The sequence below is a fragment of the Hemiscyllium ocellatum genome, chromosome 23 (assembly GCF_020745735.1).
Source record: "Hemiscyllium ocellatum isolate sHemOce1 chromosome 23, sHemOce1.pat.X.cur, whole genome shotgun sequence".
Lineage (NCBI taxonomy): Eukaryota > Metazoa > Chordata > Chondrichthyes > Orectolobiformes > Hemiscylliidae > Hemiscyllium > Hemiscyllium ocellatum.
In genome coordinates this window covers 55,080,375-55,368,732 of record NC_083423.1, presented here as the reverse complement: position 1 = coordinate 55,368,732, position 288,358 = coordinate 55,080,375, and the positions used below count along the sequence as shown (strand labels likewise).

At 43.4% G+C, this 288,358-nt stretch overlaps 4 protein-coding genes across 4 annotated transcripts; 2 read left to right on the top strand and 2 right to left on the bottom strand.

The window, feature by feature from the left end:
* Positions 1-11,713: 11,713 nt before the first annotated feature.
* Positions 11,714-29,599, bottom strand: socs2 (suppressor of cytokine signaling 2). The gene is made up of 2 exons (XM_060843273.1): positions 29,475-29,599; positions 11,714-12,540 (listed from the first exon to the last, which is right to left on the bottom strand). Exons 1-2 carry the CDS (start codon positions 29,557-29,559, stop codon positions 12,080-12,082), a joined length of 546 nt encoding a protein of 181 aa, XP_060699256.1. The 5' UTR covers positions 29,560-29,599; the 3' UTR covers positions 11,714-12,079.
* A 24,126-nt stretch (positions 29,600-53,725) lies between these two features.
* mrpl42 (mitochondrial ribosomal protein L42) lies at positions 53,726-67,262 on the top strand. The gene is made up of 5 exons (XM_060843027.1): positions 53,726-53,841; positions 57,866-57,929; positions 58,013-58,097; positions 61,459-61,622; positions 66,985-67,262. Exons 1-5 carry the CDS (start codon positions 53,760-53,762, stop codon positions 67,028-67,030), a joined length of 441 nt encoding a protein of 146 aa, XP_060699010.1. The 5' UTR covers positions 53,726-53,759; the 3' UTR covers positions 67,031-67,262.
* A 19,596-nt stretch (positions 67,263-86,858) lies between these two features.
* On the top strand, positions 86,859-123,686 carry ube2na (ubiquitin-conjugating enzyme E2Na). The gene is made up of 4 exons (XM_060843026.1): positions 86,859-87,026; positions 121,905-122,151; positions 122,252-122,392; positions 122,918-123,686. The coding sequence occupies exons 1-4, from the start codon at positions 86,994-86,996 to the stop codon at positions 122,965-122,967; spliced, it is 471 nt and encodes a 156-aa protein (XP_060699009.1). The 5' UTR covers positions 86,859-86,993; the 3' UTR covers positions 122,968-123,686.
* A 3,281-nt stretch (positions 123,687-126,967) lies between these two features.
* Positions 126,968-198,925, bottom strand: LOC132826950 (diphosphoinositol polyphosphate phosphohydrolase 3-beta-like). Its single transcript, XM_060843271.1, has 5 exons — positions 198,512-198,925; positions 149,702-149,812; positions 142,011-142,055; positions 139,801-139,885; positions 126,968-129,029 (listed from the first exon to the last, which is right to left on the bottom strand). The coding sequence occupies exons 1-5, from the start codon at positions 198,608-198,610 to the stop codon at positions 128,824-128,826; spliced, it is 546 nt and encodes a 181-aa protein (XP_060699254.1). The 5' UTR covers positions 198,611-198,925; the 3' UTR covers positions 126,968-128,823.
* Between the last annotated feature and the right edge of the window lie 89,433 nt (positions 198,926-288,358).

The following is a 288,358-nucleotide window of genomic DNA, read 5'->3' as shown; positions in this document are numbered from 1 at the left end:
GAGGATTGGGAGAGTTTGTCACAGTAGGGGATTGGGGGTGTTTGGCACAGTAGAGCATTGGGAGAGTTTGTCACAGTAGAGGATTGGGGGAGTTTGTCACAGTAGGGGATTGGGGGAGTTTGTCACAGTAGAGGATTGGGGGAGTTTGTCACACTACGGAATTGGGGGAGTTTGTCAAAGTTGAGGATTGGGGGAGTTTGTCACAGTAGAGGATTGGGGGAGTTTGTCACAGTAGGGGATTGGGGGAGTTTGACACAGTAGAGCATTGGGAGAGTTTGTCACAGTAGGGGATTGGGGGAGTCTGTCACATCGGGGATTGGGGTGTTTGTCACAGTAGGGGTTTGGGGGAGTTTGTCACGATAGAGGATTGGGGGAGTTTGTCACAGTCGAGGATTGGGGGAGTTTGTCAGAGTCGGGGATTGGGGGAGTTTGTCACAGTAGAGGATTGGAGGAGTTTGTCACGGTAGGGGATTGGGGGAGTTTGTCACGGTAGGGGATTGGGGGAGTTTGTCACGGTAGGGGATTGGGGGAGTTTGTCACAGTAGAGGATTGGGGGAGTTTGTCACTATAGAGGATTGGGGGAGTTTGTCACAGTCGGGGATTGGGGGAGTTTGTCACGGTCGGGGATTGGGAGAGTTTGTCACAGTAGGGGATTGGGGGAGTTTATCACAGTAGAGGATTGGGGGAGTTTGTCACAGTAGAGGATTGGGGGAGTTTGTCACGGTCGGGGATTGGGAGAGTTTGTCACAGTAGAGGATTGGGGGAGTTTGTCACGGTAGGGGATGGGGGGAGTTTGTCACAGTAGGGGATTGGGAGAGTTTGTCACAGTAGGGGATTGGGGGAGTTTGTCACAGTCGGGGATTGGAGAGTTTGGCACAGTAGGGGATTGGGGGAGTTTGTCATTGTAGGCGATTGGGAGAGTTTGTCACAGTAGGGGATTGGGGGGGTTTGTCATAGTCGGGGATTGGGGGAGTTTGTCACAGTAGGGGATTGGGGGAGTTTGTCACAGGAGAGGATTGGGGGAGTCTGTCACATAAGTTTTTTTTTGGCAGCAGAGAGCGGCGGAAGCTGGGCAGAAGTTCAGGCAGAGCGCAAAGCCGGTCGGGAAGGTAAGTGATTGCTATTAGAGTGAGTGTGTTCTAAACGCCAGGTCCTAAAAAAGTAGGGTCTCCCTCCCTCCCTCCTCCTCTCACCTAAATTAAGAGTCCACAGACTTGCTACAAAAAGAGCTTCTAAGGAAGATTTTAATAAAAGAGTGAGGCTTTAGCTCAGAAGTCTTTGACAAAGGAGGTTGACTGAAGTGATTACACCACAGTTGTAGAGGGTGACGACATGACTGCCAAGCTGGTTCAGTGTGCTATGTGCTTGACGTGGGAGGTCAACGACTCTGGTGTGTCTGGCTCGTATAAGTGTGGAAAGTGTGCGCATGTTCAGCTACTGACAGATCATATTGCAGCGCTGATGAAAGAACTCTACCTTAGGCTCATCCGAGAGAATGAGATCTTTCTGGACACGACCTTCCGTGAGGTTATTACACCGACCAATACTAGAAGAGAGCAGACGATGAGGAAGGCAGAGAGGAGACAGGTGCAAGAGACCCTGGGGGAGGTACCTGTCAGGAACAAGTTGAATCTTTTGGAAACAGTAGAGACTGATGACACTGCCAGTCCGTGAGGCGGCCAGGTCTGTCAATCAAAGTTGGCGCAGAGGCAGAGCGGAATAGTCGGACATCGCACAGAGCCGTGGTAATAGGGGACTCCATCGTGAGAGGAACTGACCGGGGTTTTTGTGGCAGCAGACGGAATTTAAGGATGGTATGTTGCCTTCCTGGTGCCAGGGTGAAAGACATCGCGGACAGAGTGCAGGAAATCCTCAAGGACGAGGGTGAAGAGCCAGAGGTGGTGGTATATGTCGGGAAGAAGAGGAGGAACATACTATAGCGGGACTTCGGAGAACTATGAAGAAGGCTGAAAAGCAGGATGTCCAAGGTGGTTATCTCCGGTTTGCTTCCAGTTCCTCGGGCTGGTGAGGCCAGAAACAGGGAGATAATGAACTTGAACGGGTGCTTGGCGAACTAGTGCAGGAAGCAAGGATTTAAATTCTTGGATCACTGGGGTATGTTTTGTGGTCAGCATAAATTATACAAGAGAGACGGTTTGCACCTTAATAGGTTGGGGACCAGCATTCTGGCAGGCAGGTTTGCTACTGCAACACAGCTACATTTAAACTAAGTAGCGGGGGGGAGGGGACAAACTGGATGTTTAAAAAGGAAATTGAAAGGAAAGTTAGAACAAGAGAGGTCAAGAAAGACAACTGTATCAATGAGGCAGAAAACTCAAAAAGGGCTCATGCTGTAAGGTTGAGTGAAAAAGGGGTTGATGGGAAGGGTGAGGGCAGGAACAAATTAAAAATACTGTATATGAACGCACAAAGCATTAGAAATAAGATGGATGAGCTTGAGGCTCTTTTGGAAATTGGCAGATACGATATTGTGGGGATAACTGAGACGTGGCTTCAAGTGGACAGGGCCTGGGAAATGAATATTCAAGGCTACCCGTGCTATTGTAAGGACAGACTGATGGGCAGAGGGGGTGGGGTGGCCTTGTTGGTAAGGGAGGATATTCAGACCCTTGCGTGGGGGGACCTAGAGTCAGGCGATGTAGAGTCAGTGTGGATAGAGCTGCAAAATACTAAGGGTAAAAAGACCCTCTTGGGAGTCATCTACAGGCCCCCAAACAGTAGTCTGGATGTCGGATGTAAGTTAAATCAGGAGCTGAAATTGGCCTGTGGTAAAGATGTTACTACAGTTGTTATGGGGGAGGATTTCAACATGCAGGTAGACTGGGAGAATCAGGATGGTATTGGACCTCAAGAAAGAGACTTTGTGGAGTGCCTCAGAGATGGATTCTTAGAGCAGCTGGTGCTGGAGCCGACCAGGGAGAAGGCAATTCTGGATCTTATCTCTCCATGCTTCCAGCTCACTGCCTTTATTCCTGATGAAGGGCTTTTGCCCGAAACGTCGATTTTGCTGCTCGTTGGATGCTGCCTGAACTGCTGTGCTCTTCCAGCACCACTGATCCAGAATCTGGTTTCCAGCATCTGCAGTCATTGTTTTTACCTAATTCTGGATCTAGTATTGTATAATGAATCAGAATTGGTCAGAGACCTCAAAGTGAAGGAGCCATTGGGAAGTAGTGACCATAATGCATTAAGTTTCAATCTGCAATTTGAGAGGGAGAGGGTACTGTCGGAAGTGACAGTACTTCTGTTAAATAAAGGGAACTATGGAGCTATGAGGAGGAGCTGGCCAAAGTTCAATGGTGCAATACTTTAGCAGGGATGACCGTGGTGGAACAATGGCGGATATTTCTATGTATAATGCAGAAGTTGCAGGATCAGTTCATTACTAAAAGGAAGAAAGATCCCAGGAGGAGGCATGGGCGGCCGTGGCTGACGAGGGAAGTTAAAAAACATATAAAGTTAAAAGAGAAAAAGTATAACATAGCAAAGATAAGTGGGAAAACAAAGAACTGGGAAGCTTTTAAAGAACAACAGAGGATTACTAAGAAGGAAATATGCAGAGGAAAAATGAGGTACGATGGTAAACTGGCCAAAAATATAAAGGAGGATGGTAAAAGCTTTTTCAAGTATGTGCAAGGCAAAAAAATGGTTAGGACTAAAATTGGGCTCTTGAAGACAGAAACAGGGGAATATATTACAGGGAACAAAGAAATGGCTGAAGAATTAAATGGGTACTTCAGATCTGTGTTCACTGGGGAAGATACAAGCAATCTCCCTGAGGTAACAGTGACTGAAGAACCTGAACTTAAGGGAATCTATATTTGCCAGGATTTGGTGTTGGAGAGACTGTTAGGTCTGAAAGTTGATAAGTCCCCGGGGCCTGATGGTCTACATCCCAGGGTACTGAAGGAGGTGGCTCAGGAAATTGTGGATGCGTTGGTAATTATTTTCCAGAATTCGATAGATTCGGGATTGGTTCCTGAGGATTGGAGGATGGCTAATGTTATACCACTTTTTAAAAAAGGTGGGAGAGAGAAAGCAGGAAATTATAGACCAGTTAGTCTGACCTCAGTGGTGGGAAAGATGCTGGAGTCTATTATAAAGGATGAGATTACGTCACATCTGGATAGTAGTAACAGGATAGGTCAGAGTCAGCATGGATTTATGAAGGGGAAATCATGCTCGACTAATCTTCTTGAATTTTTTGAGGGTGTAACTCTGAAGATGGATGAGGGAGATCCAGTAGATGTAGTGTACCTGGACTTTCAGAAAGATTTTGATAAAGTCCCACATAGGAGGTTAGTGAGTAAACTTAGGGCGCATGGTATTGGGGGCAAAATACTAGATTGGATTGAAAATTGGTTGGCTGATAGGAAACAAAGTGTAGCGATAAACAGCTCCATTTCGGAATGGCAGGCAGTGACCAGTGGGGTACAGCAGGGATCAGTGCTGGGACCGCAGCTTTTTACAATATATGTTAATGATATAGAAAATGGTATCAACAATAACATTAGCACATTTGCTGGGTGGCAGGGTGAAATGTGATGAGGATGTTAGGAGATTACAGGGTGACCTGGACAAGTTAGGTGAGTGGGCAGATGCATGGCAGATGCAGGTTAATGTGGATAAATGTATGGTTATCCACTTTGGTGGCAAGAACAGGAAGGCAGATTACTACCTCAATGGAATCAATTTAGGTAAACGGACAGTACAGAGAGATCTGGGTGTTCTTGTACACCAGTCAATGAAGGCAAGCATGCAGGTACAGCACGTAGTGAAGAAGGCTAATAGCATGCTGGCCTTCATAACAAGAGGGATTGAGTATAGAAGCAAAGAGGTGCTTCTGCAGCTGTACAGGGCCCTGGTGAGACCACACCTGGAGTACTGTGTGCAGTTCTGGTCTCCAAATTTGAGGAAAGACATTCTGGCTATTGAGGGAGTGCAGTGTAGGTTCACGAGGTCAATTCCTGGAATGGAGGGATTACCTTACACTGAAAGACTGAAGCGACTGGGCTTGTATACCCTTGAGTTTAGAAGACTGAGAGGGGATCTGATTGAGACATATAAGATTATGAAAGGATTGGACACTCTGGCAGCAGGAAACATGTTTCTGCTGATGGGTGAGTGCCGAACCAGAGGACACAGCTTAAAAATACAGGGTAGACCATTGAGGACAGAGATGAGGAGAAACTTCTTCACCCAGAGAGTGGTGGCTGTGTGGAATTCTCTGCCCCAGAGGGCAGTGGAGGCCCAGTCTCTGGATTCATTTAAGAAAGAGTTGGATAGAGCTCTCAAAGATAGTGGAATCAAGGGTTATGGAGATAAGGCAGGAAGCAGACACTGATTAGGAATGATCAGTCTGATCATATTGAATGGCGGTGCAGGCTCGAAGGGCAGAATGGCCTACTCCTGCACCTATTTCAATTGTCTATTGGGGGAATTTGTCACAGTAGAGGATTGGGGGAGTTTGGCACAGTAGGGGATTGGGGGAGTTCATCACAGGAGGGGATGGGGGGGCTTGTCACATTAGAAGATTGGGGGAGTTTGTCACAGTAGAGGATTGGGGGAGTTTGTCACAGTAGAGGGTTGGTTGACGCAATTCTCGTCTTTCCTAAATCATAAGTAATCTGAGGGAGAGAGCTAGAGACAGCAAATGTTCAGAGTTGTAGCCCAGGTGTGTTATCTAGAGGCAGGATACATAATTGGTTCATGAGTTTTATGGTTATTTCCCTTTCTGTAAACTGGGCTGACATTTAATTCAGTACTCGAGAAGTTTAAGTATTGCATTAAATTTATAGTTTAGCCAGATTACGTATTTCATATAACTACAAATAAGTATAGATTGTGTGACCAAACTACGGCTCTAAGACGTGTTGTTTTGTTCTGTTTTTCTTTATGCAGGGTGGTTAGTAGCATGGTGGCTCAGTGGTTGGCACTGCTGCCTCACCACGCTAGGGATCCGGGTTTGATTCACACCTCGGTCTGTGTGAAGTTTGTACATTCTCCCCATGTCTGCATGGGTTTCCTCCTACAACCCAAAGATGTGCAGGTTAGGTGAACTGGCCATCTAGATTGCCAATAGCGTTAGGTGCATTAGTCAGAGAGAAATGGGTCTTGGTGGGCTATTCTTCGGAGGGGTGGTGTGCACTTGTTAGGCCAAATGGCCTGTTTCTACACTGTATGTGATCTAGTTAACAGGTTGAGACAGAGGTGATGAATGGTCTATTCCAAACCAATAAAATAAACAGCTTGTGAGGCCTTGAGGTTTTTTTAAAGTTGTAACAATAGAAGTAGCCTGAATGGGTGATGTCAGGCTCCCAAAGAACCAGGGTTTTAGTTTAGCTTTCAGCAGTTGTTAGGTTTGGAAGTTGGCTGTGGAAGCTATCTTTCTCTGTCTACCAGAATTTTCTCTCTATTACAACTAAAAGTTTCGGTTCTCTCTCTTTCTGCCAGAATTTCATGTGGGACAATCTATTATACTAACTTTGCCTTTGCCATGAGTGTGGTCATTGGATGTTACTATATTGAACAGTTGCTATTCCGCAGTTAAATAATCTATCATTCTGTTAAGTTTTCCAGGAGAGCTAAAATTATACCAATCCTTCTTTTGTTTGTATTTTAATTATAGAGTAAAAATAAAGTGTGTTTCGCTTAAAGCTGAGTACTGTAACCAATCAAATTACACTTGGACCATAGCATCTTACACATCCCTTTAAATAAGATTATAAGTTAGCATCTAGGCCATTTCCTTGATACATCTGAGGTCTGGTCCATAACAAGTGATATTTCTAAATTTTAAACCAAATTCCAACAAAATGACAGAGCAGATAATGCATTGCAGCGCAACGGCTCAGTGGTTAGCACTGCTGCCTCACAGCTCCAGAGACCCAGGTTCAATTCCAGCCTCAGGTGACTGTCTGTGTGGAGTTTGCACATTCTCCCCGTGTCTGCGTGGGTTTCCTCTGGGTGCCCCAGTTTCCTCACACAGTCTAAAAATGTGCAGGTTAGGTCAATTGGCCATGTTAAATTGACCATAATGTGCAGGTTAGGTAGATTAGCCATGTGGAATACAAGGTTACAGGGGTACTCTTCAGAGAGTAGGTGTGGACTTGATGGGCCAAACACTGTAGGGATTTTATGAAATTGCAGTTGTAGCATGTGGGGTTGGAGGACAACAGACTGATGCACAATAACTACATCCACAATAAATGTTTGCAGCACAAAGACCTTTGACTCAGAGCTCAGCCTGAGCCCAAACATCAGACACTGCAATGCATTAAGGGAAAGTTACCCCATTTGTCACTTTGTCTCAGGACGCAGTCTCACCCCTTGGGATAGGTATCTCAGATTTGGCCATTGTCAGGTTCAGAAAGACGTGAACCAGACAAGGAATGGGGTTTCAGAGGGTATCATTAGCAGAACATGATTCCAATTGTGCTGAGCCTTTCCAATTCTTGCAGCTTTCGTGGACAAGAGCAGGAAGAAGGAATGAACTGACCGTGTCACTAGTGCCACAGTGCAGATGATCAGTCAGGTTGGGGAGTAACAAGGAATGCAGTGGTGGAAGGGCATAGTGTAGTCGGGGAATAGATTGCCATCTACAGCCCAAGAGTGAGAGTCTTGAAGGCAGTCTTGCATGTTCAGTGCTAGATTTAAGGACATCTCCTCATGCCTGGAGACAAACCTGTTATGGGAAGGGTGTGATCCAGTTGTCTGGGTTGATACTGGTACCAATGGCATCAGTCAGGCTAAGAGGTTCTTCTGAGAGTCTATGAGGGTCTGGTGGCTAAAAGGTAATCATCTCTGGATTACTACTTAATCAATGGACAAATTTGTGCAGGATAAACAAAATCAGAGTGTTGAATGCATGACTGAAAGACTAGTGTGGGAGAAATGGGTTTTGATTTATGAGGCACTGGCAGTGGTACTGGGGAACCAGGGAGGTATCTAGGGCAGCACAGTGATTAGTACTGCTGCCTTACAGTGCAAGAGAGGGAGGTTCAATTCTAGCCTCGGGCAACTCTCTGTGTGGAGTTTGCACATTCTGCCCGTATTTGCGTGGGTATCCTCTGGATGCTCCAGTTTCCTCCCACAGTCCCAAGATGTGCAGATCATCTGGATTGTCCATGCAACATTATCCAAAGTGTTCAGGGGTGTTTAGGTTAGGTGTGTTAGTCATGGGAAATGCATAGTTTTAGGTTAAAGGGATGGATTGGGGTGGGATGCACTTTGAGGGTTGGTGTGCATTTGTTGGGCTGAATGGTCTCTTTCCACACTGTGGGAATTCTGTGAATGAATTCTATAAATAAATTGGCCATATGGTCCAGGAATGTGCAGGCTAGGTGGACCAGCCATGGGAAATGCAGGGACTGTCCCACTGAAATGGATCATTCTGTTAGTAGGGTGCATCTGAGTGGGATGCTGTTTGGAGGGTTGTTGCAGACTCAATGGGCTGAATGGCCTGCTTTCACACTCTAGGAATTCTATATTTTCTAGCCTTTACTTAAACCATGCTGGGACCAATGTACTGGTGACTCATATAATTATGTCGAGAGATCCGGGAGCTTAATAATCAGCTGGATCACCTGAGGGGAGGCTTAAAGCTGGCATTGGACACTAGTCTCAGCAATTGGACAAGTTGGGCCGAATGTCCCCCTTCTGTGCTGTACCATTTCTATTGTTCGATACTTACCACAGAAACTGTCCGTCTCATTTATTAGTGCATTTTGGGAAGGAAATCCTTCTGGTCTGGCCGGATGTGACTCCAAGCCTCCAGCAATGTGGTTGAGTCTTACCTGCCAAGCAAGCCAGGACTTGTTCAAGGGCAATCATGGACAGGCATCAGGGCTGCACAATTATGACTGTATCCCATTTAAAAAAAAACTTGAAAACTTTTGGGATGAGATATTAAATCAAGGACCTGATTACTTTCTAGAGTGGATTTTTTAAAAATCCCACAGCATTATTTGGAAGAAAAGTAGGGAAATTTTCCCTCACGTTCAAGCCAGTATACATTCCACAACCACGGAGCACCAGAAAAAGAGGTGGTCTGGCCACTTAGCTCATAATTGCTGGGTTCTAATTAGTTATCCCAGTGACTACATGACCTTGGTGACTACTATTTCAACACACATCACTTAAATAAAATGCTTTGAGATGACACAGCTTGAGTTTGTGAATGGTGCTGTATAAATGCATCTATGTCAGTCTTTTCATCTTTACCCTATCGCTCTGAAATGGATTGTGGTGAAAGTGCAGGGGAGTTACAAATTGGGAGCAGTGTGGGGTTTACAAATATGGGGCAGTCTGAGGGGATTTACAAATGGGGCAGTGTGGGGTTTACAAAAGGGGTTAGTCTGTGGGATTTACAAATAGGGGGTGATGTGGGGGGGTTACAACTAGGGACAGTATGGGGGTTACCCACTGAGTTAATCAGGAAATGATCAATGATAGTGATACACTGACAACTTCGTTGAAAGAATATTTAGGCTTCACCCCTAAACAAAGTTCAGATTAGAAAGTTAGATCTCATGAGCTGGGGACCAGGTGGTCATTCCTATCATCCTTTCCTTTAGGGACACGGTTAGCCCTTCCACAGGTGCCTAGGCTATGAGGAGGAAAATGTTGGACACACATAGACATTCAGACAGCGTATGAAAATGGTGGGATGTCTTCAGCAAGTACAATTCAAGAGTGTGATTCCTCCTAATCTGCAGAATTGTCTGCTAGTAACATTTCACTCCCTGATTTCTTGCCACAACTGCAGCTGCACAACTGTTAGACAAAGAGAAAATGGCTCCTGGGGTGGATGTGCATGACAAAGACACGCTAGAGAGAAAAGTGGGCATTGGAAATGAGGCAGAAGATTGCAAGGGCCGATAGATGGAGAGGAGCTCTTTTGAGGAAGCTGACAAATTTGCAAAGGATGGAGTTCAGATTCTGAGGGAGGCTGAAAGACAAGAGTATAAGGATGAACAGGGTAGAGAGAGTGAAATTTTAATACAAAGGAGAAGGCCAAGATGATGGAACGACCTGGATAGATGGAGGGAAAGTCTGTGAGAGAAGAGTAATGCAGGAGGTTGGAAATTGTAAGTAGATTTCAGGGTCAAGCAGGTTGAAAATTTCCCTCAAGAATAATTGCATTAGTGTACATCTAGAAGAAAATTTTTTTCTACAGGAGTCTCTGTGTGTAGATATTTTCTAAACAACTTGTTCAGAGATGTTATTACACAACTCTGGAGCAGGGGGATCTGAACCCACGCCTCCTGGCTCCTCAGTGGTAGGAAACACAGAAACCCCTCCAAATATCAGTCTAGGATTCTGGATTACAAATCCAGTGACTTTACCACTACACCACACTTGTTCAGCCTCTATATTATGCTAACATTTCTAATGTGTACAAACATCTTTACATAAACTTTTTATGCTCCTTAGATACACATGTGTGCAAATATTAAAGTGGCAGGGAAAGCATTTGCAACTTGCTCAATTCCAGCTCACAGCCGAAATTGACAAAGGCACCAATATCAGCAAATTAAAAACAAGGGTTAACACATGGATTCAATACATCTTACATTGAAAGTCTCTTCCAAATGATTTGGAGGTGCCGGTTTTGGACTGGGGTGTACAAAGTTAAAATCACACAACATCAGGTTATAATCCAACAGGTTTATTTCGAAGCACTAGCTTTCGGAGCTCCTGATGAAGGAGCAGTGCTCAGAAAGCTAGTGCTTCCAAATAAACCTGTTGGACTATAACCTGGTGTTGTGCAATTTTTAACTTCTTCCAAAAGACAGCACCTTTGACAGGTTATTTGCTCTTCCTCACATTGCTGTTAGTGAGCAGCTGTATTTGTACGGGGTGGGGTTGTTGCAAAGTGCAAATTGCTTGCTGTGTTTCCCACACTAAAACAGTGACAAACTTAGCAAGTATAATGGTTGTGAAAAGCGCTGTAGGAGGTGTGTGATCTGTAGGTTATACAAAAATTAGCAGTCATGATTTGGAGATGCCAGTGCTGAACTGGCGTGTACAAAATTAAAAATCACACAACATCAGGTTACAGTCCAACAGGTTTAATTGGAAGCACTAGCGTTCGGAGCGTTGCTGAACCACCTGATGAAGGAGCAGCGCTCCGAAATCTAGTGCTTCCAAATAAACCTGTTGGACTATAACCTAGTGTTGTGTGATTGTTAACAAAAATTGGTGATGTGGTAAACAGCAAGGAGGAAAGCCTTAGGCTACAGGACAATACAGACTGGCTGGTCAGGTAGGCAGTACAATGGCAATTGGAATTTAATACTGAAAAGTAATGCATTTTGGAAGGACAAACAAGGCGAGGGTTACCAATTGAATGGCGGGACCCAAGACCTTGGCGTGCTTGTCCATAGATCCTTTAAAGCAGCAGAGCAGGTGGATAAGGTGGTTAGGAAGGCATATGGGATACTTGCCTTTATTTGTCAAGCCATTGATTACAAAAGCGAGGAGGTTATGACAGAGCTGTTCATGAGGTCAGTTAGGTTTCAGCGAGAGTACTGCGTGCAGTTTTGGTCACTTAGATACTCAGTTACAATCAAGGTTAAAAAAAATGTAATAGTGAGGTTATTTAATTATTTCATACAATCAAAATATTTTTAAACCATCAGAACAGACGGGGAAGACAATTCCCAGGGGAGTTGCTGCAGACTACTCCATTGCTCCAGACCTTTCTGTTCAGGTTGACTGTAAACTGGTTCAACTAATATACTTAATAATTAATTAAGCTTCAGTGCTGCAAGGCAATCACAAACTTCACCCAAATCGGCAGCAAAGACCGAGTACAGAGTGTCAGAGGTGGAAACATTGGACAATATTATACAAGAAAAACAAGCAAAAACAAAGCAGTTCTGAAGAAGGGTGACTGGATCCGCAACGTTATCTCTGATACCTCTCCACAAATGCTGTGTTTTTCCAGCAATTTCTGGTTTCGTTTTTGTTTCAAAGTTGGGACAGCTTTCCTGGCTGCGGGAGATGCTTTGAACAAAGGCTCTCCCTCAGGCTTCCTTCCCCCTTTAAGAGCGTTTTAAACCTGATACCTATATTCTGACAAGTATTCCTTCAGTTTAGTCGGCAAAGGCAGTTCATCAATCTCTCGGGTCGCTTTATGGATGGCGATGCGGCAGAAATGTTGCAGCGAAGGGGTCTCCGTGTAGAAAGGTTTGGTTAACCAGAGTTGGATGCCTCTGCTTTGAAGAGCCAGACAGCGGCTGTTCTGTAGTGTCCGACATAAACCCACATAGTATTCCACCAGGTGTACCACACTGTCAAACTGCTGAAGCTTAGATCTCATGAGAATCACCGAGTCGAGCCTGAACTTGCCATCTTGATATTCAATTCGCAGGTTGGTTGGCCCCAGGACAGTTTTCACAGAAATGGTGAGAAAATAGTCCTGGTGGGAACTGTCTCGCACCAGGAAAGTACCTTCAGAAGCTTCCTTTAACTTCTCGTTGGCTTCGTTTGCTTGGAGAGCTCCCCAGTACCATCCTGCGACAAACAAGGGACAAGTTATAACGTGGCATGCTGTAACACCGGGATTGTGTTAGCAATAGCTCAGTTGGCAAGATGCTGAGCTGGATATAGTTGTTGGTTCAAATTCCCACATATGACCATGGTTTGTAAGTCATATGCTTTAATACATGGGTTTGGTTTTGTGCTGTCTGGGAGGCAATGGCGTAGTGGCATTATCACAAGAGTATTAATCCAGAAACTCAGCTAATATTCCAGAGACCCATGTTCAAACCCTGCCACAGCAGATGGTGAAATTTGAATTCAATAACAAGTAAGGGTCTAATAGAGTCATAGAGCTGTACAGCATGGAAACAGACTCTTGTCCAGGCCAGCCAGATACTCCAAATTAATCTACTCCCATTTGCAAGCACTTGGCCCATATCCCTCTAAACCCTTCCCAGTCATATATCCATCCAGATGCCTTTTAAATGTTGTAATTGTACCAGCCTCCACCACTTCCTCCGGCAGCTCATTCCATACACATACCACCCTCTGACTGAAAAAGTTGCCCCTTAAGTTCCTTCTAAATCTTTCCCCCCTCACCCTAAACCTATGCCTTTAAGTTCTGGACTCAACCCCTGGAAAAGACTTTGTCTATTTAACTATCCATCCCCCTCATGATTTTATAAACCTCTATAAGGTCACCCTTCAGACTCTGATGCTCCAGGGAAAACAGCCCTGGCCTGTTCAGCCTCTCTGTATAGCTCAAACCCTCCAACCCTGGCAACATCCTTGTAACTCTTTTCTGTTTCAAGTTTCAAAACGTCCTTCCTATAGGAGGGAGAACAGAATTGCACACAGTGATAACATTATTGATTGTCAGGGGGGAAAACAACATCTGGTTCACTAATACCTGTTAAGGAGGGAAGTATGTCATCCTTACCCAGTCTGACCTACATGTGACTCCAGACCCACAGCAATGTGATTGACTCTTAACTGTCCTCTGGACAATCAGTGATAGGCAATACATGCTGGCCTAGCCAGGGATGCCCAAATCCCATCGTACACTAAACAACTAGCGTGCTCGGCCTGATACTCTGGGTTAAGGTCCTGCTTCAGATTTTGATGGTCAGGCAAGGTGCCTTGATAATGCAGATTGAGAATCAACTTTAAAATCCTTCCAACATTTGTCAATGGCAAGCAGGAAAAGCAAGAGAGATTCATGATCCACAGCCCCAGGCTTCAACATGCTTGTAGAGGTGTTTGTTACTGCAGCAACCGGAACTGCTTGGAGGACGTGTTGGCTGGATGACCACTGCCAGAGTGACAGGCTGCAGTGGGGTCTGGACCTCGCTTTACCCACGGTGGAGGTCACACCACTCACTGTAGGTCATAGCTACTTTTGGGCAGAGGGCTCAAGAAGAGAGATCTTAGAGGTAACATCCAGAGTAGGTGCAAACAGAAAACTGATGCTTGTGATGTGGATCCCATTACACACACCATCCAAATTTCCTTCTCACTGACTGAGTGACATTGACTCATACTATCCATCACCCTGGAGTTTTGTTTTCTGGCCCTGGTGTGGGACTTGAATCCAGAATTTAGTGATTTAAAAACACGAAAGCTACCCACTGACTTCTGGCTGAATGTTACGCTGCTGGGTATAAGCTTGCTTGCAGGATAGTCTCAAAGTTTGAATCACACTTCCACTAGTTTTTGAAAAAAGGGACAACGTTCAATTTTTAACCCAACATACTTGGTAACATTCAAATCAGAATTTGATTATTAAGATGGGCGGCAGGGTGGCCCAGTGGATGGTACTGCTGCCTCACAGTGACAGGGACCCAGGTTCAAATCCTACCCCCACCCCCCCCGACCGACTGTCTGTGTGGAGTTTGCACATTCTCCCTGTGTCTGTGTGGGTTTCCTCTGGATACACCGGTTTCCTCCCACAGTCCAAAAATGTGCAGGTTAGGTGAATTGGCCATGCTAAATCACCCATAGTGTTAGATTTGGAGGGTTTGAGCTATACAGAGAGGTGAACAGGCCAGGGCTGTTTTCCCTGGAGCATCAGAGGCTGAGGGATGACCTTACAGAGGTTTATAAAATCATGAGGGGGATGGATAGTTAAACAGGCAAAGTCTTTTCCAGTGGTTGAGTCCAGAACTTAAAGGGCATAGGTTTAGAGTGAGAGGGAAAAGATTTAGAAGGAACTTAAGGGGCAACTTTTTCACTCAGAGGGTGGTACGTGTATGGAATGAGCTGCCAGAGGAAGTGGTGGAGGCTGGTACAATTGCAACATTTAATTGCAGTAGATAGTCAGGGCTATGTATGAGTAAAGGAATGGGTATGGGTGGGTTACTCTTCGGAGGATTGGTGTGGACTGGTTGGGCTGAGGGTTTCCATACTGTAGGGAACTTAATCGAATCTAAAGTGGATAGCCATTCATGTATAAAGACATTGAAATTAACTTCCTTTTTTTAGCTTACGGACAGGTATAGCTCAATATTTTACAATTACCATTGTTTGCAGACTGGCAAAAGACTGGCTACAATGCTAAATTGCTTAGCAACCATATAATCAACTGTCTGGGTTGTGTTTTAGATCCAGAAGATTGATCGTGTTGTTCGCAGAGCTTTTATATCTCGCTACTACTGGACTCCATTTTGGACACCGTTAACACAGGCAATGGGAATGAGATCCCATTATAATGCAGAGTCGCTCGATGATAATGTCTGATTTGAGGAGATCACAGTCATTTTCAACCTTAACTTTCTTGCTGACACCCTCACACACAGCTCAACATACATCCCTACAACACTGCTCTTTAAAGAAACCATCAACTATTTTAGCATTAGCTGCCATTTGGTATTTATGGGCATTTGCTGTGTAAGTTTTGTTGATCGATGCTGTTATTTAAAATGACTAAAGTCTCAGTTGCAGGATGGTGTCATTACCTTCCCCCATGGTCCACAGCATGAGAGAGAGAGAGAGAGAGACTGAGCAGAGATGATGCAGAGGAGGACATACTGTTCAAAGAGGGAGAAGGAGCAGACAGATTCTCAGCAGGCAACTAGCCGGAGTGCTTAAAGAGCAATTCTCCTGGATCATTCTCAGCAACGAAGAGCATATTCGATATTTTCCAGGTGTGCACAGAATCTGCCACCTGCTGTAAGCAGATTTGAGACTATCTGTGACTATAAAGGTACCTGTGGACTTGAACATGTTCCAATGGGCCAGTATTAGGGAGATCACTGATGCATTATACACAAAGATGTGGGATTATGTTACCTTCTGTCTTCTGCAGAGACAAACAAACAGAGACAGCTGACAGGCAGAGAGAAGTAGGCACAAAGAAGAGACGGAGAGACACAAACAGAGAAAAAAAGAGTCAGAGAAAAGCAGGCGAGAAAAGGAGGCAGAAATAGACAGAGAGAGGCAGACAGAAGGAAGCAGGCACAAAGAAAGAGGCAGAGAGAGAAAAAATAACAGATAGAAACAAGCAGAAACAGACAGAGTGAGTGCACAGCCTCTCCAGGACAGTGCATTTCCCTGATACAGAATGTCACTAATGATGTACTTGTTGCTTTGAGACACTACATCCCAGTTTATCACAACCACAACAGGTCACTTCCCTCAATGTCCAACTGGTGTGTGACCATATGCAGCACATAGAGCAGGCCAGTAACTGGCTCCTGAAGGCTGTCGTGGTGCCTTTATTCCATGCTGGTCCACTTGACCACCAGGGCAAACCAAAAGCTACTGGATAACGAGAATGACCCGCTGATCATTTGATGGTGTGTCCAGTGCACAAGATCTACACACATCGGCAAGTGGTTTTTAGAGAAAGCCATGCCTCTCCATGTAATGTTGTCAAGCAGACTATTGGGATCTTTAACCATCTTTAACCCAACACAAAACTAACATTACAGCCCAGCTTCATGAATTAAACCATGCAGGATTCCATGTAAAGGTTAGCCAGTCATCCTAGTACATTCTGCCTTCTGGGTGCCTTTCACTGTCCACAATGTGACCCCAGTGGATTAACTAGGGGAGATTGTATCATGCGTTCACACAGCTCCGACCCTGAAAGACTGCTTCTGACTGCTCCAACTGCATAGTCGGCAGCAGCCCAGCCTGGCCAGCTGGTGAGGGGACAGGCAGAGTGGCAGCAATGGGAGACTGCATGCTGTCCTCCAGAGAGAGAGAGGAGGGTGGATGTTTAGACTCCAGCAGGGCAGTACCTCAACAGTGCAAGACATGTGTTTCTGTGACACGTTACCAAGTGCCACCTGCCTGCAGTGAGTCAACTTCAAACATTGTAGGGATCATTGTAGAGTACAACTGGGAATGGGTGCCCGGACTGCCAACTGAAAGGTCAGAGGGGGAGAGTCCACCCCTGCCACCACTGGAGGGTCAGAGGGAGAGTCCACCCCTGCCACCCCTGGAATGTCAGAGGGAGAATCCATCCCTGCCATCACTGGAGGGTCAGAGGGAGAGTCCACCCCTGGAAGGTCAGGGGGAGAGTCCACCCCTGCCACCCCTAGAATGTCGGCGGGGGGGGGGGGGGGGGAGTCCACCCCTGCCATGCCTGGAATTTCAGAGGGAGAGTCCACCCGTGCCACCCCTAGAAGGTCATGGGGAGAGTCCACCTCTGCCACCATTGGAATGTCAGAGGGAGAGTCCACCCCTGGAGTGTCAGGGGGAGAGTCCACCCCTGGAAGGTCAGGGGGAGAGTCCACCCCTGCCACCCCTGGAGTGTCAGGGGGGGAGTCCACCCCTGCCACCCCTGGAAGGTCAGGGGGAGAGTCCACCCCGCCACTCCTGGAAGGTCAGGGGGAGAGTCCACCCCTGCCACTCATAGAAGGTCGGGGGGAGAGTCCACCTCTGCCACCCCTGGAAGGTCCTGGGGAGAGTCCATCCCTGCCACCATTAGAATGTCGGGGGGGGAGTCCACCCCTGTCGCCATTGGATGTCGGGGGGGCGGGGAGAGAGTCCCCCCCGCCACCCCTGGAAGGTCATGGGGAGAGTCCACCCCCACCACCATTGGAAGGACAGGGGGAGAGTCCACTCCTGCCACCCATAGAAGGTCAGGGGGAGAGTTCACCCCTGTCACCCATAGAAGGTTAGGGGGAGAGTCTACCTCTGCCACCCCGGAAGGTCAGGGGGAAAGTCCACCTCTGCCACCCCTGGAAGGTCAGGAGGAGAGTCCACCCCTGCCACCCATAGAAGGTCAGGGGGAAAGTCCACTTCTGCCACGCTGGGAAGGTCAGGGGAAGAGTCCACACCTGCCACCCCAGAATGTCAGAGCGAGAGTCCATCCCTGTCACCCCTGGAATGTCAGGGGGAGAGTCCACCCCTGCCACCCATAGAAGGTCAGGGGGAAAGTCCACCTCTGCCACGCTGGGAAGGTCAGGGGGAGAGTCCACACCTGCCACCCCAGAATGTCAGAGCGAGAGTCCATCTCTGTCACCCCTAGAATGTCAGGGGGAGAGTCCACCCCTGCACGTCGGAGGAGACTCCACCCCTGCCACACCTGGAAGGTCAGGGGGAGAGTCCACCCCTGCCATCCCTGGAATGTCAGGGGGAGAGTCCACCCCTGCCACCACTGAAAGGTTGGGGGAGAGTCCATACTTGGAAGGCCAGGGGGAGAGTCCACCCCTGCCACCAGTAGAAGGTCAGGGGAAGAGTCCACTCCTGCCACCAGTAGAAGGTCAGGGGGAGAGTCCACTCTTGCCACCACTGTGAGGTCAGGGGGAGAGTCCACCACCCCGTGCCACCCCTGGAAGGTCATGGGGAGAGTCCACCTCTGCCACCCTTGGAATGTCAGAGGGAGAGTCCACTCCTGCCACCACTCGAAGGTCAGGGGGTAGAGTACACCCCTGCCACCCCTGAAAAGTCATGGGGAGAGTCCACCCCTGCCAGGTGGAAGGTCAGAAGGACAGTCTACCCCTGCCAGTCGGAAGCCACCAGGGGATGTCAGGCTATTAGTTGTCTAAGGTTGTGGTTTCCTTCTCTTTGCTACAGGATGCTCTGCCTCCAAGAGCTGTCAGCCAGTCAATGGGATAGCAGTTCCTCTGTCCCACAGCACCACCGAGAGTGGTGGCCACAGCTGGGACTGCACCAGGCTCTAGATTTGAAATGGGGTCTGATTGTAAAACTTTTTCAAAGAGTCAGCACAGGCAGAATGGGCCAAACAGCTTTTTCTGGGCTCTAAGAGATTATTGAGGAGAAAGTGAGGACTGCAGATGCTGGAGATCAGAGCTGAAAATGTGTTGCTGGAAAAGCGCAGAAGGGTTCATGCCCAAAACGTCGATTCACCTGCTCCTTGGATGCTGCCTGACCTGCTGCGCTTTTCAGCAACACATTTTCAGCTCTAAGAGATTATTCTCCATTCTTCAATGTGATTTGATTCAACGTGCATGCGTAGTGGTGTATGCGTAGGAGTGAAATGTAAAAGTGCAGAGCTTAATCGGTTATGACCTGAAAATAATCCATTATCTTTAAAGGCTGATCCTCATATCTGCCACCATCCCCAGGCTTTAATGTGGAGACATTGTTCAGAAAACATTTCAATGACTCTATTGTACACAGCTCTCGGGTATAGAACAGAAACATTATTCACATCCATCGTGACCTGTGACCAATAAGAAGATGTAGGCAGGAACTCAGACAGAGAGCATGTAAATAAAGCAGGCCAATGAATAGAAGTCTGAACATTGGCTACACATAACCTTTGCCAAAATATTTCTGGCTGTTTCAAAATCCCTGAGGAGGAAACAAAAATGTATAGGCATTTTCAGGCGTTAAAGTTCACAAATATTTTATTTTTTGTCAAGAAAGAAAAGGGAAGGAAGCCACAACCTTAGACAACTAATTGCGTGTGTTTGCCAAACTGTTGTTTCTGTCAGCTTTTAACTCTCAACTTTTTTGCCTCTTAAGTCCAAGAATAAAATGAAAACCCTTTTCTCTTCGGTATCCTTACTGCTGCACTTTTGTAAAAATGCCTACCCCAGAACACAACAACAGGGCAGCATGGTGGGTCAGTGGTTAGCACTGCTGCCTCCCAGCACCAGGAACCCAGGTTCAATTCCAGCCTTGGGTAAATGTCTGTGTGGAGTTTGTATGTTCTCCCTGTGACTACATAGGTCCCCCCTGGTTGCTCTGGTTTCCTCCTGCAGTATAAAGATGTGAAAGTTAGTTGAGTGACCATGCTAAACTGCCCATAGTGTCCAGGGTTGTGTAGGTTAGGTGGATTAACCATGGGAAATACAGACTAGAGGGATGAGTCTGGGTGGGATGCTACCCAGAGGTTTGGTGCGGACTCGATGGGCCAAATGGCCTGCTTCCACGCTGTAGGGATTCTATGAACCCTATCATGAGAACTGACAAATCCCTCTTGGCTCTAGACCCAAACCCTACCCTTCCCCCAATCTAGACCCAATGTCCCCTTCCTCTGGTGTGCACCTGACCTCCTTTCCCTTGCTGGGCCAACTCTCTCCCGTTATGATCCTAACCCCGATGCACCAAACCCCTGCCCTGGACATGGTGCCACACCCCCACTCCCTACTCCGTTTAGGTGTGATGGCAGAGTGGAGCAGGGTGTGACAGAGGGGACGGACTGATGTTGCTAAATGCTGAAAGGGGAGGGCAAGATGTGTTTGGTGGTGGCCTTCAAACATGGCGGAGGATCCCAGACTAATCTACCTATCGCATTCCCATCTACCTTTCCCCCAGCCCCACCCCCCTCCCATTTATTTCTCAGCTCCCTCAGGCCTTCCCCACATTCCTGATGAAGAGCTTATGCTCGAAAAGTCGACTCTCCTGCTCCTCAGATGCTGCCTGACCGGCTGTGCTTTTCCAGCACCACAATCTTCAACTCTGATCTCCAGCATTTGCAGTCCTCACTTTCTCCCAGATTAATGTGTTGGAAAGTAAGGCCTCCAGTTGTTTTAAGGAAAGAGATGAAGTGGTGATGGCAGATGTGCAGGTGATGGGGCAGATACAGCTGAAGGCTCTGTCTACCACAATGTGGGGTAAAGTTGGGACCCCTGTGGGTATCCATGGCTACATATTTGACTTGGAGAAAATGAGACAAGTTAAAGAAGAGATTGTTCAAAGTGACAACAAACTCAACCTGGTGAAGGAGGGTGGTGGTGAATGGAGACTAGGCAGGTCCATTCAAAGAGACAAGTAGGGAATGGATGTGTAAAGGGAATGCACGTCCATGGTGAAGAGCAGCTGGCTAGGACCAGAAAACTAGATTTTGTAGAACTGATGTAAAGCACTAGAGCAATCACCAATGCTAAGTGGAAGAGGCTGAACAATGGGGGAGAAATAGATTCAAGATAGGGAGAAACCAGTGTGGCAAGAACAGGCTGAAATGATGGGTCTACCAGGGCAGCCGCTTTATGGGTTTTGGGAAGGGGGAAGAAAGTAGAAGCAGGGGATGGGGTCTGTGAGGGTGGGTTAGAAATCTCCCAGGAGATGAGGTCCATGACAGTTCAAGAAACTACAGCTTGAAGTTCAAGTGTGGTTGTGACCAAGAGGGAATTAGGAGAAAGTGTCTGAGAGTTGAGGCTCATGTCTGCCACCTAGAGGTCAGCATGCTAGACAACAACTGCACCACATGTTATGGCAAGTTGGATAACAAGGTCAGGGGAGGACTTGAGGAACAGAATGCAGCAAGTTTAGGAATAGAAAAGGTTTAGAGAGATATGAGCCAAACACTCCAAATGGGACTAGATTAGTTTGGGAAACTTAAGCAACATTGACGATTTGGACCAAAGGCTCTGTTTCATGCTGTGGGACCCTGTGACTCTATATTGGTATTCCTCTTGTGCAGATGGATTTGTTAACCTCCGCTCCTTACAAACTATTTGTAAATATTTCAGATGTTGCTGTAGCTGATTATCTGCGTGTCAATTAGTATTGCAAATGATTACCTTCTTTAGAATGAGGGCAGTGCTGATAAAATAATCAGACAGCTGGTGGCTTCATGCGGGTGCTCGGAGACTTTTAAGGATAAGACGGCATGTCATATGAATGCTGACCACCAGAGATCCGGGTGTCTTAGTGTGTGAAGTTAGTATGAAGGTACAGCAAGTAATCAGGAAAACTAATAGAATGTAATGTTTATTGTGAAAGGAATTGAATGCAAGAGTGGTGAAGTTATGCTTCAGTTAAACAGAGGCATTGGTGAGACCACATCTGGACTGCTGTGTGTAGCCATGAGAAAATGCAGGGTTATAGGGATAGGATAGGGTGTCAGGTCTGGATAGGATGCTCTTCAGAAGGTTGGTGTGGTTGGTTGGGCCAAATGGCCTGTTTCCACACTTAGGGATTCTCTAAAACACTGGTCACAGTACTTAAGGAAGATTGTTAATGCGCTGAAAACAGTTCAGATAAGGTTTGCCAGACTAATAGCTGGAATGAATGGATTGCCTTCTAGGGAAAGGCCAGTCAGGCTAGGCCTGCATCTATTGGAGTTTAGAAATTTCAGAGGTGAATTTATCATTAAGATTCTAAGCTGCAGGTGGAAGGGTGGAATTTCACCAGGCGGATGTTTGGCGGATGTTTCCTCTTGTTGCCGAATCTAGAACTAAGGATCAAAGTTTCAAAATAAAGGGGTGACCACTTAAAACAGAGAGGAGGAAACATTGTTTCTGGCAGAAGACTGTGAGTCTTTAGAATTCCTTTCCTCAAAAACCCCGAATGTTCATAAATATTTAGAAGGCAGAGTTAGATTCTTGATTGCCAAGGGGATGAAAAATGATCAGGGATGAGCAGGAATGTAGAGTTGAAGCAAGAATCTGATCAGCCATGACCTTACTATGTTGTACAGCAGGCTCAAAGAGGTCCACTCTTGGTCCTTGCTCGTATGTGTGTGTGACCAACATAGAGTCGTACAGCACAGAAAAGGACTCTTCAGTCTAACCAGTCCATGATGACTGTAATCCCAAACTAAACTTGTGCCTGTGCTTGGCCCATCTCCCTCCAAATATTTCTACTTATCGTAAAGTCTTTTAAATTTTGTAACTGTACCTGCATCCATCACTTCCTCAGGAAGTACATTCCACACACTCTCTGTGAAAAAACAAATTACCCCTTGTGTCTTCTTTAAATCTTTCTCCTTTCACCTTAAAAATATGCCCCCCTGTCATGAAATCCACTATCACAGGGAAAGGACACATGGCATTTACCTTATCTATGCTCCTCATTATTTTATAAACCTCTATAAAGTCACCCCTTAATCTCATCAGTGCATCCCAGCAATATATCATGGGAATCTAGACAATCCTCCATTGACTGAATTCATGCTTATTAAACTTATAAGAATAACAACTCATGCGGTTGAGTACAGTTTCAGCTGCATCATTTATGCTCAAATAGATAGTGTTGCCATGGGATCTCCCATAGGCCCAGCATTCACTAACATCATTATTGGGTTCCATGAGAAATGGGTCTTCAATGGAATGACCTCTAATCTACCCCTTGCACAGATACATAGTTGATACATTTGCTTTGTTTGAATCTGCTATTGCATGTAAGGTTTTCCTTACACATTTCAGAGGGTTCTGTTCTGAGTTCAAGCTTACTTTTGAAACAGACCTCCTGTTCCTCAACATACAAGTTGTCAAATCAATGTGTTCTCTATTGCAAGCCCACCTTTACGGGCCAGTCCATGTGCTGGGATTCCTGTAGTTCCATATATTGCAGAGAGAAAGGTTGGTGGTTATGTTTGACCAGTTCAGTTTCTTATCAAAACATTAGAAAATCCAGGAGGACTCAAATTCCAGAGTCATATTTCACCCAGAGGAGGGCTGGCAGTGTGGAACTACTGGTCACCTACATCTATAGATACCCCCACCTTCACAACGCTCAGGGCAATGCAGGGCCATACAAACAACACTCGACCAATCCCCTGACGGAAGCTGCCCTGCCATAAATATGTGTGACTATGTCTAAACAGGGCCTTCAAAATGACAAGATACGAGCAACAGTTAGAAAAAGGCTGTCAGGTAAATAAAACAGGCTGTTTAAAAACAAAATCACAGAGCTTTATTAATCAAGGAGTAGAGTACAACAGCATGGAATCACTCTCTTAAAGGATGATGGAAATAGATTCAATAATAACATTAAAACCAGAATTTGGTAGCTATCTGAAGGCAAATAAAACTGCAGAGGGATGGGATAGAATGGGGAAATGGGATGAATTACCAAAGAGCCAGCACAGGCATAATAGGTTGAATGGCCATTTGCATTGTATTATTCCATTATTCCACATTCAGCACAAGGCATCCATTTGTGAATAGAGGTAGACAATTAAATAACTCACTGGAGGGGGGAGGCTCCACAAATATCCCCATCCTCAATGTTGGAAAAGCCCAGCACATCAATGCCAAAGATAAGGCTGAATGTTTTGCTCCAGTTTATTTTGACCTTCTCCAGTGGTCCATAACATCACAGCTCCTGGTTTTCAGCCAATCCGATTCACTCCACGTGATATCATGAAACGGTTGGATACTCCGGATACTACATACTACATGAACAGCATTTATTGCTTGTTCTAGTTTCCCTTGAGAAGGTGGTGTTGAGCTGCCTTCTTGAACCGCTGCAGTCCACCTACTATGGGCAATGAATGCACTTATTCATTACTCCTCAAATACTAAAGCAGTCCATGTTCAAATGCAACAAGATCCAGGCTTGGGCTGACAAGTGGCAAGTAACATTCAGGCCACACAAATACCAAGCTGTGGCCATCACCAATAAGAGATAATCTAACTATCGCCCCTTGACATTCAACAGTGTTACCATCACTGAAGTCCCCCATTATCAACATCCTGGAGGCTATCATTGAACAGAAGCTCAACTGAACTCACCACATAAACATAGTGATTACAAGAGCAGGTCAAAGGCTAAGAATACTGTGGAGAGTACCATACCTCCTGGCTCCCCAAAGCCTGTCCAACAACTACAAGGCACAAGTCAAGAGTATGATGGAATACCTCCCACTTGCCTGGATGGGTGCAGTTCCAACAACACTCTCAGCTTGACACAATCTAGGGCAAAGCAGCTCAACTGATTGGCACCACATCCACAAACATCCACGCTCTACACCATTGACTATCAGTAACAGCAGTGTGTACTATCTACAGGATGTACTGCAGAAATTCACCAAAGATCCTCAGACCACACCTTCTAAACCCACGACCACTTCTATCTAGAAGGACAAGGGCAGCAGATGTATGGGAACACCACCCCCTTCAAGTTTCCCTCCAAGCCACTCACCAACCTGACTTGGAAATATATCACCATTCCTTCACTGTCACTGGGTCAAAATCCTGGAATTCCCTCCCTAATGGCATTGTGGGTCAACACATAGCAGGTGGACCGCAGCGGTTCAAGAAGTCAGCTCACCATCACCTTCTCAGGACAACTAAGACAGGCTATAAATGCTGGTCAGCCAATGACACCTACATCCCACAAATGAATGAAAAAAGTGGAAATATTCTAATTCCCTACATCACTGAGTGAGTGACAGAAAGGTTGGATGAATGAGCCTGGATGTTTTGATCATGCGTCAGTCAGGGAAGAGGTCAGTGATACACTCAGGCACGTAGCCAGGATAGACGTAGCCTGGTTGTCAGAGCAACCTTTTGCTGCACCATGGGAGGCCGGTCTAGCAAAGGTTGTGACCCCCTAATGATCTCTGTTGCTCCTTCCTTTATGATAGATCCCAGGCTATGCTATGCAATGTATGTTTTGCTCTATACTGCTCATAAAGCAGTAGACACTGCTGAGCGTACACGTGTGATATGTTGTAAGTGGAGACATTGCTGAGAATTTCAATTATCTGTCCACAGACCTCAATAAATGACAGTAAGTGATTGTGGAACAAGCACCAACTTCAATAATGAAATGTGGCCTGTACTCATTTCAGACCTGGACTCCCAAACTTGTCTTTATTTGGAATTTGTGATCCACAAGTTCCAATCAGTGATTTCTGATCTCAAGCAGCCCCCTAACATGACCATAACAGGACAAAGAAAAAGGCACAGCGACTTTGAAATCTTGACAATATAATGATGTCAAAAGGAGCAGGAATCCTTTTACTGGTATATCCATCCTTTCCTTGATTACGTTTTGTTATTAATTGCTGTTATATCATTGAAGGGTTTTTTTTTCCAGACTCCTTCTAGTCCAGATGTTTCACAAGGATTATTTTTTCACAAAACTTGGTTTCTTCCGAGACAAGATTTTGGGAATTCATTCCTGAAGTGGCAACATCCCAGTTCTTTTCCAAGTCACCCATCAACTTGTCTTAGCTTCTTCTCAGCTTGTGGGAGAGGTACCTGCTGCGGGTCAGTGCTGACATACTCACATCTGAGCCATGAGGTACAAGTCCCACTCCAAATATTCCAGAACTGAATCCCAGGCTGAGTTTACAGTCCAGAGACAGTCAGAAAGTTTGTCTTTTAGATTAAATGTTACATCAAAACCTTGATGTCATCACATAAAATATCCTGCTGCACTATTTTGAAGGAGAGTTTTTCTGGACAATATTTACCTCTCAACATGGGATGCATGCAATCCCATGATCAGTTCCTTATCCCCCTTGCTGTTTATGGGAGCTTGCTGTGTGCAATTTAACTGCTGAGTTTCCTCTATTACCATCATGACTACAAAACTAAGTCCTTGTGAAGTGCAGGTCACTTCTACACTATAGGAAACACAGGAAAGTACTTTGTGTGCTTGTGGAAGTTATTCTATTAAAAAGACATCTACCTTGCTTTCTGACCCATCGTTGTTGTTCAGAAAATTATTGAACCCAATTCCTTAAAGGTCTCTGGATTGTTAGCCCACTCTCACTATTACCACAACACCATTCTCGCTCCATTGCTTCACAGAAGGAAAGCTGTTGCTCATCCCACACCTGCATGTTGGGCAGGGAGCTCGGCTATACTGAAGCAAAGGAGAAGCTGAGGGAGATTCTGCTGCAAAGGAGCTGATGTCTTTCCTGAGTCCATGCAAGAGGATGCAGACCCTTCAGACAACATCATGGCCAAGTGGCAAATATAGCAGATGTGAATTTTTTTTTTTGATCATTCATGGGATGTGGATGTCACTGCTGGACCAGCATTTATTACCCATCCCTGATTGCCCAGTGGACAGTTAGGAGTCAGCCACATTGCTGTGTGTTTGGAGTCACATGTAGGCCAGACCAGACAAGGATGACATTAGTGAACCAGATGGGGTTTTCCAACAATTGACAATAAGACCATAAGACGTTGGAGCAGAAATTAGGCCACTGGGCCCATCGAGTCTGTTCCATCATTCAATCATGGCAGATAGTTTCTCAACCGCCCAGATAGTTTGTGGGCGGCACGGTGGCACAGTGGTTAGCACTGCTGCCTCACAGCGCCTGTAGACCCGGGTTCAATTCCCGACTCAGGCGACTGACTGTGTGGAGTTTGCACGTTCTCCCCGTGTCTGCGTGGGGTTCCTCCGGGTGCTCCGGTTTCCTCCCACAGTCCAAAGATGTGCGGGTCAGGTGAATTGGCCATGCTAAATTGCCCGTAGTGTTAGGTAAGGGGTAAATGTAGGGGTATGGGTGGGTTGCGCTTCGGCAGGTCGGTGTGGACTTGTTGGGCCGAAGGGCCTGTTTCCACACTGTAAGTCTAATCTAATCTTAAAACCCTATTCTTCTGCTTCCTCCCCATATCCCTTGATCCCCTTTACAATCAAGAACCTAACTATCTCAGTCTTAAATCTACTCAATGAGCTCGCCTCCACAGCTTTTTGTGGCAATGAATTCCATAGATTCACCACTCTCTTTTAGATTAAATGTTACATCAAAACCTTGATCTCATCACATAAAATATCCATTCTAAAATATTTTCACTTTACTCTAAGGCTGTGCCCTCAGGTCCTGGTCTCTCCTACCAATGGAAACATCTTCCCAACATCCACTCTGTCCAGGCCATTCTGTATGCTGTAAGTTTCTATTAGATCCCCCATCATCCTTCTAAACTCCATCAAATATAGACCCAGAGTCCTCAAACATTCCTCATATGTTAAGCTTTTCATTCCTGGGACCATTCTCGTAAACATCCTCTGAACACGCTTCAGGGCCAGTACTTCCTTCCTGAGATAATGGGGCCCAAAACTATTCATGGTGCTCCAAATGTGACCTGACCAGAGTCTTATACAGCCTCAGAAGTACATCCCCTGCTTTTATATTCAAGTCCCCTCAAAATAAATGCCAACATTGCATTTGCCTTCCTACCCACTGACCCACTCTGCAACTTTACCTTGAGAGAATCCTGGACTAGAACTCCCAAGTCTCTTTGCACTTCAGACTTCTGAATTTTCTGCCCATTTAGAAAATAGTCCACGCTTCTATTCTTCCTACCAAAGTGCATGACCACATTTTTCCATCATTGTACTCCATCTGCCACTTCTTTTCCACTCTCCTAACCTGTCCAAATCCTTCTGCAGCCTCCCTGCCTCCTCAGTGCTATTTGTCTTATATCTTTGTATCGTCTGCAAACTTAGCCAGAATGGCATCAGTTCTTGCATGTAGATCATTAATGTTTATGGTCATCCTTAAACTCTTATTTCCAGATGATTACTGCCATGGTAGAATTTGACCCCAGGTCCCCAGAGTATCACCCAGGTCTTTGGGTAAATAGGCTGGTGATAATACACTAAGCTATTACCCCCTATGCCTAATTAGATCCTAAAGACAGAGCCTCAGGTGATCCCAGAGGCAAAGGTACAGGGATGTGATGAGAAATCATTGCAGTGAATTCCAGGTTTGAACTGAAATGGAATGGAACTTGATTTAGGCAGTTTCCCCCCTCACCTCAAAAACCAAAGAAGACTGCTTCTGGTTAAACTATCCATGTCACAGGCTGCAGATAACTCGAGGTGAGGAATCAGCTGTAAGCCATGATTTACACACCAAACAGCCTGATTCTAGGTGCAATGCCAATTTGGTAACAGGCTCTGCAGGTTTCACCCTTCTGTCTGACACAGAGTGTCTGAGCAACTTTATGACTTCTCCCTGAAATCCTGCTGGATAGAATACAGCCCCAGGAACAGGCATATCCCTCCCTAAACTGAGTGCTTCTCTAACCAAATATTCTGCCAGGGAAATTCTCCATAGAGACCGACTTTAAAAACTGAGAAAATAAACTGACACATCCAAAAGTCTGCCTGATAAATGTGAAGCTTCTCTCACAGATGGGGAGTACTATGTATTCTATCTCCCCCTGTTCTTCCCCCATCAGATACAGTCATGAACTTCCTGAAATAAGGCCCAGTCATATTTTTGTTTTCTTTCTCCTCCCAATTCCCCAAACTCTTTCCTAAAAGCCTCTCCAGAGATTTCTATTTCCAGCTGTTTCTCAGGAACATTTAAAATATATATATATATAATATTACCAATGTTCTCTCACTCCAAAAACGCACACAGCTCCCAGGTTTGGAGAGGATTTAAGTTTATCACCTGCATATATTTTTTGAGTAAAATTAAAATGATATTAAAGGAGAGGTAGTTGGTTTACAAATATGAACACGCCGGACACTGGAACTCCGTCTATCTAACGGCACCTTCCCCCCCAGTGCAGTGTCGGAAATTTATTTTGCAGTTTGCAACACAACGGATGATGAAAATGAAGCCACTTTTTTAAAGCAATAAAAACAACAACAAAAAAAGTTGGTTCTGCACCAAAACAGCACAGCGTTGCAGGTAAGCACTCTGGTAAATTCACAGGGAGTTTGTCCCAAAAGACGATAAGACTTTTCTGTCTGTTTATTTCTTTTTACTTTGAACACAAAAAATGGAAAATAACTTCTTGTTGTTCCTGTTATTTGGGAAAAGGCGGGGGTTCTGTGTTAAAATGGCTGAGAGGGAGGAGAATATTGGACAACAGCTTTGTAGACAGTGAGCGCTCCGCCGGTACCTGTACTCCGTAGGTCCGTCAGTGCCGCTGAAATGCGATCCTCTGCAACTGGCCCAGTGCTCGACTCTGTCCCGGCTCCCTGCATCAAACCCACATCGTCTGCTCCCTCCCGGTACGTCAGCCGAGAGAACAACAGCCCCGAGTCACCCAGCAGTATTCACCTCCCCAACATCATCCCCGGGGTGGGAGCCAACGCTCATACAACCCGCCTCTGGGGAGAGAGAGAGAGAGAGAACAGATGCAGTCTGAGAGAATACCTCCAGTGCCCCAGTCACATTCAGGAAAATGTTGATGCTCCCTCCGGGGACTGGGGGCAGGAGGTGGACCAAGCTTTCCGTCACAAATTTGACTCTGTTCAAATCTTCCCTTTCCAGTCGCAAGATGAAGAAGCGAACCTCCACGTGTCATTCAGAGGAACAGCCCAGGTAGAGGGGGAGAATGGCACCCAGTGTATGTGTGTGAGCTGGGTATGAGAGTGAGTGTGAGAGTGAGATTGGGCTTGGGTGTGAGCCTGTGTCAGTGTGAGAGTGAGATTGGGTGTGACAGAGTGTGAAGGAGTGAGAGTGAAATTGGGCATGAGCCAAAGTGATTGTGAGATTTGGAGTGAGTGTGACATTTGGAGTGAGTGTGACATTTGGAGTGTGTGTGACATTTGGAGTGAGTGTGACATTTGGAGTGAGTGTGAGATTTGGAGTGTGTGTAAGATTTGGAGTTGAGTGTGACATTTGGAGTGTGTGTAAGATTTGGAGTGAGTGTGAGATTTGGAGTGAGTGTGACATTTGGAGTGTGTGTAAGATTTGGAGTGAGTGTGAGATTTGGAGTTGAGTGTGACATTTGGAGTGTGTGTGACATTTGGAGTGAGTGTGAGAATGTGAGGATGAGTTTGAGAAAGTGAATTAGAGAGTGAGAATGGGATATCCCTGTAGAGTGTGTCTGAGAGAGGGAATGAGTGTGAGAGAGGGGGAGTGAGGGACACTGTGTGAGAGGGAGTAAGAGTGAGGGTGTGTGTGAGTTAGAGAAATGTGAGTGAGAATGATATTGTGTGTGAGTTGCGGTAAAAGAGTGTGAGTGAGAGGGTGTGTGAGAAAGAGGGCGTGTGAGTCTGAGAGTGACGGTGAGTGAGTGAGAGAGCGATGGGAGTGAGAGAACATGAGTATGTGAGAGTGACAGTATGAATGAGAGTGAGTGAGAGAGGGATGGGAATGTGAGGGAGAAAGAGAGAGAATGCAGAAGCTTCCGGGGTTAGTGTCTGCTGGTCCCTTGTGAATATTATTGCCTCCATTCGCTTCCCACAATTCAACTGGAAAACCAGCGCATCTCCGTGTGTTTACGGACTTGTGTAAAAGTGACAGCTGGAAATCAGACAGGACCCGCTGAGTAAACCCGCGGTGCCCATAGGCATCTCTATCACAGACCCTGGGCAGTTCCGCTTCAGCTGCACAGCTCCTGTCTGGAAGGGTTACAGAGTCAGGGTACGCTTCAGAGGCTCCCAATCCTTTACTGGGTCACAGCATCAGACATTCCCGCAATGTTCCCTATTACTTCGGAAACTAATGATTACAGCGTCGTACTGTAAGGGCAGGGACTGAGAGAGAGAGAGAGAGGGGAGGTCACAGACATGGAGAGAGAGAGAAAACACAGACTGGGAAGGGGGGCAGAGGACACAGACTGGGAGAGAGAGAGAGGACACAGACTGGGAGAGAGAGAGAGAGGGCACATACTGGGAGGGAGAAAGAGAGGACACAGACAGAGAGAGAGGAGAGGGCACAGACTGGGAGTGAGAAAGAGAGAGGACACAGACAGAGAGAGAGGAGAGGGCACACACTGGGAGTGAGAAAGAGAGCGGACACAGACAGAGAGAGAAAGAGGAGAGGGCACAGACTGGGAGGAAGAGAGAAGAGGACATAGACTGGGAGCGAGAGGGGGAGGGCACAGACTTGGAGAGAGAGAACACAGACTGGGGAAGAGAGATACAAAGAGAGAGGGAGGACACAGCCTGGGAGAGAGAGAACAGGGCACAGGCTGGGAGATAGGGTTAGGGACGGGGCAGGGGGCAGAGACTAGGCGAGTGGGGTAGAAACTGATGGAGAGGGGTAGGGACTGGGGAAGAGGGCTGATGTTGGGAGAATGGGGCAGGGGCTGGGAGCGTGCCAGGAGCAGGAGCAGTGAGAGCCGGGACAGGCAGGGTGTGGTTTATGAACGAGCTGGAGCTGGCAGAGCAGATAGCTTGCTGTGTAGCTGAATACTGCACTCTGCAGTAAAGGGCAGTGTTGCTATTAGCTGGCGCCAGTCTCCACCCTCCGTCCGCCCTTCTCCACCTCCCTCCACCCCCACCCCCCGCCCTCTTCACCTCCCACTCCCCTCCCACATAAACACACACGGAGGCGACTTTCCAGGAACTTTCCAGGAAATGTGTCACGTGAAGCCCCTGGCAATTGGCCAACTCTGAAAGCGAAGGCGGCCTGAGTCCTGAATTTACCCTGGAGCCCAGCCTAGAGTGAGGACAGACCCGCTGCGGGGGGGGCTGAATCCAGCTGCAGCTTTCTCCCGGGGAGAGGGGGAGGGAGTCAGTGCCCTGTGTCTCTTCTCTCCCTCCCCCCACAGGGCAGCCCGTCTTTACTGTGCACAGGGCCAGAGAGAGAGAGACCTACTTCTAAGAATCCCTCGAGGTTCCCAGACTGATGATGACAGTGAAGCAGACCGTTTCAGACAGAGACCCGGAGACGGATGGCGGAGGGGCAGGAGGAGAGAGATGGACTCAATCTGCCCAATCCCTTGGACAAAGGGAGAGTGCAGAGCTCCGCTTCAACCTCTACACGCTCAGAGAAAGAGTCATCCCCAGAAATCTCTATCAAGAGACAGGTTGATATGCAATATATATTCTATATGTGCCTGTCTGTATGCAATGTCTCATACTTATACATCGACATATCTCTACACGTACAATACTACACATACATCCACACAAACACAGACACATACAGATATAGGCAGGCTTACAGGTACATATGCGCACAGATACATATACATATAAGCACACATTCACATACAGACACATATACACAGGGCGATAAGGACAATTTCTTGTATGTCGGCTGGTAATGTACTAAATGCAAACCCAAAGCACTGCGGACGCTGTCAACCAGAAAACGAAACCAGAAACTGCTGGGAAACCTCAGCAACTGGAACAGTTCTGAGGAAGGGTCACTCGACCCTAAACTGATTTCTCTCCACAGATGCTGCCAGCCCTGCCGAGGTTTTCCAGCAAGTTCGGTTTTGGTTCTGCAGTGAATGTTTACGAGCGGAGACGAGTTGGTACTAACCCAGGGTTTGGAGAAGGTGGAAGTTGCCAAGGCGCCGATAGCCAATCCCAATGCAGCCACCTCAACCGACTTTTAACCTTTCAAATCACTGCGTGGCGTGTCTCTGTGATCCTGGGCAGACGAGGTGTGCTCGGTGTTTATGAACAGAGAGGCTGATGTTTGTGTACAGTAACCTGTCAGCCAGCACGCAGATGTTTGCGGGGGGTTTGTTTTGTTTTGGAAGTAAACATACTAAGAATTTCAAACTCGGTTTATTCGCTGCAGAGAAACAGGGAGAAGTTCAATTTGGGCCCCTCCCGGTGATTTTTATTTTGTTAAACACTAAGATCAGATGTAGTTTTGGTTCTGGAGCGGCCCCTGAATTTTATTTACCGCTAAAACAATTGCAAAGAGCACACAGCCACCCAAACCCTAACGCCACCGGCCCCAAAGTCCTTCAGCTCCGATGATGAGGAGGTTTTGGTTCTGCTCGGGGTCAGAGTTGTCCCGGTTCTGTGAGATTTGTTCCCCCCGATTACTGCGAGGAGCAGGCAAGCCGAGTCTAATTCGATCCCCCCGCGTTATGCCCTGGGATTCGGAGTGAACCCATTGAAGGCACGTACCTGTTTATTTTCAGAGGTGCAGTGAGGGGGGGGGGGGGGGGGGGGGGGTGGTAATGCCCCGGGAACTCGTCCTGAGAGGGCGGCCAGTGGAAATAACCCACTCGCTGCCCAGAGCAATTTCAGGAGGGGGGTCAGAAAGTGAATTGACGTTTCTAATCGGGATGGTGAGATTTGGTGGGTCGGTATTTCCTGCTGGCACTTTACAGAAAGCGATGCCGAGCGAACGAACATTATTTTGACCACAAACTCGGTCTAATCACGCGGTTGGATCATTTTCTTACCTTCGTTTTGGACACTGTTTAATTAATTTGGAAAACGAACTCCCGCCGTCTCTTGGAGGCGGGTTCTGCTGAATTCCGGCAAACTTTCACAAAGCACTGACCGTTCGCCCCGCGGGCCGGGTTGTTTCCCGATGTTACCTTTGGTTAAAGCGGCTGGTTTTTTCCCCGAACCCGGGAGCCCGAGCCTCCTTCCGCCACGGGCCGCTGTTTGTACATGAACGCGCTTTCCTGAAAAGTGTTTTTGGATGTGTTTTGTCTGGTAGCTTCAAAGGAGTGGTAGGGATCGAGAGATCATCGGTCCCAATTGTACCTCAGTTTAGCAAGTAATCGGAGATAATTTAACTGAGCAAAGGGCTTTTGTTCAGCTCTATAGGGTAGATCTGGCCCTTTCACTTCCCTTAGTAAGCGGTTATTATGGAAATACCAGGTCAGTTCAATGCTATGTTGTTGTACATACGGTATTCAGAGGTCACTAAAATCGTTGCAATTCAAATTAGATTCCACCATAACAATTACATTCAAAAGTTCAGAAATTGCAAAGGAATTTGGTTAAAATGTATAGTTGCAACTCGACAATTGCAAGTCTTTCCTTTTTAATGGATTCTGAAATCGTTGACAAGAATGTTATAGGCAACACAATTTCTTTCTACATACCCGGGTACATAAGGACATTTTGCCTGAAACTCAAAACTTTTCACAAAGGACTCCAAAAATAGTCCGGGCCTTCAAATAAACAGGTTACATTCCCGCAACTCGCCCCACCCAAAAACAAAATCACATTTGGTTAGAAAATATTTTTTTTTGCCCTGAAATCCAAGCTGTTCACTAAAGGCTTAAAAACGTCGGATATTAGAGAAAAAAAGAGTTGATCAAAAATATGTTCCTCCCCCCGAGAGAAACGCAGAGTGCATCAGTGAAGTTTGATAGCAGTAACACGTCACAAAACAAGAGAAATTACTTATGTCTGAGAAATCAGACGTTTTCAGCGAGGAATCAAAGATTGACTACAAGATTACAATAACATGATTCACTCATTGGGAGAAGCCATCTGAAAATCAACGAGAAGCTCAATCGAAAACTTGTTAAAACTTCATTAAAAATACAATGGCATCACGTTTATTTTGCCCGAAATTCAAAACCTTTCATTAAATTGTTTTTAAATAATATGCTGAATCTTCCCTGAAAATATCAGAAATAAAAGATCGACGCAATGGGAGAACTGCTTTTTATATATAATAAACATGAAATGTGGTACCACTGGGCTTGGAGCTCTGTGTTCAAGTCTCGCCTTCTCCAGAGTTTTGTACTAACATCTCTGTACATGATTTGGAGATGCTGGTGTTGGACTGGGGTGTACAAAGTTAAAAATCACACAACACCAGGTCATAGTCTAACAGGTTTAATTGGAAGCACTAGCTTTCGGAGCGTCACTCCTTCATTAGGTACTAGTGGACTATGACCTGGTGTTGTGTGATTTTTAATTTTGTACATCTCTGTACAGGTTGATTGGAAAAATCATAACGTGGACTTTCACGAAACTCCAACAGTCTTGAGTAATTGCTGAAGAGATTTGATGCACATCTCCTGCTGTCCGGATTGTCCTCTCTGTGACGTTTGTATGAAGCTCGAATTCTTTGTGAACAAGTTGGATTACCTGAGGGCGGAGGAGAGGGTGAAAGAGGGCTTGGGTTGAGTGTCCCCTAATGTCCCACACATTTTATTGCGATGCACCGTCGTTTCAACTAAATTCCAAGGCTTTTCAAAAAATTTTCAGCATTTCTCATGAAAAAAAAATCACCCATCAAATTAAACTTTTTTTACTTTGGTGATGTACTACACTTTCATACCTATGAGTCTTTCATGATATATTTTAATTTTTTTGGTTAAAAAAATTTTCCTCCCCCGATTTAAACTTTCTTTGTGACGATTTTGTAGCATAAGGAGAATCAGTGGATTTGTAGGACAGGTAATTTTTGGATTTTCACAGGGTTTTTGATACGATCCCACAAGAGGTTAGTGGACAAAATTGGAACACAGAATTCAGGGTAAAATACTAGCGTGGATTGAGAATTGGTTAATAGATAGAAAACAGAGTGCAGTGATAAACAGGTCTCCTCAGATTTGCAATCTATATAAATTATTTGGATGTGAGCACAAAATGCAAAATTTCCAAATTTTTTGATAACACAAAACTGAGTGGGAATGTAAACATAGAAACATAGGAAACAGGAGCATGAGTAAGTAATTTGGCCCTTTCAGCCTGCCCCATATTCAGACCAATAATGGCTCTACATCCAACTCAATACCCCGTTCCTGCTTTGCCCCCATACTCTATGATCCCTTTAGTTGCCAGGACAATGCAAGGAGATTTCAAGGGGATATGAACAGATTAGGCGAATAGACAATAATGTGGTAGATGGAAGATAATGTGGATAAGTATGAAAATATCCATTTGGTTAAAAAAAGTAGAAAGATAATGTGGTCCTTAAATGATGAAATGTTGGGAAGCATTGATATCCTAGAGGACTTGAGTGTCCTTGTTCATGAGTCACCAAACCTTAGCATAGATGTGCTTCAAGTAATTAAGGAGGTAAATGGTATGTTGGCCTTCATCATAGGAAATTTGAGTACAAAAGTAAATATGATATGTGACAATTGCACAAAGTCATGGTTAGGCTACATCGAGAGTGTTAGATACTGTTTTGGAACTTTATCTAAGGAAGGATATACAAAGGGAGTGCATCGGACATCCCTGGGATGGTAGGATTGTCTTATATGGAAAGATTGAGGAATCTGGCTCTGTATTCCCATAGTTTTGAACAATAAGAGGTGATCTCATTGAAACTTACAAAATTCTTCCAGGGTGTGACAGGGTGGATACAAACAGGATGTTTCTTCTGGCTAGCAATTCCAAAACCAGGGGATACCAGCTTTATACTAATGGATAGGCTATATTACATTGAAAGGAGGGTAAATCTCTTCACTCAGGAGGGTAGTGAATCTTCAGAATTTTCTAGAGTTATAGAATAGAATCATAGAATCCCTGCAGTGCAAACAGAGGCCATTCACTCATCAAGACTGCACTGAATCTCTAAAAAGCATGCCACCCATACCCACATCCCTAACCTATCCGTGTAACCCTGCATTTCCCATGGCTAATCCACCTAACCCGCAGATCCTTTGACTGTGCAAGGAATCTGGATTACCCGGAGGAAACCTACATGCAAGAACATGCAAGCTCTGGCCACTCTACCTCAGAAGCCTGTGGAAACTCAATCACTGGAACTATTCAAGACAAAAGATTGATGGATTTCTAGATTCTAATGAATGTCAAGGGATATGGAGACACATTAGGAAAGTGGTATTGAGGTAGTAACCAACATGATATAATTGGATAGCAGAGAAAACTCAATGGGCTGAATGGCCTACTCCTCCTGTGTTGCCATGTCCTTTGATTTAAAAGTGTTCTTTTCAAGTTGTTCAAGACCAATATATGACCAGCTGATGGTCCACCTGAGCATAATAGTCCAGGCTGGAAATGCCCAAAATTCAGAATGAATAATTAATTCAATTTTAATAACTATACTGGAAGTATCACACTTAATGGCATTTAAGCAAAATTTTCATTTGGTTCCCATTTGGTTCATACACAACATGTGTCGTAAAATGTGGAATCTATCTATTCTAGCATAATTACAGAGCATTGCAAACTTTCCCCATGTTCTTAAATGTAATTTTGAACTTAAATCCTCAGTGTAACATGTTAAAGCAGGAAGGAGCTCATGAAAATAAGAAAGGGCTGGATAAATAAGAAATATGAGATAAGAATGGTAAGGAGCAAGGGTAACCTGAATGGTCTGTGAACAAAAACAATTATGGAATGGAAATAAAAGTGAATTGTTAAAAATTATAATTTTTTAATAAATTAAACTTTTAAGCATTGCACACAATACCCAAAAATAAGCCAGGACAACTGGAAGCAGTAATCCAGATGATATAAAAATAACTGAAATGAAACACATGAAGAACAATATTGTAGATTTTAATATAGTAGTAAAAAGTGAAGTCTGCAGATGCTGGAGATCAGAGCTGAAAATGTGTTGCTGGTTGAAGCGCAGCAGGTCAGGCAGCATCCAAGGAATAAGAAATTCGATGTTTCGGGCCAGAGCCCTTCATCAGGATTCCTGGCCCGAAACGTCGAATTTCCTGTTCCTTAGATTTTAATATAGACAGGAAGTAATGGGGGAAAAGTTCATAACTAATAGGACATTAGAAACAGAATACATATGGATTAAAATAAAAGTAAGGGATTATACTTGCCATAAAGGTATAATACAGACCAGGTAAAAGTGAAAAGAAGGAGGAAGGAGAAATAACCAAATATGTGAAATGTAAAAAAGAATAATAATAATAATTATGGAGAGTGATAGCTACTCCCAAATAAACTGAAGAGCCAGCCTGAGGGATTCAATCATTTTTACAACATGTGCAGGACAATGATACATTCAGAATCCTATCTCATATAGGGAAACGAACTAGAACAAATAAGAGAAGTATTGATATAGGTAATAGTGATCATAACATAAAGTGATTTAAAATAAAAATTGAGAAGGACAAATGTAAAGCCAACGTATGACAATTAAAAATAGCTGATCGTAAGGGTATAAGAGTAGAACTAGATTAAATAAACTGGGTACATTTACTGATATGCAAAAAATAGAATAGCAGCAAGAAATATTTAAAACAGTGATTAATAGTGACCAGGAACACCACCACCTTCTACTTCCCCTCCAAGTGTTGACCATCTTGATTGACTTCACTGTCACTGGGTCAAAATCTAGGAATTCCCTCCCTAATTGCATTGGTGGTCAATGCAAGCTGGTGGACTGCAGCACCATCTTCTCAAGGGCAACTAGAGATTGACAATAAATGCAGGCCCAGCCAATGACATTCACATTCCATGAATAAATTTAAAAATAAGTATATACCACTAAAAAAGAGGTGAGAAACAATAAATCATGGATGAATAACTGGAAGACTGGAGGTTGGCTAACATGGTGCTACTATTTAAGAAAGGTAGTAAGGACAAGCCAGGGAATATAGACCAGTGAGCCTGACGTCGGTGGTGGGCAAGTTGCTGGAGGGAATCCTGAGGGACTGGGTGTACATGTATTTGGATTCCTAAAGAAGGGCTCATACCCAAAACGTCGATTCTCCTGCTCCTTGGGTGCTGCCTGACCTGCTGCGCTTTTCCAGCAACACATTTTCAGCTCTGATCTCCAGCATCTGCAGTCCTCACTTTCTCCTCATGTATTTGGAAAGGCAAGGACTGATTAAAGATAGTCAACATGGCTTTGTGCATGGGAAATCATGTCTCACAAACTTGATAGTTTTTTGAAGAAGTAACAAAGAGGATTGATGAGAGCAATAGACATGATCTATGAAGTTCAGAAAGTATTCAACAAGTTCCCCATGGGCGATTGGTTAGCAAGGTTGGATCTCATTGGATACAGAACTGGCTGAAAGATGGAAGACAGAAGGTGATGGTAGAGGGTTGTTTTTCAGACTGGAGGCCTGTGACCAATGGAGTACCATAAGGATCAGTGCTGGGTCCACTACATTTTGTCATTTATATAAATGATTTGGATGTGACCTTAAGAGGTATAGTTAGTAAGTTTGCAGATGACACCAAAATTGATTTGGAGATACCAACGTTGGGTTGGGGTGTATAAAGTTAAAAATCACACAACACCAGGTTATAGTCCAACAGGTTTAATTGGAAGCACTAGCTTTCGGAGCGACGCTCCTTCATCAGGTGGTTGTGGAGAACACAATTGTAAGGCACAGAATTTATAGCAAAAATTTACAGTGTGATGAAACTGAAATTATACATTGAAAAATACCTTGATTGTCTGTTGAGTCTTTCATCTGTTCAAATACCATGATAGTTTCACTTCTTTCATGTGTAAATCACAAAACCTTTTTTTAAAAGTTGCATTCTCAGGTTAACTGTAACAATTGGTGTTAGTTAGACAATATGTTGAAGGTGTTAGCCCCCTGTGTTCTCCGTCTGTGCCATGATGTTTAGATTGATTCTAATCTAAAAAGTGAGATAACAGAGTTTTACATGGATTCATGCAGTTTTTGAGCAAAGTACAATGTAACTCTGCAAGTACAAATTCACCTCACAAATGTATATGTGTGTGTGTGTGTGTGTGTGTGTGTGTGAGAGAGAGAGAGAGAGAGAGAGAGAGAGTGAGTGTATATATGTGCGTATGTGAGTGTAGATTGTCTTAAGTCTGTGAGGGGTGCATGTGTGAGTGTGGGAGTGTGTGTGTGTTCTGGGGTGGGGGAGTTGTGATTGTCTGTGAGAGAGAGTGTATATGTGTGCGCATGAGTGTAGAGTAGTCTAAGTCTCTGAGAGGGTGTGTGTGTGTCTGTGTGTGTGTGTGATTTTTAACTTTAGACACCAAAATTGGAGGTGTAGTGGACAGCGAAGAAGGTTACCTCAGATTACAATGGGAACTTGATCAGCTGGGCCAATGGGCAGATGGAGTTTAATTCAGATAAATGTGAGGTTCTGCATTTTGGGAAAGCAAATCTTGGCAGGACTTATACACTTAATGGCAATGTCCTAGGTAGTGTTGCTGAACAAAGAGACCTTGGAGTGCAAGTTCATAGCTCCTTGAAAATGGAGTCATAGGTGGATAGGATAGTGAAGAAGGCGCTTGGTATGCTTTCCTTTATTGGTCAGAATTTGAGTACTCAGAATGACGTTGTGAAACTTGAAAGGATTCAGAAAAAATTTACAAGGATATTGCCGGGGTTGGAGGATTTGAGCTACAGGGAGAGGCTGAATAGGCTGGGGCTGTTTTCCTTGGAAGGTCAGAGGCTGAGGGGTGACCTTATAGAGGTTAATAAGATCATGGGGGGCATGGATAGGATAAATAGACAAAGTCTTTTTCTTGAGGTGGGGGATTCCAGAAATAGAGGACATAGGTTTAGGGTGAGAGGGGAAAAATATAAAAGAGACCTAACAGGGCAACTTTTTCACGCAGAGGGTGGTGCGTGTATGGAATGAGCTGCCAGAGGAAGTGGTGGAGGCTGGTACAATTACTACATTTAAAAGGCATTTGGATGGGTATATGAATAGGAAGGGTTTGGAGGGATATGGGCCGGGTGCTGGCAGGTGGGACAAGATTGGGTTGGGATATCTGGTCGGCATGGACGGTTTGGACCGAAGGGTCTGTTTCCGTGCTGTATATGTCTGTGACTCGATGACTTTACACTTAAGGAACAGTCACGTGCTAAGTATATAGACAACACAAGAAAGGAAGATAAAAGGAAATAAAAATGTTAGGAGTAAATTATTTAAAATATTGACAGAAATAACATTAAAATGTTACAAAATATAAAATGTAAAACAATTTAGAGATACATAAATAACAAAAGAAGGATCAGGATAAGGCTGATATTACTAAGGATTGCAGACCATAAACTCACAGTAATGTTATAGATAACTGAACTCCCTTTGGCAGGGGGCTGGATCCTGGGATGTGAAATACCTGCAGTTGTCAATCGGCCAGCTACTACCACTGGGGTCATTGTTGAATTGAGGGGATGGCGTGGCCTGGCAGCTGAGCTACCCTGGTTGTGCCAATGCTGGCAATGTCTGCTGCTGGGACTGCTGCTCCAGGATGAGAATGCCCTAACACTGTGGTACTCTCTAACAGTAGGTACATTCCGGGGAGGAGGTCAGGACCAGGCAGGAATACCTGGCTATCAGAATGGGGGCAATGTCATGGTGATCTGACAGTGTCATCACCGCAGTGTTGACTATTTTCCACAGTTGGATGGAAGGACTATTGTCTTCAGGTAACCCATTCAGAGGTCATAAAGTGACCTTTACAGAGGGGGACCTCCCAGAAACTGCTGGGAGTCTGCCACAATTTGTAACACAAGAGATTGGGGGGGAGATACTGAATAAGTATTTTGCATCAGTGTTTGATTAGATTAGACTTACAGTGTGGAAACAGGCCCTTCGGCCCAACAAGTCCACACCGACCCGCCGAAGCGCAACCCACCCATACCCCTACATTTACCCCTTACCTAACACTACGGGCAATTTTTAGCTTGGCCAATTCACCTGACCCGCACATCTTTGGACTGTGGGAGGAAACCGGAGCACCCGGAGGAAACCCACGCAGACACGGGAAGAACGTGCAAACTCCACACAGTCAGTAGCCTGAGTCGGGAATTGAACCCGGGTCTACAGGCGCTGTGAGGCAGCAATGCTAACCACTGTGCCACCGTGCCGCCCACTGTCCTGTGGAGAAGGACAGGGAAGATATAGCATGTGAGGAAATAGATGGTGACATCTTTAAAAATGTCCATATTACAGGTGCTGGGTGTCTTAAATGTATAAAGATGGATAAATCTCCTGGACCTGATCAGGCATACCCTAGAACTCTGTGGGAAGCTAGGAAACTGAGTGCTGGGCCCATTGCTGAGATATTTAAATCATTGATAGTCACAGGTGAAGTGCTGGAAGACTGGAAGTTGGTTAATGTGATGCCACTATTTAAGAAGGGTAGTAAGGACAAGCCAGGGAACTATAGACCAGTGAGCCTGACATCGGTGGTGGGCAAGTTGTTGGAGGGAATCCTGAGGGATAGGATGTACATGTATTTGGAAAGGCAAATTAGGGATAGTCAACATGGCCTAATGTGTGGGAAATCATGTCTCACAAATGTGATTGAGATTTTTGAAGAAGTAACAAAGAGGATTGATGAGAGAAATGGCTCTTAAAATTGCTAAAGAGGTTCTGGGATTTGAAGATGATTCTCAAATTTGCCAAGAAAGTTTAGAAGGAAAGAAAAAGGCCATACTTTTAGAATTAGTAAAGAGATTAGATTTGGGTTTAACCAAGGACAAAAGTAAAGCTGAAATTGTGAGGGAATTACTCAAACACTTAGGTGTGTCAGAGGAACAGACAAGTGCAGTCGAGGTAGAAAAACTTAAATTACAATTGAGGAAAATGGAGTTAGAAGAAACACAAAGAGAGAGAGAGAGGGGAAAGAGAAAGGGAGAGAAAGAGAGAGAGGAAAAAGAGATACAGAGAAGGTTCTTAGCTGAGCAAAAAGAGAGAGAATTTGAACTGGAGAAGTTACGACTTAGCCAAGTCAAGTTAACAGGATGGAGATCAAGAGAGAAGGTAGTGATGGATATAAATATGTTAAAACTCTGCCACATTTTGATGAGAAAGTTGTTGAAGCCTTCTTTATTTCACTTGAAAAATTGGCTAAGCAGATGGAGTGGTCCGAGGACTTATGGGTAATGCTAGTTCAGACTAAACTGATAGGCAGAGTGAGTGAGGTACCTGCTGCACTGGCAGATGAGGGGTCAAGAGATTATGAAGAGGTTTAACAGGCTATTTTAAATGCTTCTGAGTTGGTACCAGAAGCATATAGACAGTGGTTCAGAAACACAAAAGAGGAACCATGTCAGACTCATGTTGAGTTCGTAAGAATTAAACATAGTCACTTTGATAGATGGGTGCGAGCCTTAAAGTTAGATAAGACCGAAGAGGTTCAAGAGAGATCATTCTGCTGGAGGAGTTTAAAAACTCACTTCCAGAGGTGATAAGAATTCCCATGGAGAAACAGAAAGTTCAGGAAGTGAGAAGAGCAGCAGAATTAGCAGATTCATTGGTGCATAAGATAAGCTTCTGGCCAGAATTTTGTCTTGTGTGGGATAGAAGTTGGGAGAAGGGGAGATCCTACATTACTAAACCAAGAGTAGAGTTTACTGGTAAGAGTTTACCATGGGATAAAATGAAGCCGAAGAGGATGGAAAGGAGGTGAAAGGCCTCAGGTGTTTTCACTGTAATGGAGTGGGACACAGAAAATTACAGTGCCTTTTGTTTCGGAGGGGCACTGGGAAAAGGTGTTTCCGCTGCCAGAAGGTGGGACACATAAAGTCACAGTGCTGGCCATTAAAGAAAGGCGCTGTGGGAAAAGATGTGGTAAAAGAAGCTGAGCCAGTGGCAATAGTGAAGGTAGTAAAGGAGACCCCAAGATGAGCCAAGGAGCTTCAGGAGAGTGCACAGCCTAGGCAAGGGCTGGGTTTGGAGTTAATACCTGATCTTTACAAAGAATTTGCCTCTGTGGGTAAATTTTACTCAGAAAGAATAGAGGGAGAAGCATAAGAAGGTGTAATTTTGGGAGATACAGGATCTAACCAGTCGCTGATAGTAAGGAATGAGCGAATATGCACTCTTTCTGATCTGTTACCCAATAATATGGTAATTTGTGAGATAGATGGACAGAAATTTAGCATTCCCCTATGTAAGATCAAATTGGAGTGCCAACTCAAGACTGGGGAAGTTACAGTGGGAGGGATTGATGGAATGTCAGTTCCAGGAATTCAGTTTGTTCTTGGGAATGATTTGACAGGATCCAAGGTGGGAGTGACACCCATTTTTGTGGAGACACCCGAAGAAGACCAAGAAACTGAGGAGTTAAAGCAGAAATGTCCTGGTATTTTCCCAGACTGTGCGGTAACCAGATCCCACTACCATAAGTCAAAGCACAAAGCGAAACCTAAAGAGAAATAGAAAGATGAAGGAGTTGAGGTTCAGTTAGCGGACACCCTGTTTGATGTAATGGTGCAGGAAAAGCCTGAAGACGCAGAGGGTCAGTCAGAGGTGTTAGTCCTGAAAGGGTAAAGGTCTTGCAACAGCAAGACAAGATGGTAAAAGATATATATGTGGATGCGTACTCAGGAAAGGAGGCAGAGATTATTCCAGAGGGTTATTATCTGAAAGATAGAATCCCAGGATGGAAATGGAGACCATGGCAGGTTAATGCAGAAGAGAAATGGGCCAAAGTGCCCCAGATTGTGTTGCTGTAGCACAGACAGGAAGTGTTACAGGTAGCCCATGAACTACCTGTAGGAGGTCACCTAGGGGCACGAAAGTCTCAGGCTTAGGTACAAAAACATTTTTATTAGCCTGGAATGCACAAGGATGTGGTTGACTTTTGCCGTATGTGCCATACATGCCAAATGGTAGATATGCCACGGGCAGTAATAACCTTTGTTGCCAATTCCTGCGTTTGAAGAACCTTCCACGCAGGTTATGATTGATCGTGTAGGTCCCCTCCCGAGAACTAAAAGTGGGAACCAGTACTTGTTAACCCGAATGGATGTGTCTCCCAGATTTCTGGAGACAATTCCATTATGGAGTATCAAGGCAAAAATGGTGGTAGCTGAGTTAGTAGCTTTCTTTATACAGTATGGACTACCTGTAGAGATTCAGTCGGACCAAGGGTCAAATTTTATTGGGAGGCTGTTTAAGGAGGTCATGGATAGTTTAGGTATACAGCAATTTAAATCCAGTGCGAATCATCCTGAATCCTAGGGAGCTTTAGAAAGATGGCATCAAACCTTGAAGACCATACTTCAGGATTACCTGAATGATTGGGATAAAGGTATCCCATTTGTATGGTTTTCATTAGAGATGCCCCAAATGAATCTATTCAGTTCTCTCCCTTTGAGTTAATATGAAGTGAGAGGCCCTTTAAAATGAATTAAAGAAAAATTGACAGGACCAAAGTCAGAGATCTCACACTTAGATTAGGTATCGGAGGTGAGGGAGAGATTAAACCTAGTAGGTGAGACAGCACCTAAAGCTAAACAGTGTAGAATGAAGCAGGTGGCGGGTAAAAGTCCTGAAACTCGGAGGTTTTCCCAAGGGAATGACGTGTTAGTACTGTTACCAGTGATAGGAGATCCCTTCAATACCAGGTTTAATGGTCCCTATCAAATTGAGAAAATGTTGAGTCAAATGAATTGTCTAGCGAAAATGCCAGATAGAAAGAAAAAGGTATTGGGTAGGTCAGGTGAACATGTTGAAACCGTATTATACCAGAGAGAAGGAACTGGAGAAACAGCTGTTAGTTACTGTCCTGCAGTGAGGTATCAAATCTCGATGATGTGGATTTTGATGTGCCTCAAAATAGATTAAAAAATGAAGAAGTCCTTGAGGAGTGGGATAGGTTAATAAGCTATCTGGCTCATTAGCATTGAATGCAGTTAAAAGATCTGTTACTGCAGTATAAGGAATCAGATGGGGTGGACAATGCTATTGTACATAAAGTAGATGCAGGGAATACTGCTCCGATAAAACAACATCCCTATCAGCTTAATCCTTTCTAAGCCAGACAGGTCCAGATGGAGGTGGAGGCCAGGCTCGACAAGGACATCATAGAACCAAGTCAGAGCGAGTGGAGTTCACCTATCATCTTAGTTCCCAAACCAGATGGGATTCAATGATTCTGTGTGGATTATTGGAAGGTCAACGCCTTTGGACAAATTTGGACTCATATCCAATTCCTAGATTGGAGAACTGTATTGAGAAAGTCGGACCAGCCAGTTACATCACCAATTTGGACTTTATGCATGGCTACTGGCAGGTACCTTTATCAGAGATGGCAAAGGAAATTTCTGTGTTTGTAACCCCAAATGGACTTTATCAGTTTAAAGTGATGCCCTTTGGAATGAAAAATGCACCCACCACATTCCAAAAACTTGTGAACAGAGTTGTGGCTGAATTAACAAATTGTGTAGTCTCTTTGGATGATGTAGTGATTGTTTGTAAGTTTTGGAAAGATCACACGGTACAGTTGGCAGAGCTCTTTGAAAGACTACAAGAATCAAAACTGGTAATAAACTTAAATAAAACTGAATTCACAAAAGCAGAGGTGATATAACATCGGACCCCATGGAACGCAAAGACAAAGGCTATCGAGGAATTTCCATGACCAACCTTGAAGAAAGAGGTGCTACAATTCTTAGGAATCAGCAGATTCTATCGGAAGTTTGTTCCAAAATTCAACAGTGTAGTGGCACCGTTAACCGATTTGCTGAAGAAGAACATAAAGTTTTGGTGGACAGAAATATGCCAGGAAATTGAAATCATATTAACCACCAAACCAGCTTTAGCTACACCAAACTTTTCAAAACCTTTTAAAATCATCATCGATGCTAGTGACGTAGGAGTTGGAGCTGTACTCCTACAGGAAGATGAGGATGGGATTGAACTGCCAGTTGGTTATTTTTCGAAGAAGATCAACATTCACCAGAGGAAATACTCCATGATCAAAAAAGAACCATTGAGTTTGGTACTGGCTTTACAACAATTTAATGTGTATGTCACGAAAAATGTGTTGAAGATGGCTGTGTACACGGATCACAATCTCTTATTTTCTTAGAATGCTTTGAAGGCAAGAATATGAGACTATTTCGGTGGAGTCTTATGTTACAGACTTTTAATTTAAAAATCATACATGTTGCGAGTCGTAAGAATGTAATTGCAGATGTGTTATCGCGGATTTAGCTGACAAAGTTAAGATGAGATTTGTATTTATTTAATATTTTATATATAGGTAAATGGGAAGAAGTTAAGGTGAATTTAGATTAGAGTTATCGGCATGTTAGGGTAATGTGTTTAAATAATAGAAAAAGAAATGAAGCCATCTTTTCATTATAATGGTTCGTTTTTTTCTTAAGGGGGGGAAGTGTAATGAAGTGTAGAAGTGTACTGTACTTTTATGAGAGCGAAGGACTTAGAGAGGCACACAGAGTGCTGGAGACGTTACATTGTAAAGTTTAGTCCAGCAGCTAGAGTAGCTGGTTGCTTGGATACAAAAACAAATTTGAATTCAGCAAATCAGTTTAAATCATATCCTAAAAAAATACCAAACTCCAATCCAGTTTGAATTGAATATATTGACAATATTAAAACCAATGTCACAATGTGATGCTTTGGGGTATAAGACTGAGAAAACTTGAACAGTTGAGAGAGGACTGCCAAGCCACTAACATCTGCAGACTGCCTGGAAAATTAGCTCTCTTAAAGGTACATTTATCTATCAATGACGTGTGAAAGAGAAATCCTAAGAAGAAGAAAATCTACAGAAGAAGATAAAAAGGGAAGATTCAACAGCTGCCTGGTTTTGAAATTTGAATTTTGGAAAATCTTAATGAGGGGTTTTATCAGACCCGTATTATAGCATGGTAAATAAACGATTGGTTAGAGGAAGGAGTTGTAAATAGTTGTTAGTTATCAGATGTGGGAGTTTAAAGAGAGTTTACGGGTTACTGTGAATTATATCTGCCATAAATGCTGTTGGATGTGAATCTTATCAGATCAAGTGGATCGGTTGGATAGACAGATAGAAGCAATGAAGAATTTGCAACAGCAACAGTATGTAATGGACGGTAGTTATAGGAAGGGGGAAAAGTCTCAGATCAGTCACATGGATGGGTTAACTCCAGGAAGGGTAAGAGAGGTAGGCACTAGGGCAGGAGTCTTTTGTGGATATACCCATTTCAAACAGGTATGCTGTTTTGAAAAATGTAGGAGGTGATGGACTCTCAGGGGAACGTAGCACGAACAGCCAAGTTTCTGGTATTGAGACTGGCTCTAATGCAACGAAGGGTACGTCAGCTTCCAAGAGATCAATTGTGTTAGGGGATTCTGTAGTCCGAGGTACAGACAGACATTTCTGTGGCCAGCAGAGAAAAAGCAGAATGGTGTGTTGTTTCCCTGGTGCCAGGATCAAGGATGTCTCAGAGAGGGTGCAGAATGTTCTCACAGGGGAGAGGGGCCAGCAAGAGGTCATTGTCCACATTGGAACCAACGATATAGGAAGGGAAAATGTTGAGACTCTGAAGGGAGATTACAGAGAGTTGGGCAGAAACTTAAAAAGGAGGTCCTCAAGGATAGCAATATCTGGATTACTCCCAGTGCTACGAGCCAGTGAGGGCAGGAATAGGAGGCTAGAGTAGATGAATGCATGGCTGAGGAGCTGGTGTATGGGAGAAGGATTCACATTTTTGGATCATTGGAATCTCTTTTGGGTAGAAGTGACCTGTACAAGAAGGACGGATTGCACCTAAATTGGAAGGGGACTAATATACTGGCAGGGAAATTTGCTAGAACTGCTTGGGAGGATTTAAATTAGTAAGATGTGGGGGTTGGTACCCAGAGAGATAGTGAGGAAAGAGATCAATCTGAGACTGGTACAGTTGAGAACAGAAGTGAGTCAAACAGTCAGGGCAGGCAGGGACAAGGTAGGACTAATAAATTAAACTGCATTTATTTCAATGCAAGGGGCCTAACAGGGAAGGCAGATGAACTCAGGGCATGGTTAGGAACATGGGGCTGGGATATCATAGCAATTACAGAAACATGGCTCAGGGATGGACAGGACTGGCAGCTTAATGTTCCAGGATACAAATGCTACAGGAAGGATAGAAAGGGAGGCAAGAGAGGAGGGGGAGTGGCATTTTTGATAAGGGATAGCATTACAGCTGTGCTGAGGGAGGATATTCCCGGAAATACATCCAGGGAAATTATTTGGGTGGAACTGAGAAATAAGAAAGGGATGATCACTTTATTGGGATTGTATTATAGATCCCTAATAGTCAGAGGGAAATTGAGAAACAAACTTGTAAGGAGATCTCAGCTATCTGTAAGAATAATAGGGTAGTTATGGTAGGGAATTTTAACTTTCCAAACATCAGCTGGGACTGCCATAGTGTTAAAGGTTTAGATGGAGAGGAATTTCTTAAGTGTGTACAAGACAATTTTCTGATTCAGTATGTGGATGTACCTCCTAGAGAAGGTGCAAAACTTGACCTACTCTTGGGAAATAAGGCAGGGCAGGTGACTGAGGTGTCAGTGGGGGAGCAATTTGGGTCCAGCGACCATAATTCTATTTGTTTTAAAATAGTGGTGGAAAAGGATAGACCAAATCTAAAAGTTGAAGTTCTAAATTGGAGAAAGGCCAATTTTGACGGTATTCGGCAAGAACTTTTGAAAGCTGATTGGAGGCAGATGTTCGTAAGTAAAGGAATGGCTGGAAAATGGGAAGCTTTCAGAAATGAGATAACAAGAATCCAGAAAAAGTATATTCCTGTCAGGATGAAAGGGAAGAATGGTAGGTTTGGGAATGATGGATGACTAAAGAAATTGAGGGTTTGGTTAAGAAAAAGAAGGAAGCATATGTCAGGTACAGACAGGATAGATCGAGTGAATCCTTAGAAGAGTATAAAGGAAGTAGGAGTGTACTTAAGAGGGAAATCAGGAGGGCAAAAAGGGGACATGAGATAGCTTTGACAAATAGAATTAAGGAGAAACCATAGGGTTTTTACAAATATATTAAGGACAAAAGGGTAACTAGGGAGAGAATAGAGACCCTCAAAGATCAGCAAGGCAGCCTGTGTGTGGAGCCACAGAAAATGGGGGAGATACTAAATGAATATTTTGCATCAGTATTTACTGTAGAAAAGGATATGGAAGATACAGACTGTAGGGAAATAGATGGTGACATCTTGCAAAATGTCCAGATTACAGAGGAGGAAGTGCTGGATGTCTTGAAACGGTTAACGGTGGATAAATCCCCAGGACCTGATCAGGTGTACCTGAGAACTCTGTGGGAAGCTAGAGAAGTGATTGCTGGACCTCTTGCTGAGATATTTGTATCATCAATAGTCACAGGTGAGGTGCCGGAAGACTGGAGGTTGGCAAACGTGGTGCCACTGTTTAACAAGGGCGGAAAAGACAAGCCAGGGAACTATAGACCAGTGAGCCTGACCTTGGTGGTGGGCAAGTTGTTGGAGCGAATCCTGAGGGACAGAATGTACATGTATTTAGAAAGGCATGGACTGATTAGGGATAGTCAGCATGGCTTTGTGCGTGGGAAATCATGTCTTACAAACTTAATTGAGTTTTTTGAAGAAGTAACAAAGAGGATTGATGAGGGCAGAACAGTAGATGTGATCTATATGGACTTCAGTAAGGCATTTGACAAGGTTCCCCATGGGAGACTGATTAGCAAAGTTAGATCTCATGGAATACAGAGAGAACTAGCCATTTGGATACAGAACTGGCTCAAAGATAGAAGACAGAGGGTGGTGGTAGAGGGTTGTTTTTCAGACTGGAGGCCTGTGATCAGTGGAGTGCCACAAGGATCAGTGCTGGGTCCTCTACTGTTTGTCATTTACATAAATGATTTGGATGCGAGCATAAGAGGTACAGTTAGTAAGTTTGCAGATGACACCAAAATTGGTGATATAGTGGACAGTGAAGAGGGTTACCTCAGATTACAACAGGATCTGGACCAGGTGGGCCAATGGGCTGAGAATTGGCAGATGGAGTTTAATTGAGATAAATGCGAGGTGCTTCATTTTGGGAAAGCAAATCTTAGCAGGACTTATACACTTAATGGTAAGGTCCTAGGGAGTGTTGCTGAACAAAGAAACCTTGGAGTGTCTTTGTCCTATAGGAAGGATGTTGTGAAACTTGAATGGGTTCAGGAAAGATTTACAAGATGTTGCCAGGATTAGAGGATTTGAGCTACAGGGAGAGGCTGAATTGGCTGGGACTGTATTCCCTGGAGCGTCAGGTTACATCATTCGGCCACTGAGCTTCCTCCATTATAAGTACAATTCAAACAGAAAGAAGTAAATGTAATGCATCTACAGTTGATTCTTCTGTAGCTCAATAGAACATATTTGGATTTAGCTATTAAAACAATTGATAACAAATCCCCCTCCATTTACGTGCAGGAATCCATTATCAATATGTGGAAATATGCATGGTTTGTGTCAAATTCTGCTTATTGTTAAATTGAGTCCTTTGATTCCTTGCGAAACAACAGGAACACTCCATGGAATCCTGAAGATTGACCTAGTTCTCCAGCATTTTATAAACCAGTGTTTTTGGTCTGACTGTGTATGAGTGAAGAGGATTTTAGAAGGGGGTTAGAGTTTAAACTAGTGGAATTATATGCTAGCTGTTTACCTTTAGTTAGGGCTCATGTGGAGGGAGGAAGAGAACTTCTTCAAGGTGGGCATTCTTGGAAGAGAGTTCTCAGTGAGGTTTCCAGCAACAAGGAGAAAGTGAGGACTGCAGGTGCTGGAGAAGTCAGAGTCGAAAAGGGTGGCATTGGAAAAGCACAGCAGATCAGGCAGTATCTGAGGAGCAGGAAAAGGATTCCTGATGAAAGGCTTATGCCCAAAACATTGATTCTCCTGCTCCTCAGATGCTGCCTGACCTGCTGTGCTTTTTCAGCACCACACTTTTCGACTGACGTCTCCAGTATCTACAATCCTCACTTCCTCCTCTCTATTTAGGACCTATTTATTGTTATAAATAACAGTTCTTCTTAAGTACAGAAACTTGGCCCATGTTTTCTGTTCACCTGGGTCTATCCAACAGGTAAATTGGAGCCTTTGTGCACTCTGATACCATTTTTAACATTTACAAAGTCTCTGGGAAAGCAGGGCTACCACAGTACAACATGACACAAATTAGCACTGAATACAGTACCCTTGGATTTTGAAGACTCGATCATAATTTTCAGGAACAAGTTGGGGTTGAGACAGAGAAATTATTTTCACTCGCCAGGGGATCTAGCAATAGGAGGTAGAATCTATAAAACATGTAGGATCACTCAGGGTGAAATTGGGATACAATTCATCATGCAAATGATGACAGAAATTCTGTCTCTTTTCTACAAACTACAAAACTGCAACTGCTGGATAGGCTGGGATTTTTTTCACTGGAGTATAGGAAGTAGAGAGGCGACTTTATAGAAGTTTATAAAATAACGAGGGCTAATAGATATAGTTCATAGTGGTTGACGTTCCCTAGTATTTCAAGACTAGGGCACATTTTTAACGCAAGAGGAGAGAGATTTTAAAAAGACATGAGTGGCAGTTTGTTTACACAGAGGATGGTTTGTGTTTGGGATGAACATCCAGAGGAAATGGTGGATATGGGCACAATTAAAATGTTTAAAAGACATTTCTATAAGTATGTAAATAGGAAAGGTTTGGAGGATATGGGCCAAGAGCAGGTGGGACTAGTTTAGTTTAAGATTATGTTCAGCCTGGACTGATTGGACCAATGGGTCTGTTTCCATGCTGTACGATTCTATGACTGTATGATGCTAGATCTGAGATCTAACTTTAAATCTGAGATTGATAGCTCTTTGTTAACCAATCAGCCACAATCTCATTAAGTAATGGGGATAACCAGTACTAAGATTTCAAAAGGCTTTTGTTGAGGTTTTGAATTGCAGACTTATGATGCAGTAAGAGTCTGTGTAGTCAGAGAACACGTAGAAGATTGAATAGCTAGCTGTTCTTAAAACAGAAAACAGAATAGGGGAAATGTAATAATACACGCTCGCAAAAGATGGAAAGTGGTATTCCACAGGGAGCATTGCAGGGGGAAAAAAATCATCAACTACAGAAACCATTAGGATTGGGCATCAGGAGTACAGTTTTTAAGTAATACAATTTTAAAACGTGCAGACGACACCAAATTGGTCAGTGTAGTAAATAAAGGAGGACTTTGACAAAATGTAAGATGTTAATAAAGTTTAAGAACGGTATGTAACAGGAAAATGAATTTGAATATCATGCAAGTTGATGCCTTTTGGTTGGGAGGAAAGTGTTCAGGTTACAAAATTTTTGGAACATGAGTTTGTTTCATTCAAATTTCCTGCTGACATCTGCAGCATTTTGCTTTTATATCAGTCAGTATAGGCCATTTCCCATTTACTTTTTGCCCAGTGTTAAAGGCTTCACCACGAATCACAAACAACCTATTGCTTATGTGACCCTCAGAGGACCATAACTGGCGTCAACCTAGTGCATAATTTAAGGTATTTTCACCATCAATAAATCATGATGTACCTTACAGCCATTACTACCCCTTCCCTTTCCCTCCTAATAGATCCCACAGTGAGACTGGCTCTGTATTTATTTTTCAATTTTTTAAGTCAATGAGCCATTTTCCCTCTAAATGTAACCTGTTCCACACTAATTTCATAATCCTGTCTCTAAACCTTAATCATGAAGCCATCACTGACAGGACACAGTGTTCCCCTCCCTTTCCCGTCCCCCACTACAGCGGAACCAATGTTCCCGGAACCCGACTCAGATTGACGTGTTTCCAACCAGGGGAACGCTTAGCGGAAGGACCGAGTTCCAGTAGAAGCGAACATGGCGGTGGCAGGAGGAAGTCGGTGGGTGACGGCTGCTGTCGGCCGTTTGTTGTCCCGTGGCGGAGGGCCGACGCTGAGAGGTACCGAGCCCCGGGGGTTGGGTTAAATATCGGCTTTTCCGGTTCCTTCCCTGGGCCACGGGGAGCTCAGAGAGTGAGGGTTACCATGGGGACGGAGGGACGTGTGCGTGTGTGTGTGTGTGTGTCTGTCTCTGTGTGTGTGTGTCTCTCTGTGTCTGTCTGTCTGTGTGTGTGTGTCTGTCTCTCTGTGTGTGTGTCTCTCTGTGTCTGTCTCTGTGTGTGTGTCTGTCTCTGTGTCTGTCTCTGTGTGTGTGTCAGTTTATGGGGTCCTGGCCCCATGGATCGGAGGGAAGGGGGTGGTGAGTGATATTCGGCTGTTGTTGGGTTGCTGCCCACCTGAATATGCAGCAGATTGAAAAGACAGCGAGTGCAGTCCACACGAACAGTGTGACAGGAGTTACTGATGGTGGAAGGTGAGGGTACAGAGGAGATCATGTCAGAGGCTGAGGTGGGACTGTACAAGCACGTGGAGCTGCTGATAAAGATATGTAGAATTTTGCAACCAAGCGTAAAGTGGCATCCGAATTAAACTATACAATGGGCGATCAGGGAATGGAAGGAAGTTGATTTGGAATTAGAAGTAATTGAAGTAATTAGAAGCAAAAGTCCTTGGCTCGTCAGCATGGGCAGTGCTTTGTGATGCTGAAAGATAGTTGCGGCCAGATAGCCAAAGCAATAATAAAGCAGAGATCCTTGGAGAAACTCACAGGCCTAACGGTATCTGAGAGGGAGAACGTTCCAAATTCAACATAGCTTCTTCAGCATATGTTTGTTTGGTCCTTGGCACTGAACTATAGATTGAAAATGGAATTTCTGTCAAGTAGTAATAATGTACCCATGACTTATAAATAGCTGGATTTATCATGAGTTGTGGATAGTTGTCACCCATTCAAAGCTATGCAGAATAATTTTAAGTAACTGTTCCTTCAGCTATTCAGTCACATGCATGTCGGGCATAGAATTGTTCAGAACATACAACACATAAACAGGCCATTCTGTCCAACCAGTCTATACTCCACTCAAGCTTCTTTATATTGTTCCTCTAAATTCAGCATGGTCTCTGTTTCCTTCTCCCATATATACTTATTATTAATGTGCTGCGTTACTCCCCACTCTGATTTTTCACTCCTGCTCACCTTTTATTCTTTTGTTTTTGCTCTTGCTGTTAAATGTCCAGACCGATTATGAAATCCATCTATTCGTCCTATTTGTTGAACCTCTGGTCTACTGCCAGTCTGGATTCTCCTTGTGGATTCACAGTCTGGACATCTTCAATGATATCCAAGGCAGTATGTAAAATTAAGTCCCTGAACATGTAAATGTGAGTAAGGGGAGCACAGAGTAAATACACGCCTGTTTCAGTGTCCTTGAATGAATGTCCTCAGGGTTAGACCTGATTTATTTTAAAATTCCTCATTCAAGACAGGACCTTTGCAAGTACGTGCTCTGACAATTTCTATCACACTGTCAATCCTTGTGAAGATCAATGCAAAGTTGCCATTTAAAACCTCTGCTATCTCCTTGGACTCTCTTCACATCTGCCCTGGGCCATCCTCACAACAGGTCTATTAAGTCTTTAATGGCCCTGTCTCCCAACTAGGGTCATTGGTCCTCCCTGTTCTCAAATGTCCATTTTGTTTGCTTCTTGTATTTTTTTCTTGCCCTGCCAAAGCACCAATTTTGATCAGGTATTTGTCTCTTTTGCAAAACAAAATAATTCTCAAGGACATAGTCCTTTGCTAATAGCTGTTACTGCCTGCTCCTAATTTCCCTGTAAAGGTGATGAGCCATCTTCTTGAACTGCTGGTAGAACGGTAAGACTTGTTAAGTCTCAGACTCAGCTGGATTGTTGGTTCAGGTCCCAACCACAGGCTTCCTTCCATAAAGGCCATCAATTGAATTTTAACAAAAATCCAACATTTTTAATTACAGCAGAATTTAAGTTCTCAATCTACCTAGAATAACTAGCAATGATAAGACTGTAACATCACCATTCTTTATTTTATACTCCTATCTGTGGTATTAGCATTGGTTTGGGATGGGGTGGGAAGGACATTACTTGTCCATTTTTGTGATGATGGTGCAAGTAGGGAATTATTATTATTGGGCTTGGAATGATTCTTTTAGAAATTTGGAAAGTGGCAGGAATTAGCCACCTGGTGTGGGACTGAATTCATGTGTTGGCCAAAGCAAGTAATGAGTTCAAAACCCCTTTTCTCAACGACAGTGGTGAACCAGTTGGTATTTCTCCTTCCAATGTAATCCCACAGATGACTGGGTTTGTTGAGTTCTGTTCCAAAACTGTTTGTAGCGGCATTTGTACTCCTGACCTTTGCTTTGTTATTTCCACTACACTATTGTACCCATTTATTCCTCCTATGCAATCAAATTAGTGTATGATTTATATTCATTTTATATTATAGTTAAAGGTCTTCCTAAAAATAACATTGTTTGGATTCCACAATACAGTGAAATTAAAATGTTGGAATTGTGAAACCTCAATATTTTGTGACCTCGCAATCAAAATCAATAATTACATAGGATAGAAACATAAGTTTGTTTAGTAATTCTGACCCATGCAGTAATTGAGTTGGACACAGTCTTGGGTCTGGGATACAAGGTTCTGGGTGAAGGTCCTCTCCAGGAGTCATACAAAAATCCAGGCCAAAACTCCGCAGTGCCAAAAGGATATGATGCTGTCAGATGTGGAATCTTTTGAATGAAATGTTCAATCAAAGCCCTATCTGCCCCCTCACTGGATTGCCGAAGACCCCATTTCACAAGTTCAAAGAAGAGCTGGGAAAATTGCGTGGATGGATGCATCTCCAACAACATTCTAGAAGTTTGAAACTATCCAGGACAAAGCATCCCGCTTGACAGGTACCACATCCACAAACATCCACTCTCTCCACCACTGACACTCAGCACCAGCTGGATTGTTGGTTCAAGTCAGCACCAGTATGACTATCTATATGATGCATTGCAGAAATTCACCAAAGATCCTTAGACAGCACCTTTCAAACCTGCAATCACTTCCATCTCTAAGGGCAAGGGCAGCAGATACATGGGAGCACAACCACCTGCAAGTTCACTTCATACTGACTGTCCTGAAATATATTGTCGTTCCTTCACTATCATTTGGGTCCTATCATTCCCTCCCTGATGCCAATGTGGGGTTACCTACAGCACATGGTGGCAGCTCACCGTCACCTTCTCAAGAGCAACTAGGGATGGGCAATAAATGCTGGCCAGTCACTGATGCCAATGTCCCGTGAGTCAACAAATAAAAAAAAAACATTCTGGCCAATATGTTACCCTCAATCAACGTCACAAAAACAGATTACCTGGTTATTATTGTGTTGCTGTTAATGGGAGCTTGCTATGGAGAAATTGGCTGCTTTGTTACCGAGGAGAAAGTGAGGACTTGCAGATGCTGGAGATCAGAGTTGATAAGTGTGGCGCTGGAAAAGCACAGCTGGTCAGGCAGCAGCTGAGGAGCAGGAGAGTCAACGGTTCGGGCATAAACCCCACTTTGTTACCTACAGCAAGAATTACGTTTTGAAAGCTCCCCATTGGCTGCAAAGTATTTCAAGATATCTTTTGGTATTTAAAAACCATTACAGAAATATAGGACTTTGTTTCTTTACTAAAATCCATTTTTATAATAAGAAATTGAATGAAGATATCTTGATAATTTTAGATTAGATTCCCTATAGTATGGAAACAGGCCCTTCAGATCAACACTGACCCTCTGAAGAGTAACCCACCCAGACCCCGTCCCCTAACACTATGGGCAATTTAGCATGGCCAGTTCACCTGACCTGCACATCTTTGTGATTGTGGGAGGAAACCGGAGCACTCTGGGGAAACCCACACAGACACTGGGAGAATGTGTAAACTCCATACAGATGGGTGGGAATTGAACCCAGATCCCTGGCGCTGAGGCAACAGTGCTAATCACTGAGCCACTGTGCCACCCCATATGGGCAAATTGACTAATTGTGAGCTGTGTTATCTTGTGTAGGTGGAGATTGGAGTTGTGTTTGTCACAGGTCTACATATACTGCTCTTCCCAATGACTACAATTGGTGAGTAACTACATTCCTGATTGGCCACATTCATGTATTGCAGCTTTTGAATTCTTACTGAAACAGCTCTCATCTCTTGACAGTAAAGTAGACCTTGCGATCACATCAGATGGGCGAACAATAGTTTGTTACCACCCGTCAGTGGACATCCCCTATGAACACACCAAGGTAGAACACTGTAGATTCTTACATTGAGGGTTTTTGTGGAAAAGTTGAAGAAGTTATCTTGGGATGTATATTTATGATACAGTATCACTTGACACCCAATAATTATTCCCAATGAGTTTGAATTGTGATGATGTATTGTTCATTTTCCTATAATGAGCCAAAGTCAAAATAATTTTCCATCTATTTTCTCCCATTGTTTTAATCAGCCTCCAGTAATATTAATGGGAGAGAGATAAGAAAAGTAATTTTTGGATGTAGCGAGTGGTGTGTAATAAGGTATAATCGTCCTGGGGCCTCAATTATTTACAATATATTTGCAATAATGATTTAGATGAGGAAAGTGAATGTATTGTAGCCAAGTGTTTGGATGACACAAAAATAGAGAGGAAACCAGGTGCTGAGGATAGCACAAAGTGGGACACAGGCAGTTAAGAGAATGGGCGAAACCTGGTAGATGGAATATAATGTGGGAAAATGTGAAATTATGCTTTTTGGCTGTAAGAATAAAGGAGCTGAATATTATTAAAATGGAGAGAGATTGCAGAAGGCAGATGGAATGTTGGCCTTTAGTTTAAAGGGAATGGAATATAAAATACAGGTCAGACCATAGTTGGGTATATTGTGAACAATTTCGGGTCCCTTACCCAAGGAAGGATGAATTGGCTTTGGAGACAGTCCAGACAAAGTTTGCTAAGATGATCCTTGATATGAAGGGACTGTCTTATGAGGAGAGGTTGAGTAGATTGGACTTGTACCTGTTGGAATATAGAAGAACGAGAGGGGACCTGTATTGAAACCCACAAGACTGTTCAGGGACTTGATAGGACAGATGCGGAAAGCTTGTTTTCCCTTGTAGGAGAGTCTAAAACCAATGGCGTAACCTCAGAATAAGGGGTCATCATTTTAAGACTGTGAAATGTGGAGGAATTTCAGAGCATTGGAGAAACTGCGTCATTGTGTATTAAAGGTCGAGATAGTTTTTTTTCATCAGTAAGGGAATAAAAGGTCTGGGGAAAAGACAGAAGTAGTTAAGGATTATCAGCTCAGCCATGATCTTACTGAATGGCAGAGTGGACTTGTTGGGCTGAATGACCTACTTTGCTCCTGCATCTTATGGTCTTTCTTCTGGTGCATGAAATGATTATACTTTGTGTTAAAGACAGGGAGGTTTGACATTCCTGTCCTCTGGTTGAACACGTAATTGAATATTTGCTATTCAGTGCACCAGCCAGGAAGGATATATGGATATCTAAAAGTGGTCAGTTGCTTCATTGTAATGGCCTGTACTCTTTGCCTTAAATAGAATGTGAGGTGACCTTATTTTAACATGTTATTTTGACAGGGTAGAATCTAGGACCAGAGGGCATAATGTCAGAATACGGGTGACACATTTCAGACCCAGATAAGGAATTTCTTCTCTGAGGGTAGTGAATCTGTGGAAATCTTCACCAAAGAAGATTGCTGAGGCTGGGGTCATTGAGGCTGAGGTAGATTTTTAATCAGCAAGAGAATCATGGGTAATGAGGAAAGGCAGTAAAGTGGAGTTGTGGATTATTCAGTCAACCATGATCTCATTGAATGGTGGCAAGAAGTTAGGAACTGTAGAGGGGCAGAGAGACTGAGGAGACACTTCAGCAGGTCTGAACAGATCTTAAAGTCTAAGTCTAATGCAAAATTCGGAAGCTATATGAACCTTGAAGCTTTGACAACTGAGCTGTCTATTCTCACCAATAGACAATAGGTGCAGCAGTAACCCATTCTGCCCTTTGAGCCTGCACCACCATTCAATATGATCATGGCTGATCATCCTTAATCAGTATCCTGTTCCTGCCTTATCTCCATAACCCTTGATTCCACTATCCTTGAGAGCTCTATCCAACTCTTTCTTAAATGAATCCAGAGACTGGGCCTCCAATACCCTCTGGGGCAGAGCATTCCACACAGCCACCACTCTCTGGATGAATAAGTTTCTCCTCAACTCTGTCCTAAATGGACTACCCCGTATTTTTAAGCTATGTCCTCTGGTCACCCGTCACTGGAAACATGTTTCCTGCCTCCAGAGTGTCCAATTCTTTAATAATCTTATACGTCTCAATCAGATCCCCTCTCAGTCTTCCAAACTCAAGGGTATACAAACCCAGTCGCTCCAGTCTTTCAGCGTAAGGTAGTCCCGCCATTCCAGGATTTGACCTCGTGAACCTACGTTGCACTCCCTCAATAGTCAGAATCTCTTTCCTCAAATTTGGAGACTAGAACTGCACACAATACTCCAGGTGTGGTCTCACCAGGGCCCTGTACAGCTGCAGAAGAACCTCTTTGTTTCTATACTCAATCCCTCGTGTTATGAAGGCCAGCATGCTATTAGCCTTCTTCACGATCTGCTGTACCTGCATGCTTACCTTCATTGACTGGTGTACAAGAACACCCAGATCTCTTTGTACTGCCCCTTTAACTAACTGGATTCCATTTAGGTAGTAATCTACCTTCCTGTTCTTGCCACCAAAGTGGATAACCATACGTTTATCCACATTAAACTGCATCTGACCACTCACCTAACCTGTCCAGGTCACCCTGTAATCTCCTGACATCCTCCTCACATTTCACCCTGCCACCCAGCTTAGTATAATCAGCAAATTTGCTAATGTTATTACTAATACCATCTTCTCTCATTAACATACATTGTAAAAAGCTGCGGTCCCAGCACTGATCCCTGCGATACCCCACTGATCACTGCCTGCCATTCCGAAAGGGAGCCGTTTATCACTACTCTTTGTTTCCTATCAGCCAGCCAACTTTCAATCCAAGTTAGTACTTTGCCCCCAATACCATGCGCCCTAATTTTGCTCACTAACCTCCTATCAAAAGCTTTCTGAAAGTCCAGGTAACTTCATCTACTGGATCGCCCTCCCACCAGTCACGTTTTACTTGATTTAATGAATTTACTGAAGAATTGGACATCTAAGCAGTGATTATTTTGCAAACAAAAAAGGAATCATAATTTTGTTGTTTATTGGACTGAATTTTAAATTTTTTGTCCTGCAGCTCCACTTATTTGATGGAAACATTAATGGGCTGAATGGTTTACTTCTGCTCCTTTGTCTTATGGTCTAATGATAGTAGGAAAGAAATGGAGGAAATTTAACAATGGAGCTAGGCAGCTGAAGGCAGAGGATCAACGGAGGCCCAAGTGTTTGCATTAGGATTTCACTACTTCCCCGTACTGTTCATTATTCTATTTTGTGTTCTTTTCCTACATAAAATAAAGTCCTTGAAATTAATTCTTAACTTATTCCTTTATCGGCCAAGTATTAGAACTAAGGTGACAGCCACTTCCAGATTTGTTCTGCATTCTGTTTCGCAGCCTATAATACGACCTTCCCCTGTGGAGAATAAAGAGGAGACCCATGACCAGGTACTGAAGGCCAGGTTGGATAAGGCAGTGCTACGTAATAAACAGCCCCCTACGATTGAAGAACTCAGTAAAATGTTCTATACAACAAAGCACCGTTGGTATCCAGTTGGGCAGTAAGTGTCATTCATGCTGCTTCATAGAATATTCACTCAATGATATTGGCTTTCAGTATTTATGAGAGATGTTGAAATGAAATCATGTCAAATGTAACATTAAAGCTGTATTCACCTGTAGAATATCGATCCTTAGTTCAATCTGAGCAGAGCTGTGTCGGAATCGTAGTGCACTTTTTACAACATGTGAGAATCATGTATTTTATATAAAGATGGTTTATAATGGATTTATTCTCCTTTTGTTTTGGACTTTGCCTTTCAAGGAAATAGGGTTCTCTCCAATTACTCTATCAAATCTCTTAATCATCTTAAACACTGCAATTGTATCACCTCTTTATTTCTTTTCCCTTAAATATAGAAAATTAAGTCTTTGCAACTTTCACCCTTGTAGCTCCAGTGTCATTCGGCTGAATGCATTAATCTTCAATAGTATATCCTATCTCGGGTGTGGTGTCCAAACCTAATTGCAGTATTCCACAGGGGGTTTAACCAGAGTTTTGCGCAAAGCTAACAGAACTTTCAGCCCTCTTGAGATAAAGCCCAACATTCCATTAGCTTTTTACTTTTATGTCTGTCCATCGGCTTTTAGTGGATCCCTTAGTCTCTCTGCTCTTCCCGTTCTGATCTCATAGAGTCATTGAGGTATACAGCATGGAAACAGACCCTTCAATCCAACTCACCTATGCCAACTAGATAAACTAGTCTAGTCCCATTTACCAGCATTTGGCTTGTATCCCTCTAAGTCAAGATTAGCGTGGTGCTGAGAAAGCAAAGCAGGTCAGGCAGCATTTGAGGCGCAGGAAAATCGACGTTTCAGGCAGCAGTCCTTCATCAGGATTGAGGTTGAGTGCCTCCGGGGTGGAGAGAGAAATGGGAGAGAGGTGGGGCTGGGGAGAAGGTAGCTAAGAGTGCAATAGGTGGATGGAGGTGGGGATAAAGATGATAGGTCAGAGAGGAGGATGGAGCGGATAGATGGGAAAGAAGATTGGCAGGTAGGACAGGTCTTGAGGATGGTGCTGAGCTGATAGGTTGGAACTAGGGTAGGTAGGGGCAGGGGAAATGAGGAAACTGGTGAAGTCCACATTGACGCCTTGGGGTTGAAGTGTTCCGAGGCGGAAGATGAGGCGTTCGCCCTCCGAGTGGTGATGGAGGAGGCCCAAGACCTGCATGTCCTCGGCAGAGTCAGTGGGGGAGAATTGAAATGTTCAGCTATAGGGCAGTGTGGTTGATTGGTGCGGATGTCCCAGAGATGTTCCCTAAAGTGCTCTGTGAGAAGGCATCCAGTCTCCCCAACGTAAAGGAGACTGCATCAGGAGCAACAGATACAATAAATGACATCTTTGGAAGTGCAGGTGAATGGATGTGGAAAGCCCCTTTGGGATCTTGGATGGAGGTGAGGTGTAGGCACAAGTTTTACAATTCCTGTAGTGGTTGGGGAAGGTGTCAGGAGGGGAGGGTGGGTTGGTGGGGGGTGTGGACCTGACCAGGTAGTCACATAGGGAATGGTCTTTGTGGAAAATGGATAGAAGTGGGGAGGGAAATATATCCCTGATGGCGGGGTCTTTTGCAGGTGACGGAAATGTCGGCGGATGATGTGGTTTATGCGGAGGTTGGTAGGGTGGAAGGTGAGGACCAGGGGGGTTCTGTCCTTGTTACGGTTGGAGGGGTGGGGTTTCAGGGAGGAGGTACGTTGCAGGGCATCTTCAACCACGTGGGAAGGGAAATTACAGTCTTTAAAGAAGGAAGCCATCTGGTGTGTTCTGTGGGGGAACTGGTCCTCCTGGGAGCAGATACAGCAGAGGCAGAGGAATTGAGAATACAGGATATCATTTTTGCAGGAGGGTGGGAAGAGGTGTAATCCAGGTAGCTGTGGGAGTCAGTTAGTTTGTAAAAAAATGTCAGTGTTGAGTTGGTCGTCGTTGATGGAGATGGAGAGGTTCAGGAAGGGGAGGGAGGTGTCAGAGATGGTCCAGGTGAATTTAAGGTCAGAGTGGAATGTGTCGGTGAAATTGATGAACTGCTCAATCTCCTCGTGGGAGCATGAGGTGGTGCCGATACAGTCATCAATGTAGCGGAAGAAGAGATGGGGAGTGGTGCCGGTGTAACTACGGAAGATGGACAGTTCTACGTAGCTGACAAAGAAACACGCATAGCTGGGGCCCATGCGGGTGCCCATGGCTACCCCTTTTGTCTGGAGGAGGTGGGAGGATTAAAGGAGAAATTATTAAGAGTGATGAATAGTTCAGCCAAATGAATGAGAGTGTCAGTGGAAGGGTGCTGGTGGGGCTGTTGGGAGAGGAAGAAACAGAGGGCTTGCAGGCCCTGGTTATGGCAGAGGTGTAGAGGGATTGGATGTCCATGGTGATGATGAGGCTGTGGGAGCAAGGGAAATGGAAGTCTTGGAGGAAGTGGAGGGCGTGGGAGTCCCTGGACTAGGGGGGATAGACAGTGTCGAGGTAGGTGGAGATGAGTTCAGTGGGGCAGGAGCAGGCAGAGACGATAGGTCGGCCAGGGTAGAACTGGGCAGTATGGGGTTCCCCGGACTATGAAGTTGGAAGCTCTGGTTGGGAGATCCCCTGCGGTGATGAGGTTGTGTGTGGTCTGGGAGATGATGGTTTGGTGATGGGGGGTGGGGTCATGGTTGACAGGGCGGTAGGAGGAGGTGTCTTCGAGTTGGCGTATGGCTTCAGCGGTGTAGAGGTCAGTGCGCCAAACTATCACTGCACCCCCTTTATCTCCTGGTTTGATGGTGAGGTTGGGATTGGAGTAGAGGGAGTGAAGCGCTGCGCATTGTGAGGGTATATCCCACTAAACTCTTCCTACTCAAGTACCCATCCAGATACCTTTTAATTGTACCAGCTTCGACCATTTCTGTGGCAACTCATTCCATACACCCTAGTCAAAAGTTCATAACTTAACACTTGCACATTAAAAGCCATCCATCTATTTGTATTGAAGAAGGGAACTGGACTCGAAACTTTGATTCTGTGAACTCTCCACAATGCTGCAAGATCTGCTGAGTCTGTCCAACAATTTATGTTTTTGTTCCAGATATTCAGCACCCGTAGTTCTTTGTTTTATTTTAGTGCTTGCTTCTACTCACTTTTTTTATCACATGAGTTAGGAAGCATGGATTGGGAGCAATTGTTCCATGGTAAAGGCACTATAGACATGTGGAAACTGTTTAAGGAACAGTTGTTGCAAGTGATGAATAAATATGTCCCTCTGAGACAGGCAAGAAGTGGTAAGATAAAGGAACCTTGGATGACGAGAGCGGTGGAGCTTCTCATCAAAAGGAAGAAGGTAGCTTACATAAGGTGGAGGAAGCTAGGGTCAAGCTCAGCTCTACAGGATTACAGGCAGGCGAGGAAGGAGCTTGAAAATGGTCTGAGGAGAGCCAGGAGGGGGCACGAGAAAGGCTTGGCAGAACGGATTAGGGAGAAGACAAAGGCATTTTACACTTGTGAGGAATAAGAGAATGGTCAAAGAAAGAGTAGGGCCGATCAGGGATAGCATCGGGAATTTGTGTGTGGAGTCTGAGGAGGTAGGGGAAGCCCTAAATGAGTTTTTTGCTTCTGTCTTTGCAAAAGAAACAAACTTTGTAGAGAATGAAACCTTTGAAGAGCACGTGTACATGCTGCAATGGATAGAGATAGAGGAAGCTGATGTGCTGAAAATTTTGTCATTAAGGTTGACAAGTCGCCAGTCCTGGACCAGATTTGTCCTCGGCTGCTTTGGGAAATGAGAAATGCAATTGCTTCGCCACTTGCGAAGATCTTTTCATCCTCGCTATCCACTGGAGTCGTACCTGAGGACTGGAGAGAGGCAAATGTAATTCCTCCCTTCAAGAAAGGAAATAGGGAAATCCCTGGCAATTACAGACCAGTAAGTCTCACGTCTGTTGTCTGCAAGGTGTTAGAAAGGATTCTGAGGGATAGGATTTATGATCATCTGGAAGAGCATGGCTTGATTAAGTGCAGTCAAAACGGTTTTGTGAGGGGCAGGTCATGCCTCACAAAGCTTATCGAGTTCTTTGAGGATGTGACTAGAAAAGTTGATGAGGATCGAGCTGTGGATGTGGTGTATATGGACTTCAGCAAGGCATTTGATAAGGTTCCCCATGGTAGGCTCATTCAGAAGGTCAGGAGATAGGGGATTCAGGGGAACATAGCTGTCTGGATACAGAATTGGCTGGCCAACAGAAGACAGCGAGTGGTAGTAGAAGGAAAATATTCTGCCTGGAAGTTTGTGGTGAGTGGTGTTCCTTGGGCCTCTGTTGTTTGTAATTTTTACTAATGACTTGGATGAGGGGATTGAAGGATGGGTCGGCATGTTTTCAGATGACACAAAGGTTGGAGGTGTCGTTGACAGTATAGAGGGCTGTTGGAAGTTGCAATGGGATATTGACAGGATGTAGAGATGGGCTGAGAGGTGGCAGATGGAGTTCAACCTGGATAAATGCGAGGTGATGCATTTTGGAAGGTCAAATTTGAAAGCTGAGTACAGGATTAAGGATAGTATTCTTGGCAGTGTGGAGTAACAGAAGGATCTTGGGGTGCAAGTACATAGATCCCTTAAAATGGCTACCCAAGTGGACAGAGTTGTTAAGAGAGCTTATAGTGTTTTGGCTTTCATTAATGGGAGGATTGAGTTTAAGAGTCGTGAGATCTTGTGGCAGCTCTATAAAACTTTGGTTAGACCGCACTTGGAATACTGTGTCCAGTTCTGGTCGCCCTATTATAGGAAAGATGTGGATGCTTTGGAGAGGGTTCAAAGGAGGTTTATCAGGATGCTGCCTGCACTAGAGGGCTTATCTTATGAGGAGAGGGTGACTGAGCTCGGACTTTTTGCATTGGAGAAAAGGAGGAGAAGAGGGGACCTAATACAAGATAATGAGAGGCATAGATAGAGTTGATAGCCAGAGACTATTTCCCAGGGCAGAAATGACCAACACGAGGGGTCATAGTTTTAAGCTGTTTGGAGGAAAGTATAGAGGGGATGTCAGAGGTGGGTTCTTTACACAGAGTTGTGAGAGCATGGAATGCGTTGCCAGCAGCAGTTGTGGAGGCAGGGTCATTGGGGACATTTGAGACTCCTGGACATGCATATGGTCACAGAAATTTGAGGGTGCATACATGAGGATCAGTGGTTGGCATAACATTGTGGGCTGAAGGGCCTGTTCTGTGCTGTACTGTTCTATGTTCTATATGGTTTCAGTTAATGGAAGTTTTGTGTTTTTTTTCATCTAAGAATTATAATGGAGAAGGTTTAATAATGGAAGCATCAAAACTTATGTTCCACATTTCGTGTGCAATTTTGTTGATTCAGGAAAGAATTAAAACCTCTCTCTCTTTATGTTAAGGTACCACAGGCGGAGAATTAAACCTAATCCCCCAAAAGACAGATGATACACTTTAATCTTTGGAATTGCCTCTGCTACTGCTGCATTATATTGGACAAGAAATGGTTTCAACACTGGCTGTCAGTGTTTATGGTTCCATATTCGGACAATTCGAAAAACAGTCTCGCTAGCAAGACTGAGGTCCCTTACAAACCAAGAAATGTAAAGAGCTGGTTTGGTATATGGTGTATTATTGTCGTCAGTTCTCTGTGTTAACATAATAAAATGTTATAATTAGATTTTCTCATCTCATTGTTGTCAACTTTGAAACAGAACTTGATTGCCATTCCATCCATCACTTTAAACGTTCATTCCCTCCACGGCCAAGGCACAATGGTACCAATGTATACTATTGACAAGATGCGCTGTAATAATGCACCACCTTGCAAACTTGTGATCCTCATCATCTGGAAGGATAAGGGCAGTGGATAAATGGCAATGCCACAACCAAGCATGTTTCCCATCAAACCATAAACCATCCTGACTTTGAAATATCTCGCTGTTCCTTCACAGTCATTGAGTCTAAACCCTGGAACTTTGTCCCCATCAGCATTGTCAGTGCATCTGCACAAATGGACTGTGGTGGTTCAAGCATGCAGTTCACCATTACATCCTTGAGGGAAATTAAGGATGGGGTATCAACTGATGGCCTTGCCAGCATCTTCCACATCCCATGAAAAAATAAAAATAATTACTCATTTGTGACGTTTGCTATGTTTTACATTTTGTTGTTGGACTTGATGCCTCAAACGTCCTGCTTTATGCATTCTCCTGTTTGACTGTGATCCCATCTGTAGTTTATACATCAGCCATGATCTGATTGAATGTTAGAACAAGTTTGAGGTGCCTGCTCCTGTTTCTATGTTCTTTTCAAAATCACTGATAAAGGGCAGAATCTTCCTAGCCCCTGAATGGCATTGACTGTGGTGAAAAGTTTGGGAAATTGGGCGAGATGTTCAGTGAGGCCTTCCTTTGAGTTAAAATGTCCAATTTTCTAATGAAGCGTTCGATATTGAGATGAGATTCTTGCTAGTGAGCGGTGAGAGGCCAATTATTGTTCATTATCACCTCATTATTACTTAATCTCATCATTAATAGGCAGTTTCCTATTCTACCATCAGCTGGATAGAAACTAGATTGTGACAATTCCTGGCATGAAAGTCAGGTTACCTAGCAATTTCAGCTTAATCTCCTTTGGAGTTCCATCCTGGAGATCAGGCACCAACATCTCAGAGACATACCAGCCTCATAGCATCATCATGGCACATCTTCAATTATTTTAATGCATTGAATGCATCAGAACTATTCTGATAAGGGGTCATTGGGCCCAAACTGTGCTTTCTCCCCACAGATGCTGCTAGACCTGCTCAGTTTTGCTAGCAACTTCCGTTTTGTTTCAGATCTCCAGTATCTGCACTTTGTTTTTAACTTAATTGTAGAAATTGGAGGCAGACTGCGAAAATGAAGATTATCATCGTGGAAAGGGTATCTCCATTATGAGGCAGAGGTGATAAGTATTAAAGGGAAGGAAGGTGCTGGAGGTAGGGAGACTCTCTGCTTGAGAAGCAACCACTGTTTCCTTCCATTGTGATGTTAAAAGAGAGTGTGCAATGGCTTTTCAAATGACTGAGACCACACCCAGAATATGCATGGTATGTGTTTCCTTTGATGAGGGAGGAGGCCTCAATTTCAAGTGATATGAACCCCTTCATAAGGCAATAGTATTAGACAGACACCCATATACTGTACTAGAATTGGAATATACCTGTGAGCAATATCTATTGTGTGAACCTTTGGACTTCACACAGTAGGTTAATGCCTAATTCTTCCCCAAGAATTCTTGAACATACTACATAACATTAAGAATCAATCCACTAATAGTTGTGATACACTATATATTGTTTTGCTACCTGGAAGATCTGAGCCGAATTATCAGAGTAGCAATAACTTGCAATTTATCTATAGTCTACACGGTGTAGGAGTCGCTCACTTCATACCTTGGGCCATCAAGTATTATGTAAAGCTAAGGATGGGTGGGTTATGTATCTTCAATGTTGTAGTTTGTGGCTAGACAGATACTGTTAATGTTTGAAAGCTAACATATATTTACAAATGTGAGAATGTATTCACATTGATGTGTCACCCTGCCATTTATGTGCCCTGAGAATGTGTTCTGTTTTCTTGATATCACAGCTCACAGCAATCCCAGGTTCTGCAGCTGAGATGGAAATGCCTGCCCTACAATGGAGCCCATTGGTCTTGGAGGTTATGTTGGGTGACCCCAGAGACGTTTCTGATTGGGGGGTCTCAGACTTAATGAGCATGTCCTGCTTAGAGTACAGGGCTCCCACAGGATTGAGAGTGGCAGACATGCTGGAAATGGATCTTCTGAGCATTGTGGGAGGGATCTTTGGGGAACCTGTCTGTGGTTCCTCCTCCAGCTGGATATTCACTGGCACTTCCCTGTTTCCTTGTGAAGAAGGGGCACCTGGGGTGAGGCCAAGGCTCCTTGTCACACTATTGTTGAGAACAAATGATTAGAGTGATGGAGTGCAGGTCTCTACACATATCCAGCAGACTCTGAGGCTGTTGAATCTGGCTCTCCATGACAGCCATCTACAAGTACATGGAAGCAGCTAGACACTCACAAGCCAGGGCATCAGGGTCCCAAAAGTATTGCTGCTGTCCCACAATCTTTGTAGGAGAAAGTGAGGACTGCAGATGCTGGAGATCAGAGCTGAAAATGTGTTGCTGGAAAAGCGCAGGTCAGGCAGTATCCAAGGAGCAAGAGAGTAGATGATCCGTTGTCATTTCCGTCACCTCTAAACGGACCCCACCACCAGGGATATATTTCCCTCCCCTCCCCTATCAGCGTTCCGAAAAGACCACTCCCTCCGTGACTCCCTTGTCAGGTCCACACCCCCCACCAACCCAACCTCCACTCCCGGCACCCTCCCCTGCAACCGCAAGAAATGCAAAACTTGCGCCCACACCTCCTCCCTTACTTCCCTCCAAGGCCCCAAGGGATCCTTCCATATCCGCCACAAATTCACCTGCACCTCCACACACATCATTTACTGCAACTGCTGCACCCGACGTGGCCTCCTCCATATTGGGGTGACAGGCCACCTACTTGCGGAATGTTTCAGGGAACACCTCTGGGACACCCGAATCAACCAACCCAACTGCCCCGTGGCTCAACACTTCAACTCCCCCTCCCACTCCACCAAGGACAGGCAGGTCCTTGGACTTCTCCATTGCCAGACCATAGCAACACGACGGCTGGAGGGAGTGCGCCTCATCTTCCGCCTAGGAACCCTCCAACCACAAGGGATGAACTTAGATTTCTCCAGTTTCCTCATTTCCCCTCTCCCCACCTTGTCTCAGTCAAATCCCTCGAACTCAGCACCGCCCTCCTAACCTGCAATCTTCTTCCTGACTTCTCTCCCCCCACCCCCACTCCGGCCTATCACCCTCACCTTGACCTCCTTCCACCTATCACATTTCCAACGCCCCTCCCCAAGTCCCTCCTCCCTACCTTTAATCTTAGCCTGCTGGACACACTTTCCTCATTCCTGAAGAAGGGCTCATGCCTGAAACGTCGACTCTCCTCCTTGGATGCTGCCTGACCTGCTGTGCTTTTCCAACACATTTTCAGCTCCCACAATCTTTGTGTCAAGTTGCGCAGGTGCCTCCAACAAATCTACTTCCTGCTCTTCTGTTTGTTCATGCATATTGATGACGTCTCCGATTGTCAATGCCATTGGGTTCTCTCTTGCCTTTGCAGAGGCCAGGTCTCTGGTTGACCTTCAAGTGACAGTGATCTGGGGCTTTACATTCCTAGTCAGCTATGGCAGTGAAGTGCTCATCAGTAAATGCCATACTCTAATCTAGCCAACCTACCCACCTAAGTGTCAGTATCTGAACTGATGACAGTTGCAGGAGGCAGCCTTGTAAAAAGGTTGTTTCCTCTTTGAGGATCAGTCTGGGACCAGAGGGCATAATTTCAGAGTAAACTCAGATTGTTTTCATTGAAAGACAGAGCCTGAGGGGCAGTGTGATAGAAGTATACAAAATCATGAGAGGCATAGATGGGGTAGATAATCAGAGGCTTTTTTTTCCCAGAATGGAAGCATCAATTACAAGAGATGACCGATTCAATATGAGAGGGAGGAAGGTTTAGGGGAGAGGTGTGGAGAAACATTTTCTCAGAGGGTAACTTGTGCCCAGGCTGCACTGCCAGTGAAGCTGGTGGAAGCAAACACATTAGCAATTTTTAAGGCATATTTTGATAAGACACGTGAATGGCAGGTGAACAAAGGGATAGAAATCACTCATGGCAATAAGTAGCCAGTCTAAATAAGGAGTAGGAATTGGTGCAAGCTTGGTGGACCGAAGGGCCTGTTTCTGTGTTGTATTGTTCTGTATGTTGTACAAGAAATACAACATAGACCTCAATGAAGGAAGCCCTTGCTCAGATGAACCTTCTGTATAAAGGGACACGATTCTTCAAGAACATCAGCCACCAGCAGCAAGTATGGAAAAGGAAACCACGAAAGGAATACCAGTGATCATGGGCTCAAAGACTGCTCTCACCTCCTGGAAGCACCTGCTAAATGTGTGGTCTGAGATCTGAGGCTCATCGAGGACCCACAGAACACATGACCAATGACATTGAATTTCCTAGGTGACAATCATACTCAATAAAGGTTAGCAGACATAATAGGATTGACAGGAATTAGTGCTACACCGTGAAAACAGATCATAAAGATGTTGGACAGAAGCTGTTAAGCATGAAAGGGGAGCAGGATACAAGACCCCAAAACTGGAGATGAACAAGGTCCATGACTTCTCTCCTTGGCCTCAAGTCTGTAAAATCTTCCTTACTGACCTGTTTTGAGACCATCACATTTGATAATCTGTTATGATCTCTCTACCTTAATTAGTTTGTAGTTTTAGATTACTTGTTACTTTAGTTTGGCATCTTATACATAGCATGTTATTCCAGTCATTTGATTTGTCTCCAGCACCATTTTCTTTTGCAATTATCTCTCAGCCTCAATTAATCAGATTATAAATCATCCCTTCATGTATTAGTCATAATTAGACATTCTTGATCATCTGCAGAGACCCATCATTTGGCCCATCGACACTCCACTCACACCGTTTTTGTAATGTCTTTCTGATTTATAAAGTCTGTGCTTGGTTGCTCTCTCCACGTAACCTGACCAAGGGACAGTGCTTCGATAGCTTGTAATCTCAAATAAACTTGTTGGACTATAACCTGGTCTCGTGTGACTTTTAACCTTGTCCACCACAGTCCAACATCGGCACCTTCACATCCCAATGAATGCAAGGTGAAAGACTCTGCAACTCTTTTCAGCAATATTGAAAAAGAAAACTTGCGTTTTGGTGATATGTGTCATTTTGGAAATGAGAGGTATAGTGTTCCATCATATGATGACGGTGGAGGTGTTGCTCTCTTTGGGCACTGTGTAAAATTACAGAAGTGACTCGTTAATTGCTGTTTTGAAAACATTAAAATTACTTTATTTTAAACTTACTTTTAATTAATTCATAGGATATGAGTATCGATGTCGATGCCAGCATTTATTGCCCATCCCGAATTGCCCAGTTACTCCAGACAACATTACTGTGGGTCTGGGGTCACATGTAGACCAGACCAGGTAAAGAGAGCAGATTTCCTTCCCTAATGGAACTAGTGAACCACGTGGGTTTTTAATCTCCATCAGTTGATAAAAGTTTCATGGTCTCATTAGATTCTTAATTCCAGATTATTGAATTCAAATTCCACGATCTGCCATGTCAGGAATTTGAACCCACATCCCCAAAAACCTGAGCAGATCATTCAACATGTGAACATGATGTGGAGATGCCAGTGTTGGACTGGGGTGACAGACCATAAACCTGGTATTGTGTGATTTTAATCATGTGAACACTGCAGTTTATGAAATTTCAGGTTGTTATATTTTAATTGATGAAGGGCTCATGTATAAAAAAAGTGATTAACTTACTGTGTTCTGTTAAGGATCAGACCAGACCCCCTCAAAATATATTAAGAACTTCTTCTAAATGACCCTAAATGTCAGGTGCTGTATTCCAACTGCAATTTGACTGGTCAAATTATTCAAATTCAATGTTAAGCAAAACACAATTTATTCAAACACTATAGTTAAAATACAACAAAACAAAGAACATTGAATAACTTAAAACTTATCTCTACAGAACAACCCCCGCATCTACGAGTCCGGTTGCCACGGTTTCAGTTAGCCTGCGGTTTACTATGGCCTGAACATATAAATGGGAACGTTTCTATACTAGGGACCAGAAGGATGCTGTGAAGGTACATTTCCCATTTAAATGAATGGGTTTGCTCCTATCCATGATTTCAGACTTCCGCGGAAGGTCTTGCAACGTATCCCCCATGGTTACGGGGCGGGGATCTACTGTATAAGAAAACTTAATAGAATAAGAGATACAGTAACTATTGATTATTAACTGTTCCAATATAATAACATCTCATAAACACACCCCTTCGCAAAAAGGAACATTCAGAAAACGCCTGCAGTAGGAAGAGAAACTCCAGCTTTTAGCTGTAACCAAGAGGGGAAAAAAATAACTTTTACTTCAAGACTCCAGTAGCTTCAGCTGAACCTAAAAGCTTAAAAAAACCTTTAGAAATCCTGGTCTAAGTGAGCTGACCACACCCATCCAGGCTGTTTCTATTGTTTCGACTTGCTAAAAACCCCAAGGTCTCACAAGCTGTTTACTGGCATTCCAAATAGACAGCTTCTCACTTCTGCCTTAAAACCTCTCTTTAATAAAACCAGGGTAAAATAGCCTATTAAAGCCATTGTATCATCACAGTCTTTAGCACTTGTGTTGTTCAAATCATATGGCATTAAGTAAGTTTCAACAACTGATCCTTGGTAGAGACTCCAGGAAGAGTTTGAGGGAATGAATTCATCATCTACAGTTGCTCCAGTGCCTTGCTGTTAAAGTTATAACTTCTAGTTCTTCACCTGCTGAAACTTGAAAAGTATGACAAGTAATTTTATGATGAAATGTGATACATCATCTTTTAATATATAGTTAATTATTTAGGAAAAACAATGTTTTGGTTATTGTTATGAAGTTGTAGACATGTACTGTACCTTTAAGAGAACTGAAACTTCTGACTGGCACAGAGTGTGCTGAAAAATTAAAAAATTTAACATTTGATTGTGAAACAAACAGCTGGAGTTGCTTTGCCATGGTACACAACAAATTCAAATTCAGTCAATCAATTTAAATTATGCCCCAGATACCAAAACTCCAATCGAATTTGAATTTTACGGTTTTGGATGACATCAGACCAATGAACCAGTCTGACGTTTTGGGCTATATAAAATTGGGTATTTGAGCAGTTGGGGAGAACAGCAAAGAGCAGCCAAGCATCTTTAGACTGCCGCAGAATAGCTCTCTGAAAGGTACCCATCCATAAGAAAGTTGTGCAGCAGAAGACCGAAGACAACCTAATGGAATCTACAGTGGAAGTTTGACATCCAAAGACAACTGGTTTTGAAAATTGATTTGCTGTAAATTTAAGAGGGAATTTATTGGACCAATATTGTAGACTGGAGGAAAAAAATAGGTTTAAGAGCAAGGTGTTGTAAATAGTTGTTGTTTAAAGTTTTCTTTTGGATTTAAAGAATAAAAATATTAATTTTTTAAAAAATACTGATATTTGGGATAGTTCTTTGCCACTCAAAATTTAACAGCTTACGGCGTGAGGTGAGCTTTTCTTGTGTCGAGCTTAAATTAGCACAAGGGTTTACCCCATTTCGTAAGTTATAATATACTGAACAGTTTATATTAAGTCTATAGATATAAAATACATTTTAATAGTATCAGACTGTTAAAAATAATGCTGCATTGTTTTAAGATGTCAGGAAAGATGACCAACTGATGTAAGTCAGAAGTCACACAACACCAGGTTATATAGTCCAATTGGTTTATTTAAAATCACAAGCTTTCACTTGACAAAGGAGCAACACCTCAAAAGCTTGTGTTTTGAAACAAACCTGTTGAACATTTACCTGGTGTCGTGTGACTTCTGATTTTGTCCACTCCAATCCAACACCAGCATTCCCACATCATGGCTACTGACATAATGTACAACAAATGCTCAAACCAGTTTTCTTTTTCCCAGAACAACCAATCCAAATTAGGCTGTTTAAGATACAACATTTTAGGATTGTTGGCCAGGAAAATAAAGGTGTTTTCACCTATTGTCATAGAGGTCTACAGCATGGAAAATAGGCCTTTTTGCCCAAATTCTAGATTAGAGTGGCGCTGGAAAAGCACAGCGGGTCAGGCAGCATCCGAGGAGCAGGGGAAAAAAAAAATCGGCGTTTTGGGCAAAAGCTGCCCAGTTTTCATAACTAAATTAGTCCCATTTGCCTGTGTTTGGTCCAATATTCCTCCACATTTATCCCATCCATGCATCTGTCAAAATGTTTTTTAAATGATGAAATTGTACTCGCTTCCATCACTACCTCTGGCAGCCTGTTCCAGACACTCACCATCCTTTGTGTGAAAATATTGCCCCCTGGAAAAGCTGTCGGCTATCTGCCTTGTCTATGCCTCTCATGATTTTATAGACCTCTACGAAGTCACTCCTCAGCATCCTACATTCCAGGGAAAAGAAATCCCAGCCTATCCAACCTTTTCTTATAACTCAAAACTTCCAGGCCAGGTAGCATCCAAGTAAATCTTTTCTGCACTCTTTCTAGTTTAACAATATTCTTTCTACAGTAGGGTGACCATAACTGCATGTAGTAACTCAAATATAACCTCACCAATGTTTTGTACAGCAGCAACATCCCAAATCCTGTACTCAGTGCTCTGATTAACAAAAGGAAGCATGCCAAAAGCCTTTTTCACCTCCCCGTCTACCTGTGACTCCACTTCAAAGGAGTTAAGAACCTGTATCCCTAGATCTCTGTTCTATAACTCTCAACAAGGCCCTACCATTGACTATGTAGGTCCTGCCCTGGTTTCACTCACCAAAATGCAATACCTTGCATTTATCTAAACTAAACTCCATCTGCCATTCCTCAGCCCATTGGTTCTGTTGATCAAGGTTTTGCTGCATTCCCAGGTAATTTTCTGATATGTAAGTGGATGTGGCATCAAAGTAAAAGGTTTCTTTGTTAGATTTACATTGTGAAATAGACTCTGGCCATACTACGACTGTCAACACACAATGAATTTAAACGTTCTAAAAGGCTTCATCGAACAATCTCTCACCTCCTTCCACCTCACTCAGTTAAATCTATTATATTTTAGTAACTAATAAAAGAAACTGCTCAAAGAAAATTAAAGAAACAGGATATTTATAATGCTTTTATAACTTTTCTTCACGGTTGCTTGCAGCTCTGTCCAGGAGATTAATCTCAAATTCCTGGGCACTCCAGAGCAAACAAGGAAAGTGTCAGTCTTAAGACAGATAACATCAAAACTAAATACAGACATTTAGTTCCTCATACCAATAAAATATCTTAACTAGGTGACCTCTTCACTTTTCTGTGAGCACAGCTAGTTTTCATGCTTCTAAACCTGCACATAAATGGAAATTAACTTTTGGTGCTGTAATGTATTAGTTTGTAAAGTTGCTTTATTATTAAGCCAATTCATTTAAGGACAATATTGAAGAAAGACATAAATTGAGTATTTAAACTCAAGTGCAATCAACCACTGATGGCAAACCCATCAAGCAAGAGAATAATACTTGGGTTAACATTTAACAGTGGTCATTGAGAGAGAGCAGCACCTACATAGGTCACGTGTGGGATCCCAACTAGTCTTCAATAAATCTTTAGTTGTGAGCATTGCCAGTAATGTTGACTTTCTTGTTTCATGTGTTGGTGCATTCTTCTGTATCAAACTTCAGCCTATGTGAGCTACAAGTTTAGATGGATTTCAGATTTAGATGTACAGTATTCCAGCATAAAATACAAAGTCAAGTATGGATCAAACACTTCAGTGTCTGTAAATTACAAATACCTAAATTTTCATTCAGCCATAAATTTGAGATTCAGCTCCCTGTTTGTCCATCTGGTAGGACATAACTGCCATAGATATCTGATATGTCAAATGATACTCTCCAGCAAGGAGCCTGGTTGAAGGCCAAAGTATAAATAATAACTTAACTGAGACCAATAGTGCAAATTAAACTGGATCAATAATTGATTAGGAGATTTTAACGTAAACCATATGTCCTTAAGGATGGATGTATATCCATACATTCATATTCATGTATTTTAAACTAGTGTTTAAAAATCAACATTTTTCTGTGGAATCAGAAAGACACCTAGATAAAATAGATTATTTTACATTTGGAATTACATATGAAAAAAGGTGCCAAGTCAACATCTTGACTACTTTTTTAAAAAGTTCATTTCATTGTGTTATGGTTTAATGACATTAATCAAAAGATTGACACAATTTAAATGAATGTTTTTGAATTGTTTTTACAAAATTCCTTCCCAAAATTATGTTGTTTTCCCATATTCAACTGTAACTGTAGAAACTGACAAACTTAAGTAGTTCAGTAGTTTACAACTTACTCTTCTGTGAGATGATTGGCGTATTTTTTGGAGAATTTTAAAAATATTTGCTCTGAAGGTGTTGTGGCCCCACTTATTGTCCGTCACCAGGAAAAGGTGGGATTGTTTTGCCTCTTTGAACTGTGATATTTTGTAACTCCATTGACCTACCTGGATCTCAGGAAAAAGGTTTCAAAACTCAAAATGATAAGGGAATCAATGGTTATACACAATGACTAATAGAACAATTAGTGAGGTTATTAAATGTTTGTAAGGCAGAGATAGCTAGTTTGTTCAGTAAGGGATCAAAAGGTTATCAAGTATAGATAGAAATGTAAAATTTGAAACACAAGCAGATCAACAAAATATATCTTCGTTCTAATTTCACATGTTTGTATACCCTTTTGATACTAAGTCAAATTCAACCTCTTAAAGGTAATTGCAAATGAAACATTCCCTGACTAGGCCAGAATCATATGTTCACAGAATTGGATGTTCTCTTAATAGTCCAAATTCCTCCATCTAGGAAGACACAAAGAAATTAAATTTGAGTCTTTAAGGAATAATTGAAACTACATGCCCAGAAAATAAAAGTGCAATAAAAATGATTGAGGTCTTAAGTGCTGGGCAGGCAGAACTTGGTGAAGGGGATTCTGATTAGGAAAGGAAACCAGTGATGGAGATGCCCCTTAACCCTCATTTTCTATCCCTGAGGCCTGAACAGGTTTACCTGTTAGGCATATGCCCTGTCCTTGACCTCGCCTACCAACCTAAAAATTGCTTGCCGATCCCTGATAAAATTTCTAACCGGTTAGGAGCTGGGAAGAACAGTGACAGGAAAGCCAACTCCAGAATTTTGTGGGATCCTCCTGCTTGCAAATCTGCCAGGGAACCCTGTCAATTTAGCCCACGAGCTTTACATTGCACTGGTATTCAGACAGAAATCAAATTTGACTTGTATATATGTATATACACAGAGAATTAGTCATGAGATCATCTGTTTGGCTGCTTTTAAATCATTTGTGGAATATTTACACTTTAACAATGTTCTGAAATAAATTTCAAAATGACAAAATTTAAATGAAAATTTTGGGTCAGAGACAAAACTGTAGTATATCAGGTTCTGCACTAACATGGGACTGCTTTTAAGAAGGTTACCAGTGTATTTTCTCTTACACAAATACATAAGCTATCAAAATTAATATCATAATGAAAGTTATTAACACTTTCTAGATGGTCTATTGCAGGAGTGCTTGATCTGATATCTGACACCAATATCATGGTGGTCTGTTATGGATGCAGGAAGATAAATTGAAACAAATATCTCACTCCTTTATTCATATTAATAAGATGAGTGTAATAATGAGGCTTCTGTTAACTTTAATGGGGATGGAGATGACTTGGAATAACCTCATCTTCTGCTATTGGCAATGGGAAGGTCAAATCAACATAATGTCAAATAAAATCAATCTGAATCTTAGCAAACAAACCGATTTTCTGAAATCTGCCTGGCTCAAATCAAGTTTCAGGAGCTCAGGGAAATTTCACAATAAAGCTAGCCTTTCTTAGATATTGAAATTGCATACAGTATTTGTAATGCCATAACACAATCAATACCTTATTACTTCTACTTGAGAATATTCCACAGAGTACAAGTTAATGCAACTCTTCCACATCATTCCATAAAATACTATTTTTAAATAAATTACATTAGGTGGTGTATGATTCCACAGGTAAATTAATTTCAATTCATCACTTGCAAGACACAAAAATCAAAATACTTATAGATAACTTTTTGTGTTAGCACCATAATGTTGGGATGCATTCCCATGAAGTGGCCTACACTTCCTCTCCCAAATAACCACTTCCTGTCAACTACAGTAGGGCTTTCCAAACTTCAGGATGTGATCCAAGAGGAGTCACAATCTCAGAGATAGGAATGGTTCTGTAACTGATTACTAAAAGTTGTGTGGTCTCATTAAATCAGTTTTTAAAACAGACGTGACCAAACCTTGAGGTCTGAATACGGTTTCAAAAATCCACATGCAGAAGTATGTGCTCTTTGAACTTATCAATTCTGCAAATGAAACCCCACCACCAACTCTTACAGGTCTGTAACTAATGGTTTCTGTCAAGCATCTAAACAGGATTATAATGTAAAAAGTTTTGGTCTGCGGAGTAAAAATCACATTATTTTGTGTATTCCATATTCAAATGTGTCAAAGTAATCAGAAATAAGAGTCACATAATTAATATAATTTTATTTAGTTATCATAGTATAGGAAAGATCTTCACTCAGTAGCAGACTGCTTATTGAACATGCATTAAAGTCAATACCCTCTTCATTTTCATAAGCAAATAACTAGTCCCAATCTGGTTTTTGAATTGCATCATTTAGGTCATCAACATCATGTTCATCAGCAATCATTTCATTATTGACCATATCATTCCACAAATAATCATTTTATGTCCATAACTAGCATTGGACAACCCCATTCGTTCAATGATTCAATGATAATCTTAGTTCTGATTTCATCCCTGGCCTCCGTAAGCTATTCACGTAAGGTTGATGTTATCAGAGCCTGTCTGCTGCCTCCCTCTGTGATTGTCTTCTCTCCTCCAAGCATTTCACTTTCTTCTCAGGTCATCTTTAAATGGCTTGTTTCAGAGAGACATCCAATGGTTGAACAGGCTGGTGAGACAATCAGTACTCACTACAATATCACAAGTTCTATAACCTAACTTCAGCAACAATATCATCATCAACAAGGAACACATTCCAGTGGAGAATAAAAGCATTTTCTTTATATAATCCTTCTGGTCAGAAACTCTAAACTTTCCTCAGTCTTATTTTCAAGCTACCTTCATTCATCCATCCTTTGTTGTTATGGTAGGTGACTACTTCTTTTAGGAATCCATGTTTTGGAAGGGTTTTTCTCTTCAACATCACCATGGTTAAGAGCCTTGTCTTTTGTCAGTTATACACAACAATAAATCTACTCCTGGCTAGTTACCTTCATTGTTACCAATACAGGCAAATCAATATCCATTTATTTTGTCAGTGTTTGGTTATAAATCACCGAAATGCAATGAGTGCATCATCAAAATGCTGTAAAATCCTGGTATATCATCCAGGGTTGGCTGTGAAATCTGTGAACCCTAATTAACTTGCTTGTTTCAGGTCAAAAATTTCAATAGATTAGAAGAAGCGGAGAGTCAATTCTGGTGATTTTCACTGACATATTTTCCCACTTCAGTATGGCTACATGTTAGGCCTTCCTCTACATGACACTTTTGGTCATCTGGCTAAGCTACGTGGACAGCTTCCTCCAATCCAAAGATACCTTTTCTGATTTCTTTATCTCTTTAGCTGCTGTGCAATCATTTATTAGCTCTGTAAACCCAATAAATATAAGTTTGAACTGGATTGTTTATTTGAGGTTCCTTCTTGAGTTATATTGTCATGTCAGAGGACAGGCTGGAAACATAGCATGCAAAAGTGAGGTGGTAACTTTGACAGCGTGAGGAGCTGAACAGCTGCCTTCAAATGAGTATTTTTTTAATTCATTCATGGGATATGGGTACTGTTGAGGCCAATATTTACTGTCAATCCCTAACTGTTCAGAAGACAGTTAAGACTCAACCATATTGCTGTGTCAGAGTCACACGTCATTGGCCCAGGTTAGTAAATTTCCTTCTCGAATGGATATTAATGAAACAGATACATCTGTGCAACAATTGATATGGTTGTCTTTTGCTGGCATTTTTTAAATTCTAGATTTTGCTGAATTCAAATTTCATCACCTGTCACACTGGGATTACACCTTTTACACTGGAAAATTAGCCTGGCTGTCTGGATTTCTGGTCCAGGGATATAACTACGATGACACCATCTCTGCATCAAGATGAGTTGGAATCAATGGGAAATATGGGAGATAAGTGAAAGGTTTGAGAGTCTTTGGACAAAAGATTTATAGTCAAAATTTAAAACATTTAACATACATTTTTGATACCTCTATTAGAAATTTTTAGACTTATTCATGCAGAGTACAAATGCAACTGTCTCAATCCCCAATCTAGCTGATTTTAACGGAAGAATGGTTGGGATCGACAATTCGTGCTGGTGCCCTTTGGCTAGAGAAAAGTGGAGATGTAGCTTACAGGATTTCCTCATCTTCTGAGACCCCTACATGGAACTGCATGCAAATAGACATCAGTTGAGAGAAGTACACTGGAGAATTATGATTCTGCCCATGGGCAAACAGTATGTTGACACAGGCTGTTTCAGTTCACAATTGAAAAAAGAGTCACGTTCTAGATTCTGACCAGTGTTACTAATATGAGTCAATACTTTTAGGTGATGGCAGAGGGAGAAACTGCAGTTAAAGCATTATTAAAATTTCTGTACTACTGATTACACTGTATCTATTGAGACATTGTTGTGCCAAAAGAATTGGCTTTTTTGTACCCAAGACATTAAGGTGTTAGAATCTCCTGTAACCACAGTACTGTACTCCACCTTTCCCTTGTCATGCCATCAAAATTCCTAGACTGTTACCTTCTTGTTCTGCAGTGGGAAGAAATCAGGTTTTACACTCTACATTTTAGCATCTAAACAAAAACCAGCGAAATCCAGATTTGGGATTTTTAATTGATGCAATAGTTTTTAATTGTTGGAACATGAATGTTTTGCTAATTGGAGTATTTGAGACAGGGACCAATGATCTTAAGAGGCAACATTTAGTTCAATATTTGAAGCACAGGAAAATCCAACAGAGTTTGCAATGGATTAGTTTTGATTGGAGTATGGGATTAGTTTAAAAATGATATAGAGATTGGAGAAAAAGCTGCGGATTAGTTCAGGATTGATGGACAACTCTGGGCAGACAGGGAGATGTGTGATTACTTGAGCATTGCTACAAGGCTATGTGGAGGAAGACACCAAGATTAGTTTTGGATTCAGCAGATAGTTAGCATAGACCTATGGGCTGAATGCTGCCTCCTGTGCTGTAAACCTTTGTAAGTCTTTAGTTCCAAGAGCTGATCTTACGGAACTACATGACTCATGTAGTCTTGTTCCTAGTATCCAAATCCTTCTTGAACTGTGGGACAGAAAAAAAAAGGAATTCAAATAGTGTGACTGCTTTCTTCTTAGCTACCACAATAATTTAGCAAATTTGAAATGAACGCCAAGAGTCCAGGTTTCTTCCTTCCTCTTACATTATGCAGCTAATGACAGGAAACTCTCAGGAGTACTAGAATGTGAAGTATACACCAGGCTGGAATTTAGATTTAGGTTATCTAGCAAAGCCAAAGTCTGGTTTCAGTACCTTACCACTCACTATCATTCTTGCTGTCAGAATACCTCCTGCACATTCTTATACTAGGAAGTAAATTAATGAGTGCAAATCATAAGAATTAATCAAAGTACAATAGCAGCACAGGACAGAATCCAGTCGATTGACAAATGGTGCAATTTAGCTAGTCACAATATTTCACTTCTCCTAAATCCCTACAAATCATTTCCCTAAGATGTTTATCCAATTCCATTTTACATAGAAGCATTTAAAAAAAAAGGAATAGGAGTAGACCATTTGGCCCTTGAGCCTGGTCTACCATTCAATATGTTCACAGCTGATCATTCAAATCAATATCCTGTTCCTGTGTTCAACCCATATCTTTTGACCCCTTTAGCCTAAAGAACTGTACCCTAACTCCTTGAAACAATTAATGTTCTTGACTTGATTTTTAACCTTAACTGCTTTCTGCGGCAGAGAATTCCTTAATCTTCGCTCTTTTGGTGAAGAAATTTCTCCTGTTCTCAATCCTAAAAGGCCTTCCATGTACCTTAGACTGTGACTAAGATGAGTTTTTTCATCTTCATGACTCTGAACACCTCTATGAAGTCTCATGTCACAAACTATTCTAACTTAAAGGAAGTCAGCCACAGATTCACCAACCTAGCCAAAGTCTAAAGTTTAGAACCATTTTCACAACTTTTTTCTGCATCCTCTTTAAAATCATCATATTCTTCCTTAAATGCATTGCCAGAATTGATCACAATATTTCAGTTGAGGCTTAGTTCGTACTTTGTGAAGATTCATCATAACTTTCTTGTTTTTGTATCCATGTATTCTCTACTTTTAAAGCTAAAGATGCCATCTGTCTTTCTCAATTACTTTGTAATCTTTAATTTGTGCATCTATATTCCAAGACCCTATTATTTCTGCATCCATTTTACTGACTTCATTTCTTATTGCCTTTCCTCATTCTTATTATCAAATGCATCCTGAGACACTTTTCTAGATTAGATTTCATCTGTTCTCTAGAAGATAAACACTATCCTCCTCATGATTCACTATGCTTCCAAGATTTTGTGTCATTTGTAAATTCTGAAGATCCATCCTTTACATCCAAGTCATTAATGTAGATTATGAAAAGCAACATCTTTGTACACTTGCTGAGAAACACCTTCCTCCAGTCTGCAAAACAACCATTGACTACTACTCTATTTCCTATCAGTTATTCAAAATTGTATCTCGCTGCTATCGTTCCTTTAATTCTTTAGGAATCAGCTTTTATGGCAAGTCTATTATATGAATCCTTAGCACAGGTCTTTTGGAAGTCCAGTTACACCACATCAACCACATTTAAGCTTCTCTATCTGTTATCTCTTCAAAGATTTCAACTAAGTTAGTTAAGCCCCACATCCTTGCTAACTTTCTTTAATTAATCAATTCTCCCAATGTTAATATCTGGGATTGTTCCTTTTGTCCCAAATTATTATTTCTAAAGTTTTTGCACCACCAAGATTATACTGATAAGCTCTCATATTTGTTAGTTATTTAACCATTTTGAACAAGAATGTAACACCTGCAATTTTCCAGTCCTTTGGTACGACATCTATATTTAAGGAAGACCTTAAGTTTAATATTTAAGTTTATGGCCAAAACCTAATCTGCACCATTACTTTAGATTAGATTTCCTACAGCATGGAAACAGGCCCAACGAAGAGTAACCCACCCAGACCCATTTCCCTCTAACTATTGCACCTAACACTATTTGCATTTTAGCATGGCCAATTCGCCTCGCCTGCACATCTTTGCATTGTGGGAGGAAACCAGAGCATCTGGAGGAAACCCACGCAGACACAGGGAGAATGTACAAATCCACACAGGCAGTTGTCCAAGGCTGGAATTGAACCTAGAACACTGGTACTGTAAGGCAGCAGTGCTAACCACTGAGCCACTGTACTTCCCTCACCATTCTTGATTATATTTTGTTTATGTCCAAATGATAGTACAATCAGCCTTTCTAGCACCTCCTCCTGCATTTTTTTTAGCTCAACCAATATCTCAGTTTTGTTCTCCTTTTACTATGACCTGATGGAGACAAAATCAAAATAGTCACTCAGTATCTTCAAACGTAGGCCTTCTTTTTGATTGCTAATTGTCCCTAATGCTTCCTCCTATAAACCTAGTTCTGTGAATTTGCCACACTGTAAGTCTAATCTAAAAAAAAGACATCTGGTGTTGAATCTTCAAGGAGGATGGAAGGTAGGGCCAAAACCTTCCTGACATGGCAGACCTGCCTCCTTTAGAAGGTCCCCTGCCTATCATATATTTGATCAGGTTCTGGTCGTCATGCCATGATTACTTTATATTCCATGTATACCAAAATTTGCCACCTCCTGCCTTGCTTGGGTCTGTCACTGATTGGAGTGACATGGTGGTACAATGGCAAATCTTAACTGCTCTCTTTGGTATTAATTACGTTTAAGATAATTATGTACAAGTTATAGAGTGATTACTTTCTGAACTGTTGTTAACTGTTGGAAAGTGGGTGATTAAGTCTTATGGAAATTGGTAAAGGCTTTATGGTATCAGAAAAGGGTGTGAAGATGGAAATAAAATTGAGTGACTAAGTGAGAAAGTTAAGTTGGGTAAGGAAGTTAGCAGAGTACAATGGTTGGACAAATGGCTCAGATAAATTGAGTACGTGAAATAGATGCAGATATCTCAGCAGCCAATTTACATAGAACCAGATGAATGTCCAGTTTTTCTGATTTGTTATTAAAAATCACACAACACCAGGTTAGTCTAACAGGTTTATCTGAAAGTACAAGTTTTCAGAGTGCTGCTCTTTCGTCAGGTAGCTCGTGACTAGCTACGTGATGAAGGAGCACTGCTGAAAGCTTGTACTTCCAAATAAACCTGTTAGACTTTAACCTGGTGTTGTGATTTTTAAACTTTTCCCACCCCAGTCCAACACCAGCACCTCCACATCATGATTTGTTGTTACCAAAAGGATAAAACAATTCAGCTGAAGAATGAGACATATAGTACTTCCAACCAACAGGATGATTTGTTGTTAGTTGAGGGAAGTCCAAACTACTAAAAAATTCTTTGCTATTCAGAGAATGTAATAAGTTCCATTCTAGGCACTGTAACAATTGACTAAAACTTTTGTGATTACAATTTTTTTGAAAACTAAAGAAAAATAACCTGGCACATGAATAATTGATGTAAATTTCACAGAGTAGCTGCTAACTATACTTTTGGACAAGGAGGGAACCAACTACAGATCGGATGGACAGAGTAGGTGCTAGTTATTACAGATGGGAAATGTGGTGAGAGAAGTGGCTGCTACTAAGTGGGACAATTTTGGATTGGGCAAGCCGTGAAGTGGAAAGTATAAGGGTACTCTGGAACTAATTAGGCCCGGGGGGTAGACCAATTTCAGCAAGCTTTGAACATCGCAGAATAAACGGTTGTTCAGAGTTTGCAGTATCTTAAAAGTTGAATAATATAGGTTGGTCAAAATTCAAGAGTGTTGGAAAATTATGGAGTTCTTATCCAACTCTCATATCTCGAAAATGTGGCGCAAATCCATTGGCTTGTAGTCGGGGAGGAGACTCTGGTGACATTTGCTTTTCAAACGCATTCCGCAAATAAACAGACTGCAGATACTGGCGAAACATTGAACGGTGCCTGAACTACAGTTGCTCGTGTTTTTGCTTTGTATTTTCTGACTCGCACCGTCACTTTCGTTTCCCAGCAGTGCAGACTCACACCCGCAAGGCTGCAGCCTGCAGGGTTAACGGGAGCCCTGCAGTCGGCTCGCGGTGCTGCCCGGGAGTTGTAGTCCCCCGGCGAGGTTGGCTCAAAAGACGGGAGCTGCCCGGCGGACTACATTACCCAGTGGGCCTTGCGCTCTCCCCTGACGCACGCGGAAGTGGGGGAAGGGCGAAAGAAGCAGAGGAGACGACAGGCTCCGGCTCCTCCCGCAGTTTTGTGGGAAGAGAGAGAAACACAGGAGAGTGAGTGAGAGAAAGCATCGCCGCCCAAACATCGAGCGACAATGGCAGCCGGGCTTCCCAGGCGTATTACCAAGGTATGGCTCTCGAAAGATTACATATTTCTTTGAAATAAAATATTTAATGATTACCTGTTGAGGCGGTAGGGTGATTTTATTCCCTTTTTCTTTCTCATCCCCCCTTTCCCCCGTCTTGCAAAACCACTTCCGCTTCCAGCCAGCGAAGCCTTAAAAAGAAAGCCTCATGGTGTCAACATGGCGGCGGAGACCGCGCTGTTTTTTGGGGAGGGGGGTGGGGTAGGAGAGAGCGAGCCAGCTGGCAGTCCGCTTCCTGGGCCAAGCGGGAGGCCTTTCACAGCTTTTCTTTCCTTCCTCTCCCCCCCCCCGGGACTCGGAGCGACGGCGGGAGGGGGGAGCCCTACCACCTCCGCAGCGGGCTGGGTGCGTCACAGCCTGGAGCCCGGTGACGCCGAAAGGCGAGGCCTAACGCAGGCGGTGTTTTGAGAGGAGAGTGATGGGAGAGAATTTATTTTGGGTTGGGGGAACCGGTTTCGGGTCGACAGCGCTTCTTTTAAACGGGGAGGAGCTCCTTTTCCTCCATTCATTCATTCCCCTCCTCCCGTGTGTTGTTAATGGAAGAGGTGGTGGGGGGGGAGGGGAAACAATCAGATCCGTTTGAGGTATTGGGCGCGCGGCTGGAACGGCCGCCGCGTTTGAAATGGGCTCTCGCGCTGCTCGGGCAACGGACTCGGAAGGGAGGCACGTGACTATGCTAGGTGGTTGGGGTCCGGTCGCAAGTGCTGTTTGGGGGGGGGGGGCAATGTAGGCGACCACGTGACCTCGGCCGGTGGTGAAGGTCCCCGTCTGCTCCGCCATGTTGTCGCGGCACAGATTTGCTGCCTGGCATTGATCCCGGAGGGGGATGCGGTCTACGGAATGTGACTTCGTAACTGCTGCTGCTGCTGGTACACCGAGCGCTTCCGCTTCAGCTGCAGTGGAAGCTTCTCGAAGTTTATATAAATCGTCGGCATTCGCTGCCCTCGCGCGTGTCTGAAAAGCGACGAAAGTAACGGTTAGAAAGCCCTGGGGGAACGATAGGGCTCAAAATATGAATATGGGCAGTACGGTCCCTTGAGCCTGCTCTGCCGTCCCACTAGGTTGTAACTGGACTGATTGTGTTGGGAATTCCACACATCCTCGTCGACTCCGATCACCATTGATTTCCCTGCCTTAATAAATATTTAATTAATCCACTTTCATAGGCTACTGAGGTCAAGATCCCTTTTGCTATTTAGCTCACCAGGGGGATTTAAGACTTTTTTGACGCTCATAATCGAAAGTGAATCCTGTAAAGTATGAAATGATAACACAAAAGGTATAATTCAGAAAATGTCAGAAGTGAATTACGGCGCCATAGACTGTCGATACCAGTACAACTAAAACTGAAAGTAAACCTGAAGACTCAAACAGCCAACATAAACCAATACAGTCATCCGCTTAATCTGAACTGCTCTCCCTTTTTTTTGGTTTAATTTGGGGTGTCACTTAGTCTTTGAAGTTGTGCTGGGCTCCCAAAGGAGAACAGATATCTGTTCTGGGTGGCCTGGTGGCTCAGTGGTTAGCATTGCTGCCTCACAGCACTAGGGTCCCAGGTACAATTCCAGTCTTTGGTGACTGTGCAAACTCCACACATTCTCCCCATGTCTGCGTGGGTTTCCTCCCACAGTCCAAAGATGTGTAGGTCAGGTGAATTGGCCATGCTAAATTGACCCAAAGTGTTAGATGCATTAGTCTGAGGGAAATAGGTCTGGGTGGTTTATTTTTCAGTGGGTCGGTATGCACTGGTTGGGCCAAAGAGCCTGTTTCCAGACTGCAGGGAATTTAGCCCGCATGTTGTTGTTTGAGGTTTGTTTTGTGCATATTTGCTATTGCATTACCAATATTGCGATCATAAAGCTGTATTTCATCAGTTGTAAAGCACTTTAATGCTGCTGGTGTCATGAAAGATGCTCCACAAATGTTTTTGTTTGCATATGTAATTTTATATAAATTGGGAGGGATGGTGGAAATGTCCAAGGCAGCCCAAGGGTTACCAGATGAGAGAAATACAAGGGGTTAAACAATGAAATTTAGTATTACATGTAGATTGGAAATAAATGGGTAAAGGAAGGAAATCTTTCATCCAATTTTTGTTTTAAAAAGTGAGGTTTGGTCAAAGATTCCTTAACAAAGAAGCTGTCCTAAATGGATAAGGAACCAATGTGGGTAGTGGTTAGTTAAGATAAAAGAAAAATTCAGTCTTGTCAAATGCTACAGGTAGGCACCATTACATTCTGTCCTGGTGTGGTATTCCACTACTTGTTACTGTAAACAAAGGAAATGTTCAAATGCTGAATTTAATGTTTTAAGGCCTTTCATGTGTTCAGGCTTATGGTGTGTTGCTACAGAATAATCTTTGTGTGCATTTTGAATAAAGATTGTTGAAAGCAGCTTGAAAAAAAAATGCATAATTTAAGATCTAGCGGGCAATAGTTTTACTTTGCTCTGGATACATGCAAACTAATAAACTCTTTGACTCTGATTTGCAGTCTTCACTTTCTCTTCATACGTGAGATAAAGTCTTAACCTTGGTTGCATTTGGGTAGAGAAGTTTTCACCATGATGAACAACCTTGCTACATGAGACTGATTTTGAATACACTACAGTATTTGTATGTCAGTTTCTCCATATTAGTAAACACAGATCATAAGACTATCTTTGCTATTTGGCTAATTCGCACCAGTGTGTTAGCAAGTTCCAGTCTTTAAGGTTAATTAGGTCGTTTACTGAATTACTTATTGAAAATAGTGTTTTGGAATCTCTGCATGTTTCCATCCAAAGTCTTTTCCGACATCTATGAGATTACATCTCAGCCATTTTTTTTTCCCAGAGAAAAGAGCTTTTCTGGTAGATCTCTAATACTGTTATCCTGGTTAATCCTTTTGTACTGTTGAGTGCTTCTGTGACCTGTTTTATGTGAAGAATGCATAAAATGTGCAATGCTCTACCTGTGGCCTAACAAAGGTTCCATACAAGTGTAAACACTATTTCACAGGTTTTCAACGTATTAATATCTAAAAGAAACTTAGTTGTTTGCGTTTGTAGTGGTTTTCAGTGTCTTCATGACCTTTTGTTCTGGACTGCAAACTCTTGAGTCATTTTGTCTTGGGAGGTAGCAGACAAATGAATACTTCATATATTTTCATTAAGTTTCCAGTATTTTTCTTCTTGCTTCCCTTGCAAGTAGGGTTTTGTATTTATTGTTAGAGTTCTCTGCTAGACTGAAGACAGCAATTAAAAGTAAAGTCTTCATGTTCCCCAGCTATTAGAACAGTTGCATTAGATAATCGATTGTACTAGTTTGCCCCCATGACATTCTCAAACTAGTGCTGTCTTTCACCAACTACTTCTATACCTCCAGGTGTTAGTTTGAATATTCTGACATCCACAACTATAGTTGGACTTGCCAAAATGCACTTCAGATATTGTTTCAGAAGATCAGGTATTTCAGTTGGGATTTTCCTCTTCTCTATTGTCTATCCTTTATGTTAGTCTGGCAACTGTTGATGTAAGACTCAGTAGGTATAGTTGCTTGGTTTGTTTTGTCATTCTTTAGAAAATGGATTGCTGTGTTGTCCAATTTTCAATCCCTTGAGATGACTCCTTTTATCCATTGCCAAATATAATGACAGCACATTGTAGATTTACACCTTTGGGTGCACAACATTCATCCCTGAGGACGTTTTTTGATTTTGAGCCTGTTTGCCACAATTTACCAGTGATGTGAAAAGTTTTTGGTTGTAGGTAGTAGTCTTTTTAGGGTGCACAGATCAAATAAATGATTATTGCTTGTGTGCAAAGCTGGAGAACTTTCATGAGTGGTATTGGTAATAAGTCAGTGCAAACTTGGTGAGAAAATGCTGACATTAATTAAATAAATTGTTGCACAGCTGGAAATAAAGGTACAAAATTAAAAATTATACAACACCAGGTTATAGTCCAACAGGTTTAATTGAAGCACTCGTATTTGGAGCGCTGCTCCTTCTGTCCAACTGATGACAACCACCTGATGATGGAGCGGCGTTCCAAAGCTAGTGCTTCCAATTAAACTTGTTGGACTGTAACCTGGTGTCGTGTGATTTTTTTTTTATAAAAAAATGTTTTGTACACCCCAGTCCAACACTGGCATCTCCAAATCTGAAATAAAGGTGACATTATTGTACATGTTTTAAGTGGTTAGCATTCAGCTTGACTTAAGGATTTCATCTGTAGCATTCACATCCCACAAACAATAATTGACTGTCATATTCTCTCAATGGAAATGGTAATCACCCCTTTTAGATTAGATTAGATTACTTAGTGCTGCTGTTCAATAACTCTAGCATCACTGAATTCCCACAGTGCCAACATGCTGGGATTCACCATTGACCAGAAACTGAACTGGTAGTTCTGAAGAATAGTGGTACCAAACTTGAAACAGTTAACTGTTTCTCATGGATGCTGCCAGACCTGCTGAGTTCCTCCAGCATTCTACTTAAGATTTCCAGCATAATATGCCTTTATTAGCTATTTATGTTGCAGCTATAAAAACTAGGAATTCTGTGGCCAATAACTCCTGTCTCCCCAGTGCCTGATAACCATCTTCAAGTGCAAGTCAGAAGTGTGATAGAATTTCATTCAGGCAAGTGGATAAGTGCCACTTTAACAAATTGTTCAACAGCTTGTTTGTTTGGCACTGTCTACCAACTACAGAATTCACTCACTTCACCACCAAAGCACAGTGGCAGCAGTGTATAACATCTGAAAGATGCATTGCAGTAATTTTATCAAGGCTTTTCCAAAACTCTTTCCAAATCTGTGACCTCTACCACGTATAAAGACAAGTGCAGCTGATGAATGGAACACAACCACCTGCACATTCCTCCACAAGCCACAAGCTGGGTCACAATACTGGAACTCTTTCAGTACTGCTGGTGTCCCTATACCCAAAGAACTGCAGCAGTTTAAGATGGAAGGTCACCACCACCACCACAAGGGTACTTGAGGACAAATAATGCTAGCCTCACCACTGACAGCTCATGAACAAACTTCCATTGTATTTGAAGATACTAATAACTGAGCCAATTAATTAATCATAATTCTTAACATTATTAATTAGAATCCCTACAGTGTGGAAGCAGGCCATCAGGTGCACATCGACCTTCCAAAAAGCATTGCACTTAGACCCACCACCCTGTTTTATCCATATAACCATGAAATTCCCATGGCTATTCCATCTAGCCTGCATACCTTTTGGACTGTGGGAGGAAACCAGGGTATCTAGAGACAAACTACACAGAATGTGTAAACTCCACAGACAGCCACCTGAAGACTCGAGCCTGGGTCCCTGGTGCTGTGAGACAGCAGTGCAAATCACTGAGCTACTATGCTGCCGCAATTCTGAAAGTTAGCTATTTAATTAATCAAGAAAGATTCATTATTTCTTGAAATAATCAGAACTACCAAAAGAATGAGTTAATAAAGAAATGACAACAGTGCTGGCTGTATCAGGCTTATGTAGCATGTGAGAGTTCATCAACAGACTGTGTGCAGCACTGGATGCCCAAAAGTGGCTGTCAAATGCATGGACCCACAGTTGTTGAGCTAGACGTACCCAGGTGTGCACAGGAAAGCAATTACTGGATAATTTTTGTGTAGGTACATAATAGATGAAAAAGAGAGATGGGACTGAGGGTAACTTCTGGAGACGCTCAGCAGCCAGTGCAAGGTGCTTAAAACCTAATGACTGTATGTGGAATGACTGGGAACGATAGGCAGATTACTGACCAAGATATGTTGCGATTTGTTGGAGGAGAGAAGGTGCACATACTAGTTGTTCCTGGATGATTATTATCATGAAAGAGGTAGTGTTGGGCAAGTTAATGGGGCTAAGGGTAGGCAAGTTTCCTGGTCCTGATGGAATGCATCACAGGGTGTGAAAAGAGATGGCGGGAGAAATAACAAATGCACTTGTGGTAATTTTTCCAAATTCACTGGACTCTGAGGCAGTTCCAGCAGATTGGGAAACAGCAAATGCGATACCTCTGTTCAAAATGGAAAGTAGACAAATGATGGGGAATCATAGACCAGTTAGCTTAACCCCTGTAGTGAGAAAATGCTCAAATCTATTATCGAGGAAGAAAAAGCAAGGCTCCTTGAAAGTGGAGACGAAGGTAGATAGGATAGTGAAGAAGCTGTTTTGGTATGCTTTCATTTTAGTCAGTTATTGAGTATAGGAGTTGGTAGGTCATGTTGCAGCTGTACAGGACGTTGGTTGGGCCACTGTTGGAATATTTCATGCAATTCTGGTCTCTTTTCTAACAGAAAGCTGTCATGAAACTTGAAAGGGTTCAGAAAAGATTTACAAGCATGTTGCCAGGGTTGGAGGATTTGATCTATAGGGGGAGGTTGAACAGGCTGGAGCTGTTTTCCCTGTAACACCGGAGGCTGAGGGGTGACCTTAGATGTTTTTATAATTATGAACGGCATAGGTAAGATAAATTGACAGTGTTTTTCCCTGGGGTAGGGGAGTCCAGAACTAGAGGGCATAGGTTGAGGGGAAAAATATAAAAGAGACCTAAGGGGCAGCTTTTTCGCTCTGGGTGGTATGTGTATGGAATGAGTTGCCAGAGGAAGTGGTAGAGGCTGGTACAATTGCAACATTTAAGAGGCATTTGGATTGGTACATGAATAGGAAGGGTTTGGAGGGATATGGGTCTGATGTTGGTTGGTGGGATTAGATCGGGTTGGGATATCTGATCAGCGTGGATGAGTTGGACCAAAGGATCTGTCTCCGTACTGTACATCTGACTCTAAATTGTCCTGTTGGGTGGATGCAGTATGGGTTCATGAAGGGCAGGTCATGCTTAATTAATCTTTTGAAACTCTATGAAGATGGATAATGGGGACCCATATATGTGGTTATAGAACAACTTTGGATTATCCAAACAAGATCTTTGGTTCCTGAAATTTGAGATCAGGAACAGAACTGTTGCTACCTGCAGAAATTCTTTCCAAGACAGACTGCTCACCAATCAACTCACAACTTCTCTCCTGTTCTACCTATTTTTGTTCTTTCGTTCATTTGTTCACGTCCAACAGGAATGGTAATGAGCTGTAAGATTGTTTCTTGACATGTATTTATTTAAGCAACTGAAGAACTTGATTTATAAATTACCCACTACTGCAGCGGCTAAGAAATCCTTTTTCTGAAAAAGGACAATGTACTGGACCAAGATTTATTGCAAATATAATCAAATACCTTCCACTGTGCCAAATGTTATTTTGCAGTAACATTTTTACCAAGTGGTTTTCATTTTGTAATGCGTTAAAATGCTAAAACTCTATAGTGTAAATACCCTCTAGCAGGAAAGGATTTCACAAACAGATTGTAGGTCTGCACATTCCAAATTAGTTCTGCTGGTGAAATATTTTCACATCTTGATTCTGGGGCATCTATTGACCTGTATTCCCAGCACAAATACAGGTAAAATTGTTTGGTGTCGGTGTTTCTGGCTGTGGCGTTGTCACAGCATTCCATTTACACTTGACAATGCTTCCTTTGTTTATGCTCAGATCAGTTACCCGACCAAAATACTCCCCACTGGTTTCGTTCGGATAATAGAGGTTGTTGCTAGATTTCCAAAAGGCATTTGACAAGATACCACACATAAGGTTGCTGCATAAGATAATGATGCAAGGAATTACAGGCAATGTGTTAGCATGGATAGAGGATTGGTTAGCCAACAGGAAGCAAAGAGTGGTCACTGATGTCACCTGCCAATAGAGCAACTTTCTGTGAGAGGTACACTACACCTAAATTATCCCTTTGGGAAAAATGGAGGGGCATAGTGATGAGAACATCTGCATTCATCACCAGGACACTTCTTGCTAAAGAGAAGCTAGATATTTATAAAGCATTTTGAGCATGGGGAGAGAGAATGTGTTATAGCTCGCTTACCAAGAATGAGGGAGTCAGCCTTATGTACTGTGGTGATCCTCTCTTTCTGCATGAGCAGTATTTTTAAATGTACTGTTAAATTTACTTTTGTTTCATTGAAGGTATAAATCACATTTTATCATTTAGGCTGTGCTATACTTTCTGTTAGACTTCTGGGTGATTTGAGTGAGTAAATGATTTTTTAAAAAAGTTTTTTGCTAGTCTGCCCCAACCCTGCTTTTTTTCAAAGGCTCCATTATTTAAAAAGTAAAAATCACTTAATTTATATAAAGTGAGTTTTGCTGGAAAGTGACTACAGCATTAGGTTAACACCCTAGTGCCTTTAATTTCTTCACTGTCACTAGGTGTTAACCTAATGCTGTAGTCACCAAAATTACAGGTAATAAATAGTGTGGTCATAAATCCAATAGGGAATTTTGAGTGGTTCAAATTTGGCTGGTGTAGGAGGGAGGGCTTCAGATATGGGGATCTTTGTGTGACATTAAAGGATTACTTTGCTCTGTTGACCTGCAGGAAATTGGATGTCCCAGGGGTAGGTTTGTATGTCTCAATCATAGGGTGACTCTTTGTCTAGGAGAAAGTGAGGACTGCAGATGCTGGAGATCAGAGCTGAAAAATGTGTTGCTGGAAAAGTGCAGCATGTCAGGCAGCATCGAAGGAGCAGGAGAATCGATGTTTCAGGCATAAGTCCTTCAGGAATGAGGAAGGTGTGCCAAGCAGGCTAAGATAAATGGTAGGGAGGAGGGACTTGGGGGAGGGGCATTGGGAATGCGATAGGTGGAAGGAGGTTAAGGTGAGGGTGATAAGCCGGAGAGGGGTTGGGGGCAGAGAGGTCGGGAAGAAGATTGAAGGTCAAGAAGGCGGTGCTGAGTCTGAAGGTTGGGACTGAGTCAAGGTGGGGGGAGGGGAAACGAGAGAGCTGGAGAAATCTGCATTCATCCCTTTGTGGTTGGAAGGTTCCTAGGCGGAAGATGAGGCGCTCTTCCTCCAGGTGTTGTGTTGCCTTGGTCTAGTGATGGAGGCCAAGGACCTGCATGTCCTTGGCGGAGTGGGAAGGGGAGTGAAAGTGTTCAGCCACGGGACGGTTGGGTTGGTTGGTGCGGGTGTCCCAGAGGTATTCTCTGAAACGTTCCACAAGTAGGCGGTCTGCCTGGAGGAAGAGTGCTTCACCTTCTGCCTAGAAACCCTCCAACCACAAGGGATGACTGCAGATTTCTCCAGCTTCCTCATTTTCCCCTCCCCCCACCTTTTATCTCAGTCCCAACCTCCGCCACCTTGACCTGCAATCTTCTTCCCGACCTCCGCCCCCACCCGCTCTCCAGCCTATCACCCTCACCTTAATGTCCTTCCACCTATCGCATTCCCACTGCCCCTCCCCCAAGTCCCCTCTCCTCCTACCTTTTTATCTTAGCCTGCTTGGCACACCTTCCTCATTCCTAAAGAAGGGCTTACGCCCAAAAACATCGATTCTCCTGCTCCTTGGATCTGCTGCACTTTTCCGGTGATTCTTTGTCTGTCTTGCAGGTAGAATGTAAGGAATTTACATGACCATCCCTTGTCATTCACAGCTATTTGCATCATATCCATTCAGAATCAATAAGAACTTTGCAGTTAAAATTCTGACCACATCCTACAGTTACACAAAAAAATATAATTAACACCAGGTCTTGCCATTTAAAGAATGATTTAATCACATTATCAGAGATAATTGTCTTGAGTAGCATGTGACTATGGGGAATGGCTGGGGGTTGTGTTGTGGATGTTACTGACTGTAATGTGTAACTCTTGCACTGTATAAAGGAAGGACTGTCTGTTGGTCAGAGAGCTTCTCTTGACACACTTCGCAAACACAGCGCAATGTTAAATGATCCTCCAGAGCTTGTACTTAACAATTTTTGGCTGTTCACAGAAGTTGGCATATTGCACCTTCATCAAGTGTAAAGAATCTCCAGAAATTGGGATACCTTCTGGGGAAGGTAGGATCTGTACAAGGAGGATGGGTTGCATCTGAACTGGAGGGGCACCAATCCCTTGGGCAGGAGATTTGCTAGAGTTCTGGAGTGTTTAAACTAGTTTAGCAAGAGGATGAGGATGGAGTAGCTAGTGAACAGCCAAATATAGCATGCAGAGTCTGTGAGGAGGGATAGATGGTTGATAGGGCAAAGTTACAGTCAGTATGATGGGTTGTAGTGTCTCTCTTTACATAAGTATTAGGAATACGGGGAATGAACTTAGAGCATGGAGCAAGCAATACTTGGAACTACAATGTTGTGGCCACTGAGACTTGGATATCACTGGCAGGAATGGTTCAGATGTTCCAGGGTTTAGATGTTTCAAAAAGAAAGGGGGTTGGGTGGTGGAGTTGCATTACAAATCAGGGATAGTATTGCAGTTGCAGAAAGGGAGGTCATCAATGAGGGTTTGTTTACTGAGTCAGTATGGGTGGAAGTCAGAAACAAGAAAGGAGCACCCACGTTATTGTGAGTTTTCTACAGACATCCCAACAGCAACAGGGACATGTAGGAGCAAGTTGGGAGGCAGGTTTTAGAAAAGTGCAGAAGTAATTGTTGTTGTCATGCGTGACTTTAACTCCCTGAATATTGATCAGGACCTCCTTTAATTCACATAGTTTGGATGCAGCAGCTTTGACAAGTGTGTCCAAAAAGGGTGTCTGACTCCGTATGAAGATAGGCTGACTCCATATGTAGAGGAGACGCCATATTGGGTTTGGTGCTTGGCAAAGGAGGTAGTGGAGGTCCTTTTTTTTTAAATGAATATTTTGCTTCAGTATTCACTATTGAGAGGACCATGTCGTTTGTGAGGACAGCATGAAACAAGCTGATATGCTTGAACAGTTGGTGTTAAGAAGGATGTGCTGGAAATTTTGAAAAATATAAGAATGGTAATTACCCTAGGCCAGGAAGGATATACCCAAGGTTACGACAGGAAGCAAGGGAAGAGATTGCTGCTTTTCTTTGGTGATTTATCTTTGTGTCCTCCCTGTCCAATGAAGTAGTGCCAGATGATTGGAGGGTGGCAAATGTTGTTTTTTGTTCAAGAAAGGGAATAGAGAATAATCCTGGGAATTACAGACCAGTCAGTCTTGGGTATTTGATGGGCAACTTATTGGAGAGGCTTCTGAGAGACAGGATTCGTGATCACTTGGGAGACCATAATTTGATTAGAGATAGACAGCATGGCTTTGTGACGGCAGGTAATGTCTCACAAGCTGTACTTTTTTTTGAGGATCTGACAAAACACCTTGAAGGCAGACCAGCGGATGTGGTGTATGTGGATTTTAGCAAGGCGTTTAATAAGGCTCCCCATGATAGACTCATTCAGAAAGTAAGCAGGCATGAGATACAGGAAAATATGGCTGCCTGGATGCAGAATTGGCTGGCCCATAGAGAGTGGTAGTAGATAGAAAGTATTCAGCCCGGAGTTCAATGACCAGTGAGTGGTGTTCTGCAGGGATCTGTTCTGGCACCTTTGTTCTTTGTGATTTTTTTAAAAATAAGTGAGTTGGATGAGGAACTGGAAGGGTGGGTTAGTTTGCCCCATGGCAAAGGTTGGTGGAGTTGTGAATAGTGTGGAAGGCTGTTGTAGGTTGCAGTGGGACATTGATAGGATGCAGAGCTGGGCTGAGAAGTAGCAGATGGAGTTCAACCTGGAAAAGTGTGTATTGATTCATTTTAGAAGGGCAAATTTGAATGCAGAATACAGGTTTAAAGGCAGATTCTTAGCTTTGTGGAGGAGCAAGGATATTGGGGTCCATGTCCCTCAACATTGTCACCCAAGTTGATAGGCTTTTTAAGGTTTATGGTGTCTTGGCTTTCATTGGTGGAGAATTGAGTTTAAGAGCAATGAAATTGAGGCAGCTGTATAAAGTCCACACTTGGAATATCATATACAATTCTTGTCACCTCATTATAGGAATGATGTGGAAGCTTTAGAGAGGATGCAGAGGAGATTTACCAGTATACTGCCTGGACCGATGGTCATTTCTTATGAAAGGTTGAGGGAGATAGGGCTTTTCTCATTAAAGTGAAGAAGGGTGAGAGGTGATTTGATAAGTGTACAGGATGTGGAGAGGCATAGAACAATACAGCACAGAACAGGCCCTTCGGCCCACGATGTTGTGCCGAACATCTATCCTAGATTAAGCACCCATCCATGTACCTATCCAATTGCCGCTTAAAGGTCAACAATGATTCTGACTCTACCACTCCCATGGGCAGCGCATTCCATGCCCCCACCACTCTCTGGGTAAAGAACCCACCCCTGACATCTCCCCATACCTTCCACCCTTCACCTTAAATTTATGTCCCCTTGTAACACTCTGTTGTACCCGGGGGGAAAAGTTTCTGACTGTCTACTCTATCTATTCCTCTGATCATCTTATAAACCTCTATCAAGTCACCCCTCATCCTTCGCCGTTCCAATGAGAAAAGGCCGAGAACTCTCAACCTATCCTCGTACGACCTATTCTTCATTCTAGGCAACATCCTGGTAAATCTTCTCTGCACCCTCTCCAAAGCTTGCACATCTTTCCTAAAGTGAGGCGACCAGAACTGCACACAGTACTCCAAATGTGGCCTAACCAAAGTCCTGTACAGCTGCAACATCACTTCACGACTCTTGAATTCAATCCCTCTGCTAATGAACGCTAATACACCATAGGCCTTCTTACAAGCTCTAGCCACCTGAGTGGCAACTTTCAAAGACCTATGTACATTGACCCCAAGATCCCTCTGTTCCTCCACCTGACTAAGAACCCTACCGTTAACCCTGTATTCCGCATTCTTATTTGTTCTTCCAAAATGGACAACCTCACACTTGGTAGGGTTGAACTCCATCTGCCACTCCTCAGCCCAGCTCTGCATCATATCTAAGTCCCTTTGCAGCCGACAACAGCCCTCCTCACTGTCCACAACTCCTCCAATCTTCGTATCATCTGCAAATTTACTGACCCACCCTTCAACTCCCTCATCCAAGTCATTAATAAAAATTACAAACAGCAGAGGACCCAGAACTGATCCCTGCGGAACTCCACTTGTAACTGGGCTCCAGGCCGAATATTTACCATCTACCATCACACTCTGACTTTGACCGGTTAGCCAGTTTTCTATCCAATTGGCCAAATGTCCCTCTATCCCATGCCTCCTGCCTTTCCGCATAAGCCTACCATGGGGAACCTTATCAAATGCCTTACTAAAATCCATGTACACTACATCCACTGCTCTACCCTCATCCACATGCTTGGTCACCTCCTCAAAGAATTCAATAAGACTTGTAAGGCAAGACCTACCCCTCACAAATCCGTGCTGGCTGTCCCTAATCAAGCAGTGTCTTTCCAGATACTCATAAATCCTATCCCTCAGTACCCTTTCCATTACTTTGCCTACCACAGAAGTAAGACTAACTGGCCTGTAATTCCCGGGGATATCCCTATTCCCTTTTTTTGAACAGGGGCACAACGTTCGCTACTCTCCAGTCCCTGGTACCACCCCTGTTGACAGTGAAGACGAAAAGATCATTGCCAGCGGTACTGCAATTTCCTCTCTTGCTTCCCACCTAATCCTAGGATATATCCCGTCAGGCCCGGGGGACTTGTCTATCCTCAAGTTGTTCAAAATGTCCAACACATCTTCCTTCCTAACTAGACTAGACTTAGTGTGGAAACAGGCCCTTCGGCCCAACAAGTCCACACCGACCCGCCGAAGCGCAACCCACCCATACCCCTACACTTACCCCCTACCTAACACTACGGGCAATTTAGCTTGGCCAATTCACCTGACCCGCACATCTTTGTGACTGTGGGAGGAAACCGGAGCACCCGGAGGAAACCCACGCAGACACGGGGAGAACGTGCAAACTCCACACAGTCAGTCGCCTGAGTCGGGAATTGAACCCGGGTCTACAGGCGCTGTGAGGCAGCAGTGCTAACCACTGTGCCACCGTGCCGCCCGCATCTCTTCTAGCTTACCAGTCCGTTTCACACTCTCCTCTTCAACAATACGGTCCCTCTCGTTCGTAAATACTGAAGAAAAGTACTCATTCAAGACCTCTATCTCTTCCGACTCAATACACAATCTCCCACTACTGTCCTTGATCGGACCTACTCTCGTTCTTGTCATTCTATGTTTCTCACATACACATAAAATGCCTTGGGGTTATCCTTGATCCTATCCGCCAAAGATTTTTCATGCCCTCTCTTAGCTCTCCTAATCCCTTTCTTCAGGTCCCTTCTGGCTATCCTGTATCCCTCCATTGCTCTGTCTGAACCCTGTTTCCTCAACCTTACGTAAGCCTCCTTCTTCCTCTTTACTAGACATTCAACCTCCCTCGTAAACCAAGGCTCCCTCACACGATCATTTCTTTCCTGCCTGATAGATACATACATATCAAGGACACGTCGTATCTGCTCCTTGAAAAAGTTCCACATTTCCACCACATCCTTCCCTGACAGCCTATGCTCCCAACTTATGCTCCTCAAATCCTGTCTTACAGCATCGTAATTTCCCTTCCCCCAATTGTAAAATCTACCCTGTTGTGCGCACCTATCTCTCTCCATAACCAAGGTGAAAGTCACAGAATTGTGGTCACCATCACCAAAATGTTCACCCACTAACAAGCCCATCACTTGTCCCGGTTCATTACCGAGTACCAAATCCAATATGGCCTCCCCTCTGGTTGGACAATCTACATACTGAGTTAGAAAAGCTTCCAGGACACACTGCACAAACACCGCCCCACCCAATCTACTTGATCTAAAGAGCTTCCAATCAATGTTTGGGAAGTTGAAGTCGCCCATGACTACGACCCTGTGGCTTCTGCACCTTTCCAAAATCTGTTTCTCCACATCTCTGCTGCTATTGGGGGGCCTATAGTAAACACCCAACAAGGTGACTGCACCAGTCCTATTTCTGACTTCAGCCCATACTACCTCCAAAGGCAGATCCCCCTCAAACTTCCTTTCTGCAGCCATTATACCATTTCTAATTAGCAATGCTGTCCCCCCCCCCCCTCCTTTTTTACTACCCTCCCTAATCTTACTGAAACATCTGTAACCAGGAACCTCCAACAACCATTCCTGTCCCTCATCTATCTACATTTCCGTGATGGCCACAACATCGTAGTCCCAGGTACCGATCCACGCCTTAAGTTCACCCACCTTATTTGTGATACTCCTTGCGTTGAAGTATACGCACTTGAGCCCACCTCTGTGTCCGCAAGTATTCCCTGTCAGTGCTACCTTCTGCACAGCCTCCCTACATTCTTGGACATCCTGACAAACAGCTAGCTTACTTGCTGGACTACAAGTCCGGATCCCATCCCCCTGCCAAATTAGTTTAAACCCCCCCCAAAGAGTGCTAGCAAACCTACCCCCCAGGATATTGGTGCCCTTCTGGTTCAGGTGCAACCCGTCCTGTTTGTACAGGTCCCACCTTCCCCAGAATGCAGTCCAATTGTCCAAATACCTGAAGCCCTCCCTCCTACACCATCCTTGCAGCCACTTGTTCAACTGCACTCTCTCCCTATTCCTTGCCTCACTGTCACGTGGCACCGGCAACAACCCAGAGATGACGACTGTCTGTCCTAGCTTTTAGCTTCCAGCCTAACTCCCTGAGCTCTTGAATGACCTCCCCACCCCTCTTCCTGCCTATGTCGTTGGTGCCAATGTGTACCACGACTTCTGGTTGCACACCCTCCCCCTTAAGGATTCTGAAGACACGGTCTGAGACATCTCGGACCCTGGCACCCGGGAGGCAACAAACCATCCGAGAGTCTCGCCCATGTCCACAGAACCGCCTGTCCGTCCCTCTAACTAGAGAGTCTCCTATAACTAGCGCTCTCCTCCTCTCCCCCTTTCCCTTCTGAGTCTCAGAGCCAGACCTCACGCCACAGACCCCGTCACTGCAGCTTACACCTGCAAGGCTGTTTCCCCCCCCCCCCCCCAACAGTTTCCAAAGCTGTATACTTATTATTTAGGGGAACGACCACAGGGGAACCCTGCACTGCCTGCTTCTTCCCCTTCCCACCTCTAACTGTTACCCAGCTACCTCTGTTCTCCGGCGTAACTATGTCCCTGTAACTACAGTGAATGGTTGGCCATTTCTACCCTGGAAAAAGGTCTATCACAAGGGGCATAATTTTAAGGTGACTGGAGAAAGATTTTGGGATGATGTCAGAGCTTGGTTCTTTATACAGTAGTGTTTGTGGAACGCAAAGCCAACAGTGGTGGTCTCCTCCCGTTTGTCCCCTATTCCTGTATCAGCCGAAGCAATGTGCTCAGACACAATATAGTTTTACCTCCATCATCTTTATTCTGGGCCCTGGAGGGAGACAAATGATTGTACATATGCATAGAGGCATGAGTTCTCTGTCTTCTCTGGACGAGGAAGTTTCTTAAGGAATTGTATATGAGGAATAAGAAATGATCAAAGAAAGAGTTGGGTCAATCAGGGATTGACAGGATTGACAGGATGCAGAGATGGACTGAGAGGTGGCAGATGGAGTTCAACCTGGATAAATGCGAAGTGATGCATTTTGGAAGGTCGAACTTAAAAGTCGAATACAAGATTGAAGACAAGAGTCTGAGGAGGTAGGGGAAGCCCTGAATGAGTATTTTTGCTTCTGTCTTTCACTACAAGGTCCTTTTTCTTTAGTAATGAAACCATTGAGGAGCAGGTAAGCATGCTGGAATGGATAGAGATTGAGAAAGCTGCTGTGCTGAACATTTTGGCAAACATTAAGATTGACATGTCACCAGGGCCAGACCAGATTTGTTCTCGGCTGTTTTGGGAAGTGAGCAATGTGATTGCTTCACCGCTTGCGAAGATCTTTGCATCCTCGCTCTCCACTGGAGTCGTACCTGAGGACTGGAGGGAGGCCAATTTAATTCCTCTCCAGGAAAGGAAATAAGGAAATCCCTGGCAATTACAGATCAGTCAGTCTCATGTTTGTCGTCAGCAAGGTGTTAGAAAGGATTCTGAAGGATAGGATTTATGACCATCTGGAAGAGTGTGGCTTGATTTAAATGCAGTCAGCACAATTTTAAGGGGCAGGTCATGCTTCACAAATCTTATTGCGTTCGTTGATGATGTTACTAGACAATTTGAGGATCGAGCGGTGGATGTTGTGTATATGGACTTCAGCAAGGCATTTGATAAGGTTCCCCATGGTAGTCTCGTTCAGAAGGTCAGGAGGAATAGGATACAGGGAAAGTTTAGCTGTCTGGATACTGAATTGGCTGGTTGGCAGAAGACAAGTGGTAGTGGAAGGAAAGCATTCTGCCTGGAAGTCGGTGGTGAGTGGTGTTCCACAGGGCTATGTTCTTGGGCCTCTACTGTTTTCCTAATTTTTCTTAGGTTGAAGGATGGGTTAGCAAATTTGCAGATGACACAAAGGTTGGAGGTGTCGTTGACCGTATAGAGGACTGTTGTAGGCTGCAGCGTGACATTGACAGGATGCAGAGATGGATTGAGAGGTGGGCAGATGGAGTTCAATCTGGATAAATGCGAAGTGATGCATTTTGGAAGGTCGAACTTGAAAGTTGAATACAAGATTGAAGACAAGATTCTTGGCAGTGTGGAGGAACAGCAGGATCTTGGTGTGCAGGTACATAGATCCCTTAAAATTGCCACCCAAGTGGACAGGATTGTTGAGAAAGCATATGGTGTTTTGGCTTTCATGAACAGAGAGATCGAGTTTGAGTCGTGAGATCTTGTTGCAGCTCTATAAAACTTTGGTTAGACCGCATTTGGAATACTGTGTCCAGTTCTGGTCACCCTATTATAGAAAAGATGTGGATGCTTTGGAGAGGATTCAGGGGGTTTACCAGGATGCTGCCTGGAATGGAGGGCTTATTTTACGAAGAGAGGTTGACTGAGCTCGGACTCTTTTCATTGGAAAAAAGGAAGGGGGGGAGCCTAATGGAGTTGTACAAGATAATGAGAGACATAGAGTTGATAGCCAGAGAATTTTTCCCAGGGCAGAAATCGTTAACACGAGTGGGTCATAGTTTTAAGCTGTTCGGTGGAAAGTATAGAGGGGATGTCAGAGGCAGGTTCTTTATGCAGAGAGGTGAGAGCGTTGAATGCGTTGCCAGCAGCAGTTGTGGAAGCAAGGTCATTGGGGATATTTAAGAGTCTGCTGGACATGCATATGGTCACAGAAATTTGAGGTTTGTAAATTAGGTTTACCTTACATGAGTATCAATGGTCGGCACTACATCGTGGGCTGAGGGGCCTGTTCTGTGCTGTACTGTACTGTTCTATGTATCATCACTTAGCAGGGAGGAACATCCAGATGAGACCACGTACATATTACCATCAGCAAGTGTCAATAGTCAAGATTTAAGCCTTTTGCTGTTCTTAACAATGAATGTTCTTAACAATGAATGTTCTTAACAATGAATGTTCTTAACAATGAATGTTCTTAACAATGAATGTTCTTAACAATGAATGTTCTTAACAATGAATGTTCTTAACAATGAATGTTCTTAACAATGAATGTTCTTAACAATGAATGTTCTTAACAATGAATGTTCTTAACAATGAATGTTCTTAACAATGAATGTTCTTAACAATGAATGTTCTTAACAATGAATGTTCTTAACAATGAATGTTCTTAACAATGAATGTTCTTAACAATGAATGTTCTTAACAATGAATGTTCTTAACAATGAATGTTCTTAACAATGAATGTTCTTAACCTTGTTAATTGCCTTCACATAATGGATACTTTCCCCTGTTAACGGACCTTACATACTGAATGTTTCCAGTAGAGTTCAATGGCTCTACATACTTTTTCCACCTTGTTAACCCACTACGCTTGCCTCCAGCACCCCATTGTTAACTGTAAGTACTCTGTGATCGGAGTCATACTTTGCTGAACCCCTTGTTTCACAAAATTCATTTTTTTTGCTACCTGCTCATATCCTGTACATATTCTCAGAGGGACACTTAGACAACTCTTGGATTGTTGTCTTTCTCCCACCCCACCCCTCCCCCATCAAAGCAAAATGCTCAGACCATGTAGTTTTACCTCCATCTTTATTCTGGGCCCCAGAGGGGGAGAGAGTGATTGCCCGTGTACACAGACATGAGTTCTCAGTCTTCTCTGGAACAACAGTTTCTCAATGAACTATATAGTCATTTTACAGGGAAGCGATCTGGATAAGGCAACATATATATTAATTGGTGACCGTTACAATCAACGAGTATCAGTAGCGAAGATTTAAGCCATCTGCTGTCACAGTGAATAACTGGCTTCACATAATGAACACTTTACAATTTATTAAATTGACCTCCTCCTCTTGTTAATGGTTGTACATAATGAATGGTTTTCCACCTTGTTAACCCAGTACCTTTGCCTCCAATGCCCCATTGTTAACACAATGTTTATCTGAGCTGAGTCATGCTCAGCTGAGCCTCTTGTTTCACAAAACTCAGAACAACTTTTTCCCTGCCTACTTCTACCCTATACACATTCTCAGGATAGGCATATGGATAATCGTAAAACAAAGGGTTCGTAGGTTAGTTTGATCTTGAGTAGGATAAAAGGTCAGCACAAAATCAAGGGCCTGTACTGTGCTGCACTGTTCTGTGTTCTATATAGCACTTGCAATGGGATCAACCGCTGTACTCTACAGACTGATTGATTATGCAGTTATGTTAGGTGCTTTTCCTGAAGTTTCACACGAGATGCAATTCGCATACACCAACTTCTGCAAACAGTTTTTATTAAAGCCTGTACAAGGTAGGTGGCCCCCCCTTTTTTTTTGTGATGCTCTTCACAGGTATGTGAAGTTGAGTCTAAAGAGGCCCCAAAGGAAACACATCCTCCTTTTTTAAAATTTTTATTTTTATATATTTTACACACACACACACCAGTTGGTAATGCTGACAGGTACCCCCTCCCCTCGAATCACCACCACCGTTACCAGATATTGCCCCAGCTACAATGGTAGGATGAGGTTTCCCTCAGGGATAACGTAAATGCCCTAATTCCGGGGAATCATTATGCAAACAATTTCCTGACTGTGATTCCCCAAGACAATGTAGGTGTGATATGCTTCAGTATTGGGGAAGGATTATGCAAATGAATTTGATTTGGCTGGGAGATGGCTATGAAAGTATTTCTGAATGAGAGTTTAATTTGATAATAGTAGAATAATAGTAAATGGCTGCCCAAATGAAGTGTGGTTACAAGGGATCGTCATCCCAAATTCCTACATGCTATTTGTGAGACAGAATGTTCAGCTTCTTGGAGTAGCACAGTACAGTTTAACCCTTTTAACATTATATTTAATATCCAGAGAGAGTAAAAGTTAATCTTTTAACATTAATTACGTACTTTGAGTAAATAGTCAAAGCTGCAAGTTTGTGGTATTTATTTTTTGTCATAGTGCTTCTCTGTTAGAGGCTATTGCTTACTGATTTATATTTCAAAATTTAATTTCTAATTCAGGTATGAAACTGAAAGCAACAACTCCTGTGTTAATTATCTCAATTTTGTACACTCCAACCAATCACTTCTGCAACTTTCAACACTTTATTTTCTCAAATAATTCAAAATAATGCGACATATCTGTTCCTCAGAGCCCAGGAGGCCAGCAACAGATTCAGAAAATGGTCTCATTCAGATTGGAAAATAGCAAATGTAACTTCTACATTCAAAATAGGGGCATAGAGTATGGGAAAGTACAGGCCATATAGCTTGATAGTTGTCATAATAAAAAGAAAGCAGTTCTTAAAGTTACAGCAGAACGTTTTGGATAAGTTGAAGGAAGTCTGGCAGAGTCAACATGGTTTTGTGAAAAGGAAATAATTTAACACGTGTCAAACATTTCTTTTGGGCAGGCAACATGCTGTTTGTAAAGGCTAGCTGATGAATGTACTTAGATTTTCAGAAGGACTTTGACCTTTATCCACAAAGGTTATGACAGAAAATAAAATCTTTTTAGTGTATAGCAAAGAATATTAGCAGAAACTGTGGCGCAGTGCTGCCTCACAGCACCAGAGACCCGGGTTCAATTCCTGCCTCAGGTGACTCTGTGAGGAGTTTGCACATTCTCCCCATGTCTATGTGGGTTTCCTCCCACAGTCCAAAAATGGACAGGTTAGGTGAATTGGCCAAATTAAATTGCCCGTAGTGTTAGGTGAAGGGTTAAATGTAGAGGAATGGGTCTGGGTGGGTTGCGCATGGGTGGGTCAGTGTGGACTTGTTGGGCTGAAGGGCCTGTTTCCACACTAAATAATCTAATCTAATCTAAAATTGAAGATGGACTGGCTAACCAAAAGCAGTGTGTAGGAATAAATGGTCTTTTTTTTTCCGGGTTGACAAAATTAAGTTAGTGTTCAACGGGGATTGGGATTTGAATTGTGTACAAATTATAAACTCTTTGAGAGGAACTAGTACAGGTCATCTACTATAACATGAATTTTGTTAGTGCAGATTTGCTGTAATGAGATTGACAAATTAGAGACACTGTTTCGAAAGAGCATGCTTTAAAAGCATGTATTGGTTATAGTGTGATTCTGGCCCTGTCAGTTTAAATGGCACTGCTAATATGTGATTTTTCTTAACACTGGGTTGTGCGATTGGAACCACTGCATTATAGCAAAACCGACTAGTTGCAAAACTTCCTGACAACAAAGGTTGGTAAATTTGCTCTGAAGAGGATACAAAGAGATGGATGGGCTGTGAGTGGGAATATGTGAAATTATCCAGAATGAACATTAATACTCTTTATTTCTTCCACTAGGCCATCCAAATACCTCTGCATCTCAACTCTGCAATCTCTCATTGTTTTTTAGATGGTGCTTCTTTAATTCTTCCTGCCAAAATCATCTATTTTGGAAGGAAGCATTGCTAAGAAACAGTTGCCAAGGCATTTGGTTGTCCTAGTGCATGAATTAAAAAAGGCTAATATGCAGGTACAACAACTAATTAGGAAAGTCTGTAGAATGTTCTTGTTTTTTGCTAGGGGAATTGACTTTTAGGGTGGTTCTGCTTCAGTTGTTATGCTATTATAATCGTGTCACTGCAAATGGAATTCTGGTTCGTCAACTTATCCACAGACTCCTCATCTTGCGGCTTGTCTTGTCATGATCGGGTGACAAGACTGGTTGCATCTTCACCTATGTAGCAACCATATTGTGTTTTAAGTTAATGTCTTGGATCTCTCCTCTGAAACAGAGCTTTTAGATATTGTTAAGGCAGAGGTAGGTAAAGTCTTAGTAAGCAAGAAGGGTTTTGCAGCAGAGAACGGCGGGTGCTGGGCAGGAGTGAAGTTGGAGCGCAAAGCCGGTCGGGAAGGTAAGTGATTGTTATTTGAGTGGGTGTGTTCTAGACCCCAGGTCCTACAAAGTAGGGCCTCCCACCCACCCTCCACTTCTAACCTAAACTAAAAGTCCACAGACTTGCCCCAAAAAAAGGGTCTAAGGAAGCTCCTGTGGATTGAAGAGTGAGGCTTTAGCTCTGGAGTCTTTGACAAGGAGGTTGAGTGAAGTGATTACACCACAGTTGAAGAGGGTGAAGACGTGACTGCCAAGCTGGTTCAGTGTGCTATGTGCTTGATGTGGGAGGTCAACGACTCTGGTGTGTCTGGCTCGTATAAGGGTGGAAAGTGTGTGCACGTTCAGCTACTGACAGAGCATATTGTAGCACTGATGAAAGAACTCTACCTTAGGCTCATCCGAGAGAATGAGATCTTTCTGGACAAGACCTTCAGTGAGGTTATTACACCGACCAATACTAGAAGAGAGCAGACGATGAGGAAGGCAGAGAGGAGACAGGTGCAAGAGACTGTGGGGGAGGTACCTGTCAGGAACACATTGAATCTTTTGGAAACAGTAGAGACAGATGACACTGCCAGTCCGCAAGGCAGCCAGGTCTGTCAATCAAAAGTTGGCGTGGAGGCAGAGCGGAAGAGTCGGACATCGCACAGAGCCGTGGTAATAGGGAGAGGAACTGACCAGGGTTTTTGTGGCAGCAGGCAGGACTTAAGGATGGTGTTGCCTTCCTGGTGCCAGGGTTAAAGACATCACAGACAGAGTGCAGGAAATCCTCCAAGGACTAAGGTGAAGAGCCAGAGGTGGTGGTATATGTCAGCACAAATGATGTCGGGAAGAAGAGGAGGAACATCGGAGAACTAGGAAGAAAGCTGAAAAGCAGGACGTCCAGTGGTTTGCTTCCAGTTTGTCGGGCTGGTGAGGCCAGAAACAGGGAGATAATGGACTTGAACGTGTGCTTGGGGAACTAGTGCAGGAAGCAAGGATTTAAATTCTTGGATCACTGGGGTATGTTTTGTGGTCAGCATAAATTATACAAGAGAGACGGTTTGCACCTTAATAGGTTAGGGACCAGCATTCTGACTGCAAGTTTGCTACTGCAACACAGCTACGTTTAAACTAAGTAGCGGGGGGAGGGGACAAACTGGATGTTTAAGGAAATTGAAGGGAAAGTTAGAACAAGGGAGGTCAAGAAAGACAACTGTATCAATGAAGTAGAAAACTCAAAAAGGGATCGTGCTGTAAGGTAGAGTGAAATAGGAGTTAATGGGAAGGGTGAGAGCAGTAGCAAATTAAAAATACTATACATGAATGCATGAAGTATTAGAAATAAGATGGATGAGCTTGAGGCTCTTTTGGAAATTGGCAGTTACGATATTGTGGGAATAACTGAGATGTGGCTTAAATCGACAGGGCCTGGAAAATGAATATTCAAGGCTACACATGCTATCATAAGGACAGACTGACGGGCAGAGTGGGTGGGGTGGCCTTGTTGGTAAGGGATGATATTCAGTCCCTTGCATGGGGAGACCTGGAATCTGGGGATGTAGAGTCAGTATGGATAGAGATGAGAAATTCTAAGGGTAAAAAGACCCTCTTGTGAGTTATCTACAGGCCTCCAAACAGTAGTCTGGATGTCGGATTTAAGTTGAATCAGGAGCTGAAATTGGCCTGTCGCAAAGATATTACTACAGTTATGGGGGATTTCAACAGGCAGGTAGACTGGGAGGATGGTATTGGACCTCCAGAAAGAGACTTTGTGGAGTGCCTCAGAGATGGATTCTTAGAACAGCTGGTGCTGGAGCCGACCAGGGAGAAGGCAATTCTAGATCTGGTATTGTGCAACGAACCAGAATTGGTCAGGGACCTCCAAGTGAAGGAGCCATTGGGAAGTAGTGACCATAATACAATAAGCTTCGATGTGCAGTTTGAGAGGGAGAGGGTACAATCGGAAGTGACAATATTTCTGTTGAATAAAGGGAACTATGGAGCTATGAGGGAGGAACTGGCCAAAGTTCAATGGTGCAATACCTTAGCAGGGATGACAGTGGAGGAACAATGGCAAATATTTGTGTATAATGCAGAAGATGCAGGATCAGTTCATTCCAAAAACGAAGATCATATTCTAGAATTTGATAGATTTGGGATCCGTTCCTGCGGATTGGTGGGTAGCTAATGTTGTACCATTCCTTTAAAGATGGGAGAGAAAGCAGGAAATTATAGACCAGTTAGTCTGACCTCAGTGGTGGGAAAGATGCTGGAGTCTATTATAAAGGACGAAATTACGACACAGGATAGGTCAGAGTCAGCATGGATTTATGAAGGGGAAATCATGCTTGACTAATCTTGAATTTTGAGGATGTAACACTAAAGCTGGATGAGTCAGATCCAATAGATGTAGTGTATCTGGACTTTCAGAAAGCTTTTGATAAAGTCCCACACAGGAGGTTAGTGAGCAAAATTTGGGGGCAAAGTACTAACTTGGATTGAAAGTTGGTTGGCTGACTGGAAACAGTAGTGATAAACGGCTCCATTTCGGAATGGCAGGCAGTGACCAGTGAGGTATCGCAGGGATCAGTGCTGGGACCGTAGCTTTTTACAATATATATTAATGATATAGAAGATGGTGTTATTACTAACATTAATAAATTTGCTGATGATACTAAGCTGGGTGGCAGGGTGAAAAGTGAGGAGGATGTTAGGAGATTACAGGGTGACCTGGACAGGTTAGGTGAGTGGTCAGATGCAGTTTAATGTGGATAAATGTATGGTTGTCCACTTTGGCAAGAACAGGAAGGCAGATTACTACCTAAAGGGAATCCAGTTAGTTAAAGGGGCAGTACAAAGAGATCTGGGTGTTCTTGTACACCAGTCAATGAAAGTAAGCATGCAGGTACAACAGGTAGTGAAGAAGGCTAATAGAATGTTGGCCTTCATAACAAGAGGGATTGAGTTTAGAAGCAAGGAGATTCTTCTGCAGCTGTACAGGGCCCTGGTGAGACCACACCTGGAGTATTGTGTGCAATTCTAGTCTCCAAATTTGAGGAAAGAGATTCTGGCTATTGAGGGAGTGCAGCGTAGGTTCACGAGGTCAATTCCTGGAATGGCGGGACTACCTTATGCTGAAAGACTGGAGCGACTAGGCTTGTATACCCTTGAGTTTAGAAGACTGAGAGGGGATCTGATTGAGACACATAAGATTATTAAAGGATTGGACACTCTGGAGGCAGGAAACATGTTTCCGCTGATGGGTGAGTGCCGAACCAGAGGACACAGCTTAAAAATATGGGGGTAGACCATTTAAGACAGATGAGGAGAAACGTCTTCACCCAGAGAATGGTGGCTGTGTGGAATGCTCTGCCCCAGAGGGCAGTGGAGGCCCAGTCTCTGGATTCATTTAAGAGTTGGATAGTGCTCTCAAGGATAGTGGAATCAAGGGTTATGGAGATAAGGCAGGAACAGGATACTGATTAAGGATGATCAGCCATGATCATATTGAATGGTGGTGGAGGCTTGAAGGGCAGAATGGCCTACTCCTGCACCTATTGTCTATTGAAAAATTATCTGGGATTAGTGGATATGAGGCTGCTCTCAGATTATCTGTGGAGCTGGTTTGAGAGACGAAATGGCCAACTCTTATTCAAATTAATTCAACATTGGCTTTAAACTTGGTTCATAGATGCCTTTTTTTTTGCAAACTGAGGATACAATACTCGTCGTCATTATGTATGGAGGAATCTCCATTATCTGAAGGACACAGGCAAGCAGTATTTCATTCAGTTAATCGAATGCCGGATTACTGTTTAGCTGAATATTGGGATCTTGCCAGATAATCCGATATTTGGATAATCGAATGCGGGGTAATTGATATCCCTCTGTGTAGTGATGTGCTTGTTCCACAGTGAATATAGCTAATGTCTTATGAGAACTGTAGCAGGCTTGAAGTTATCACTGTCAAACTGTACAGTTTGTGGTGTTGTAGACTATTGATTTTGTTTTGAATTTTGTTCATTTTTTTAGGTAAGTTGAAGGAAGAGCAAATGTCAGCAAACCCCTTGGAAACTATAGTTTGCTTATACACCAGGAAACTGGTTTGCAGCTTTCACTGAAAAGCAAACTGAAATTTTGAATGCAATTTCAAAACATTGGTACAAAAATTAAAGATTGGATTTATCTGTCAATGTCAGGACTCTGATTGAGACGTGAGTGTAAAATACTTTGTGGCAAGTAATATGTAGAACGCTGCCATTTCCAAATGTCTGAGCTGATTTGCACATCCATCTTCTTATTTCCTTGTCATCACACCTCCTGCACCCCCCCCCCCCCCCCCCCCGGATGGTTTTGTTAAAGGTAGTACTAGCATAATGGAGAGGGATGACTTATGGTCAGGAAATGAAAATTTGGAAACCATTGGGTAGAAATGATAAAGACAAGAAGTTACTTGTGGGAATAGTGTATTGGCTTAAACAATAACCACCTGGTATCATGAGGCGTGCAGAAATAATGAGAGCTTTTGAGAAAGGTATGGTAGTAATCATGGGATATTTTAATCTACATATAGACTGGAAATGACAGATGAGCAAATTAATCCACATGAGTTCGAAGAAATTTTTTTAGATTGGTGTCTTTCAAAATAGTAACATTGGAACCAACTACAGAGCCCCCAGGCTATACCACCTCTGGTATTGTACAATGAGAGAATGAATGGTTTCAGTAAAGGTGCCTCTGGGTAGCAGCAATCATGACAGAATTTTACATTGTTTGAGGGAGAAGGGATTGATTCGGAAGGTATGTCTTAAACTTTAGTTTTATTTAAATTTTAATTGGTAAGTTAGAATCAAAAATAAAGACCTATAGTAGCAAATGTTTTGAAAGTTCAGAATAAGTACATTCCAAAATACTTTTAACAGTTGGAATTTTTAGGTAGAAACATTAAAGCTGGGATAAAAAGGAGGAGAAATAAAAGTAATTGGGCAAAAATGGAAATGTTAGCCAACCAAAAAAATTGAGGTAAATATTTTTGAGTACGCAAGAAAGCTAGTCATAAGCGTTGGCCCTGTCGAATGTGAGACATAGATAATTTGGAACATGGGAACTAGCATAGGCCGTTCAGCCCTTTGACCCCATTCTGCAATTCAGTGAGATTGTGACTGATCTATGGCCTAACTCCATAAACCTGCCTTTGGCCCATATTCCTTAATACCTTTGCTGAACAAAAATGAATCTGTCTCTGATTTTAAAATTAACAATTGATCCACATCTGCCATTTGTGAAGCATTCTGAATGTCTACCACCCTTTGCGTAGAAGTCCTTTCTAATATCTCTCGAGTAGTTTGTCCCTAATTGTCAGACTGTCCCATAGTTCTAGAACCTCTAACCAGTGGATATAGTTCTTCTTTTGCCCTGTCTTTTCCTGTTAATATGTCGAAGACTTCAATTAGATCACTTGTTTTCTGAGGATTGAGGGTTAATGCTCCTCCTAAATTAACCCCTGAAGTCCACCTATCATTTTTGTATACTTACATTTTACTCCCTCCAAGGCCCACACATCCTTCCTAAAGATCTGCTTGCGTTATTCCAAATGGCATCTAACCATGCTTTTGTCTTGCTGCAGCATAGCTTCTGCATTCTTGTATTCCAGTCCCCTCGATATATAGGCCAGCATTCCAATAGCTTTCTTGATTATTTTCTGTACTCGTGTGCCTGAAACCACAAGAATGGGTCTGGGTGGGTTACTCTTCGGAGGGTCAATGTGGACTTGTTAGACCAAATGGTCTATTCCCATGCGGTAGGGACTCTCTTTGATACAAACTATGAAATTGCTTCCAACACACTTATATCCTGCTTAAGCAAAACCAAGGGTTTTCATTGTATTTTACTTTTTATAATCTAGAAAGTACCCTGATCTATTCACTAGAATGGCAGAATTCAGTAAAATGGCAATCACCTGAGAAATGGGTGTGAGTAAAATTAGAGCTGCAGTCTGACAAGTGCCTATGTTCTGTTAGACTTTGAGCAAGGACCTTTTAGTGACTAGTGAGATAGTTGATGCATTTGGTTTTGGCTTTCCAAACTAAATTTTCTTTTAGAATGGTCCATAGATTGGGAAGTAGTGAATATAACCTTTTTTTTTATATTCTGAATGGGAGAGAGAAATAAAAACAAAGAACAGGCCAGTTAGCTTAGTGTCTGTCATGGGAAAAATGTTAGAGGGTGCTTTGGTGGGTTGTTTGGCAGATTCAACATGGTGTTGTGAAGGAGGAATGACATTTGATAAGTCTTTTGTTATTTTGAGTAAATAACAATGTGCTGTGGATAAAGGGGAACCAGCAAATGTACTGTACTGGGATTTCGAGAAGGCATTTGAAAAGGTGCCACATTAAAGGCTATTGTGAAAAATACAATCATGTGGTGGAGTGTAGAGTATTGGCTGGCTGTTATAAATGTGTATTTGGGTTGGGAAGATGTAATGAGTAGTGTTACAGTTCTTGATGTTGGAGCCGCGGCTGTTTACAACTTATCAATAACTCAGTGAAAAGCCTGAAGATACCATTGCCAAATTTGTTGATGACACTTTTTCCTACCCATAAACATATTGATTTTAGGTGACTGAGCAAAGATGTGGCAGTTGGAGTTTAATGTGGGGGGAAAATGTGAATTGTTCTTTGTAGCAAGTGGAATAAAATAACATCAAAAATGAGATTGCTGAGCACTCAGTTTGAATCAGAAAATTCCTACAGTTTAGAAACAGACAATGTTTGGTCCAACAAGTCCATGCCAACACCCAGACCCATTCTTCTATCCTATTACTCTACGTTTACCCATGACTAATGCACCTAACTCACACATCCCTGAAAACTATGGGCAATTTAGCATGGCCAATTCACCTAACCTGCACATCTTTGGATTGTGGGAGGAAAGCAGAGCACCTGGGGAGAGCATCCACACAGACACTGGGAGAATGTGCAAACTCGACACCTCAGCTGTCTGAGGCTAGAATCATATTCGGGTCCCTGGTGCTGTGAAGCAGCAGTTCTAATTACTGAACTACTATGCCACCCACTGTGGAGAATACTAGAATGTGTACCTGGGATGAGAGGGTGTTTCATGAAGAAAAATTGGAGGCTAGCCTTGTATCAACTGGAGTTTAAAGGTTGACTTGAGGGTAAATGTGGAAAGGATGTTTACTGTTATGGAACTATCTAGAACTAGGGATCACTACAAAAATCAGAGGTTGTCCATTTAAAAGGAATTGATTGGTGTTTTTTGAGGACTATTAGTCTTTGGAACTTTCTGCCTTTAAAAGGATAGTGAAGCTGAGTCCTGGAATAGTTTTGCAGGAGAGAAGTAAGTGCAAATTGATTTTAAGATTACCGAGATCAGCCAGCCATCTAATTGGTGAAACAGGCTTGAGAGGCTGGTGACCTGCACCTGCTTCTAACTCTTTCTATGTATGTTCAGTTCTGTTTTACTATATAAGATCATATAGACCAGCATGGCTTAGGAACTCAACAGACACTACTTTAGCACTTTTTTTACCACACTGCATTTACTTGCTCAGCAGTTGGGGAGTAAGTCATTTGTTTTTATAAGTTCCAGTTTCTAAACATTAATTATAAGAATGCAGTGAGCAGATTACTGCACTTTCATAATAATGTTGTCCAAAGTTAAGTAAAATATGTGCCTAACTAAAGAGTTTTGGGTGAGAGATTTAAGGTGAACAATATTGACTTTGTGAGTGGTTTTTCATTTAATTCTTCAATTAGAAACTGGCATTTTGGTATCACTTAACCTTGATCCTTAGTGGAAATTACTACCCTCTGTTCAAATTCGTTGTGCTGTTGCATCAAATCTCTTTGTAGTCAAGTGGATTTTCTGGGTCTGTTTCTTTAGGATGGCACTGTGGCAACTTAGTAAGCCACAACATCAATTTGCAAACCTGAAACCTCTACTACTCACAAGGACAGTGGAATCCTCCCTCCCAACCATATTCCATCTTGACTTGGGATCATATGACCTGTTCCTTCCCTGACCCTAAAATTCTTTATTTCCCTTTGTGTGGCGAGAGCAGTTCAAGGTGATTCAACCACTTTCTCAAAGGCAACTAGAATGATGAAATGCTGGCCTTGTCTTTGATGCTTACATTCCTTAAAGGGCTGGTTCTGTCACACCATTAAAATATTATCATTGTCTGAATTCAGTTAGATGATGTCTAATCCTCCTGAAAGAGTTTAGCACATTGAGTCCGATGGAAATGTGGTGGAGGGTACTGAACTCCCAAGTCTGGCTATCTGAAAATTTGATGTTTCGTTAAATCTGCAATATTTTTGTCATTTTGTTTTCTTCAGATGTCCAATGTGGTAGGCAGTGTGTGCACATTGCATTCAAATGTTTGTCCTGGAATGTTGGTTTGGGCATCAAAAGAGGCACCTAACTCTTTGCCTCAAAAAGGCAATGTCACATTCGCACTGCCATAAGAGTTCCAGTGGTGTTGCTTCTTTTGTGTAATTGGCTCATCTACCATGCTTCGCCAAGATTTATAGTGGCCCTAAGTTAAAATGGTCTTTGCTGAACTGCTTGCGGTTACATGTCTGGCATGTGATTTTGATGTCTAGCCTCTTATCTAATGAGGGAACCCGAAATCTCTCGTCCGAAGAATGCTTGACTTTGTTACCACAGGTCTGTGGTAACAATGAGGATGACTTGGCTAGAAAGAGGCATCTTTTTATCTCCGCTACCTGCATTTCACTACTGTTGAAATGCATTGACAGCCATTAATCCCACAGTGCAATCTATAAACCTTTAATTTGTATACTGCATTGCAGCATCTTTAAGATGTTTGTTCTGCTGTAATACAACTACAGCATGAAATTGCAGAAGAATTTGCTGCAGCTGCTGGGGAAAGAAAAGCATTTATTGTTTGAAAGATTGTTTGCTTTGTCTTAAACTGTAACTAGTGTACTTCATTCAGACATTCCCTAAAGCAAAATTGTAATCATTCAGAATGTACAAATTTTCCAGGGCAACTTAATCAACCTTCCTGAAAACCGGAATGGGGCCTTTGAAATAGTTTCTTACAATAATTCCAAGTCCCTTTTTATAGTAGAAGAGAAAATACACAGTACTGCTGGAAGTAGGTTTGCTCGCTACCTTCTATTTGTTTCTAGACACATTCCAAACACACACACACAAAGCAGGCCATGCCACCAGTGCTTCATCCAGGGGCTCACTGATGTTACCTAGTATGGTGATGAAACGGCCCAAAATGAACCTTCCAGCTCACCCAGCAAGCCTACACCCAGAACCTCAACTTGAGCTACAAATTTTCTCAGCTTGCTAATGTAAAATACTACGTTTGTAAAGAGTAGCTTTGAAATCCTGTTATTTCAACTTCCCACAAATATTACTGCCAATCTGGCTACTAAGTAGGAGACTTGAATGTTAAATTCTTTTAGAAAAGGCAGGTGATTTGATGTCTTCCTAGCCATAGCTGGCTGTAATCTGTAAAAGCTGGCGGATCAGTGCAGCCTACTTAATGTCTTCTGAACATGGAATCCATCAATTGTTTCTTTATGGAAATGTTTAGCTTTGCCCTACCACCTTGCTGTATGCACACATGTGTACCTATGTTCATTGATACTGTAAGTTGCACATTCCAAAATTCAACCCGTAAGACATGTGCATAAACTAATTGAAATGACACTATTCTCTCAGTAACATTTATGGCGATAGTGGCATGAGCTCTCACCTTTGCATTGTCTCTCTTATTGCTGTATCATGACAATTGATACAGCATTTAGCTTGACATGGTATTCCTGTCAAGCAGGTATCACCTGATGTGCTAATTGGCTGTTTGAGCATAAATAAGCACAGGCCATATGGCTTTTCAGGACTGCTCTGCCTTTCAATAGGACTGTGGCTGATCCAGGCATTTACTCCACTTTTTTCTGCTTGGTCCAATAATTGATCTGAATGGTTCTAATCAGTCTGATTTCAGTTCTTAATGACCTAATGTTCTCAAGGCTTTGTGGAAGAAAGTTCCAATTAGGAACCCTTTTGAGGGAAGAAATTTCTGTTCATTACTTTTAAATGGGCAGCCCCATATTCTGAAACTGTACCCCTTTAAAAAAATCCTCATTCTTCCTAACTTGGATGAGTGCAGGACCAACCTGCTGAACCTGTCCTCATCCCAGGAATCAATTTCATGATTTTTTTCTGAACTGCCTGCAGTCTAGTGTAAGTGAGGAAACTAAAACCATTCAATACTACAGAGTTGCACACAATGTCCTAGATAGTCATTTTCCCTTTCATTAAAGGCCAGTATTCTGTTTGCCTTCATTATTTTCTGGGTTCATTATTCATGCACAAGGACACTCCTGATTTCTTCCACCCCACCCCCCAAACATGCCACAGTCTCTTCCCACTTAAATAATATTTTGCCTTCAAAATCTTCCAATTAAAGTGGATTTGACACTGTAACACAAAAATCCATCAGTCCCTTTTTTTTTTTGGCCTCAACATTTTTATATCTCTTTGCAGATTTTGTCGTCCTCACAATTTGAAGATAGCTTGCTTTCCTATCAGAATATTGGACAATAATACATTCAAGTTACAACATTAATAAAGATCAAAAATAATTGAAGCTCAGTACTGATCGATGTAGCACACCACTTGTTAAATTCTTGCCACTGGAATTGACCTATTTATCCTGGCTATGTTTAAATTTTCCCCAGTGATTGATGCTGTGCTAATTGGCCTATGGCTTAATAAGTTTTGGTTCCCTCCTAACTGAATATTGTAGTTTTCCAAATGGCAGGAACCAGAATCTCCGGAATATTGGAAGATCGTTGCCACTGCATCTTCTGACTCGACAGACCTTTTTCCTATGGCAGTATTATATAGACCATTTTGTTCTGGAGATTGTCAGCCTTCAGTCCCATTATTTGTCTGTACTCCTCGCTAGTGAGTGTTTTTATGTTCCTCTTTTTGTCTCTTAATTTTCCATGACTCCTGGACTGTTGGCTATCTTTTCATTTAACATAGAAATCGATAGAAAATACTTGTTTAAACTCTCTTGTGTTTTGTTGTTTCCCATTAGTAATTTCCTGGTTCATCTTCCAAGTTTACTGCAAAAATGTATTTGTAAAAGCTTTTTACATTTATCTTTGTTTATCTTTTCTGTTTCACTCTTGGTACTGAATTTTGCAGTTTTCATGCACTCCCTTCCAAAGGTCGAAAAAGATTGCATGGTCTACAGTGACTAAAAATTGGCCCCTCTGACCAAGACATCCAGTGATAGGTTAAACTTTTTTAAACCCCAAATTGGGAAACTTTGGTAGCTGGGACCTAAGGGGCAGCTTATTCACGCAGAAGGTGGTGTGTGTATAGAATAAGCTGCCAGAGGAAGTGGTGGAGGCTGGTTTGATTGTGAGATTTAAAAGGCATCTGGATGGGTATATGAGTAGGAAAGGTTTGGAGGGATGTGGGCCAAATGCTGGCAAATGGGACTAGGTTAATTTAGGATATCTGTCTGGTCAGCGTGGATGAGTTGAACTGAATAATCTATTTGTGCTGTACAGTTCGGTGACTGAGCTGAATTGCCCATACTCTCTTGGTTTTTTACTTCCCCTCTGTCTATTGAATCAAACACTTTGAGGGGCTTTTGGATAACTGCAGTGAAGCTTGTACGTAATGAGAACTGAAAGAAGCATTTGTGATTGTGTTCTATGCAAATCATTCTGATCATGCTGTCATGTGTGCTGTGGCCACAAGAGTCCCCCAGAGTTGTGTAGAAAAAAGCTGAGTGCATTTGCAGAAACTGTGCTTGTGATTTTCATTCTGGAGTCTGAAATCTTCAGTAATTTGAACTTGGACAGCAGACTAAACAAAATGATCTTGTCACTCCATAGAAATAATTTCATTAATACCATTGGTTAGACCTCCCTTCTACAATTCTGACCTTGGATGTGGTCAATTGCAGAGATCTGGGCTAAAGGGCTGAGGTTATTAGGATGGGTTATGTAGACATCCCTTATGTAACATCCCTTGAATGTATAAGGTTAAGGAGCGAGTGGATTATGACCATTTTAAAGCATTTAATGGGATGGAAGTGGGGGAAGTCTCTTCAAGTGGGATAGGTATCTTTTTCAAAGCAGTGACCCAGTCTACATTTTGTCTCCCAAGTGCAGAGGAGGCTGTGATGTGAGCAGCAAATACCTGTATAGTAGCAAAGTACAAGCAAATCACTGCTCCACGTGGAGCCTCAGCCTCTGGATTGGAGCATTCACCTACGTCAGAAAGCAGAGCTCAAATCTTGTGACTGGGCCTTGGCTGTCACTTGAAGTGCTGTTTGCTTTGGATGAGTTGGATTCATGTTCACAAGTGGACTTCAAATTAAGTAACAAGTGCTGTGGAATAAATCTGCTGTGAAGCTGAGAGCACAGCAGTAAATATGGTACTGTAATTCAATATGAAATATTTTAAACCACATGAGTCTTGACTCCCTAAATTCAGCAGTTGATTATATAATGAAAATTATATTTCATCACTTTAGAATTCTAATTTGGGAAGATTCATTACTAACAGTTGTCCTTGTTCACCTTTTTTTATGTTTTTCAGGAAACCCAGCGTTTGCATGCAGAGCCGGTGCCTGGTATCAAGGCAGAAGCAGATGAATTCAATGCACGCTACTTTCATGTTGTTATAGCTGGTCCACAGGATTCTCCATTTGAGGGTGGAACTTTTAAACTTGAACTATTTCTTCCAGAAGAATATCCTATGGCAGCTCCAAAAGTTCGCTTTATGACCAAAATATATCACCCAAATGTAGACAAGCTGGGCAGAATCTGTTTAGATATTCTGAAAGGTATTCTGTTAATTTTATAGTATACTTGTGACCATTGCAGCTTTTTGTGCATTTTAATTGGAGTTTCAATGTCGTGTCTTGTAATGTTTTGGTTCCACAGATAAGTGGTCCCCAGCTTTGCAGATTCGTACAGTGCTGCTATCAATCCAGGCATTGTTAAGTGCTCCAAATCCAGATGATCCATTAGCAAATGATGTAGCCGAACAGTGGAAGAGCAATGAAGCCCAAGCCATAGAAACAGGTACTTGTGATTATTTATTTGATAGAAATTAAACCTACAGCTCTAGCTACATATTTGACATGTATTGAATTGTACAGCAACAATTAACCCAAGTTATATCCCTTGTTGACATTTTCACTTGAAGATGCTCTTTCCTGCTTACAACATCATTTGGACGAGTGCCAGCCCAAGCCATTTCCTGGGGTTTCTCATGCCACACTGTAGTACTGTTTTGTGAAAGTGATTTTAGATTCAGATAGTAATAGCTCACTGCTAGCTTAATGAGCTACCCAGTGTACCTAGAATTCCACCTGTAATGTATCTTAAGTAGAAGCTGGATGATAGTTACTGGTGAAATGTGGGAGAAGAGCTTTGGATGTTGTCACTTTTGGTATACTTGTTAAAGGATGGGTTTGTTTTCAAGTGTCCGATTTGAAATTGTCTTAATTGTAAACTTGTTGCAACAAGATCTGTTACTATCAAAAAGCGCACAGAAAATATTGCAATATGCTGTTTCCACATGAAAACTTTTTTTTTCTCTTTCAGCTAGGACATGGACTAGGCTATATGCCAGTGGGAACAGCAATTCCAGATGAAGTTGAATGCACATCACAGCCCTTGTTCTGCCAAGATCTCTCTCCTTGCATTCAAAGAACAGTCTTAGAAAACTGCTGAATAAACCCAGACAAATAAAATTCTTGGTGTTTAAATGCATATTAGAGACTATTTGTCATGTTTGGATTCACCATTAAAGCATGAGCAGAGTCTATACCACTTTGCTTTTCTATTTTTCCCCCTCCTTCCACCACCCAGTTAATTTGAAAGCAGCGATGCACCTCTGCTTTATTTACAATGACTGGCGTTATTTTTTCTTAGCACTGTGAATGAAAATCTGCTTAGTTAGCTGCTCTATTGTAAGTTTTTTTTAATTTTCTGGGTTTTGTTTTTTGTGATGCTAAAAGCAATTTTTGAAAGCAGCTAACTTGTACACAGTAGATCATGCCCTTTGCCAAGAGTAGTAACTTTTTTTTTCTTTTTAGGTGCACTAGATTAAGCAGCTTGCTGGTTATTAGTTAGTCCAGTCAGTAAAGGAAGAGAAAAAAAGCAATGCATCAATATTGTGACTCAAATGTAGATCCTGAGAAAGCTTGTTACTTTGTATGGCTTGTCTGGGGGTGGGAGGGGGGACAGTGTGGGGAAGAAAGATTTCTGTAAAACTTTTGTTTTAGTAAACTTTTTTGTTCCATTTGACTGTTGTACTGGTGTTGATCTTTCCACAAGCGCAATACAGTGAATAAATCTGATGTTTTAGTGATTGAATCCATGCTCATTAATGAAAATTATCTATATCCAGTCTAATCTATATCTTTAGTCAAGCTAAGGTGTTTCTCTTATTTCAAAGCCTATGCTAGTGTGTTCAGATCATGTATGCTGTTCCAGTGAACTCGATCATTCATTTTCTTGGGTATTATAGCACCTGTAACTTGCATTGCAACTTGTGATAACACTATTTCCCCTTTTTTATAAATAAATCCAATTAACTTAAATTTTGAGGATTGCTGAAAAAGATTCATTACATTGAAGCTTTTTGTCTAGCATCCATAAGGACATTTTGCAAAATAACCAATCCTCACGTACAATATAATGTTAGCTTTGCCCTTAAACTGGTTGATAAGTGGTCTATCATAGAGCTGTTGCCATTGAGAATGCATCCATTGATGCTGATCTGCAAGTAGGCTTTTTTGTATCAAGTTTAAATGTTGGTTTTACCCTTGAATTTATATTCTTGTCAAATGTCCAGATTTACTGATACTTGGTAATATTCTGATCACTCGTTATTTGATGTAATCAAAATGAATTTGAAGCATGGTTGCCTTGTATTTCTCAATGTTGTCTTTGTTATTTCCCTGGCTCAGTGGTAGACTTTATTCCAAGCTACAGGTTTGAAGCTACTTTCATCCACTTGACTATGATTTTGTTTTAATCAGTGAGCATTGTATCTTCATACTCATTTGGTGTCCAAATTCTTGGCCTTCTGTCATCAAAATTGCATTCTTGTACTTGAGTTGCTTAAGATTTTAAGGCTCCATTGTTGGTCTTTCCAAACGTTCAGTTTGCATTTCCAGTTTAATCTTTCTCAGTGTGGTCTCTGGTCACTAGTTCATTCTCCTGTACTTTAAGAATATTTCCCTATTATCTTTCTTCTACCAACTTCAGTGTTCTGTTATTCAGTGATAATTTCTGCACATCTGGCTTTTTGTTCCTTTGGTGATATCTGATGTGTTCAAGCTATTTCCCTCTTCAGATACCAGCGATCACTTGCACTCAACACACCTTGCTTGCTGTTCCAACCTTACTCCACCCAATGTGTGTCAAATTTATTTTAATATCATGCCTCTTCCTTTTTATCTTTGGACTCCATGCCTTCTCACATCAGGTCATGGCATCAGTGCCAAATTTGAATATCCTTGTATTCTTTCACATGCATATTTTGACTGTTTTGGATCCATGCTTGCACGTGCTATTTTTTTTAATTTCTCCTCTTGCATATCCTGCCTGTTATAACCTAGAAGTGCAGTCTAACATTACACTCTTAAATATCCCAGCTTGCTTCTGCCTCCATACAAGTGAGAATGCAAACACACATACTGTCCAGCATGTTTTCTAAGGGCTGACCCTTTGATCTCTGCCAATGGATGAACCACCATCTCTACAATAGTCACATGAATGACAAGACCTTCCTCAAAATGAAGTGTATGAACATCACTAACTTAATCAGGATTCACCACTTTTTCATCTTTAGCCTGCCAAAGTGTTGTGGCTGTTATAAATCATCATGTGGCCTTTCCCACTACTGCTTTTGTACTTACACCTCCTTGAATATCTTATTCCCCTCCTTTTTAAAAATCCTGATCATCTATTACCCATCCTGTTAGCAAAATCTCAATTGACTAAGGATTTCAACCTCTCCTCAATACAGCTTCTAAGGTCACTGCACTTGTCTATCTAACTGCTCCATCTATTAGAAAATCTGCTACTCTGTCACCTACTTGACCTTGTGTCCTGTACTCTGAAGTAACAGCATTTGATTTACCTTTTTTTGTTTCTCCTTTTTCCCCCTCCCAGCTACATTTCCTCCCAGACCTGGATGCAGAAGAAACAAATCCCTAATTGAAGGGCAGCAGCTCACCACTAGAGGGCAATTGCAAGTCAACAATAAGCAAACTCTCCTCTCCAATATTTCCCCTTGGAAGCAGTGATCATTTTACATTTGAAGGACAGTGACAATGAACTCTCCAAAAATCTCACCTGTCTGTGCATAAGACTTTAAACAAGAGTTGATTCCATAAAGTTCTCTCTCTCTGGTAAAATATACTGACAGAGTTCATTAAATACACTACCTTTAATCAGGTCTGTAGTAGTTGTAGTAAGAGGTAATTACAGTGGGAGCAGCTTCAAACTTGTAATTGCTAAATATTTCACAATACAAATGGTCTCCCCTTCAACCTTTGGGAATTTCCACTGGGAAATAGTAAATCAAACATTTGACAGCCATCTAGTAGCTTAAGTGATGTGAGCAGCACTGTACTTTGCTGAAATTTTAACCTTTGATTCCCACAACTGCCCCAAATGGAACAAGGTTTTTCAAAAACAACCAAGACTTTTACACAGTGTGCAATGAGGGAATACTGCACATTCACATGTGCAAGTAAATTACAGGTGCCTTCACAGATGAACTTTCAAAGTGTCTGGAATCTTTTAAAGATCAGCAGTAGAGCTTTCCTAGAAATGACCAGGCCAATATTAATTCAAATGCAATACTTAAGCAATATGCTGACCAGAATCTATATTTATGGAAACTTTACATTGCAAGTAGCTTCACTTTTTACTGACATTTTACACTTCAGGGGCTACAAAACATATGACTCAAATTTACCAGTAACAGTTTGCTTTTGAAGAGTCTCCCTATTTTAAGTGAAGCTTTAAGTTGATGTAAAGTGTACTGATAAACAAGTGATAAATTGGCACACTTGCTATTAAAAAGACAGTGATGAGAATAGCAGTGATAGAGCTATACTTGCTCAGATCCATTTGGGCTGTTCTATTTTATTTCAGAACAAGGTTACAAACAGTTCATAAAACTAATTTTCAATACAAAATGGAGAACTGCTCAAGTATAAACAGGGTCCTAAAAAGTCAGTCAGTATGTATTAGTGGCAGAAGCATTAATGACATCTGTACCCAAGGTCTGCCCAGGGCCATTTCCACACTTCCATGCAGATTATTTTCATCTATAGGTTGTGGACATAGGCCAGTAATTACCCATGCTACAAAAAGAGAAGCTGCTGCTACAGTACTGACAGGAAGAGATTAGCACTTGGATCCAGCAATATTTCAGCTCATGATTTGAGGAGGCAGCTGTTGTGTGATGCTGGAAAAGCACACCAGGCCAGGCAGCATCTAAGGAGCAGGAGAACAGACATTGCAGGCATAAGACCTTCATCAAGAATAGGGAGCAACTGGTGATCCTGTGTCTATTGTCACAAATGGGATTTTAAAAAAGCAGTTGTTACAGAATGAAGCAATAGAACACACTTTGTTCAAAATTCAGTTTTATTCAAGACTATTAGTCTCATTAAGAAAATGATTTTTTTAAAATCAAATACAGTAGACTCTCTTGAATGGTGTCTTTGGGACTGTACAGAAAGCTTAAAGACAGTGAACCAAACACAGCTAGAAAACAGGTGACACCAAATTAAGCAAGATTGAATTCTTAAATAAAGCATGCTGTGACTGGATAAGGCAGGTTCATTCTCAGGAGTCTTCAGGCTACTGCCTTCAATCTCAACATGGAGGGTGAACCACATTTTAAAACAGAACCCTTGTTATCAAGGTGGGAAGAGGCCTCTGAGCAGGAATTTTGAGATTGGGATAGAGTACTTCTAATCAAAAAAAAAGTTACAATGACTTGGAGTTCAACAACTCAACATTCTAGGCTTTAAAAGGAGCACCTCCAAATACAGTAGGTTCAAGTACAGCAGGTTTCATACTGGCAAACAAGTATTGTCAAAAGAGTTTTGCACTGTGGTCTTTAATTAAAAAAAAATTCACATACAAATTCACAGCCAGCAGAGCAAGAATCAATTAATAAAAAAGGCTGGATACTTAAGAACCCATATGAAGCAAAGATAAACCCATCACCACTTCCAGTTCCTGCCCAAAGTTGAAATGCAAAATTAATCTTAATTGCAATTTTAAAAATCTCAATCTTGCTAAACTGTCTTATGATTTCAGTTTGAGGGGCAGTCACAAACTAAAGTCCCCTGGAGTGTTACTTCATTCAAAATAATCCTCCATCTCTCCATCAGCAAGGTACAGACATTTAAATCAAACAAACTTGGAAACAAAACAGATCCAGGCAACCAACATCTAAAAGTGAATTGATTTGAACTGCTCAAACAAATCTGCGTGAATCAGTTCAGTTTGGCACAGGCAATATTAAAAGTAGATATGATTCGGCTTCTGGATCCATTCTCCAGAAAAATGTCAGCAGTTTTTTTTTTAAAAAGAGGGAGTCCAATATGTTTGTAAACTCCAACTGTAGAGCAAGATAGGCCACTGAGAGCAACTCAAGCATGGGATGACGTACTCTTTGACATTTCAAAAAGTACAAGAACAATATAAAAAGGGCAAAATCAAGAAAGGGAAATAAAAAAGTACAGGGCATGGAAAAATCTATAAATTAAGTGCAAAAGCCAAATTGGCAGTATATTTTATTTGGTGTTGAAATTTTGAGCATGGTGTTTGAACATTGTGGGTGGGGTTGAGAGAAAAATATTTAACAACAACAGCAGTAATTCAAGAGAAAAAGGACATTGAGAAGTGATCTGATGCAGCAATCAGAAGATAAACATTTTAATTAATACCACTTAAAAATGATCAATTTTGGAAAAAGCTTCTATTCAATTACCCAAACAATTTGTTAAGGGCAATTCATACTTCAAGATTTAATGATGAAATAACTGAGCAATCAGGCTTTCTAATAGGATGTCCAAGTATTCATTTAAACATCTCAATTTTGATGTAAAAAGTAATCAGATACTACACTGCCATTGTAAAACACCAATATAGAAAATCATTTTCACATCTGTGGCATGCTATTCATGGTAAAATTGAAATAGGATTAAATATATCCTTTGTATATAATGCAAACTTAAAACAGTTAGTGGCCTGCAAGGCATCTCTAACAAAATAATGCTAACATAAATCAGTGTATGGCTTTGGTTTTCAACACTATTTTACATCATAAAAAGTTTCATATCAACACTGCAAGTACTCATGCGAAAGTATTTATACATATACAATCTAAACCTAGACCATTCTGCCTTAAACAGAATGCAATTTACTCCATGACTGCACATGAGCAGGAAGGCCACATGTGAATGTACATTTCATCTGAGGTCAGACGACATCCCTGAAGGTTGGGAACTGGTTACATAAACAGTAGTTGTGTCAACTGAATTGGAGGAGACCAGAGAGTTTCCATTCGTGTTAGAGTTGCCTAGTTTCAGCTTTTTCAAGTATTCAGCATGTACCGGCTTATGACGCTGCAAGACTTCAATTGCATCTTCAACTTTAAACCATTCCCTTTTCCTTCCTGTGAAAGCAAGATATTTTTAAAAAATTAGCATTCTGCTGCATCAATCATCAGGAATTTCAAAAAGCATTTGAAAGGAGCACCACAAAAATTTGTCAGCTAAGTTAAAGCCTGTGAACAACAAAAAAGACAGCACAAATAAAATTGAATAAGGGAAAGAAAGCATGGCAGTAGCCTTTCAGACTGAGTGTAATATATACTACACTGTAGAGTGCACACGTGCAGGGGGAGGCATGGAGAAGACTACTATGGCATGAATATCCAGATTGGAGAATCTGGATTCCAAAGCAGCAGAGTGGAAAAAAGAAAATCAGCCCATTTTTCATGTCTCACGTTTCAGAAATCAAGGAGAAAACTGGTATTCCAAAAAGGAAAAAAAGAGGGACTGACATTACAAACCCACCTCTTGATTATTTAACAGTGCCCTGCACTTCGATGAACAGGAGATAATTTCGGAGTCAGCAGATGACACATACAATGAAGAATGGGCTTCAGAAGGACACAGATTTATAAGGTGAGCAGCCTCAGGGCAAAATGAAATTTTTAAAATCATTGCTGGCAGGACTAAGATTAATGCCCAATCTTAATCCCCCAGAGAAGCTGACAAGCTGCCTCCTTGAACTGCTCCAAACACAGATCTGAGTGAATCAATTTAATTTGGCACTGGCAATATTAAGATTAGATTACTTAGTGTGGAAATAGGCCCTTCGGCCCAACAACTCCACAGTGACCCGCCGAAGCGCAACCCACCCATACCCCTACATTTACCCCTTACCCAACACTACAGGCAATTTAGCATGGCCAATTCATCTGCCTCGCACATCTTTGTGACTGTGGGAGGAAACCGGAGCACCCGGAGGAAACCCACGCAGACACGGGGAGAACGTGCAAACTCCACACAGTCTGTCGCCTGAGTCGGGAATTGAACCCAGGTCGCAGGCGCTGTGAGGCAGCAGTGCTAACCACTGTGCCACCGTGCCGCCCTAAGTAGATACCATTCAGCTTCTGGACCCATTCTACAGACTAAAGATAGCAGTTATCGCAGTAGGAGTCCAATATATTTGTAAACTCAAACTGCATAGCAAGTCAGACAATCAAGAGCGACAGTTGAAAGACTGAAGTGTTGGAAAGGGAATTCCAGGATTTTTGATTCTGAAATTAACACTAACAATACATGATCTATTTGGTAGGACGAAGGAGGAAGGACAATACAAGCTAAATAGTTACATTTTAAGCATAAGAACAGAAAGACGGCACGGTGGCACAGTGGTTAGCACTGCTGCCTCACAGCGCCTGAGACCCGGGTTCAATTCCCGACTCAGGCGACAGACTGTGTGGAGTTTGCACGTTCTCCCCGTGTCTGTGTGGGTTTCCTCCGGGTGCTCCGGTTTCCTCCCACATTCCAAAGATGTGCGGGTCAGGTGAATTGGCCATGCTAAATTGCCCGTAGTGTTACATAAGGGGTAAATGTAGGGGTATGGGTGGGTTGTGCTTCGACGGGTCAGTGAGGACTTGTTGGGCCGAAGGGCCTGTCTCCACACTAAGTAATCTAATCTAAAGACCTTGGAGGTAACTGCAGAGATGTCTGAAGGTGTCAGGACAAGTTGAGAAAGCTGTGAATAAGCACATGGCGTCTTTGGCTTTATACAGAGAGACATGGGAGAGTTACAAGGTGGTCAGCAACAGAACACAATGTCATTGCAAAAAAAAAAACGATCAGGAAATGAAGTGAGGCAAAGTTTTCTAAAAAGCTGTGATTTGGAATATATTCTGGCAGACTAACAGAAGTAAATTCAAATTGCAACTTCCAAAAAAAAACAAGAGGAGAGAGAGTGGTAGATAAAACAAGGATCAAATTAGAGAGATATGGAAAGAAAAAAAAAGTGTAGAGATGACATTTATTGGCCAGCTCTATCAAACAGCCAGCGCACACAAAAGGAATTGAAAGATCCAGCACAAGAGGCCATTCTATGATAAGGGCACCATTAATACTGGAAAGATGGATCCATATGGACATTTCAGAAACCAAACTAAGTTTACAGAAGATTCAAATCCCAAACATCTTCCTCACAGAAGAATTAATAATCAAAAGACCTTACAGCAGTGCAGTGGGTACACCTCTGCCTCTGAGTCAGAAGCACAAATGATATTCCAGGACTTGATAGCCAGGGGATAAAAGGAGATGTTCAGCCATGTGATCCATTCGGTTCATAGCTCAGGACTACAACATGCATGAAAAGGTGTACTGCCACAGCAACAGACTGTTGCTGATGTGAATCAGATTGGTGCCTACACTGGGGTTTGATTCCCATTCCAGTTGAGATGGATTCAGGTCCTGCCTTGCTGGAGGAGAATTCCCTTCAAGCAGGGAATTGAGGGCCCATCATACATTGTGCCAGCTTAAAATTATATATTGTATCAATGCTGCATGCTGTGGCTTGCAAAGTGCCAACACACTGGCTGCAAAAATAGTCTGAGAAAAAAAAGGTGTAAAGCTAGGATCCCTAATTAACAGGAGCTGAATAAGATAAATTCAGTTTTCATTACATAAGTTTCTGAAAGTATAATTGGCTTGAGGATCATATTCATTCCCTATCTAATTTCCCAGTCCCCGGCAAAAACCTGACTCTAGCATTTGACGAGACTGGAGTAACAGGACAAAATCAGATGTAGCAAGTGTTTTCCATTTACTTTTTTGATGGATTCAACTTCTGCCTGAAGGTTCAATTGACCCATGAATCAAGGCATTTTTAAAAAAAAAGAAAATATGTGTTTTTTTTTTAGAAAAAAATATGCACATCCAGGTGATAATCTTTCCATCAGCCACACTCAGCCAGCATGCTGTGTCAGTAAGTCTGAACAATGCTTAAAGCTAGTGTTCACTAAAAATGCAATAAATGATTGAAAATGAAACAGATAAGAGCTCTAACCATTAAAACAACCAAGTCACATGAGGTCAGAACAAGAGCAATGAAATTAGAGGAAGCTTATTAACAGAATGAGGTTAAACGAATGACTATGCCCATCTGGTAAAAATGAAGTTTGCAAAGAAACGACAATAAACCACTCATCCCTGCTGTAGCTCTACATCTCAATACACTCAGCCTGACAATTCAAAGTATCCTTTGGCTTTCATAGCCTACGTGTCGCCAAGTCCTTCCTAACACTATGCACCCCCCCCCCCACAACAAAACCAAACCAAGATCAATAGAAATTTTAAAAATCACGTGGGATCAGGACAGAGTAGGCATGGAAGATCACGCCTGCTCACAAGAGATTTGAGAACTAGAATGCATGATATGTTGCAAAATAAAAAACACTGCAAATGTGAGGGGAGGGGAAAAAAAAGTTTTCTTAGTGAATATTCATGGAATGCACTGCTTGGAAATGTCAAAGGCAGATCTAGCTGAGGAATTCAAGAAGGAACTGGATGATTATTTAAGCGGAAACAGTGTGCAGGTTTACAGGGAAAAGGCACAACATTGGCACTATGTCATATGCTCAGGGAGTCGGTGCTGACATTGTTATAGTGAAGAAAGAGGCCATTTGACCAATTACCCAGTTTGATGAATAAGGATATAATCAGAGCTGTAGTCTGCTCTATCAAATCCTTGTAAATGTAAAGCCCCTGGATCAGACCTTTCACTCATGGGAATACAAACCAAGAACATGCAACCTGCCTTCAGTTGAACTATTTTAGCTCCAGTTCATTCTGGCTAATGTGCACTGTACCCCTTACAAAAGGCCAATGAATCCTTTCAGAATTTGTGCCCAAAACTGTAATTAGCATTGGAAATAGTCTGTCCACAGCACTGAACAAATGCAGCACAACCTTCTCCCCACTATGATACATGACCGTCTCTAAGAAAAGGCCAACTTCCCATTATGCCTTGTTTCAACTCTGGAGTGCTCCTTCAATTCAGAAAATATCAAAACAGGATTAGTCACTACGACATTGCAAAGTTTGAAGGAAAACAGCGCAAGAATGTCAAATGGACTGATTTGTTCAGAGTGTCAGACAGTCATTCACAGATGTACAGCATGGAAACCGATGCTTCGGTCCAACTCGTCCACGTTGGCCAGATATTTGCTAGCACTTGGCCCATATCCCTCCAAACTCTTCCTATTCATATACCCAGATGACTTTTTTTTTTAAAAAGTTGCAATTGTACCAGCCTCCACCACTTCCTCATGGAGTTCATTCCCTACACGTACCACCCTCTGCATGAGAGAATTGCCCTTTAAGTCTCTTTTACATCTTTCCCCTCTCACCCTAAACCAATGCCCTTGGTCTGGACTCCCTCCCTCCCCCAGAGAAAAGACTTGTCTATTTATCCTATCAATGTTCCTCACGGTTTTTATAAATCTCTGTGGTTACCTCTCGGCCTCAGACGTTCCAGGGAAAAACAGCCCCAGCCCAGTCAGCCTCTCCCTGTAGCTCAAATCCTCCAACCCTGGCAACATCCTTGTAAATCTTTTCTGAACTCTTTCAAACTTCACAACATCCTTCCAGTAAACCGACCAGATTTTATGCAATATTCCAACAGTGACCCATACAGCTGCAACATGACCTCCCAACTCCAGTACCAATAAAGGAAAACATACCAAACACCTTCACTAGCCGGACTCCTCTTTCAAGGAACTATGAACCTACAATCGAAGGGTCTCCAAGTTTGTCCTGCCCTGTTTTGCTTTTCCAAAATGCAGCACCTCGCATTTATCTAAATTTAAACTCCATCTGCCACTCTTCAGCTCATTGATCAAGGTTCCATTGTTCAGAGGTAACCTCCTTCACTATCCACTACACCCTCAATTTTGGCATCATCTACTAACGATACCTCTTCTTACACTTGTAGAAAATGACAAAAAACAGTGGACCCAAAACCGATCCTTATGACACTCCACTGGTCACAGGCCTTGAGCCTGAAAAAGCAACCCTCCACCACCACCCTCTATCTTCTACTTTTGAGCCAGTTCTGCATCCAAATGGCAAGTTCTCCCTGTATTCCGTGAGATCTAACCTTGCTAACCAGTCTCCATGGAGAACCTTGTTAACTGCCTTACTCAGGTTGGTACAGATCACATCCACTGCTCTGCTCTCAAGGGAATTTTAACTTTCCAAACAGATTGGGATTGCCATATATTGTTAAGGGTTTAGATGGAGAGGAGCTTGAGTGTACAAGAACATTTTCTGATTCAGTATGTGGATGTACCTACTAGAGAAGGTGCAAAACTTGATCTACTCTTGGGAAATAAGGCAGCGCAGGTGACAGAGGTGTCAGTAGGGGAAGCACTTTGGGGTCAGAGATCATAATTCCATTAGTTTTTACATCGTGATGGAAAAGGATAGACTGGATCTAAAAACTGAAGTTCTAAATTGGAGCGGGGTCAATTTTGCAAGGATTAGGCAAGAACTTTCAAAAGCTGATTGGGGGCTGATATTCGCAGGTAGAGGGATGTCTGGAAAAAAAGGAAGTCTTCAGAAATGAGAGGGTGTCCAGAGGCAATATATTCTTGTTAGGCAAGGCTATTAGGTATAGGGAATGTTGGATGACAAGAGAAATTAAGGCTTTGCTTAAGAAAAAGCAAGCATATGTCAGAACATAGAACAATACAGCACAGAACAGGCCCTTCGGCCCACGATGTTGTGCCGAACATCTATCCTAGATTAAGCACCCATCCATGTACCTAACCAATTGCCGCTTAAAAGGTAGTCAATGATTCTGACTCTACCACTCCCACGGGCAGCACATTCCATGCCCCCACCACGCTGGGTAAAGAACCCACCCCTGACATCTCCCCTATACCTTCCACCCTTCACCTTAAATTTATGTCCCCTTGTAACACTCTGTTGTACCCGGGGAAAATGTTTCTGACTGTCTACTCTATCTATTCCTCTGATCATCTTATAAACCTCTATCAAGTCACCCCTCATCCTTCGCCGTTCCAACGAGAAAAGGCCGAGAACTCTCAACCTATCCTCGTACGACCTATTCTCCATTCCAGGCAACATCCTGGTAAATCTTCTCTGCACCCTCTCCAAAGCTTGCACATCTTTCCTAAAGTGAGGCGACCAGAACTGCACACAGTACTCCAAATGTGGCCTAACCAAAGTCCTGTACAGCTGCAACATCACTTCACGACTCTTGAATTCAATCCCTCTGCTAATGAACGCTAATACACCATAGGCCTTCTTACAAGCTCTATCCACCTGAGTGGCAACTTTCAAAGACCTATGTACATTGACCCCAAGATCCCTCTGTTCCTCCACCTAAGAACCCTACCGTTAACCCTGTATTCCGCATTCTTATTTGTTCTTCCAAAATGGACAACCTCACACTTGGCAGGGTTGAACTCCATCTGCCACTCCTCAGCCCAGCTCTGCATCATATCTAAGTCCCTTTGCAGTCGACAACAGCCCTCCTCACTGTCCACAACTCCACCAATCTTCGTATCATCTGCAAACTTACTGACCCACCCTTCGACTCCCTCATCCAAGTCATTAATAAAAATTACAAACAGCAGAGGACCCAGAACTGATCCCTGCGGAACTCCACTTGTAACTGGGCTCCAGGCTGAATATTTACCATCTACCACCACTCTGACTTCGACCAGTTAGCCAGTTTTCTATCCAATTGGCCAAATGTCCCTCTATCCCATGCCTCCTGACTTTCCGCATAAGCCTACCATGGGGAACCTTATCAAATGCCTTACTAAAATCCATGTACACTACATCCACTGCTCTACCCTCATCCACATGCTTGGTCACCTCCTCAAAGAATTCAATAAGACTTGTAAGGCAAGACCTACCCTTCACAAAATCCGTGCTGGCTGTCCCTAATCAAGCAGTGTCTTTCCAGATACTCCTAAATCCTGTCCCTCAGTACCCTTTCCATTACTTTGCCTACCACAGAAGTAAGACTAACTGGCCTGTAATTCCCGGGGTTATCCCTATTCCCTTTTTCGAACAGGGGCACAACGTTCGCTACTCTCCAGTCCCTGGTACCACCCCCGTTGACAGTGAAGACGAAAAGATCATTGCCAGCGGTACTGCAATTTCCTCTCTTGCTTCCCACATAATCCTAGGATATATCCCGTCAGGCCCGGGGGAATTGTCTATCCTCAAGTTGTTCAAAATGTCCAACACATCTTCCTTCCTAACAAGTATCTCTTCTAGCTTACCAGTGTCTGTTTCACACTCTCCTCTTCAACAATACGGTCCCTCTCGTTCATAAATACTGAAGAAAAGTACTCATTCAAGACCTCTCCTATCTCTTCCGACTCAATACACAATCTCCCACTACTGTCCTTGATCGGACCTACTCTCGTTCTCGTCATTCTCATGTTTCTCACATACGCATAAAATGCCTTGGGGTTATCCTTGATCCTATCCGCCAAGGATTTTTCATGCCCTCTCTTAGCTCTCCTAATCCCTTTCTTCAGGTCCCTTCTGGCTATCCTGTATCCCTCCACTGCTCTGTCTGAACCCTGTTTCCTCAACCTTGCGTAAGCCTCCTTCGTCCTCTTTACTAGACATTCAACCTCCCTCGTCAACCAAGGCTCCCTCACACGACCATTTCTTTCCTGCCTGATAGGTACATACATATCAAGAACACGTCGTATCTGCTCCTTGAAAAAGTTCCACATTTCCACCACATCCTTCCCTGAAGGCTCCCAACTTATGCTCCTCAAATCCTGTCTTACAGCATCGTAAATTTCCCTTCCCCCAATTGTAAAATCTACCCTGTTGTGCGCACCTCTCTCTCCATAACCAAGGTGAAAGTCACAGAATTGTGGTCACCATCACCAAAATGTTCACCCACTAACAAGCCCATCACTTGTCCCGGTTCATTACCGAGTACCAAATCCAATATGGCCTCCCCTCTGGTTGGACAACCTATATTTTCTCTCCCTGACAATGTGAATCTTTAGAGTATAAAGGCAGAAGTATACTGAAGAGGGACGTCAGGAGGGAAAAAGGGAACATAGCTTTGACAAGGAGGGTTAAGGAGAATCCAAAGGGATTTTATAACTGCGTTAAGGGCAAAAGGGTAACTTTGGACAGAATCGGGTCCCTCAAAGATCAGCATGGCAGTCTTTGTGTGGAACCACAGGAGATGGGGGAGATACCAAGTGAGTATTTTGCATCAGTATTTACTGTGGAGAAGGACATGGAAGATAAAGAAAGTGGGGAAATAGATGGACATTTTTCAAGATGTCACCATCTAACAGGAGGAGCTCCTGAATGTCTTGAAACTTGTAAGTGGATAAATCCCCAGGACCTGATCAGGTGTACCCTAGAGCTCTGGGAAACTAGGGAAATGATTGTTGGGCCCTTGCTGAGATATTTGTATCATCAGTAGTCACAGAAGGTGCTGGAAGACTGGAGGTTGGCTCATGTAGTTCCACTATTTAAGAAAAGGTGGTAAGGAAAAGCCATAGACTGATGAATTACATGTATTTGGAAAGGCAAGGACTGATTAGGGATTGTCAACATGGTTGGGTGTGTGGAAAATCATGTCTCTCAAAACGTGATTGAGTTTTTTGAAGTAGTAACAAAGAGGATTGAGAGCAGTGGTGAACATTGCAAAAATATCAGCTAGGGCTCCCACAATTTCTTCTACTGCAACTTTGATATATCTGGTCAGGACCAGGAGATTTATCCACCTTCATACATTCAACACCTTTAATGGGAGATGGACTGTCCAAGATATCACCAGTAACTGCCCACATCCTCATGTCTTTCTCCACAGTAAACACAGGAGAAGTGGTCATTGAGGATTTGCCCATCTCCTGAATTCCACACATACATGTCCACTTTGCTCTTTGAGGGGCCCCATTCTCTCTGTAGTTATTATTTTCCCTGTTAATATACTGAAAGGATCCCATCAGATTCACCCTAATATTCTCAGCCACCTTGTAGCCCCTTTTCGCCCTCCTGATTTCCTTCTTCAGTAAACTCCTGTATCCCCAATATATCTCCAGGGATTCCCTTGATCCTAGCTGCCTGTACCTGAGCCATGCCTTTTTTCCTGGTCAAAGCCTCAATATCTCATCATCCAGGATTCCCTATTCCTGCCAACCTTGCCCTTCATCCTCATAAGAATATACAGACCTTCAACTCTAGCCTTTTAAAGGCCTCCCATTTTGCAGAGGTCCTTTGCCTGAAAGCAAACTATTCTAATCAACCCCTGCAAGTTTCCTGTCTAATTCCATTAAAATTAGCCTTGACCCAATTTAGAACTTGAACCTGTGGACCAGTTTTGACCTCTCCATAACTATTGTAAAATTATTAGAACAATAGTCACCAGCGCTCCCCCCACTGTCACAGCCTCCTGTTCTTACCTCACTAGTAAGTGGCACTGAAAGTAATCCGAAGATTACCACCAATTACATCCTAGTTTTTATTTTTTCCTCCTAACTCTCTAATCACTCTGCAGAACCTCATCCCGATTTCTACTGGTCATTTTTGCCAAGATGCACAATGATGTCTGGCTACTCACCCTGCCCCAGGAGAACATTCTGCAGCCACTCAGCTATCCTGGACTCTGGCACCCAGAAGGCAACATATCATCCTGGGCTCCTATCCCCCTCACTAATCGAATCTCTAATCACCAAAGGTCCTGTTTACCTTTACTTGCAGTGTTCCAGAGCCAGTCGTAGCACCACTGACCTGGCCACTACTGCTTTCCCCTAAATGGCCGCCCCTTTCCTCTTTTTTTCCTCTCTCTCCTTCCTCCTCCCCACCCCCCTCCCCCAGTATTCAAAATGGTATACAGGAGGGACCTAGATTACCTGAATGACGATTATCCAAACAAGATCACAAGGTCCTGATTCTTGGCTAAACTGTTATTGGTCATTTAATTATCCAAACAAAATAGTCCCCAGCCCATGTCTTTTAGATAATAGAGGTTCCTCTAATTGTTTTCAAAGGGAATGGTAGACACTCTTTGCCTACACCTTTTTTTGGGGATGAGATTTGGAAGGAAAGGTATTTTAAATAATTTGCTCATCTCTTCTGATGAAATTTAGTTGGTAGTTTATTAACAATGCAACTATATGTTGACATTAGCAATTGCTATCAAAGGAGGGGCAAGGAGAAGGATGGCACAAAGTTAACAACTCAAAACTCAAATCAAATTTAAAGTATCAGCAGCTTTGTCTGGTGTCAGGGTACACTCCTTCAGGTGGAGCTGAGCGTGAACCTGAATGAAGGAGTACTTTTTCTTCTGTTAGTGTGAAAGAAGAGGAAAAAAAAGAGCAGTCCTCTAAGTGACCGGGTGACATACAGTTGGCAAGTTTCTAAAGCGTGTAAATTCCTGAGCACATCCAGCATTTTCATTTCTCCAAGTCAGCCCCAAACAATCCAACTGTGTTCCCCCAAGAACAGCCCTGCTCGGTTATCCTTGTCTGCTGGGAGCTGCACTGAAATAGCTGTTAAAATGGAATAATTACTCCTTTAATCTCCTCCCTTCACCCTGCCCAAAGAAATCAGATTAGAGAGTTTTCATTCATTAAGGATTTAATCAATAATTTAAAAAAGGTCCTTCACTTACTTTTGAAAGCAGTGCTCAACTTTGGTCATTAAGCCCCACCTAATTTAAATCACAACAACATGTACTTGTGTGTAAATTCACCAACACCTACCTGGAGACAGTTTGCTTCTTGGTTCTGTAATTTTATAGTGACATTACTGGAGGCATAACCACCTAATTGAGGGGAAAATGGAACACTTCGGGAATCCATAACAGTGAAAACATCTGCAACTTACCAATATTAACAGAATCCTCCCAATCTTCCAGAATTTCTGTCACGATGAGAACATACACATAGGTTCTGTGTTTTCGGTCACGATTCTATTACAAAGAAAAACAAAAGAACAAAAAAAAATGTTCAAAATAAAAAGAGAGAAAGGAACAAAAGCAAAAAAATCTACCAATGAGGAGGAAAATTGGCAGAGAATATACAAGAGCTGTCCCTCCATCTACGTTCACTTCAGGCATCTGAAATCAGAAGGTACTTTCCACAATCCTATTGCATTAGGAGAATGGAACTTGGTTCCAAAACAAAGATGTTAGGGAAAAACACAAGGTTATTTAGTACAGAAAATCAGATGCTTCCAGGGTGAAAACTGGAGGCATGAGCAAACTTGCAGATTTAGAAGAGGCCAAAGTATTGTAGATCGAGTAAAAATCTATTAAAAAAAACAACTTACAAATAATGATTGATCATGAACACAAAATATCAGAAAATCTGAGTGAATGGTGTTACACCGGAAAAGCCAACACTTGTCTGCTGAGGATGACTGATAACAAGACAGATGTGATGCTGAAGTCAACAGATACAGCCAGAAATTATTGTGTGAACATGGGAGGAAAAGAAGCTGCACTGTTACATTATGGGAAAGCAACAATGTCTCAGAAACCTGGACAATACAAAGAGGAGATAGAAATCTGAAGCCTACTCGGATGCCAAGATGGTTGGGAAACATTTATTTACACAGACCAGAAGACAAAAGCAAAGTGCTGGAAATTGCAGGAGATAAATAACTCTTTAAAAATTGACTCTTGGAACAATAGTAAGTATTCGCATTTTGACCAGGGCTGAAAAGCTGCAGATTTGAGAGGACAAAAGTGGAGGGTAGCAGAAGGAGGCATCAGCCTTTTCATGTAGGAGGATAGTGCAAAACAGGCCATAACAGACCGCCTTGGTAGGAGCAGCTACAAGTAGCTGAAGGATAAGAGCATGGATCAAAAAGTCAAAAAAACAGGGAGGGAGAGGGGAAACATTTTGACAGGACATACCCAAAACAAAATAAAAAGAGGAAAAACAGCAACCTGGGCATGGGAAGACACTGGTAATATCACTGGACTACTCATCAAGGCTTATTATTGGTGGACTTAAATTCCATTAATAAATCTCAGTAATGGTGTCCCTGAAATCAGCAAATGTTACAAAAAAGTATATCTAAATTCACTGTCCTTCAGGGAAGTAAAATATGCCATCTTTATTCAGTCTAGTTTAGATGTTATCAAGACCCACAGTAATGTGGTTGATTCTGAAATACAGACAGCAACACATGCTAATCTCACTGATGCTCACATCATGAAATAAATTTTTAAAAATGCAAGCAGTAGAAAAATATTTTAAAAGAAATGCTGAGTAAATGTATGGCCCGATCAAAGAATTTCAAACTGAAGGAAAAAAGTGACAAATTGACATCGAATGTGGTGGATGAGGTTTGTGAAATTGCAGAAAGCTTTTTAAGTGTCACCAAGAAACTTGTAAAATTTAAATGCTTTGGCAAAGAGAGTGGCACAAGGATGGAGATGGCTAGAGGAGTGGTGCTCATGAAGGAAAATCTCTGACAGGCATCTGTAAACTAGTGGCCAGGGATAAATAATTTAGAAAAAAAACTTTCATAAAAAGGGAAGTTTACTAATACCAAAAAGGGCAGCACAGCAAATTGGTATAGATGACTCTAGTTAGGAGAACAGGCAAAAATGGATTAACAGGCATGGAAAATACATTTTGAGAAGGAAAAAAAACCAAAAATCTTGAACTGCTTAATGTAGAAGATACATGAAAAATGGTGAAGAATTGGACGGGGGAGGGGGGGGGGGGGGGGGGGGGTAAGGAAGAATGAAATTCAGACAATTGTTTGACAATGCTGTGCGAGAGGATATGGTTCCTCACTTAAAAAAAGTGGGTGCTGAAAAAAAAAAGAAAGACTTTCCTGGAGAACATATATTTCACATTATTAGGAATGAGGCACGTTAGAATTTCTTGCTGTCAAATTGAACTTGAGCGATTTGATAATATGGAGGAGATTATTTTAAAGGCACAAGATCATGTTCTCATAAGCAGACAAAAAGAGTTATGGGGAGATTTTCTTTCACATTTTGTGAAGTGCAATAAAATGTGGGATGCTGTGTCATATATCGTGATAAATACTGAGATTGAAATTTCAATAAAACTCACCTCAAATATTCCTAGTAATCTTCCCAATTTTCCTTTCACACCAGCCTGCAAACAAATGTTTAAAAAAGTTGAATTGACAGCATAGGTTCTCCAGAAAGACATTCCAGATGGCCAGTTTTAACTGGTTGCACAGAGATAGTAAAATTACCAGTTTAGAAAATTTGTGCATCTGCAGGGGAACAATTCTGGCTCCATCATCAGCTCAACTAGTGTAGCCACATTCAGTTTCTGGCTTAGTGCTGAATTGACTTTAGGTGAATATGCTTGAAACTGGTCTTGGTATTGAGTTATAATAGGAAAACAAGGAGTTTTAAAATGATGTGCACACTGCAAATGTGCAGGAGATTGGAATAGGACAGTGAATGCTTGTCACCATCTATTTCAGTCAATTAGAACAGCAGCAAGCAAACCTGGAGAGCACCTCAATGGTGTACAATCAGCACTACTGGCTATCATGGGATCGCACTGTTAGACAGCCTACAAATCAAAAAGGCTCGTTTCCATGTTAAAAAACCAACCATGCCATACTTTCATTACTGTACCACTATTAAATTTAGCTGTAGTAGCTTTGACCCCAACCATTGGTCAGCTGTCAGTAAAGTAGCACTTGCTTTTTTCATCCCACAGCAAAGTGTAGGTACTACATCTTCAATAACTCATTCCATCCACCCTTCACAAAAATGAGCAGGACCTCTTATCAAACACTGAATGACTTCAATAATTGCCTAACTCTCAGAAACCAACAGTAGACTCAGTTACATTGCATGCACAAATCAATGTGAGAAACAAACTAACTGGTCAGAAAGACTTAAGATTGAAATTGTTTAAGCCAGCCTTGCTTGGATGGAACTACAGCACAAATGGTCTTGCGAAGTATCAGGACAATTCTACATGTGAAACACATCAGGGCTTCTCAAATGGTGAGGCACAGCCTCCTGGTGGGAGTCAAAAGAGATGAGATTTTGGGGTCAAAAAGCTCAGTAGGCAGCAATAGCTACTGTGGAGCCCCAACTAAAAATGTTTACTGAAGAAAAGTTATTTTAAAATTAATAGTGGTCTTTCCCCACTGCGCCTGGTTGTCAGCTGGTTACAGCTTTAGTGCATCCCTCAGCACATAGCACTGGGCCTCGGAATGTGCTAGTCTGTACTCAGTTGACGTCAACTCTTGTTCTGGAAGACCAAAAAGCTTCAGACAGACCAAAGAGGTGTCTTTCACCCAGTTGATTGTCCTCCAGGCAAAGTTGACGTTTGTCTCTGTGCGTCCAGTGAACAGACCCGGATAACATAGTTCTGCATCACGGAGATGCTCAGGACAAATATCGACAAAAACCACTGCATCGTTCTCCTGACTTCCTTTACAAAAGCCTGTCCTGACAGTGAAGTGGATAAAGGATCAGTCAGCTCAGCCAATGACAAAAACGGAGGCTCTTTTTAAAATAAAAACCCCTTTTTCTCTCCTTCAACTCCTCTTCCCCAACTCTGAACCCAGAGATCTTGTTGGGTCACGGCAATTTCCAAGAGTGAGTAGAAAAAGTTTAAACAACACTGCTCTAAGTAAATCCAAGCAATTTTTTTTCCCAAAGTGCAGTGCCAATTTCATATATCTCTTTAGAGATAAAAAGTTCCAAGCAAGACCATCACCAAAACTGTTGTGCTCAGATTCCCCCAAATCACAAGAATAAATAAACAATTAGAACTAATACAGAAGAGCAGCAACAGGTGCTTTTCGTAATCAGTTTTTGGGCGTTATATTGAGAAATAGTACAATCTGCTGAAATTAGGAAAGGGCTGAATGTTGAGTTTTACAATAATTTGGGGTCAAACCTTTATTTCTGTAATTTCAAAAAATTAATCTGGCTGTTGTACAGTTTAAAATGTTTATGACCACAATCAGCCTGAAATGCAGCTTAGTTGTGGGAAGAGGCTTAGACTTTGCTACTTGGGGCAGTTTTAAAGCCTTCCCACCCTGCCTCACATATAAAGTACTTTGCTGGATGGAATCAAGACTCAAAATGGGTGGTGACCATGTTTACATTACCATCACCACCCTTTTGTTTAAACTACCCTGCACAGTAAACAAATTACTTGTTGAACTGGATTCCTGGTTTAAAAGAGTCAATCTACTTTACTTCCAATGAAAAGATTGTAGGAGCAAAAAACAATAGATTCTGTTGTGTCCTTGTTATATAAAAAAAACTTACAAGCAAAAACTCATTAGTTTATTTTCTACATTAAAAGAATTCTCTTACTCAAAAATATTATACTAGTCATAATCACTTCCCCTCCCACCTCTCCACAGCCTCCCCACATCCATCTGGTTCCTTCTGCTTTACTGTCACATGAGGGGATCTGAACAATGATCCTTATGGAGGGAGCTACAGCCCAGCTGTGCTTTCACAGCCCGACTTAAAAGAGGTTTAGAATTTATAACTTTAAAGTACAGCAATGCTAGTATCAGCACATTGGTAGAACCACTATGCTCGACTAATTTAAAAGCCGATAGATGTCTCCATGCTGCACTACTAGTACAGAGGTTACCTGGACCATCACATGGAATCTGCAAAGACAGCCCTTCAGCCTTTACTGTTCTGCACTCCTGGACAATATTAGCATTGTTCAAAGACTTACAACATAGCAAGATGCCTTTTCTTCAACATACCATGGCTTCTCCTCAAAACCAGATTATATTCGTTTCCAGTCACCCTGTAATTAATTTTGCTCTCAAAACCGGGTTTCACCTCCCTCACATCCAATTCCAACTTACAAAGTGTCTCATGTTTTGCCTTTATTCTTCTCCGGAAGCTCAGGAATTAGGGTGGGATGGTGTGGAAGAGGAGATTTTACATCCAACATCCTTCATTTATAAAAACATACTTCTTGGCAACTTCAAGTAGTTTGCCTTCTTTTAGTGGTCAGACCTGCACTGATGACTACACCCTCTAGATAAGATGCTAAATGGAAATCATTTGACCCCTTGAGATGGCCTTTCAGGAGCAGTCAGGTTCTGAAGGAAAAAGGTCACTGGACCAGAAACATTAACTCTGCTTTCTCTCCAGAGCTGCTGCCAGATCTGCTGAGTTTTTCCAGCAATTTCATTTTCTGTTTGATTTCCAGAATATGCAGATTTTTTTAGTTACAGCAGACTGTGGAGCATTAGGTGGGATCCTCCTCAGAGCATTGGTGCAGATTTGATGGGCCAAATGGCCACTACCTGCCTTGTGGGGATTCTAGGATTTGATTCTATGAACCATTGTTATACTGAAGAGTCACCCCACGCAAGAATTCTTTTTGTTTGTTTTTTCAAAAAAAAGCAGAGTTCACTGGATGTGGGCAAGCTCATTCCCAAATGCCTTTAAAGAGGACATTGAGCTACCTTCTTGAACCACTGTTCATCTTAATGTTGAGACTATCACAGTGCAACTGGAGGTGTTCCAGGATTTTGGAAGGAACTGTTACAACACTGGGTCAACCCTTCTGCTATTCTTAAACCAGGTAGAAAACCTCACCTCAATCTGTTAGAAGTAGGAGTGACAAAGAACTATCCAAATCCCATATTTTAAAAAAATTCTTAACTCCAAGACAATAGACCATTAAAGCTACCTACAATGTAAGCCTCCATTATCTGATCGATTTATCTACCTCCCACTCTACAACAATATACTGATTGGTAAGTCTGGAGGGGGAAATAAAAAAAAACTTCAAATCCAACCAGCTGTCTATCTATCCTTCGTATCTTCCTGTCTTCTGCTTCACAGATTTCACAACAGGTACCCTTCAGAGTGTCTCTGCAGGCAGTCTGTTAGTGCTCTTTGCTTCCCTGGCTAACTGTTCAAAATTCCTGCTTTATATACCCCAAAACATTGGATCATCTCGTTGGTTTGAGGTTGCCAAGCAGTAAAATTCTCAAATTTGATTGGGTTTTAGTATCCTGGGCCATAATTTAAGATGATTACAACAATCCGAATTATTGCAGGACATAGCGATGCGACTCCAGCTATTTGTTTCACAGCCAATGTTACATTTTAACCTTTCAGCACACTGTCTGCAGTCAGTCACATGACAGGCTTGCCAAAATTTCAACTCAAAAAAAAGGTACAGAACACACCTACAGCTTCATAAGAGTACTAAGAACAACCTTGGTGAATTTCCAGTGCTTCTTGTAGATGGTGTACACTGCTACTACTGAGCATTGGTAGTGGAGGGAATGGATGTTTGTAGATATGGTACCAAGTGGGTTGCTTTGCCCTGGATGGTGTCAATCTTTTGCGTTGTTGGAATTGTACTCATCCAGGCAAGTGGGTGCTTTGATGATGTTGGACAGGCTTTGGAGTCAGGTGGTCAGTTAGTCAATGTAAAATTCCGAGCCTTGACCTGCTCTTGTAGACACAAGTATTTATGTAGCTAGTCCAGTTCAATTTCTGGTCAATGGTAATAGCATTAATAGTCAACCATTCACAATGGTTAGATTCAAATCTTATTGGAGATGGTCACTGCCTGGCATTAGGAGTAGCATGAGTGTTTCTTGTCACTTGCCAGCCCAAGCATCTTGCTATATTTGGGAACCGAACTTTAGTATCAAAAAAGGAATAAGAAATGGCACTGACTATTCGATTTTGGTAATTCAAAAGCTCAGCTGGCATGAATATCTGGCCCAATGCACTTATCTACAGAAATGATTTTAATTTTTTCCTCCCAGTTTTACTAATAGCCCTCAGAAGTTAACATTTTTTGAGGATGTAACTCTGAAGATGGACAAGGGAGATCCAGTGGATATAGTGTACCTGGATCTTCAGAAAGCCTTTGATAAAGTCCCACATAGGAGGTTACTGAGCAAAATTAGGGCACATGGTATTGGGGGCAAAGTACTAACTTGGATTGAAAATTGGTTGGCTCCCTTTCAGAATGGCAGGCAGTAACTAGTGGGGTACCACAGAGATCAGTGCTGGGACCGCAGCTGTTTACTATATATTAATGATATAGAAGATGGTATTAATAGTAACATTAGCAAATTTGCTGATGATACAAAGCTGGGTGGCAGGGTAGAATGTGAGGAGGATGTTAGGAGATTACAGGGTGACCTGGACAGGTTAGGTGAGTGGACATAGGCATGGCAGATGCAGTTTAATGTGGATAATGTATAGAACATAGAAAAATACAGCACAGTACAGGCCCTTCAGCCCTCGATGTTGCGCCGACCGAAGCCTACCTAACCTACACTAGCCCAATAACCTCCATATGCTTATCCAATGCCCACTTAAATGCCCATAAAGAGGGCGAGCCCACCACTGCTACTGGCAGGGCATTCCATGAACTCTCAACCCGCTGAGTAAAGAATCTACCCCTAACATCTGTCCTGTACCAACCTCCCCTTAATTTAAAGCTGCGTCACCTAATAACAGCTGACTCCATTAGCAGAAAAAGGTTCTCACTGTCAACCCTATCTAAACCCCTAATCATCTTGTACACCTCTATCAAATCTCCCCTAAACCTTCTTTTCTCCAATAAAAACAGCCCCAAGTGCCTCAGCCTTTCCTCATACGATCTTCCTACCATGCCCGGCAACATCCTGGTAAACCTCCTCTGCACCCGTTCCAATGCCTTCACATCCTTCCTATAGGATGGCGACCAAAACTGCACACAATACTCCAGATGAGGCTGCACCAGAGTCTTATACAACTGCAACATGACCTCAGGACTCCGGAACTCAATTCCTCTACCAATAAAGCCCAGTACGCCATATGCCTTCCTCATAGCACTATTTACCTGGGTGGCAACTTTCAGAGATCTGTGTACATGGACACCAAGATCCCTCTGCTCATCCACACTACCAAGTAGCCTACCATTAGCCCAGTAATCCATCTTCTTGTTACTCCTACCAAAGTGAATGACTTCACACTTAGCTACATTGAATTCCATTTGCCACCTTTCTGCCCAGCTCTGCAACTTATCTATATCCCGCTGTAACCTGCCACATCCTTCCTCACTGTCAACAACTCCACTGACTTTAGTGTCATGTGCAAACTTGCTCACCCAGCCTTTAAGCCCCTCCAAGGTCATTTATAAAAATGACAAACAGCAATGGTCCCAAAACAGATCCTTGTGAAACACCGCAAGGTACCTGCACAGTTATCCACTTTGGTGGTGGCAAGAACAGGAAGGCAGATTACTACCTAAATGGAATCAATTTAGGTAAAGGGGCAGTACAAAGAGATCTGGGTGTTCTTGTACACCATTCAATGAAGCAAGCATGCAGGTAGTGAAGAAAGCTAATAGCATGCTGGCCTTCATAACAAGAGGGATTGAGTATAGAAACAAAGAGGTTCACAGGCCACTCGGGTGTTTCCTTTCTTCCTGGTGGGGGAAATTAAATAAAGATTCGTGCACTTTTCGTCTCTCACTGTGTCTCACACACACACACACACACACACACACACACACACCATGGGTGCTGGGGAAAAAATAGGCACTACCGCAGTTAGGTGGTAGTGTGGGGGTTAAAAAAAAAGAAAAAACAGGAGGTGAAGGGTGCTGAAATAAAAATAGAAACAAAGAGGTTCTTCTGCAGCTGCCCTGGCGAGACCACAGCTGGAATATTGTGTACAGTTCTGGTCTCCAAATTTGAGGAAAGACATTCTGGCTATTGAGGGAGTGCAGCGTTGGTTCATGAGGTCAATTCCTGGAATGGCAGGACTACCTTACGCTGAAAGACTGGAACGACTGGGCTTGTATACCCTTGAGTTTGGAAGACTGAGAGGGGATCTGATTGAGACATAAAATTATTAAAGGAATGGACACTCTGGAGGCAGGAAACATGTTTCCAGTGACGGGTGACCAGAGGACATAGCTTAAAAATACAGGGTAGACCATTTAGGACAGAGATGAGGAGAAACTTCTTCAACCAGAGTGTGGTGGCTGTGTGGAATGCTCTAGCCCAGATAAGGGAGGAACAGGATACTGATTAAGGATGATCAGCCATGATCATATTGAATGGTGGTGCAGGCTCGAAGGGCAGAATGGCCTACTCCTGCACCTATTGTCTATTATCTTGAAAAGTTAATGAGGATTAGAACAATCAAATTAACCCTTCAGAGTGAATGCCAGAAGGGCATTTGGTGAAAGGTTTATTTTACAACATGCTTTTCGTGGCAGGGAAGAAGGAGCTCATGACACTAACTGAAGCATACCAGCAGCAAGTTAAAAGCTGGTCATTCTAAACATTTCCGAAAGGCAAGTGCCAAAATACTGCGTTGGTCATTGGATTAAGCAAAAAAGGTTTTGCATTTAGCTCAGCCACGGCAACTGTTGAATACTGGTTAAGTTAAAACACAACACAGCAAAAATAAAAACGAGCCATATGGCCCTTGTGGGCAGTTAATGCTTTCGGTTGTGAAGTTCTACATGAATTCATCACAGCCACTAATCAGAGAATGGAACAGGGGATTAAAACTACAAAAATACATCATAAAATGGCTGACAGATCACTGCTAATCTTGCCCCAAAATTAAAGAGGAGACATCTGTGTAGTTCATTATCATCAGAAGACAGGTTGCCTTAAAAAGAATCTTAATTTAAAACAAGCACTAAAAGAGGTGAAAACAAGTTGGTGTACAGCTATAATAAAAGAGGTATATATTGACCAGAAAAAAGTGGAAATACTCGAGGCAGATTCCTCTACAGCATCACATACGTACCTCTTCATACACTTCCCTCACTGCTGCACTACCTGGCTCTTCATCAGGCTCCATTCCTCCACCTGGAACAATCCATTGGTCTGGATGTCGACTGCTACTGACTAGGAGCACCTGGAGAAGAGGCAAAAATTCTCAGTCAAACGTTTAACACTCCGATTACACTTCACTGAACTGCATACAAGGAATTGCTATGCTAATCTTCAGTGGGCAAAAATCATACATGTAAATTCAATGCTCAGCTTAAATACACACTTGGCACCCAATTCCCACAAGATCTCATTTCCAAGCAACACAGTGTGCTAGGACAGAATGTTTTAGCACATCCTAAACTTGCATGCAAGTTTCACTCAGTTTTCCAGCACTCAAAAGTTTAGATAAATAGTCTATTCCAGTTTCTAACTTTCTACACAAATTGATTTTTTTAAACTAAGTTAGCCAGTTACAGGGTTAGATGCAGAGGCTACTGCAGGTATTTTAACAGTAGAATTAGTTAATAGCACACCAGGAGAGGAGAGGATAAAAGCCGACTGTTGAGAAGGCCTGTATTATTAGGTCAGAAGTCATAGCACCTGGTTTAGTCCAACAGATTTATTTGAAGTCACCGCTCAGAGCGCGCTGCTCCTTCAGGTGGAGTGATTAGCACCTTGCTACATGGCTATGAAATGTAGACAACTTACAGTTAAGATCAATTCAGTTTCTATCTTTTTTGTCTGTGATTCATTGTGGGTACATCTGGGTAGCACAAAACCACAAATACAGTAGTCCTCTCAAAAGAAAGAGCTCTCCGGTTTGTTAGCAGTCAAACAAATCTCAGCTTTGTTGGCATGGTGACATCCTGCTGATGCTTGTGCTGTATGCTCAGAAATCTCCACTTCAAGAATGCTTACAAGAGGGGGAGAGAGAGATATGAAGGACCAGACAATCAATATTGCACATGGGAGCAACTAGCTCAACAGGAAGAGGGGCAGTAACTCCTGTGGGTTGGTGTCCAATGTTCAGTGGCGACAGCAGTTTAGCAATCCTAAGAATCAGTCTAGTAAATGTGTCACACTCCCTCCATAGCTAGAACATTTTTCACATAAAAACCTACACAATACTCCAGGTTTTGTCTCACCAAGGCCAAGTGCAATTGCAGCAAAGATACCCTGCGCCTGTACCCAAATCCTTGCAATATGAAGGCTAACACACCATCTGCCTCCTTCACCACTTGCTGCACCCGCATACTTATTTTCAGCGTCCTTTATACATCAGTCAACCATGTCCTGTCCCAATCTGTTGCCATTCTGGGAATCTGTCGTACTGCTTTTGCTTAGAGACCGACAAAAAAAAAGACAGCAGATGCTGGAATCCAAGGTAGACAAGCAGGAGGCAGGGAGAACACAGCAAGCCAGGCAGCATCAGGAGGTGAAGTTGATGTTTCGTTTTTACTACCAAAGTGGACATACTCTTATTCACAATTCTTCATTTGCCATTTCACCCAACTTTAACAAAGCACATTGAAGCACTTCTGTATCCTCCTCAGTTCACTATCCCAGCCAGCTTTATGGCCGATTTTAAAAAAGATCATTGGCATTGGCCTGAAATATTAAATTATTTCTTTCCACAAATACTGCCCAAGCAGATCAGTGCCTGTAGGGCTTTTGTCCCCCACCTCTGTTCCTATTTTGACATGAATGGTGAGTGAAGAGATTTGATATGGTGAACAAGATTTGGTACTGCAGTTTATGAAGCTAAATAGCTAAGGGGTGGTTTCCCTTGTGCTAACAATTAGTTTATCCACCAAAACATGTACAAAGTCGAAGATCAAATTGCTATTACAGGCATAAGTACTAAAAGAGTGACATTATGGAATAGTGGTCACCCCTGACTGTGGGGAAAACAAAGTGATCTGAATCAAAACAAATATTTGATAAATTCAGCATCTATGGAGAGAAGGCCTCGAGATTTTTCTCTCAGATTTCCAGCATCTGCAGTTCTTAGTTTTATTTTTGAGACCTGAAGCAGTCAGTTCCAGGTCCTGAACGACAGCAAACTGGATAACCAGAGATTCACAATCTATGGACTAGAAATTGGTCCCCTGATTAAATGAGGGGAACTGTGGCGTCAGAGGAATTTGAAACATTTAGAAATTGGAAGGAATATTGATCTCATTGGGCTTTCAAACGGTCTCTTTATCTTAGAATGTTGCCTAATTATAGATGGTTGAATTTTATCTTGCCACTACCCAATGAGGAGATTTATCAAGACATTTTCTTGACAGAAGACAAACTGAACTTTTGGAATGGGGAGTCAGCGTGAAATACCAAAGTAAGGTACTTAAATATTTACTAAAAATTAGATTATCGAATAAGTCAAAGGCATATGTTTCACAGGAATGTTTCATAGCAATACAAGAGTAATTTAAACCCACAGTTTAGGCAAAGTTCACATCAATGTAGATAAATAATCAATTGGAATATCAATGCTTCAAAGACCAACCATTTTGTATTATTCAGACTGATACAGCACAGAAGTCATTGAACCCATTCCACCCATGAGCACTGTTTGGTTGAAGCAACATACACCTACCCACATCCTTTTCTTTAATTGTCTCAAAATTATTCCCAGAGTATTTAATTCCTTTTTGAAATGATACAGATTCTGCTTCCAATGGGCTTTAAGGCTGTACATTCCACTTCAGCTTTCCTTGTATAGGAAAAGTATATCTACATATCTCTTGTTCTTTTACCAAATGAACTTATCCCTGTAGAGGTACCAATTCTGCAGCACTGGAAGAGGTTTCATTTTGCTTATTCAATGAAAATAGTTTCACCACTTCTTTCAATGTTTTTTCCAACTTCCCTACTCCAAAAGGGAAACAGACCATCCCTCACCAGTCTCTCCACATCAGCCAGGTCAGCCACAGCTCAGTTATTCACACACACCCTTAGCTACAAAAGCCCCTCTCCAGTAGTCAGGCACAAAAATCAAGACAGAGGGAGCACAGCAAACCGGTCACATTTCCTACAAGAACATAACAGAAATGGAGACAGGTCATTCAACACATCCAGTCTGCTCAATGAGATCACAACTGATCATCTTCAGCTCCACTCTCTCGCCTCCTATCTCTCCCCTACAAATAACCCTTGATTCCTTTTCTTTTTGAAGAGTTCATCTCAGCGTTGACTTAACCTAGACAGCCCTGTGAATTGAAGAAATTCCAGATTCATTCCCGTTCCAAGGAAAATTTGCCCTAATTCAGTGACTCCTCACTAAAGTCCCAGACTTTCCCACAAGGGGAAGCTGCTCTGCATCTATCCTATCAAACCCACTTAGTCTTGTATGCTTCAAGAAAATCACCCTATATTCTTCAAAACTAAAGGACTAACTAACTGCTTCACCCCAGGGACCAGCCAAATGAATCTCTAACAGCCTTCAGTGCATCTCTCTTTAAAATGGAGATCAAACTGCACACAATATTGAGTGCAGCCACACCACCCTGTGTAGTCGTAAAGATTCTTAGTTTTAAGCTCCAAACAGTAGCAATAAAAAAAAGGGCCAAAATTTCATTTGTCTTCGTTAGTTGCTGCACCTGCATGTTAACAATGTGTTGCATTCACAACACTTAGATCTCTATGAGAGAGTCTCACTACACAATTTGATTCTTCATACTGAAGTCCTCGTACTTTCCCAACTTAAGGAATCTGCAAGGGAATATAGATGAGTTAGCAGGTAGCATTTATGCCCTGCCACCTATTTTTGTGTCCACAAAATACAGGAATATTACACCTCTGAACGCTCCAAGGTCATTAGTAAACAGAAAATAGGCACAGGAGGCGGCCATTCAGCCCTTTCAGTTTGCAACATTGTTCAATATGATGTGGATGATCATGCAATCTCAACAGAGAAAAAAAAATTAATAATTCTTGCCGTAGAACATATCCTGGAAGCCACTGGATATAGCAGCAGAATTAGGCCATTTGGCCAATCAAATCTGCTCCACCATTTGATCATGACTGATGGTTTCTCAACCCCAATCTCCTCCTTTCTCCCCATAACTCCTGTTGATCATCTTAGTAAATCAAGAACCTACTTATCTTAAATACACTAAATAACTTCACCTCCACAACCTTCTGCAGCAACGAGTTCCAAGATTCACTACCCTTTGGCTGAAGAATTTCATCAGTTCTAAAAGATTAGCCCTTCACTGGAGGCAGTGCCTTTGGGTACTGGTCTCTATTATTAGTGGGAACATTTCTTCACGTCCACGCTATCCAAGCCTCTATTCTGTCCATATCAGCAAGTACTCCTTTCGTCCTTCTAAACTCCAAGTGGACAACCAAGAGTCTTCGACTGCTCTACATATGACAAGTCCCTCATTCCCAGGATCATTGTGAACTTTTTAAATGGACACCCCCCACCCCAAGGCCAACACATACTTCCTTAGACACAGGCCAAAAAATGCTCACAATATTCCACATGCGCCACTCCTGGAATTATGTCTTCCCAAGAAAAGGGACCCATTAATCCTGACTGTCTTATGTTAATTAATCAACCACCCATGTAATACATTGCACAGGATTAAGGGGTGATCCTGCACAAATACCTTCAGAAATCTAAAACACTCGCTTATACCATGTCCCTTTCATCAATTGCTTGTTGTTATGGCCTCAAATGAACTAACAAATTTGTCAAATATCATTCCACTTGAACAACCACGGTGACTGATTAAAATCGACCTGTTGAGGCATCTTACGACATTGCTGGCGGGGGTGAGACTTCAACCTGGGGCGTCAAGCTCAAAGCAGGGACACCGTCACTCTCAACAACCCTACTACTTGATATAGTGTTTAGTTTAAGTGCTCCATTTCTTCCTTAACACTCCAGGATTTTTCCAACAGATGTTAGGCTAACTAGGCTATAGTTTACTGCTTTCCAAAAATATAGAAGTCACATTACCAGTCTTCCAGTCTGATGGAACCATCCTGAAATCCAGAGGGATCTGGAATATTAGTGCTGAAAAATCAGTATAACAATACAAGCTTTTCACTTCACTCCCTCATTTCTAGTATCACGGTCTGGATCTCTGACTTAGTTCATAATACCCAATTTTTATTCCCAAAACACAAGACTTCACTGCACTGCATGAAAAATTTAATCCGTCCACATCTCCACTCATTTCAGCCATCTGCGCAGTTGGAAAATCTCAAGTCTCTTCACTGTTTTGTACACTCCCAATTTTTTCTTTAAAGTAGCGAACTTTGATATCATACATTTTAATAAATGGAACATGGGTACGCAATGTGAGTGTTCAAATTCTGAATCCCAGGCATCATTGTATACAACCTTCAGTCTGGTAAAACAAGCTTATCCCATGACATTCAAAAAAGGTGCTTGATAAATATGTGCATAAGCAGGCGCAAATACCACACTTAAGATGGAATGGCCTATTTCTAACTTATGATGTTGATCCACAGTAACATAACTGATCTCTCTCAAATGCCTTATTGCTGCATTTTCCCCATAAATCTAAAAATTTGTTTCCTGAATATATTCAATGCTTAACCTCCATTAACCTTCTGTTGTAGAGAATTCCATGGTTAACTAGCTCAGTCTTAAAATGATCCACTCCACATCCTGAGACTACATCTGAGTCTAGATTCTCCAACCAGGGAAGACAGACATTTTCCCTGCATCTATCCAACCCTGTTAGAACTTTATACATTTCAATCAGATCTTTTATCCTTCCAAATACTAGTGAATGCTGGCCCAGGCAAAATAACCTCTCCTCACAGGAGTGCTGCCATCCCTGGTATAAGCCAAGTGAACATCTACTGCACTCCCTCTAGGGAAAGCATATCTTCTTAGAACGGGAGACCAAAAATACAATCCTTGAACTCCATTACTTCAATTAGTCAAGCATCCTTTGCCTTGAATATACCCCAGCTGACTTCTACTGAAGAGTCCAAACTTATCCAAATAAATTTGTCCCAGAGTAATATACCCACGAAGGTTTCTTCTGATTTTTGGTTAAAAAATTGCAAACGCACCACCCCTTTAAAAGGAAAATTGTTGCCAATATCTACCTTCATTTCTTTCAGCAACCCATGATATATTCTATCCAGACAAGACGGCTTTTCAGCTTTGAAAACTATCAAGTACCTCTACATTTTTATCCTTGACAGTATCACTGCTTTCTTCTTGTTATATTGGCAACTTGAGAAATGAAAAAAGTACTTCACTGTCAATCAACAATCCAGGGCTATGGAATAGGTCATGTGCATCTTGTGATGGCTATTGACAACAATACAATTCATAAAACAGAAATTGCATTTAACTCTGCTGCGGTCACCAGCATTGCAACACCATATTAAACAGTCACCAGCCCTGCACAGGTATTTGATCCTTAGAGCTTTTGCTGCATTTCATAGCTTTAAATACAGGTCACCAGAACAAGTCACCTGCTAGGTGCCACTTCATTAAAATATACAAGGACAAGGCTAGTCAAGTATCATCACTAAACATACACTTGGACAAAACTACTGATCAAGCACACCAAGTGCTGAAAATAAAAGCTTACATGCAAAATGGAAACACTAAACAGGAATTAGTGATAGTCTTAACTCAAACCATCTAAACACTCCAGGTGACTACTGGGTCGCATGTATGTATACCTTTGATACATTGGAGTAAAGTATCCAAGTCTCAGAAGTATTGATAGAAAGAAGAACTGATACTTTAGTAGATAGTCTATACCTCAAATAAAAAGGTGAATTATCTACACAACTCAAGGCTAACCAGGAGAGACCAAGCTCAGGAAGGCATTTGTGCTATACCCTCATCTGACCAGAGTAGGAAAGCTTTTTAAAAAAAAAATGGAGCTTTGGCACAAGCTCTGCAGTTCTAAAAAAACCAATGTGTCCACTTAAAGTAGTATTTGGAATGGATCATTTCCAACTGCATTGCCAGGATTCTCTCAATTTCTTACTAAGGCTAAATGGCAACTTTCCAAGAGTGGGATATGGTCAAGGTACAGTATTAGGAGTGAATCCCAATTCTATTTTGATACATATGTATCAAAACACCGTTTGTTTGGGGGGGGGGGGGGGTATTGTATGTGGTGGTGGAGGAGGGGGTGGAGAGAAATATCAACAAAACAACCCCCCAGCAAAAGCTCAAATCTCACATTGACTTGTGAACACCTTGGGGAAATGGAATAGACTTTAGATGAAATGGAGTGCCAAATGCTCCATGTATTTCCAATACTCCTGGGGTTCTGAAATCCCATCGATATAGCTCAGGAAACAGGAGCGTTATTTTTGCTCCCACCAACTACAGTCACTGGAAGTTAGTCTTAAACTGAGAGAAGGGAAGTGAAGGAGAGGACAGAGGAAGGTAGGACAAAGGCAAGCTGGTGGAAATAAGGAGCTGTTGGCACATGGTTTAGTTAAAACCAATTTGACCCACAACCCACAAGAGGAAAACTCAAATCATGGTATTCACAAATTGCCATTATTCCACTGCTATTTCACCAAATTCCCTTCAACAGGCATCGAAACCAAGTCAGCAATGGTTCACAGAAATAGAACACAACCTATAGCAGGGCAGTATTAATTGCACCAGCTGTGCCACAGTACTGGATGCGTCAGAAGATGCACGAAAATAGTATCTCTGTTTATAGGCAGCAATCAGCGCTTCAATCCACACGTGCTGAAGAATGTCATGCATTGCACATAAGCACAACACAAATAAGTTCAGAGTTGTTTCAACACAAAGCCACACAGCCATATTTCCACCAGCTCTGATAAAGTAATTCCCCTCCTGTCAACCCCTACTTTTCTCGCAACTGTAGAAATTACACTTTTCAGATAACAAGCAAAATTCCCCCAAAAGGCTAAATTAAACCTGCCTCCACCACATTAGGCAGTGCATTCTGGATCCAAATCACTTGTTGCTACAAAAGATTTTCCTCACGTTGCCTTCATTCCTGTATCCAATAACTTGAAAACTCGTGCCCTCTCATTCTGGATTCTTTTACAAGTAGGTTTATCCCCCTGCCCAGAGTCCAGATTCCTCATGACGGAGTAGGAAGAAATCATGACTAAATCTCTCAACATTCCAATTTATCTTCATAACTGAAGCTTTCCCATCTCTGGGAGAGATCTTTTATAAAGCCTTTTGAATGCCTTCAAGTTTTTTCTTTGGAAGTGCAACACCTGTAAGTGGACAAAATATTCCAATTGAGGGCAAACTAATATCCCTTCTAAGTTCAACATAATCATCTTGTTCTTGTACACTCCGCCCCCAAAGACTAGAATACTGGATGCTTTAATAACTGCTCTCTGAATCAATCACGCCACCTCTAGTAACTTCTGCTCAGGACCCCCTGTTCTTGCTTTCCTTTGGAGAGGTCCCCTTCAAGGCTTCCTAACGAAACAAAACCACTTCTCTACTGAATACCCATGACTGTCTACTTAAATCTAAACACCCTTTTGAAGTTCTACATGATCCACCTCACACAGTTTACACAATGCTTCCATATATCATATCAATTCTGAAACTGTTTTCTGTACATCAAAAAAGGTACAGATCATCAATATCAGGAACAAGGGTAAAAACTGTACCACAAACCTTCCTCCAGTTTAAAGCAAAATTAAAATTACTGTTTTCTATCCCTTAGCCAATTTCCTATCCACATTAGTTCATGGAATGAAGTAACATTGACCAACTCTGTTGTGGCACTATATTAAATGACCTTTGAAAGCCCATGCACACAACCACCTGATGAAGGAGCAGCGCTCCAAAAGCTAGTGCTTCCGATTAAACCTATTGGACTATAACCTGGTGTTGTGATTTTTTTTTAAACCACGTACACAACAGCATCAATGAATTCTGATGCTCTTTCAAAAAACTCCAAAAGTAACTCCAATTATTGGGTAGATTTATGCAAATAAAATTAAGCATTATTTGACTGAAATACACCAAAGTGTATTCCAACTTCAAATTTATGCCCATTGAAGATTCACCAATTGGAAACTCAAATGACAAAGGATAAGACGACCACATCTTTAACTGAAAATTGTGAGGATGATTTTGACATGAATGATATTGCAGGTTTTAAAATTCACCTTTTTCATTGTCTTACTTTTGCAGAGTTACCAGGTCAAAATGTTGATTGCTTCAAGAGACAAAAATATACATGTGGAGCTGAACAGCAACCTTCAAAAGTGTTATTCTAATATTCTGTCAATGAGGTGGCTTGCACTAGAGCGAATAGCTTTGTGTCAGTTGTTAAGCACAAGGATTGAGATTTTTGATTCAAAAAAAAAGGTTAGACTGTATAATGGTCAATCTTGTTGAATTTCTCACAAGCAACAAGTGGCTAGCGTACACTGGCGAGTAATTCATTTTACTTGAAAACAAGATTTCACACAATCTTAGTTTCCTCTTCAAGGCTCTTCAAGTGAAAACTCATTTACACCAATTTGCTTAAAATCGAGCTTTTGCCCAATGTTACGGACTAGGTCAGACCCCCTCAACATCAAAAACTAGTCTGGACCCTAACTTTGCTAGGTTGTTTAAGCAGATGTAAAGTGGATATTCCAGGAGTGATGCAGCAGGCCCAACCACAAATTGTGTGTTTAAAACTATTTGCAAGATTATCAAATGGAACGAGAAAACAAAACGTAGAATAGAATAATGTAACCCATCTGAAAACCCAATATAGATTATCCCAAATTAATTATGCTGTTCCAAATGCTTGCAAAGAACAATCCAACACTGGTTATTACAAGAGAGATGTCAAAGAGGGAGATCACCACAGACCTGCTTTTTTGGGTCCAGCAACAACATAACTGACTGCTTGCTAAAACCAAACCAGAGACAAGCTGAGCTGAGAGAACTGGCCATTCCCCTTTCACTGTACAAGTGTTTTTTTTCTAAACTTGAAAGCTATTTGCCAGAGGCACTGTTAGCTGTAATCAAAGAGAGAGGACAACATTACCTTGTTAAGGAGCAGCATCACCACACCAATGTCATGCTGAAATAGCTCACCAAAACTATCCATGATATTCTGAAAATAGAATGATACAGGGTCCACTGTTGGCCTCGAGCTATCACCCTAGAACCAGAATTATCCAAAATAGCTAACATTTAGTGCAGTAGAGACTATTTCACTTGGTTACAAATGTAGCTGCACAAAATAAAATAATCTAGCAATTACTGTACTGGTGGGATGTGGGTGCCTTCCCTTCAAGTTTTGTGTTGAAAACAAACAGGAATCCAAATTGCTGTTCCAGTCGATCCAGAATTAAAATTTGATACCGAATGGAAGAAAGTGTTCCTATCCAGAGTGATAGGATTCATAATTCAGATCTCAAGTGATCTGGATACATTTTCTTAAACAAAGTAGATTCCTGAAGGAAAGCTTCACAGGCTTTTGGAACTATTTCACACACTGTCTTATTCCACCCACTTCCATCAGGCAGAAGATATAAAAAAGTTTGATTACACGTAGGAATAGATTCAAGTATAGCTTCTTCCCCACTTTTAATGAGGCTTTTGAATGGACCTCTCAAAATGTGATTGATCTCTCTGCAGCTGAAACATTACATTCTGCACTCTGTTCTGGTACTCTAAAGCTGTATAGCACACAAAACAATACTTTTCACTATCTTGATACAGTAATTTGACTTATTATCACATGTAAAAGTTGGTTTCTAGGCAGGAAGATCACTTTTTGGCCTAAGCTACATCACAAGATCCCACTGGCAATTTTTAAATAAAGTAGTCCCTGACATCATATTCTATCACCATATGCAGAAGCAATATTTTATAACAATTCACAGCAGTGTCTTAACAAGGCGAGCCATGCATTGAAACAATATAGTAGAGCACTTACACATCAGGACACTTATTAAAATTAAAAAACTTTGAACCAAGTCCAAAATGCAGGAACAATTCATGCAACACAAACATTTGTGGTGGTAGTGGTTTGTTTTTGGGGGGTGGGTGTGGGGGGGGAAGAAAGGAGGAGGAAGAGGAGAAGAGGAGGAGCAAGGCTTCGATCTAGTATTTTCAAGTGCCACTTGTAAAATGTAATGCTTCATCATAAAATAATCTGATTTGAGAAAGTTGAGATCAATTTCTAAAAGCTGAAAAAGCATTTGCCAATTTGAAAGATCCATTCATGTCTGATGCAGAACGTAAAGAATGCAGCTCACACCCAGTTTTACTGATGGATTACAATCAGTGTAATTTCTACATTTCACAGCAAACACGCTACATCTGAACGAGAAAAGGAGAAAATTGTTAGAATCTTAGTCAACAGAATCAGCATTGGAATCTTGTTTTCAAACTATTCACTTGATGGAACAGGACATTTCAAACTGACATCCAAGCAGGAGCAAGGAGAGGCGAGGGGGAATATCACAAGCAGTTGCTGGCAATTAGAATGACTACGCTATCAGAACTAAAAATGCTCTCAGCTCTTCACGTCATGAAGACACATGATCCTAGAGAAACAGAACAACAGGTAGAGAAATCCCCTGCTGGACTACCCAAAATAAAAATTATCCCAAAAGGTTTTACTGTTGGCTCTTGGCTAGACTGGTCAGCCATAAACTAACTGAATTCCAGACCCCTGCCCGTATTATGTATCATTTGCTGACAGGCTTTCCACAAGCTAATTACCCAAGTAGTTAAAATGTGATTTTACATTCTGAAGTGTGATCTGAAAGTAGATTGGAATGTTTTCCAATACCTTCTGCACAGAGAAGTTAAGAGGGTAAATGGACCTTACTATAGGACTAAGCCAAGGTCAAGAGTTCACTAAATCAGAGAGTGCTGTCATTGAGATGAGAAGTAGACAGTGTGCCGAAGCTGGTAACAGTAATAACTAAGGTTTCCTTCAGTGGTTTAGTGATAGAAAGTTATGTTCCTCAAACCAGTCTACAGAGAAATGTTAACTTGCACAATCATAACTTTTGAAAATCAAATGGGACAGAGGGACTATAAGAAAACAAGTCTGTGGTGATCACTAGAGAAGATATATGTACAATATATAGCAAAATCTGGTCACAGCAGGGGAGTATATTTTCTCCAGAATGTAGCAACACTAAAGTTTGGAAGAAATGTTTTTTCAAAAGTAAAATGGTCTGAGCTAATTGTTGACAGCACTCAACTAGATTTAAGTGGTTACTCTCTGCTTAAACAATTGCTTGAAAAACAATGTTTTGGTTTTCAGTTGGTGGAATCCAGAAGAATAAGCTGCTTAGGTCTGCACTCCTGTTTCTGAAGCACCCTTACTGTGAATCCAATGTGAAACTCAAATTGTCCTCTTTGAAGAGTGATTACAAGATTTCTTGATATTGGTAATGCTGAACAAAAATGTCTGACAAGTCCCCATTGTCTAATGGCCTGTCTAGATGCACCAGACCAACAGCCACCTACCCATTCTACACAAGGTAGAATTGATTAAACACTTACCTCTCCCCGAAATCAATCTTTGCAGGAAGGTTTACTGAGAAAGTTGTTTAATTTCTAATTCTATGGAGAAACTAGAACATTTTTAAAAAAAAAAGACAATGAGCAGAAATATTGTAACTTAGTCAAAGATATACAGCATGGAAACAGACCCTTCCATGCCAGCCAGATATCCTAACCTAATCTAGCCCCATTTGCCAGCATTTGGCATTCCACATGCCTTTTAAATGATGTCATTGTACCAGCGTCCATCACTTCCTCTGGCAGCTCATTCCATACACACACCACGCAAAGGTTGCCCCTTTGGTCCCTTTTAAGTCTTCCCCTCCCACTGTAAACCCATGCCTTATAGTTCTAGACACCCCTACCCTGGGGAAAAGGTTGTGGCTATTTACCCTATCCATGCCCCTTGATTTTATAAGCCTCTAATGGCACCCCTCAGCCTCCAATGCTGCAGGGAAAACAGCCCCAGCCTACTCAGCCTCTCCCTATAGGAGAAATCTTCCAATCCTTGTAAGTGTTTTCTGAACCCTATACCTTTTAAAATGCTGCAATTGTACCAGCCTCTACATTTTCTGAACTTCATGAAACAAGGAATTTCTTGGAAAGCACGTGGTTTCAGCTAGCAGCTCGACTTCTTTGCTGGGGGCCACCTGACTGGTTTATTACTGCACCTTCCAGGCAGTTGGAGGTTATGGCTTTAAGTTGAAGGAAGCCCAGACGTCAGGGTACTCCGCTGTTGTTTCTGAAACACTCTTGCTACAATCCAGTGTGAATCACACTGTCCTTTTAGACAGCAACTAAAACACCCATACTTTCTTGTTCATTGGTCATCAGGATACAAGATAGCCTTGGCAAATAAGGTTCACGAAAATCCAGAGGTTCTACAAATAGATCAAAAGCAAAAAGGCATCTAGAGAAGATCCAAAAAAGGTTGTCTTGAGACACAGACCAGTTTTTATTGTGGATAAAACAATGGAGGCTAGAAAACCCAGAAATGAATACCAATGTTTTGAAAACAGTCCATATTACAGAAGTCTGGAGGTTTTAAACATCAAAGGTGAATAAATTTTCATGACCTGATCTAAAAACTTACCCCAGGACTTTGAGAAGTTAGGGAGGAAGTGGTAGGGGCCCTAGCAGAAATATTTCTATGGGTGAGGTGCAGGATGATTGGAGAATGGCTAATTTTATGCCTTTTTAAAAAAAACCTGGGAACTATAGACCTGAGTTTCAGACCCAAGTGATAGTTATGTTGCTGGAAGCGATTCTGAAAAGATAGGATTTATATATGTGGGCAACATGGTGGCTCAGCATTAGCATTGCTGCCTTAGTGTCAGCAACCCAGCTTTGATTCCACCCTCGGGTGACTGCCCGTGTGGAGTTTGCATCTTTTCCCCCCATCTGCATGGGTTTTCTCTAGGTGCTCTGGTTTCCTTCCACATTCCAAAGATGTAGAAGTTAGGAGGGTTAGCCATGAGAAATGCAAGATTACAGGGATAGGGTAGGATGAGGAGGAGATTCTGATTGGTATACTCTTAGAGGGTCAGTGTATACTCAAAGGACAGAATGGCCTTCTTCCTGTTGGCATTCTATGATTCAATATGCATTTAACAAGGCAAGCGTGGCTTTGTGCAAGGGAAAAAGCAGTATCTCAAACTTGGCTGAGTTTAAGTAACCAAGATGGAAGGAAGAGTGGTAGACTTAGTGGTGTTTACTTAGACTTTAGTAAAGCCTTTGACAAGGTTCTGCATGGTAGACTAATTAGATTATATGAGATTCAGGTAAGCTTGTTAATTGGATATAAAATTGGCTTCCTGGCAGGAGACAATGATGGCAGAGGGTTTTTTTCCTCAGACTGGTGACTAGTGTTCTATAGAGATCAGTACAGGGCCCATTTTGGTTGGTCATTTATATAAATGATTTTCATGAGAATATAGAGAGTATGGTTAGTAAGTTTACAGACAGCACCAAAGATTGGTGGTATAGTAGACAGTAAAAGGCGGCTAAGATTACAAATAAATTTTGTCCAATTGGGTCAACAGGCAGATCAAGTTTAATTTGATAAAATAGGTATTGCATTTTGATGGTAGAGACTTGAGTAATGTTATAAAACAGAGACCTAGAAATGCTGGTACATTATTCTTTGAAGTTTACATCACATTGGGATAGGTCATTAAGGCGACATTTAGCACACTTGCCTTCATACTCAGTATGAGCAATAGGAGTTGGGTTGTTATATTGAGGTTGTACAGGATATTAGGGAGACCTTTTCTGGGAGTACTGTGTCCTGGCTGCTGTGTTATAGCAAGGAAGGATATTAAACTGGAGAAGATTCAGAAGAGGTTAACCAGGATGCTGTCAGGAATGGAGGACTGGAATTATAAAGGAGAGGCTAGAACAGTTTTCACTGGAGCGCAAGAGGTGACCTTGGAGGTTTATAACAGCATGAGGCACTTTGTTAAGGTGAATGACAGGTGTCTTTTTCCGAGGGTATGGGATTACAAGACTAGGGAGACATTAAAAATGGGCAGCACGGTGGCACAGTGGTTAGCACTGCTGCCTCACAACGCCAGAGACCCGGGTTCAATTCCCACCTCAGGTAACCCTGTGGAGTTTGCACATTCTCCCCACGTCTTCCTCCGGGTGCTCTGGTTTCCTCCCACGGTCCAAAAGATGTGCATGTTAGGTGAATTGGCCATGCTAAATTGCCCATAGTGTTAGGTGAAGGGGTCTGGGTGGGTTGCACTTCGGCAGGTCGGTGTGGACTTGTTGGGCCGAAGGGCCTGTTTGCACACTAAATAATCTAATCTAAGGAAAAAATGATTTTAAAAATAGACACAAGAGGCAACCGTTTTACACAGTAGCTCGTGTTTGGAATTAGCTGCTGGGGTTGGGGGGGGGGGGGGGGGGGGTAGTGGTGACTGCAGGTATATTTACAAGTGTTAAAAAAAGACATTTGGATAAAAATGTGAAGAAGTGTTAAGAGGGATATGGGCCAACTGCAGGCAGGTGCAACTACTTAGTTTGGGATTACGGCCTGCATGGATCGACTGGACAAAAGGATCTATTTCCATGCTAAATTACTCAACACTTTCACTCCATCCATATAAAACAAATTCTCTCTCTGCAGAGAGAAAGCCATTTATTTTCTCTTGACCTGGGTGTGTAAAAAAATAAACACTTGGTTAAAAGTAAACACATGTAATTTCATATATTAGAGTGCCAACGAGCTCGGTCATGAAATAAGAATAATTCAGTATTTAAAGAAATCTTGGAAGATGAATGCCATCCACCAAAACAGTTTTACATGGGGAAAGAACATCACTGGCCACATAGGAAGCAGTAAAACAGTTACATTCATGCTGTAAAGCATGCTGTAATGCATTCCTACCACCTTGGTCACAGAGTACATTGCGTACTTTATCCCAGGTGCAAGATATAAAACAACTTCTCTGTTCACTTTTAGGTCCCCAAGTAAAAACATGCACTACAGGGATCACTGTACTATTGTAAAGTAAAAATAGCAAAAGCAAGGATGAAAGGTTCAAGGATTAGCAGGAATATGGAGTATTTAGATCAGCATGATCTTTTTGAATGACAGTGCAGGACTGAGGTGGGGGGGGGGGGGGGGGGGGAAATCAGGAGTTTACTTCTGCTCCTACCATTTGTGGGTTCATTTGTACATAGAAAATCTTATGGGGAGCATATCATTCAGTATTGCTCAAAAGCAGTATCTAAAGACTAATTAGTGCACTAAGACAAACCTTCCATTAAAAAAGGGATTTCTAGAGTATTAATGCCAGTTTGACAGGTGTAGAAAATTGTACTCCCCTCTACTCCCAAACATGTCATTACCTTGAGTAAATTCAAGTAAATTCACATGGCTAGTCTCTGACAACATCCAAGATGCTCTGCATCTTAGAAAAGAAAAACCCTGCCAATTTCCTTAACCCAAAGGCTTTGGAGTCAAACTGCACTGCAGAGCATGAAATGACTTGGTTTGAACAAGGAAATATTTTATCATCCTTCAGGAATGCAAGTTACTTGTATGTTTGCCATGCTGTCCAGTATATCTACAGCATTTCTGTTGGTGGCTCAAGTTGATAAAAATTAGTTGAAGTAGTAGATCTTGCACAGGCCATCAACAGTTATTTTGGCTAGATGGACCGAGTGTTCAGTTCACTGGTATTATGGAATGGTAATACCAATCTCAAACTCATAGCTAGGTAATCTGCATGAGGAAGCATAAAAAAAACACCTCTTCCTTGTATCAAGAGTTTTAGCCAAATAATTAGACTATAGGTTTCAAGTCAAATCCAGGACTCCAGCACATTAACACTTAGATTAAACGCTTAAGTGTTTGTACAATGGAGATTAATTCGACTGTGCTGGTGCAACATTGACCAGAAATAATCTCCCCCTCAACCACCACACAAATAGATGAACTGGTCACCACTCCCTCTAAATTCTTGTGCACATCTACAGAATGGTAACTTCACCTAAAAAACAAACTACACAAAATGTACTGGAGCATCAAATGATGAAAGTAATTGAATCACCGATTTGGACGAAATATGTGCTTATGTTTGCGGTTTGACTAAACTAGACAAGACAGTTAACAAATGAAAAGCAGCATTAAAGAGACAAGTACAAATCCAACAGGATGAAGGAAGAAAACAGTTTAATATGAAGAAAACCGTTATGCAGATGATCTGAAGGGCCAACACAACAGAACATTTATGACATGGTTGAATCCATTTACTCAAAAACAAACACCTAACTTTTCTTAGGGGTTGGTACCCAGGAGATACAATGACTGACCATTATATACCCAAGCAACAATTTCAGCTACCAGCTGCTGGGACAAAAAGATTCAACTTCATAGTCTGTTTTCAAAGGACATTAGGTCTCACTAACTCAAGCCACAGGAATCTAGGTTAAGAAAAGACCTTTTTGGTTGAATCTTCCAAAAAAAAAACAGGGTGCTCATCATTTCTGAAGTGAGCTGAAAATGTGTTGCTAGTCAAAGCACAGCAGGCCAGGCAGCATCTCAGGAATAGAGAATTCGACGTTTCGAGCATAAGCCCTTCATCAGGAATGGGCTTATGCTCGAAACGTCGAATTCTCTATTCCTGAGATGCTGCCTGGCCTGCTGTGCTTTGACCAGCAACACATTTTCAGCTGTGATCTCCAGCATCTGCAGACCTCATTTTTTACTCGAACATTTCTGAAGTGAGCCTTATTACAGGAACCATTGCTCAAGACAGCAAAGTATTACAGCTGCTGCACCAGAACAAACCAGCGACATTCCTTCACATGAAATTCAGGGAATATCAACACCAACAGTTAAATTTCCATTTATAAAACTGATGGACAAACATTATGCCAAATTTGGCAACTGCTTTTTTTCAAAAGATCTAAAATATAAACATCTGATCTTGTTTTAAAATATATGTCTCATGTTTTGCAAATTTAAGTTAGCCCATGGGCACTAAACTAGAATAAAGAGGATCCTAAAGTAGCAAACAAACACTTTGTACACTACTACTTGCAGCCCCCAAAACGATGGAGGACAAGTTTCCATAACACATCATTGGCAAATAAACCTTTGGTTTAAATATTGACATGTTCATGCATAATGTGAGAAATAGCCTTTAGGATATAATTGAACAAACTGACACCTATCTTCAGACTGGTCTTCCACTCATGTCACTTGCATGGCGACTTCATCATGCAAAACACCTGGCCTAAGTGATCAGTTATTCATTGTGATGCAGTGAACCACTTATCCTGTTGTTTAAAGCTGCACTAGCATGATATCCAGGTGAGACCTTTGATAAGCTGTGTAACATGTTTTTTGACTGATGAGTCACCAGGTTCTGCCCTTTCTTATGATCATAAAATCAACAAAACATCCAGATAAAAGACTATATTTTTGCAGCTCCCCCACAGTTTCCTCCTGAGTATTCTGACTCACTCTGGGTTTATGGTTTTAAAAAAGGGATTGGCAGTCATGTCTCAACCTCACTCAATGGCTATCCTCCAGTGAAAGTTTAAGCAGTAAAAGCAAATAAGCCAAACTTGTTCCAATTCTATTATTTAAAAAAAGTCCATTTTCAGCCATGGCTTGGGGCAGAAAAAAAATGCCAGGCCCTTGACAGTTTCTTCCGAGTCTGGAAATCTGGGGTAATAATAATAACTACTGTGTATGCACTAACATTTGGATGGACAAAATGAAAACCCTACATTAAATATATGCATGTAAAATAGACACGATACATGGTACTAGGAGACAGCAAGGACTGCAGATGCTGGAAGTCAGTCAATAGATGTGAAGCTGGAAGAGCACAGTAGGTCAGACAGCACCCGAAGGATAGGGAAAAAAAAATCAATGCTTTGAGCCCCACAACAACCTAGAGACTATGGGGCACAGCAGACCCACACAAATTGGGTAGAGTTTGGGAATAAGCTCAGGGCCACGTAATGATAAGTGACTTGCTTCTGGCAACCATTCTATGTACTGTAGCATTAGAATTGAAGAGCAAAAGTATTTGCATCATCTGATCAACCTCACAAACAGTAACTCATTCCAAAATGAATCAGTTATTTACAGCTAAACTGTTCTACAAAGTGCATTATGCAGCAGTAGCATTCGAAGCCAACTAGCAAAGCCACAATGAACAAATCCAGTTACCTCAGACAAACTGCAACCCTTAAGCCATTTAATATGCAAATAAGGAGTTGGAAAATCTTAGTCCAAGTACAAGCTTCAAAAAGATCTTTTTTTCCAAATTGAACAATTGTCCTGTACCTGACCCAAATACCAGAGTTATTTTGGGATGCTGCAAAAGGATGCAAGAAATCATACATTAGAAAGTAATTCAACATTCCGTCTGTTTATTCCTCAGGTTATTCACAAGTCTGACTGTAGAGAGAAAAAGAAAGAATGCAGAGCTCTTGTTGGTTTGGAATCTCAGGATAACAAAAGGGTGAGGTGACAAGGCAGTCTCAGTATTGTTGATAAGGCCACAAGTGGAGAGTAAAGGAAACTCTTTAGCAGACGAACCCTTACCTGTCAACAAAGTGATCAAACATTTTAAAGTGTTTTTTTCCTGACCAAGCTTCAAAAAAAAGGATAAATTGCAAGTGGTAACCGTCTTCCATAAATGAATTCTTTCCCTACACCTTGGTACTTCCCCACCCTCCCCCACCTTTTAACTCCAAACAACTTTTTCACTCAATGTTTGACTGCTCACCCTGCTCCTGGGCTTTACCAGGTTTTTAAAAAAAAAAGGGTATCAAATAAATGCAAGCAATTTGCTCTTCATTCTACGGTAGAAAGCAGAATGCGAGTTTAGAAACTGCACTCAAAGACTCAGTTAATTATAAGTCACTGTGGCTCAAAATGGTAGCACAACCTGCTGCAGAAAGCAGGTCTGGCAGCACTGGAGACAGAAATAGAGTTAATATCGATTCCAATAGGTCGTCCTCGGAATAAGGAGTTATACTGGACCCAACTCCATGTCAATTATTCCTCTTGCCTCAGATGCTGTCAAACCTGTTGAGTTTCTCGAGCATGCATTTTTGCTTCAGATTTCCAATATACGGAGCATTTTGCTTTTATTATGCTAGCGCTCACATTCGGCCATAAAGTTACAGTTTAAAACCTATTCCAGAACTTAAAACACAAAGTGAGGCTGACTCTCCAATGATGGCGACAAAGGATTGCCCCACACATGGATTTCAACAAGGGAGCCTCAAATGTCTGCCTTTTGCTCAACCAAGAATTCCCCAGCTGCAATGGGGACAAGTCAGTCCTGACTAAGGGCCCCATCTCCCACAGTTTTTCCTCCCACACTAGTGATGAGGTTTCTATTCCTCATCCTAGTGTACCATCACACTAGCATCCACATCCAGAGGATCATTAACTACCATCTCCAACATGGTGTGCCACCAGACATTCCCCTCCCTGGTCAACCTTCCACAGAAACATTTCCCTCCAGAACACCCTGGTCCACTCTTCCTTCACTCCTACCATGGCCTTATGGCACCCTCCCTTGCAACCATAAAAAATAACACTTCTTTCCTCCTCTAGTACCAAGGAGCCAAACATACCTTCCAAGTGAAGCAGGCTTTACTTGCACTTGCCACAATCTAGTCTACTGCATTAGCTGCTCACTGTGGTCTACTCTGCACTGGGGAAAACTAAGCATAGACTGCATGGCCTCTATGCAGAAGACTTAGTCCACAAAATGGCCTTGAGCCTCCAATTGCCTTCCACTTTAATATGTCACTGTTCATCAGGCTGCATCCAAGGAGCAGGATGCTCCTGCTCCTTGGATGCTGCCTGACCTGTGCTTTTCTAGCACCACATTCTCAACTGATCTCCAGCATCTGCAGTCCTCACTTTCTCTACTTCAACAAATCACCCTGCTCCTTGGCCAACATTTGTCTCAGACTTGCTACAGTGCTCCAGTGAAGCTCAGTACAAGCTGGAAGAACTACACTTCATTTTCCCCTCAGGGACCCTGCAGGTTTTTTTTTGGACTTACTAACTTTAGAACTTGAGTTTGATCAAATCAAGCCAAGCTCTCCCATGTCTTCATCCCTATCCACACACAGTCTGCTATTATATCCAACCCATTGTTAGCTACTAACAGTCCCCATTAGTAATTAGTCACCCTCCTAGCCTGATTGTTATCCATACCTTTGTCTGTCCAACATCTGAGCTCTATCCCTACCTGTTGTTCACTCCTACTCCCTCTCACTTCTGCATAGAAACTGATATTTTCCTAGATACCATCGGTTCTGAGGAAGGGCCACTGGACCTGAAACTTTAAATTCTGATTCAGAGTTTTTCCAGTAATTTGTTTTTATTCCTGGAAGTGCTATTTTTGAAAGGGAGCCTCCAAGCTCTTGGGCATGTATTAAAGATCTATATGGCACTATTTCCAAGCACAGGGGAAGTGCTAGCCAATGTGTATCCCTCAAAATGGGCTTTAGTAAGGTATTCGACAAGGTTCCCCATGGGAGACTGACTAGCAAGGTTAGATCTCATGGAATAAAAGGGAGAACAAGCCATTTGGATACAAAACTGGCTCAAAAGGTAGAAGACAGAGGGTGGTGGTGGTGGAGGGTTGTTTTTCAGATTGGAGGCCTGTGACCAGTGGAGTGCCACAAGGATCAGTGCTGGGTCCTCTACTTTTCATGATTTGAATAAATGATTTGGATGTGAGCATAAGAGGTACAGTTAATAAGTTTGCAGAGGTCACCAAAATTGGAGGTGTATTGGAGGGTTACATCAGATTACAACAGGATCTGGACCAGATGGGCCAATGGGCTGAGAAGTGGCAGATGGAGTTTAATTCAAATAAATGTGAGGTGCTGTGTTTTGGGAAAGCACATCTGAGCAGGACTTATACACTTAATGGTAAGGTCCTGGGGAGTGTTGCTGAACAAAGAGACCTTGGAGTGCAGGTTCATAGTTCCTTGAAAGTGGAGTTGCAGGTAGATAGGATAGAGAAGGCAGCGTTTGGTATGCTTTCCTTTATTGGCCAGAGTATTGAGTACAGCAGTTGGAGATCATGTTGCGGCTATACAGGACATTGGTTAGGCCACTGTTGGAATATTGCACAAAATTCTGGTCTCCTACTTATCGGAAGAATGTTGTGAAACTTGAAAGGGTTCAGAAAAGATTCAAGGATGTTGCTAGGGTTGGAGGTTTTGAGCTCTAGGGGGAGGCTGAACAAGCTGGGGCTGTTTTCCCTGGAGCGTTGGAGACTGAGGAGTGACCTTATAGAGGTTCATAAAATCATGAGTCCATTTATCCCAAGTCTTTTCCCTGGGATCGGGGAGTCCAGAACTAGAGGGCATAGGTTTTGGGTGAGAGAGGGGAAAGAGGGGCAACTTTTTCATGCAGAGGGTGGTAAGTGTATGGAATGAGCTGCTGGAGGATGTGGTGGAGGCTGGTACAATTGCAACATTTAAGAGGTATTTTAATGGGTATATGAATAGGAAGAGTTGAGGGATATCAACTGGCAGGTGGGACTAGATTGGGTTGGGATATCTGGTTGGTGTGGACAGGTTGGACCGAAGGGCCTGTTTCCATGCTGTACGTCTCTATGACTCTAAACAACAAGTTTTTGAAAGAGGCAGCAGCGATTTATTAAATTGCTTTTGGTTATCAATGACTTATGGCATCATGTAGCTTGAAAGACAATCACAAAAGCTTTTTCTCCTTTTGGTTTGATTGTGTTCTAAAGCTCATGTTTACATTCGTATGCTAAAATTAGTCATTTAATTCAAAATCAAATATTACTATGAATTGTATGGAGCTTTCAAATCCCAAGTAAACTCATATGCAAAAGATGACAACTTTGCTGAAAGTGGGAATCCCTGCCTCAGTCAAAGCAAAGTTCTCGTGCAAAATCTAGGGATTGATCCAATAAGCTTCAAAACTTGTATGGCCATTTAGCAATTGATTAAAGTCTCAATGATTAAATTCTGTCTGGAACTTCATGCAGAGAGAAGGTTGCCTTGGCCTGGCTATCCCTTAAATCAAGGGAATACACATCTATTATTTCACTACTGTTGGGGCTTACTCCACAGAAGGACTTTAAAAGGCTGTGAAGCAACATTGATGTCTCATAAGATAAGTATCAACCCTCTTAATACTGCTAGCATTACATCACATTTGACTCTGTAGCCATTCTTTCATTGCTAAATCAATGACATTCTTTACTTTTCCACCCAACTCAAAACGTGCAGAAGAACCATCGCCATTAAATTTAGAGTTGTACAGCATAGTAACAGACCCTTTGGTTCAACTTGTCCATGCTGACCAGACATCCCAAATTAATCTAGTCCCACCTGCCAGCACCTGGCCCATATCCCTCCAAACCCTTCCTATTCATTTACCCATCCAAATGCCTCAAATGTTGTAATTGTGCCAGCCTCCACCACCTCCTCTGGCAACTCATTCTATAGACATACCAGCCTGTGTGAGAAAAAGTTGCCCATGGGTCTCTTTTATATCTTTCTCCCCTCATCCTAAGCCTAAGCCTCTAGGTGGTTTCAGATATCCAACCTAGTAAGGCTATTCCTTTCTTGCAGAGACATGAGAATATTGAGAAGTTTTTCTTACGTGCGCCTGCACGGAATATAGTGGGCAGGCCCAGAAGGATAGCGATAGGGCCCTCTCCAACCTTACGTGGGAAGTCCACTGCATTACACCCATCACAGCACTTATTGAAGTTTGATGCCTATCACAAGACCAAAGACAATGGATAAAAGTGCCCTACAAACCTTGCACTTAGGACATGCTGAAGATACCCTCGGTTTAAACTTTGACAAACTGTCCGGAGCCAAGTGGACCCTGTGGAGAATCTTCAACTGTAAAGCATGGGTCCTATTGCAAATTGGTATTTTCCTTGCATTCTCCCAAATATCCTCCCAACTGAGAAATGAGAAGTGCCTCCTATTTTTGATGGCCTTGTTTAAATTTTAATCAAATACAGGAATCGGCTTTGAACAGTGATCCAGGACTGGAGTAACGAATATGCCCAAATTCATAAAACCCCCATGACCACCTAAGTGGCAATCTATAGTTGCCCTCAAGACCTGGCTCCTTCATAAGAGCACCCAAAGACATAGCCTCTCTGATTTCGCAAAATTAATCTTGCAGTGCATTCGCGTGTTTGGCGCTTTTTCGGGGTGCATCAGGAGAGGCACTGAAACTGGATTTGTCCAAAGAAAAGAGGAAAAAAAAGTTAAGATTTTGTATGCAGATGTCCTATGTAATTGACCCCCACAGTTGATATCGGGATCCCCACAAAATGGCCTCTGCCAATGGTTCAATCACCAATGTAAAAAAAGTGGCAAAAAGGGGACAGCCCTGTCAGCTGCCCCTAAAAGTATTAAAATTGCTTGATCGCACCCGTTGGTGATGACTGCCGCGAGAAGGGCAGAGTAGAAAACTTTTACCCATCTTAAAGACTTCACCCAAACCAAACTGCTCCGGAGTATAGCCAAGGAAAGGCCACTCAACTCAATAAAACGCCATCTCTGCATCTACAGAAAATCACCAATCCTGTATTGACATGCCCGAATTATATTAAAGCAACCTCCTAACATTATGGGAAGGTTCTGCGACCCTTTATGAAGCCCGTCTAGTCCTCTTTAATAATAGAAGGCAACAGTCTCCAGCCTTAACATGGGAGTCTTAGAGGATTTTAAAGTCATTTTTAAAAGAATGAGATGGGCCTGTATGAAGTTCAGTCTTCCAGGTCCTTCTCTTTAAGGAATAAAAGGAAAATATTGGCCTCTCCCAGAAATGATGGGAGATGGCTGCAGAATCATTAAACATCGGGCCTTACAGATAAATTACTTCTAGAATTCACTGGGAAGTCAGTCAGGACAGGGCACCTTTCCACTCTGAAGTTGCCTCACAGCTTCCTGCACTGATAAGGGGCAGTGAGAAAGGACTGTTCAGGAGTCAAATGTGGGAGCTTCAGATCCTTAAAAATAAATTCGTTTTAGCCTGCCCCTCCTCAATCCTCTGATTGATATAACTTAGTAAGATCTCTAGAACACCACCTTAATGTTCAGAATCACATGTTGGTTCCCAGACCCTTCCCTAATCACCATAATGGCCTGTGGGGCACTCCTTTTCATGGTGAGATATGCTAAGTATTTGCCTCTCCAGGGTTTGGATCCTATCCTTGGATGAACTGGTATCAGCTTCCACCACTGTGACCCTGTGCGCCACCTCATCCACCTTCTTCTCCAGGTCTCCCAGCTGCTGCTCATGCTTCTGCAGCATTGGAGAGATTAGAGCCAGCTTCTCTTCAACCTCTTTCCCCAGCAAGATTTCGTGAGCTCGTTCATCAGGGTCTGGGAAGTAATCAACTCAGAGGGCCCTGCAGGGTCAGGCCGCAGACACTGTTCCTCCTCTTTTTCAGCATCGCTGGATGGCTGGAAATGCAGGTAAAGTTAGCTTTTAAAAATTTCTTGGCAATTCACGATCTTTCTGGAGTCCCAGGATATCGATGGGACAGGTTGGGTGGGATAAAGGTCCATCCCACTTGTGCTGCCGTCACCTGGGACCCCTGAGCATTGCTGATTTTAAATGGGAACTCTTCTTTCCCTAGTTACTCATTTGTCCTTAATGCATTTGTAGAACCTCTTCAGATTCTTCTTAACCCTATTCGCCAAAGTTCTCAAGTCCTTTCTTGCCCTCCTGATTTCCCTCAATTCCTACTGCCCTTATACTCCACCAGGGATTCACTTGATCCTAACTGCCTATACCAGGCATATGCCTCCTTTTTCTTGAACAAACCTCTATCTCCAGTCATCCAACATCGCCTACATCGATTAGCCTTGCCCTTCACCTTAACAGGAACATACTGCCTCTGAACTCTCATTTTTAAGAGTCTCCCATGTTCCAAGCATCCCTTCATCTGCAAATAGCATCTCAATCAGCTTTTGAATGTTCTTGCCTAATACTGTCACAATTGGCCTTTGTTCAGTTTATAACTTCAGTGGCTCATTAAGACAGCTGCTCAGTTGGACAATGACAAGTGATGTCTAGTGGTCAACAAACAAAAACATTAAAGCAGTAAGTGCTGACATCAGCTGTAGAACAGGTCAAGAATCAATAGCTACTCGCTCAGTGCAATTCACAGCTGGAAACATTTTACCTATTCAACAAGCTACGAATCACATCTTTGGGTGCCAGGTTCTGCAGATGCAGGCTTACCAGCACATACACAAAAAGTTGCCCTCACTGGTCTATTTTTAAGTGATGCAAGAAAGTGCACTCTTATTGTAGGCCAAAAGTAAAAATACCATTGAGCTGTAAATGCTTTCAGATGATTTGCTCTACTGTTCACTTCAGAGTGCACTGAACTAAATCCGATGTTACCCAATGCACAACTAAAATTAAGATCACAATGTTCTGAAAACTTCCAATTCAACTTTCTTTAAGAACACTGTGGCTCAGTGGTTAGCACTGCTGCCTCACAGCATCAAGGACCTGGGTTTGATTCCAGCTTCACGCAGTGTCTGGTAAACTTTGTACTTCCCATCATGTCCGTGCAGGTTTCCTCCCACAGTCCAAAGACATGCAGGCTAGGGGAATTGGCCACACTAAAATCACCCATAATGTTCATGGATGGGTGGATGCGGTGCATTAGTCGGGGGGGGGGGGGGGGGGGGGGGGGGGGGGGGGGGGGGGGGGGGTGGAGAGTAATAGAGCAGGGAAATGGTTCTGGGTGGGATATTCTTCAGTTGGTCGCTGGGGACTTGCTGGGTCAAAGGGCTTGTTGCCACATTGTAGGGATTCTATGCTTCTGTGGATGGACTTCACTCACTGGCCACGCCCACTATAAAAATCAGTAGCATTAAGTATTACTCCTCCAGACTCAAGCTTGCATTACGTGTGGTGCAATCAAGTAACTCTTGTTGTTTGTCAAGACTTTCAACAGTACATAGGATTCTGTATGGAAATAAACCATGCATTCTACACAACAAAAGCAAATCTCAAAAGAAAACATATTCTTCACATTAGAAGCAAAACAGACAATATTTCAACCCCCACAGTAGTTAGATTCCATTTACTAATGGTTTGATTTATCTTCATGGATGTACGTTTGCTCGCCGAGCTGCAAGGTTCATTTCCAGATGTTTCATCACCCTACCTAGGTAACATCTTCAGCGGACCTCTGGGCGAAGCACTGCTGATAATTCCTGCTTTGTGTGTTTGGGCTTCTTTGGGTTGATGCTGCCATTTCTTGTGGTGATGTAATTTCCTGTTTTTCTCAGAGGGCAGTAGATGGGGTTTAACTCCTTTAGTGTTCCGGTTGGAATGCCATGCTTCTAGGAACATCTGGAAATGAACCTTCCAACTCAGCAAGCAAATCTACATCCAGAACCTCAACCTGAGCTACAGATCTTAAAACTCGCTAAAAAAAATCTTCATGGTTACGTTAAAGAAATAAAAACAATTTTGTTAGAAATCCTCAGGTTAAAGAGCAACAGAATGGGAGGATCAGAAGCGATTGAAATGCTACTTAATATAAAAGGGGAGTATTTAAGTTGTCTTGGCCACTCCGCTCCTGATCTCATTACAGCCTTGGTTCAAACATGGACCGACCTGCTGAATTCCAGACGGACAGAGCGAGAGCAAGCGGGACAGCACTTGACATCAAGGCCATATTCAACTGAATGTGGCACCAAGGAGCCAAACACAATTGGAATAATTGGGTACTGGGGCAAGCTTTCTGCTGGTTTGAGTTATACTTGACACACAAGACCTTTCCGAGTACACAAAAACAAAATAGGAGGTCGCTTGGCCCTTTCAGCCTGCTCCCCCATTCAGCACGGTCATGGCTGATCATCCCACTCAATAGCTTAATCCTGCTTTCGTCCCCCAACATTTGAATGTATTCAAGAGGTTGCTAGACATAGGACTTGGGGCAAATGGGATCAATATTTTGGCAGCTACTTCCTGTGGTAATGAATACCACAGGCTCACCACTCTTTGGGTGAAGTGTCTTATCTGTCAGAAATGGGTGACTCCAAATCAGACTGTGACACCTGGTTTTGGATGTGCCCACCACTGGGGACATCCTCCCTGCATCCACCTTGGCTAGCCCCACTAAAATTTTTAGTCTCCACAAGATTTCTCCCGTGCAGCCCCAACCTGCCCAGATCATTAAACTCTTCTGCATCCTCAGTTTACCCTCCCAAACTTTGAGAAGTCACATTCGCTCCTTCATCCAAAATAATTGTGATTGGTTGGAGTCCTAGCATCAATCCTGTGGACCTCACTAGTCGCATCTGTCAATTTGACAGGGACCCATTAATTCCTACTGTTTCCTCTCTGCCAACCAGTTTTCCATCCATTTCAGTACACCAGCTCCAGTGCTTTAAATCTTGCACAATTATCTCATCTGAGACTTTGACTAGCTCCCCCTTGTCAACTCTAGTTACATCTTCAGAACTCCAATAGATTGGTCAAGCATGATTGTTGGAGGTTAGTCATTTCTGTATTTATGCTTTGGGTTTGAGGAACTAAAGACCACGTTCAAACGTAACAAGATCTGGAGCATGTCAAGGCTTCAGCTGACAAGTGGAATGTAACCTCCACACCATAAAACTGCCAACTAATAACCAACTATCCCCATTAACAGATATCTAATCACGATCCCTCAACATTCAATAGTGTTGGATTCGGTGATGGCAATACTAACATCATGGGAGCTACCATCAACCAGATACTCAACTGGACTCACCACAAACAAATGGCTACAAGAGCAATTCAGAGGCTATAAATACTGTAGCAAGTAACACCTGACTTCCCAAAGACTGCCCATCTACTAGGCACAAGTGATCTGTGTAGTGTAATGGAACACTCCCCACTTGTCTAGTTACATGCAGCTCTAATAACACAAGCAGCTTGACAACATTCTGGACAAAGCAACTCACTTTTGATTGGCAGCACATTCACAAGCATGCATCTGCAATGGTCAATAGTACATGCTCTGCTATTACTACCTACAAAGATGCACTGCAGAAATTCAAAGAGATCATTATAGCACCTTCCAAACTCTCAACCATTTCCATCTAGAAGGACATTGGAATACTGTCATCCAAAAGACCCCCTCCAAAATACATCTCCAAGTCAGGATAGTGAGTGTATGACATTCCTTCACAGTCAGTCAATGGGTCAAAAATTATAGAAATCCCTTCAAGGACACTGTAGGATCAACCGCATGGGACAGTGATGTAAAGGCAGCAACTCACCACTACCTTATCAAGGCTAACTAGGGACCAGTGATGTCCCCTTCACAAGAGGGTCTAAAAAGATAATCACTGACTGTCATGAGGACAAACATGGATTTATGTTTGGGTCAAATGTTATTTTGGGACCAAACAGCCACACAGTTATCTAAACTCAAAATTTTTGTCCACTTTCCAATATAAAATCAATACCAAAAACTAAATGAGAGATGGTCATTTCAGACTATCGGGATGACACCAAATCAGAAAAATAAACTAAAACACCTCAACGTCAACGCATTGAACAGTTCATCCAACATTTGTAATTGAGGTTACAACTAATGTAAGGTCAGTTCTTTAGATCAAAAAAAAAATGATAGCTTACATGGTAATTCTAACCATGATGGATAACAAGGATAATCTGAAGTGTACAGTGAAATTTTGACTAGCAGTCTAGATCAGTAGAAGCATAGGTTATTCAGTGTTGCTTTGCATGTTGCCTTACATTAATGAACCAAAAAAAAAGGCATTCAAATTACATCATAAAAAAAAATGACTATTATGCTCAGTAAAAAAAAACTGAAGCCATGTTATGCAGTTTTTTAAAAAACGTGTATAGTACAGAACAAAAAAATAAAAAGTGTGTTGCAGCAAGTGAATCATCCATGGCTCCTGATCAAATGTCCTATTGAGGATGTTCAACAGTTAAACTAACAACTTGAACTGAAACAAAAAAAAAGCAGTGTTTCTTAAACAAGGGGGGAAAGCGAAACCATCTACTTGACTGGAAAACTGTAATTAGTTTTTAATAAGTTACCCACGTTCCAATACTTTCAAATCAGTTCAGATTGCATAACATGGCAAGTTATCTTTGAAATAGCACACCAGTTGCCCCAAAAAGGAAAATAACTCATCCAGGTCTGCTCAAGCATGGGGAAAAAAGACAGTTGCCTCCTTTAAAAAAGTTCAACCCACTTTTTAATCAGTTTGGAAATTTGGTATGGCTACTGCCAGCAGGGTTGTAACAAAGACAAACAAACATTCTTAAAATGTAAATCACATACCAATGAACTCTCAAACACTTGCAACCCCAATCATTTCGGCATTCTAACTTTTGAGCCTAAGTTTAGGCCACAGTGCTGGCATTGCAAGACTTAAAAGGAGGCATCTGAATAGGAACAAGTTACAGGGATATGGGCCAAACGCTGGCACTTGGCATTAAATTAATTGAGGATATCTGGTTGGTACAGGCGAGTTGGACTGAAAAAGGTATGTTTCCATGTTGAACAGCTCTAAATGACTGACTGCTTCCAAAGGCATTTTCCTGACAGCCCACATTGGTGTAACTGGTTTTCTTAGGTTTCCATTTCCATATAAATGACTGACTAATGTGTCAACGCAACCTCAAAATTAGGTTAAAAAAATTGCCATTAGCAACCACAAAGACTATTGCAGGTATGTGGACCTGACTGCACAAGGTGTTTTCCACACAAGTTTACATTTCCTACTTCATTTAATGTTAGATGTTTAACGTGTGTAACATTTCCCGCCATAACGTAAGAGCCTGGAGGCTCTAGAACCTTAGGGGCTGCATGACAATGTTGGTTGGAAACAAACTTGTATTGAAACACCTCTGCCTGGAACATAGGGCAGAGAGAAACATTCATTTGTATCAGATTTTCTGGATTTAAAATAAAAATTAATGTTAGCTCTTTGGACTGCATGAACTGCAGGTTTACAGCACAGCAGGAAAAAGGGCCCTTTGACCCATTAAGTCCATGCCAGTCAAAAACAAAACTATTCTATGCCCAATTTCCAACACTTGGTCAATGTCTTCATATGCCTTGTCAAATCACACCTAAATGCTACTTAAAACAGAGGGTCAGGGTACCACCACCCCAGCCCACCCCCGATTTGAAAAAAGAAGGACCCTTCTCTTCTCAACCTTCTTCTACACCTAATCCCCTTTAAGAAAGTTGCTAAAAAAAACTGCCTGAAATTTTATGCATATTTTGACTATGCAAGCTATAATTGAGCCACAAAAAAGTGCTGTAATGAGACATTACTTAAATTGAGTAAAATTCAGAAATTTTGCAAAATGTATTGCCTACCCCCAATAAACGCTGCCATTTAAAATCATCAAATGTTCAAACTGAACCCCAAGTCATAAACCTAAGTTGATGACAGTTACAAAGTCAAGAATAAAAAACAAAAGCATCCAAATAATATTAAAGTTGGGAAAGTTCAGGGAAAGGCCAGTATTCGGTTTAGAATTGCCAAGTGAGATCTGATATGCAAATCTGGTCATTAAACTACCAGCCTCAAAAAAAAGACATAATTACACCACATTTTGCACCACTATGTAAAATAGTACAACTAATCTTCAAACCCATGCATACTACAGTTATATAGACAGCAAATTACAGTCACAGGGTATCAGCATTGTGCAATCTTTCCAAATCAGCAACTAGAAATACAATATGATACCACTGATGTTTAAAACAGACAGATGAAAAGCAGGCCTCTTAGCAGTGTTGCGCAGTGGAAGGCTTAATCTGGACCATGTCCAAAGGAGTTTTGCATCAATACTGTCAAGTTCAAACCAGCAACAACTGCATTATACTGCTAACTTCATCTGGTACAAAGTCATCCCAGCTAAATATAGGATAACAAAGAATATTACTTCAAATTTTTTTTGGAATATCACCTAGATTAACCCTTGGATACTCTACCTCATTTGCCATATAAAACAACGTATTTTAGAATAATGCAAATAGAATTGGGAAGTTGCTCTTCTGGTATCTCAGTGCTCAGTCAAGACATAACTTCTATTTATGGTACGTAGTTTCTATGGACTTTGAATAGATTCAGTTTTAAACAGAATTCTAAAAGCTGGAATAAAATCAGTTCTATTCCATTTTATTAATTTATTTTTTTTTACACCCTGGACCCCAAATCCAAATTTATAAAAAAACCATGTGCAACGCGATGAATGTTTGAATTATCCATGATCTGAAATAAATTTTAAGTGAATCTCAGATTGATATAGGTCAAGTGAAATAATTACTAGAACCTCAAAATATGTTGGTCTGTCTTCAAAAAGATTAAAGTAATACCCTCCACAAAACTTGATTTCAAAACAATCCTAAAAATGTGTTTCACAAGCAATCTGGATATTTACAGAAGAGTTTATTTTGACTTAGTAATGTGAAAATACATTCCATCAATATTCAAACCAAATAATTTATATTTCCACTAGACATCCCTTCAAGATATGTTTTAAATTTAAAGTTTGAAAATGCTGCAGCTGCAATGCTTTTGCTATTCCATGACCTAACATGTCATAAGGTGTTATGAACCCAGTGGATATAATTTTGGGACAGGTCATATCCCCAAGTGAAACCAGGCTGGGCAGGTCATAAGTTTATTTTTTGCAATTTGGTTCCAGTGATGATCAGTCACTGAACATATTCACACAGTGCTTTTTTTTAAAAACTGAAAAAAATGCAATTTCACAAAAGTAAATGCAGCTTTATATATTTCAGAATAGGATCATCCTAAACAACTAGAAGAAAATTTCAACTCTTTTCCCAGCAATATCCTTTTCAAAACATCAGGTAAGTAGATTTTGAACTTGACTGACACTGCACATTTAGATATGATTAGCACTCATTCTCCCAAGAGACACAAATACAAACTAACACACCTCTCTCATTTTCTTCCTAAACAGCTGAAATAGTTCAAGACTCACTTTCTGCAGACGTGGCCAGGCAGGTTAACTCTGTCAGCCATCAGGCTTCTATAGACAAACTTGTTGTTGTGACAGCTTTTCTAAACCTAACCAGTCACTGGCCTCTAACCATGGGTTTCTGGATATCTGTAAGCAGGATTTCCTAAATATTCAGCAACTAATTCCCTCAGCAACGCAGATTAAGTCTATTGGCCATGTTAAATAACCCATAGTGTTATGTGCATTGGTTGGGGTAAATATAGGGAAACAGATCTGGATGAGTTATGCTTGAGGGGGGTCTGTGTGGAGTTGTTGGGCCAAATGGCCAGATTCCCTACAGGGTAGAAACAAAGTTAAAAAGCACAGTTCTACATCAACTACAACCAGAAAACTAGCAGTACAGTGATTTTCTCTAAAAGGGGTCAAAAACACAGATTCAAACAGTTGCCTTCTGAAATTGTCAAGGTTTTCTTTCAAATGGAGACAGTTGCATCACCAGGTCAGGTTACATAAACATAGCTAACATTGAGTATAGACACAGACTTATTGGCTGGAATGGATCCTTTGTCCAAATTATGATAATACTACCGTGAAATTATCTCAAGCGACCCCAACACATCTCATAACTACTTCTCAGCTTTTTCTTCGTCCATCACTTCATAGTACAATACCATAGGATCTTTTGAAGCAGAGCACCTATTGCTCCTCAGCACCAAATTAACATCTCCAGAAGTCTCTCAACTATAAACCAGAAAAAGATTAAAAGCTAAGCTATCCTTTCACTACCCACCCTATTGGCATCCAGAGCAAAGTACCTCACACCCAATGCTTCCAGACATCTAAGCACTCTGAAGCACAGGACTCAACTCTCCGTAGAACTCTTGCTCTCATCTATTGAGGCACTTCTCCACTTCTATTAAAACCAACTACCAAATCAAGTGTTGTTAAAGAAACACTATATCAGGTGTTTCCCAGGTTGATGTGGGCTGAGTTAACATGGCAATTCAGCACACTGGTAAAGGAATGCATTTTTAAAAATAATTAAAACCACAAAAAACTCCAGCACATTATAGAGAAAGTAATGCTGGTCTCAATCCTGATAAGTTAACTATATGCTGAATAGGAGAACAAATTCGTAATGTGAGGTTCATTTTGTGTATTCTTGATTTGACTTCAATCTTGTCATTTTCGTCATCTCCATATAATCACTGCCTTCATTTTAAGGCCCTGATATCACACAGGGCTTTACCACATCAGTCCATCTTCTAATTAACTTTTTAAGCAAAGAGTGGCTGGTTTGCAGGTTTACCACAAGTCTTGCTTACTGTTAGTTCATTACTCATTTTAAGGCCAATTGTAAAATAGAAGACAAAAACTTGGGTTTAAGAATTTTTCACTGCAGTAACAATTATGGCCACATTATCAAGACATTCTTTCAGTGAACTGCTCAGATATAATCAACTGCTCTAAGGTTGCCTGAAGGGACTATGAACGTACATTCAACATATCAAATGGCTTCTCCACTTGTCCTTCTCTGTTTCAATTGGCGTACTGTATTTTGAAGATCTCCACTGATGACTCCTTCCAAATTCCTTTGCTCCTCGTGATTCCAGTGGAGGTCTTAAAGTGTTATCCCCCGATTTCTGAACAATAAGATTTCTTAACTTGAACAAGACAATGTAGAACCTAGATTCACAAGCCTTCCATTATACTATTCAAGAATAATATTAGCCCACAAATGCTCTATTTACCAGGAGAAAAGTGCTGAAGCAGCTCAGGTCTGTTCTATGCAAAGAGAAAAACAGAAGTTAGGTGTCAAGTTCAAACACAGGTCACACTGTATTCTCAACTTTAACTCCTGTTTCTCGTTTCATAGATACTACCAGACCAGTGTTTTTCCAGCATTTTGCCTTTAGATCTCCACCATCCACAGTATTTTGCTTTTACTTTATTCTGTTATTACTCCATTGACCCATTTCCCCTCTGAAGTAACATACGCCTCCCAAGTGGAGAGATTTTTTAAAAAATTCAAAGTAAAACAAAATTGCTTTCACTAATGTGTTACTTCCAAAAACCAGAAAGTAGTCATTGGACAGCAATAGACCTCGCCAATGGATTTAGATGACTGAACTTAAGACAAGTGTCCTTTTGCAAATCTAGTTTATTTCAAATGTAATCAAAGTTTGAAGTTAGCACTATTTGACATCTACACATCTGCTCAACTTTCAGTTAAAAGTTCATATCAGCAGTCTTGGGAAAATGACAACTTCTCCCTTTTTATTCTCCTGTACTGCTCACCATGACAAAGTTGTAAATCCACCTCCATGAAGTCAGTCATTGCAACTCTTAATTAGCAGGCAGAGGGGTTTACTTCAATGGATCAGCAGCATCTCACACACCATAGTAAAGCCATCAACTCTTCTCAGCCCTATTCTCTCCAAGGGAAAACAAAAGTCGTAACGTCTTCAAATCTACCCTAGAGCTCCGAATCCCTGAAGCCAGCTTGTAAACCGCTTTTGCGCACTCGCATTGTGCTCACATTCTTCCTACTGTGGTAGATAGAACCATACACATTCCAGCTGAAGTCAAACGTGCACCTTATACAGGTTCACCATCTTGCTTTTGTATTCTCTGCCCTGTCTGATAAAACGGACACTGCTATACACTTATTACTTCCTACACCAGGATTTACCACTTTCAGTGATCCATGCACATGTCTCTGCTCCTGCACTCCTTAGATTTGCATCCCTTATACTATGTTGTCTTTCAATGTTCTTCCTGCCAAAATGCATAACTTCACACTTCTCTACATTGAACTTCATCTGCTACACATCTGCCCACTTGTTTAAATTTCCTTCTAGAGTTTCATGCTGCCCACCTCAGTGTACAACTCATCCAAGTTTTGCCATCCGCAAACTTTGCAAATTATTCTTTGCACACTAAAGACCGGGATCAATACACATTAGGAAAAGCAAGTGTCCCAATACCAACTCCTAGGGAACTAGGGTGTAGGTTTGCTCGCTGAGCTGTAGGTTTGATATCCAGACGTTTCATTACCTGGCTAGGTAACATCATCAGTGGCGACCTCCAAGTGAAGCGAAGATGTTGTCTCCTGCTTTCTATTTATATGTTTGTCTTGGATGGGGTTCGTGGTGATGTCATTTCCAGTTCGTTTTCTGAGGGGTTGATAGATCTAGATACCATCTATGTGTTTGTTTATGGCATTGTGGTTGGAGTGCCAGGCCTCTAGGAATTCTCTGGCATGTCTTTGCTTAGCCTGTCCCAGAATAGAGGTGTTGTCCCAGTCGTAACAGTGGGTTTTTTCATCCATGTGTAGGGCTACGAGGGAGAGAGGGTAGTGTCTTTTTGTGGCTAGCTGGTGTTCATGTATCCTGGTAGCTAACTTTCTTCCTGTTTGTCCTACGTAGTGTTTGTGACAGTCCTTGCACGGAATTTTGTAGACGACGTTGGTTTTGCCCATGGGTTGTACTGGGTCTTAAGTTTGTTAGTTAGGGCAAACATATAAATAGAAAGCAGGAGACAACAGCTTCGCTTCACTTGGAGGTCACCACTGATGTTACCTGGCCAGGTAATGAAACATCTGGATATCAAACCAGCTCAGTGAGCAAACCTACACCCTAAACCTCAACCTGAGCTATAAACCTTGCAAAATCCTAGGGACCTGCTGCACCAACCTTCCTCCAGTCCAAAAAAAAGGTACCCACATGGACCATCTCAGTTTTCTATCACTTGACCAATTTTTACCTCCTTGCTGCTTCTGGCCATTTTATGGCATGACCTACAACTTTCTTCACATTTGTCCTGGATGGAGTTCCTGGGGTTTGTGATGTCCTTCCAGTTCATTTTCTGAGGGGTTGATAGATGGTATCTAGATCTGTGTTTGTTTATGGCGTTGTGGTTGGAGTGCTTTTGTATTGCATTGTAGAAGCTCTCAAAAGTCCCATTCGTTGGCAGTTGCTCAAAGACAATAACAACTCTCTTCCGCTCAGGCAAATCCATAGGCAACTGTACAGACTGCTGCTACTGCAGTCTGTTACACATGGGGCAGGTGAAAGCTGCAGGAAGGTGAGTGGGGCATGATGTAGCAGCACACTCGTTTCCCCTGGCTTTTCCCCCACCCAGTAGCAAATAAATAGAGGTGCTCAACACCGTCCCAGATGCCTCTCCTCCACTTGAAGGTCTTGGACCAGTGATTCCCAGGGGTCTGTGGGAATGGCACACCTCACTAGTGAGGCCTTGAGGGTACCATTGAAGCACTTCCTCTGTTCACCTGGGGCTAAGCTACCATTGCAAATCTGAGTAAAGCATCTGTTTGAGATGTCTCACACCAGTCACGTGGAGGGCATGCCCAGCCCATTGTAGCTGCGCTGAATGAACAGTGCTGTGAATGTCAGCCTGGTCGAGGATGCCGATGTTGGTGCATCTTTCGTCCCAGCAGATTTGCAGGATTATGTGCAGGCAACATTGGTGGTACAGCTCCAGCACCTTAATGTGTGTATACAGATAGTCCACGTTTCCAGAGGCATATAGGAGGCCAGGAACCACTACAGCTCTGGAAACCATGAGATTGGTGCCAGGTTTGATGTTATGGTCCTCAAACATGTTTTTCCTCAGACAGCTGGATGGTTGCACCAGCAGAGAGGCTGTGCTGGATCCCTTAAATCAATAGGTGCTTCAGCCAACAGGAAGCTTGAGATATTGGAAGTAGTCAACATTGTCCCATGGATGTGGAGGATCAGGGGTTTGCTCCACAACACCATGCCAGATTGGAGGAGGACCTTAGTCTTGCAGATGTTCAGGGAAGAGGCCATTCTCTCATCTGCCTCCATTAAAAGTGCTCACAATGGTCTGGAGTATATCCCGAGATTGCACATATGCAAGTCCCGTGTTGGATGTCAGATACACAGCAGGGAATATCTGCTTTTCATACCATAATAGTTTGTGAAATGATTAAATGCTAAATAGGAATCAGGACTACGAAATTATTCATGCTCACTGGAAATTGAATTGGACTTCCTTAATTACCTTAAGTATGACCAGCAGACAAACTCTTGCCACTAATCTGGCCTGGCTACAAAAGTAAAATCTAGACAGCAATGTGAACTGAAATGTAATAGCGTTGCAATGACTAATAAAGCATTGGATTAGTACATCCAAACAGAATGCGGAGTATTTAAATTTTAACTGGCTAAAATCAATACTATAAAATTGAGTCATTAAAATCGAACAACATGGCCTATAATTCAGCATTACTTATTAGTGTTATCAATCTGGATTTAAAGCCTATTGCAGATTTTAGACAAATGTTAGTTTTATTCCCGAGAGAGATACCTGTAGCAACAAATACTTGCAGATTCTAAGTCATATGAACAAAATGAGCTGTTAAAATGGTAGTGTGCTTTCTTGTTTCATATATGGGATGGTGCCACAGCAATCTCAAACAGGATTGTCAATCACCAGGCAAAAATGTTAAGTAAACAGTTCATCTGAAGCATAAAATCATTGAATGATTGCAGCACAAAACAAAACAGCTAGACAGGATTAAATCCTATCCAGTGCCACTTTCCTTGGAGATCTGCATATTCCTTTTTCAACTCTCTCCAATAGCTCTATTCAATCTGCATTCACCACGCAAGCAGAGCATTCCAGATCTCAACCACTTGATGCATGAACAAGTTTTGAATGGTGCTGTTGCTTATTTTGCTAATTACCATAAATCTACAACCTCCGCTTCTCAATCCATCCAATGGGAAGGGTTAGCAAACCTGTGACAATTCTAAAAACATCCATCATCAAGTCTCTTCTCAACTTTTCCTTCTTCAGGAAAAGAGCTTCAACTGTCCAACTTCCCAATCTCTAAACTCCCAGGAGCATTGTTAAACCATTTTTGTACTCTAAACATTTGAACATTCTTCCTAAGGAAAATAAAAGTGCCCTGAACTGGATGCAATATTCCAGGTGAGGTATGATCCCATGTTTTATACAATATGGGCTAATTTGATTGACTTGATTTAGTGTCACATGAAAGTTATTGTTTTGTGCGCTAATCAAATAAGTCACAAGTACATCAGGGATTAGAACACAATGCAAAGTAATATTATAGCTATAGAGAAAGAATAACGAATATAGGAGATATCTGTTCCCAGAGCTGGAGGATTTGAGTTTTAAGGGAGAGGCTATGATTGTGTGTTAAAAACTGGAGCATAGGAGGTTGAGAGGTGACCTGAAAGTGGTTTACAAAAATCATGAGTGATATAGATAAGTGAATGGCAGGTTTAAGGTTTGGGGTGGGCAATATGATGGGGAATATTAGAGGCCAGGAGAAAGACTTAAAAAGGAATGAGGGGCAACTTTTTCCCAGTGTGGTTCTTGTGTGGAATGAACTTCCAGAGGAAGTGGTGGATATGGGTACGGTTACAACATTTAAAAGGATATTTAAACACATGAATATGAACTGTTTGGTGGAATATGGGCCAAGCACAGACAGGTGGGACTAGACTAGGTTGGGAAACTTGGTCAGCATGGACATGCTAGACCAAAGGATCTGTATGACTATAACTTACAGCAGGGAAGCAGCTATTCTGACAATTGGGCCACAAATCAGCCATTATCTCATTCAATGGCAGAACATGCTCAAGAGGAGAATGGTCTATTTAGTTTCTTTGCTTTAGGAATGTAAGTGCTGCACCATGCATATTTAAAAGGAGATAGTTAGCCCCAAAAAACCTTAGCAAAAGGTTTATGTACTGTCTTGCATAAAGGCAGGCATGCAAAAGAAAACTACATATTTGTTCAAGGACATAACATACACAGATGGTTCAACGAACAGCAACAGCTACTTAGATGGAAAGCATCATGCTAATAGGCCAGATTTTGCTGTTTGCTTCATTTGTCTTTGCCTGATAAAGTTTCCAAACTTTTGTACAAATTGCTGATTTTACATGAAGCATCAAAACGTTGAAGCACCCAATTCAACATATCTAGGACCCAGCCAAGCCTTAAATAAAAAGAGATCAAAAGATTTTGAAGTGATTAATTCATGACTGAAGATGGAAATAAACATCTTAAAATAGAGTGCATTTAGTATTTAAGCAACTACAGGAAGTTTAAAAATGAGACAAAAAAACATACCAAGAGAAAGACAAGTGGTTTAACTTACAGAGTTAGAGATGTACAGCACAGAATCAGACCCTTCCATCCAACTCACCCACACCGACCAGATATCCTAACCTATTCTAGTCCCATTTGCCAGCACTTGACTCATCCCTCCAAACCCTTACCATTCATATACCCATCCAGATGCGTTTTAAGTGGTGTAGTTGTACCAGCCTCCATCACCTCATTCCACACACTGCCTGAGAGAATTGCACCTTTAGGTTCCTTTTCTATCTATCCCCTCTCACCCCAAACCCTCTAGTTCTACACTCCCACATCCCAGGGAAAACCCTATCCACATGTTAAGTTCTTTTCCTAAAAGTTTCACAGGATACAATTCACACACATCAACTTCAACAAAAAGTTTATTAAAGCTTGTACAAGCTAGGTGCCCCCGTTGACCCTCCTCGCAGGCATGTGAAGTGATCTCCTTTATACAGGTCAGTTGGTCATACTTACAGATACTCTGGCCACTCCCCCATAGTCACATGCCACTCAAACAACTCATTACACCCTCAGTCACATGTTACCCCAGGTACAATAGTAGCAGGAGATCCTCAGATAATGTAAATGTAATGCCCTAATCCTGGGGAATCATTATGCAGATGATTTCCTGACTCAGATTCCCCAAGACAATGCAGGTGCAACATACTTAACTTCAGGGAATGGCTTAGGAAAACATTTGAATGGAAGAGATTGAATGGTAAAAACAATAACTGCAGATGTTGGAAACCAGATTCTGGATCAGTGGTGCTGGAAGAGCACAGCAGTTCAGGCAGCATCCAACTGAACTGCTGTGCTCTTCCAGCACCACTGATCTAGAGATTGAATGGTAGTTTAACTTGATAATAGGATAATAACAAATGACTGTCTAATCGGAGTGTGGGTGATTCACGTCATCCCAACCCACTTCCAGAATGTGGAGTGCAGTTTAATTCTAATATTAGATCAACATTCAGACAGATATTGCAACTTAAACTCTTGACATTATGCATACCCTAGCAATTTGAGAAGATTTGTAGCTCAGATTGAGGTTCTGGATGTAGTTTGCTCACTGAGCTGGAAAGTTCATTTCCAGATGTTTCATCACCCTACTAATTAACATCTTCAGTGAGCCTCCAGGCAAAGCAATTAATAGTGCTTCTTCCAGAGGCTCACTGAAGATGTTACCTAGTAGGGTGATGAAACATCTGGAAAGAAATCTTCCAGCTCAGCGAGCAAACTTACATCCATTACACATGCCCCCCATGAATTTATTAGTGTCCACAAGGTCATCCATCAGCCTCTGACGTTCCAGGGAAACCAGCCCCAGCCTCTGCCTATAGCTCAAATCCTCCAACCTAAGCAACATCCTTGTAACTTTTCCCCCCCCACCGAATCCTTTTCGGGTATAACATCCTTCCAATAGGAAGGAGACCAAAACTACACATTCAGTTATAAGCAAAAGAATTAGGTTCTACATTTGTTAGAACAGGAACTTTTCAGTGAGAGTGTCTGACAGGAAGATCTAAATGGGTAAACTCCACATCCATTGCAAGTTTAGCTTATTTTCACTGTACAAGCACAGGAGCTTAACATTGTTCAGAAGATTTGAATGGGGAACCAAGCGGCGCAAGATGTAGCTTAGGGATAGACAAATAAAACTGCGCTTTGAATTTAAAACTTGACTGAAGCTGCTGTTTGATTTGCTCTGAAAAATAGAGAATGACAGGACTTCTCATTTAAGAGCAAATTCTGGCTAATTGTCTCTGGTGAACAGAGGGTAGAATGAAAGCTGAAAGAGAACAACTGCATTGCAGAAGCAGCAATACAGAGTATTTCACAACCCACTTGAAATTCCTTTCTCTAATCAGGGAATATTATGCTATTCTCATCCTTCCTTCCCCCCACCATGATCACCAGCAGACTCAGATTGCTAAGCAACAACTATTCACCAACATTGATCTGGTCAACATTGTACAGCTAAGCAGGAGGTATAGAAAACAAGTTTGGTTAACTATAAAACAGCCTCTTCACTTAAGCAGACCTTCGTGCCATTGACTACTCAAAATTACATCTCAGTCTTCCTTTCTCCCCATTCTTCTCATTGTCTATTTACTGGAATGCGACCCCTCCCCTTCATTAACCCAATTAATACTTTTTCACATGAACTTCCCTCAAGCAAAGAGGTTTGGCCTCAATCCATATTGTCTAATACCATCATAAATTGACTCACATCACAACATAGCTCCTGCTCAAAACAATTTCCCACAATGAAGTCTGTCACTCTTTGCTGGTTTTTACTTATTAAAACTTCTACACTTACATTTATAAAATGAAAACCGGCTGTACAAAACTTATGTAGTCAATACACCCTCTTAAAGTGCAACTCTTCTGGCTACTCAGCTGAGAAGACATTTAGCACGGAAACAGACCCTTCAGTCCAACTAGCCCATGCTTAACAATGCCAAACTAAACTAGTGACACTTGCCTGCTCTTTCCTGTTCAGGTACTTATCCAAAACATTAAAATTATACCCATATCCACTACTTCCTCAAAGTTCATTTCACACACAAACCACCCTGTGTAAAATATTTGCCCTCATGTCTTTTTTAAAAAAATCTCTGCTCATTAAAAAAAGTGTCCCCTTGTCTTGAAATGCCCCATCCTAGGGAAAAGACAGCCATTAACCATCTGTACCCCTCTATTTTTAAAATCGATACCTAGATCAGTTGTGAAGCTATTTAGTTTACCCAGAACTTTGACTCAGAACAAAGTAGATCATAAAGGTGGAAGACCAACAAGCCCTAGTCCAATTATTCACATCCTCCCCCCACCCCACCTCCTCCGACTCACTTTATCGTCCCTTTTACTTGGTTTTGAACCATGTGCAACACCAGCGGAGAACTGTCTGGTTAGGGTCGGATCGGCCAAAGCTTACAATAGAATCAAATTTAAACTCAACTACATCAACCTTAGTTTCCAGTGCACTGATTCAATGGGCACAGTGGCAGGAGCAGTCTGCCAGAACAGAAGATGAGAGATTCCAGTCTCAGCATTAACCATCCCCTTTTTCAGACTTAATGCAGGTAAAAGAGTCCCAAGAACAGCATGTTCAAGAAAAAAAGCAGCTTACAATGGGAAGCCAAATGAAAACACTACACTGTTTAAATCTATCAATGGATGATGCAGTGCTGCAAGGTAGTTACTTCAGGACCTCAGATCCTAACAGGTTAGGTACTACTTTTTGCATTGGTTGCAATCCTAGAACTTGCAAATACTTTCTTCCCACAAACCCAGTATTTCAGCAGTTTTATTCAACATGTACCTGAGGAACAAATGAAAGTTATCTTGGATCCAACTGCTTGCTGTGCTAAGTTAGTCAATTCAATCTGTGCCTTTAGTTGCAAAGTAAGGAAATGGGGTGAATGTTTTTGACCTCTAAATCATAACCAACTGAACTTGTTCGAATGTTTATTGCTGTATTGCCAGTAACCACAAGGACTATGGTCATGAGCTTAGATTTTTTCAATGTATTTCCAAATCAAGTCACAGACTGAAAAGTGTAGTTTATAAATAGAATTAGGGAAAAGGGGTTCTCAGGACTTCAAGCATTTAAATGGCAATACCAGTGTTACTTTCAAATTGAGCAGGCTTTACAAACGAATGCTAGTCTCAAACTAAAAGGCATAACCTCAGGATAAGGTGCTGCCCATGTCAGACTAATTAGATTCTTTCATTCACAGAAGGAATAATATTCTTTAAAATATTTTATCCCAGAGGACTGACTGCTCAGATAATAATTACATTCAAAACTAAGACCAATCAATTTTTGGGCATAACAAAAGTAAAGGAGTCTTGGAGTACAGTAGTAACGTGAAGTTCTCTTGAAATTCAAATCTCATTTTATTCAATGATGGCACAGAGTCAAAGATAAGTAAACATGCTGGTTTTTTAAAAAAACATCCAATTAATGCTGCTTTACTTAATTTGCTTATCCGCTAAAGGAATCTTATTTGAGCTCCAGTGGAAGTGAGGAGAAACTTACCAACGTAGCAATACTTGCCTGACCTTCCACCTCTCCCCACCCTTCGTAGGAAGAGAAGGAAAGCCTCACCTCAGGACTAATCAAAAATCCAAAATGGTTGATCAGGCTACACTTGTTTGAACACAGCAAGAGGATTTGGTGACAAAGTTAGCATTTGTTACACCTTGGATTCAATAGCAACACAACTCCCAATCAATTTGAGCTCACACATACTTAGCCCAGACAGTCCAAGGCAAACAAAAAAAAAAGCTGAAAAAGCTCAGCAGGTCTGGCGTCATCTGTGGAGAGAACTCAGTTAACATTTTGAGTGACTCTTTCTTGGAACTGACAGTCCGAGATACTAGAAGGTCAGCACCTACAAGGCACTGAAGTTGATATGAAATATTATAGATGTAGTTTAGGGGTTACTAATGGGCAGCACGGTGGCACAGTGGTTAGCACTGCTGCCTCACAGCGCCAGAGACCGGGGTACAATTCTAGCCTCAGGCTACTGACTGTGTGGAGTTTGAACATTCTCCCTGTGTCTGTGTGGGTTTCATCCGGTTTCCTCCCACAGTCCAAAAATGTGCAGGTTAGGTGAATTGGCCATGCTAACTTGCCTGTAGTGTTAGGTGAAGGGGTAAATGTAGGGGAAGGGGTCTGGTGGGTTGCTCTTCAGAGGGTCAGTGTGGACTTGTTGGGCTGAAGGGCCTGTTTCCACGCTGTAAGTAATCTAATCTATTAAAAAGTTCTTCACTCTACCACTTTCTAATCATATATATGATTAGGTTCCAAAATTATGTTACTGCTTTTATGCCAATCCTCATACCAGCTATAAACCCACTGAAAAACAACAGCTTATTCAATTATTGAAACTTCTTCACTGTCTTGTTGACTTCACTACTTCGTTTGTGTAGCTGGTGAAACCAGTAATGTTTTCCTGGGAGCATTTCTCTCTTCGTGCCCCTGACAAAATCTGAACCAATGAAATGAGTTTGGCCAGCAGAAAGCAAGAACTGCTGGAAAACAGCAGCAACTGCACCCCCCGCCCCATCTCACCACCACCACCCTCCCCACCCCACCCACCTCCATATCACGTTACATCCACCTAATCTATCAGAATATGCCATTTTAGAAAGCCAATTAGCCAGCTTCAACTTCCCAAGAGAGAAGGAATAAAAAGAAATAAATGTAACAAACATAGGTCTGTTCAAAAACAAGGAAAGTGAAATGAATTGCAAGTTAAAAGAGGAAAAGGAAGGGATTATTATTTTTCAAGCGGTTTTACTTTAATCAAGTTGTTACTGTACTAATCCATGTTTTTATAGATCCTTAATTGCTACTTCAAAATTACAGTACACAAACCAAAAAGCAATTCCTCAAGGGAAACTAGACATTTCCCAGGAAGAGTCAGTAATCTAAAGGTTGATGCTCTTTCTGATCAAAGTTCAAAAGCAAGTTCCAAAACCTTACCTAATATGTTGCTACACAGCCAGCAGTTTACAAAGCCCTAAAATCCTGTATGAATTTAGTTACCACCTGGTTAATTTAGTATCAAAGTTAACTGACAGGAAGATAGTTTCAATAAATAAATAAACCATATACTTTGAACTGCCTAGAACACCCACATATTAAAATTATATGCTGTGAGATGCTGTCATTTGCAAAACATTAATGATTCCTTCCAGCAATTCTTCATTGGAGCCAATAGTCCAACTGCTTAGGTTGCCAATAGAATAGTGAGGAAGACTCAGTAGTTATAATTGTGCAGTCTCCAACATATTAGAGAAGGCAGTCTGAAGGCAGCACAGTGGTTTGGTGGTTAGCACTGCTGCCTCACTGCAGCAGGGACCTGGTTCAATTCCAGCCTCGGGCAACTGACGCACATTCTCATGTCTGCGTGGCTTTCCTCTAGGTGGTCCTGTTTCCTCCCACATTGTAAAGATGTGCAAGTTAGGTGAATTAGTGAAGCTAAATTGGCCATAGTGTTCAGGGATGTGTAGGTTAGGTGAACTAGTCATGGGTAAATATAGGATAATAGGGTTTGGGGAAATGAGTCTGGATGGGTTACTCTTCGCAGGATTGGTGAGGACTTGTTGGGCCAAGGAATCCACGTGGAAACAGGCCCTATAGAAAAAAGATATGGCCAACAAGCTAAGAAACTGAAATAAAACTTGGAGATCCACCAGGTACAAAACTGATTGTGCCACCCATGCACGACGGGTGTTCATTCCATTCACTACAATGGTCAAGGAGTGTGTGCTGGAAAAGCACAGCTAGTGAGGTAGCATCTGAGGAGAACAGTTGATGTTTCTGGCATCAGCCCTTCATAAAGAATGAGGCTGATGCCTGAAACGCCAACTCTGCTGCTCCTTGGATGCTGCGTCACTGGCTGTGCTTTTCAAGCACCACATCCTAGACTCCGATCTCCAGCATCTGCAATCCTTGTTTTCTCTTAACTCACTATAATTGAACACCTTGATAATCAGAAATGCATCTTGGAAGAAACTACATATATCTAGTAGATTTAAAGTTGATGCATTTGCTTTAGCACTAAAATACAAACATAATCTGGCTTCCAAGTTGTCACACTGGGCGCAAGGTACTCCACTCTTCTCCACCTCAAGATAAGTGAGTTCGTGAGAAAGAAAGTATTATGTAACACCAATTCTATAGCTTGTAATGTATGGCAAACTTTGTCCATATTTCAATGATTCTAGCAGGCACCTACTGGCACTAGCAGCACAGTTGCCAGCTATAACAATCAAAGTGGATACCCAAGGAGGACTTCACTAAACAGCAACACAAATCATGCACTTAAGTTTAGATGAATTATTCAATGCCACTAACTTAGCTGTTTTACCACTGCCATTTTTCAAAACAGTTAGGGTGCAAGTTATTGGCAGTACCATGTTTTTTTTAGGTTAGATTAGATTCCCTACAGAGTGGAAACAGGCCCTTCAGTCCAACAAGTTCACACCAACCCTCCGGAGAGTAACCCATCCAGACTCATTTCCCTCTGACTAATGCACCTAACACTATGGGCAATTTAGTATGGCCGCTTCACCTGACCTGCATCTCTTTGGATTGTGCGAGGAAACCAGAGCACCTGGAAAAAACCCATACAGACAGGGAGAATATGCAAACTTCAGACAGATGCAGAGGCTGAAATCAAACCTGGGTTCTTGGTGCTGAGAGGCAACAGTGCTAACCACTGAGCCAGGAGAAAGTGAGGTCTGCAGATGCTAGAGATCAGAGCTAAAAATGTGTTGCGGGAAAGGCGCAGGTCAGGCAGCATCCAAGGAACAGGAAATTTGACGTTTCGGGCATAAGCCCTTCATCAGGAATGAGGAAAGTGTGTCCAGCAGGCTAAGATAAAACCACTGAGCCATGCCATCACATGTATAAACAAAGCTTCCCAAGAGGTTGGCATAAATATGATGTGCAAACTGCCACATTTCACCAAGATAGATTTCATCTGCTAAGAATGGGGGGCACAGGGAGGAGAGAGAGAGAAAGAGAGAGGGGGGAGAAGGAGGGAAAAGAGAACAAAATCATCTAGCTTCTGAATTCCAACTCAGTCAAGTTAAAACTTGGGTATCTGCTGAAACTGGAATGCTGGGTCTTGATTTATTGACTAGGATCACAGTCAGTACTTGCATGATCTATCATCCCCTCAGTATCTAGAGTACAGAGACATGAAGCACCAAGTCTCCTTTTGCAACACCTCCAATCACATTTCATTCATTGAATAATGGGGGCAACATGAAAACGGATTATTTTCCCATGCCCCTGCATCAGGGCTCAGGCAGCGCCAATGTTCACATGGCCCAACTTTACACCTCATGATGAGGGACTCAACCTCCTTCGACATTAAGCATGACATTCGACATTCCCACAATAAAGCGTGACTTTCGCTAATACTTTCTGACAAGCCTACATGATAAATGGCCACCGCTTAACAGCTGCAGAAACGGTACATATCGGATGCCACAAGTCAAAAGTTGAACAGTGAGAAAGGAGGCACTGAAAGCAGAACACAGTTTCGACATCGCTTTCTTTTTGGAGAACTCAGTGCTCGAGCGACAAACGTGTTTCACATGTCAATAAGAGACCATTCTCAGGATGCGTGCAAGCAACCGGACAACAGATGTCCAACAACGCTGCGAGAAAAACCTTAAAGATGCAATAATTCGTTGACATGGAGAACGTGGCAGATAAAAACAGGGCAAGGGGAGAGGGGGATTACAGAGCGTACCACTGGGATTTTGGGCTGCTCCAGACTGAAGGACAAATCCAATGTATTAACATTGCGATGAGAGAGAAAATAGATAATGAGGAGAAGCAGCAGGCCACCGGAGGAGGGGTGGGGGGTTGAGGGGTGGGGGTGGGGGTGTGGGGGGTTATTTTCGTGCCTTATATTGAGACGTTTCTTTTCTATTCTTTTTAAAGAAAGGGTAAGCGGTTGGACATGAGGCCGAAGGGGAGAGAGCTGGAAAGGAGAATCCAGAGGGAGGCGGAACCACCGAGCAGCGGCGGAAAACAGCATGGACGGACCGGCCGGTGAGACAGGGGGCAACAAGGTGGGGATTTACCCCCGTCCCCCCCCCCCAACCGGGCAACAACAAAACACCCGCCTCACACAGACACTCACCTCCTCCTCACACTCGTTCTTGAAGCAGAGACACGCCGCCCGCTTCTTGTAGCCCTCGCCATCGTACGTGCGCGTCTGGTTGTGCTTAATCTTCATCATCTGGCTCGGGCGGGTGACCGCCGCCGACAATCCTGAGGGGGAGAGGGGGAGGGGGAGGGAGGCAGGCGCCAGGCCACGGTAACCCGCACCAACCCCAGAGGTGGTTGGGGGGGGGGGGGGTGGAAGAGAGAGCCCAGCTCAGAAAATACCGCCGATTACACTCCTCAACAGAGGCAAGTACGGACACTCTCCATCCAGCTACTGCGGCCGCGCACACTCCCTCTCACGGTCCGCCTGCCTCAGTGACTCCGCCGGCTTCTCCTATTTAAATGGAGCCGCACTCAGCCCACACGCTGCCGCCATCTTGTACGCCGGCCGCCCAGACACAGTGCGCACGCGCGGCCACCGCCTCCTGGGAAATTGAGCCCCACCCCTCCACTCCCCAACTCCTCCCCCCCACACTCCCCAACCCCTCCCCTACACTCCCCAACCCCTCCCCCCCCACACTCCCCAACCCCTCCCCCCCCACACTCCCCAACCCCTCCCCCCCCACACTCCCCAACCCCTCCCCCACACACTCCCCAACCCCTCCCCCACACACTCCCCAACCCCTCCCCCCCCACACTCCCCAACCCCACCCCTCCACTCCCCAACCCCACCCCCACACTCCCCAAACTCTCCCGCACACTCCCCAACCCCTCCCCGACACACACCCCAACCCCTCCCCCCCACACTGCCCAACCCCTCCCCCACACACTCCCCAACCCCTCCCCCCCCCCACACTCCCCAACCCCACCCCTCCACTCCCCAACCCCACCCCCACACTCCCCAAACTCTCCCGCACACTCCCCAACCCCTCCCCGACACACACCCCAACCCCTCCCCCCCACACTGCCCAACCCCTCCCCCACAGTCCCCAACCCCACCCCCCACACCCCGACCCCTCCCCCACAGTCCCCAAACTCTCCCACACACACCCCAACCCTCCCCCACACACTCCCCAACCCCTCCCCCCCACACACCCCAACCCCTCCCCCACAGTCCCCAAACTCTCCCCCACACTCCCCAACCCCTCCCCCACACGCCCCAACCCCTCCCCCACAGTCCCCCACACTCCCCAACCCCTCCTCCACATGCCCCAACCCCTTCCCCAAACTCCCCAACCCGACTCCCACACTCCCCAAACCCCGCCCCCACACTCCCCACAATCCCCAACCCCTCCCCCACACTCCCCAAAACCTCCCCACCCTCCCCAACCCCTCCCCAATCCCTACCCCACATTCCCCCACCCTCCCCAACCCCTCCCCAATCCCTACCCCACATTTCCCCACACTCCTCAACCCCTCCCCCAGACTCCCCAAACCCTCCTCCACACTCCCCAACCCCTCTTCCACACTCCCCAACACCTCCCCCACACTCCCCACACTCCCCAACCCATCCCCCACACTCCACAACGCCTCCCCAACACATACAACCCTACCCCACACTCCACAACCACTCCTCCACACTCCCCAACCCCTCCCCCAAACTCCCCAACCCCCCCCACACTTCCCCACACTACACAAACCCTCCCCCACACTTCCAAACCACCCCCGCCACACTCCCCAACCCCTCCCTCACACTCCCCAACCCCTCCCCCACACACCCCAACCCACCCGCCACACTCCCCAAACCCTCCCACACACTCCCCAACCCCTCCCACACACTCTCTAAACCCAACCCCACGGTCCCCAACCCCTCCCCCACACTCCCACACACTCCCCAAACCCACCCCCACGGTCCCCAACCCCTGGCCCACACTCTCCTTCCCCTCACCCACGCTCCCCACCCGCACACTCTCCTCCCTCTCCCTCACGTTCCCCACCCCCATACTCCCCTCCTCCTCCCTAACCTCCCCAACACCTCGCCCACATTCCCCTCCACCCCACGCTACCCAACCCCCACACTCTCCTCCCCCTCCCCCACACTCTTCCACACATCCCTCCCTCTCCGCACACTCCCGTCCCCCTCCTCACACTCCACACCCCCACACTCACCTCCGCCTCCCCACTCCCACAGTCCCCTCCCCCTCCCCACACTCCCATCCCACCCCTACATCCCCTCCCCCACCCCCACGCTCCCCACCCCCACACTCCACTCCCCCACCCCCACACTCCCCTCCCCCCACACTCCCCTCTCCCATCCCCACACTCCCCAACCCCTCCCTCACACTCCCCAACCCCTCCCCCACACACCCCAACCCATCCCCCACACTCTGCCACACTCCCAACCCCTCCCTCAATTCCCCACACTCTCCAAACCAACCCCCACACTCCCCAACCCCTCCCCACACTCCCCAAATCCTCTCCACACCCCCACACACTCCACAACCCCTCCCACACACTCCCACACACTCCCACACACTCCCACACACTCCCCCACACTCCCCACATTCCCCACACTCCCCACATTCCCCACACTCCCCACACTCCCCCACACTCACCAAACCCTCCCACACACTCTCCAAACCCATGCCCACGGTCCCCAACCCCTACGCCCCCTCTCCCCAATCCTCCCACACACTCCCCAAACCATCCCCCATGGTCACCAACCCCTCGCCCACACTCTCCTCCCCCTCACCCACGCTCCCCACCCACACACTCTCCTCCCCCTCCCCCACGCTCCCCACCCCCATACTCCACTGCTCCTCTCCAACCTCCCCAACACCTCACCCACATTCCCCTCCCCCACGCCCCCCAACCCACATTCCCCAACCCCTCCCCGACACTCCCCCACACTCTCCATACCATCCCCTACACTCCCCACACACCCATCCCTCTCCCCACACTCCCCTCCTCCTCCTCCTCACACTCTCCACCCCCTCCTCACACTCCCCAACCCCACACTCCCCTCCCCTCCCCACACTCCCTACCCCCACATACCCCTCCCCCTCCCCCACGCTCCCCCACAATCCCCAACCCCTCCCCCACAATCTCCAACCCCTCCCCACACTTCTCAACCCTGCCCACACACTCCCCCACACTCGCCAACCCCCCCTCCACACTCCCCAACCCCTCCCCCACACTCCCCAACACCTCCCCCACACTCCCCCACACTGACCAAAACCTCCCCCACACTGCCCAACCCTTTTCCACACACTCCCCCAACCCCTCCCCCACACTCCCCAACCCCTCCCCCACACTCCCCAACCCCTCCCCCACACTCCCCAACCCCTCCCCCACACTCCCCAACCCCTCCTCCACACTCCCCAACTCCTCCCCCACACTCCCCAATCCCTCCCCAACACTCCCCAACCCCATCCCACAATCCCCAACCCATCCCCTACATTCCCCAACCCCTCCCCCACATTCCCCAACACTCCGCAACCCCTCCCCCACACTTCCCCACAATCCCACACACTCCCCAAACTCTCCCCAACACTCCCACACACTCCCCACCCCCACTCTCCCCCACTTTCCCCAAACCCTCCCCCACACTCCCCAACACCTCCTCCACACTCCCCAACCCCTCCCCCACATTCCCACACACTCCCCAACCCCTCCCCCAAACTCCCCAACCCCTTTGTGGGCAGCACGGTGGCACAGTGGTTAGCACTGCTGCTTACAGCGCCTGAGATCCGGGTTCAATTCCCGACTCAGGCGACTGACTGTGTGGAGTTTGCACGTTCTCCCCGTGTCTGCGTGGGTTTCCTCCGGGTGCTCCGGTTTCCTCCCACAGTCCAAAGAAGTACAGGTCAGGTGAATTGGCCATGCTAAATTGCCCGAAGTGTTAGGTAAGGGGTAAATGTATGGGTGGGTTGCGCTTCGGCGGGTCGGTGTGGACTTGTTGGGCCGAAGGGCCTGTTTCCACACTGTAAGTAATCTAATCTAATCTAATCTCCCCCACACTTCACAAACCCTCCCCCACACTCCCCAACCCATCCCCCATACTCCCCAACCCCTCCGCCACACTCTCTAAACCCACCCCCACGGTCCCCAACCCCTGGCCCACACTCTCCTTCCCCTCACCCACGCTCCCCACCCCCACACTCTCCTCCCCCTCCCCCACGTTCCCCACCCCCATACTCCCCTCCTCCTCCCTAACCTCCCCAACACCTCGCCCACATTCCCCTCCCCCCCACGCTACCCAAACCCCACACTCTCCTCCCCCTCCCCCACACTCTTCCACACATCCCTCCCTCTCCGCACACTCCCGTCCCCCTCCTCACACTCCACACCCCCACACTCACCTCCGCCTCCCCACTCCCACACTCCCCTTCCCACCCCCACATCCCCTCCCTCACCCCCACGCTCCCCACCCCCACACTCCACTCCCCCACCCCCACACTCCCCCACCCCCACACTCCCCTCTCCCATCCCCACACTCCCCAACCCCTCCCTCAATTCCCCACACTCTCCAAACCAACCCCCACACTCCACAACCCCTCCCCCACACTCCCCACACTCCCCTGCACTCACCAAACCCTCCCACACACTCTCCAAATCCACGCCCACGGTCCCCAACCCCTACCCCCCCCTCCCCAATCCTCCCACACACTCCCCAAACCATCCCCCATGGTCACCAACCCCTCGCCCACACTCTCCTCCCACTCACCCACGCTCCCCACCCACACACTCTCCTCCCCCTCCCCCACGCTCCCCACCCCCATACTCCACTGCTCCTCTCCAACCTCCCCAACACCTCACCCACATTCCCCTCCCCCCATGCCGCCCAACCCCTCCCCGACACTCCCCTACACTCTCCATACCATCCTCTACACTCCCCACACACCCCTCCCTCTCCCCACACTCCCCTCCTCCTGCTTCTCACACTCCCCACCCCCTCCTCACACTCCCCACCCCCACACTACCCTCCCCCTCCCCACACTCCCTACCCCCACATACCCCTCCCCCTCCCCCACACTCCCCCACAATCCCCAACCCCCCCTCCACACTCCCCAACCCTGCCCACACACTCCCCCACACTCGCCAACCCCCCCTCCACACTCCCCAACCCCTCCCCCACACTCCCCCACACTGACCAAACCCTCCCCCACACTCCCCCACACTCCCCCACACTGCCCAACCCTTTCCCCCACACTGCCCAACCCCTACCCCACACTCCCCAACCCCTCCTCCACACTCCCCAATCCCTACCCCACACTCCCCCACACTGACCAAACCCTCCCCCACACTCCCCCACACTCCCCCACACTGCCCAACCCTTTCCCCCACACTGCCCAACCCCTACCCCACACTCCCCAACCCCTCCTCCACACTCCCCAATCCCTACCCCACACTCCCCAACCCCTCCTCCACAAGCCCCCAACCCCTCCGCCACACTCCCCAACCCCTACCCCACACTCCCCAACCCCTCTCCCACACTCCCCAATCCCTCCCCCACACTCACCAACACTCCCCAACCCATCCCCTACACTCCCCAACCCCTCCCCCACATTCCCCAACACTCCCCAACCCCTCCCCCACACTTCCCCACAATCCCACACACTCCCCAAACTCTCCCCCACACTCCCACACACTCCCCACCCCCACCCCCACTCTCCCCCACTTTCCCCAAACCCTCCCCCACACTCCCCAACACCTCCTCCACACTCCCCAATCGCTCCCCCACATTCCCATACACTTGTTGGGCCGAAGGGCCTGTTTCCACACTGTAAGTAATCTAATCTCCCCCACACTTCACAAACCCATCCCCCACACTCCCCAACCCATCCCCCACACTCCCCAACCCATCCGCCACACTCCCCAACCCCTCCCACACACTCTCTAAACCCAACCCCACGGTCCCCAACCCCTCCCACACAAACCCCAAACCCACCCACACGGTCCCCAACCCCTGGCCCACTCTCTCCTTCCCCTCACCCACGCTCCCCACCCCCCACACTTCCAAACCCCCCCGCCACACTCCCCAACTCCTCCCTGACACACCCCAACCCCTCCCTAAATTCCCCACACTCCCCCACAATCCCCAACCCCTCCCGCACACTCCCACTCACTCTCCAAACCATCCCCCACACTCTCCAACCCCTCCCACACACTCCCCAAATCCTCTCCACACTCCCACACACTCCACAACCCCTCCCCGACACTCCCCACACTCCCCCACACTCACCAAACCCTCCCACACACTCTCCAAACCCACGCCCACGGTCCCCAACCCCTACCCCACCTCTCCCCAATCCTCCCACACACTCCCCAAACCATCCCCCATGGTCACCAACCCCTCGCCCACACTCTCCTCCCCCTCACCCACGCTCCCCACCCACACACTCTCCTCCCCCTCCCCCATGCTCCCCACCCCCATACTCCACTGCTCCTCTCCAACCTCCCCAACCCCTCCCCGACACTCCCCCACACTCTCCATACCATCCCCCACACTCTCCCACACACCCCTCCCTCTCCCCACACTCCCCTCCTCCTCCTCACACTCCCCACCCCCTCCTCACACTCCCCATCCCCACACTCCACTCCCCTCCCCACACTCCCTACCCCCACATACCCCTCCCCCTCCCCCACGCTCCCCCACAATCCCCAACCCCTCCCCCACATTCCCCCACAATCCCCAACCCCTCCCCACACTCGTCAACCCTGCCCACACACTCCCCCACACTCCCCAACTCCCCCTCCACACTCCCCCACACTGGCCAAACCCTCCTCCACACTGCCCAACCCTTTCCCACACACTCCCCCAACCTTCCCCCACACTCCTCAACCCCTCCCGCACACTCCCCAACCCCTCCTCCACAAGCCCCCAACCCCTCCGCCACACTCCCCCACACTCCCAACCCCTACCCCGCACTCCCCAACCCCTCCTCCACACTCCCCAATCCCTCCCCAACACTCCCCAACCCCTCCTCCACAATCCCCAACCCATCCCCTACACTCCCCACCCCCTCCCCCACATTCCTCAACACTCCCCAACCCCTCCCCGACACTCCCCCACAATCCCACCCCCACCCCCACTCTCCCCCACACTCCCTAAACCCTCGTCCACACTCCCCAACACCTCCTCCACACTCCCCAATCCCTCCCCCACATTCCCCAACACTCCCCAACCCCTCCCCGACACTCCCCCACAATCCCACCCCCACCCCCACTCTCCCCCACATTCCCTAAACCCTCCTCCACACTCCCCAACACCTCCTCCACACTCCCCAATCCCTCCCCCACATTCCCCAACCCCTCCCCCACACTCCCCCACAATCCCACACATTCCCCAAACTCTCCCACACACTCCCCACCCCCACCCCCACTCTCCCCCACATTCCCCAATCCCTCCCCCACATTCCCCAACACTCCCCAACCCCTCCCCCACACTCCCCCACAATCCCACACATTCCCACACATTCCCCAAACTCTCCCACACACTCCCCACCCCCACCCCCACTCTCCCCCACATTCCCCAAACCCTCCCCCACACTCCCCAACCCCTCCCCCACATTCCCACACACTCCCCAACCCCATCCCACACTTCCCAACCCCTCCCCCAAACTCCCCAACCCCTTTGTGGGCAGCACGGTGGCACAGTGGTTAGCACTGCTGCCTCACAGCGCCTGTAGACCCGGGTTCAATTCCCGACTCAGGCGACTGACTGTGTGGAGTTTGCACGTTCTCCCCGTGTCTGTGTGGGTTTCCTCCGGGTGCTCCAGTTTCCTCCCACAGTCCAAAGATGTACAGGTCAGGTGAATTGGCCATGCTAAATTGCCCGTAGTGTTAGGTAAGGGGTAAATGAATGGGTGGGTTGCGCTTCAGCGGGTCGGTGTGGACTTGTTGGGCCGAAGGGCCTGTTTCCACACTGTAAGTAATCTAATCTAATCTAATCTCCCCCACACTCCCCAACCCATCCCACACACTCTCTAAACCCACCCCCACGGTCCCCAACCCCTCCCACACACTCCCCAAACCCACCCCCACGGTCCCCAACCCCTCCCACACACTCCCCAAACCCACCCCCACGGTCCCCAACCCCTCCCCCACATTCCCACACACTCCCCAAACCCTCCCCCATGGTCCCCAACCCCTCGCCCACACTCTCCTTCCCCTCACCCACGCTCCCCACCCCCACACTCTCCTCCCCCTCTCCCACGTTCCCCACCCCCGTACTCCCCTCCTCCTCCCCAACCTCCCCAACACCTCCCCCACATTCCCCTCCCCCCCCACGCTACCCAAACCCCCCACTCTCCTCCCCCTCCTCCACACTCTCCATCCCCTCCCCCACACTCTTCCACCCATCCCTCCCTCTCCGCACACTCCCCTCCCCCTCCTCACACTCCACACCTCCACACTCACCACCCCCTCCCCACACACCCCCACCCCACACTCCCCTCCCCCTCCCCACTCCCACAGTCCCCTCCCCACTCCCACACTCCCCTTCCCCTCCCCACACTCTCATCCCACCCCCACACTCCACTCCCCCTCCCCAAACTCCACTCCCCCACCCCCACACTCCCCTCCCCCACACTCCCCACCCCCACACTCCCCTCCCCCCCACTCCCCTCTCCCATCCCCACACCCGCCTCCCCCTCACCCACACTCCCCACCCCCACACTCTCCTCCCCTTCCCACGCTCCCCTCCCCACACTCTCCTCCCACACCCCCACCCCCACACTCCCCACCCCCCACCCCACACTCCCCACCCCACACTCCCCCACCCTCCCCAACCCCTCCCCCACTCTCCCCACCCACAGCTCCTCTCCCCACCCACTCATCCCTCGATCACGCCCACCCTCCGCACCCACTCATCCCTCCCCATCCCCACCCTCCACACCCCCTTTTCCCTCCCCACTCTCCCCATCCCCACACTCCCCACCCCCCCAATCCCTCCCCATCCCCATTCTCCTCACCTGCAATCCCTCTCCCACTCTCCCCATCCCCAGCTTCTCTTCCCACACCCTCATCCCTCCAACACCCCCTCATCCCTCCAACACCCCTTCATCCATCCTCACCCCTCATCCTCCCACACCCCCATCCTCTGCACCCCCTCATCCTTCCACCACCCCTTCATCCACCCCATCCCTACCCCTCATCTCTCCCCATCCCCACACTCCCCAGCCCCCATCCCCTCTCCATTCCCAGCCCCCAGCTCCACACTCCACCCCCTCATCTCTCCTCCAAAGTCCCTATCCCCAGTCCCAGCTCCTCTCCCCACCCCCAATCCTCAACCCAGCCCCCAACTCCTCACCCCCAGTTATTTACCCCCCCCACTCCTCTCCCCAGACCCTTATCCCCTCCTACTCTCTCCACACCCAACTCCTCTCTCCACTAACATCTCCTAACCACCTAGGCTCCTTATCCCACCCCCCCAGATTCTCGCCCCACTCCCACTCTCTCCACCCAATCCCCTCTCTCCTCTCTCCCCCACCCCCTCTTTCCTCTCTCCCCATCCCCTCTTCTCTCCTCCCCATTCCCTCTTCCCCCCCATCCCATTCCACTCGCTCCCATCCCCTCTTGTCTCTCCCCATCCCCTCTTTTCTGTCCGCTCCCTGCCCATCGCCTTTCCCAATTCCTCTCCTCCCCCCATCCCCTCTGTCCTCTCCTCTCTCTCCCCATCCCCTCTCTTCTCTCCCCCCCCCGCTCCTCTCCCTGTCCCTTCTCTCTTCTCCGCACGTCCCCTCTCTCCTCTCACCCCATCCGCTCTTTTCTACCCCCGTCCCCTTCTTCTCCCCCCCTTCCATCTCCTGTCCCCCTCTTCTCTCCCCCACCCCTCTCCCACCTCACCATATCCACTCTCCCTCTCCCTTGCCATTCACCTCTTCCCCCCAATCCCATTCCATTTTCCTATCTCTCCCACCCCCCCGCCATTCACCCTTGCCCATACCCCTGCCATTCACCTCTCGCCCCCACCCCTACCTTTCACCTCACGCCCCCATCCCCCTGCCATTCACCTCTCACCCTTACGATTCAACTCTCACCCCCATGCCCTCCCCATCCCCCAAACATTCACCTTTCCCAACTTCTACCCCCTCCCACATCTTCTGCCACCCCACCCTACCCCCTGCCAAAACCTCTCCCCACTCCCTTCCTCCTTGATGCAGTCTTCTCTCCAAACCCCTCACTCTCTCCCTAGTTCCCTTCCCATCTCCCCAAACTACTGATCTCTGCCCCCTCTCCATAAAACCTTCTTAAGCCCCTCCCCATTTCCAAGTTCTTTCCAAGCTCTCCCCCCTTCCCAAACCCCTTCACGATCCCAAAGGCCTACACCTTCCAAAGCCATCCCACGAATTTCTCCAAGCCCCTTTCCTTCTGCAAACTCCCCCCATTATTCCAAACATCTAACAAACCATGCCTTCACTCCCCTAACCCCTCGTCCTCTCTCTTCCCCAACATTCTCTGCTGCCAAGCCTGTCCCCTCCTCTCTTACGACACTGCTATCTCCAATCCTTCAGTGGACTGAATGCCAATGTTGGCTGCCAAGGTCTTCTTCATGGGCAGTAAAGGGTATCTGTTAGAAGGAATCGTAGAATCCCTACAGTGTGGAATCAGGCTGTTTGGCCCATCAACTCCAAAGAGTATCATACACAGACCACCTCACCCCTTTCCCATGTCTAATTCACTCAAGCCTGCACATCTTTTCACTTTATTGAATGAAAACCTATACTGCAGTTAATAACAATTGTATGGATTGAGTTACAGTAATTGAAGCCTGTGTAATGCAAAAACATGTGGTATACTCATGTTCATAGTCTTACTCCGTGGTTTTCCATTCAGTCTTAGGATGAGGGCGTTACTGGCAAGACTGGTATTTATTGCCCATCCCTAGTTGCTATGGGGAAGGTCGTGGTGAGCGTGCACTGATAATGGAGATCATGGCACCCATCATGGCAATTTTAGTTCAAGTTAATTAAATAAATCTGAAATAAAAACCCACATTTGCGATGGTCACCATGAAACCATGGTGTGCTTTGCTGATCTGGCCGATGACTTTAGACCTACATCTTTGTTGTTGAAATCAATTAGACACACTATCTCCTTCTCAAAGTCTATTATGGATTGGCAATAAATACTTGGCTTAAAGTGACGCCCACATGCTGTGAATGAATTAATGAAAGAGAGGCACACCCAATTCATTCTGGAGTACTGAAAATTGGCAATCCATCGTATATCTAATGGCACAAACATCAGATATATATTCTGATTGTGTCAGTGCAAGCCCTTCTGAAAACCTGTTACAAAACACTGTAACTTTATGAGTGATGTTCTACGTGTGAGCGTTTAGATGAGCTATACAAGATATGTCACTTTATTTTGTCCAACAAAAATACCCAGTCGCATCCTTATACAGAGAATCCCCAAGAACAGATAGACGCTTTTCCACATGTCCAGTATACACTGACCCTCCGAAAAGCATCCCATCACCCCTCCCATCTTATTCCCGTAACCCTACATTTACCACGGCTAATCCACCTCACCTACACATCTTTAGAATGTGAGGAAAGCAATGGCCTAGTGATGATATTGCTAGACTATTAATCGAGAAACTCAGCTGATATTTGGAGCACTGGATTCAAATCCCGCCATGGCAGATGGTGGACTTTGAATTCAATAAAGAATCTGGAATTAAGTATCTAATGATGACCATAAAACCATTGTCCATTGACGGAAAATCCCATCTGACTCAGCAATGTCCTTTGGGGAAGGAAATCTGTCATCCTCACTTGGTCTGGCCCATCTGTGATTCCAGACCTCCAATAATGTGGTTGACTCTGAACAATTAGGGATGGGCAATAAATGCTGGCTTAGCCAGAAACATCTACATTCTGTGAGGGTATTAAGAAAAACACAGCACCCAGAGGAAACCCACACAGATATGGGGAGAATGTGCAAACCTAATACAGTCACCCAAAACTGGAATCCAACCCGGGACCTGGTGCTGTGAGGTCATTGTGCCATTTGTTTAGCTGTTCCAAAATGGCCTCAGATTTGCTCATGTGAATGTCAAAGTTTGAATTTAGAATTTACAAATGTATCTGACAACTCCTCTATTTCAGAGAGGAGCTGAAGCTATTAAAACTTGACTGAAGTGTTCAACTGATCAAAATTGAAGGGCTAAAGCAATGTAATGTTGACTGCAGCTAGCCCAAACTGTCTGAGAGATTCTCTCCTCAAAACGCCTTTCTTTAGAAGTGACACAATTGGTTGTATACAGTCAAGCTTTATCAAATAGAAAGAATTTACACTTAAATAACACACCTTTCAAAACTTTGGGATGCTTCAAAGCACTTCACAGCCAGGGAAGTACTTATGAATTTGAGAAACATGCAGGCAATTTGCAAACTGAGAACTGTCCAAAACAGCAATCAGATAGTAACCAGATAGAGTCACACAGACCCGTTGGTCCAACCAGTCCATGCTGAACATAATCCCAAACTAAACTAGTCCCACTGCCCATGCTTGGTCCATATCCCTCCAAACGTATCTTATTCATGGGGAGAAAGTGAGGACTGCAGATGCTGGAGATCAGAGCTGAAAAATGTGTTGCTGGAAAAGCGCAGCAGGTCAGGCAGCGTCCAAGGAGCAGGAATGGCTGAAGAAGGGCTTATGTCCGAAATGTCGATTCTCCTGCCTCTTGGATGCTGCCTGACCTGCTGCGCTTTTCCAGCAACACATTTTTCATTTCTTATTCATGTACTTATCCAAGTGTTTCTTAAACCTGCTGGGTTTTTTTATCATTTTGGTTGCCAGGCAAATAATAGTTAAGGAGAACTCTTCCACATCTCTTAGAAATTGTGCTGGACAATCTTTTCCATCTGTTTGAAAGGGCAGATGGTGTTAGAATTTTAATAACCAGACAGTTAAGGATAGAATTGAAGCCTGACCTTTATATTCTTACAAGCTTTTATTGGAGAAAGTGAGGTCTGCAGATGCTGGAGATCCGAGCTGAAAATGTGTTGCTGGAAAAGCGCAGCAGGTCAGGCAGCATCCAAGGAGCAGGAGAGTGGATGTTTTGGGCATGAGCCCTTCTTCAGGAATGGCTGAAGAAGAGCTTATGCCCGAAACATCGATTCTCCTGCTCTTTGGATGCTGCCTGACCTGCTGCGCTTTTCCAGCAACACATTTCCAGCTACAAGCTTTTATTATTGAGATACGCTTGTGCCCCTCCAACAACCACCCTTTCAGACTGCTTCAGAAACACAGTTCAGTCTCCAACTAATGCCCAACTACTGAGTATACCCCGTTGATGTACAGTTAACATTAGGGGCATAGTTTAATGTTTCATCAAACAGCCATACTTGGACATAAGCTTTGATTCACTGCCTAGATTCCTAAAGTGGAACATCTGATCCAAAGACAGGAACATTACCACAAAGCCACCGCACATTTGTTCTGACTTCATAGCCCGTTCTTCTTCAGTTCCCCCACCCGAAGGCAGGTCCACCTCACAGCACCATATCCTCTGCCATGAATAAGACAGGGAGGTGGGTCCTGAATCTATCCCCCAGCCAGAATAGGGTCTGAACTAATGCTATCAGCCAAAGTTGAGAGCTGGGCTGTATGATCACAGCTCAGTGAGGAGAGAAGGCCAAAGCTGGTGGGACTACCCAGTTTTATTGTCCTCAATAATTTCTTTTCAAGTAATGGTTTATCAGTTTCTCTTCAGTTGAACTTTATTCTTCTTTTCCTACACAGACATGGTGCAGACAGATAAGTTTTGGAAACTAGCAAATGTAATCCAATCTGTTTCATTTGACTCACCCTCCAAATACAAGGACCTTTTGTTGTCAATAATAAGTATGTTAGCCTTGAAAGTGTAAATACCATAAAATACTTTAAGTATAGTATAACACATTCTCTGGTGCCAGGCTAATCAACAAAGATCTTTAGTGAAGTAGATTTTTTTTAATATGGAAAGCATTCAATCTTGTATCAACATGTGGCAGCAATTACAATGTACAATAGACCCAAAGGTTCTTTGGGACAGCCAATGATACTAGGTTTACTGTTGCAGCTGTAAGCGTTTTAAATTTAGCGTGATCGTAAAAGCATAAGGTTGTGATGAATTTGATCTCTTCCTTGATCCAGCAAGGCTGAGAAAATAGCACGAGAGCTGGAGGAAGGCACAGTATGTAAGTGAGTGTCAGCTCATTGAGCACCAAGGTTTGGCTTCGGGAAAACATGATCCAGGTTAAATAAAGCCATCAACATTTTGTCTCATCTCCAACTGCAACGACTTGCATTTATAGAGCACTGTTAACATAATAAAATATCCCGAGGTCATTTACAAATGTGTTATCGAGTAGAATTTGACACCAGGCCGCAAAAAGCAGATAACAGGGTGAATTCTACCTTGTAGCAGCGTGTGGTTTTGGCACTTGGGAGTTGGGTGGAAGTTTACAAACACATAAATGAACCATATCAGTGACCACTGCATTTAACAGCTCCCTGTTAGGCTGCATGTGAGCAACCTACCTCAAGAGAGGAGGCTCATTGATTTTCAATACGTTATTTGGTCAGGAGCAATTGGAACATGACTTCTGTAATTTAACTGTGGGTGTGTATTTTTCCTGTGAAAGCAAGCCAAGGACTGGCAATGGCAAATGAGGGGCTTGAAGGCAAGACAGAGAAATAACAAAACCGTTTCTGGGCTTGCCAGCTGATTTTTCCCCTGACTATATTTGGTTACAGCACTTGTGGTGAAAGGATCATGACCACACACATGGATTTCACAATCTAGTATAGCGCTTCCTCAACATTTCCCACTGGGACCCGATTTTAAGGTTTGAAATTTGTTGTCACCCTCAGCCGTGTCAGTGAGTAGAATGGGAACATGGCTGTTGTAACTTGATCGGACTTCCACATTACTGCATTGAATCTCATGACCATAAAGGTTTAGCTCGCAAAGCCAGTTGTGGGCCTGATCACACCTTTGGGAAGCCTTGATGGAGGAGATTTGCATATCCATGTTGAGGTTCCTCAACATGTTGGAACAAAAGTGTCTCCAGAAGTGTCAAGGTCTTACATCAGCTGGCAAAAGACATCTGTGCTCTGCTGGGTCATAACCTTCTCCCAAGTGGACTAATTCAACATGAAGATCCAAGACTCCAGTCAGATGCCCACCATTGTAGGAGACAGGTGACTGGATAGCTCATTGGCCAATGAAGATAACTGTGTCATCTTTGCTTCAGTGATTTCAGATCTTCCTGATTCCCAGCGAGCTGCTTTGTTGACAGGTTTAAAACTGAGCCTTTTTCCTTTCATCCTCTCTCCCAAGTAATAGCCTCTCCCCCGACTCCCGCCATCCTACCAGCCTCTCACTACCTGGCAATCTCTCTTTTTCAGTGTCTCACCTACCACCCTGTAGCCTCTCTCACTCTCTAATCCAATTAAGCTCGGGCCATTATGTCTCTACTCACCTCTACACAGCTCACTGTTCCTCACAGATCCAGTCACCTTTACATACAGGGATGGCTTTTCTCTCTTTGGTCACCTCCTTAATTGAACATCCCCAGTTTTTTCAGCCAATTGTGACACTTCCCTCTGCTTTGAGGCGCCAAATAAGATGTTCCACATTGTGCAACCAACCTCCAAAGTACAGTTTGCAAACATTGTTATAGGCATTAAACAGTGGATCAGATGGCATAGCATTCTATCACTTGAACACAGAATCTTATTTGTCCCTCCTGTTTCACTTTGACTCTTAATTGTCCTCCTAACATTTTCCCTATCCAAAGGACAGCTATTAACTCTGCTTTCTCTCGCTACAGACATTGCCAGACCTGTTGAGTTTCTCCAGCAATTTCTGACTTTCTATACCTGGTTAACTCCAGATTCAGCATAAGGCTAATACTGCTTTCATTTAAGTGGCTATTTAGCTGAACAGGATGTGGGAAATTGGAAACACCAAACATTGGTAGGTTGCTAGCAAAATCTGAAGCGAGTTGGGTGCTGAAAGTAGGCCAGCGTATTTTTTGCACAAATGCCCCAGGGCAAAACACAATCAGCAGCAAAACTAAATAAAGCTCAACTAGCATAAAGCAACTTAAAATGTTTTCAAATAAAGGGAAAACATATACTGCAATATACACAAAACAAAGTTCAAGGAAAATGCCAAGAATACAAGAAAGGGCCATCCAGCTCATTATTGACAGCATTCCCAATTCTGTGACCTGCCATTGAGAAGGGCAAGGGCAATGGATACAAGAGGACAATAAACACTGCCAAGTTTCTCCCACCAAAACTCACACATCATCCTTGGTTGTCCATTCCTTCACTGTCACTGGATCAAAATCCTGGAACACCACCATGGGCATATCTACACTACACTGACTGCAGCAGTTCAAACAGGGCAGCTCATCACCATCTCCTCAAAGCTAACAAAGATTATAAGCACAATAAGTGCTTCAATTCATTGGTTGCACTTTAAAAGAAATTCATTGACTGTGAAATGACCTGAGAGCTGTTTCTGGTACAATACTTATTTATTTTCTTTACCGTCATTTCTTCCTACCTCTGTATTGTGGACTCTGCTCGTTTATTATTCTGGAATTTGAGCAATATTTTCAAAGACATTGTTCAAATATTCCTTAACTATCTAAAATAATCTCGCAAGGTTTCAGGATTGAACTATACCTTCAAGGCAAGTAATTCTCTTTCACCTCAAATATCTGTGACTTCCCATATGTTGAGGATTTGGATCATTGCCAGATTTTTTTTGTAAATGCATTTATTAGCAAATTTTTTTTAACTTTGCAAACACATAAAATTATTGAAAAATACAATCAATAACAAATATCAGTATCATGAAAAAACACAAATTACAATGCAACTACCGACTACTAACTATTAACCTACCATATAATACAAAACAAACCTAACACTGTGCAAAGCAACACCAATAAATAAATAACTAATTGATCAAAAAAAAGCAAAAGAAAACCAAAAAAAACCACAGTATACAGAACAGCTATGCTCAGCGCAAAGCTCCTAAATGAAGGGAGTATTGTGTATGTACTCATATTAACTCAGGAGATCTCCCACCAGGGCTTGACAAACCTAACCATCCTGGTTAAACAAATGCCCTAGTTAAGATTGCTGACAAATCTATATCCAAATAACACAAGAACACCACCTCCTGCAAGTTCCCTTCCAAATCACTCACCATCCTGGCTTGGAAATATATCATCATTCCTTTTATGTCATTGGGTTAGAATCCTGGAAACCCACTCCAGCAGTATTTTGGATCCATGTACAACACATGGACTGCAGCAGTGCAACACAGCAGCTCACCAGTACCTTCTCAATGGCAATTAGAATGGGCAATTAATGCTGGCCAGCCAGCCACACCCACATCCCACAAACGAACAAAAAAAGGACTTTACTATTTATAACAAATAAATCAATTCTAACCACTGGCAAAAAAATCTGTAAATGACAGGGTGGCACAGTGGTTAGCTCTGCTGCCTCACAGCATCAGGTCCCAGGTTTAATTCCAGCCTCAGGTGACTGTGTGGAGTTTACACATTCTCCCTGTGTCTGTGTGGGTTTCCTCCCACTGTCCAAAGATGTGCAGATCAGGTGAATTGGCCATACTAAATTGCCCATAGAGTTAGGTGCATTAGACAGAGGGAAATGGGTCTGGGTGGGTTACTCTTTGGAGGGTCAGTGTGGATTGTTTGGCCGAAGGGCCTGTTTCCAATGTGTAGGGAATCTAATTAAAAAATAAACCATCATATAATTCTACTAGCTGACACTTTAACCTCCTTCATGCACACACGGATGGACACCGAGAAACAAACAAACATGGATGTTATGAGTACTGGGGAAATATATTTCAATCGCATCAGTCCACAGGATTTGATAAGGTGCTCCTTTTGGCCTCCCAAGTCTTCCTGATCTCCGACTCTCTCATTCTTTTGAATTTTCCTGTTCTTTGCTGCAGGCACAGGGCACTTGTTCAGTCTTTTGGTTATAGGCAACAACTTCGAGCAAATGTTGAGAGAGCAAAGTTTTGGTTACTTCACAGTAGAGAGACAAAAAGAGAGAGGGAGAGAGATCCATTTTCTGTCACAGTCCACAAGACGTACCTGGAGGCTTTTCCTATATACTGTTCACTACTCGCTGTTCACCTGCTCAGGAGCCAATGAGAGAGTTGTTGTCATACTGACCTCCATGATTGATCCTGACTTATTTGTGCATTCTGTAACCTGTCTTGAGGTGAAGCTCAACACATAGCTACAGTGCCATGGCGCTCTAGATATCTCTCTCCATTGCTTGAACAAAGCAACAATGTAAACACAACTCCCAATGAGTTCCAGTAATTTATTTTTTAAAATGCAAGAACTCTTAGTTAAAAGCAGACCTTTCCCACAATCCAAAGTAAAGACAAAATGAAAGGCTGTGGTCTTTACCCATATAAGATACCTTAACAACTTGCTATGGACAAGTAACTGAGCAAGATGTTTATTGGTTGTCATCCATGGAGATCATCCACTAGCACTCTCTGTCCCTTGGCCAACAGCTTTGAAGAAATGGCTAGGACCAACTCCACACACTTGATGGGAATACCTTCCAGTAGACGTCAATCCTGTATTCAAAACAGCTGTAAGTACAGGATCCTTATTTCTTTGGAAATTTAATCATTTGGATAACATAAGGAATACTTGATTTCAGAATGAAAACTAGACCACAAGACATAATACAAATCCCAATACATTGAGGAAATTTTAATATAAGTTGCCTTTTGTAAGTTCATGGTAAAATCTCAGTTGGGGGACTTTATTTGAAAGCATTAAATTACATGATGATGAACTGCAAACGAAGATTAATTGGAAATGAAAGTGGATTACAAGACAGTGATATCATTGCAGAACTCGCACATTGCACAAGAATGCAACAATATTAATTTAGATATGACATCAATGTATACTCCTCTCCTAGAGAAGCCAATGATTCCAGCACTATCCAAGCCAGCCTCTCATTTTCATTAGAATCCTTATAGTGTGGAAACAAGCCATTCGACCCAACAAATCCGCAACCACCCTTTGAAGAGCATCCTAACCGTTCCCATTCCCTATCCTTGTAACCCTGCATTTCCCATGGCTAATGCACTTAACCTACACATCCCTGAACACTATGAGTAATTTATCAAGGCCAATCAACGTAACCTTTGTGACTGTGGGAGGGGACCGGAGCACCTCGCGGACACCCACGGAAACACAGGGAGAATATGCAACTCCACACAGGCAATCGCTCAAGGAAAGAATTGAACCCAGGTCCCTGGCACTATGAGGCAGCAGTGCTAACCATTGAGCCACAGTGCTGCCCTCTGTGGACCTCACTTTCTTCAAAGTAATGGTTTCCTAACCCTCGTTTTATGTGTCCAGTGAAGTTCCCACAGCATTTTACAAACAAAAGGAAGGCTGTTCTCCCCAATGAGGAGGGCATTGTAGCTATGTGGGATGGAGAGTACATCAGCATACAATAAAGGCATGTTAAAAAAAACAGTGCATTCATAATTGATCACTTTAATCCTCATGTAGATTGTGATGTAATCTTCATCCAGGTTAGCAGAGGAAACCATGAAAAAGAATACAATTTGTCACAGTTTCCAAGAATGGTACGTTGTGGTTCTAAACAGTGGTCAGGCTATTTTGGAGCTGGTAGTATGTAATGAAGCAGGTTTAATAAATAATAGCACAATAAAAGGTCCACTTGGAAACAGCAACCATAACATGGTAGACTTTACCATTCAAAAGGGAAGGAGACAAAATCAGATAACTATAGGCTAGTTGGCTTAATGTCTGTTACTGGGAAATTGTTCAGGGTCTGTTGTGAAGGATGCAACAGTACACCATTTAGAAATGCATAATACGATAGAACAGAGTCAGCATGTCTTCATGAAGTGAAAATCATGTTTGACTAGAGTTTTTTGAGGAGGTAACAAGCAATATATGTAAAGGTGAAATAGTGGATGTAGTGTATTTGGTTTTTCAGAATGCATTTGATATGACAACAGAGCACTTAATAAGATAAAAGCCCATAGTGTTGGAGATAGCATATTAGCATGAATAGGGAATTGCCTAACTAATAGAAGATAATGGGATAATGGAGGCATTTTCAACATGGCAACCTGTACCTTGTGGCGTATCACAAGGATTATTTACAATATAAAGAGTAGCCTTGGTCATCCTGCATTCCATCAACCGAATTTCAGATTATCTGAACAAGGTCGCAAGGTCCCAATGCATGGCTAACTATGTTACTCAGCATTCGATTAACTGGCATTTGATTAAGCGAATGAAATACTCCCCACCCACATTCTTCAGATAATTGAGGTTCCTCTGTATATTAGTGACTTGGATGAGAAGGTGAATGTATTACATCCAAGTTTGCAGATTACAAAGACTAATAATGACACAGACCCTGCAGCAACATATTGGCAGGTTGAGTGAGTGGGCAAAAGCTTGGCAGTGGATTATAATGTGGGAAATATGAGGTTATGCACTTTGGCAGGAAGAATAGAGGGGGTGGATCTTATTTAAATGATGAAGGATTGCAGGAAACCACAGAACAAATAGACTTGTGAGTCCTTGTCCATGAATCAAAAGATCAGCATCCAAATTCAACAGGTAATAGGGAAAGCAAATTGAATGATTATTTTAAAGATAATGGAGTGTAGAAAGAGGGAAATTTTGCTAAGACTGCCGAAGTCAATCCTCAGACCACAAGTAGAGTATGATGAACAGCTTTGGGACTCTTACCGAAGGAAAGATGTATTGGCATTGGAGACAGTCCAGAGAAAGTTCAGTCAGCTGATACCAGGTACAGGGGGACTGTCTTATGAGGAGAGTTTGAGTAGATTGCTCCTGTATCCATTGAAATATGGAACAATGGGAGACGACCTTATCGAAACAGACAAGATTCTTAGAGGACTTGACAGGGTTTCCCTTTGTGGGAGTGTCCAGAACCAGAGTCCATCATCTCAGAATAAGGGGCTGTACATTTAAGACACAGTTGAGGAGGAATGTCATCTCTCAGAGGCCTGTGAATGTATGGAATTGTTTACTACATCGGGCTAATGAAACTGGGTCATAAATATATTCAAGGCTGAGATAGATAAATTTTCATCATGAAGGAATCATAGGTTATGGGGGAAAAGGAAGAGAAATAGAGTTGAGGATTATTATCAGAACCGCCAGGATGCCATTGAATGTCAGAGCAGTCTTGATGGGCTGCATGGCATACATCTGCTCCTATGTCTTATGGTCTTATCACCAATATCCTTTCTTATTCATGCGTGGAAGACAGGTTTTATTGGTAATAATAGGAGTTATTAGATTCGATTCCATAGTGTGGAAACAGGCCCTTCGGCCCAACCAGTCCACACTGACCCTCCAGAGTAACCCACCCAGACCCATCTCCCTCTGAGATTAGTTCATTTCAAATTCCTTCAAGAAGATGGTGGTGTACCAGCTTCCTTAATGCCACCGTGTGTCTTGCGTGGCCAATTCAAAGAGTAGTTAAGACTCAACTACATTGATGTGGGTCTGGTTTCTTATGTAGACCAGACTAGTTATGAACAGCAGATTTCCTTCCCTAAAATACATTAGTGAACTAAAAAATGTTTTTACAACTATCATCACTACCGATAATACCTATTTAATTTCAGGTTTTGTTTAGACTCAACTTTATTGCCCAGTAGACATAATGCGATTTGAACTTGTGTATCCAGATCAATAATCCTAATTTGTTCATAATGGATAGAATTTCCTCTCCCTGAGAGATCAAGAATAATGGTTAGCGTGACGAGTTATTCAGGCAGGAGTCACAAAACCATCTTCTAGTCGTTAGATAAACTATTGCAATTGAAACTTCCCTCCTTAAATGGCTCTGCTGACACAGGGCTGATGAGATGTCTATATGCATGCATTTATATCTCCATGATTAATCTACTCATCAGAATTAACTTTCCCTTCCCAAATAACTCTGTCCAATTGAGATAGTTGATGCTTTAGAAATCTGACTGAATAAACAAAGCAGAGACCAGTCACATTGCATTTCCTGTCTCTGAACCTGTTAAGTCCATAGCTGTCACTGCCATCTTGCTACACTTCACTTTCACTGGCACTGCTACAATTGCAGCAAGGGCCTCCTTGGTGACAGAGGCATCACATCTCCCTGGACCATCGCTCCACCCAACTGGGCACCCGCGACAAACCAGCGCTGGCTTCTGAGGTGAGGTAAGGAAGCAGCTTTTGTCTCACAGGTGCCTCTTAGCACGAAGGGACAGGCAGGCAGCTTGTGGCTAGAAGAAGCACTGAAGAGGGAACATGAAAGGAAGGGCGAACGTGATGGATCCTGGCACAGTTATATCAACATCAACGGTGGTGCACGTGCCAGCAGTCCATGTGGTAAAAACTACACGTTTGAAGACCATGTCGACGTGTGAAAGGCAAAGGACAGGTATGCTTATTGGGTGGACTCCTATCAGTCAGGGTAGACCGTCATAGTCAATCCACGGGCTAAGCCATTTCTAGTCCTGGAGATTTGGTCACAGTCAATGGAGAGGGGATAAACTTTATATAATCCAGAAGGTTTTAACAGTCAGACTATGGCAATGTCGATGCTGCATGCTCTTGGATAGGGGTATCAATGCAAGTCATTGGTGACTCTGCCATTGATTCATGAAACCTCACCATATTGATCTAAAGAACAACAATGCAATAAGTTTCCAATATTGACAAAAGAGCACCCAAAGTTGCAGGAGTAAGTAACTGTTGTTTTTGAAAGAGACAGATTTCAGGCTGGAGTGTGGACATTCCCAAAAGGTTATCCCAGTAATCAGGTGTGCAGTAGAGTTATACAAAAGAACTCCTTTGGCCATTGTTTGATTTTTGTTACAGTGCCCCTCAAAGCAGCTGGTATTAGTCATAGAGCCCTACAGCACAGAGACAGGCCCTATGGCCCAAACTGATCCATGCCGACCAAATTGTCCGTCCATGCTAATCCCATTTCCCTGCACTTGGCCCATATCCTTCTAATCTTTTCCTATCCATGTATTTATCCAAATGCCTTTTACATGTTGTTAATGTACCCACCTCAACTACTTCTGCTGGCAGCTCATTCCATATGTGTACCACCCTCTATGGAAAAACATTGCCCCTCAGGTTCCCTTTTATTCTTTCTCCTCTAACCTTAAACTGATGCCCTCCAGTCCTCAATTTCCCAATCCTGGGAAAAAGATTGAATGCATTCACCCTATCCATGCCTCTCATGATTTTATACACCTCCATAGAGTTCCCCCCTCGGTCTCCTACAATCTAAAGAAAGAAGTGAAACTATCATGGTATTTGAACAGATGAAAGACTCAACAGACAATCCAGGTATTTTTCAATGTATAATTTCAGTTACATCACACTGTAAACCTTTGCTATAAATTCTGTGCCTTAGATTTGTGTCCTCCACAACCACCTGATGAAGGAGCGTCGCTCTGAAAGCTAGTGCTTCCAATTAAACCTGTTGGACTATAACCTGGTGTTGTGTGATTTTTAACTTAGTCCACCCCAGTCCAACACCGGCATCTCTAAATCATTCCACCCAAGCCTTTCAATTTTCTGTCAGTTTCAGTTAGATCCCCCCTCATCCATCTAAACTCCATTGAATACAGACCATGAGTCCCCAATCCATAAGCCTGCAGCTGTCAGATCCTCACACACAAGGGAAACTGTTAGGACAGAGCCTCTGTGGTGGGGCTGGGTCCATGCTCACTTCGAGCCAATTACTAATTAATATGGGAAGTGCCATTGTCTGGCTTGAAATAAATCCTGCCGTAGTGAATGCCTGTGAGGTTGACAGGATTAATGGTCCACTGAGCCAGAGAATTCAGAGAGAATCTTACAATCATCTGCTCCCATAATGACTGGAGTTCTTCTGTTCCTGTTATTATTTCATGTGTGTAGTTCTGAGTCAGCCCTCTCCTTTCTGTAAGCTACATTTCTCAAGGATTGAGTTGGTTTTCATGATTGATTCAGGTTAACTTAAACCATGGCTCTAATTTCCTTGATGCTGTAAACATTTTTTAATGGATGCATACAATTTGCCCTGGTCCAATATTAGCAAAAAAGTAACTGTGACTCATTGCGCACTTTCACATGCTCATACTCCCAGACATTAGTGCAAAATGGTTCTTATGTCAAAGATATGAGTCACGTCAAAAGTCACACTGGCATCACTCCAAGTCTGATGTACATTACACCATTGCAGAGTCCTTCAATGTGCCATTGCAATACCTGAGCATCCTCAACTGGCAATCTTACCACTGCTTCAGCTACAAAGTATAGATCTGTTCCCTCCATTATGCTCTGCAATGTTTGCAATGGAATTTGCCCATTGTCCACCTTATTGTAATAATTATTGCTGTATAGCTTGAAGGACCCCAGACATTGGATAGACATTTCCACCTGGAGCCTGGAGACGCTTGGCAGACTCCACCATTGCTCCCACATGTAGGTTGTGTCAAGTGGCCATCCTGGGCCACCCCTAGACTTTAGCATTAGCCTCAGTGTCCCCAAGATTCATCTGCAGCACCTTGACTTCAGTCTCCAGTTTATATGTAAGCATCTGACAGATGAGGTGATCTCCAGTCACTCACTTTGTGGACATGAGGTGCTGATGCCAAGATCGTTTGCTGGTTGAAGGTGATCCACGTTAGATGACTTTTTCGTACCCTGTTGGGACAAGAAGACTCCAGCAGATGTTCTAACAGTGTCAGTAAATACATATTTGCAAAAGTCCAGAATACATACAATAGGCAAACACCCATTGTGGTAATGATGAGCCCACAATGGCTTTTGTTTTCTCTCCTTCCCACCACATTTAGGTGCAGGCATTACATTTGCAGCCACAGTGGAAGGAGCCTGATAATTGGTACACTCTGGTGACTCTCAAGCTTAGCAGGCATTTCCCGGTGACTTTGGGCATGGAAGACCCCACCCACTGAGAGAGATAGGGGTTCTCAGGTGTAGATGCCTCCTTATCAGACTAAGTTACAGGAGATGATGGAGCACAGGAAGAGGGCACTTCTGTCCCCAGGGAGCATGGAATTAAAGAGCTGTGAGCCTTATGTCAGTGGTGGGTAAGTTATTGGAAGGGATTCTGAGGGACAGGATTTACATGTATTTGGAAAGGCAAGGTGTGATTAGGCTTTGTACATGGGGAATTGTGTTTCAATAACTTGATTATCTAACTCAGTCCCCTGTTCTTGCTTTCTCCCCATACCCTTTGATCCTTTTATATCAAAGTATTGCACTTAGCTCTGACTTGAAAACATTTAATGTTTTGGCCTCAACCGCTTTCTGCACTCATAAATTCCACAGGCTAACCCCTCTCTGAAGAAATTTCTCCACACCTCAGTCCTAAATGAACTACCCAGTATCCTTAGAGTGTGACTCCCTAGTTCAGGACTCCCTATCGACAGGAACATCCTTCCTCCATTTACACTATCAGGTCCTGCTAGAATGTTCCAGGTTTCTGTGTGATTGACTGGTCATTCTTCTAAACTCCAGTGAATATACTCCTAACCATTTTATAGCAACATTTAGCATAAACCTTTTAAGCCTAATGTCCTTCCTTTGAGATAAAGTCAATGGCTCACAAGAATGTCATGGCGGACAAGCAGGAGGCTGGAAGAACTCAGCAAGCCAGGCAGCATCAGGAGGTGGAGAAGTCAATGTTTTGGGTGTAACCCTTTCACAGGACTTGGGGGGAGGGGTGTAAAGGGGGTGGCAGATAAAGGGGTGGGGGGAGGGTTTTGGGTGGGGAGAGGGGTGAGTGGTGAGGCAGGGATAGATGGCCAAAGGTAGATGATACAGCTTGGTTGGTCAATGGGAAGAATAAATCCAGTTGGTAGCTGAGAGGAAGGGTCGATCAGAGGATGGAAGTGAGGGGGAAGGGCTAAGTGTTGGGCCCATCTCTGGGTTTTGACTTACAGTCCTTACAGAACTTGGTATTCACCCACGACATTTCAGTTATACCTACTGAGATAGCTCTTGGACAATATGCTGTGAAATGCAGAGGGAGGGTTAGCTGTGCCTGTAACTCCAGGCATGTCCCACAGACTGCAATTGTAACACTGGACACTAACATAAATGCTCAATCGTGAATAAACAAAAAAAAATCACACACATGAATGGAAGTGTCCCCTGTAACCATCTCAGTGAGTCAACAGTGCAGTGTTCTATACATTTCACCCTTTGACTAAGCTCATCTCAACAATTAACATTGATACACACATGTGCAAAGTGAACCAATGACAAGTGGAATTGAATTTTAGAATATACCTTTATGGTCTGGTGTCTTATGTTCACAGCAGGGGAGTTGGGTGGGAAATTTGTGTCCGCGATGCAGACTCTCCATCTATGACGAGGAAGCTATTTTTTAGCCCAGGCTTTCCTATTGCATTGTTAGCTGACACCAGAGCTGGAAATGTATTGCCCTGAAGAAGAGCTTATGCCCTAAATGTCGACTCTCCTGCTCCTTGGATGCTGCCTGACCTGTTGCACTTTTCCAGCAACACATTTTCAGCTCTGATCTCCAGCATCTGCAGTCCTCACTTTCTCCTAGCTGACACAAATAACTTACCCAACTGCTGAATCAGACATATTTCCCTCACCTTTCCACAGGGAGGTAGCAAAAGGAGAGTGAAAGCAGTGCACAACTCAGGCTACAGCATCAGGACTTCGAACACTGACAGAATCCTGTCCTGTATTTTGAAAATATTTAATTTGTGTGAAGTGCTTTGAGGCTTCCTGAAGTAATGAAAGACTTTCTTCCTCCCAGTAATGGCATGTTTGTCAACCTACATTAGCTCCCAGCAGTGCATCAAAGTTAAAAGTCTATCTTTGTGATCTCTGCAGCTTCTTCTTGTCAGTAATCTTCTGAGGTCCTCCGACAACCCTCTCACCTCCCATTCACCTCTTGAAAATCCCCTCCTCTCTCCTTACCAAATTCTTGGGGGGCATGCCTTTATCACAACAACTTGCATGTTAGAGCACTTTTAATAAGCAAAAATATGACAGTTTAAGGAAGCATTATAAAGCAAACGTGACACTGAGCCACACAAGATGTTGGATAACATTAGAAAACTAAAAGCTTGTCGAAAAGGTAGGTTTTAAGGAACATCTTAAAGTAAGAAGATATGGTCACGAGGAGAGATTCAAGAGGGGATCTTCAGACCTTAAGGGGAGGTGATTAGTATCAAGGGGTCAGAATTAGAGCAATTTAGATATGTCTGAACATTGGACAAAATTATAGGCAAACATAGGCAAGGAAATGGATGGAAATTTTAAAATTGAGACAGTATTTAACTGTCCAGTGAATGCAATGTTAATTTTATGTTAATTATATTTAATTGCATTGGTTTTGGTGATAAACTGGAGATTCACTTGTTCTGCTATAATTAGCAACAAAGTGAAAGAGACTGTGGTTAGTAGGTTAGGAGGGGCATGCTCGCAATCTAAATCTCTGTTAATAAATGTGTTTAGAGATTGGGTACAGTGTTATATTTCCCAACCTGGCTTTCTGGGGTAGAGCACACAAAGTTTCTAACAAATACGCGAGCCTCCGAAGATACTTAGCACTCAAAAAGATCGTCACAGAGATATGTTTTGAAAAAAATTATTACTTCACAGGATGTGGGCATCACTGGCTGGGCCAGCCTGTATTACCTATCTTGAATTGTCCTTCAGAAGGTGGTGGTGAGCTGCCTGTTTGAACTGTTGCAATCCATGTGCTGTAGGTAAACTTACAGCACTGTTACAGAGAGAGTTCCAGGATGTTGACCCAGTGGCACTGTAGGAACAATGATATATTTCCAATTCAGGATGATGTATGACTTGGAGGGGAACTTGCAGGTGGTGGTGTTTCCATCTATCTACTGCCCTTGTGCTTCTAGATGCGAGTTTGGAAAGTCCTGTTCAGGAGTGCGCCAGTGGTAAAACATAAGCTTTGACAGATTTCTTTTTAAATTGCTCTTTACTGATGTTGCAATCACCATGAATATTCCCCCTTTATTTGAATCTGACTGCATTTTCACAAATTAATTTGAACTTATTTCCCTTTTCAAACACTCAACATCTGAATCAAAGCGTTGGAGCATGCATTATGTTCAAGAGCGCTGTATTTTTGAGTGCCCTTTTTGACATTTTTGGATCACCACAGAATGAAAAAAAAATCTTGTGCGTATCACTATGAAGGGGAGTGTGAAAAGACAGGCAACATTTGGGCATGTGGGGGCAAGACCAAGATGCTAAACAGTGCCATGCTTTGAATGTTTCTTCAATATCTATTTAATAACCTCATTTAACCTTCAAACACAACTTGGATTCCCTGTATAAATCGTTTCCATAAGTCAGTAAATTGCTGTGTGTTTGCACCCATTAATTGCTGACCATGTAATATGATTCACACAGTCACATGTGGAACAGAGGTTCCAAATAACAAGTCTTGAAAGGCCACTCTGTCACTATTCACTTCAAAAGCAACTCATAAAAGTGTAGTTAAAAATACTTTGGACAGTTAAATTCCATTCATATTACCCAATTTAACAGTTTATTTCTGTACTTTGCACAGCCTGAATTTACAATCACAGGAGAAGACCAGGAGACATAGGAGCGGAAGTAGGCCATTCAAGTCTATTCACTGAGATCATGGTTGATCTGAGAATCCTCAACTGCCCCTCCTTGTCTTTTCCCCCCAAAACCCTTGATTCGCTTACTGATATAAAAGTCCAGGAGAAAGTGAGGACTGCAGACGCTGGAGATCAGAATCGAGGGTGGGGTGCCGGAAAAGCACAGCGGGTCAGGCAGCATCTGAGGAGCAGGAGAATCAACATTTCAGGCAAGAAAATCTGTCTATCTCAGTCTTGAAGATATTTAATGACCCAGTCTCAACAGCCCTCACAGATCCACCACCCTCTGAGAAAAGAAATTCCTCACCTCTGTCTTCAATGGGCAATCCCTTACTATGAAATGATGCCCTCTGCTTCTGGACACTCCCACAAGGGGAAACGATCTGTTCACATCCAACCTGTCAAGCCCCTGAAAAATCTGATGTGTTGTGATAAGGTTACCTCGCGTTCTTGTAAACTCCAATGAGCATAAGCCCAACGTGCTCAACGTCTCCTCATAAGAAAATCTTTCCATATCCAGAATCATCTTAGTGAACCTTCTCTGGTCTGCCTTAGATAAGGAAATGTTAATAGAAGATGAACACCTTAGGAAGAACAATCTGCGTAAGATTCTGGGTGTCACACTTCAGGAGGGATTGAATTGAATTAGCTTTATTGTCACGTAATCAAATGAAAAGTTTACAAGTTGCCACCAACATCCCCATCTTACATACAAATGCAACCTAGGTACAGATTCTTGAATACAAATTGTTAGGAAAAAATTGGAAAATAAGGAACTAAAAAGTCCAGCATTGTAGACTTTCACAAGTACAAAACCATAGTAATAAATAAGAAAACAAAGGTCAGAATAAATGGTTTGGAAAGAGTGCAGAAGAGGTATCTTCCAAGGCCGAGACACTTCATGATGGTGACGGTTTGGAGAAGTAGGGATCTCTTCCCTTGGAGGTGAAGAAGTTGAGAAGACATTCAGTCGGAGTTTTCCAAAAGCATAAGAGGTGTGGGCAGAGGGGACACAGGGAGAAATTGTCCCACTTGTAAAGCGATCAGGAGCAAAAGGACACAGATATGCAAAAGAAGCAGATGCAAGGTGATAATTTTTTTTATTTATGCAAAGGAAGTAGTTAAGGTCTGGAATGTATGGCATGGCAGTGTGATGAAGACAAGGTCAACTGAGAAGTTCAGAATGGCAATGGATAATTCTCTGAAAGGAAACAATGTGCAGGTCAAAGGACAAAAAGAGGAGAATGGAACAAAGTCATAATGCTCATTTAGACCTGATGGGCTGAATAATGTCCTTCTGCTCCGTGATGTCTCTGTGGTTCTGAGATTCTCTGAATCCAGATGTACTAAAGGATTTGGAAGATTCAAATAGGTAATGTTCTTTGTGGGATTTGCTTTTAGATGTCATGAAATTAAAAGAGAATGAAGAACAATTCCTTTTCATTCCCTGAGATTATGATAACTCCTACAACCTTTATCATGGGTGTGCTGAAAATTCCCAACGCAATCAAACTCTATATGGTCCTCTTTCATTCAGATTTATAGAGAGCGAGCATTGCATCCACATGATCCATAACTGATGCCGTGAAGCTGTTCAGTGTTATGTGCTGACAGATATACTCGTGTTGTCAGCATTTCTGCAGCCCAGGGGGTGCAATAGAACGAATTAGAAGATTTGTCCTGTAACCCATGTGTCCTTTTCATACATGCTGAGGAACAGCAAAAGGTAGTTTGAAGAGATTTGATTCATATCTACTGCTATCATGACATCTGGCCGCATTGAAGTCATCAGGAGCTAATTACCATCTGAAATCATCTCGTGCATAGTGCACTATTTATAAGTTGTGAGTATCCAAGTGGAACCTAGGTGATTCCAAATAGAGTATACTCACATCATGAGATGTTATTTATAATTGTGACTTCTTCCACAGTGAGGAGTATCCGTATAAGGACAATTATATAACCATCAAGGTTATCAACATCATATTAGAACCCTCGCAATTAACTTCAATTCTTTTGAATCACTGAAAGACACATTTTAGGGGATCCTCTACTTTCTAGGGGACCATAATGAACTAAAGTGGGATTGAGAATGCAGCTTTACTCTCACACATCCGGCATTCCTTTTCAGAATGAGTTACACCTTTATATTCAAATACGGAGTAACAGGGGACTTTGTTAAACAAGAAAAAAGAAACATTCAAAAATATAAGAAAGAAATTGTGAAATTGAAAAATACCCACAATTTCTCCCTGTCTCACTTAGATAATGATTTTCACAACTTTGGGGCACTCCAAAGTACTTTGCTACCCAATTATATACCCTTTAACGTGTACTCATTGTTCTAATGCAGCAAACAATGCAGTTAATTTGCACACAACGAAAAGCAATGTGGCTTATGCCCGAAACGTCGATTCTCCTGCTCCTTTGATGCTGCCTGACTTGCTGCGCTTTTCCAGCAACACATTTTTAAGCTCTGATCTTCAGCATCTGCAGTCCTCACTTTCTCCTAAAAGGCAATGTGGCAAAGGAGCAGCTCATCTGTTTTCAGGACACATTTTGCCCAGGCTGCCATGGAGAACTCATCTGCTCTTCCTTGAAATCCTGCCAGGGCAAATGATGTTGGGGGAGGGGAATGAATATCATTTATTAAAACAAACAAAGATAAGACTTATACAATTAAAAGTAGCCCTAGGGTAGTGTTGTACAACAGAAAGAACTAGAGGTTCAGATGCATCATTGTTTAATTTCACATCACAGATTGACAGGGTGGTTAAGAACATGTTTAGCATGCTTCCCTCATTGCTCAGGCTTTTGAGTGTAAGAATTGGAATGTTATGTTGAGGTTGTGCACGACATTGGTGAGGCCTCTTCTGGAGCACTGTTATAGGGAGGTCTGATTGTCCAGTTCATGGAACAATATTATTAAACTGCAGAGGGTTCAGAAAAGATTTACCAGTTTGTTGTCAGGAATTGAGGGTTTGAATTAGAGGGAGAGGCTGGATAGCCTGGGGCTTTTCTCACAGAGGAGGCTGAGAGATGAGCTTATAAATGTTAATAAAATAATGAGGGGTATAGTTAAGGTGAAAGGATGGGGGATTTCAAGACTAGGGGACATATTTTAAGGTGACAGAAAGATTTTAAAAAGACTCAAGGAACAATTGTTTTTCCGTGGTTAAGTGTAATGAATCTCCTCAGGAAGTGGTAGGTGCAGGTACAGTTAACAATGTTTAAATGATATTTGGATAAAGACATGAATAGGAAATGTTTGGAGAGATAAGGGACAGGTACAGGCAGGTGGGACTAGCTTAGTTTGGGATTATCGTCAGCATGGACTAGTTGGACCGAAGGGTCTGTTTCCATGCTGCATAGCTCTACGGCTATGACTGAAAGGCCAGACTTTTAGCTTTCTCAGTTCAAAAACATCCCCAGCAGTGCAGCACCCCCTCAGCACCGCCGGGCACTTGGTTTTGTTTATAAACATCTGGAGTGAATTTTACAACTTCCTAACTCCGAAACAGAATTACTCCAGCTGGGACAAACACAGAGTGCTGGTGAAACTCAGCAGGTCTCAGCATCTGTGGAGACGGAAACATTTTGAGTCCAATATAACTCTTCTCCAGAACTATTGCTGACTGCCTGCTGGGTCAATGATTGAACATTTGGCAAATTGTGGCATTGACATTTAATGAAACTGTTCCATTAAGTTCAGTGCAACCAGATAATAAAACACCTTCTGAGGAAACTGCACATCAGCCAAGAACAAAAGTCAGACCGAACTTTCAATTAACTGTTGTCATTCTTAATGTTCCTAGCTATGTCATCTTGACATACTTTAGAATGATCTAAAAGTATGAGTTCAAACCATATCAAAGTAGCTGGGGAATTTAAATTTAAATCAATAAATCTGCAATAAGAAATTAGCCATAATAATAGTGACCAGTTAGCGAGATTGTTGTAAAAACACATTTGGTTGACTAAGATCTTTTGAGAAGGAAATCTGTATGATTTCAAGGGAAGCTTGTAGTTGGTGGCACTCCATGTACATGCTGCACCTTTCCTTTAGGTGATAGTGGTCATGGTTTGGAAAGTGCTGTCAGTGATGTCTCGCTGGGTTGCTGCAGTGTGTCTTGTATATGGCATACTTTGCTGCCCCTGTGTGCCAGTAGCGAAGGGAGTGAATGCTGAGAGTGGTGGATGGGATGCCAGTCAAACATGTTCTGGATGACATTGAGTTCTTTACGTATAGTTGCAACTCGACTTTTCCAGGAAAGGGGCCTATTCCATCACACTCCCGACTTCTGCCTTGCCAATGGTGGGCAGGCTTTGCAGTGTCAGTGAGTGAGGTAGTCAGCCCAGAATTTCCAGCCTCTGGCCTGCTTTCATAGCTACAGGATAGGATTATGCCAGTTAGTTGCTTGATGAGTCTGTACTGTTTGTACAATATGTTATTTGAACCAGTGCAAGGCATTGGACTGAAGTTAAACCAAATGTTTGCAAATAGGGCGTGGTCGAAGAGCTGGACATTCCAACCTCAGGCACATTCTGTTGTCCTCATCCAAGATCATTGTTGTACATGAGCCAGCTTCATGAATTCAACACACCTGAATGCTTTCTGTCCCATTTACCCACCCCCACTATTTTCCACCCCTTGGACCCAGACGGTCAAGGATAGTCTCCGATAATGGAGAAGAGAAAATTGGGGATGCACAAGAGGGCATTTTAAACCTTCTATTCTCAGGTCCACATCCCTCCATCCTTTGCCACCCCTATGTCTGTAACTTCCTTGACTCCAACAATCCCTTGAGACCTCTGCAATGCTCCAATTCTGCCCCCTTGTACATCCCCAACTTTCTCTTGCCCAGAGACTTTGTCTTGAGCGTCTGGATGTAAGGCTCTGGAATCATCCCACTTAAACTCTCGTTCCTCCATTAAGGTGTTCCGAAAGCCTTCGTCACTCAATAAGCTTTTGGTTACCTGTTTGAATACCTTCTTCATTAAGTGCTTATGTGGGGTGTCAGTTAGGTCAGTTGGTGAGACAGCTGGTTAGTGATGCCAACAGCATGGGTTCTATTCCCATACCAGCTGAGGCTACTATTGAAGGACTTTCCTTCTCAATCTCTCCTCCTCCACCTCCCCTCTCACCTGGGCCATGATGACCCTCAGGTTAAACAATCCCCAGTCCTCATTCCCTAATGAGAGAGTAATCCAATGGTCTGGTGACTTTTACCTTTATGCTTCTATGAAGTACAATGGGACAGTTTACAATTTTAAAGATGCTAACTAGATACTGTATATTGTTGTTGAATCCTTAATTCCAAAGAATTGGTTTGACATTTATTAATAGACTTCACGCCAGTTGGAAAGATTGAAATCAAGACACATAAATCTTTTATTTTGTGGAGAGTTTATTGATTTCTTACTCATCTCATTCCCACACTCAATACTATAGGTGCTTGCAATTTATAGGCACCTCCTCTTCCTTCTTAATCTAACATAAAGACATGAACAACCTTAACACTATGACTAGCCTGACATTACCAACATTGAATCATTTTGTTGACTCATCCACGATAACGTTTTGAAAGAGAAATGCACGAGGACTGAAAATAATAGAAAAGTGTGTAACTCTGTACTTGAAGTGATACGAGTGAAGTAACCAGGGGAACAGGTGCAAACAGTGCACTTCCACGTGGGTAAAACATTCAGGTGCAAACCAGCTTAGGCTTGGAACTGGTTTTGCATTGATCTGAATTAACATGTTCCATTTCCCCGCAGACAAGGTCATGTCATTACTTAAATATGCACAGCTTCAGGTAAGGATTTCGTGGTGTTAGCAGAGAATTGTACATACATAAACTTCAGGATAATGGTGTTAATTAAAAGAAAGGATTTGTATTATCATCTTTATAACCTGTTCCAACCAGACGAAGAGAGGGAAATTGGCTCCCCTCTTTTTAACCTCCTCTCAAACAGTCACGGCAAATAAATTTAGTTCCTTTTTAGTTTGCAAATATCACAGGTCAGTGAAAATGAGAATTTGTAATTCATTTTTAGCATGTAGGTATCCCACTTTAATTAAGGTGTGATCAACTTGATCAAAATGAATGATCTAAATTACAAAGTTTTCTTGAGTGAAAGAGGAATTTTATTCTTCACTAACCCTGAATAAAGTAACAAAAATGTGACATCAAACACACAAATATAGGTAATAAGTTTAAAAAGAATTGGATGTCTCATACAGACAAGAAGGTGAAGGTAATGACAGTTTAAAGTGTTTAGACTCCATGAGTTGAGAGACTGATTATTTAGCTGTTGTTTCACTTCTTCAGCAAGGTGACATTTGCACATCCTTCTTCTCCTGGTGAATGGTTGCTCCACCATTTGTACATCCTTCTTCTCCTGGTGAATGGTTGCTCCACCATTTGTACATCCTTCTTCTCCTGGTGAATGGTTGCTCCACCATTTGCTTTTCCACTGGGCACTGGTTTTTGAAGTTCAGAGAGATGGAGAGAAAGGCTAGCAATGTCCTTGCTGGAATCAAATCATATCCCTTTTCTCTCTCTACCACTGCTCAAAGTAGCTGTTGATATCAGTCCATTTAGTACACTCTGAAGTCTGGTCCATTGTCGTAGAGATCTACAGCACAGAAAAACTCCTTTCACCCAACACATCTGTGTCAGTATAAACAACCACCTCACTATTCTGCCAAACTGCATACTCACAGCAAATCCATCAATATATATCGTGCAAGAACAGTCAGTATGGTTTTGTGAAGGGAAGGTCAGGTCTGACCAACTTGATTAAATTTTTCAAAGCAGTGACTAGGTATGTAGATGAGCACAATGCTTTTGATATGGTCTACTTGGACTTCTGCAAGGCATGCATGGGAGACTGATAGCAAAAGTAAGAGACCTCGGGATCCAAGGAAATTTGGCAAATTGGATCCACAATTGACTGAGTGGCAGGAAGCAGAAGGTGATGGTTTTTCCGACTGGAGGTCTAACCGAGGGAGCCTCACAGTGGTCAGTGTTGGGGCAATAAGTGTTTGTGGTATTTATAAATGATTTAAATTTGAAGGGAAAGTCAGGTTGATTAGTAAGTTTACAGATAATACAAAAATTGGTGGGGTGGTAAATAGTGAGGAGGATAGGCTTAGGGGATACAAGCAGAACCCTCAGATGAGCTGATCAGTAGCAATTGGAATGCAATCCAAATAAATTTGGGGTGATACACTTGGGCAGAACAAACAAGGCAAGGGAGGAACAACAGGACCCTGGGAAGCACCAAGGATCAGAGGAATTTTGGTGTGCGTATTCACCAGTCCTTTAAGGTATTAAGGCAGGTGGAATAAGTGGTGTATGGTATACTTGCCTGTATTTGCCAAGACGCAGAGATTAAGAGCAGGGAGGTTATGCTGGAACTGTATAAAACATTGGTTAGGCCGCAGCAGGAGTATTGTGTGCAGTTCTGGCGTCCCCATTCTAAGAGGGATGTGATAGCACTGGAGCGGGTGCACAGATGTTTTACCAGGATGTTGCCTGGGCTGGAGAGTTTCAGTTATGAAGAGAGATTGGATGGAAGGAGATTATTTTCCTCACAGCAGAGGAGACTGCGAGGGGTCATGATTGTATGTATAAAATTGAACGTATAAAATTCTGAGGGGCATAGATAGAGGAGATGTGGTGAAACATTTCCCCTTGACGGAGGAATCATTGACGAGGGGCACACTTTTAAATAAGGGGCAGGAGGTTGGGAGGGGGGAGGTGAGGAAAAAGACTGCCACCCAGATGGTGGTGGGATCTGGAACTCACTGCCTGTTAAGGTGGCTGAGCCAGAAACCTTCATAACATTGAAGAAATATTTAGATGTGCACTTGCAATGCAAGTGGTAGAAAATGGGATGGGAATAGTTAGGTGGTTGCTTTTGACAGGTGTGGTTGGGGTGGGCTGAAGACCTCGGTGATTCTATAATTAGTTTTAATCTTTAGCATAGTAATCTCAACGCAGCCAATGTAATTTCCTACAAGTGGGTTCAGTGGATTTTCCTCAATTTGTAGTCAGGCGTGCAATTCTGGTCTCCTTCCTATCGGAAAGATGTTGGGAAATTTGAAAGGGTTCAGAAAAGATGTACAAAGATGTTGCCAGGGTTGGAGGATTTGAGCTACACGGAGAAGTTGAATAGGCTGGGGCTGTTTTCCCTGCAGTGTCAGAGGCTGAGGGGGTGACCTTACAGAGGTTTATAAAATCCTGAGGGGCATGGATAGGATAAATAGATAAAGTCTTTTCCCTGGGGTGGGGGAGTCCAGAACTAGAGGGCATAGGTTTAGAGTGAGAGAGGAAAGATATAAAAGAGACTTATGGGGCAACTTTTTCAATCAAATGATGGTACGTGTATGGAATGAGCTGCCAGAGGATGTGGTGGAGGCCGGTACAATTGCAACATTTAAGAGGCATTTGGATGGGTATATGAATGGGAAGGGTTTGGAGGGATATGGGCCGAGTGCTGGTAGGTGAGACTAGATTGGGTTGGGATATCTGGTCGGCATGGATGAGCAGGACCGAAGGGTCTGTTTCCATGCTGTACATCTCTATGACTCTATGATGATGGGAGTTTCTTTGGGTAGCTTTGCTGCTACTCTCCTTTCTTGTAATAGTAATATACAGAACTCAACAGTATAAAGTGGTTAAGGATTAACCACCAACAAGTCTTCAGCAGAAGAGGCATGTATATAAGCAACAAGAACTTTATTACACAGTTGTGAGATAATCTGACTTAATATATCAGGTTAACTACATTAACAGTAGATAAGAGATATTATCTCTAAGAGTTAGTAACTAAATGTCTGCTACATGGCCGTTGACTCTAGAACTAACAACTGAACAAATAATTAGAATGACAATTTAGAACTGATACTTAGAACTGAATAGCTCCTCCCAGAGAAATTTGCATCAGTGGGTGGAGATATTGAAAAACTTCTGAAGTCACCCTTTCAGGTAAACTGCCTTCGTAAAAGTCAGGTGATTACAGCAGCCATTTTATGTTGTCTTTTTTAAGACCATTTTTAGTCCAAGCAATGTCTCAGGAATGACAGTCAGGTGCTGGAAATAGAATATTGATGATCCATTGTTCTTGCGTTCTGAACAAACCCCAGCACATTCCGAAGCTCTTCACAGTGAAGTACGTTAGAAGCAGAGTCACAGGGAAATGTAGCTGCTGATTTATTCACAACAGGCTCCCAGAAACAGCTTTGTGACAACAACCTGACTATCTGGTTTAGTGATGCTGTTGGAAAGATGCATCAGGAGAATTCTCCCAGTCGAAATCCTGGATCTCCCTCCCTGTCACCACTATGAAAGCATCCTGATGACAATGACAAAAGTCTGTAGGGCCTTTTGACAATGTGAAATATTCTAAGGCACTTTGTGGGTGTATTATCAAACAGAAGTTGATACCTAAGCCACATAATGTGAGTTGTTGTAGCCCTTGATTTTCATGATCACTGGATACTTTAGTGTCTTAGACAGATAATTAAGTACTTTTTGAAATGTAGTCACTGCTCTAATGGAGGGAGTGGCAGCCAATTTATACACAGCAAACTCCCACAAGCAACAATATGATCATGGCTGGATGAGCTGTGCACTTTCTGATTGAAGGATACATATTGGCTTGATCTCCAGTGATAACTCCCATTCCCTCTATAAAATGATGCTGTAAAATTCTTTATATTTCACCTGAGCAGGGAGATAGGGCCTCTGTTTAACCCTTCATGTGAAGGAAAGCCCTTCCAACGGTGCAGCACTGCCTCGGTGCTGCACGAGTGTGACAGCTATGATCTTCAACCCGGTGCACTTGGTGCAGGGTAAAAGGTTTACAGTGGAAATTCCAGAGCTTAAGGAATTCCAGAGCTTAAGGCGTGGGTTCCAAAGACACAGCCAGGAATGGGACATTAACTAAATCAAGATGTTCCACTTCCAGCTCCTCATGGGAACGGGGATAAAGGCAGGTTCTGCCAGTGATGTCCTCATCTGGAGATAATTACATTTTTTTTCCACTAAAAGCGTAGCTCCAGGCCTGTGTGCAGCATCTGTAAGAAATACAAGGGAGGCAATAGCCTGGTGGTATTATCGTTGATCTGTTCATCCAGAGACCCAGATAATCTTCTGGGTTTGTGTCACAGCAGATGGTGGAATTTGAATTCAATAAGAAAAATCTGGAATTAAGAGTCTAATGATGACCATAAATCCAGTGTTAATTGTCAGAAAAACCCAACTGCTTCACTAATATCCTTTAGGGAAGGAAACTGCCATCCTTACCCAGTCTGGCCTACATGTGACTCCAGACCCACAGCAATGTGGGTGACTTTTTAACTGCCCTCTGAGCAATTAGGAATGGACAATAAATGCTGACCTGACCAGCCACGCCCTCATCCCGTGAATCATTTAAAAAAAAACCTGACAAATACGATATAAACAAGGAATAAACCAGCGAACACGTATTCCACATTTGTCACATGGGGCACATGGTTGGATTGGTATTGAGGATAGAGGGTGGAGGATCTTTAGACCAAATCCATTAGTGTAGTTCAATTCTCCATTAGCATTAGATATTTGTCCTGATTTTGTGTCTCAATTATAAATTATTGGAATCACATATACAACAGGATCTGCCCATCTAAAACGGGGCGCCCTGCAATTACTTGCCCAGAGAATGGTTGGCATTAAAACCTTTCAGTCTGGGCACACCTCAAAGTACTTCACAAGGGCATCATAGAAAACATAACAATCAATTTACATACAGCAAGTTCCCACAAGCATACCTTCGCCCAACAGCTTTTAGTAAATAAGGGAAAACTCACCCTGAAGAATACACTAACTCGTCTCAAAGTAACTCCATGAGTTTAGATTACATTCCCTACAGTGTGGAAACAGGCCCTTTGGCCCACCAAGTCCACGCTGATCCTCCAAAGAGTAACCCACCCAGACCCATTCCCCTAGCCTACATTTACCCCTGACTAATGCACCTAACACTATGGGCAATTTAACATGACCAATTCACCTGATCTGCACATCTTTGGACTGTGGGAAGAAACCAGAGCACCCAGAGGAAACTCACACAGACACGGGGAGAATGTGCAAACTCCACACAGATAGTTGCCCGACAGACAGGATTCAAACCGGGGTCCCTGGCGCTGTGAGGCAGCAGTATTAACCACCGAACCACCATACCACCCATAAGATTGTTTACACTCATGCAAAACGGCAGAATGAAATAGCTGCACAGAGGTCAGTATCCCATCATTAAGTCACCCTTTGTTTACATGTACACAGTACACTAGCTGTGACCAGCCAGCTCGGAGTCAGTCCCTGAAGTGAAGAGGTTCTGAATCCTCTATTTATGCCTGTCAGCCCAGAACTCTCTGATTTGGCTCAGGTTAACAATCCCAATCAAGGATCTCATAGTCAACAGCATCTACGTGGTTCCAACCACAACAGGGGTTTTGTTTAATGTGTTGTCCAAAAGACAGGCTTTAAGAATGGGAGCACTTGGGTGGGACAGCTTTCACCTCCCTCCATTCTTAACTATTTAACAAAAGCCAATGAATCTGTACTCATGTGTTACTGTATCCTGTTCCCCATACCCCCTTCCAATGAACAGTCCTTGGGCTCCTTCCTCCTATTTCTTATCCATGTGCTGCCTTTCACAACATAGTCCAAACGTACATTGTTAGTTTTCACACATACACCGACAACACTCACCGGCACCAACTCTTCCAATGGTGATAAATGATCAAACTTCCTGGCAAATGTGAAAGACTGAATATTTTCCAGAATGAGTTGGGTATAGTTCTCAGGGCTAAAGGGATCAAAGGGTATGAGAAAAAAACAGGAACAAGGGACTAAGTTGGATGATCAGCCATCATCTTACTGAATGGGGGAGCAGGTCTAAAGGGCTGAATGGCCTACTGCTGTTTCTATTTCCTGTTTCTCTGACCTCTGTTACTGGTTCAGCAAACAGTGCCTCCAATTCAATATTGGGAAGACTGAAACCATTGTTTTCAGACCCCTTTGTAATCTTCATTCCTTGACCACCAACTCCATACCTCTCGCTGCCAACACTCTGAGATCAAGCCAGTCTGTTCATAACCTCAGTTTCACATTTGTTCCTGAGATGAGCTTCTGACTTCATATTCAAACCTTATTCATACCTTCATTACCTCTAATCCTGATTATTCCAACATACTCCCTGCTGGTCTCTCACATTCTGCTTCCTGTAAACTTTACTGTTCTTGTCTTAACTTGCAGCTAGTCCCATTTCCTCTTGTTCGCTGACCTAGTCAAACAACACCTTGATAGAGTCACAGACAGTCATAGAGCTGTTCAGCATGGAAACAGACTCTTTGGTCCAACTTATCCATGCCAACCAGATATCCTAACCCAATTTAGTCCCATTTGTCAGCATTTGACCCACATCCCTCTAAACTCTTCCTTATCATATACCCATCCAGATGCCTTTTATATGTTGTATTCAAACCAGGCTCCACCACTTCCTCTGGTAGTTCATTCTGTACACACACTACTGTCTGTGTAAAAAGGTTGCCCCTTAGGCCTCTTTTAAATCTTTCCCCTCTTACCTTAAATCCAAGACTTCTAGTTTTGAACTCTCCCACCCTAGAGAAAAGACCTTGGGTAATCACTCTATCAATGCCTCTCATGATTTTATAAACCTCTATAAGGTCATCTCTCAGCCTCCGACACTCCAGGGAAAAAAAGCCCCGGCCTGTTCAGACTCTCCCCATAGCTCAAACTCTCCACTCCCAGTAATGTCCTCGTAAATCTTTTCTGCACCCTTTGAAGTTTAACAACATCCTTTCCATAGAAGGGTGACCAGAATTGTACACAGTATTCTAGAAGTAACCAATGTCCTAACCAATGTCCTGTATAGCTGCAACATGTCCTCCCAACTCCTATAGTCAGTGCACTAACCAACTTAGGAAAGCATACCAAATGCCTTCTTCACTATCCTATCTATCTGCAACTCAACTTTCAAGGAGCTATGAAACTGTACTCCAAGGTCCCTTTGTTCAGCAACAATCTCCAGGACCTTACCATTAAGTGTATAGGTCCTGCCCAGAATTCGCCTTCAATAATGTAGCACCTTGCATTTATCTAAATTAAACTCTATCTGCCACTCCTCAGGACATTGGTCTATCTACGCAAGGGTCCCACTATATTCTGAGGTAATCTTTGCTATGCACTGTACCTCCAACTTTGGTGCCATCTGCAAACTTGGTTTCAAATCCCTCATTAGCCTCAACCCTCCCTCTTTCTAATCTCCTCCTAAACTCCGTGATATCTGTATTCTTTTAATTTTGTTTTTTTTGTGCATTACTACTTGGAATTGCTCCACAATTGGAGGCCAGGTCTTTGGTCCTCTAGACTTATGTTGTTTAATGCCATCCCTGCGTGTCTCCACCTCTACCTCACCTTCTTACTTTAACTCCTCTTTGGCCAAGCCTTTGCTCACCTGACCTCCTGAATAATGCTCCTGTGAAGCACTTTGGGATGGTTCATTATGTTAAAAGTGTTAAAAGTTATTACTGTTAATAAATGGACATTGTACCTTCACCCAGACAGTGGTGAACCTGAGGAATTCTCTCTCACACAAAGCAGTCAAGGCAATAACATTGAATATGTTCAAGAAGGAAATGGTTATGGTTCTAAAGGCTCAAGGGATCAACGTGTATTGGGTGAAAGAGAGGATGAAGTACTAGTTGGATAATCAGATGTGATCATATTGAATGGCAAAGCAGCCTTGAAAGCCGGAATGACCTATTCTTCCCCCACTTATGTGTTTACTGTTGACTTTCCAATCAATCCCACAAGCCTGTTCTGCCATTCTGTCAGAACATAGCTGTTAATTATTTATCTGCCTCTGCTCCTCATCCCACAATGTCCTTGTTTAACAAAAGTGTGTCGATCTCAAACATGAAAGAGCCTTTGTAGTGGGAAGAATTTAATGCAGGTCCAGGAACAGAAATCATGGGCCCCTGTTCTGTTCCTGGCCCAAGTTCCCATCCCCAGTCAGCCATCTTGTCCTGCCCCGAACCCCGATCAGCAGTCCAGACCTCCAAACCTGAGCTCAACAGGCCCTCTAACGCTGTGGACTCCAGTTACAGGTCCCTAATGTACCCATTCCTATCCCAGGCACCAACTTATATTGACAGCTGTCATTCTAAGTTCTCACATGAGAATTTACAACAAAAATTCAGGATTTTAATATTTAATACATGATTATAATTAGAGGTGTCAGGAGTTAATTCTGATCTCACTGTTCCTTTCAGTTTCCTTCTAACCAGGCAAGCAAGAAGGTTAACAAAATGTTGCCCCTTATTTCACGGGGGTTAGTGCATAAGAGTAGGGATGTCTTACTGTAATTGTACAAGGTGCTGGTGAGACCACATTACAGTTAGATTAGATTAGATTACTTACCGTGGGGTTGGGTTTAGAGAGTGTGGCGGAGGGGTTGGGGAGTATGGGGGATGGGTTGGGGAGTGTGGGGGAGGGTTTGTGAAGTGTGGGGGAGATTAGATTACTTACAGTGTGGAAACAGGCCCTTCGGCCCAACAAGTCCACACCGACCCACCGAAGCGCAACCCACCCATGCCCCTACATTTAACCCTTACCTATCACTACGGGCAATTTAGCTTGGCCAATTCACCTGACCCGCACATCTTTGGACTGTGGGAGGAAACCAGAGCACCCGGAGGAAACCCACGCAGACACGGGGAGAACGTGCAAACTCCACACAGTCAGTCGCCTGAGGCGGGAATTGAACCCAGATCTACAGGCGCTGTGAGGCAGCAGTGCTAACCACTGTGCCACCGTGCCGCCCTTAAAATCTGGAATACTGTGAGCAGTTTTGGTCCCTTAGTTACGGAAAGATATTATTTCATTGGAGATAGTTCAGGAAGATTCACTAGAATGATCCCTGGTATGGAGGAATTGTCTTATGATCAAAGATTAAACAGGTTGGGACTCTACTCACTGAAGTTTTAGAAAACTGAGAGGTGATCTCATTGATACATATTAGATTCCTAAGGGGCTTGACAGGGTAAAATACTGAGAGGATGTTTCCCCTCATAAGGAGAATCTAGGACCAGAGGATACAGTCCTAGAATAAAGGGACATCAATTTAAGATTCAGATGAGGAGGAATTTCTTCTCTCACAGAACTGTGACTCTTTGGAAGTCCTTGTCACAGAGAGTTGTGGGGCAGAGTCCCTCTATATATTTAAGGCTGAGAAAGATAGATTCTTGATCAGTCAGGGAATCAAGGGTTACAGGGAAAGGGCAGGAAAATGGACGTGGAATATAGGATTATCCACAATCCTATTGAATGGTGGTATAGACTCGAGGGGCTGAATGGTCTGTTCCTGTTGCTATTTCTAATGGTTGTATGGTCTTACTTCCAGCGCAGTCTTTAATTTCCTTGCCTCCTTCCAAAACAATTGAACTTCACATTGTTATCGGCACATTGTCCAGTCATTTACTATCAGGTAATATATTGTTAAACAAGTATTCAAGCATGTATTTGACTGCAGTTGAGATGGCAGAGTGATCCAAACACAAAAAAAAACAGGGGTGGATCCATCGCCCAACACAAGGATCCCTCCTACCAGTATCAAACTGCTGGTTAGAGGACAGAATTGGAAGCCACAATGGAAAAACGCTCCAATAGTGGCAGCCCCTCTTACAGGCTAATTGTAGCAGCCCATGGTCAGCCGTAACATTCAGAGTCCCAGCAGCCCAGACTAACGTCAGGCTTGAGTTTTATGGCACCTGAAAGCTTCGCACTCGACTGTACTCCCATTCCACTGCATCTCACTGCTTTCCTGGTCCTTTCTCCTGCATGCACCTATCCACCTTCGATTTCAATGTTCACACTGTGCAATACATGGAGCTAATAACTAAGTAATTATTCGTTTAATTTTACAATGCCATCTTGAGATCTAATTACTAATGCAAACATGAGATGATACCTGAGATAATTTTTACCAGATTGAATAACAGAAATGGCACTTCAGTGAGCTAGTTTGGACTTGTCAAGAGTCGAAGTGGGAACAGTGCCAGCCTGTTACTGATACTCATATCATGACATCTAATCCTGGAACCCTCCCTCTGGCAGCACTGGGGAAGTACCTTCATCAGACTGACGGCCATTGTGAAGAACAAGGTGAAACAACTTCTCAAGGGCAACCATGTCAAGGATTTTCAGTCCCAACAAGACAAGAATTAGGAATGAGAGTGGGACATCCAACCCCTCTAGCCTGCTGTACCACACAACAGAATCTGATCATGGCCTCACTTCCACTTTCGTGTCTGCCCATTGCCAGGGTTGGAGGGTTTGAGCTATAGGGAGAGGCTAAATAGGCTGGGGTTGTTTTCCCCAGAGCACACAGATGCTGAGGGATGACCGTATAGAGATTTATAAAGTCATGAGGGGCATAAAGTCATAGAAATGTACAGACCCTTCGGTCCCTTTTGATTGAGATCAGGAGTTTTTCTCTCTCTCTCTCAGAAAATTTTAATATGCAGTTTTTGTTCCGCAGACAGCAATGGAGGCTGTGTCATTGAATACATTCAAGGTTGAGTTAAATAGCTGTCTGATCGACGTAGAGATGTACAGCACGGAAACAGACCTTTCAGTCCAACCCATCCATACCCACCAGATGTCCTAAATTAATCTAATTCCATTTGCCAGCACCCGGCCCATATCCCTCTAAATCCTTCCTATTCATGTACCCATCCAGATACCTTTTAAATGTTGTAATTGTACCAACCTCCACCACTTCCTCTGGCAGCTCATTCCATTCACGTACCACTCTCTGCGTGAAAAGGTTGCCCCTTAAGTCTTTTTTATATCGTTTTCCTCTCACCCTAAACCTTTGCCCTCTAATACTGGACTCCCCCACCCAAGGAAAGAGACTTTGTCTATTTATGCTATCCAGGCCCCTCATTTTATAAACCTCTATAAGATCACCCCTCAGCCTCTGACGCTCCAGGGAAAACAGCCCCAGCCTGTTCAGCTTCTCCCTATAGCTCAAATCCCCCAACCCTGGCAATATCCTTGTAAATCTTTTCTGAACCCTTTCAAGTTTCACAGCATCATGGATAGGATAAATTGACAGCCTTTTCACTGGGGTAGAGGAGTCCAGAATTAGTGGGCGTAGGTTTAGGGTGAGAGGGGAAAGATATAAAAGGGACCTGAGGGACAACCTTTTCATGCAGATGGTGGTGTACGTATGGAATGGGCTCCAGAGGATGTGGTGGAGGTTAAATTGCAACATTTAAAAGATATCTGGATGGGTATATGAATAGGAAGGGCGCTGGCAAATGGGGCTAGATTAATTTAGGAAATCTGATGGGCATGGATGGGTTGGATTGAAAGGTCTGTTTCCGTGCTGTACATCTCTATGTCAACCAAACAGCTATTTAACTCAACCTTGAATGTATTCAATGACACAGCCTCCATTGCTATCTGCGGAATGAAAGCTACATATTAAGATCTTCTGAGAGAGAGAGTGAGAAAAAAACTCCTGATCTCAATCTTAAATGGGTCTCAATCTTAATTTTTAAACCGGGATCCTCCATTTCTAGAGTCCCCACAAGGGGAAACTTGTAAAAACAGTCTGGTTTTATATTTTACACTAGATTCCATTCATATTCTGTTAATATTTTCATCAGCTTCTTTGCTGTATTTCAAAAACCTCCCAATCCACCCTATTATTTCTGGCTGTATTGTAAGCCTTTGTTTTTAATCTTTGTGTAACCTTCAACTCCTTTTATCAGTTGACTGACTATTGTTTTGCATCTTGAAAGAATGAATGCTTGCTGTAAGCCACGTCATAGATCTTTAAGACAGTCCATTGCCTACTTGCAGTCACAGCTGAAAATGCGTTGCTGGAAAAGCGCAGCAGGTCAGGCAGCATCCAAGGAGCAGGAGAATCGACGTTTCGGGCTTGAGCCCTTCTTCAGGAAAGATTTCTGAAGAAGGGCTCATGTCCGAAACATCGATTCTCCTGCTCCTTGGATGCTGCCTGACCTGCTGCGCTTTTCCAGCAACGCATTTTCAGCTCTGATCTCCAGCATCTGCAGTTCGCACTTTCTCCTACTTGCAGTCACACCTTATTAAAGCTCAGCCACTTGTGCCTTTCTTTTACACTTTCCCATTTTCATATTTAACATCCATGCTTCAGATTGAACCACCTTGCTTCCCAAACATAAAGTAAAGAATTATCACATTGTGGTCACTCATTCCTCAAAGTCTTTTTTTGCAACAAGGTTATTACATAGGCCTTTTTTATGATGTAATGCTAGATCTAAAATAAATCTAATCTCATGTCAACTCTTCAACATGCTGCTCTGGAAAACCATCCCTCAGACACTCCAGAAACACATTTTCCACAGCTTTAGTGCTCAGTGGGTTTATCCAGTCTATATGCAGATTGAAGTCCTCCATAATTACTGGGTTGCATATGCTCCACACTTCTCTTGATTAATACCATGCTGTGCATGACCACTACTATTTAGTGACCTATAAATAACTCTAATCAATGTTTGCTGCCCCTTGCGGTTTCTTATTTCTACCCAAACAGATTCCAGTGTTCTTCTGATCTGAGCTGCTGCCTGACTAATGTGCTTGAAATAACTCCACAGAGGCTGGTATCCCGTCACCAAGTCACCCTTTAATCACATGTGCATAGTACATGATATTAACCCAGCTAGCTCTGAGCCTGTTCCTAGAGTGAGCAGAAACCCCGGCACTCCTGTTTATATCCATCAGCAAGGGCTCCCTGACTGCATCAGGTTAGCAACTCCAATCAGCAAACTCATGTTCTATGAGGTCCAGCTGACTGACCTCATTACAATCATTACAATCATTACAGTACTGATCGTATTATCACCTTTTCCTTCACATTTGCCCTTCCTAAACTTTGAATATCCTGAGTATTCAGTTTCCAGCCCTAGCCACAGTGCAGCCATGTTTCTGTCAGGATAATCAGATCCAGCCATGTACCTCCAGATTGTCTACCTTGCTGGGAATGTGCCTGTATTCAGGTCGAGTGCCCTTGATGCTGTCTTTTTGACAGCATTCTGCTTTGAAGCTTACTCGATGCTTGACTTTCTTTCTCCTGTCTTCTCGTCTCCCGAGCAGCTTTCTACCTCCTGTAACCTAGGTCCTGTCACCCCTCAGGTTCCCACCCCTCCAACAAGCTCATTTAAACCCACCCCAACAGTATTAGCAAATCATCCTGTGAAGATATCATTTTCTGTCCTGTTTAGATGTAACCCCTCCAGTTTATACAGGTCCCACATACCCTACTTTCAAGGCTTCACCAGTTGTCCGGTCAGGTGTTCAATCGATCCTGTCCTTTTCCTCAATAGCAGGTGGCACTGGAAGAAATCCTGAGATTATTGCTCTGGATTATTGCTCCTGTGTTTTTTTAAATGTCCCTTTAATGCTTTTTAACTTTCACTTCCTGAAAACTGCTTTCAGGAGCTCATTCCTCTTCTCACCAGTGTCATTGGTACCTATGTGGACCAAAACTTCTGGTAATTCTCTGTTTCCTCGACCAATGCCCTGCAGCAGCTCCATGACATCTTTGACCCTGGCACCAGGGTGAAAACAACCCACTCTGGAGTCACTTTTAATGTCTGCCTGACTCTCTCACTATGAAATTCCCTCTCACTGTAGCCTCTCCATTTTTCTCCCAGTCTCCTTGTTCAGCTGCGATGCCCTTAGTGCCATGGGTATGACTCTGGGTTCCCTCCCCATTGCCATCACTGGTTTACAAACTGGAATGCCAGTTCAAAAGAAAGTTGCACTCAGGGGAGTCCTGCACTACCTACCTGGCTCTTGTAGACGGCTTGATAGTCACCCATCCCCTCTCTGTCTGTAAGCTTCTAATCTACGGTGTGACCACTTCCCTATATATATGCTCTCCACCATAAGACCATAAGACATAGGAGTGGAAGTTAGGCGATTTGGCCCATCGAGTCCACTCCGCCATTCAATCATGGCTGATGGGCATTTCAACTCCACTTACCCGCACTCTCCCTGTAGCCCTTAATTCCTTGAGACATCAAGAATTTATCAATCTCTGCCTTGAAGACATTTAGCGTCCCGGCCTCCACTGCACTCGACGGCAATGAATTCCACAGGCCCACCACTCTCTGGCTGAAGAAATGTCTCCGCATTTCTGTTCTGAATTGACCCCCTCTCATTTTAAGGCTGTGTCCACGGGTCCTAGTCTCCTAGCCCAACAGAAAAAATTTCCTAGTGTCCACCCTTTCCAAGCCATGTATTATCTTGTAAGTTTCTATTAAGTCTCCCTTTAATCTTCTAAACTCCAATGAATACAATCCCAGGATCCTCAGCCGTTCCTCGTATGTTAGACCAACCATTCCAGAGATCATCCGTGTGAATCTCCGCTGGACACGTTCCAGTGCCAGTATGTCCTTCCTGAGGTGTGGGGACCGAAACTGGACACAGTACTCCAAATGGGGCCTAACCAGAGTTTTATAAAGACTCAGTAGCACATGCTGCACGTCAGCACCATAGCGACTCCAGTGACTGCCCCAAATTCCGAAATCCAGGTCTCAAACTTCTGCAATGATTTACACTTCCTGAGCATGTGATCAGCTAGGGACCACAGATAAAGGATGCATACTCCATTTGGCTCAGCTGACTCACCATCCTGTAACTCTAGAAACTATTTGTTAAACTTAGAGTAAGTATAAACTTACCATAAAAGCTAACCAGTAACTTAACTTCACTTAGTCATAGTCATACTCACAGAAACAGACCCTTCTGTCCAACTCATCCATGCCAACCAGATATCCTGAACCAATCTAGTCCCATTTGCCAGCACTTGGCCCATATCCCTCCAAACCCTTCCTATTCATGTACCCATCCAGACATCTTTTAAATGTTATAATTGTACCAGCCTCCACCACTTCCTTTGGCAGTTCTTTCCATACACTCACCACCTTCTGCCTGGAAAAGTTGCTCCTTAGGTGCCTTTTAATCTTTTCCCTCTCATCTTAAACCTATGTCCTCTAGTTTTGGACACCCCTACCCTAGGAATAAGGCCTTAGCTATTCGCCCTGTCCATGCCCCTCAAGATTTTATAAACCTCTATAAGGTCACCTTTCAACTTCTGACGCTCCAGGGAAACCAGCCCCAGCCTATTCAGCTTCACCCCATAGCTTCAACCCTTCAATCCTAACAATGTCCTTTTAAATCTTTTCTACACCCTTTCAAATTTAACAACATCTTTAGTACATCCTGGAGACTAGGATTGAACTCAGTGTTCTTAAATTGGCTTCACCAATGTCCTAGTAAAAAGTGAGGTCTGCAAATGCTGGCGATCAGAGCTGAGAATGTGTTGCTGGTTAAAGCACAGCAGGTTAGGCAGCATCCAAGGAACAGGAGATTCGACGTTTCGGGCCAGAGCCATTCCTGATGAAGGGATCTGGCCTGAAACATCGAATTTCCTGTTCCTTGGATGCTGCCTAACCTGCTGTGCTTTAACCAGCAACACATTCTCAGCTTCACCAATGTCCTGTACAGTCATAACATGATGTCCCACCTCCTGTACTCAATGCACTTACCAATGAAGGCAAATACCTTCTTCACTACCCTGTCTATCTGAGACTCAAATTTAACATAGTCATAGAGATGTCCAGCACGGAAACAGACCCTTCGGTTCAACCCATCTATGCCGACCAGATATCCCAACCTAATCTAGTCCCACCTGCCAGCAGCCGACCCATATCCCTGGAAACCAACCCCCCACCCCCAATTCATATGCCCATCCAAATGCCTTTGAAATGTTGCAATTGTATCAGCCTCCACCACTTCCTCTAGCAGCTCATTCCATACACGTACCACCCTCTGTGTGAAAATGTTGCCCCTGAGGTCTCTTTTATATCTTTCCCCTCTCACCCTTAACCTATGCCCTCTAGTTCTGGCTTACTACTCCTTCAGTTTACTTTATTGTTGTAATTTGCTTTGACTTGATTTAACTTTATTTCCTTTGTGGTTGTGTTCATTATTGAAATCCGAGTAGCTACTGGTTCTTTATAAATGATTTTTCTTTTAGTTTAATCTCACTCTATAACAGCAGCTTCTCACCAACCAATCCACCTTCAGTTTTACTATGATACCACGCTTGGTGTTTTGTTCAGATTCAGCCCAGCTGGTAAGTAAATAATCCCGAGTAGAGATGTCCCTCTTATCCCACAGTTCAAAGATGTGCAGGTTAGGTGGTTTAGCTGTGGTAAATGTGGAGTTACTGGGATAGCATAGGGGGCTGGCTCTGGGTGGGATGCTTGTTGGTATGGATCTGATGGGCTGAATGGTCTCTTTCCATACTGTCGGGATTCTATGGTCCTCCTTTGTTGACTAATGCCCTTCAGGGAAGGAAGTCTGCGATCCTTATTTGGTCTGACCTACATGTGACTCCAGACCTACAGCAATGTGGTTGACTCTCAACTGCCCTCTGAAAGTCACTCAGTCTGAGGGTAGCTAGGGACAGGCAATGTCTATGTCCCATGGGTGAGCAAAGAAAAACTTGCCATTTAATAAAATGGCAGATCAGTGGCTCGGAATCCTGTAGCATGTAACCACCTCCTGATTTCCCAAAGCCTGTCTACCATCTACAAGGCACAAGCCAGGTGGGTGATGGAATTATTCCCACTTGCCTGGATGAGTGCAGCTCCAACAACTTAACACTATTCAGGACATAGCTTGATTGGCACCACATTCAACATTGACCATCTTTACCGCCTACACTCCATGGCAGCAGTCTGTACCAACGACAAGATACATTGCATCGATTCACCAAGGCTCCTCAGACAGCAGCTTCCAAACTCACAATATCCACCAGGACAAGGACAGCAAGTATGGGAGAACATCATGGGCTGCAAGTTCCCCTTCAAGGCACTCACCATCCTGACTTCAAGATCTGTTGCGATTCAAAAAGACAGCTCACCGCCACCTTTTTTGAGGGCAACAAGACATGAGCAATACATTCTGGCCCAGATAAATAAATTCAGGTCACATCCTGTGAAAGAAAAAATAAAATTTCTGCATCCAATGTGACAAGTCTATGGCTTTAAGAGGTGTATTTTGTCCAGGTTTCTTTTTTGAGGAGAGGTTGAGACAGAGTTGGAGAGTGGCCATTCCAAGCCAATAAAGTGAACAGCTTGTGAGGCCTTGGCTGCCTCTTTTAAAGTTGAAACAATAGAAGCAGCCTGAATCAAGCTACCACAGGATCAAAGGTTTTGGTTTAGTTTTCAGTAGCTGTTGATCTTGTGAAACAGCTACATCTCTCTCTCTCTTTCTGTTAGAGCTAAAAGCTGGGATTCTCTTCCTGCGATTGAATTGCATGTGAGATAATCTATGTTCCTGATTTTGCCTTTGGGTTGTGCTTACTATATTAGAAGTTAATACTAAGTTTATTATTTTATTAACAATTTCAATAGAGTTATATCAGCCAATTCTTTCTTTTTTTATTTTGTCTGTATTTTTACTACAGTACATGAATAAAGCTTTGCTTCAAGTCTGATGGTTTGAGCAATCAAATTGCATCTGGAAGACATTTGCCTTTAAAATAAGAAAATGTCAGGGTCTAGTTTACCTCTTTGACATGTTTTGAGGAGGTTTGGTCTATAACACAAACTGGTCAAGATCCATTGGGATCTTACACGTTTCAATGTGAGCATCTCTCACTCTTCTGAAACTCCAATGGCCAACATGCTCAATTTTTCCTCATAAGACAACCCCTTCCTCCCAGAAATCTGTCGAGTGACTCTGCTTTCGGACTGTCCATTCAATGAATTGAAGTTGATATTGGAAATAATTGCTAATTTTATTAAAGCATAAGTGAACACAATATTTGAGCAGCAGTTTATATTCCATAGTTGAGAATAATATTTGTTATTGTCCTTATGATGGAAAGTTGGACCCAGTCTTCATAGCTTTTCCTGTCATGTGCTTGTCTGTTATCTGCTGGGTCCTTATACACTTTGAAGGGATTGGATCCCTCAGGAAATGCTTCCTAAAAGGTGGAGCTGCAGAAAATCCCATCCTTTCATCAGGACATCTATTCTGGGTTGAAGAACAGGCCTTGGACATCCATTATCTGGTTTTCAGCTTGAGTCCCCGAGCTTGTGTTCCATTTCTATAATTTCTGATGGACCCGATGAAGTTTAAAGACAACCGAGTCCAGTATTTCTTCTTCCTCATTGACACACAAGAAAAAGAAACTTAAAATGTCTGTGAGATGAATACAAACAGTTTATAGAAAGATATTGATTGATTCAGTGACTGTTGGCAAATGGAGTGTATTGTGGGAAAATGTGAAGTTGTATGTGTTGGAATATTGTTTAAATGGAGAAAAGCTGCAGAAAGCTGCAACACAAAAGGACTTGGGGGAACTTGTACACAAAACACAGAAAACCAGCACAGAGTTGCAGCAGGTAATCGGGAAAAGTAATGGAATGAGATTAGACTCCCTACAGTGTGGAAACAGGCCCTTCAGCCCAACATATCCACACCAACCCATTCTCCTAATCTATATTTGCCCCTGAGTAATGCACCGAACACTATAGGCAATTTAGCATGGCCAATTCACCTGAGCTACACATCTTTTGGACTGTGGGAGGATACCGGAGCACCCGGAGGAAACCCACACAGACACAGGGAAAACATACAAACTCCACACAGACAGTTGCCGAGGCTGGTATCGAACCCAGGTCTCTGGTGCTGTGAGACTGCAGTACTAACCACTGAGCCACCATGCCACCCTGATGTTAGTCCTTCTTTCAATGGAGATTGGAGTATAAGAGTAAGGAAGTCTTATTGAAACTTTTCAAGGAGTTGGTGACACCACATCTGGGACACAGTGAGCACTTTCCATCCTCTTATTTAAGAAAAGATATTATTTCATTGGAGGCAGTTCAGAGAAGGTTCACAGGGATGACCCCTGGTATGGAGGGAGTGCTGAAGGAGCTAAGGCTAAACAGGTTGGGACTCTACCCAATGCTGAGAGGATGTTTCCCCACATGGGAGAGGCTAGGACCAGAGGGCACAGTCACAGAGTAAAGGGGCACCAATTTCAGGCTGAGATGGGGAGGAATTTCTTCCCTCAGAGGGTCTTGAGAACTCCTTGCCACAGAGAGAGGTGTGGGGGCAGAGTCCTTATGTATATTTAAGGCTGAGGGAGATGGATTCTTGATCAATTGAGGAATCAAAGGTTACGGGGAAAGGGTAGGAAAGAGGAGTGTCAGTTCAGCTGTGACACTATTGAATGGCAGATCAGGCTCGAGGGGCCGAATGGTCTACTCCTGTTCCAATTTCTTATTGTCTAATGGGATAAGTAGCTTTGTATTTCCTCCTGAAAAAATGGAGTGGGGTGAGGGTTGGCACACGCTGTTTATTTTGGTTCTGGGGCATGCCTTAGTGACAGTGGGCTGCAAATCTCCTTCAAAAAGCAGAGAATTGTTCCTCCCTCCCTCAGAGTGCACACGACTAACAGGACTGTCCTTGAAAGACAGAGATTAGGGTGTGGGAATGTACAGCCTGGAGGTATTTGTGAGGAGTGGGGGTAAGTTCAACTGAGACATTCAAAGTGGCTGTGAAGAGGAGATGGTCTATATCACTCTGTACAGACCAGACTGTGAGGGAGAGGTGGTCTACAACACTCTGTACAGACCAAACTGTGAGGGGGAGATGGTTTACATCACTCTGTACGCACCAGGCTGTGTGGGCTAGTTGGTCTATATCACTCTGTACACATCAAGCTGTGAGGGAGAGATGGTCTATATCACTCTGTACAGACCAGGCTGTGAGGGGTAGTTGGTCTATATCACTCTGTACAGACCAAGCTGTGAAGGGGAGGTGGTCTACATCACTCTGTACAGACCAGGCTATAGAGGGAGAGGTGGTCTATATCACTCTGTACAGACCAGACTGTGAGGGAGAGGTGGTCTACAACACTCTGAACAGACCAAGCTGTGAGGGGGAGGTGGTTTCCATCAGTCTGTACAGACCAGGCTGTGAGGGGGAGGTGGTCTACATCACTTATTACAGACCAGGCTGTGAGGGGGGAGGTGGTCTACATCACTCTGTACAGACCAGGCTGTAGAGGGAGAGGTGGTCTATATCACTCTATACAGACCAGGCTGTAGAGGGAGAGGTGGTCTATATCACTCTGTACAGACTAGGCTGTGAGGGCGAGGTGGTTTACACCACTTGGTAGAAATTAGGTGTGGATGTGTGCAAGGGCAAAGGGTTAAAGAGAGGAGATTTTGTCTGTCTTTTTAGACAGCATCTTCCAAACACATGACCACTTCCATCTAAGGACAAGGGCAACAGATACATGGGAACACCATCAGCTGCAAGTTCCCCTTGACTTGGAGATGTATCACCATTCCTTCAGTGTTGCTGGGTCAAAATCCTGGAATTCCCTCCTCATTGGACATGGAATGCAATGGTTCAAGAAACAGCTCACCACCACCTTCATGAGAGCAACCAGTGATATGGGCAAAAAATGCTGGCCCATCCAGTGACACCCATATCTCATGAACAAATTGTTTTAAAAATTGCTCCTCAAAAACAACTTTGCCAATTGAGCATTAAGTCACTCTTTCCAATATTACCTTCTTTGTTGGATTGGCTATTCTTGTCTAACTTTGCCCCTTTGTGGGTACCTCCTTTTAGAGGATTTTTGTGACAGTGAGTGTTTGGTTACTGCAGCCTAACACACGGTAAGACATTAAGATACTAATCAATAGAAGCAAGGAAGCAATACTGATCAATAATTGGAGCACAGCGTGCGATGTGAAAGTGTTAAATTATGAATCAAAAATATTGATCAAATCTACAATACAATACTCAGTAAATGTTTTGTTAAATATTGACCTGCCCACCTATTGTCACCTATTCTGTACCTTTACAAGAGCAGACAACGTCTAAAAACAGTTCCTATTCAATCAGTGAGTTCAAACTGAGTTCAGCCTTCTAGTAATTTTGAACTTGAAATGATCAGTGACAAGTAAGACTTATATAGTATCTGACAGCTGCTCAAAGCACGACAGACTGAACTGTTCATCGGATGTTCGAAAGCAAGATGCTGGAAATCTGAAATCCAAAATGGAAAATGTTGGTCAAAGTCCAGCAGGATCTCTGAGGACAGAGATAGACAGACAGAGTTAACCATTGCTGATCTTTCATCAGAACCATGATAAAGAACATATTTTTCCAACTGTGTCCCTCTGATTTGTCTACCCCCCAGTTCTCCCTTGTGCCTTCAACATAACGTTGCTCGATTTACAATTCCTTCAGTAACCATTTCCTTGCGCATTTTCAAGAAAGCACAAAAGTAGTTTGTGGCTCTGAAAGAGTTAATGTGTGCATGGACTGCCCTGTGACACTGTCACACGTCAGTGGATAGAGTGAAGAAGGATCTTGTTGGAGACAAATCTAAGGCCAGCGTGCACCTATCAACCTTTGTCATAATGTAGATCATACCCATGTAATCTGTAAATAATTACAGTAATGCAGTAAACTTCCTGTCGTTAGAACAGAATGGCGGATATTCTCATCTACATTTGACCAATTTGAGCGCGAAGGAGTTGACACGCGTATAACCATTTAGAACATAGAATATCGAACATAGAACATTACAGCGCAGTACAGGCTTTTCAGTTCTCGATGTTGCATCGACCTGTGAGACCAATCTGAACCCTATCTATCCTACACTATTCCATTTTCACCCATATGTTTATCCAATGACCATTTAAATGCCCTTTAAGTTGGTGAGTCTACTACTTTGCAAGCAGGACGTTCCATGCCCCTCCTACTCTGAGTAAAGAAACTATCTCTGACATCTGTCCTATACCTATCACCCCTCAATTTAAAGCTATGTCTCCTTGTGCTAGCCATCACCATCCAAGGGAAAAGGCTGTCACTGTCCACCCTATCTAACCCTCTGGTCCTCTTGTATGCCTCAATTCAGACACCCCTTAGCTTTCTTGTCTCTAATAAAAACAGTCTCAAGTCCCTCAGCCTTTTCTCATAAGACCTTCCCTCTATACCAGGCAACATCCTGGTAAATCTCCTCTGCACCCTTTCCAATGCGTCCACATCCTTCCTATAATGTGACAACCAGAACTGGACACAATACTCCAAGTGCGGACGCACCAGAGTTTTGTACAGCTGCAACATAACCTCATGGCTCCAAAACTCAATCCCTTTACCAATAAAAGCTGACACACCATATACTTTCTTAACAATCCTATCAATCTGGGTGGCAACTTTCAAAGATTTATGTACATGGACATCGAGATCTCTCTGTTCATTTACACTAACAAGGACCTTACCGTGAGCCCAGTACCTCTGTATTCCTGTTACTCCTTCCAAAGTGAATCACCTCACACTTTCTCACATTAAACTCCATTTGCCACCTCTCAGCCCAGCTCTGCAGCTTATCTATGTCCCTTCTGTAACCTGCAACATCCTTTGGCACCATCCACAACTCCACCGACCTTTGTGTGATCTGCAAATTTACTAATCCATCGTTCAAAGCCCATATTCTGGTCATTTATAAAAACGACAAACATCAGTGGGCCCAAAACAGATCAGTGTGGAACACCACTAGTAACTGAACTCCAGAATGAACATTTTTGTTAAACCACCACCTTCTGTCTTCTGTCAGCTAGCCAATTTCTGATCTAAACCGTTAAATCACCCTCAATCCTATGCCTCCATATTTTTTGCAATAGCCTACCGTGGGGAATCTTATCAAATGCCTCACTGAAATCCATATACAACACATCAATGGCTTTACTCTCATCTACCTGTTTGGTCACCTTCTCAAAGAACTCAATAAGGTTTGTGAGGTACAACCTACCCTTCACAAAACCGTGTTGACTATCCCTAATCAACTTATTCCTTTCTAGATGGTTATAAAGCCTATTTCATAATCCTTCCCAACACTTTACCAACAACCGAAGTAAGGGCTCCCTGGTCTATTTAAGAACACTCACATGAGTGCACATTTTGAGTATTTATGTCGCTTGTCGACAATAATAGCGTCGATGGTGTGGACGCGTCCCCTTAGTCGTTAAATATCTGCATGAGCTGCAGAGTCATGGAAAGCGTATCACGCGAGACCATAGAGGCAAAGGTCTTAAACCTCTTTATACCCAGAAATTTCATTAGGGAGTCGTTTTTCCTAAACAATTTTCCTCGGGCGCCGATGACGAACCCAAAGAATTGTGGCTTGGTTCCCCCTGTGAGGCGCTCCACTTCCTCACTCAGATGTTTGTACTTCTGGGTTTTCTCGGTCCAAGCTTGTTCTGAGGACTGGTCATTATTTTCGAACCGGACTGTAACGTCTACTACTGCCACTTTGGAGCTGTCATCTTCCTTGAAGAAGATGTCCGGCTTCCATAGATTGCCATCTGTAGCCCCCAATCTTGGCTCCAGGTATGATGTCCATCCATACTTGCTGACTTGTTTTCTTAAATGTTCAAGGACCATGTTGTGCCTTTTGATCCTTTTGTTTTTGACGTACGGACAGTATCCCGATATGTGTGCCAGCGTTTCGTTTTGATCGTTACATCGCCTACAGCTCTTGTTCGCATGAGGATTGCCCCTGGATAGGGTCGTTCTTGTCAGATACAGATTAGATCTGAGAAGCAGGCTGGAAATAAAATTCCTAGATCTGGTATTTGCGTGCGGCTTGAGCCAGGAATTGGATATCCTGTCTCCGTGGAAGTATTTAATGCCATCCCCCGACACACCATCTTACTCCACGTTTCGAATTCCCATTCTCGCCATTCTTCGTACTCATTGGGAGGTTTTAGTAAACGCTGTCGTTGCTTTTCTGACAATTGCCCACCCTCTAGCATCATTGCCAGGACCTCTGGGCTAGGTCCAACAGGTACCTTTTTCTCAACCAGGAAGTCTTTAATTTCTCGTAGTACATTTAGCGATCGATATTCCTCGATGGTTTCCTTATTGCTCTCTTCCCTGAATTGGAAAGAAGCTCTTATGATCTGATCGGTTGAGCGCTCAAGAGATTCACGCTTTCTAATTATAGCGGATGGAATTTGAACCTCGAGCTTAGGCATTGCCAGACCTCCGTCTTTGTTCTTTGAGTACAGCAAGCCGTCTGTGACATGTTGTGGCAAGTGTAGGAACTCTTTTACCCCGTTTCGAATGATCTGATCCAGCTTTACCAATGTGTTTTGAGACGCCTCTGTCAGTATCAGGTGGAAGTATAACCTTGGAATGACGTGTACCCTGAGAAGTTCCAGTCTCTGAGTTGGCTTGAGCGGCGCCGTCTGTAAGCCGTCAACCCAGGCTTTGAGCTTTTCTTCCCATTCACTCTCTTTTACGCCTGCCCATGGGTCTATCCGGGTGTCCAAGTATCTCTCTGTGTCACCTGGTGGGATGTATTTCATGGCGTCGTTTCTGATCCTCCATTTTGCTGCATGATTATACATGAAGGTCTTCCTTTTGCATGTAAAGTGGAAGCCTTTGGTCTTATTGACATTGATGTCTAGACCTGTCTTATCACAGTAAGACTGGAGGATCTTTAAGTTCTCTTGCATCCCGATGTGAGAGTTGCTCAGCAGTGCAATGTCATCCGCAAAGGCCAATGCAGTATAGTTAAACAGTCCTGTTCCCGTACGGCATTGTAATCCCCTGGCCTGCCTGCTCCAGGCTACTAATCAGAGGGTCTATAGCAATATTGAATAGCAATGGTGAAAGCGGATCGCCTTGCTTGACGCCTCGCTCGATCTTTATCTGGTCCGTGGGCCTCTATCACCGTAGTGTTATTGGTGTAGAGGTCGCGGATCAGATCCACAAAGGCAGCAGGTGTTTTCATCCTCTTCAGCGAGCTGATGAGCAATTTGTGACAAACTGAGTCGAACGCTTTGGCCAGATCGACAAAGACAAGGGCCAGCTCCTTTCTGTTCTTTTTCGAGCCCTTAATGATATTCTGGAGGATAGCAATATTCTCGTTACAGCTGGGTGTGGCTGCCAGGAAACCCTTCTGTCTCGGATTGATGTGCACAGCCTTGCTTAACCTCTTTGCCAGAATTTTTGTGAATAGGCGGAGCAGCATTGGCCCGATTGTAATGGGGCGCCAGTTGTCTAGGTTCTTAAGTCGATCCGGGTCCTCGCACTTGGGAATGAGTACTGTCCGGCTCTTTTTCATGCTCTCTGGGATAGATCTCGTTTTAACCAAAAGGTAAAGAGTCGAGGTATACGGGAGGCGTCAGCCTCTTGGATGGCTTCTAGATCTTGCAACTTTTTGCCATCTGGCCCCGGTGCACTGTGTTTGTCGATACCTCTCAGGGCTTCGTCGACCTCCTCTTCACCGATTGGTCCCAGCAGTAGGTTTTCATCAACATGGCCAGCATAACTAGCAAAGTTCTTTATGTCTGCCTTATTATTTGGCTTGGACAATTTCTCACGAAACTTGGTTTCAAGTTCCTCTCGTGAGATGGGGCATTGAGATGTAACAGGTGCACCCATTATTTTTCTGGCTAGCTGGCGCCTGTTGGTTCGGTATAAGTCTTGGGTGTCTGTAAACACCGCTTTTTTAGTGGCACAACGTTTCCTCGCACCATTGTTGTTGCCCTTCTTTTCGGCCTTTCTGTTGATCTCTCTTTGCCGTCTGTGGGGGTGTTTCCTGTTATGTCCACCGTTTATTTCGTCAGTAATACAATCTACCAACCCTCGAGCTTGAGCCATGCAGAGTGGACCATTAGCTTTCTGCAATAGTTCCTCGGCCTGTCTGATCTGTTCATCTACTTCCCTGTGTTTAGGGAGTGTAGCCGGAATTTTATATGGAACTTGTTGCTATACTGGTGCCTCCAAGCCATTTTCCTCCTCTTGCTCCTCTCTCTCGGACACTTGAGGGATTGTCGGGGTAGCGGTTTGGGCTAGATATTTCTTCTGGAGCAACCTGCGTTTGTCTGAGATCCGCTTGGAGGTCTTCGTTGTTAGGACTTTAGCAATCTCGACATTGATAAACTTGGCGCCAGCGAGGCTTATTTCTAATTGTTCCAAGAGGGTTTCTTCCTCCTCGGACCATGCCGCTTTCCGTCTTTTTGCTGTAGGCTTGTTGGTCTCTATGCGCTTGTTATTCCTCAATTCCGGGTGCATATGTCTTTCAGGCTGACTGAGACCGCTTTTGGTTGTGAAGTTGGCCTCACAGACTTCACATTGAAACTCTCCCATTACAGTCTGCATCGCACCTTTGCATTTGGAATAGTGACAGGCAATTGAGTGGAATTCACCTGTCTTCTGGCATCGCGAACACTTGGTTCGAAAGATCTTGGTTTGATGCGAGCGCCTTAGATGTTGTGTAAAGAGACTGACGTTCGGAAAGAGTGTGTTGTAAGGTTTGCACAGCAGCCCATCGACTGGATAGTGTATTACGAACTCTTTAATTGTCGTTCTATCGTGTGATGGTGGAACAACGATAGTCTCGGAATTATTATCCAGGACATTGACATTGTCCTTTTCCCCAAGCAAGTTAATGTCATTGGGGGGTGAAGTTACTGTTCTCTTGTTTGTCTTATGGAAAGAATTATTATAGAAGGTTCTAGTAATAATGCTTCCTTCCGCTGGAGGATTGGCGGTCCTACCAGCACTTTCCATCACGGGTGTTACGTCTGCTTCCTTCTGTCCCTCGGGATCCGTGGTGCTGGCTGCCACCCCAGAATCCCCGCAGGGAGCAAGGTAAGCCTCCAGTATCGCGGTCCCCTCCTCTGGTAGAGTTGAGGTGGAACGTCTTGTGTCTCTGTAACTGCGGATATTTGATTTAACACTGCGCGTAGTTACAACCGCAGCAGCGGGGAGGTTGTTTATCCGGGAGGCTTCCCAACCGGATTGATCTACCAAAGGCAGATTTAGTGCACTCATATATTTAACAATCGCTTTCACCACAAGGCAAAAACACTCGAATTTTAACAGTTTGGCCCTCGGTCAGAGTTGACCCAGGTTACTGGCAAGGCCAGCGAGGAGGCACGACTAAACTGTGAAAATCAAAATTCGCAAAACCAATCACAGCTGTAACTATATGGTGGTGGTGTCCGGCAGGCACCTTAAGAGAGTCATAGTTACTCCCGCCAAGGGTTAATTACAAGGGTTGTGTCTACTCCCCTTCTTGAACAGGGGAACCACATTTTCTATCCTCCAGTCTTTTGGCACTATTCCTGTAGACAATAATGACAGAAAGATCAAAGCCAAAGGCTCTGCAATCTCCTCCCTGGCTTCCCAGGGAATTCTAGGATAAATCCCATCTGGCCCAGGGGACTTATCTATTTTCATACTTTCCAGAATTGCTAACACGTCCTCCTTGTCTAGTCTCATATCCTTTAATAGCTTGTATCTCAGTATTCGCCTCAACAACATTGTCTTTTTCCAGTGTGAATACTGACGAAAAATAGCCATTTAGTGCCTCTCCTATCTCTTTGGACTCCACACACCACTTCCTACCACTGTCCTTGATTGGCCATAATCTTAGTCTAGTCATTCTTTTATTCCTGATATACCTATGGAAAGCTTTAGGGTTTTTTCTTGATCCCACCTGTCAACAACTTTTCATGTCCCCTCCTGACTCTTCTTAACTCTCTCTTTAGGTCCTTTCCTGGCTAACATATAACTCTCAAGTGCCCTAACTGAGCCTTCACGTCTCATCCTAAAATAAGCTGCCTTCTTCCTCTTGACAGGCGATTCAACTTCTTTAGTAAACCATGGCTCCCTTGCTCGACCACTTCCTCCCTGCCTGACAGGTACATACTTATTAAGGACCTTGAACAAGCTTCACATTTCAATTGTGCCCATCCCCTGCAGTTTCCTTCCCCATCCTATGCATCCTAAATCTTCCCTAATCACATCATATTTGCCTTTCCTTCTGCTATAACTCTTGCTCTGTAGTATATACATATCCTCGACCCTCCCACTCACTTACCCTCTCATTCACAGATCCTTGCACTCGCCAATCTTCTGTCTTACCAAATCTCCCACTCACCAACGGTAGGCCGGTGGGAGGAGAGAGATTTTAAAAAGACATGAGAGGCTAATGTTTTACACAGAGGGTGTTTCGCATGTGGAATGATTTTCCTGAGGAAGTGAAATTTAAAAGACATTTGGATAGGTACAGGAATGGGAAAGATCTGGAGGGGCATGGGCCAGGGAACAGGCAGGTGGGCCTGGTTTTGTTTGGGATAATGTTTGTCAGGGACTGGTTGGCCTGATGGATCACCAACCCTCCCACTCACAGACCCACTCACTTCCTGTGCTGTATAGCTCTATGAACCTCTAAGATCAAATTGGGGCCTTCGAGCCTGCTCTACCATTCGATCTGGTCATGGCTCATCATCCAATTCAAACCTGTCTTCCTGCTTTCTCTCCTCCTGCTTTCTATGGCAGAGAGTTCCACAGGCTCACCACTCTTTCGGTGAAGGCATTTCACAACCTCTCCGTCCTAATTGGCTTACCTCATATTCATAAACTGTGACTCCTGGCTCTGGACTTCCCGGTCATAGGGATCATACTTCCTACATTTACCCTGCTTACGCCTGCTAGAATTGTGTAAGTTTCTATAGGACCCCTCCCGATTTTTTTCTATAGTCCAAACTGATCCCGTCTCTCTTCATATGCCAGTCCTATCATCCCAGGAATGAATCTGGCAAACCTTTGTTGCATTTCCTCCACAACCTGACCAGCCTTCCTCACATAGGGAAACCAAAACTGCACACAGTGCACCCGGTACGGTCTCACCGAGGTGGTAAAAACAATGACTGCAGATGCTGGAAACCAGATTCTGGATCAGTGGTGCTTGAAGAGCACAGCAGTTCAGGCAGCATCCAACGAGCAGCGACATCGATGTTTCGGGCAAAAGCCCTTCATCAGGAATAAAGGCAGAGAGCCTGAAGCTTGGAGAGATAAGCTAGAGGAGGGTGGGGGTGGGGAGAAAGTGGCATAGAGTGCAATGGGTGAGTGGGGGAGGGGATGAAGATGCTAGGTCAGGGAGGAGAGGGTGGAGTGGACAGGTGGAAAAGGAGTTAGGGAGGTCAGACAAGTCATGGGGACAGAGCTGAGCTGGAAGTTTGGAACTAGGGTGAGGTGGGGGAAGGGGAAATGAGGAAACTGTTGAAGTCCACATCGATGTCCTGGGGTTGAAGTATTCCACGGTCTCACCAAGGCCCAGTACAAGATGTCTCTGCTCTTGTATTCAAATTAGTTGGCAAATGATGTATAATGTGGACAAATGTGAGGTTATCCAGTATTGGTGAGAAAAACCGGAAGGCAGATTATTGTCTGAATGGTAATGCATGGGAATGGGGGTGGTAAAATGAGAACTGGGTGTCCTTGTACACTAGTCAAGGTTAGAATGGTGCTGGAAAAGCACAACAGGTCAGGCAGCAACCAAGGAGCAGGGAAATCGACGTTTTGGACAAAAGCCCTTCATCAGGAAACAGGCTTTTGCCTGAAATGTCAATATCCCTGCTCCTCGGATGCTGCCTGACTTGCTGTGTTTTTCCAGCACCACCCTCATCTTGACTCCAATCTCCAGCATCTGCAGTACCTACCTCTGCCGTATACACTAGTTGCTGAATGTTAGCATGCAGGTGCAGCAGGTAAAGAAGGCAAATGGCATATTCACCTCCACAGTGAGAGGATTCATGTATAGGGACATCTTGCTGCAGTTACACAGGGCCTTGGTGAGACCACACCTGGGGTATTTTGTGCAATTTTGATCTCCTTATCTGAGGAAGGATATTCTGGTAATGGAGGTAGTGCAGCGAAGGTTTAAGACTGATTCCTGGGATGGCAGGACTGATACATGAAGAGAATTGGATCAGTTAGAGATGATATTCACTGAAGATGAGAAGAACGAGCTGGAGTTCTCATAGAAACCCATAAAAATCTAATAGGATTAGACTAGGTAACCTCAAGAAGAATGTTCCTGATGACCAGGGCATTCAGAACCAAGGGTCACAGTCAAAGGATATGGGGTAGACCATTTAGAACAGAGATAAGAACAGATGTCTTCTCCAAAGAGGGGGATGCCTATGGAATTCACTGCCACAAAAAGTGGTTGAGGAGATATAGTTCTTAGGGATAAAGGGATCAAAGGGTATGGGGAAAAAGGATTCTGAGAGGGATGATCAGCCATGACCATGTTGAATTGCAGAGGAGGCTTGAAGGCCCCCTTTTGCTCCTAATTTTCTATATTTCTACAGAGTCCTTTTGCCATCCTGTTCCTTTTTCGGGCTTGTTAGCTAGCTGGCTACCAGCATGCAGAACGAGAGACTTCTGTTACCTGCAACACAGGGGTGATGAGGGGATGGCGATAGTTCTTTGACTGTGACCTTTGCAGCCCGTTCATGTGCAAACCCAGGCTGTTACACACACAAAGACTTCAATTCCAATAGCCCCACTGGTAGAGTTGAGACTGGTGTGTTATCCCTTGTCCTTCCATATTCATTAGAGGGAGATACACAAGATGGGTCTACAGTTTGGGACATAATCTGTTGGAAAGGCTTGCTGTTGAGCAGGGGGCAATCAACCCCTTATTAATTGTTGTAGTCACAAGATAGCACAGTTCAGTCTGCTTATCCCTCTTTGAAAGGATGTTGTTTGAAAGTCCCTTCACCTCTCTCACTCCAGAGACCCACTTTAGTTATTTTTGTTTGTATCAGCCACTCTTTTAAACTACATATTTTGGAATTACAAGTTAACAACAACCACAGTTCTGTGGGTGGCATGGTGGCTCAGTGGTTAGCAAAGCTGCCTCGTAATGCCTGGGACCCGGCTTCATTTCCCCTCTCGGTGACTGAGTGGAGTTTGCACGTTCTCCTTGTATCTGCGTGGATTTCTTTTGGGTGCTCCAGTTTCCTCCCACAGTTTATAGATATGCAGATGACATGGATTGGCCATGTTAAGTTGCAAGTAGGGTCCAGGGATGCACAGGCTAAGTGGGTTTGCCATGAGAAATGCAAGGATAAGGTATGGGGCTGAGTCTGGGTCTGGGTGGGATGCTCTTGGGAGGGTCAATGGGCCAAATGGCTTGCTGTCACGCTGCTTTTATTGGTGGTGCACACCCATCACATTGAAATTGGTACATTTAACAATGTTCTTCCTGGACAGAAACAATTAGAGAAATATTGCACATGGGAATGGAGAGGTGTAAACTCAGAGCCAGACCAGCTCCTCATTGAATAGACACCTACAAATACATTGAAAGAATGGTGTCTACCCACAGCATGAGGGGAAACGAGTCCCAGGACAGCGCGAGGGGAAGCGAGCCCCAGAACAGCGCGCAGGGAAGCGGGTCCCGGAGCAGTGCAGTTTACCTTGGTATAGCTGAGTGTCGGTGTGGAGAAGACTGGAGGCCTGGCGCAGAGTGGGACAGATGCTGGACTGGGGCCTGGCGCAGAGTGGGACAGATGCTGGACTGGGGCCTGGCGCAGAGTGGGACAGATGCTGGACTGGGGCCTGGCGCAGAATGGGACAGATGCTGGACTGGGGCCTGGCGCAGAGTGGGACAGATGCTGGACTGGGGCCTGGCGCAGAGTGGGACAGATGCTGGACTGGGGCCTGGCGCGGATGGTCAGACCATGTGCTGAGCTGCTGCTATTTGAAATTCTTTTACTGGACTGTAATGTAACTCCTTTAAATATGGTATAGCTATCTTCTAACTTATTTTTTAGACACTTTAAGTAATGTTACTACTTTTCCTTTTATTCCTCTTTTATATCCAAGATTTGTACTGAAGTACTTGTACCTAAGATGGCACATTACAGCAGCCATTGTAAACCTTTTCACTGTACTCCTGTATTTCTGTATTGGAGTAAACGTGACAATAACAGATACACTATTCTCTTCTTACCATTGGAGTGATACTGTGAATGAGTGTTTTGAGAAAATAAAGAAAACTTTAAAAGTCTCCAAATGCATTCAATTTAATTATAAAACTCAATTATTATCTTCATCTGTTAAATATAATTGAATCATTTATACTGAGAGTTCTTTTGAATCAAGGAGGGGCAATATATTACTATATTATTTGTGAAATTTTAAGAACTATTTATAATGCAAATGTTCACCCAGGGTGTCACATTAACTGCAACACTGCAGTCAGGTGCAGAACTGGAGAGGTTCAAGAAATACCATAAGACCATAAGGTATAGGAGGAGAACCTGGCCATTAAGTCTATTGCACCATTCGATCATGGCTGATATGTTTCTCAACCTCATTCCCCACTTTCCTCCCTATAACTTTTGATTCCTTTACAAACCAATAACTTATCTATCTCTGTCATAAATACTTTCAAAGACTTGTCCTCCATGCCCTTCTGTGGCAATGAGTTACACAGATTAACCATTCTCTGGCTGAAGAAATTCCTCCTCAGCTCAGTTCTAAAGGGTTGTCCCTTCATTCTGAGGCTGTGCCCTCAGGTCCTAGTCTCTCCTACTAGTGGAAACATCTTCTCTATGTCCACTCTATCCACGCTTCTGATCTTTCTAAGCTCCATCGTGTACACATTCATGTCCTTAACTGCTCCTCATATGACAAACTCTTCATCCATGGGATCATTCTTGTGAACCTTGTCTGAACCCCCTCCAAAGCCAGCACATCCTTCCTTAGATATGGGGCCCACAAATGCTCACAATAATCAAAATGTAGTTTGACCAGAGCGTTATACAGCCTCAGCAGTACATCCCTGCTCTTGTATTCTAGCCCTCATGAAATGAATGATCACATTGCATTTACCCTCCCAACTGCTAACTGAATCTGCATATTAACCCTAAGAGAATCCTGAATTAGGTTCCTAAGTCCCTTTGTGCTTCAGATTTCTGAAGTCTTTCTCCAGTTGGAAAATAGTCCATGTCTCCATTCTTCCTGTCAAAGTCCATATCCTCACACTTTCCTACTCAGTACTCCATCTGCTATTTCTTTGCCTATGCTCCCAGCCTCTCCAACTCCTTCTGCCGCCCCACCCCCCCCACTTCCTTAACACCACCTGCCCGGGGGGATCCAAGATGGCGGCGACCCAGCAAGACTGAGTCCACAGTGCTCTACCCAAAACTTGGGAAAAGTGGGCTATCCACCCCCACCACACTCACTAAACCATTTATAATAGTTGTTAACCTTAAATAGTTACCTATTAGTACATTTAAATAGTCTAATACTAGCTGGAAAATGAGTAAAGGGAAGGGAACAGGCGGCTCTAAGAAAACAGGGACCCCTCCCCCACCCTCTCCCTCTTCATCTGCAACAAAGGTGTCTTCAGCTGCTTCAGGAGATTTACCAATGAAGATGAGCTTTGAGGAGATGTTTGCCAGGTGGGAGGCGAAGATTGATGCTTTTATCGATGAGTCTCGGCAGAGCAGAGAAGCACTATCAGCCGAGCTGCAGAAGCAGGGCAGAGACATTCAGGAATTGGAGTGCCGAGTCAGAGAGGTGGAGTCGAAGGCCGCAGCCTCAGAGACTGCGATAAAATCGGCAGCCGACCACATCCGTTTTCTCGAGAATCGAGTCCAGAACCTAGAAAACCACATTGATGACCTCGAAAATCGATGTCGTAGAAAAAATATTCGGTTGTTCGGCCTGCCCGAGCAGGAAGAGGCAGGTCAGCTGACAGCATTCTTAGAGCATTGGCTGCCACAACTTTTAAATCTGCATAATGGATCAGGCCAGGTAAGGGTAGAATGGGCCTACCGGGTCACAGTACGTGGGCCCGGCTCAACCTAGCGCCCACGCCCGGCCCTGTTCCAGCTGCAGAGCTATAGGGAGAGGCAGATGCTCCTGGAAGCCTCAAGAAATCTGGGAAAAGATCCCCAAGCTATGACCCACAAAGGATCCAGGATCATGCTGTTCCAGGACTTTTCCCCAGCTTTGGTCCGAAAGAGGAAGGCATTCGATGAGGTGAAGAAGCGTTTAAGGGACTTAAATATTCAGTACTCCTTACGATATCCAGCGACGCTACGCCTTAGCCACGAAGGATCCATATATAACTTTGGATCACCAGAGAAGGCTAAGGAATTCTTGGACTCTCTTAAATAAACTGTAAGAGATTGTGGACGTTGGTCTGCCTTTCCCATTATTTTGGTTTACATCCCTTCATCTTTTCTTATCTTTCCCCCTATGTGTGTATGTATATATATATATGTTGGGGCGTTTGGTTAATGTTGATGGGGAGAGGTGGTTACCTTATTCTATCTTACTTCTGTTTTTAGGAGCGGGGTTGTTTTTCTTTCCCCTGTTATTTTGTGGTATTATATTTAAGTATTACATGTTGAGATTGTAATCTTATAGTTATATATGGTATTAATATTCCCAAATATATTTAGATGTGGGTGTGGGTGGGGGTGGGGTGTTCACTGTTAACTCTAGCTTTATATTATATTTGAATTCTCCTCATTTTATTGAGGAACACCTGGGTCAAGGGTGGGGCACTGGTTGGAAGAGGGTAAGATGGACTGTGGGAGAGGAAGTGACGCTCCCTGGGGACAAGGGAGAAAATCTCCAATTCGGAATGTTTTATATTTTTTATACTTAGAAAGAGTTTTTTGTTATATTGTTTTGAGTGTATCAGAGAGTCTTTACTTTTGTAAATCTTGTATGCTCCATGCTCGGGATGTTCTAGATAGGGTTTCCCCTCCCGAGGGGTCTCGGATCTGTCCAGATGATTATGGCTGAACAGTCGGTTAAGTGGTGCACCTGGAATGTCAGGGGGAGTAATTCGCCAGTTAAAAGGAAGAAAATATTATCAAATCTTAAGAAGGAGAGAGTTGATATAGCTCTCCTACAGGAGACACACCTGTCGGATAAAGAACACTTAAAATTACGACAGGGCGGATTTGATCAGGCCATTTTTTCTTCTTTTAATTCAAAAAGCAGGGGAGTGGTTATCCTTGTCCGGAAGAACTTCCCTTTGAAAATTCTAAATCAGATAAAAGACGAATCTGGACGATAAATTTTGATTAAAGCCCTCATAAATGGAGAGGAATATGGGATCTTAAATGTATACTGCCCCCCGGCACACCCCTTTAAATTCATAACGGAAGCTTTTTCAAAACTGATGGCCTTTGGTGTCCGTCATACAATTATAGGGGGAGACTTTAATTGTATTATGGATCCGGAAATAGACAGGATTCCCAAGAGTGCCGCTGGAGTATCTCCCAGATCTAGACAACTGGCGGACCTGAATAAAGAATTAGGATTGGTAGATGTATGGAGATGTCTCCATCCACAGGGTAGAGATTTTTCTTTCTACTCTAATCCACATAAATGTCACACAAGAATTGATATGTTTTTTGCCCCATCGATTTTTCTAAACTCTATAGCAACCTGTAAAATAGGTACTATAGCAATCTCTGACCATGCCGCTGTATACATGGAAACTAAGGTAAAGAACAATAGGACATCCGCTCGGCATTGGCGTATGGACCCCTTCCTGATAAAAGATAGCAAATTTTTAAAGTACTTCTCCCAAGAACTTAAAACTTTTTTAGAAATTAATACTGGTACGGCTAGCAATCCGTCAATGATGTGGGAGACCATCAAAGCTTATGCACGAGGTTTGATCATCTCCTATTCAGCGACCCAGAGGAAAATGAAGGGAGAGCAACAGCGTCTGCTCGAAGCTCGCCTAAAAGCAGCCGAAACAGCATACGCTGATAGACCTTCTATCACAAAATTGCAGAGGATTACAGCTCTTAGGACAGCTTTAAACACCGCGCTTACTCAAACGGCTAAAAGGGAAATATTATTTGCGAAACAAAGATTATATGAATATGGCGACAAACCGGGTAGATACTTAGCATTTCTTGCAAAGAAAAAGAAAGCCCCTCAAACTATTCCGACCATCAAGGAAAGTACAGGTACCCTGACTCATGATCATAATAAGATCAATGCGACCTTTAAAGAATTTTATTCTGAACTATATAGATCGCAGGATTGTGAAGATAGGATTAGGAGGATGCAGTCATTTTTTAAAAATTTGACCTTCCCGGGCCTGACTCCGGAACAGGTGTCGGCCCTAAATACCCCTTTAACAGTCCAAGAAATACTTGAGGCAATTAGGCAACTTCAGAGCGGAAAAGCACCGGGCCCGGATGGTTTTCAAGCTGAATTCTATAAAGAATTTACAGGAATATTGGTTGACCCACTTATGGATATGTATAATTTTGCGCATAGTCAGGTCTGTCTCCCGCCCACGCTGAAAGAAGCAAATATTTCTCTTATCCTCAAAAAAGGAAAAGACCCAGAAGATTGTGCATCTTACAGACCAATATCCTTACTAAATGTAGACTTTAAAATTCTCTCAAAAATGTTAGCACTAAGACTAGAAAGGGTACTGCCATATATTATAAAGGAGGACCAGACGGGATTTATTAAGGGCCGCAGATCATCCAATAATATCAGAAGGGTCTTGAATATGATCCAAGCCTGTCATCAGGGAAAGATACCAGGAGTAGTAATTTCATTGGATGCGGAAAAGGCATTTGATAGGGTTGAATGGTCATATTTATTTTACACATTGGAAAGGTTTAGCGTTGGACAGGTGTTTACCAAATGGGTTTCAACATTGTATAATGACCCCAAAGCAGCTGTTATTACTAATGGGTTAAGATCGGATGGCTTCAGTGTGGGTAGGGGCTGCCGTCAAGGATGTCCTCTCTCACCATTGTTGTTTACACTGATAATCGAACCATTAGCAGAAGCCATCCAGACTGATCCTAATATAACGGCCCCGAGGATTGGTACAGGTAAACACAAAATTACCCTCTATGCAGATGACGTTCTCTTATTCCTCAGTAATCCTTTAATGTCAGTGCCTCGTCTAATTCAAGTTATTAATACATTTAGTGCATTCTCAGGCTATAAAATTAATTTTTCAAAATCGGAAGCCATGCCAATGGGTGGTCTGGCTATGATACCCCACTTAATGGACGGATCCCCTTTTCCCTTCCGTTGGTCCCTGGAGGGCTTCTTATATTTAGGTATTTTTATCACGCCAGTATTTGATCAGCTGTATAGGGCTAATTTTGTACAATTAATGGAAAGGATAAGGCAGGACCTCCAGCGATGGAGAGACCTTCCGATTTCCTGGCTAGGGAGAATAGCATTAATTAAAATGAATGTTCTGCCCCGTCTCTTATATCCTATGAGAATGCTCCCGTTGATGCTGCCAAGGCTAGCCCTACGTAAATTATATGGCTGGTTGGGCTCCTTTATTTGGAACCATAGACGGCCCCTTATTAAGCTGAAGAAGCTACAGCTTCCACAGGCAAAGGGAGGACTGGACTTCCCAGACTTTAGGAAATATCAGTTAAGCTCCCTACTAAGTTACATAGCTGATTGGGTTTCATCTGATCCACAATCAATTTGGCTGGATATCGAAGCCTCCCAAGTAAAATACCCACTTATTAACCTTTTATTTTCAAATAAGAGGAAAATCATTACAGACCACTGTAAAAATCCCATAATATTAAACACAATTAAGGCCTGGAATATAATGCGGCAAAATGAGGGTAAGTCACATAAAACATCCCCCCATGCACCAATAGTAGGCACATGGGGATTCCAACCGGGGATTACAGATGCCACCTTTAAACTCTGGAGATCCAGGGGCATCTCATGCTTAGGGGACCTATTTAAAGATGGGATCCTGATGTCCTTTGAGCAGCTGCGTCTGAAATTCGGAATACCTAATGGGGATCTCTTTCGATACTTCCAAGTTCGAGATTATATACAGAGGAAGTCTACATTAATAGATAATCTTTTATAAATCAGACAGAGAACGTAATGTCTTACGACCAGCGGGGGCATCCTCCGTTAGTACTATATACCATTTGCTACATGATGGAGTCTCAGGAGACATGGATGACCTGCTTAAAACGTGGGAGCAGGACTTGGGGCTAGAAATCTCTGAGGATATGTGGAATGACATTTGGGAAAATGCTAGAAGAATTGCTATCTGTAACAGAACTCAGGCTATCCAACTAAAGATACTTCATAGGGCCCATATAGCTCCGGCTCGACTGGCAAAATTTAAGGCAGGAGCATCTCCAAAGTGTCCTAAATGCAAAATAGAGGTGGGTACTCTTGTACATTGTCTGTGGACTTGTCAGAAAATCCGCAGATACTGGACTAAAGTGGCAAATACCCTGACAGAAATTTTAGGAACGGAAATTAGGGTGGACCCTGTATCTCTCCTTTTGGGCTTTTCGAACCTCTCATCTCTGGATATGCATGGGAAGAGACTATTTTCTATTCTCTCTTTCTGTGCAAGGAAAAATATTTTGGTGAACTGGGTGGCTGAGGGCCCCCCTGGACTTTCAAATTGGCACAGATTAATTATGGAATATATCCCCCTTGACTTCCTCACAAATATGGTGCACCGAAAGACTGAATTATTTTATAAAATATGGCAGCCCTTTTTGAATTATATAAATGCAGATATTTCGGCTATCCTAACAAGGGCTTCTATTTAGTGAAGATTTCAGACCGGGCTGCTCCGGGGCCCCTTGGGAGAGGAATCCTGCGCGAATACGGGTTTTATTATATTTGATGTTTATACATTCCGAGCATGTAAGAGACTTAGGTATACACTCTGGTTAGTTATAGGTTAGATTAGTAGAAAGTTGAGTTTTTTTTTCTTTCTTTCTTCGTTTCTTTTTTTTTCTTTTTTTGTTTTCTTTCTTTCTCTTTTCTTTGTTAAATTATGACTATTGTATATATGATTTAATTGTACATCAATGTTTGTATTTGAGAGTTTTGTTTATTTTTGTAAATTTGCAAAAATGGTAAATTTCAATAAAAATATCTACAAAAAAAAAACACCACCTGCCCTCCATCTATCTTTGTGTCATCTGCAAACTTAGCAACAATGCCCTTAGCTCCTTTGTCCAGATTGTTAATGTATAACATGAATAGTTCTGGTCCCAACACTTATCCTTGTGGAACTCCATTAGTCACCAGTTACCATCCTGAAGCAGACCCCACTATCTCCACTCTCTGCTTTCTGCCCGTCAGCCAATCCTCTCTCCATACCAGTACCTTGCCCCTAATACCATGGGCTCTTGTCTTATTTAGCAGCCCCCGATGCGCACCTTGTCAAAGGCCTTCTGGAAATCCAAGTAGATCACTTACTGTGGAAAAGGGTATGGAAGATATAGACTGTCGGGAAATAGATAGTGACACCTTGCAAAAGGTCCAAATTATAGAGGAGGAAGTGCTGGATGCTTGGAAATGCATAAGGGTGGAAAAATCCCCAGGACTTGATCAGGTGTACCTGATAACTCAGTGGGAAGCTAGAGAAGTGATTGCTGGGCCTCTTGCTGAAATATTTGAATCATCGATAGTCACAGGTGAGGTGCTGGAAGACTGGAGGATGGCTAACGTGGTGCCACTGTTTAAGAAGGGTGGTAAGGACAAGCCAGGGAACTATAGACCAGTGAGCCTGATGTTAGTGATGGGCAAGTTGTTGGAGGGAATCCTGAGGGACAGGATGTACATGTATTTGGAAAGGCAAGAACTGATTAGGGATAGTCAACATGGCTTTGTGCGTGGGAAATCATGTCTCACAAACTTGACTGAGTTTTTTGAGGAAGTAACAAAGAGGATTAATGAGGGCAGAGCAGTAGATGTGATCTATATGGACTTCAGTAAGGCGTTCGACCATGGGAGACTGGTTATCAAGGTTAGAACTCACGGAATACAAGGAGAACTAGCCATTTGGATACAGAACTGGCTCAAAGGTAGAAGACAGAGGGTGGTGGTGGAAGGTTGTTTTTCAGACTGGAGGCCTATGACCAGTGGAGTGACACAAGGATTGGTGCTGGGTCCACTACTTTTCATCATTTACATAAATGATTTGGATGTGAGCAGTCATTTACATAAATGATTTGGATGCAAGCTTAAGAGTACAGTTAGTAAGTTTGCAGATGACACCAAAATTGGAGGTGTAGTGGACAGCGAAGAGGGTTACCTCAAATTACAACAGGATCTGGACCAGATGGGCCAGTGGGCTGAGAAGTAGCAGATGGAGTTTAATTCAGATAAATGTGAGGTGCTGCATTCGCAGGACTTATACACTTAAAGGTAAGGTCCTAGAGAGTATTGTTGAGCAAAGAGATCTTGGAGTGCAGGTTTATAACTCCTTGAAAGTGGAGTCGCAGGAAGATAAGATAGTGAAGAAGGTGTTTGGTATGCTTTCTTTTATTGATCAGAGTATTGAGTACAGGAGTTGGGAGGTCTTGTTGCAGTTGTACAGGATATTGATTAGGTCACTGTTGGAATATTGCGTGCAATTCTGGTCTCCTTCCTATCGGAAAGATGTTTTGTAACTCGAAAGGGTTTAGAAAAGATTTACAAGGATGTTTCCAGGGTTGGAGGATTTGAGCTATAGGGAGAGGCTGAACAGGCTGGGGCTGTTTTCCCTGGAGCGTTGGAGGCTGAGAGGAAAGATATAAAAGAAATCTAAGGGACAACTTTTTCACACAGAGGGTGGTACGTGTATGGAATGAGCTGCCAGAGGAAGTGGTGGAGGCTGGTACAATTGCAATATTTATAGAGTCATAGAGATGTACAGCGTGGAAACAGACCCTTCGGTCCAACCCGTCCATGCCGACCAGATATCCCAACCCAATCTAGTCCCACCTGCCAACACCGGCCCATATCCCTCCAAACCCTTCCTATTCATGGACCCACCCAAATGCCTCTTAAATGTTGTAATTTTACCAGCCTCCACCACATCCTCTGGCAGCTCATTCCATACACGTACCACCCTCTGCGTGAAAAGTTGCCCCTTAGGTCTCTTTTATATCTTTCCCCTCTCACCCTAAACCTATGCCCTCTAGTTCTGGACTTCCCTGACCCCAGGGAAAAGACTTTGCCTATTTATCCTATCCATGTCCCTCATAATTTTGAAAACCTCTATATGGTCTCCCCTCAGCCTCCAACGCTCCAGGGAAAACAGCACCAGCCTGTTCAGCCTCTCCTTGTAGCTCAGATCCTCCAACCCAAGCAACATCCTTGTAAATCTTTTCTGAACCCTTTCAAGTTTCACAACATCTTTCCAATAGGGAGGAGACCAGAATTGCATGCAATATTCCAACAGTGGCCTATCCAATGTCCTGTATAGCCACAACATGACCTCCCAACTCTTATACTCAATACTCTGACCAATAAAGGAAAGCATACCAAATGCCTTCTTCACTATCTTATCTACCTGTGACTCCACTTTCAAGGAGCTATGAACTTGCACTCCAAGGTCTCTTTGTTCAGCAACACTCCCTAGGACCTTACCATTAAGTGTATAAGTCCTGCGAAGATTTGCTTTCCCAAAATGCAGCACCTCACATTTATCTGAATTAAACTCCATCTGCTACTTCTCAGCCCACTGGCCCATCTGGTCCAGATCCTGTTGTAATTTGAGGTAATTCTCTTCGCTGTCCACTACACCTCCAATTTTGGTGTCATCTGCAAACTTACTAACTGTACCTCTGAGCTTGCATCCAAATCATTTATGTAAATGACAAAAAGTAATGGGCCCAGCACCAATCCTTGTGGCACACTACTGATCACAGGCCTCCAGTCTGAAAAACAACCCTCTAACACCACCCTCTGTCTTCTACCTTTGAGCTAGTTCTGTATCCAAATGGCTAGTTCTCCCTGTATTCCATGAGTATCTGGATGGGTATATGAAAGGAAGACTTTGGAAGGATATAGGCCGGGTGCTGGCAGGTGGGACAAGATTGGGTTGGTATATCTGGACGGCATGGACAAATTGGACCGAAGGATGTGTTTCCGTACTGTACATCTCTATGACTATGACATCCACTGGCCTTAGTTTAACATGCTCAATATCTCCTCAAAGAATTCTAACAGATTTGTCAAGCACAACATCCCCTTGATGAAGCCTTGCTGACTCGGCCCTATCTTACAGCGCACTTGCAAATACTCTGCAATCTCATCCTTAATAATGGATTGTAAAATGACCAAGGTCAAGCTAACTGGCCTATCGTTTCCTGTCTGCTGTCCCCCTTTTTAAACACTGGTGTTACATTAGCTGTTCTACAGTCCTCTCGGACCTCCCTGATTCCAATGATTCCTGAAAGATTACCACCAATTCCTCTGCAATTTCCTCAGCTATACACTGAGGGGTGTAGCCCATCTGGTCTGCTTGAAATACACTCAAAATATATTTGATGTTCAAGCACTTTGAGATGACAAATCTGATGACTTCAAATTCTGGGATCTTTGTCTTATCAGGACCTATCCTGACTGACAATCTGTTTGAGGTTTTTCAGGATGCGACTAATACGGTGAATAATTGGTGAGCAGAGTATGTGGCATATTTATGTTTACAGAAAACATATGGGAAGCTGCCACATAAACTAGAACTCATGAAATTGAGGGTAACATTAACACATAGCACATAAGTGTAGGTTGATGGTCATAAATAGAGAATAAAAAGGGGATATTTCAGGTTGGCTGAGTTGTTGCCATATTTTATTCCATGGAATGTGCATTGTGGTAGCTCAGCCAGTATTTATTGCCCGTCCCTAATTGTCCTTGAGAAGGTGGGGGTGAGCTGCCTTATTGAACCGCTACAGTCCATGTGCTGTGGGTAGACCCACAATGCCCTTGAAGGAGGGAATTCCAGGATTTTGACCCAGCGACACTGAAGAAACAACAAGTCAAGATGGTGGGTGGCTTGGAGGGGAACTTGCTAAGTGGTGGTGTTGCCATTTTTCTGCTGCTTTTGTATCATTCTTCTAGATTGCAGAGATCTTGGGTTTGAAAGGTGCTATCAATGGAGCTTAGGTGAATTTCTGCAATGCACCTTGTAGCTGGTACACACTGCTGTGACTGAGCATTGATGGTGGAGGGAGTGGATGTTTAATTTGGTAGACAGGGAGTTGATTATGTAGGCTGCTTTATCCTGAATAAATAAAAACAAAGTGTCATGAATGCTGTAAATCTGAAATAAATCAGAGATTCCTGGAGAAACTCGATATGTCTGTGGTGAGAAAAAGCAGAGATAGCATTTTGAGTCTGAGATAACTCTTATTCCGAACCCAAATAATGATCACATTGGACTCAAAACATTAACTCCGTTTCTCTCTTCACAGATATTGTTGATACAACATGAGTCACTTGCTTCAGAGCTCCCATCCCTGACCTACTCTAGCAGCCACAGTATTGATGGTTGGTCCAATTTAGTCCCGGCTGAATAGTAACCCCCAGGATGGGATATAGCATGGATCAGTGGCAGGTCAGAGCTCTGTGCAATCGATATTAATGATTTAGATGAGAGGACTCAGAGTATTGTATCCAAGTTTGCTAATGATACAAAGTTGGGTGATAAGTTAAGACTCCACCGGGGCTGCAGAGAGAGTTAGGTGGGATGAATGAAGAACACACCAAAGGGGATACAATGTGACAAAAGATGAAATTACCCACTTTGACAAAAAAAGAAAGAAAAAAAGATTTATTTTGAAGAGTGAGGGTTTGGGACATCGTTGCATTCAGAGGATTCTAGATGGTAACGTACCTGAATTCCAAGGTGTTAACATGCAGCTATTGCAACAAACTAGGAAAACAAATATCTGACAGCTGTTGTCCTTACCAGTATTGGTTAACCAATGAGATGATAAGTATGAGGAACATTCTGTCAAATATATTAATGAAACTTGAGGAACTAAAAACCAACAAATGCCCAGGATGTGATAGTCTCAGGGTCTGGGGATGAGAGCTAATTCAGGGCTCAATAATCAGGTCGTGGGGCTCTCGGGTGGGCCATGCTGTGCAGGATTGATTCTGGAGTTCATTGGGTTTCTTTATGAGGAGAGATTGAGTAGATTGGAACTGTACTCATTAAACGTTAGAAGAATGAAGGGGGATCTTACAGAAACATTGAAAATTATGAAGGGAGGTAGCAGGGAGGTTGTTTCCTCTAGTGGGTGAGACTAGAACTAGGGGACATTGCCTCAAAGTAAGGAAGAGTAGATTTAGGACTGAGTTGAGGTGGAACTTCTGAACGCAAAAGGGTTGTGAATCTGTGGAATTCCCTGCCCAGTGAAGCAGTTGAATCTACTTCGTTCAATGTTTTTAAGGCAAAGACAGATAGATTTTTGAACAGTAGGGGAATTAAGGGTTATGGCGAGCGGGTGGGGAAGTGGAGCTGAGTCCACAAAATGATCTGCCATGATCTTATTGAATGGTGGAGCAGGTTTGATGGACCAGATGGCCTACTCCTGCTCCTGTTTCCCATGTTCTTGGGTCAGAGGTGAGGCCACTATTGTGCAAGGCCGGGGTGGGCCTCTGTGTTTGGGGCAGAGCTGAGGGTTCAGCCTAGGAGCAGAACCAATGCCCAGGATTTGAGTCCCTGGCCCAGGATAGCTCAAAAAAAGGTGGCTGTCCAGATAGTGTGGGCTGGCATGGTGGCTCAGTGGTTAGCAGTGTCACCTCACAGTGCCAGGGACCTGGGTTTGATTCCAGCCTTGGGCGACTGTCTGTGAGGAGTTTGCAAATTCTCCCTGTGTCTGCTTACAGGGATGAACACAGAACTAGCCATTTGGATACAGAACTGGCTCAAAGATAGAAGACAGAGGGATCTTGATCAGATGGGCCAATGGGCTGAGAAGTGGCAGATGGAGTTTAATTCAGATAAATGTGAGGTGCTGCATTTTGGGAAAGCAAATCTTAGCAGGACTTATACACTTCATGGTAAGGTCCTAGGGAGTGTTGCTGAACAAAGAGACCTTGGAGTACAGGTTCACAGCTCCTTGAAAGTGGAGTTGCAGGTAGATAGGAGAGTGAAGAAGGCATTTGGTATGCTTTCCTTTATTGGTCAGACTATTGAGTACAGGAGTTGGGAGGTCATGTTACGGCAGTACAGGACATTGGTTAGGCCACTGTTGGAATATTGCGTGAAATTCTGGTCTCCTTCCTATCGGAAAGATGTTGTGAAACTTGAAAGGGTTCAGAAAAGATTTACAAGGATATTGCTTGGGTTGGAGGATTTGAGCTATAGGGAGAGGCTGAACAGGCTGGGGCTGTTTTCCTTGGAGCGTCGGAGGCTGAGGGGTAACCTTATCGAGGTTTACAAAATTATGAGGGACATGGATAGGATAAATAGGTCTGGGTGAGTTGCTCTTCGGAGGGTTAGTGTGGACTTGTTGGGCCAAAGGGCCCGTTTCCACACTGTAAGTAATCTAAAGAATCGAAAGAGAGACAAGGTCTTTTCCCTGGGGTTGGGGAGTCCAGAACTAGAGGGCATAGGTTTAGGATGAGAGGGGAAAGATATAAAAAAGACCTAAGGGGGAACTTTTTCACACAGAGGGTGGTATGTGTATGGAATGAGCTGCCAGAGGAAGTAGTGGAGGCTAGTACAATTGCAAAAGGCATTTGGATGGGTATATGAATAGGAAGGGTTTGCAGGGATGTGGGCCGGGTGCTGGCAGGTGGGACTAGATTGGGTTGGGATATCTGGTCGGCATGAACTGGTTAGACCGAAGGGTCTATTTCCATGCAGTACATCTCTATGACTCAATGACTGTATGCTTGGGTTTCTTTTGGATGGTCGAGTTTCCTCCCACAGACCAAAGATGTGCAGGTTAGGTGAACTGGCCATGCTAAATTGCTCATAGTGTTCAGGGATGTGTAGCTTCGGTGCATTAGTCAGGGGTAAGTGTTGAGTAATAGGGTAGGGGAATGGGTCTGGGTGGGTTACTCTTCAGTGGGTCAACATGGATGTGTTGGGCTGAAGGGCCTGCTTCTACACAGTAGGGCTTCTATTCTATAGTGTGTGCATTAGGTATGGTTTTCCAAAATCACCTCGATTCTAGTACGGTCCCAACAGACTCTCACTTTACAAACATATTTCAACAGGAGTGAAAGAAAGTACAAAGAACACCCAGTCCATTAGTTTAATATAATAATCAAGAAAGTGCTGGAATCAATTACAAAGCCAGTCTTAGCAATGCACTTGGAAAATAATAGCATGATCAGACAGAGTCAGCATGGTTTTATGAAAAATAAATTCTTATTATCATGCAGGATAGATAAGGGAGAATGAGTAGATGCAGTATACTTGAATTTCCAAAATAGCATTAGATATGGTTCCTCACAAAAAATTTGGATACAAGATAAAGACTCATGGATTTGGGGGTCATATATTTGCAATGATAGAGGATTGAATTAATGGACAGGAAGGAGAGAGAAGGATAAACGGGCATTTTTCAGTTGGCAGACAGTGATTAATGGAACGCTGGTAAAGTCAGTGCTCGGACCTCAGTTACTTTCCACTCTATGTTAATAACTTCAACAAAGAGGTTGAGTGAAGTTGATCGGAGTTTGCACATTGAGCAAAGCTAGATGTGAATGGAAGTCATGAGGAGCGGTCAAAGAAGCTGTGAAAAGATATAGACAGATTAAGGGAGTGGACAGCTAGGTGGAAAACTGTGTGGAAGGTGTGATGAATCAAGCAACTTGCAGACCAGGCAATGAGTTGAGGCGGAAGATCGACGATGAGAATGATAGAGTGGGCCTTAGGAGCCTTTTTCTCTTCTTTCTCTTACTCACTCCCAGGAAGTGGGAACCACTGGCTGGCCCAGCATTTAATGCCCATCCCTAATTGCCCTGAGGATAATTAAGAGTCAACCACATTGCTGTGGGTCTGGAGTCACATGGAGGCCTGACCAGGTAAGGATGGCAGTTTCCTTCGCTGAGTGAACCAGATGGGGTTTCGTCTGACCATTGACAACAGTTTCATTGTCATGATTGGACATATTATTTCATTCAAATTCCACCATCTGCCACAGCAGAATTCAAACTGGAGTCTCCCAGAACATTAGCTGAGTTTCTGGATTAATTCTCCAGCAATAATATCACCTCCTCTTAATTGGATCTATTCTTGCTCCTAGTATATGTTCTTTTGCTGTTGTAAAGGAATTGGGATCCAAGAGTGAACAGGTTTTACTACATTTTATGTGGCTCAGAGACTCAGTGGTTGACACTGCTGCCACACAGCACCAGGGACCTGAGTTCGATTCCACCCTTGGGTAACTGACTGTGTAGAATTTGCACATTCTCACAGGATCTCTATGGGTTTCCTCTGAGTGCTCCGTTTTCCTCCCATCATCCCAATATGTTTATGCTAGATGGATTGGCCATGGGAAATTGCCCAGAGTGTCCAGGGATGTGCAGGCTAGATGGGTTAGCCACAGGAAATGTGACCTTACAGGGAAAGGGGAGGAAAGTGGGACGCTCTTCAGAAGGTTGAGGTGGATTCGACGGGCCAGATGGCCTGCTCCCACACTGAAGGGGTGCTATGATTTATTGGACATTGGTGAGGCCACATCTGTAGATGTAAAACAGAGACGAGAAGTTTTATTTTCTCAGAGGTTTATGAGTCTTTGTAGTTCCCTTCCTCAAAAAGCAGTAGATGGCAGAATTGTTCGATTCGTTTAAGGCAGAGGCAGATAGATTCTTGGTTGTGGAGGGGATGAAATATTATCAGGGATATGCTGTAGAGGTCAGGTTAAAATCAGATCAGACATGATCTTAATGAATGGCGGATCAAGCTGAGACACCCATGTGGCCCACTCTTATTCCTTATTCGTATGTTTGCAAAAGGGTAGAGGCTGCAGTATATGAAGAAAATGATCATGGTGGAGGTAACAGGAGAGCAGTGCAGAACATCACCATGAATTGTGTTGGGTTGCTGGGCAGTCTCAGCATCACCGCATCAGCAGAATATCAGGCTGCCTCCCACCTCTCCTGGCCCCCTCTGTCCTGCTCGGGGCTGTTCTTCCCCAATCACTCAAAAAGACGGGACTGAGTGACATCAAAGGGGCTGGCACAGCTGTTAGTGTTAGTGGCTATAGTGTGCACTTCCACCCGTGCTGAGCACACAGGAATGAGGCCTGTGGAGGTACATCGTTCCAGAAGTAAGCTGCATGAAAATATTTTGGATAATCTCCAAGAACCTCCTAAAATAGACACTCCAAAATAGACAGCATCCGAGGAGCAGGAGATGCTGGCTGACCGGCTGTGCTTCTCCAGCACCACACTTTTCAAACCTGATCTTCAGCATCTGCAGTCCTCGCTTGCTCCTACTTTAACATAAATACAAATTCCAGGGAAATATTAGATTACTTACAGTATGGAAACAGGCCCTTCAGCCCAACAAGTCCACACTGACCCGCAACCCAACCATACGCCTACATTCACCCCTTATTTAACACTATGGACAATTTAGCATGGCCAATTCACCTGACCCACACATCTTTGGACTGTGGGAGGAAACCGGAGCACCCGGAGGAAACCCACGCAGACACGGGGAGAACGTGCAAACTCCACACAGTCAGTCGCCTGAGTCGGGAATTGAACCCAGGTCTCAGGCGCTGTGAGGCACCAGTGCTAACCACAGTACCACCGTGCCGCCCACTATGCTTCTTGTCTCTCCACAGATACTGCCAGGATCATTGTGTATTCCTCGGACAGCACATAGGTTGATTGTGACTTCCTTTGAGTTCTGGAAATTACCTTCTAAAACTCAGCATTCTCGATGTTTTCCCACAGTGAGTCATCCACACTGCTGGTCTTCATCCATGGCCACATTATTATTTGGTTAGTGTGTGTTACATGGTAGCCTTGACTGCAAAAGACATTAAAGAAATGTTGTGGATTTAATATTGAGTTTAATTGAGATAAATGTGAGTTGTTGCACTTTGATAAGGCAAATCAGGGAATAGGGTTTTGGGGAGTGTTACTGAACAAAGAGACCCTCGAGTGCAGGCACTTAGTTCCTTGAGGGTGGAGTCACAGGTAGATAGAATAGTGAAGAAGGCATTTGGTACTCTTGCCTTCATTGGGCAGTGCATTGAGTATAGGAGTTAGGATGTCATAATGTAGCTGTACAGGACATTGATTCGGCCACTTTTGGAATGCTGCATTCAATTCTGCTATATTCTGGTCTCCCTACTATAGGAAAGGTGTTGCTAAACTTGAAAGGGTTCAGAAAAGATTTAGAAGGATGTTGCCAGGGTAGGAGGGTTTAAACGAAAGGGAGAGGTTGAATAGACTTAAGCTATTTTCCCTGGAGCATCAGAGGCTGAGAGGAGACCTTATAGAGATTTATAACATCCGAGAGGGGCATGGATAGGGTAAATAGCCCAGGTCTTTTTTGCAGGGTCAGGGAATCCAAAACTAGAGGGCATAGGTTTAAAAGTGTGAGGGGAAAGTTTTAAAAGGGCCCTAAGGGGTGATGTTTTCATGCAGAGGGTGGTGCGTGTATGGAGTGAGCTGCCAGAGGAAGTGGTGGAGACTGGTACATTTACAGCAATTAAAAGGCATCTGGATGAGTATATGAATAGGAAGGGGTTAGCGGTACACTGGCCAAATGCTGGCAAATGGGGGTAGATTAATTGAGGATATCTGATCGGTGTGGAAAAGTTAGACTAAACTGTCTGTTTCCATGCTGTATCACTCTATGACTGTAATTGGGTTTTACACAAACGAGTCTTCAGCCCTGAACTAGGACAAGAAAGCACTTTTGCAACACATTACTGTTAAGCAATATTGATATTACAAAGGTTAAATCATTATCTTCTGTAATCTACTGGTACTAAAATGCAATCACAATTTGAACAATTGTGGCTGGTATCTATTTGTCAATGATTGGCAATGGATCAGGATCAATGAGGAAACACGAGCCACAACCATCCCTTTGAGTGCTCTCATTTGCAGCATCCTCTGTAGTGTAACTGAAATATTCATTTTCATCTTTTAATGGAGTCTTATTGTTGGCAATCCTTCATGCTTGTTAGATAGTGTACAATGTCATCAGTTTTGACAGACCAAGGCTCTTCTGCTCATCCTTCGAGTTGAAGATAGTCAGGTTCATTATTTGGGGTATTTCATATTCTGCTGAGGAGTCAGATTGGACTCAAAACAACCTTCCCAGGTGGTTGATGATGCCCTCCAGCACATCTCCTCCATTTCGCGCACCACTGCCCTTGAAAACCACCTCTCCCAACGCACCAAGGACAGAATCCCCACCCCCACACCCACCTTCTACCTCACCAACCTCTGCATGTAATGCACCATTCTCTACCACCTCCACCACTGCCAAACGGACCCCACCACTAAAGATATATTTCCCTCCCCACCCTATCAGCGTTCCAGAGAGACCATTCCCTCTGCGACTCCCTCATCAGGTCCACACCTCCCCACCAGCCCACACCCCACTCCTGGCACCTTGCCCTGCCACTGCAGGAAGTGCAAAACCTGAACCCACACCACTCCCCTCACCTCCATCCAAGGCCCCAAGGGATCCTTCCAAATCTGTCAGAAATTTACCTGTACCTCTACCAATGTCATCTACTGCATCCGTTGCCTTCTTTACATTGGGGAGCCAGGACGCCTCCTTGCAGATTGTTTCGGCACGGTGTCACAGTGGTTAGCACTGCTGCCTCACAGCTCCAGAGACCCGGGTTCAATTCCTGCTACATTATCCCAGTCCCAAGCCTCCAACTCAGCACCACTCTCCAGATTCGTCCCTCTGACCTATCACCTTCTCCCTCAACTTTATTCACCTATCGCTTTCCCAGCTACCTCTCCCCAACCCCATCCCCCTTCCCATTTATCTCTCAGCCCTGACCCACAAGCTTCATTCCTGATGAAGGCCTTATGCCAGAAATGTCGATCCTCCTGCTCCTCGGATGCTACCTGACCTATTGTGCTTTTCCAGTACCACACTCTTCGACTCAAAACCTTTAACCCTATTTCCACCTCCACAGACATTGCCAGACCTGTCAACCTCCTAAGGCTATTTCTGTTTTTATTGGGAAAATTTTGTTGGGATCCGGTGGGTCCATAGATGCCTGCTAAAGCTGATCTCTGACCTGAATGTTCCACTGCAAATAGAGCCAGAACGGGTTAATGGAAGTGTTTCGGGTGAGTTGCTGGTTTAGGATTTCCCTCATCTTATGTTTTCTTTGTGCCTGTGATTTTTTGAGGCACTGATTGGCACAGATGCTGTGATCATGGGTTACATTCTCACAGGGCCTGAAATCAATATGAAAACTCCAAAGTGAATACTAACATATTTGAGATTTTTTGAGGAGGTAATGAATGTGGTCGATGAGCGTAGAGCAGTGGATGTTGTTTACATGGGTTTTCGTAAGGATTTCAACAAGGACCCTCATGGTAGGTTTATCCAGACGATTAACATACATGGAATCCATGGTTAGCTACTTGGTTTCAAGATTGGTTGGCCTACAGAAGATAGAGGGTGGAGGTGGAAGGGTGCTTATCTGGCTGAAGGTCTGTGACTAGTGGGTGTTCTGCAGGGATCCATACTGGGATCTCTGCTGTTTGTGATTTATACAAATGACTTGGATGAACACGTAGATGGATGGTTAGTAAGTTTGCAGATGACAGAAAGATCAGTGGAGTTGTGGATAACATAGAAGGTTGTCAAAGGGTACAGCGGGATATAGATCAGTTGCAGATTTGGGTGGGGAAATGGCAGATGGATTTTAATTGGGTAGATATGAGGTGCTGCACTTTGGGAGATCAAATGCTCATATTCATATTCATTATTTGTAGTATTTCACATTCTGATGAGGAGTCAGATTGGACTCAAAACCACCTTCCCACGTGGTTGATGATGCCCTCCAGCACATCTCCTCCATTTCACGCACCACTGCCCTTGAACACCACCTTTCCCAATACAACAAGGACAGAACCTCCACGCCCCCCCAACCCTCTCCCCACCCGATCCTCAGCTTCCATCCCACCAACCTCCGCATGTAACGCATCATCCTCTGCCACCTCCACCACCTCCAAACGGATCCCACTACTAGAGATATATTTCCCTCCACACCCCTATCAGCGCACCAGAGAGACCATTCCCTCTACAACTCCCTCATCAGGTCCACACCCCCCACCAGCCCACACCCCACCCCTGGCACCAGCTGTGCTTTTCCAGCACCACCCTCTCCAACGTTGAGTACAAGAGTCAGGATGCCATGTTCCAGCTTTATAAAACTTTGGGTTAGGCCACACTTAGAGTATTGTGTTCAATTCTGGTCACCACATTACAGGAAGGATGTGGAGGCTTTGGAGAGGATGCAGAAGAGATTTACCAGGATGCTGCCTGGATTAGAGAGTATGAGCTATAAGGGGAGGCTGGAAAAACTCAGGTTATTTTCTCTGGAGCAATGGAAGCTGAGGAAGTTTATAAAATTATGAGAGGCATAGATAGGGTTGACAGAATCTTTTACCCAGAGTTGAAATGTCTCATACCAGGAGCATGCATTTAAGGTGAAGGGAGAAGTTCATAGGAGATGTGAGGGGAAAGTCTTTTTACAAAGAGTGGTAGGTGCCTGGAATACACTGCCAGTGGAGGCCGATACACTTAGGGTGTTTAAGGGGCTTTTAGTGAAGCACATGAAAATGCAAGGATGGACTAATGTGTATCATTGGCAGACAGAAGGGATTAGTTTAATTTGCCACAACATTGTGGGCTGATGGGCCTACTCCCTGTGCTGTATTGTTCTATGTTCTATGAAGCCTTCAGGAGTTTGTGTGAGACTTAGAAGCAGGATTAGACCATGTGGCCAAGCCTTTGACTGTAGTGTATCCAAGACTCTGTTGGAGATCAGTTTTGGCATTCTGGCCATAATCCCAAATCAAACAAACAAGAAGGTACAAAGGTCTCATCTCCTGAAGGTTTGTGATAAAGAGATGGGGAAAGAATGCTGGTTGATCAATCTTCCACAGAAACCCTTCACAAATATTGACCAGAGAGGCTGATCAAATCATCAGCAACAGTTAGGGAGTAGCAACAACAACAGATCGATATGTAAGAAGCTGCAATTAAAGACATTAGTCAGAACGATTTTCTCTTTTGATTTCCAACCAGAGAGAACATTGTCGCTCTGGCAGTAGGTTTTAGCTGATTTATTTGTGGTGCGGTTTTCTCAATCAGACATTTCCCCTGCACACAGGAAGCGTTTTTCCAATACTTTGTTTAATGTGGCTCAGTCGTACTCAGAGCTTGTCACAGAGAGGGTGATGGAGGGGCTCCATTGTATAATGCTAATGAAACCGCCTGGGATCAGACACAGCCCAGTCAATGACTCATTCTGTCTATGTTAGAGGAGCTTGGCAGGTCTGAGAGGTGGGCAGGAAATATAGAGTGAACAAGGAACCAGAAAAGGAGCATGCAGAATTCAGGGAAGCCCAAACTAACACTGACAGTATCAAACTACCTGAGGTAGTTTTTTTAATCAACAATTCAGAGACTTAAAAAAAATTCATCCATGGGATGTGGGCATCAGGATCTAGGCCAGCATTTATCCTAATGCCCAGAGGGCAGCTAAGAATCACTCACATTGCTGTGGGTCTGGAGTCACATGTAGGCCAGGCCAGGTAAGGATAGCAGTTTTCCTCCCTACAGGTGAGCCGGGGTGTTTCTGATGGATTTGTGATTAATTCCAGATTTCTTTTCTTGAATTCAAATTCTACTGTCTGCCATAGCAGGATTCGAACCTGGAATCCCAGAACATTCCCTGGGTATCTAGATTAACAGTCTAGCACCAACACTGCTAGGCCATCATCTCTCCTTATTAAACACCTCTGGAACAGCTTGGACCTGAACCCAGGCCTCCTTGCTCAGAGGTAAGGGCATTACCACTGCATTACAAGAACTCCTCATAGTGCCTGACTCCTTTTTACTACACCATGTTCGGCTGTGACCTCATTACCTGCCCTTGTCACCACAGGAGATGTGTTCAGATTCCTGCCACCACATCTATCCTCAATCGATGTTTGATTTGTGAAGAATGAGCACATTACCAGCAAATGTCTTGGTGAATGTTACCGCATTGTGCTGCACTGTTTTGGACAAGTTTTTGAATTTTTTTTTGAATGATACTTGAATGACTGCCAGGGAATTCTCTCACTCTCTGCACAGTCCCTGTTGGTGAGGGAGAAGATCCCATCAAAGTATTCACTTTACAATTTTCACCGATCACCAACAAAGTTAGATTCGATTCCCTACAGTATGGAAACAGGCCCTTCGGCCCAACAATTCCACACCGACCCTCCGAAGTGTAACCCACCCAGACCCATTTCCCCCTGACTAATGCATCTAGCCTGACCTGGACATTTTTGGACAAATTTGATTGACCTTTTTGAGAAGGTAGCCAGGCATGTAGATGAGGGAAGTACTGTTGATGTAGTTTATGTGGATGACAGCAAAACCTTTGACAAGGTACCACATGGTAAACGCATAGAGAAGGCATGTGCACATGGATACAGGTTAATTTGATAAAAGGGGGTTCAAAATTGGCTTGGTTGTAGGATACAGAGGGCTGTTTTAGTGTCTGGGAGAGTGATAGAGGCAAATTACTTCCTATCCTTTGAAAAAGTACCTTTATAGGCACTTGGCATATCATAAGGCTATGGGCTATGTGCTGGTAAATGGGATTAGATTGAAGGTCAGCTATTTCTCACTTGCTGCTACAGACTTGATGGGCCAAAAGGCCTCTTCGACCAGTCATGAGCAAGCAGCATGAATTATGGCAGGAGGGACTGATCATTTCCCCTCTCCCCTATCCCCGTTTGATTAATACTTCCTTTAATTCGTTTCCGGCTTCAACACTGCAGGTGCTGGAAAATCAGCAGAAAACTTATTTAAATAAATCTGGGGCCAGGCCTGAGAAGGAGTCAACCAGGATGTACTTTATAGAATCCCCTACAGTATGGAAGCAGGCCATTCCGCCCATCAAGTCCACACTGACCCTCCAAAGAGCATCCCATCTAGATCCACCCTATCCCTGTAACCCTAAGTCTCCCATAGCTAATCCACTTAGCCTGCACATCTGTGGATACTATGGGCAAATTAGCACGGCCAATCCACCTCACCTCACAGTCTTTGGACTGTGGGAGGAAACCATTGCAGACACAGGGAGAATGTGCAAACTCCACACAGTCAGACACCCGAGGGTGGGATCGAACCTGGGTGCCTGGAGGCGTGAGGCTGCAGTGCTAACCA

Coding starts and splice junctions, on each gene's coding strand:
- socs2 (XM_060843273.1), bottom strand. CDS start 29,559: ATGCAGGGAGCCGGGACAGAGTCGAGCACTGGGCCAGTTGCAGAGGAT. Junction 12,541..29,474: donor GACGGACCTACGGAGTACAG/GTACCGGCGGAG, acceptor TGTTTGTCGCAG/GATGGTACTGGGGAGCTCTC.
- mrpl42 (XM_060843027.1), top strand. CDS start 53,760: ATGGCGGTGGCAGGAGGAAGTCGGTGGGTGACGGCTGCTGTCGGCCGT. Junction 53,842..57,865: donor CGGAGGGCCGACGCTGAGAG/GTACCGAGCCCC, acceptor TATCTTGTGTAG/GTGGAGATTGGAGTTGTGTT. Junction 57,930..58,012: donor CTTCCCAATGACTACAATTG/GTGAGTAACTAC, acceptor ATCTCTTGACAG/TAAAGTAGACCTTGCGATCA.
- ube2na (XM_060843026.1), top strand. CDS start 86,994: ATGGCAGCCGGGCTTCCCAGGCGTATTACCAAG. Junction 87,027..121,904: donor TTCCCAGGCGTATTACCAAG/GTATGGCTCTCG, acceptor TATGTTTTTCAG/GAAACCCAGCGTTTGCATGC. Junction 122,393..122,917: donor AGCCCAAGCCATAGAAACAG/GTACTTGTGATT, acceptor TTTCTCTTTCAG/CTAGGACATGGACTAGGCTA.
- LOC132826950 (XM_060843271.1), bottom strand. CDS start 198,610: ATGATGAAGATTAAGCACAACCAGACGCGCACGTACGATGGCGAGGGC. Junction 149,813..198,511: donor AGAACGAGTGTGAGGAGGAG/GTGAGTGTCTGT, acceptor CCTCTTCTCCAG/GTGCTCCTAGTCAGTAGCAG. Junction 129,030..139,800: donor GGAGGATTCTGTTAATATTG/GTAAGTTGCAGA, acceptor TTGCTTTCACAG/GAAGGAAAAGGGAATGGTTT.